The 285,000-nt window shown below is 44.0% G+C and overlaps 10 protein-coding genes across 11 annotated transcripts; 6 read left to right on the forward strand and 4 right to left on the reverse strand.

Annotated features, from left to right (window-relative positions):
• The first annotated feature begins 94,901 nt into the window (after positions 1-94,901).
• Positions 94,902-98,673, forward strand: katnbl1 (katanin p80 subunit B-like 1). Its single transcript, XM_083688282.1, has 10 exons — positions 94,902-95,037; positions 95,951-96,073; positions 96,200-96,237; positions 96,441-96,720; positions 96,904-97,019; positions 97,104-97,154; positions 97,258-97,347; positions 97,450-97,554; positions 97,715-97,808; positions 97,941-98,673. Exons 2-10 carry the CDS (start codon positions 95,960-95,962, stop codon positions 97,971-97,973), a joined length of 921 nt encoding a protein of 306 aa, XP_083544408.1. The 5' UTR covers positions 94,902-95,037; positions 95,951-95,959; the 3' UTR covers positions 97,974-98,673.
• A 470-nt stretch (positions 98,674-99,143) lies between these two features.
• Positions 99,144-101,766, forward strand: emc7b (ER membrane protein complex subunit 7b). The gene is made up of 5 exons (XM_083688283.1): positions 99,144-99,477; positions 99,969-100,088; positions 100,405-100,543; positions 100,844-100,924; positions 101,037-101,766. The coding sequence occupies exons 1-5, from the start codon at positions 99,248-99,250 to the stop codon at positions 101,187-101,189; spliced, it is 723 nt and encodes a 240-aa protein (XP_083544409.1). The 5' UTR covers positions 99,144-99,247; the 3' UTR covers positions 101,190-101,766.
• A 2,038-nt stretch (positions 101,767-103,804) lies between these two features.
• LOC310817750 (muscarinic acetylcholine receptor M5-like) lies at positions 103,805-105,322 on the reverse strand (the record flags this gene model as incomplete). Its single annotated transcript, XM_083688449.1, has 1 exon — positions 103,805-105,322. The coding sequence occupies one exon, from the start codon at positions 105,320-105,322 to the stop codon at positions 103,805-103,807; it is 1,518 nt and encodes a 505-aa protein (XP_083544575.1).
• A 377-nt stretch (positions 105,323-105,699) lies between these two features.
• On the forward strand, positions 105,700-128,212 carry aven (apoptosis, caspase activation inhibitor). Its single transcript, XM_083689092.1, has 6 exons — positions 105,700-105,886; positions 106,605-106,773; positions 124,476-124,546; positions 124,905-125,000; positions 125,284-125,617; positions 125,807-128,212. Exons 1-6 carry the CDS (start codon positions 105,704-105,706, stop codon positions 125,944-125,946), a joined length of 993 nt encoding a protein of 330 aa, XP_083545218.1. The 5' UTR covers positions 105,700-105,703; the 3' UTR covers positions 125,947-128,212.
• Positions 127,516-211,511, reverse strand: ryr3 (ryanodine receptor 3). Its single transcript, XM_083689093.1, has 104 exons — positions 211,452-211,511; positions 201,092-201,211; positions 197,539-197,643; positions 193,077-193,151; positions 192,632-192,710; positions 191,882-191,994; positions 190,005-190,104; positions 189,549-189,642; positions 188,926-189,000; positions 187,950-188,148; positions 186,307-186,471; positions 185,024-185,145; positions 183,627-183,807; positions 183,137-183,272; positions 180,441-180,536; positions 180,095-180,213; positions 179,028-179,161; positions 178,522-178,763; positions 177,991-178,183; positions 177,424-177,640; positions 177,123-177,227; positions 175,820-175,923; positions 175,041-175,124; positions 174,054-174,213; positions 173,650-173,794; positions 173,331-173,536; positions 172,733-172,907; positions 171,658-171,866; positions 171,164-171,341; positions 170,637-170,832; positions 170,218-170,383; positions 169,189-169,275; positions 168,780-169,006; positions 168,238-168,450; positions 167,426-168,032; positions 166,858-167,058; positions 164,877-164,979; positions 164,234-164,368; positions 161,483-161,756; positions 161,277-161,391; positions 160,127-160,256; positions 158,962-159,065; positions 158,507-158,642; positions 158,183-158,360; positions 157,523-157,634; positions 157,111-157,231; positions 156,089-156,258; positions 155,036-155,256; positions 154,723-154,813; positions 154,044-154,184; positions 153,098-153,261; positions 152,937-153,015; positions 152,726-152,815; positions 152,424-152,567; positions 152,191-152,253; positions 152,014-152,089; positions 151,702-151,825; positions 151,261-151,376; positions 151,019-151,086; positions 150,745-150,866; positions 150,444-150,493; positions 150,282-150,342; positions 149,719-149,954; positions 149,442-149,523; positions 148,989-149,119; positions 148,610-148,728; positions 148,230-148,428; positions 147,960-148,054; positions 147,628-147,773; positions 147,254-147,341; positions 147,034-147,126; positions 146,010-146,180; positions 145,802-145,861; positions 145,501-145,635; positions 145,091-145,203; positions 143,825-143,921; positions 142,311-142,423; positions 142,033-142,084; positions 141,866-141,922; positions 141,480-141,579; positions 141,065-141,144; positions 140,816-140,892; positions 140,452-140,552; positions 135,837-135,917; positions 135,566-135,654; positions 135,332-135,460; positions 135,032-135,136; positions 134,695-134,776; positions 133,163-134,463; positions 132,910-132,953; positions 132,548-132,716; positions 132,167-132,253; positions 131,727-131,927; positions 131,455-131,585; positions 131,262-131,304; positions 131,029-131,156; positions 130,782-130,842; positions 130,517-130,663; positions 130,134-130,268; positions 129,354-129,510; positions 128,935-128,999; positions 128,557-128,657; positions 128,041-128,092; positions 127,516-127,842 (listed from the first exon to the last, which is right to left on the reverse strand). The coding sequence occupies exons 1-104, from the start codon at positions 211,497-211,499 to the stop codon at positions 127,747-127,749; spliced, it is 14,613 nt and encodes a 4,870-aa protein (XP_083545219.1). The 5' UTR covers positions 211,500-211,511; the 3' UTR covers positions 127,516-127,746.
• A 2,477-nt stretch (positions 211,512-213,988) lies between these two features.
• Positions 213,989-237,679, forward strand: fmn1 (formin 1; the record flags this gene model as incomplete). The annotated part of the gene is made up of 19 exons (XM_083689355.1): positions 213,989-215,194; positions 215,372-216,095; positions 219,395-219,564; positions 224,548-224,656; positions 225,615-225,676; positions 225,804-226,648; positions 227,345-227,486; positions 228,072-228,159; positions 228,907-228,968; positions 229,207-229,295; positions 229,611-229,740; positions 230,184-230,330; positions 230,958-231,017; positions 231,193-231,313; positions 233,932-234,024; positions 235,345-235,396; positions 235,639-235,788; positions 236,983-237,064; positions 237,231-237,679. 19 exons carry the CDS (start codon positions 213,989-213,991, stop codon positions 237,273-237,275), a joined length of 4,377 nt encoding a protein of 1,458 aa, XP_083545481.1. The 3' UTR covers positions 237,276-237,679.
• A 370-nt stretch (positions 237,680-238,049) lies between these two features.
• grem1a (gremlin 1a, DAN family BMP antagonist) lies at positions 238,050-239,557 on the reverse strand. The gene is made up of 2 exons (XM_083689500.1): positions 239,459-239,557; positions 238,050-239,245 (listed from the first exon to the last, which is right to left on the reverse strand). The coding sequence occupies exons 1-2, from the start codon at positions 239,488-239,490 to the stop codon at positions 238,705-238,707; spliced, it is 573 nt and encodes a 190-aa protein (XP_083545626.1). The 5' UTR covers positions 239,491-239,557; the 3' UTR covers positions 238,050-238,704.
• Positions 239,558-246,906: 7,349 nt separating this feature from the next.
• Positions 246,907-251,885, reverse strand: actc1a (actin alpha cardiac muscle 1a). Its single transcript, XM_083688567.1, has 9 exons — positions 251,852-251,885; positions 250,331-250,484; positions 249,976-250,104; positions 249,549-249,659; positions 249,166-249,250; positions 248,566-248,727; positions 248,014-248,205; positions 247,540-247,721; positions 246,907-247,155 (listed from the first exon to the last, which is right to left on the reverse strand). Exons 2-9 carry the CDS (start codon positions 250,457-250,459, stop codon positions 247,012-247,014), a joined length of 1,134 nt encoding a protein of 377 aa, XP_083544693.1. The 5' UTR covers positions 250,460-250,484; positions 251,852-251,885; the 3' UTR covers positions 246,907-247,011.
• A 7,171-nt stretch (positions 251,886-259,056) lies between these two features.
• On the forward strand, positions 259,057-265,824 carry LOC310818413 (adenylate kinase 7-like; the record flags this gene model as incomplete). Its single annotated transcript, XM_083689357.1, has 18 exons — positions 259,057-259,143; positions 259,222-259,395; positions 259,502-259,616; positions 259,809-259,903; positions 260,006-260,116; positions 260,228-260,311; positions 260,404-260,492; positions 260,593-260,683; positions 260,776-260,853; positions 261,103-261,252; positions 261,416-261,544; positions 261,943-262,045; positions 262,277-262,405; positions 262,491-262,556; positions 262,732-262,929; positions 264,813-265,033; positions 265,438-265,596; positions 265,789-265,824. 18 exons carry the CDS (start codon positions 259,057-259,059, stop codon positions 265,822-265,824), a joined length of 2,115 nt encoding a protein of 704 aa, XP_083545483.1.
• Positions 265,825-266,703: 879 nt separating this feature from the next.
• Positions 266,704-277,713, forward strand: papola (poly(A) polymerase alpha). 2 transcript variants are annotated; one of them, XM_083689063.1, is made up of 22 exons: positions 266,704-266,867; positions 267,636-267,806; positions 268,057-268,123; positions 268,250-268,331; positions 268,574-268,683; positions 268,787-268,840; positions 269,025-269,136; positions 269,388-269,477; positions 270,073-270,211; positions 270,517-270,589; positions 270,842-270,962; positions 271,184-271,268; positions 273,522-273,575; positions 273,808-273,927; positions 274,133-274,242; positions 274,466-274,587; positions 274,710-274,861; positions 275,076-275,301; positions 275,617-275,787; positions 276,022-276,093; positions 276,296-276,352; positions 276,807-277,713. In XM_083689063.1, exons 1-22 carry the CDS (start codon positions 266,860-266,862, stop codon positions 276,900-276,902), a joined length of 2,292 nt encoding a protein of 763 aa, XP_083545189.1. In that variant the 5' UTR covers positions 266,704-266,859; the 3' UTR covers positions 276,903-277,713. The 2 variants fall into 2 exon arrangements, with proteins under 2 accessions (XP_083545189.1, XP_083545190.1); XM_083689064.1 differs by having other exon boundaries at positions 276,810-277,713.
• The last annotated feature ends 7,287 nt before the right edge of the window (positions 277,714-285,000 follow it).

Raw genomic sequence — 285,000 nt, forward strand, 5'->3', positions numbered from 1 at the left:
CGAGTCGAGCGCTGTCTGAGACGCAAGCACAGGAGGGGGAGAGAGAGGGGAAAAAAACACACCACATACGTGGGGCCAAATTCCATTACTGGATCCATCATTTTATGGACAATCGTTTCCGGTTATTGGCACTTTCATCAGTTGAAAATGGGCAGTTTTTACAAAAAATGTTCATTTAATTTAAACAGCTTTTGATTATGTTGGATACAGGTTGGGTTCATTATTCTTATAATTTCCCCTATCAATAACGTTTTTGTTATTCTCATCGGATACTGTGCCTATATTGTTGTATTATGTTCCTTTTTGAAGAGTTTGACTGAACTAGCGAGTATGGATGAATTCCCAGATAAACTGTTATCCTTATTTCCCCGATAACAATTTGGGGACTTTGCATAGGATGCTCAGGCGGTGGCATGAATTCGCTGATGAATTCGCTGCTGCTATTCAAAGCCTGTCCGCTAGGAGCCGTTGTGAGTTCACAAGAGATGTGCCTAGGGGCAGCGCAATGGTATTAATGAGCACACCTGGATTTACCATACAATCCACTCAGAGTGGACTCTTACTTGTTTCTATCCATGAAAGTCTAACATCTATAAGTCTTGTCCTGATTGTGTCACAAAAAGTACATATTTCTTGCATGTTCCAAGTGACTCCCTTACTTTCTACCAGGCCAGTCACTTGTAACTTGCAGATGGTGGCCTTGAATTATTGTTTCTGCATGCACATTTTGCTAGGAGACTGTGTTGCTTTCTACATGGCACATCAGACAATAATTGTTTTATTGCAACAGACAATGTGTTAGTATTGTACTCTATCATCCAACAATTAAGTAGCAGGCATTTCAACTCGGCAACAAATAACATTTTTATCTGTCTGCATATTAGTGCAGTTATTTATTATCCTTGAGAAAATTGAGTCAGATATTGTATGTATTGTAACAAAGCAATGGCAAATCCACTTAGATGAGTTCTGGGATCAACTTTAGGGAGCTGCCATAGATCCCTGGAGGGATTAAATTAACTCAGAGGATGCCACAACTCTTCAATACGCTCTATTCTCATGTCTCATCTGTCCTTCTCCTAATGGCTCTCTAGAGCTAAGCTATCTGGAGTAATGCCATCCTCCATCTCACCTATCAAAAAATACGAGCATGTGGCTTTTCATCAGTTTCTTAATATATCTCAGGGCAAGTATTCCTAGAGTCATCTGGAATCGTGGCGTTGTGCAACGGTGATGACTTTCCCAGAGCTTGTCCTGCTTGTGTCCCTGCTCCGTACCTGCCAAGATCAAATATCCCCCTTGTCTCGATCCAGATAAATTATTAAAAAGAGGGAGAGAGACAGAGCACTAGGCAACAGTCACTCGTCTTACTCAAAACAGAAAATGTTTTGACTACCTGGGGACGAAGGGGAGAGGTGGAACGTCAGCTGCTGCGTGAGATGGTAGATGTATCAGTCTGCTCAAACCATCCCTCATGTCAGTGAAGACAAGATGATGCCGTTCATCTTCCACTTAAAAGAAACGTAGATCGCAACTGATACGATCAAGAAAAACAATAATGTCTCTCGGATTGCTCAGCAATGTTGCTCACTCAGATCCAATGACAACAGAGAGGTAGTGTGAAGTGAAGTGAAGTATCAAGTTATTCTTCTAAATTGAAGTATTTGAGCTGTACATTAGGTATTATGCCGTCAGGGTCATGTAAGGATAATAATCTGACAGTTTAAGTGGGAGTCTGGGTGCCTACACTCTTGTACCCTCAGGGTCCTGGGGTCAGGGGTTAGGTGGCCCTCTTGGTGCCTGTCGGTCTCGTGCGCAGAGTCCAGTTTAATACAGAAGTGTACTGTAAGTCAACGGCTGGTGATCAGTTGCACGCACACACACGCACACACACACACACACACACACACACACACACACACACACACACAGGAAAACGCACACACACGCAGAGACACACACAACCCACATTTTTTCTTCGCACCCACTCCTCCTAAGAGTCCTGACTGTTTGCTCTGACTGATGATTCTGCTGTGCGTCACCAGCCAACCCTATCAATTCTGTGTATGTGTGTGTGTGTGTGTGTGTGTGTGTGTGTGTGTGTATTTGCTTACCTCGCCCTATAGACACACGCTCATCTATTGTACTCAGCACTGGCACTGCCTATTACAGTCTCACTGACAACGTTCTCAGACACAATGCATCTCCCATCTGTTGCTAAGAACTATTCATGGACAGCCATGTATTGGATTGGTGACGCACGTTTTAAAGATTGTTTGGCTAGACACATAAGACACACTCGTGCTTCAGTGTTGACAACTGCATGAAGCAACCAGGCTGGATGAGGACCCCACAGAGAGGAACTGGTGAGCATTCCAACCACTAGCAAAGTAAAGCACACATATACTGTAGGTATCAGGGGAAAGATCCTCTATATACACACACACACACACACACACACACACACACACACACACACACACACACACACACACACACACACACACACACACACACACTCTTCACACATTTTCACGTCTCACTTCTACTCCCCCTGAACATTGATCATCCCTAATAACACCACATCTCTGGGTGGTGTTTGAATGCCCCTGCATGTGAGCTGCAATCACTCATAGGTGCGTGGGGTACTATCCATCGTAACGTATGTTTTACTGAGTAACGTTTTATGACAGTTGACTAACTGCCATGCCCTCTGTCTTCTTGTCTCTCCTCTGATGTGTTGATGCACCATAACAACAGGCCCTGACCCAGCCCAGTGGTTGCTCACTCCACTCTGCCCTACAGTACAACTGATTACGCACACCTCTGCATGGTCACCCTCCTCTCTCCTCCTCTCCTCCTCTCCTCCTCTCCTGCTCCTCCCCTCTCCTGCTCTGACAGGCACACCGGCCCCTGAGGGAAAGGGATTCAAGGACGAGAGGTGTAGACTTTATTCTTGTCCAAACTGACAAGAAGAGGTCCTTGGATCAGTTCAGTCTTTTTTTCCTTGCCCGACAAGTCAAGGCTAAGAAATGGATTTGAACGGTCTGTCAGATTTGACGTTCATTACCAGTGTGTCATGCTTACCCACCGAAAGAGAAGGGTGTGAGTCGTCTGGCTGGCATGGCTAAGTGACTCACTGTTACAATTCAAACAATCAGTCATGAAATTAAGTCATTAATTCATCATTCATTAATTCAATGTCTGTCTGTCTCTGTCCGTCTGTCTCTATCTATCTGTCTCTGTCTGTTTGTTTGTCCGTCCGTCTGTCCGTCTGTCTGTCTGTTTGACACGGAACTGTCACTCTCCTCTGTGGTCTCACCTTAGATGCCTTCTGTTTGGAAAACAAGACTACATTAATGACAAAGGCCAAGTCCTCTGGTCACCTCATCTTCTACAGGTCTGTATGTGTGTGTGTTGCGTGTTTGTATGTCTGTATGTGTGTGTGTTGCGTGTTTGTAAATGTGGAATTCCCCTCAGTGACAATAAATGCATGCCTGTGGTTCGCTGTGAGCAGTGATAAGCTCCTCCATGCTTTTTGGTGATCCCCAGGTGTGGTGCGTTGAAGTAATGGGCTGGAACATCATGCCCTGATTACTCACTGAAGAGAGAACAGAGCTCCCTGCCAGGGCATACCAGGGTAATGTTTTGTATAAGACTCAGTTACGTCTGCACACATCAAAATTTGCATTTCTTTCTGTTTTTTCAAGGGTTCCATAGAAAGGATTTTATGATAGTTTACATTAAAAACATTATAAGCATTATGTAGAAACACTGGAATGGGTGTGTGTTATTCTCCCTGAGTGGCCCAGCTGGGTAAGACTGAGGCCACCGCTCACTCTGAGTGGTCTGGCTGGAGGAGATCATTACCCCCTGCATAGCTCTCATTAACCAGCACAAATCACACAAACAATACCAGCCATAGAGAAGAGGCTGAGAAATAAGCCCCCTGCAGCCAGGCAAGAAGCCCAAGTATGCCCTACTGTATTGTACACTCACTCACACGTCAAGCAACATAAGCTGATGAAGCGTAAAAAAAAATTAAATGCAGCAGGTAACAGCATATCCCAGACACACACACACTTAGACTTCCCAGACACACAGACATCCAAGCTGGTGTTGTTCTGTTTGGGTTAAGGTTAAAGATAAGGACTTGGCAGGAGTTCAACCAAATCATCACTGTAGAAAACCTATAATCCAGATCAGTAATATTGGTAGTGCATGTTTCAAGTGATGGGTTTATTGGACAATCTACATCGATGAACAAACATATACACATCATACAAAGTGCATATTTCTTGACACAAGAAAAAAACAATGTTTTTCCAGATTGCAGGATTATCATATCACAGGTCTGACTCAAATCCAGTCCTGGTATAAGCCTCGATTATTTCTTCAGCATCCCTTTGTGCTATTGACAGTCCATTTGACAGAGGTCCAGAAGCTGCCATTGACCACCTGTGTAGCTCTTTCAGTAAGAAACCCCGCCTCTTCCCTATAATTCTTAATAATAAAAAACAACACCCACTGGAGTGTTAAGGAAGACCTTACTGTGCCACAGCCAGGACCATGGTGGATCGTGCTGCACACAGGAAAAGAGATGTGTTACCACAAGCCCAGCGTTCTATGATTTCTAAATATCTAATAGTGTCTAAGAATGTGTTCTTGATCCCGTTCCATCGTCTGACTATTAGAAGGACACGGTGTGTGTGCCAGCTTCTTTTCACAGGATTCCATGGACAATGTAATTTGCATTCCAGAACCCAGCAAACAAAGATCTTTGGTTGTTCTGAATCATCTGGTAATTGAGTGTGTAACTGCCCGTTCCAACGCACTTGATGGGGTTGGGGATGGGGTTTTACGATGAAATGTTTTCTCCAAATTGGTGAAGTTAATGAAATCGTCTCTTTGATTCAAAGAGGAATTACATAGCTGTATTTAACTAATTGTGGTCTGCCACAAACCATATAATAGATGCTTGCTAACTGCCAGGCTGTAAAATAACCAGAGCGCACCTGAAAAGCTTTTTACATTACAAATACAATATTTTAGATGATATTGCAGACCTACCAAACAAACATCTGGTCTTATTAAGATGTCATATTGAACAGAATACTGTATTCATGTTGAATGGCCGACAAGAATAGGCCAGTTATCTGCACAGTGATAAAGACTATTCTTTTGTATCATAACACTCGTGAGAGATCTATTCAGCACTACAAGGAACGTGCAGTTAAATGAGATGTTAATATTACAGAGGTTATGAAGAAACATTAATGCACTAATCATAGCTCATGAAGTTGGTATTTTCATCATCTGAGAGGGCTACAGTGAAATTTTGTTTGTGCATGCATGCATGCGTGTGTGTGCGTGCGTGCATGCGTGTGGGTGTGTGTGTGTGTGTGTGTGTGTGTGTGTGTGTGTATGGTGCATATGTGATATAGTGAAATGCTGCACTGAGAGAGCATATGCTCTGACGGTGAGATGTGGCTTTGTGCTGAGACATCAACTTCAAAATAGACAGGAATGTACAAAACAGGGTTTTATCACGTAGACCCACAGCAGTGGTGCTGTTTCCTCTATGGCTTAGTACTGATGGACAGATTGTGTTGAGGCTGGTGCTCTCTGCTGGGTTTCCTGCCTCTCTCCATAGATAACCAGCCATCACACACACACACACACACACACACACACACACACACACACACACACATACATTAAGATTCTTTCACATAGATATTATTAGGGGAATTCTAAACAGTGGTATTTCCTTCTGCCACACACACATTCCTCCAGCAAACTCACACAAACTGTGGTGACACAACCAATTGCAGCAATAAACACCCTGAGGATGGCCTTATTTGGAAATATAGAAAGGTCACCTGCCATGCCCACATTCCCAGCATTGCTATGTACCATAGATAAATATCCCAGGAGATGTTTCCATATGCTCCCCCAGCCTAAATGCCATGAGTCTGGACAGAAATCCTGCTGATTCCTCTCTCCTCTAACTCAACACAATAGAAACAACCCAACTCAACACAAGCATTGACAATCCTGACAGACTGCGTAAAAAGACCTGTCAATTTTAATTATAGCATAAATTGTCACCCTTGTTGTTTTAGATTCAGCTATGGGAGAGAGTATGTTTGTTTATAAAAAATAAATAAACCTTGTTCTGTGGTTTCCCTACGCTGGGATAGTCTCAAGGCTTTTCAACCATCTCCTTGGGGAGAAAGAGACAGAGAGAGAGAGAGAGAGAGAGAGAGAGAGAGAGAGAGAGAGAGAGAGAGAGAGAGAGAGAGAGAGAGAGAGAGAGAATGAGAGGAAAGAGAGAGAGAGAGAGAGAGAGAGAGAGAGAGAGAGAGAGAGAGAGAGAGAGAGAGAGAGAGAATGAGAGGAAAAGAGAGATAGATTGAGCCAGACCTGGAGCCAGAGGATTGGCCCAGACCTGCACAGCCATTAACAACCTAGCCATCAGATCAGAAAACACACAATTAGATGAGTATCTCTCACAGAGGCGTTTACTGCACAATGAATGGGCGTGCACCAGGACACTGCAGTCACATGCAAACACACAAATAGCCTCTTCACCCAGGCTTGTTTGTACATCACCTCCAGGTGTGAGAGTTCACACAGCATGCAAACACTTTGGCTCCTCCGACCAACCAACCTAACTTTAGAATTGTTTACATCAGGTGAAATAGTTTTACAACACATTCCATTGGTTGACAGATGGTGGTATCTCAGGTGCCCTCTGTGGTGAACTTGGCTTTGGGGGGTGGTTGTTTTCTGCTTGACTGTCTGAAGCAGTATTCCTGGCCTCAGGCGTATTCCAGATCAGCTCCGCACGCCATGTTACTGAGCTAGACTGGGCCTTTCAGCAGGTATTTAGTGCTTGAGTGAATCTCTAGTGTGCAAGTTTGTCTGCTCTTTTGACCACCTGTTCATTCAGGATTGTCTTATTGTGAGGTGTATATACAGTACATCCTGGCGTTCATGTTATTTCATGTTGTGATAGAGAAATAGCATGCATGTGGACAGATATGCACCACTGTGCCTGTGTTGAAGTACACTGTAGGATCTTATAGAGAGTATGTAGTCTTGACAATAGTTTGATGCTCGATTTGAATGTATTGTTGAGTGCCTTTCAGGGTATTTAACTCGATGAGGGAATTCTTTTGTCTACTTGAATCCTCTGACAAAGATCCATTTCAAATGTATGTCCTAGACATATTAACTCTGGTCTCTAGGTTGAAAGCTTGCATATCTGCGGTTATGTTTCTTTCATGCCCTTTCTTTTAATAAAAAACATATAGGACAGGAGTTCCCAAATGTGACTGCGACCCACCCAAAAGATTTCGTAGTTGTCCCCTGACCTACAAAGTGAACAAAACCAATGTAGCCATGATCCAGTGTTATACCACTGTATCCCACCAAAAAATCTGCCATGGTCCATGACTTACCAATGAGTCCCCCGATTCCTGACCTATGATTTGCAAAACCCTGCTATAGGTTATTGAGTGGTTTGCATGCTTATTAAACTCACAAATCCATTTATGGATGATGGCAGCCGGGCAGCAAGAGTGGTGTATGGAAACAACCTGACGTCACGGGAATGTTCAGCTGCGAGAAAAGAGGAAGTATCCCCATATGTCTGTGAGTCAGTTTTTGGAATCACAACATTCCATGACTTCCAGAACGACTGCAGGGCTCAATAAACTCACATCCTTTGATGGCCAGTGGACTTGGGCACTCACTTTGTTTTTTGTCCCAGAAGTTAGTGGTTCGTTTTAGATTAAAAGTGACATTAAATTCCATTTTTTTTAAGCTGATTTGCTACAATAATCTTTATAAGGGCTCCTTTTGTTACAGGTTTTACAAGACTTTTGGACCGTTCTGTAACTCAGGGGACTATTAGGGTCCAAAACAGCTCTCTGTGCAACTTTGTCACTTCGCTGTATTTCAAGTCCATAAACAATGGTTGATCTGAATTAATTTGTTTTAAATGAAAATCGAACAAACAGTAGGCTGATTAAATCACAAATAACATTTTCACATCATCGATAAGGATAGAGATTAAAATATTGTTTTGTTTTCCATTCAGCTATGTAAGAAGGCTTATAAAACACCAAATGATAACAGTAAATACTTATTTTGCTATTTAGCTCACCAAGCCAATAAATCTCTTTCCAACTGGCAGTAGACTTTTTACAATGTTGCATTTAAACTGTTTAACTGATCCAAAACCGACTGTTTACCGTAAATACTAACAAAGTATCTTGGCATTTGCAGGAATATTACCACAGCAATATTTTGGGAATGAGACTACCATAAGTGTTGATTTGTTAAGTATCCCAGACTTTCATAGACACAATCCACCCTGTTATCAGAGGGGCTGTTGATGTGGTTGCTAGGGGATACAGCCTGAAACATTGGGAGGTGACTGAACTCGGGGTGATACGGAGAGCAGACCAAGGTTACCATGCCCAAGAAGAAGGATACGGACTCGTACCATAGAGATAGGTTGACGCTCTGCCGTGTCTATAGATTCTAGAATCTAACCCCTCTAAGATTGTTGTATTGAAGTTGTATGCTGCCCATGAAGTCAACGACCTGTATGTTTTGGAACAGCAAACCTTAAAAGAGATGGAATAATGTTGTCAGTTGCTGAATGGAAACCAAAACTTATCATGTTATTTGGTTCACTGCTGGAATTATTTGTCATACTTATCTACTTATTGTTGTTTAGAACAGAAATGTGCAATACATCTCACTGAAGTGTTTCCCATGAAGCAAGTCCTTTATTACAGATTGAACAGATCTGGGTGAAGTAGACGTATCTCTCAGTTTAACATCTTGGGCTCGTTGAGAGCAAATGTCAACCATGTCTTCACTTTCATCTGCTCCAGCTCAATGGGGGAATGTTGTGCCTCTCTTGACGGATCTGTCTGTTGGGGCTTTGTTTTTACTAGTACTCATCTGACCGAAACGCACTGATTTGTGACACTGACGCACTGATTTGTTTTTAGAAGAGGCGTATACTTCAAATACGTGTCGGCGTATGTGAGGAATCTTTCAACTGTTTGAAATGACAGAAAATAATTAAAGGGCGAAGTATTTCAGTGTCATGTCTTTTCTATTTGTTCTGGAGGAGGGTTCATTTCTGCAATAAAATATACATTCATTGGTGGCACACATGCCTTTATATACTGTAGGATTGACATAACACGATTTGTCTTACGTATGAGAGTCAATGCCGCATCTCAATGCCTCCTGGTTCACTGCACTCATTTAATTCTTGCACTCGTTTATTTCCCGGAGGACTTGCCGTGTGAACTCCACACTGGCGGTCTCTGCACAGCTGGATCACAGTCATTGTCTCCACGTGGGGTGTCCCTCCACAATCAACCCCAAATCCCATACAATACAATCCAAATACAATAGCACAATGCTCAACGATTACAGCTAGGACATAATGTACTGTACAGGGGTCTCTTTTGTTGGATCCACGAGAGAGAGAGAGAGAGAAGCTATACCTGCTGGGGGAGTTAGGGACATATTGTCTCAAAAACGAGTGTCCCGAAGAAGCTTGGATTCAGCTTGATAAAAGCTGTTCAGCGTGCAAAAACTCTATACAATAACATACTCAGCAGCCTCAACCTTACTCATACTGTAGAGAGATTAATATTACATTGTAATAACATGTTATTACACTGTATACACTGTTATATTATTATTCAGTTGTATTACGTCATCTGTTGTGAGATACTGCTCATGAATTGTACTTGAGCATGATGACCTACTGCTCCACGAATCACATTAATTTGCCGGAAGGCCCTATCGGCACAAAAAAATCCATGTTCATACACCAATCACTCTCCCTCCGTTTAATCAATCCACTGACAAGTTTCTCCACAGCGCCCTGCCCATGACCCCTCATGGGAGACCCAAACACGGCAGCTGCCTCCCACCCCATCATGGTTTAGCTATTGCACACATTTCCCAGAAACTCCTACTCTCCCAGATATAGGTCAGTCCAACAGTGGTCACATCTCTGTGGGGTCACGGGGTCACTGGGCCAGGCCAGACTCTGTGGTCAGAGTCAAGTGAGGTTGTATTGAGGTAAATAAACGTTAACGGTGCGGCCAGGGGCAAGAATGCCTTCATGGGACCAGAAAAGGAACAAGCTTATGTGCCCAGCTGCAGACCCAGCAGCATAAGAGGAGCTGGCCACAAGTGTATGTATCTTGACATCCCTGATTGGCTTCACCTGTTCCTCATCATCCTTCCCTGTGTGTTTAGTCTGTGTGTTCCCCTGTCTCTGTGCCAGTTTGTCGTTGTACCTTCGTGTCATACGTCCCAGCATTTCCTATTCCTGGTTTTTGATCTCCGAGTGTGTTTCTGAATTGTTTTGCCTACCCCCTTCCTGGATTATCTGCCTACCCATTGACTGCCTACCTGTTTACCAAACCTTTTTGAAAGTGAAGACTATTCGATTGGATTTAAGTTTTTGTCCCCGAGTCAGGCATTTGAGTCCTCCACCTAAGTACAACAGTCATTACATGTAGTCCATAAAATGTAAAAGGCAACATTTAAGCCACTATACACATACTGTTTTACTGTTCTCTCTGAAATAGCAAGAACAAATGCTTTCAATCTGGATGGAGACATAACTTCACCATCTCAGTTAAATGATGCCGATGCCCAGTTTGTGTTTCAGTTCAATTAGCCTAAACTCATGTACCATAGAACAATTGGATTCAGTCTAAACATACTATCCATGACATCAGTCATAGCATGCTTGCAGCTCAATTGACTCAGACAGCTTAATGCAATGGATTTATCATACAGCTTTGACTTTGATGTTCCTTCTCTAATTAAAACCTAATTAACTATGCGTTGCATCAACTTATAATTATTATTAATTATTATTACAGTTTGTTCCATAGATCACATTCAGATTAATGTAATTATATAATTATGCACAGAGTACGCCACCTTTGCATTAACCCTAAGTGAAAGTCAAACTTGGTTGTGTGTGATGACAACATTGCCATAAAACAGTTTAGTGTTTACTGGCGAAGTTTTCTCATTGTGAGATTATTGTTGCATTCCCAAGGGAAGTCATTAGCTACAGCATCACTGGGTGGAGTGGCACTAAACTCACTTTGAACATTCACTCATAAAAGAAAGCAAATCCTTTATTTGAATCTGCTGATGAACATTAAACATTGAAACCCTTTGTTGGCATGAGAAAGCTTTGAGTAATAGAATTACTTCCTTGTTATGGGAAAACCAAATCGTTACATTTCCTTGATACCGCTTGACTTTAGGCAAAAAGTCTATTCATACCAGTATTTATCAAGCGGATTAGTTTACTACACAAAGGGCCAGTTTCACAGACAAGGCTTAAGCCTAGTCCTGGACTAATTCACACTTTCAATGGCAAAGTGCCACTGAGGATGCTTTTTAGTCTAGGACTAGGCTTAAGCCTTGTCTGTGAAACCGGCCCAATATCTTCTCCTCGTTCAGGCTATTCTTCCATCAGTGATTTCTGAATTGGGGCCTCTCCCTCTCACCAAGCAGGGCAGATTAGCAGTACCTTCAAAGCTGCAGCAGACCAGTCTGCCTCCTCAAAGACCAACATCACTAACCTTTCTGTTGCCTTCTCTTGGAAACCCATCAATGGAATGTGTCCGACCCCGGAGCAGAGGTCCTAATTAATGAGAGTCAGTTTTATGACTGTAATAATTCCCCACCAAGAACATTACCTACTATATCTGGTGCCTGTAATTTTGACCTTGTCAGGAGGAGCAGCGGAACTTGGCTGTGTTCCATGTGCTAACTGCTCAGACACACAGTAGGCTAGCTACTACAGTTAGACTTGAGGGAAGAACTCATCATGGTATTCAGCACTGAAGATGTTTCTTCACTGCTTCAACTGCTGAGCATGGCTAGCATTATCCAAAACATTAACTTTACCTCAGTGAGACAATCCAAGAGAGAACAGCCCCTGTTTGTTGTGGCTACGTGTGTCAGAGTAGCTCGAGGACCCGGGACTGCCCTATCCTCTGGTATCACCGCTCCTATATGATAGTGCACAATGTCAAAACACATGAACTATCTGTATGTGGCTGTGTGGCCTTTGATGATAGCTTAAAATACCCTGACTCACTTTCCGACTCACTTCCTAGAAAAAACAGAGGTTACAGTAGATAAGAGAGTTTCCCTGTCAATAAGGGAAGCCGAGGGAACACTTCTTGACATGCAGAGAGGATGTGTGGTTACTCTGGTTGGTATTCATCACACCCCCACATAGCACCAGATGTGCTATTACACCACTGGCAGTCCATGTACCCATCATGACCACACCAAAGAGTCCTCTGATATCAAATTATAGTCCTGAATATTCAAGTAGGTGGGATCACCTCTTCATTCTTCAAACCAGATTTAAACAATGCAAATCATCTACTGATAATGATGTGTTGGTGATAGTTGTGTTTGGATGTCTTTATTGTCTCATGGGAATTACTGAAGGGTTTCAACGAAACACTAATGCAAGAACAGCTGACAGGAAACTCTGGCCGAATGTCCAGGTTGCATAACTCTATTGTTTGTTTGGGAACAATTGCAGAGTGACCATTGATGTAACAATGGGACCCTTTCTTCAGAAATGGGACCCTTCCTTGCGTCCAATCATTTTCACCTTCTCTGCGGGCTCCCTGGGCAATGGATGCAAAATAATCAGTCTTTATGAAGGTTTGGCCTTGTCCCAGAGCAGCAGAATCCTGAATGGAAATGTCTCCTGTCTAAGGCGAGGTTTATAGCCCAGCTTCTCCTTAGTGAGAGTCACAGGGGTCATGTTTGTGTGGATATCAACAGGATTTACTGCACAATAGCAGTTAAGTCCTCCCCTTTGATCCAGAACCGTGACACAGGGTACATGTGAATTTGTTTCTGCATGACTCCCCAGTGGTTTTGTCAAAGCTGCTTAGCGAGGAATGAAATTATTACCGCAGTCACACAACTGAAAGTGTATTTTTAGTTTTATTATGGACACTCTGTCAAGGGTATCCCTAAAATAGTGACACAGGAGCACCTATAGGCATCCTACCCACGGAAGATACCTCCCATGGCTGAAAAACTTGCTCTGATTAATACATTAATTAATCAATAATAAATGTAATATGAAATATAATGTTAATCACAGACAGAAAATGCATAAAACAATAACTTTATTACGAACCACAACAAAGGGATATAGGTCATACTGTGGTTATGTTGTTGTTTCACATTGAATGTCCTTGGACCAGTTGAATGAACGGAGGGTCAATTATTTTGTTTTTGGAACAACCAAATATTATTGACTTTATAGAGGGCTAATTTGGGCATACAATGCTAAAGTTAAAATTAAACAAACAAGAAAAGATCACGCTCTCATGGCAACAAGGCTCAGTATTGTTTATTATTTCGATTACCAGAACATAACATTGTTCTTTGGTCATTGGTATGAACCCACTTATTTTTTGTTTTTCATTCCAAAAAATTGTTAGTTGGACAATGGAGTTTAAAAAATGTTTCATCCAATTCATGCTTTCAATTGTACATAAAGTGAGTGTGGAAATTGATAAATACCATTTACTACGAACTTGGACTGAAACCATCGGCGAATGAAGAGTGACCAGTCAAGACCTTGACATATGGTACAATATGACGTACCTGTATTTGAAAACACTGAAGGTTAAAATGTTCCCGAAGTCAAGTACTATTTGAGTTGTTTTAATCTGTGCAATTTCAGTCTCTCCATGGAGATGAACAAATAAATAGACTACAATCTAGCGCACAGAAACAATAGTCGGAATGGCTTAACCTTGTAATGATAACATGTACGGTTAGATAACAGGACCTGCTGGTCTACTGCCCTGAGTCTGACATAACCGTCCTGTAAGTAATAATGATGTTACATTTTGCTGTTATCATGGGAATTATATTGTTAACTGTGGGGGAAAAGGGCTATTTTTGTAGATTTTTCATCCTGCCAATTTTTGACTGGATATCTTGATGCTGAATAGGCAGATTGGTAAAAGGAACCTGCAGTTTGGTCACTGATTTACTGACAGTATTCCATTACATTGAAAGTTACAACAATTCTAGTAAGTAAAAGTAAAAGTTATTGTATATGCATACCTCCAGTACATTGATTATGTGGCAATTTATTTTCATATCTGCAGTTACTGGTGGAGGTTCTGGGGTGAGATCCTTGTTTATAGATTGTCGATAATGGTGTTGTCTCTTTAAAGGAGAGAGTCAACAATAAGCACGATTGTTTGCACATGGTGCATGACCTTCGCTCACACCTCCGGTGAATACCACTTTTTCATACCCCTTTCCCACTCTCATCTCCAGGGTTCTGGAAGAGAGGAGAGAGGAAAAACAACCCCCACGATCTCATCCTCCAGGTGTTTCTATCGTCTCGATACACCCCAGATAGGATCCTTATCAATGGCCTTGTCTGCTATTTGCTCCCCTGCATCTGTTAAAGGACTTTTGTTTTGGTGTTTGGCCTCCGAAGCTCCAATCTTCATTGAAAAAGCATCACAGTCTCTCTGGAGGAATGCATGTTGACACAAAGCAAAGGAAAATCAATCTCTGATGGGACAAGATATGATTATTATCACAGTGAAGGCTATCCGGCTATCCAGGATCTGATGGAAAAGTTTGCTTACACCAATGAATGTAAAAAAAAAAAAAACTCACAAAAAATCATGGTTTCATAAATGCATCTATAGAGATGACTAATCCAGTGGTGATGAAACCAATGCTTACATTCTTAACGTAAATGGTTATCTAACTATAATGCCTCAAATCCAACACCATTCACTCTCACTGTCTCAATTCTTATTTCTTTTGATCCATAGGAATGTACAATCCAGGTGCTGAGACTATGTTTTTAGCCCCTAAGACAATCTGGCCTGGGAGGCAAAACCACAATATGGATCCAATCTTTAGTAGTGTCTAATGTTCTTAGCAATATTATCTGATAGTACTGTTGAGCAACAGCTATCCCTCCATGTGTGCAAACTGCCAATACATTTCTCAAATAAAAATTCCAGAGCCCAAACCCTATTGGCTTAACAGTTTCCTCCATTGAAGTCCAACATCTTGAATTTGTATCCCGATTATTTCCCTTGGCCTGGTCCTATTGTGGTGCGGCCACAGTGCTACCTTCGATGGTTGGAGTTGGGCACCTTATTGAGAAATGTGAAACCCAGGCACATGTGCACCAGCTGTGGAGAGCATTTTTATTGGAGGTTAGCTGTCCTCTTCCTCTGGTATTTCTTGTTTGTGGCCTTTTGATCATTCGATATTGACCTCTCTGAATGGATCATACTGTAGTCTGGCAGTCGGGTCTCTGAGGTCAGGGTAAAATATTCCTGCATGCGTATGTTTTTAATATTAATTCATTTGAGGACAAATTATAGTGCATTTTCGGAGCACAACAACACAATTACATAATCCGCCACCTACTAGACAGTAGACAACACATGTCGTCATGAAACATTAAGACCCATGTAGATACTTCCTTTTCGATTCTGTTTTCTGATAGTGTTTGATCCATCAGTGGTCAATTTTGGTATGTTCCACCCATAAAAATAGATTGATTCTATGGTTCCACCACTGTATCAGATATGACTTTAGTCTTACTAATCAAACTAACTTCCCACAGATGTTCTTTATTCCGTCATTACATGTGTCATTGCATGGCTTAAATTCACAAAAACAAATTGTATATATAATAACTATAATAACAATATATTATAACTTTAATTATGATTAATTTGTCATCTGCTGAGGTCAAAATATAAACTGAACTCTTAATGAGACTGAACATCGTCAAACAGGCATCTTAGCATCAAATATCAAATGAATAGTGAGCAGCCTCAAACGAGGTGTGTTCTCAGATCATGCTGCAGGGTTTTGGTGTCTAGTACATGCCAGGAAGCACAACATGCAGGTTTACTGGTAGCAACTCGTAAAATAATACTTCAGTTTTGAGCAGGCTGCATCGCGCTTAGCTGTAGCACAGACAACAGCAGTCACCAACAGAGACCTTGTAAAAGCACTAAGCGGTGCCGTTGACATGGCAGCCTCAAAACAAATACTCTCAACGCCTACATTAACTCCTCGGTTAATTTTACTCTTTCACAAGTGAAAAACAGTTAGAGATGGAGGGGTGACTGGGGGGTGAGGGAGGGAAAGTATGAGCCTTATTAACTATAAAAGGCAGGAATTCACTCAGCAGCAGCAGGAGGAGCACACTCAAGGGGGGGGGGGGGGGGGTACTTGTATGCCAGTGGGGCTTGTTGAATACAGTAGCAAGAGCTTGTCGTGCTAAGCCATTGAGCCGCGGTGATTTAGCACCCATCGTCTGCCTGTTGGCCATATTGCACACAGCCTATTTCCCAACAACCCCTACCATCAAAACCCTAGGTGGATAAGTCTGCAGGTATGCAGGGTATTTTGTCACACTCAAGGGGCATGTAAATACTCAGTTGATTGAAAAATATACTTTTTTTCTTTCTAAAACTAGAACACACAGATATATGGGTGTATATCGAGCTGTAGGTGTGACAGGCAAGATTCGAACCTGGATCTCCCGCAAGGAAGACCCAAGCATCTACCGTTAAGCCAAGAGGACATCCTCTAGGGGCGACTCTAGTAGGGCTACTTCGTCACGAGAGCGTGATTCCAAATCCCATCCATGACAATGACTCGTCTCTAAGTACCCTCGCTTGAAGGCAGACTATAGCGCAGTGCTTGTTTTTCCTTTTCTCATCCTGCTCTCGTAAAGCAGAGAAACACAGACACACAATGGGAGTCCTCCTACAGACCACAGCTGGTGGGTGAGACCCTGTGTATGGGACACATCACATGCCCAACATGCACAATGTAAAGCAAATATTTGTTTAAAGCTAACGGCCAGATCGTTATTCAAACTCGTTTAGGAAGCGATTAGAGACTGAACAATCATTAAGAAGTGTAGGCTGGAAAACAAGTAACAGGGGAGAGAGAGTGGAAGAGAGGAAGAGAGGAAGAGAGAAAGAGAGAGCATGTGGTCCACATGTGTGCCCTATCCTCCACTCCTTGTTGTGTGTGGATTTGCATACTGAGCGGCACATGAAAGCTGGAGGTACAGACAAACACGAGACAAATGCCTCGCAAGACATCTGAGAGTGTTGTTAAAGAAGCAAGAGGGAAAATCACTGAATGTTTGAAAGCTCTTTACTGGAAGAGGCAGGAATGCAAAGAATGTCTGCTGTCTGAGATTGTCCATAACGAAAGGTGGTAGACTGATTTTGAAAACTGTGTTCTTTCCCCTGTATAGATGCTGGGAAGTCCCCCTCTCTCTATCTCGCCTCTCTCCACAAAGACTGTAATACAATATAGCTATATTCATCCCCTGGGGAGTTATTAATTTCAGGGCAGCAGTAGGTGCAATAGACATCCGTCAACTCACAGACACTTCAGAGTTGACACATAGACAGTATGTAATTCAATACCAAAGCACCTATTATAAACTAAGGTAGACTTAGCTGAACATCATGGAGTATGTGATCAAATAATCATCTCATCAGCCTTTCCACTGAGGAGAAGCAGTTTCAGAGGGGAGGGGGGTCAAAGAAGGGCAAGGTAACAGGGATTCCCCCATTTGGACTTGAACCCCTGTCTGGCCCCATGACATCTGGTTGTATTGAGTGTTGCCATGGCGCTGTGTAGGATGTGAATGCAAGAAACGATGCATGGAGTGTAAACACTGATGATATATCCTTTACTGGAACTGCTTCTCAGTGGAGGGGAAACAATGACAATAAATGACGCGTTTTAAGTGTAAAAGGAACGGTCAGTGATTCTTATTGAAAGGTTCCAGGAAATATCTGTCAATATTGAGTGAAAAACATACAGTAGGATCTCTGCTAAGGCCTCTCAGAGCGTGCTGAAATGTCTCCTCTGCAGGGGGTGAAGGCCTCTCACATCGCCGCGTTGCTCTGCTCCTGTGGAAACTTGAACTTCGTGAACTCAGACTTAGCTCACCCCTCGATCAACTTTCCTTCATTTGTTCAGTCAGCCTCCCTGAAATGCTTTTGCCAGCGGCTAGTTACAACCATTCATCCTTGTCAAGAAAATGTTACACACATGAGCCGCCTTGCCTTTCATAACTTGATGTCCCCACACAACCCCTCGTCTGAGTTGAGCAACAGCCGCAAGGATTATAGGTAGAATTTCCCCCTTACTACTAATACTGGGTCGGTATTACGATATTACTTCATATCCCTAATGGTTCAGGTTAGGATCTGGTGTAGAGTAATCTGATTCCAGATCTGTGGGTTTGGACAGATCGGGGACTTCTACATCTCGTGCCGACTCATCTACACAGGTGCACGGAGGAGCAGATGTTGGGAAAGGTTTAATAACATTGGTTAGTCACTTAACCAGTAAAGACAGGCCCCCTTAATGGACGAAAGGAATGAACTCCAAATGTTGGTATGGTATATTTAAAATGTGTTTTTATTCCCCTAATATGCTCTTCCTGCTTTTCTTTTTAGGTTTGGTCCATGCAAACACATCTGAGGACACTGTCACATGGCAAGGCATTCTGTACTGAAAACAGCATCATACCCTATCATTGATTATTTCACTTGTTTACATGTTGTTCTCAGAGTCTTATTAAAAGAATGAAATGACCCTGGGAACTATATGCCATTTATCTGACACTTTTATCCAAAGCGATAAATGCAGTGAGTGCATACATTTCAGTATATATGGTCCCAGCAGCAATCAAACCCACAACCTAAGCGTTGTTGAGCCAAAGAGGAGTCACAGAAGTTGTGCCAACAGTGGTACAGCACGTTCATGGTAAAACTGATATTTCTGAAGAGTGAGTTGCCTTGGGGGCTTTATTTTTGCTCTGCGTGACTACTGTGAGTTAAGGAGGGCAAAGACAGGATCAAAGATGAAGCTCATTTTAAGACTACTGCTTGAGTCCCTGTATTACCTGCTGAGATGTAGAGAATAGATCTCTTTCATGCATGTTTCATGTGAATTCTGAACATTCCCCAACTAATCAAATATCGTGGGGAGGGAGACTTTGCATGTGGATTCTTCATGGGGCACGCATGCAGTGTAAACAAACTAACAAATGTCTTGCTAGTGACCTCTTAGACGTATATCAACGTTAAGTCATTCAGATAGAATATGACCTTTGAAAAGCCCCCAAAACAGGTGACAATGACTCTATATACACTCACTAACATCTTAGGTATAGGGGAGGAGAAAAAACCCAAAAAACAAACAAATCACCAACCCATCCCAATCTGTCTGGCAGAGGCAGCCATGTGCATGGACATTTTCATTGCCTTAAATGATTTGCCTCAGAGCCTTTAGCGTTACCCCTGAGGTGAGCTTTACTGTAGCCGTAGTCAGCCAGCCCTGATCCCTCTCCCTCTGTACTGTCTCTACCCCGAGGCTCCATCACACAATAACCGTGATGACAGCAGTCCCAGAGGGGGGTGATGATATACTCTACTGTAAGACCCAGGCCTGACAGAACAGATGTTTTGAGGATTTAGGGAGCCCCATTAAAAAAAAAACGTGACATGAGAGATCACGTCTCTCAATTTGTACTGGGTGGAAGAGGGAGAGTGACAGTTCGGGGTGTAATAGGCCATCTCAGGCCTGTTGTACAGTAGGTTATGGTATGTGGAACAAACATGTTTGTCAGAGAGAGTTGTCCATGACCTAGTTGTGAAAAGCAGATTTTTCATCGTTTTCTGTCGGCTGTTATTTCAATAGTTGACATTGAGGATAATACATTCATCTGAAGTGAATAACAGCAGAAGAACCCATTACACTAACTTCTCCCCTTCTGACTTACTGGCAGTAGAAGTGTTCCTGTACTGTTTGCTCTTAATGATGTTCAGGAACTAAGAATCACACATGTTTGATACCATTCCTCATTCCATTCCATACATTACAATGAGCCCGTCTTCCGATTTCGACCTCCACCAGCCTCCACTGATTCTCACATAAGTTCAACTATGGTGATAGCTGCTTATCATGATGTGTATCATACACAAAAAGTTAAAATGTTAATAAACTACTTATACACCCTTTATAAAGGCAAGCTTAAGGTCAGGTGTTTCAAATAGTTTTGCTTATGTCCTCCCCTAGTGAGAATCATTTGGTGCTTAACAGCTCAGTGTAACACCATCCCTGATCCTGAACCGTCACCCGCTGGCTCTGAGGCGCTGGATGATCCTGCTGCCGGAAGCCCTGCCAGAACGTTGCCAGAGCGTGAAAGTGTAAACAGTGTCTGTTATGCCTGGGCGAGCCTCTGCCTCCCACTGCCAGGTGAGCCAAATCAGTGACCGACACACAAGCACAAGTGCAATCGAACATCACTCTTCAAAAATGGTCAGATGACTGAGCCTGAACCGCGACCTGTCCCACCATGTTTTCTTAAACTCGATTTGGCATCGATGCTTTATTTAATTTGGATCCTTTAGATCCCTGTGTTTTCCTTCTTTCCTTTTCTCATTCATTCATTCGTTGACTTTCAGGATGTTGGGAATGATTGCTTTATCGAAACCATAGCAAAAAAAGCATTGAGATTAGTGCCAACTGCTGTACTGAGAATAGAGGCAGTCTCCAAGGCCCCTGAGCGGATGCTAACTACTCTCTATGGAGCAATAGCATGTCTACAGCATACAGGAGCTGCTGCTGCCTTTCAGTCATTCACCACTAATGATAGGGAGGGCTCCCAGTTGTATAATTGTGTTTGCGTTATAGTTAGGGGCTTGCGTGCCTCCAGATTAGTATTGGGTATTGGATCTGCGCTCTTTCTGGCGCTCCAGAGAAAAGAGAGGAACCACAAGCTCTGGGAGAAAGTTATACGCAAACATATTTATACAGATAGACCAAATATAATTATTTAGATTCTGTTTTCATTTTTATTCTCATTTATTTTGGAGTGGGGTTAAAAGCAGCACATTTAAATGTTATCCATAATGATAGATATAAAGCTATACTGTAGCTTCTGGGGTTGGACCACAAAAAGAAAATCTGGATTCTATATTACCATGACGTTTTTCACCATAATCTAATTTCGGTGGCTTTGTTTATGATGATTGTTAAACCAAAAGCGGAGGGCTATACAGTACATCACTATACAGTACAAAGACATGAACATCTATTCCATCTCTCCTCAAAGCCTTGATGCTGGTCCATGTGATTTGTGGGGCGGCGCTGGGGCGCATACGTTTCTCTGATGTACCCTGACAGCCTGTGAAACGCATCGCTAATGGTGTCTCACGCAGGTGAGCACTCGCTGCCTGCCTCCCGCCTCCACGCAGGATGCAGACAGCCACCGGTCTGAGTATTAATCGCAGCTGGAGGAGGAAGTGACACGCTGGGTGCAAAGGAAGTGCCAGCCAGGAATGTGTGTCTGTGTTGTTATTTAACCCCTCTGTGTTGTGGTGTGGAGTAATCTTTCCATCTTTCCATGACTTTTGGCCCTCCGTGATAGCTTAATTAATCCTCCATACCTAAACCATTCTCTCTTAACTCCCTTTCCTCCTCTCTCTCTCTCTCTCTCTCTCTCTCTCTCTTTCTCTCTCTCTCTCTCGCTCTCTCTCTCCCTGCCTCCCTGCATCCTTAACCCTAACATCCCAGAGGCGGTAATGTGTGACTATTACTGTATATATATTTCTGAATGTGGTCGGTTGAGAGATCAAAGGGTCCTGCAATATAGTCAGTGAACATCATTAATATGCCTGATACAGTCTGGGAATATTTACGGAATGTTCCAAATAACAGGAAGCCAGGGGAAATGACTTCTCTGATGATAATTTTCTGTGGATAGTTGGAGTTAAGGGAAGTCTAAACGATCACAGATCAAAGGCTGGAATGCAGAGTCTGATCTGCTATCAGAGGAGGCTTATGTGGAGCAGCAAGATCCCTTCACTGAACTTTCCCTTCAAAGACCCTACTACTACTACTACTACTACTACTACTACTACTACTACTATTACTGCTACTTCCTACACTGAACTATCCCCTCTTTATTTATGTAGACAGAGGGGTCTGCTTATACAGAGAAGGCCTGGCTGGACAAAGATTGATCTGTGAACTCCACGAGGGGGGGCGGGGTGGCAGGGTGGCGGGGTGGCGGGGTGGGGTAAACAAAGCCAGCATTGATGGATGAGATGTGGGATGTGTTGTGACAGAGTTGTGAAAACATTGGCTAAGTGTTGGGGGAAACACACGCACACACCGAATCACACCGACACACACCGACACACACACATACACACACACACCGACACACACACACACACACACACACACACACACACACACACACACACACACACACACACACACACACACACACACACACACACACACCTCTTCAGAACATGTGCTCTAGGCTGCTATAATCCAAGTCATGATGGTGATTCCCCACAGTGTTTCACAATCTCCAGGCCAGTCAATGAGAGAGGAGGAAGAGAGGGGTGGAGGGAGGGAGGGAGGGAGGGAGGGAGGGAGACGCATGTGATGCTCTGGTTAGTTATTACTCTCTCTCCCTCCCCTCTCAGGGTCCAGTCTCTGGTTCTCCTCTCTGCTCTGTGCGAGGAATACGATATAGGGCAAGTGAGGTTGAGTTAGGACCTGTGTCTGCTCTAGAGGAGGATGTAAGTTTTCCTGACAGTCAACTAATGGGAATTGGGAATGATTCTCCAGACATAATAAGGTGATACCTGACCAATGAGAATAACCGATAACCAATAGGAAGCTAAACGTCCTAGAGCAAGTCTTTCTTTCTCAGAACGGAACAAGATTCTGTGGAAAACAAAGATATTAGATATGAGGAACATAGACCACATCTGGGGGACAGATAGATAAGTTAGCACATGCGTTTTTCCATTTATTTTATACTCACACACATGCACACGCACACGCACATGCACACACACACACACATGCACACACACACACACACACACACACACACACACACACACACAGCACCCAACCAGCTACCCACACACACACACACACACACACACACACACACACACACACACACCTAGTTTACAACCTGGACCTGTCTTTCTGAACATTCTTGTTATCACGTTTGAGCAGCAGAGCTTCAGGCACGCCTGTATCAAATAAAACTTGCCGGTGGAATCTTCTGTGATCTTGCTGTTTGTTGTCTTAGCTACGTCAACTTGACGTTATGTGTGTTTGTCTGTCTCTCGCATTCGTGCCTTTGTAGGGAGATTACATAACCCAGGATAAGGCACACACATTAAGAGTCCTCCAGATTGGTGTGGGGATTACTACGCTGACTCCTGAATGAAGGGCCTGTGTGCAGCTGTGCAGCTATGCAGCGCAGGGAAAAGGAATCAAACCAAACAAACCATTAGATGGCAACATGAGCTGACACAGCCTGTGAAGTCCCTGTGTCTCACATGGCTTACAGGTTAACACTTGCTGGGCATGAGAGGGTTGTTTTTTTTCTTTGAGGTGTGTGGATGTGTGTGGATGTTTTAAGTTGATAGGGGGCTGTGTGTTGTGTTGTGTGTGTGTGTGTGTGTGTGTGTGTGTGTGTGTGTGTGTGTGTGTGTGTGCGTGTGTGCGTGTGTGTGTGTGTGTGTGTGTATGTGTGTGTGTTAAGAGGAGAGTTGGGGGGGTTGTTAAGAGTCAAGAGCCCATTAACAAGTGCTGGTGGCATACCACTTGACATTAGAATGTCAGATGAGAGAGATAAGCCACATCCGTCATTGGACGCTTGGAGGTAATGTGTCGAGGATGCACTCGATGCCTGGTCCACAGATAGATGAGGGGAGTTGACAGACTAATCCTTGTCTCTTCACCCTTGACCCTTGACCTGAGGTGAGGTGCAGCTGACAGCACTGTGGCTAGAAGTTGTCCATGGGGACAGTTCTAGGGTCAGCTCACCCACACCTAAACCTAACCTGACCCATTAGGACGAAAAACACAAAACTGACCTTAGATCAGCGTCTGGGGGTAGATGTATTGTACTTCTGCAGACAGGGGCTGTCCTGGCCTTGTTCCCACAAGAGAGTTAGACAAACTGGTGGTACTGTCAGAAACACTGAATGACGATGTGCAGTTCTAACCCCACAAGGAGGTTCGTTATCCATTTAAACAAGGGCGGCAACAGTGCTTCACGGTCCTATCAAGATGACACGACTGTACATTACAGCAGCCATCGACTCAATGGACACTAGCACATAAAACAATTCCAATTCAACTCCAGCTCTTTCTGTTTCCCTGTCAATGCTGTTCATTGTTGTGTTTGTCTGTGGGTGTGATTGATATATATTGTTGTGTTCTGTATGAGTCACTGTATGAGGCTGTGAGCTATTGGAAGAATTTCCTGTCAGAGGTCAGTAGCTGTCATTCATATCTTCATTTATTGTATATTTCCTCATGCTTCTTGACCACCTCTTGTGTTGGACACCCACACAGAGTCTCCTCCTCAACACTAAGCATAGTGAGAACCAAGTTCATGGAGTTTGTATGTCAAGGAAGGCTGAGGACGGGCTCATTGTAATACATAGAATGGAATATGGAATGTTATAATTGTAATGCATGGAATGGAATGAGGAATGTGTGATACACACATGTCAAACACACATGTGTGATACCATTCCTCATTCTATTCCATGCATTATAATGAGCCTGTCATCCCAGTCCTACCACAACCTGCTGGGAAAACATGTCAAACTCTGAAAAAGAATGCTGCTTATTAACAAACCATTGGTTAACAGTAGTACACAGTGTATTACTCTATCTCGAGACACTCTATATTTCTCTCCCTTGTTTTCATTACTTCTTTATCCCCTTGCAGTCAATCTAAACCACCATATTACAATATGTGCCTCTAAGCTATAAACCATCATGGTTCAAATCATCCAATCCTCCGCCATCTTCCATATGGTGACCCCTCACTTATCTCTGAGAGCATCGCTTAATAAAGGCATTTTCATTTCATTCTCTGCCATTGATATATTATATAATATGTTTTTGTAAGAAATGCATTACTCCGTAAGTTAAGTTATACGTAAGTTCTGTGTTTTTATCAGATTGCTTCCCTTTTACGTCTGATTAAAGATCTAACTGCAAAAACAGAAGCCTTGGAGTAGGATTAGAGCTTCAATTATACTTTTATTATTTATTATACAATTACATTTTCCTTCCACAGCGACATGCTTTTGATCTTGTTAAAAATGTGTATGCAGCAATAAATGTTACCTTTGATTCAACTTCCATATTTTGTCATAAAATTATTTTTACGACCTCCAAAAATCTGTCTTTATAATTGTTAAGAACTTTTATTCAAAGGAGTAACTTTCCTTTTCTTTGAAAGTCTTCACGCCTCCATGCGTCGTTAAAACCCTTAATGACCTGCCCAGCCATTTCCAATGCAGAGAGCCAGAGCAGAATGGCCCTGTTGTGTGGCTGACCTGTATAAGACAGAGAGACACAGAGCTCTCTCTCTCTCTCTCTCTCTCAAAAAGAAGAGGATTAAAAGTGAATGACGATTAGGTGAAGTCCTCTGTGTTGACGTGCCAACCGGTGTAACCAAGGCCAGTGTGAGTGATGCCATGATTGGCTGTTAGAACGAGCCAATGACAGTCATGCTTGGGAAAATGTGAGCCACAATGACAGAGAGTGTTGAGAGACGGTGACTCCATCACTGAGAAGACACTACAGGGGAAAGGAGATAGAAGACTTCCTCCTAGATAGAGACGGTTTAATACTTGAAAGCTCCTCTCAACACTTCAACAGCTTGTTTTGACAATGCAGAGGTCATGTGAGTCCTCTCATCCCCCTCATGGTGGGCTAGACAGGCTGGGAGGCACTGGGTCTACTGGCCTGCTAGTCGAGAGAGGGAGGGTGAGACAGAGGATGAGAGACAGAGGGGAGGGAGAGGGTAGGAAAGAGAGAAGGAGAGGCAGAGATAGGAGAGGAGAGGGAGAGAGAGCAGAGGTGAGCCTTTGAAATGTCATTTTGAAAGGGAAATTTTAACTGTTAAACCTGTTGAATATGTTAATCAATTTACCTTTGTTTTGACTGCTCTGAAATCAGAAACCTATTATGGGGCCCTAAGCGAGAAAAATGTCAGGGCCCCCCACCACACCACACATTATAATAATTCAAATGGCAATAATGAAAACAAGACATCATAGAAATAATAGAATTATTATTATTATTATTTATGTTTCTATTTTTTTTTTACTCTGGCCCCCTAGTGGTGTATATATCTGCATATAGAGAGAGACTATAAGTCTGAAGTCAACTGTGCCTGGGTGGGATATGAGCTCAGCAAACCCGCTTCAAAGCAGCTTCACGACCAGGGCTGGGATACTGCATATCCTTGCCTGCTGGGCACCAGACTGTTTCTGCATTCAACCATGGACCAAACAAGGACATGGACCAATTAGCTAAATGTACTTTTGTAGCCCTATGGAAAATTAGGCCTAACTATTAAAAGTTCATTGATTAATAAATAGAAGTATAAATAGAATAAGTTCATTAATAGAATACATAGGACTTAAAAAGGGTAAAACTATTACTATGTTTGATATTGAATAGAGTTTCATGGGTTAAGTTCAGGTATTGAATTATTTACATGATGTAAAATGTATATTGTTTTCTTAAATACTATGTTCACAATGCTGGCAATATTGTAAAGGAATTTACTTTTGATTTCTGTGAGAAAAGATTCAAATGTAAAGTTTGTGCATTTTGTTTATTTTCATGAGCCAATGAAAAAGTGAGTTGAAGGTCAGGTGTCAGGTGGAGGAGAAGGGGACGTTAGATTCGGGATGGCGAAGGAATGTGCTGCTGTGCTGTCGAGTGAAGGTTAATAGTGTGGAAATAGGTAGCCCACTTATTTCTGTGTTTAGAACAAGGTAATAATGCGAGTGCACAACCCGTGAACTCTATAAGTTATTACGTTCGGCGTATGAACTGTTTTGGAACAATTTCTCTGCAGAGGAGTAACCGTTCAGACGGTCAGCCACCTTGCTTAGCCTAGCCTAGCCTAGCTCAACAGTGAGATAGCTAGCTTTTTTCGGAGTGCTTATGGACTGTGATCGACCAACACGGGAGTTCAAGACGTCTATAGCCACCGGGAGAGACGGTAGCACACAAGATTCCTGCCGTTCGAGAAAACTGCACCGGTTGCCGAGAGAGGAGCTTCGCGCGGCTGCCTGATCAAGGAACCGGGAGTTTGGTTTTTGTCTTGTAGCTCGGGAGAGTGAAGGAGCCGCCATTTTAGGTGAGCTACAACGCACGCAGGCTACAAGCGCCAGGCCTGCAACGCACTGGACTTTGGTATAGTTATCATTGTTATCATTGTTATCATTGTTATCATTGTTATCATAGTTATCATTGCCGGCTTTAGAATAGGTTTTATTTCATTTCATTGAGGTTTACAGTGTTTACCATTTGAATTTGGATATTTGAAGGTGCCCTTTAAGTGGTATTGTATTTTCATTTCATGCAAGCTATTTTGGGGATTGAAGATCAGTGAAAATTTGAATACATTTACAAAAGACATGGAATTGGTGGGACTGTGCTTTATAAAAGTATTGCAACATAGTTATTACTGATACCTGTAGTGAACAGACAAATTAAGCATACAATAATAGTTAGAGATAACATTTTGTTTAAAGAATTCAGGTTAGCCACCCCTATTAATTGCCCAGAACAGCAAAGGGGCGCTACACTTTACTGGTACCTTTGCTGTTGGCTTATGATGTCCTTTGAATGCAGAGGATCACATTTTGGGTTATTATGTGTTCAATACATGTATTTGGCATGCATTGTGGTAGTGATTGACAGAGAGAGAGAGAAAGAGTGACGCCTTCCGATTGCAGAAATCTAAATGACAAATCGTTACATAACCCCTATTCAGACCTTAGAACAGCAGACAGGCCTTACATCATGAAACATCAATGGTCTCTGAACATTGTACCAGGCAGCAGAACTGAATTCCTCACAACAATGTGTCTCAATAGGATCAGTCCCAGCATCAGCTAATTCCTTGGGCCACCCGCACGATTAACTAATTACCGCTGTGGCAGTGCCAAGCTAATCAAAGCTTTCCTCCCAAGTTCTTCATTGTCTGTTCAAATAAACTTTACAACAGGGATCCAGCCAGGGCCGCGTTTCATTCCAGAATGTCCCATGGCTGGAGAGGTATACAGTAAGCAACAGGGGAGAGGAACTTTCTGGAATGAATCGCAGCTCAGGGTTCCATGTCCAGGCCAGAGTGATGGGGTTCTGTTGATCATCACTATGGCAACACAGGAACTGTTGCGTAACGCCATGGGAATCAAGTGTCCGTCGTCTACCTAGCCTTGAATCGTGCTGGGGGGTCGAGTTGTCGAGTAACTACCCCCCCCCCCCCCCCCTACCTCTGGCTCTGGGAACAATGGTACCCTATTGGCTCCTCTGCCACTCACAGCCTTTGATGGGGAGATTATGTGCACCAGCTTTTATGTTTCATGTCCACAGCATTTCTGGGCACGGAACACGTTGGTTTATCCCTTTAAATTAGGTGAAAAGACGTGTTTGTTCTCGAGGTAATCTTCCAGTAGAACATTCAAACCAAAAGTACAGTGGTGTGGTTCAATGGAATGATTGCACTTTCAAGATGGATCCTTACACACTGCAATGCAAGGGCTATGATTGTAGCAGGGGAGGCTGGTGGAGGTACAAATCGGACGACAGGCTCATTGTAATGCATGGAATGCCATGAGGAATGGTATCAAACACTTGATTCAATTCCATTCATTACAATGATCCCGTCCTCCAATTTCTACTTCCACCAGCCTCCACTGGATTGTATAGTACTGTACATGTAACATAAGTATTTCAGCTCTCAAACATAAGAGGCAGATACAGATGGTGGGATATTTAAAAATAACCAAAATGTAAATCCCCGTAATTCCTGAGAGGCTGTGGTAGTTTAGCGGTAATCCAATGCAATCTTAAAGGCCTGTGGAGATGGGACATGTCCAATTGTAGAGTCTACTACAGTACTACAAGAAAGAGGCAGCCATTTTCTTCTCAAAACCACTGTTAGGATGACATCAGTTCACCACAGAAACCATAGTTTCTAGAACCCTGCCCTTGGTTTACTGCACAATCCCAGTTTACAGAAGCCATAATCTGGGCGTAAGTGACAATTGTTGTCTAGTGACATCATGTTGTGGTTGTTTGATTCAATTTAGATATACAGTACCCAAGTCTTAAAGGTCCACTCCAGTGAAAATATCAACTTTTCAAGATGAAACAATAAACTTAAATATGAAAATTGACGTCATTATTTTAAGATCTCTCTAGACTGTCCTACAGCAGCTGAGGTCAAAGATAGGCTCGTTCCCTCTCCTTCATCAGCATCCTACTTCACTCTCAAGCACAGGTGAAGTAACCTGCAGTACCTGATCATGAGATGGTGCATAGCTTGCATGCTTGGTGGGTCCCAGGTGCTGGCTTACATAAGGAGGTGCAGGCCCGGCTGGCTGTGGACACCACTCCTTCTCAAACCCAGTTATGTGTGGAATGGCTTTTTTAATTAAGTTTTTTTTCTCTCTCTCTCTCTCTCTCTCTCTCTCTCTCTCTCTTTCTCCCCCTCTCTCTCTCTCTCTCTCTCTCTCTCTCTCTCTGTCTCTCTGTCTTTCTCTGAGCTGTATATTTGCTGCTGCCCTATCCATCTGAAGGATTTGTGGAGAAAAAAAAAGAATGAGAAGTCCCCCTGGGGTTATCAGATTTCCAGTCAGCTACCCCCTTTCTCTAGCTGCTACTGTACGCACACACACACACACACACACACACACACACACACACACACACACACACACACACACACCCTTCCCTGACCAGCTGCTTAGAGTTAGGCCTTCTCATCAAACACACACACACACTACTACTACTGTTAGGGAGGGAGAGCCACACCTCATACTGTTACTGTATACTGCAGCTCTTCATTTTTCTATAAAAGTTCTGTTAATTATCATCAGTAACTTGACCATGACGTTCCTGAGACAGTCAAGCTCTTCTCTCTGAAGGAGAGAACAGCTCATGAAAGGAGCCACACCAAAATGTTAAAAGGCCGCCAGAGAAAATAGCAATATAATTTAATGTAACGACCGCTCGTAGCCAGAGCAGTGCATCTTACACAGGTGGTTAAAGTTTGTAGTTTAAAGCTGTAGTTGAAGTCACTGGAACTGAGAGAAGGTGATTGTGAGCAGCCACCTGGGTGTTTTTAATGCCCCCCCAGCATGTCAGTCTGTGTTTTTGCGAGACAGTTTTATCTGCTTTACTCTCCTCTGGGCGTCCTCACCCCCATCACCCTGGTCCAGCATTTAGAGGGCCTGCCTGCACAACCTCTGCTTTCCAAGTATGTAACATTAACCGATTTCACTGTGGTGGGTCCCCCCTGGCTTGCGTTCTGTTTAAGTGATCTGCACAACTGCCTTTACATTCACACATTAGACTCAATGACAGGGGGGAATATGAGTGAAATCTTTTGTGTCAAACTTAAACACTTGTTTTATTGTGAGGGGTTATATCTGGGATAGGTTTATTTGATTGTTGATGGTATCTAAGAAAACAGTATCAGGGTTATACAGTTGTGCTTGGGTACATAAATCCCTCCCGGCATGCAGTCAATCTTGTTTACCGTGTGTATTTTTGTACTTTCATTGAATGGAATTTTAAACGGTGGGGTTGTACAGTACATCTTGTTTAAACATATGTTACCTCACTTTGATTTGATGTGTTAAGATTTAAGTTTCGGTGCCTTAATCTTTGACTCACTGACAGGCAAAATTACATAATATACAAAAGAGCAGGAGATTCATGAACCGACTTGCAGAGAGAAGAGAACAGAAGAGAGTGCAAGGTTGTTTTACTTCCCCGAATTACACCATTTCCAGGAGAAACATACATCAAAGCTTCCCTCCGCAAATATGTCGATAGACTCTCCCACCAAATTCAATGTGGTTTGGGTGAACAAAGGTAGGGTTTGTGTGGTGAAAATGGTCCATAAAGGCCCATTGAGCAGCAGATGAAGAAAATAAATGTGGGGTGACTGATAAAAGGCATGTTGCAATGGCAGAGAGGATGTACTTGGAACAGGAGCTCTCAGAGAGGGCCATGTGAAAGTGTTTGTGTCGCTCCTTAGGGACCTGCGACTGGGACAGGCAGGAATGCCAAACATGTGAGTGTGTGTGGGTGTGGGTGGGTGGGTGGGTGCGTGCGTGTGTGTGTGTATGTGGGTGGTTGTGGGTGTGAGTGAAATTCATCCTTCTGGCGCTCTGGAACATTTAATATTCAGTGTTTGAGCACCAAAAGCAGACTGAAAAGATTTCAAAACAAGATGAAGCTTCTGGGAACATACACAAATCTGCAAACTTCCTCCACTATAATGTGAAAAAGATCCATTCTGAGGACTTGTCAGGGTCAGTACCTGCAAAGGTGTCACTCACTCCCACACCCACACACACACACACACACACACACACTCCCACCAAGACCTACCCCAACCCCATGTCAAACCAAGCTCTCATGGAGGCTGTTAATTCATGAGAATCAGAAGCAGGAAATGAGGTGCTTACTGTATATCAGCCACATGTACTTATTATAATCGGCATGTGAGAGTATCTGTCATCCGTCTTTTCTTTTCAGGAGGAGAAATAAGAGAAAGCTGGAGAGTGTCTCCACTCCATCATCCTAGGGGGCTCCAGCCAAACTATACACAGGCAGAACGGAAGGCAGATGAAGTCTAAAAAAGTGTGAGGAAATGAATGACATTCCCAAAAGTAAGTGCTGCTTTTATTTTTGCAATATATACGTTTGCCTGTTCCCTCAATCACCCCAGTATTGAGGGGTTTTTCACATATGCAGTGAATTGTGAGTACTGTATGCACTGTACATGCTGTATACCCTGATGAGGTCTGGCATAAATAATTTTGATGTCGTCAATGCAGAAAGTGCTAAACAGGAGGCCTGGCTCCAGTCAGAATATAACATTCATGGGAACTTAATTTACATGAAACACACCATTTTTTAACACACTAGCATGCACACTGCACAGCCATTTGAAAGTGGAATGTCCTGCAGCAACATGTTTGGCCTGAGCAGTATCTCCCTTGGGAGGGAGCAACACAGTCAAGGCCTGGACACCATCATCCTCTAGATTTCATGTTTCCAAGTCTGAAAACAACAACAACAACAACATCATCAACAAAGTGGTGTTGGCAGGCCGTTGTCAGGTGAAGAAAGGAGAAAACCAAGGCCTGCAGCAGACCAGGCCAGACCAGTAGACAGACAGCATGACCTATTTGGCTGGATGGGAAAGGTTTCGACATGCAACGCAACTTGACCTGAAGATGGATTGCACCAAGCATAGTGCAGACATTGTTCCAGAAGACAAAATACATGATCGGTATTCAAAAGGCTATTTGTCTTTATCTGTGAAACAGTTTAGTGTTAGATTTTTTTGCAATTGGATAGTTCACCGCCGCTGTTGACTTAAGCTGTGGGATGCGTGTCTGCCGATCAAGACACACATAAATTTGGGATTCATGTCTGAGACTGCAACCTGAACTGCCTCTGTCTGTTCAGCCGCTTACTGCCGCCCGCAATTCATACGTGCACTGTACTCCACTAAGGATGTGATGAAAGAATGTCCTAATTTGGGAAAGTAAAGAGATGGGACCGACAGTCTTAGCTCATGAAGGTTAGGAGAGCTCATAATATAAACAGAAAGAACACCGTCTTGTCCCTGCAATCTAAAGTCAAGTCACTGCTTCATTTAAAGCCAACTACATGAAACGGTTCAGCAGTAACATACTCCTGCGGCTCCTTATCAGTCGTCTGTAAACTGAGGATAAGTCTTTCCTGCACCACATTAAAATCATTTCTTTCTGTCATACTCTTAATTCCAACAAAATGTCAAACAAAATGTCAAATGTCAAAAATAGATTTCAGCCAATGTGATTCACAGTGGGAAACAAAGAACAAACAAAATAGTACCCTGAGATAAATAAAGTGTTCAAGTTATTGTGCAGATGGGCTTGGTCAGTGGCATTTCTGTTGGTTTCATAAAGTTTAAGTACTCTCGCGGTCTGGTGTCTGTGTGTTTGTGTGTTTGTGTGAATGAACCAAGGCCAGCTTGGAGGAACACGCTCAATGAACTGCCTGTGTACAGTTAGAGGATATTGCACTATTGTATCTATAGTACCTGGTGATAGGCCATCATGATGTAGAAAAAACATTCTACTGTGTAAGCATTAACCAACCTTTAATAAACTTTATAGATGCATACATTAATTCATAAAGCAGTAGACACAGATGACTCATAGAAAGGCTCTCATCCCATCCCATCCCCCAGGTCAGACATTACTTGGACAGTCTATTTAGATGGTCAACAATCTATCAATAGACTACCAATAAAATGTCAACTTCAGTGCACCTGGCCTCAGCCAGCAGACCGTTAGCCCGAGATGCCCTGGCACTATGAGGTTTAAGCTTTAGCTGGGCTGAAACGCAAGGTTAAGCAAGTCCAGATGCTATCTCCAAATGAGGCCTCGGGGGCATTGAGAGGGAGCATATTTCAGTGGCAGCCCCAGCGCAGATAAAGCTAATAACACGAGGCGTAGAACTAATCGCAGCGACCGGCTCGTTAGTCGGCATACGAGGAAATGTGATGGAATGCGTGCTTTTCAACACTCACAGCATGATTCCATCGAAACCAAAATAGCTACCAGTGTAGAGGGCCAGGGACGTGCGCTACCTCTCTCTCTCTTACTCTCTCTTTCTTCTCTGTATCGTATTCACTTCATCATTTGAAAGACCTGATGGTCTGTCTGGATCTGAGTCAAAGTGACAGCTAAAGAGAAGAGGAGGAATGTTTACACAAGTTCTCGAGGCAACTCTCAAGGCCCCCTCAGTCAGAAATTGAGATGGGCACTGGGGCTAAACTGGCAGATGCTGAAAGTCTTTTATCAAATCTACAGGAGAAGAAAAAAAAAAGCTTTTAAAGCCGTCAAAGTGAAAAGATATTTCATAAATAAGTTCTAGAAAAAAAGAATAAAAGACGGCAAAGTCTGCGATATTGCAGCTGGTTCTACTTGTGTGCTTAAGGATTCATATCTTTGCAAGGTCATTTGAATTTATCTCCAATTTGAGGGCACAACATGTTCTTTGATTTGTATTATTATTATGATTATGATTATTATTATTATTACTGTTCCCCCTAATTGACTTATTAGTGATGGACTAATGAGTTTTCCATAGCTATGTACTCCTAAAGGGATCGTTCAGGAGAGTTCACTCACACTCACATACGGATCTACTGTGGCCTCTCCTGTCCTCTGAGTTTGTTAGGTTTGCATGTACCTTCTAAAACCTTGTTACATAAACCCAATGCGAGGCACAGACCACAGTTGAAGGTGGTTCCCCAGGAGACATCCAGGTGGACCCTTAGGAAACCCAACACACAGTGGAGAAGGGGGAGGTGCGATGCAATTGCATGAGACAACAGAATTCATGTTAGTTTACGTGGCAAAAACATACAGTAAATACTTGCAGTTTGGTGATCAAGGAGAGAGGTAACTGCTGTCGTTATGGAAATTGTGTGCAGCTGGTTCTTGTTGAGTGACAGTGCACATGAAGATTAATTGGTAGGGATTGTTATCTTCAGGTATGGAAGGTTTAGGGGGAGTTAACAGTGGAAGGTTATGTTACGTTCAAGTGCGGTCCTTCTTCCTGATTTTCAGTTAATGACTTAACAACATAAGAAAATTCACTTTCTTTAATTCAATTAAATTTTTATATCAGACTTTCCATATTCTGTGCTGCGTTGGCTCAGGTGAGTGGTAGCATAACGCTTTTTATTAATGCACCATCAGGGATCCTAAAATGAGCAGAAAGTCATCGTGGCGTACAGTAACTCCTCTCTCAGACTACACCATCAGCCTTCCTTCGTCTTTAAGTGCTGGCTGCTGCATTTATATACTCAGCTGAGATATATTTCCCTGAGCTTTGCCTGGGAGAATATAACCCTATACACAGTTTATTAATGACTGCACAATATACTGAATTTCAACAGACCCAATCATATAAAAACAGATGAACATTGTGCCATGTTTATATGTCCTCCCCCATTGTCCTAGCCTTCCATATTGCATGACCTTACCCTCACCCATGTAAAAAAATTCTCCAACATCTGCTGACATGGTGGAAGACTCTGCGAAGCTTGGGTGCAAATTACCCCTGAATCCAGGGTATTCATTCATGATACGCACTAAAAGCTAAATCTCTCATGAAAGATCAGTTTGACCTGGGGCTTTGGATACTTCAGTATTTGTCTAAGTTCTGTAAGGATGGGGTAAAGACCAGGTGCAACAAACTAGTCAACTCATCCAGTAAATTGGGATGTATGGTATATTGCACTTAATCCTATTCATTATTCTAAGCGTTAAGGTTTTCTTCTCAATCAGATGATTTAAACAAAGGTATAGTGTATCAGAATGTGATGTATGGATAGATTACTATGATAAACATTCTGCACACAGAATAAAACAAACTGTTCCATAAAAATAACAAAATAAGCAAATTTATCTAAGAGATGAATATTACATAACCTGTACAAACGTGTAAGTATTACACAATGAGAAATGGGTAGCGCTTTGGCGGATGTTGAGATGAACCAGATGTCAGTGCATTTGGTTTGGAAACAGACCGGGTTTATTTTGCGCTGAGCGGGTCCCACCTACCCGGTCTACAGGGGCTGTGTGTGGTTTACCACAGTAAGTGCCAAATCTCACAACCCTCTATAATGTTGTGTGTTTTGTTAAATGTGCCGTTGAACATTATATACTAATTTCCAGAACAATTAAGATATTGGTGGATGGAGTGCGTGGAATGCAGTTCTCTGCCTCTTTATTTCCTCTGTCTCCCCTCCCTGAACTCCCTATGTACAGTATGGATGGCCCATGCTAGTGCTTCATATAAGCAGGTGAGATTCTCATGGTGTGAGAGGTATATATCAGAACTACTTACCTGGTTGACTCTTCATACTTTCACTGCAGGTTGGTGGGAGCAGAGCAGAGCAGAGCAGGCAGGTGAAGGTCGTTAATATTGAGGATAAACAGCAGTCAGATAATAGCTACTGTAACATACGATAGAAGATATGCGTGATGGAGCTCAAGGCAAGTCAAACATTAAGCTGCATTTGTCTTTTTCCCAGGGAGAAACCGTGAGGGTTAGGGTTACTTGTGGCAGACTTCACCAACTCCCACACTCAGCCCAACTTCCACTCAAAGAGCGCTGTTTGATGGACAGAACCAGGAACACAGCTCCAAGAACATCTTTTTCCTCTGGGAAGAATGTCATCTGTTTCAACATCCGAACCACAGGACGGACGGATGGCGGTGGTGACTATAAATCCTCAGACGTTCATTCAGACATTCATTTAGTAGTGTTTTCTCCCCCCTCTGAGCTATATTTCTTCAAAGCTCTTGTTCCCGGGGCAGACCTAGACAACCGCATGTGATATATCTGTGAGAGTGGGTGAGGTTTGCTGGTTGTGTGTATGGTGAGAGCACGTGTCAGAGAGAACATGGAGGTCCTTTACAACCTAAGGGAGAGAGGTGTGTCGCTGTTCTGAGCCTGATTCAAGAGTTCCATAGCCTCTGTGCTTTATTTTTAAGAGCGACGATAGAAAAGGCCTTTCTTTTAGGTTTAAATGTTAACTTTGATGACACGTCTTAAAACACGGTGTTGGGTTTTGCAACAGTGCAAGATGATGTTGTGTTGCATTGTTTTACTGTTGATTAATTAAGCTTAATCTCCTCATTATGAAATGGACTGTAGTTGAGTGTTTAAAATATCACCCATTAAAAGCTGTGCTTAATAACTTAATAATAGGACCTGGAACTGCCATTGTCAAGGTCATTGATCCCTGCCTTCTTTGGTCACAGACAGACCACAGACAGACAATCGCTGAATACGCTCCTCAAGCCCTTGACTCCACTTACCATCCATAACTCCAAATTGCAATTTCACATGGTGATACTGGCAGGCTTGATAGGGCTCCAGCAAGCCACTTCATGTGTTTGTGTTGTACGTTATTGGCATACCTGTCTGTCTCTGACCCCCCCACCCCCACCCCCCCTACCTCCCCCCAGGGATTTTAATAGAGACCTCTTTGTTTCAGGAAGCTTTTAGAGAGCTCCCTGTGAGCTGGTCCATTTTGTCTGGTTTACTAAAGCCCTTGGAGATTCTTGGTGGAAAGCAGCTATGCAAATATTTGTGCATCGATGTTTTCAAAAGGTTTTGATTATATACACTCAGATGTGCTGCTCTCCTCTGCAAAATATTATGTTCTGCCACATATGCCAAGGTGTTATACAACTACATTCCCCTTGAGATCAAGATATATCTTTAAAAAAAGTATTCCTCTTAAAACAATCAAAGGGCTTCTGGCATCCAGGGACATCTAACGCAGCTTGTGGTACCCAGGAATAGGTCCTGTCTTGTGTAATCTTACTTTAGCCCTTGTGAGAACACAGAAAGACCATTCTCTCTGTATCTCCCACAGCTATTAGATAAACCTGTTGCACTCAGTGTAGTTCAATGGGCTTTTGTGTTCCAAGTAGAACCCTTTCCACAGACAGTTCTATATGGAACCCAAAATGGTTCTACATGGAACCCAAAAGGGTTATTCAAAGGGTTCTCCCACAGGGAAGAACTCTTTTGGAACCCTTTTCTTCTCCTTTCTTTCTGCTGTATCTTCTATAGTAGAGACATACTGTAGGTCACTATGGTCTTGCTGGCTATTGGACATAGACAGGTCATTACCAATCAAGTGTTAGAGTCCTCAGAACAGCCAAAGGCCAGCTCATCTACAACCATGTCCAACAACCTTTGGAGCACATCAAAGAACCATGTCCAAAACAGAGATTATGTCAGAATTTACAGGACAATCCGATGCGTCATCTCACTCTTTCCATCTCTGTTATCGGTGCGTTACATAAGATTTGGGGATCATAGCGGAAAGGAGACGTGGAGGGAATCTCACTTTCGCTCACTTTTTCGTTTTCTTTAATTTTGTGATTCAAGTTTTTCCAGATGCCCTCCAATTGATGAGTGTAACTTTGGGACAGTATGACAGTGACTCTACTGCCAGGGTATGGGGATGTTTACGAGTGGCCCGCGCACCACGCTACTCCCAGGAAAGCTCATTAGCAAAGACCTGGAGAACATTTTCCATACACTTTGTCTGGGTTTCTTCCGAAAGACTTGACACTCAAACACTCTTAACTCCACTAGATGTTTAATGAAATGTAGTATACAGCCAGAGAATGAGACCATGCTGGGGACAGCGAGGGTCGTTCTCCTCCGGTGACCGTAAAATAGCTGAAACTGAATGAAAGAAATGTTGCTTTAATTACTTAACCACCTCTCTTTCTCTCTCTCTCTCCCAAGCCCAATTTCCCAAGCCCACTACAGTAAAAAGCAACGGCTTCTGAGAGTGGTATAGGTTTTTCAAAAGTTAATCTTTTACAAGGTTTCCCTCCTGAGGTGTCATATTGTATAAACGTCTTAACCCTGACCTGCTGTTCACATTGGAGTTTTTTCAAAAGTTAATCTTTTACAAGTTTTCCCTCCTGAGGTGTCATATTGTATATAGGTAAATGTCTTAACCCTGACCTGCTATTCACATTGGAGTTTAAAGACTCTGGGTTTATGTGTTTCGCCAACCATGACCTGCCACGACCATGTCTGGCATCTGATTCTCTTTCTCTCTCTCTCTCTTTGTTGGCTATCAGGGGAAGTCATCATTACCACCCCTGAGAAGTGTGTGTGTGTGTGTGTGTGTGCTTGTGTGTGTGTGCATGTGTGTGCGTGTGCGTGTGTGTGTGTGGGGGGGGGGGGGGGGGGGGGGGGGGGCAGCATGGGTGTGGAGAATTAGACAAATAAGTCATCATTACCACCCCTGAGAGTCATCATTACCACCCCTGAGAAGTGTGTGTGTGTGTGTGTGTGTGTGTGCAGGTATATGTGTGTGGGGGCAAATAAGGCATAACACTGGTTAGAGACACACAGAGGAGCGATGAGAGGGGTGGGGGGCGGAAGGGGGCTCCAAATATTGACTGTTACGTCAGAATTCCCAGGGTCAGCCCTCACAAAACCCAGAGGCTGCTGCTGCGCTCCCATAAAGTCCTGAAATAGCACTCTTCTGAATTCCAGGACAGGGTTGTCTGTCCTTTTCAATCCTCCTGAGACCACCACTCCAGACAGCACTGCGATTGTTGTTAGGAAATGGATAAACGCTGTATGTGTGTGTGTGTGGGTGTGTGTGTGTGTGTGCGTGTGTGCGTGCGCGTGCGTGCGTGTGTGTGTATGTGTGTGTGGTCAACCCTGTAGCTTAGCAAGCAGACCTGTTATTTTTATATCTGGATATCAGTGGGATTGCCAAACTGATATTTGTTTTCTTAAACCGGTTTTATGTAAACAGACGGTGTAAACACCTAACTGTTTTTAGACAGATTCATATCATTATTGATATAAAAACAATGAGGCCTGGCCCAATGTTGTGGCATGCAATGGGAAATATGCTTTAAATAATCATTATAGTCATGAAGGAAGGGAAGACATGCCAGGGCTGACGAATGTGGTTTGTTTTTATTCAATTAGAGAATCAAAATGTGGGTTAGGGTCGAGTCTTGTCCATCCACAGCTTTGATTTGAAAGTTTTTGAACGTTTGTTTAACCCATAACATCATACCATTTTATGTTTTCCCAACAGTAATTAGCTGTCCTGTGATTTATACAATGGAGATGAGTTTGGCACGCGCATCAAACAATGATGTTTATTGTGGAATGAAATCGAGATAACTTCTCTCCTCAAGGCTACACATATGTCTGGGTGTAATAGCTCCTATCCTTCATGTCTGATAGATAAAAGGCCCATAATGAGGTGTGAAACAGCAGTGATACCATCTTCTCATCTCTTCTCAAGCTGCGTGTACCACATAAGACAACCTGATAATTTGTCAAAAACCTTTGTGGAGAAAATCATCTCTCTGTTAAGAATATTTCAAATATGATCACAGAATAGTGTTAAAGTTATGCAATTACAGTACACTCTCCTTTCTAGGAGATTTAATTGATAAGTAAAGTGATATATAAAGATAATCGTAAACAAAGGCTCTTGCCAGCCAGTTTTGCTTTCTGGCTTTTCTTGAAAAAAAATACTCAAAGAACAGAAGCCCTGAGTGGTGATGTTAGACTTTTAGACTTTTTTGAGCTATTTAGGAAAGTAACGCCAGATATAGCTTGGAATAATTCTCAATAAAATGTGTCAAAAGATTGTTTGACTCAGTCGCTAAATATCCGGTGAAGGGGGTTTCGGAGGGTTATATTTGACTCTGGGTGCTAACTTTACAAACAGGCAAGCAACTTCACACTTTGGAGCTCTGTAGCTGTCAGAAAAGTCATACGTCACGTGGGAAATCGATTTAGGAGAAGCTAAGAAAATAAAATGTATTGCCCAAAATACACATTCTTTGACCTAAAAGACAAGTTTGGTCAAGTTCGGTCAACACGTCAACATGACTAACGTGGGCCTTTAAATATTTTTTACACATCAAAACGTACACGCAACTCCACAAACACTCATATTGGGCTTTCTTAAAGTAAAAAAACTCTTACCCCTGAGCCAGGTGTAGATTGTCTGATCTCCTGGTTGAGAACATTCTGTGCCTTCACTCCCACCTACGGTAATGGAGAGAGAGAGGGGGAGAGAGAGAGAGAAAGAGAGAGAGAGAGAGGGAGAGAGAGCAAGCGAGAGAGAGAGAGGAGAGACATGAAGATGTTAAACCAGCCGTTTCTCAACCAGTTCATTGACTCCCAGATGCTTTCTGTCTCAGTCAGAGCTACAGTCTACTGCAGTAAACAAACAGATTCAGTTCAGGAGCAGTTGAACGGCACCGCACCAATGCATGTTATCTCTCCTCCACAGAGGCAGAGCAGGACTTTCCTAGTCTTCAGCAGTGATCCAGCCGTAAAAAACAGGTTCCTTTTTTATCACTAGAATGTCCTTGGCACTCCCTGCCCGTTTCCAGCATCTCCGTGTGGAGGCCCACAACTGAGCTTTTAAAATATGTCAATAAAATATGGAAAATACTGTTACCTAATACCCCACTCTTCCCCTTTGAAAAGCATTTAGGAACATGTGATTTTTCATTCTATCTATCTATCTATCTCTTGAAGCAAACACATGGTATACCCAGGGTCATCCTCACCAAGGTTCTGCCTTTTCTCTGATGAAACTACGGACATGCTTTGGCTTGAGAAGGATGGTGTTGTTCATTTTGTGGACAGGAGAACAGCAGCTCAGTGGCTGTGCTCACACCTTGCAGTCTCCTCAGTCTTTCCTCTCCTAGACCTGCAGTTTTTGGCCACACCTGATGCCTTCGTGTGATGTCACCATGTACCTGCCTTTTATGATGTTCAATAAAAAGCAATGGATAAAGGCATCTAACAGCTGGTTGTCTTGGCAGTCCAGTCCACTACCAAATCGACCAAATACCCTGAAGATATCTCACATGTATTGGAGCAGCTGTGTGTCACGAGTTGGTATGTGTGTGTTGGTGTGTGTGTGTGTGTGTGTGTGTGTGAGCGCATGTGCGTTCCTTCTGAGTTTACCTTCCACTTACTTAGCTAACGCAGCTAATTTAGCCTACTCAACAACCTGACTCAAACAGAGAGGAATGCTTTTCCTTTCCACCTTTTCCTATCCAACACTGCAACTCCTCTGAATCAAGCTAAACTTTAGGTTTTATTCAAATATTGCCACCAGGGCCTGCCGGTGTAACTGCTAAACTGCTGGTTGCTTTCCGTGAATGGAAACAAATCGTCCCCAGGTGAAGGGAAAACTTGAGAGGAGGAGAATGTGTGGAGAATGAGAGAATGAGCAAAGTTGTGCTGGAGAGATGGGTCTTCAATTTACAGCGGAAGATAGGTAGTGACTCTGCAAGAAAAAATGTTTTAATGACATCAGCCGCCACAGGTGCTTGCATGCGTGGGTGCATGCGTGTGTGTGTCTATGTTTGTCTGTGTGTGTCTATGTCTGTCTGTGTGCGTGTATGTGTGTAGAGTGCGCGTGCATGTTTGTCTGTCCATTTGTTTTTGTGACTGTGAGTCCGATACTCATGGGAATAATCTAGGGTCCACAGTAGATGAAAGGGTATTGCTCTGTCCTGTCGTTCAGACTGGCTGGCGCTGTTTTTGTCCCAGTGACTCGCTGTCATCGCTGTCATCCTGGCTTACCTACTGTAGTTCTGTGTCTGGGACCCCAGCCAAACTCTACCTGGGAACATTCTGCCTTGGTTATCACATATTAGAAAGGACGGGAGCATTGCACTCTGACCACAAATGTGATTTTACCCACTAATCCTAACCTTACCCCTTACCTAAGCTCACAGCCACTAACCTAAGGAAAACATAGCTTGGACATGGAAAACATAGCTCATATATTTGATCAAAAGTCTGATGACACAGCCAAGTTTGTCCTTTCAAGCATGTCCATGTAGTAATTACCATTCTGTCTTCGCAATGCCCCCTATTACAACCCCTCTGATGTCAAACCCATCTCCCCTCACCAGAGAGGACAACATGGAGACAATGTAACTGTATAATAACCCAGAACATCTTGGATCATGGAAACCTGTGTGAAATCTCAGTGATTCCATAGGAATCATCCCGCTGTGCTGTTTTGAAATGGAATTAAACTCCTGTCCATTGAGCTGCAATGGAAAAGCAAGCAGCCGTGCCATGGAGGCGTCCTTTCTGGTTACAATTAAGTGATTTGTAATTTGGCTGGCCCTCTGCTGCTGGGTCTCTGGGTTTCCTCTCGCCTCCCCTCCTGTTCGTTCATTTCCCCTGGTCAATCCCCCGCTCCCCGGTTCCCCCCTATCAGAGGCCAGGGCGTCTGCAGCATTGCCAGTTGTCACAGCTCCACCTTCCAGCACATGACAGGTATGTTTGTGAGGCGGAACAGGAGTCAACCCAGGTCACTGCTGCTACTCACCACTCTCCTCTCCTCTCCTCTCCTCTCCTCTCCTCTCCTCTCCTCTCCTCTCCTCTCCTCTCCTCTCCTCTCCTTCCTCTTCTCTTCTCTTTGATTCTCTCCTCTCCTCTCCTCTCCTCTCCTCTCCTCTCCTCTCCTCTCCTCTCCTCTCCTCTCCTCTCCTCTCCTTCCTCTTCTCTTCTCTTTGATTCTCTCCTCTCCTCTCCTCTCCTCTCCTCTCCTCTCCTCTCCTCTCCTCTCCTCTCCTCTCCTCTCCTCTCCTCTCCTCTCCTCTCCTTCCTCTTCTCTTCTCTTTGATTCTCTCCTCTCCTCTCCTCTCCTCTCCTCTCCTCTCCTCTCCTCTCCTCTCCACTCATTCCAGCCACAGCAGCACACTGCCTTGATCTTGAACGGGTGGATGCCTGAGGTGGAGATGATGTGGTCCAGGAAGTAGACACGGGACACGTGAAACTCACACTTCTCCAGTTTAATGAATAGTTGATTCAGCAGGAGGGGCCTAAGAACCTGACGGACGTGCAGGATGTGTTCCAGGAGGGTATTGGAGAAGATCAGGATGTCATCGACTTACACAAAGGAGAAGCGATTCATCATGGTTTGTCTGACAGATGATGTATCTATCGTACGTTGCTCTGATAATGCCATAGAGTATGACGCAGTTGCTTAACAGAACAGTGGTTTCACAACCTCATGGCTTGTGTCCGAAAGAAAACACAGAATAAATCAATTTGTAGGAGGCAACTTTGGACCGACATGTTCAAAAACAGCTAAAACAGATAATGAACTAATTCGACATAGGAAACATATTGTGTGTTTGATTTCCCTAAATTTGATTCTAATCTAATTGAAATCAGACTGAAATTAGAGACTAATTGATTTGGGCCTGTATCTGTAGATGCTACAATTATCACACGTATACATCCTCCACCATCTTCTGACATTCTTCATCAAGAATACGGGAAGTCAAGCCTTTTCATCATAGAGGAATCCCCTGGGGGCCACAAACTGTCCTTTCAGATGCTCTCTGTCTGTGTCTTTCTCTCTCTCTCCCTCTCCCTTCTTTCCTCAGTGGCCCGTGAGTCAGTCAGACCCAGCAGAGGTGTGTTTCAGTCGGGGAGAGAGAGGGATACACACAGTATGTCTGCCTGTCATGTTTCTTTAAGAGGTGTGATGCTTAATGATGTGGCACATACAGGATCAAGAAGGAATGTTGGGTTGAAGTAGATAAGCCGTGAGTTGACACGCTTCCTGCTTGTGTCAAACTGACTGCTGCTTTAAAGCCTCACATGCATGGTACTGCACGCACCATACACACGCATGCACGCACACAAACACACACACACCTAAACACATACACACACGCACACACACACACACACCTAAACACATACACGCACACACACACACACACACACTCACATGTCCTGATGTGTCAGTCTCTAAAACCATTAAAGTGGTGGGTCTCAAGTCAGAGTTAAGCTACCTCAACTAAAGCTCTTTCAACTTGAGGAGCAAACAGCAATTAATCCACTTGTTTCTCTTTTTTCTCTGACCAGAGAAATTACTGTAACCACATATTTGTTCCTCGACGGTTGTAAGCAAAGAGACAGAATTCAAAGAAAACCAGTCCTCCTTCTGTAACCTTTGTGATTTAATGTTGTTCGATCCGTTCATAACTCTCATTATTATGGCACCGAGAGATAAACTCTCAGCTACATTTATCCTCTGGGTTTTGAAATATCTTTTTTATACACTGGAAAATCTACTTGGATTTATTACTGTGTGTTGTCGACTATACAAGACATAGAAATAAGTCAAGCTCTTCTCTCCCTTTAATCCTGTTCTATAGCAGAGTACCGTGGGGTCAACAGAGGCAAAAGGCCAGATTCATAAGGAGTCTGCGTCACTTAAGATTTCCACTGAGAATAATTTGTGTTCTGTCCCTGCGGGTCATCAAGATGGAACCACTCTTCCTTCATCATGGTTAAGAGCACAGAGGCTTGGGAGACTGATAAGAAACAGTTGACCTTATCAGATCCAGCCAAATTGCATGGGGGGGTTGGGGGGTTACTGTGTCTGAAGTCTGTACGATAACTGCTGTGTCAGGGGATAGCAGGTCTGATTGACCCAGACTGCTTTGCTCTACGTATGTATTTGGTTGTGTCTTACGTTATTGTACCTGAAACTGTGCTACCACCAGACAGGTGTTAGCTTGGCCTAGATTTGCATTTGCAAGGTGTGTTCTATGGTATGTGAATGCTGTAAAACCATCAAAACCGTGTCAGATGTTGTTTATGGTTCTGTATCCCAGGTTTTTATCCGACAGGATTTTCCCTGAAACTGGAATCCTCCTCTGCCTCTTTATTTGCCATGGGATAAAGACACAGCTAAAGAATTTGAGTTTGAAAGAATTTGGTTTCCTCGGGAGGGAGGCAAAGATTTATAGGCAATCGCAGTTTAGCATAAATGTTGGGCCTCCAGATTGGGTGAAAGACTTAAACGTAGTCTAAACTGTTGTTTGGTAAGTGCTCTCTAATACTTCACAGGAGTGGGAGTAAATCACTGTATTACTGTCCAGATTGGACAAGTATGCCTTTGATCCAGGGCAGCTGCCTCGGAGAGAAATGTAGGCACCAGGCACAGTCAGCACTTTGCCCGATCCTGACATTATAAAACACTTACAGCTTCCTGGAGGGAGATTTCCAATTAACTCCAGACTTTTGAAGTCATTCCTGTGTCTTTTTGTAAGCGTTTTATTCCCAAAATCAATAGAAGTCATTTTGAGGCTTAGTAACAGTTGAATTCATACATGATATGAGATAACACTTAATATGGATGCTTGACTGAGAAACAAAAGGCACATTAGCTCCGATCTCAAAGTAGAATACACTCTTCAGAGGAGTAAAGCACCATGTGATGTAGCTATGAAACCCTTGATCTTACCCCTCTCATCTTAGGGCCCACTCTGGAAATACCATACAGCTTAGGGAAATTATATTAGGCATAAAATGCAGTCTGGGTTGACTTATTATGTTGAATATTAGAAAGACATGTCAACAGAATCTTATCAACTATCTCATTTGTCCATATCCACTACTGTACAGTAGGCTCTAGGCCTGGGCTGTGTGGATCACATACGTAAGAATAATAATAATCATATATGCCATTTAGCTGATGCTTTTATCCAAAGCGACTTACATTGCAGTGAGTGCATACATTTTTCAGTATATACGGTCCCATATATACTGTAATCCTTTCCATCCTCTCCATATGCCACATGTGGCTCTAGAAATTCCGGATCCAAATGTCAGGGTCACCGTGGTGGAGCTCTTTACTGTCATCTCCCGTTTGGGGCTGCAGCCGCTCAGTGTCCATCTTTCTGTCATGACCTGGACGTACTGTAGCTGACAGGCCAGAAGGGGCGGGGCCCATTGCTTTATGACAGGTGGATGAGGGCCATATTGGGGCCATACCATCTGAAGCATTAGAGCAATTCATATTGATTGCAGCATCTCTCAGATTTGTTTTGCAGTATCTTTGTACTGGTTTGTGTCCATATTGAGCCCTCTGATTGGCTGTAATATTGAGCCCTCTGATTGAATGTAATATCCAGCCTTCTGATTGGCTGTATTAAAAAAAAGGACTGTTCTGATGTGATTTTCCCTTTTTCAGTTTGCGAGCCTTGAAGCCATGAAGCCTTGAAGGCCATTTGCTTGTAATTTTATGGTTTTGTAACACCTCCTGTTCCCACTGAACTCTGCAGTGTTAAAGCTGTTTATGAATTATGTTTATTAAGTCACTCTTATTGGCACTCTGCATAACAACAGCACCTTTGGCAAACACTGTTTTGAACAACACTGATGGCATGACTAACACTAGCCTACAATGCAGTTTTGTAAAACTGTTTTTGGTTTGGTTTTATTTACATTTTTTTCATTACCAAAAGGCAGCTTTCATCCACAAGTGCTCTTTCAAGGATGTCAAAAACATTCCTGGGACGGGGACTGGAACAGGAATCTTTTTCACATTTTAAATAGAGTCAAATACCGTACATTATTCTGCCTTTGTTTTCCAAAAGCCTTTTTGTTTGTTGTTTGGGCCTATCCCACGCTATGAGCCTGCACATGTGCCCGGGGTGAATGACCCACCGTAGCGTAGCTGTCTTCTGACTCTCCTCCTCTCAGACGCTGTGGCTTCCCTCTACCGGCAGGTATGACCCAACAACACCAGCTCGCAGCAACAACGGGACTATGCCTTTAGCCTTAACCTTTTGATCATGTATTTTTCTTTGAACCTTTATATTACCAGGAAGTCCCATTGAGGTCCGAGGACAATAGTAGTGTGTTGTCATGCTGACAATGTCAGTCAATGTCATATATGTAGATAGATGTCCCTTGCATTTTCTTATTCATGTCATTGACAGTATTTACATTTCCATAAGCTTCAGCTGTCAGCCCATGAATGTGCATTGAAGATAATCCTGCATGTGGACATCCTGCTTGCTGACACAACCTGTTGTCTTTACTTAGTCAGACTCCTTTTTTCTCTTTGTCATCTTCCCTTTGGCTGCTTCCTAAGGAAAACAGCTTCAGGTAACGTGCCTACCAGCACGTGCCAGACCAGGATCTGTTAAATTACTGACAGCTGCTCAATGACTGGGTCTGCTGCTGCTGTGGCCTGAGCACAGGCAGAGAGGAGGGGAACAACAGTGAAGGGAATATCATATGAAGTGCCCTTTTGCAATAGACGATCATGGCTCTAGATCAAATGTGGATAAAGTGTGTTAATCATTTTATACCTGTTTTGTCATGTCAATATACAACTTGGATAGTGAAGCCGCTTTAAACTCAATAAAGTAACAACAACAAAAACAAAGTAATGTCATTGACATTAAATATGGATGACGTTTTGTTGACCTTGATCTTATATTCATTGCAAGGACTGAAAAAGTGTTTCAAAAGACAACCATTAAAGAGGTAATTTGATGATCACTACTATTCCATGTAAAAAAAATCAATCATTATCACGAACACTGCCCTCAGGAGTTTAATAACTTGGCTAATGGGCACCTTCCCAGACCGTAGACACAGTACAGTATTTGCTCAACATGACTTACTGCACTACATTTCATGTCCTTGGTATTTGGTTAGGACAGTACACACCTTTCATGTACAGGTACTGTAAACCACACAAATAGAAGTTTTCCTCATGCTAAGGTATTTTGGCACTAGATCCACAGGCCCTAGTGTATAGCTACTGCTACCTACGTCTGACAGACTGGGTTTTGTTCTGCTGTTGAGCTACAGTGCTGTGGGTGGCCTGGGCAGATCAGGTCAGTGCCGAGGCACAGTGGTTTGAGTTGAGCTCTTGGAGTCGGTGCAAGGAGCTGGTCAGTGCCAAACCAAGCAGGGTAGAAGATAAGGAAGTGTGCCTGAGGAGGTGGCACTGATCCACCTGCTCAGCATGTGTGGGTCCAGAGACCTCCAGAACTCAAAACCCTCCTCTGTACGACACTGCCAAACATCAGGACTTGGGCCTAGTATTCAGGCCTCCTGTGTCAGAAATATGGAAGCTGAATAAAAATCACCGCTGACTGTGAGAGAGAGAGTGTGTGTGTTTGTGTGTGTGTGTGTGTGTGTGTGTGTGTGTGTGTATGTGTGTATGCATGCATCTGTGAATGTCCGTGTGTGCTTAAATTAACCATGTGAATGTTATGACCTCCCTCTGTATGACCGTTGTGGGGGTGTTCACCTCACTACGACGCTCCGCCCCCACCTCCACCAACCCCATCCTCTCCACGTGTGCTCCCGGCACCTGCGCATAGACTTACTGAGCTTCTCTCAGCTGCGTGAGAACGTTGAAGAGGCTGTTTACCTTTTCGTGAGAACTCTGCGGGGCCACGGAGGAGTTGGCAAGGGCCCTCGCATCTCTCCGTCGGCTCCTTCCTTCATGCTCATCGTGCTTGGCTGCCCTGCACCGACAACCCACTGGAAAGGTCTGGGCAGATGGAGTAGACAGACACTTGATAATGTCAGCGACTTTAGAGAGAAGAAGGAAACAAACCGTGCTCCCCGTGTCTCGAGCCCAAACGTGGCTCCACTTACTGTCAGGCAAATCTCCCCACGGTGCGTGATGAATACAAGCGGGACTGTCTTCCGCTGGCAGGGGCTGAAGCAGAGGCCCTCTGGCTGCTGCTGCTGCAGAACAGAGGACAGGCAGATCAAAGAGAGGAGCGAGAGAGAGAGAAAGAGAAAGAGAGAGAGAGAGTCTGCCCTCCTGCTTATTGAGTAAATAGATGGAGCTCTATCTCTGAAGAGACGATTAGATTGTGCACCCCTCCGTCATCAGAATAAACTCCTGTTGCTATGGTGACCTTTGTGGAATCTTCGCCACAGGCCCTGTGTTTTGGTGGTGCATGCTGCTGGGATTGAGGGGGTGTTTTTGGACAATATAAGGAGGGCATATATTTCATAGGATGGTTTTAGGATTTCATTAACCTTGTTAAGACCAGGCGTTGCTAGTTCAGAGAGCCCGGAGAAATCCTTTGCAGAAAATAGCTACAAAGGGGTGGAAACCCGTTTGAAATCAGTGACACCTCATGACACATTAAACCAATCAAATACCTTGCTAGGGCATAGTTAAAAAAAAACTGAATTTAGTTTTTCCTTCAGGTTTCCGTCAATGTTTCAACCTAGCATAGGCAACAACTTCAAAATAGTCCTACCCGGTCGGAAAAGACGATGCACATAGCAACAAGCAACCATACTACAGGCATGTGGGGAGAGGGTTCTTGGAATGTAACATCCAATGAAATTGTGAGCTCATTCTCCCATCACTCTGTCCAGTTCAGTCCAAGCCAGAACAGGTAATCTAAAATTCTCCAGACCTCCAAAAGAGGTGTGAGAACAACGTGATTTGGAGGTATGGCTACGCGAGACTAGGATTTCATTAACTCTTCAGGAAAGGGCAACATACACTGTCTGAAAACATCTTCTGAAGAGAACTGACCAGAATATAGAAGCATATAAAACCAATCCAGTCCACTATGTGCTGATAACAGTAGAGAACCCTTCATACAACTCCAGTTCATCTCACTCCATGTTCCTGTCAATTTGCCATGACAGTGGAGATTATTTGAACAGTTGAAGGCCAAAATGCATCTGCCTTGAGTTATTGACTAGAAACGTTTTCAGTCTATGAGGATGGTATCTATCAGGAGAATGATCCACTTTGCTGCCTTTCCACTGGTAAAACAGATTATAATATGGATCTGATGACTTGAGATGTATAGGCCTACAGCAAGTAACAGTTTTTAGACAACCCATAACCTACAGTAGCAGACAGTTGTGTTCCTCATCAGGAGACATAGGAGTTTTAGGTCTGTGTTTTTGTTGGTGTGAATGAATGAAAACATCTTTCATCAATGTAGAACACTTGTTATTTTCCCCTTTGAAACACTCAAACATGATTCAAACAACCAGTTACGAAGTTATCCTATTAGGTGGAGGAACTTATTAGTCAGATGGAATTTACCATTTTTGGCAATCAAATTGTTTTTTTTCCTAGCGTTTTTGTTACTGGAATCATTTTCACAGCTGCCAGAAATGTAATTAACATAAAACATGTTATCACCTGGAATAGTAAATAGGACCTAGTCTGACGAAACTGCCCTCAGGGAGTGAACAAAAACAATGCCAACTCTTGCTGTGAAGATATCTGTGTTCTGGAAATCATAATCTTGTCACCACAAGAATATAATTTGACATGCACTTGACACGCAGTTTTCAATGTAAAACAGCATCAACATGAATCCTTGGCTTGCCACCAACTGCACCAAGATCATTGTCCAGGAAAGCAATTTGTCATGAACTGACAGGAACTCTCTCAAACGATTATCAGCGATTTTGTCATCAAATACTGATGGTTCCCTTTCTACATTCACTGAAATGTACTGTGTATACCATAGAATATACAGTACTGTGTCATGTGCTGTGGTATGCTATATGCTATGCTAACTATACTATACTAAACTATGATATCCTTTATGATATCCTATGTGATACAATACTAGTATAGTGATATTCTGTGTGGCCCTCCACTCTCAAACACAGTCTTTCTCATTTCCCCCAACAGTCCCATAAATGACATTCATGCATCATGATTTTCCCATCTCAATCCAACCTCCAAATACCTGTCTGCTTCACTGCGTAACGCAGTCGTCTTGGTGTAGTTTTAGTAGCCTGGCAGTAGTCATCTAGCTTTTATGTCATCACGGATGTCCTCAGAGTACCTCAGGGACTCAACTAGACTATTTTCACTGATTCCTCTTGTAAATATTACAGCCTCTTTGGCCTGAGTCTTCTAGCCTCCACTGCTTGGGGGTAACCATCCGCGCTAACAAAAAAAACAACAAAAACCATTCAAATGCAAAGTCAAACATCATTGTAATAAAATGCAAACTGTCGATGGGTTTTGTAGGATTGGAAGACAGCCTTGCTCATGCCCTGACGTCAGTTGAGTTAATAAAATGTAAATTAGTGTTAGCTGCTGAAGCACTTATTGGCATCCCCCAGCTTCCTCTTGCTATCATAAATGACTCTGGAATGTCATAACTGACTTTGGAAGTCAGTGTTATTACCATTAGGTCTGGGCCCAATCATATCATGGTCTAGCAATGACAAATACTTGCTCAGCAAGTATTAAAAATTAGATTGATTGACAAAAATGGACATTTGAATGTATAAATCTCTGGCTGTGTTCAAGACTATTCCTCTTTTGGGTAATGCAATCACATAGTGGATGACAGTTGTTGTAGAAGTTAGAGTATATTTACTCCAATTGTAAAGTTAGGGTTAGTGTGAGATTCTATTATATTTCCAACAGACAGACTGTAATGACTGGAGTACTTAGGCAGAGGACTCAAATGCACAACTCGGAGACAAAAACTTAAATCCAATAGAATAGTCTTTACTAAGGTAGGCAGTCAGTGGGTAGGCAGATAATCCAGGAATGGGGTAGACAAAGCAGGGCTTGGTACACAGGTGTGCAGTTCAAAATGTCAGGCAGATAATCCGAAAAGACGTAGGCAAAAAGCAAAGTCATGGGACAGGGTATCACACAGACTAAATACACAGGGAAGGATAATGAGGAACAGGTGAAGCCAATCAGGGTGGGGTAGACAATCACACGGAAACACACAAGGGCAGGAGGTGAAGTGTCTTAAACGAGAGACAAGGTGAGGAACACAAAAATAAACAGGAAACAATAAATGAAACAACATGAAACAAAACAAACATAAACTAAGGAACAGGGCAGGACGTTACACAGACATACGCAGTTACCCTGGGGAAGCTGCAATGTTGCCAACACTCACCACCAAATGCACTTCCCTGGGTTTAAGCTTGTGACAATTTCCTTTTAAGGGCTTCTTTGTCAGGTATTACGCTCAAGATAGATGAGTCATGGATCCTTTTATACACTTCAAACTTTGTTGAAAGAATGTATTCTCTATTTCCTTTCGTAGTATGTCCAGTATTGATAAGCACATCTAAAGGAAGAGCTACTGTAGATAATATTTGATGGATTACACTATACAAATAATATACTGTAACTCTGCATGTATTTTCCATGCATCATTTTCCCTTGTACTTACGTCTGCATTAGCATCAGACTGATAAGTCAACAGATTTTACTCACTGCAGGCCAATGGTATTTTATTTGGGAACACCAGAGTATGAATCATTCTGTGCCAGAATTCTGGGAATAATTTCCTTTTCATTGTTTTGTTTTTTTCCTTTAATTCTCAAACAGATGGACAGTGGGATGCCAGACCTGCAGTGTGGTGCCATGACAGAGAGTTGCTTTCATAAAATTGAGTGAGAAATATTTGCACCACAACTTTATAGATGGCATGGTTTTACACAACACAATGGGGATACGCAGGAGACATTCCTGCCCGTGATCGTAATCACAATTCAGTTTTGCAACTATTTTCATTCCTCGTAAAAAAAACACCTAATAAATTGGATGTATGATGTTTGCCTTCCCGGTATTGATGAGTCAGCAAGGTACACAGAACCACAGTTCTGATGATTGACCCAATAGGCGGAATAATGGTTAACCATTCAGAGAAGGGGTAGTGGGACACAATACTCTATGAAGACCAGTATTATGCATGTTATCATGTCACCACTAGGGACCTTTGTAATTGTGAATGCCTTTTGGAGAAAAATCTGTCTTTCTCCTGTTGGCCTTGTTGCTATAGTGTGTACTGTACATTGCTAGCAAATGGTCTTTAGCTCTTTATTTTTCAGCAAAGAGAGAGAGAGTGAGGGAGAGAGAGAGACCCTATGTGAGGCTGTCTCCAGGTCCACTCCCTTATGGAACCACATGTTCCTTTTGATGCTCCGCTATCAACCAGAGTTTCAAACAGAAGTAGGGAGAATGTTGTTTCACCAAACACTGACAGGCCAGGCCACACACACACACACACACACAGACATAAACGTACGCACGCACGCACACACACACACACACACGCGCACACGCACACACACACACACACACACACACACACACACACACACACACACCACTCTGATACTGATACAAATCTTGACATGAATTACTCCAGCCACTCACTGATGTCATGAGTATGGACCGCTGAATCAGACCCGGAAGGCTATCCATAGTAGCAGGTCCCTCATGGACCCTCTGGAAAGTACAGCCTCCTTGGAGATTGGCGAAGTCCCCTGGACAGAATGATGTCACTGATTGCTGTTAATCAGTGAGCCAATAGTTTGTCTGCTCTCCCTGGTCTCCCTGTGTGTGTGTGTGTGTGTGTGTGTGTGTGTGTGTGTGTGTGTGTGTGTGTGTGTGTGTGTGTGTGTGTGTGTGTGTGTGTGTGTGTGTGTGTGTGTGTGTGTGTGTGTGTGTGTAGCTGGAAGTTTTCCAACGTCTGTATCATCTACAGGTCTAGCTACTAGAACAAGGTCCAATCAACTCAAACCCAAACATGATGTCATAGATAGACTTCACCTTGTTTGACAAACGGTCAAAACACACAAATCATGAACTGTAAAGGCTAGGATAGAAAGGCATTTGTTTGCATGAAACTCTTAGTCAACTGGAAATACTAGTTCAGATCAGATTTATATCTTAGAATATACATCACCCTGCGTGTGAATATACAATAAATGGAACCACAAACAGATCAAATTCAATTTTCAATAACAGATCAAATGTATTTTTGATACATGTCTGTTATCACAGGTCTGTCTGAATTCAATATCCAACATCTGCCACGTTGATAACCAGTGACAACCGCTAGAAATTATTTTTACGAGGAAAAAACACAACAACAAATGATTCACAATGTGCTGATTCGTCCACAGTGGAGTGAGGAGGTGAGGACACATCGGGGACGGTGGGGCATGTGTAGAAGAGATTAGCAGAAGGCATTTAAAGGATGACGGGACTATTACGCCACGCGAACCACAGTGCTGAGCGAACAGGGACTTTATGGACTGGCCTGTTAAATGTGTCTCCTGGGTCAAACGCATGACTGCAGCCAGACAGTAAACCTCATGAATGAATGTTCACTCCCAGAGTCAGCATATCAGACTGGCTTGATTGGATATGACCAGCTGATAAAGATATACTGTATGTTCCCTGTATATAATATGACATTCAATATGTGGTCATTCATTGGGTTTTAACATGAACATTATAGCGTGCCGTGACGTTTGCAGCAAAATTGTGTAATTGTTGTACAAGAGTTATCAGACTGCCTTTATTGGATTTGACCAGCTGATCTAGATAGGGTGTACAATTGCATTTCTCATATGAATGAATGAATGAATGAATGAATGACATCTTTATGCCCCAAGGGGAATTTGTCTTGCACACAAGAGCACAACGTTAAACAAACATGTATCAATACTAAAATAGACATCATCATCATCAACACCTCATTGACTTATTGTGGACTACATAAAGTGCATGGTGCTACTGTTTATGAGGTGTGATGTTCAAAATGTAGTCATTCATCGGGTTTTCACATTATCATTATGGTTTGACAGAAATGTGATGTCTTCAGTCAAATTATGCCATTTTACTGTAGCCCCATGTGACCGCAAACACATATGCCTAGTAGATCTTCAATGATTAAATGATTTATGTCAGGAAATTATTTACGTGCATGAAGTGGCTAATGTACTGTACATGCATCAACAAATTTAACAAAATGGCCCAAAATGATTTACCATATTTGTTCACTTGGTTCAGCATCACTTCTAATATAGTCTTTCAGAGAACAAACTCAGCGCCAGTGTGTGGGTCAGATCACCCACTATAGTGACTGTGGCACACTGCTGTGGGTTTCTAGGCCCACTGACCTGAGAGGACTGTGTACCAGAAGCCAGCCAGCCTTAGCCAACACACCAGCATCAGCAGGAATGCTTGGTTTCCACCACACACACTCTACACAACTACACACTGTACACAACAACACACTCTCTAACTACTTTCAGATGAGAGGGTTTGTGACGTGGGCAATTTAGACAAGATGCCAGATACGTCGCACGGATAGCAAGCGTTTTCCATGTGATAAACTATTCTGATTACAGCACAATAATTGAATTCTCTTTTTAGGTTTTCTTAGAAACAAATGGCCACCCATGCCCATCTTTCCGGGGTTAGGTTGCACTGTGCCAAATAACTATTGTCAGTTGTCTGTACCGATTGTACAGTCATGATGCTGTTTGAAAATGTTTGGTTATTCTAATGGCAATCACATAAAGCTAGAGTTGGTATTAATTGTAAGTTATTGCTCTATGTATGACTATTTTGAGAAAGGACATCTTGTTTCTCAGTCTCTGCGCTGAGGAGGCTGAACGATCATAAATCATAGAGGACTGCCATATTTACGGCAGTCCATCAATATTAATCCCAATTTTGACAGATTACATGGGAGAGTGTGGGAAAAAGATGAAGACAGCTTGAAGCAATTAGTCATGTTTTTTCTGCATGATTTTTCATACCCTAATGCCTTATACAGATCCTCCATTTTCAAAGTCATGCAAGGAAACCTGTGTTTTTCTGATGTTATTGATTAGGACTAATATGATATCATTAGTGGCTATCATTCCGGCTAGCCCAAAGGGAAGCTCTGCTGGCACAAGCCTGTGCCTCCCCAAAACAAAAACATTTTGTTCCAAAAACAACTATGTGTGTGTGTGTGTTTGGAATGAGGAGAGCTTTAAGGATCACTGGCAGGGGAACAATAGTCACTTTGTCAGCTCTGGAACCAGACAAATCCCAGTGCGTTCCTATGGGGACCCCCCGGAGCTCCCTCTCAAGGTATTCCGGGCTTTCTCTTGGTTTTCTGTTGACACACATATGCATATATGCATACATGCATGCACACACACATGCACACACACACACACACACACACACACACACACACGTACACGTACACACATGCACACACACACACACGTACACGTACACACACACACACACACACAGCTTCTCTGCACAGCTCTCTTTGCCAAGTTCTGTTATGTAATTGGTGTCTTCCTCCCTGCCCCGCCTTGCCCGCTCGTGTGATTCATCCGACACTCCTTAAGCTAACTGGACACCAGGAGAGATCCTGTCCATATAAGGGCATGGCCATTCATCCAGCTAAAAAGAGCTGTCTGTTTCCCACGGAGGTCGCCAATGCGGAGATGGTGTGTACACAGAGGACCTTGAAACGAGCCCGGCTGTCTGTCTGCCTGCCTACGTCTCATTGAGCAGGAACAGGGTTTCGAGGCTCATCTATCAGTCTGACGGGGTTACTGGTACTCTGCAGTGGTTTGTCAAGGAGCCCAGCCAGGGGAGAGAAGACTTTCCCAGCTCTCTGCCATCACTCCACTCACCAGTGGCCGAATCCCATTCTTTCTTTCTCCCTCCCTCCCCCCCTCCCATAGGGATATACAGCTATATTCTATTCTTCTAGGACAAGTGGAAACAGAGCATCAGGAACACATTTTTGATAAAGGTCATGAGAACAATCCATTCATGAGATTGTCTTCTTCATTGTAAGCAATCCAATGCTGCCCTCAGTGCCTACCTCTCTCTCTCCCTTAATATTAAAGAGGGACTCCACTGGCTGAAAACGGAGGTGAGGTTTGGAGGTGAGGTTTGGTACCATCCAAAGGCCAAACTTCAAATTTGTCAGGGAAAGGAGTGGCGTCATAACTCTCCACTAATTATCTGTTCTCGGACTGACTCGAACGATTAGGTCTGAACATGAAAATACTGGGTTTATGTCCAAAGCTATAGTTTTTACACTTTTAGATGTACAGTGTTTGACTACTGCTGATGTACATACAGCGGCCTCAACAGGAAAAGTCTTTTTTTACCCTATAGTTTCTCTTTACACTGCCTGAAATGGCGTAAGAGCCATGTGGCGCTGGCATGTGCACCTCATTCAGTCACGCTGTCTCAGCCTAGCTTTCCATTTCCTTTACTGCTATACTGTACTTCCAGTAACCCCTCTCTACCCTATCACCATCTCACCTCATCCCCCTCTCCCCTCTCTCCATCTCCCCTCTCCCCTCTCTCCATCTCCCCTCATCCCCCTCTCCCCTCTCTCTATCTCCCCTCATCCCCCTCTCACCATCACCCCTCATCCTCCTCTCCCTACTCCCTCCGTACCTCTCCCCTCTCCTTTTCCCCTCTTCCATCTTCCCCTCTCCTCCTTCTCTTTTCCCATACTACCTCCTCCTCCTCCCTCCTTCTCCCCCTCTCTCAGTCATTATAACTCAGGGGCCTGCCTCTCTCTCTTTTCAGTGAACTGAAACCCCACAGTCGGTTGCTGGCAGACTAAGGTTTTCCCTTTTTTATTTGTATGTGTACCTTACCCTAAAGCCAGATACACATGTTCAGACAGACCAAGGCATCATGGGTCCAAGCTATAGAAATAGCTGCTATTATTATCAATTAAATCCACGATTTCACTGTTTTATAGCAGTATTGTGCTGGTTAACACTCTGTAACTGCATATCACCTTATTATATTAAATTAGTATATTATATTGCCTTAGTGTCAAATAAATACTACTCAACTTTTCTGTACAGTCTTTTAAGTAAGAACCAGACTCTTCTGGGATGCAATAGTTTTACTACCATTTAGGGAATGATGAATGTACAGGTCAAAGGGTTTAACATTGTGTGCCAAGGCTTTAGATAATGTTTAATAGAAATGGGAAAGTGCGTCGCCCATGTGGAACTGGAATGTCCACAAACACTATATTTAGCTGTTGTGTTACTGTTTCCGTTTCATGGGGGTATCACATTCCTGGTGGGTGACACATAGTGATTACATGTCGGCATGTCGGAAAGGCCAGTGAAAAAGCTCCCAGACATTTATCATTACTAATCAAGTAAATACAACTATTCATACACAGGTCAGGACCCAAAAGAAATCAGCCACAACCCAATAGTTCATTTTGACCCACCTTTTGGCAAACACTGGTCTAGGCTGATCTGTATTCTGTTTGCACAAGAGTTTCACTCAGCATATTTATGTGGGAGTTAAACCGACTGAGTCACTCACAGGGCAGGGTCCATCTCCCACAATTCCACTGGGCAGCTCCTCATTCCACTCACAGCTTGGATATCAAGGTCAGCAACCAATCCGGACTCCCTAGTGTTAGCAAATTCTCTACGGAGTTTGGGTTGTCAGTAAACCTTGTCATGACAGAATCCACCTCTCCCTTCGTTATGATGGATGTCCTCTGAACTTAGACCGACCCCCTCCTTGTCTGGAGCTGAAGTGTACAAATGATTCACAACACATGTATCATTTATTAAGGACAATAGGTGATCCGTTGCATATGTAACGGTAGTCGCTGCTTGATCCCTCATCGCTTGGGGCGGACACGTGACACTGTGTTCTTCTCACAGGGGCTTGACTGTTACTTACTGTGGGTGTATCTTTAGGCCTATCTACGCCACAGCTGCCCAGAGGTCCATCTACTGTAGGTAAATTCCAGTCTATATGAGCTCCATACTGGTTTTTATTAGCAGTAAAGCCTTCAAAAGTCTTCCCAGAGAGACTTCTGCTTTGGCAGAGCTTACTGTCTACTTTAATCAGGAAATAAAATGGTTGACAGTGGGGAGATGCTGTACTGTGTGAGGGTCCTTGTGCAGTTTTGGACATTGTTGGGCAGTGTAGGACTCACACAGTATGTGTCAGACTCCTGTCTGCCAGACAAACATATGACACATGCTTTAAATATGAAAATTATACTCATGACAAACTATAAATCCTCCGTCTGGGACCTCATTTTAAATGTTGCATTTGAAAGGATGTCGCACACAGCCAGAACATTTTTACAAGTATGGTAAAGCCATGATTGAATATTATTATATGGTATTTAATAAGCGATCAGGTTTTAAGGTGACATGGAGAGACCAATGGGCATTGATTCTGCCATGTCTGTGAAAAAGTCCCAATTATTTGTATTTGCCACCAGCACCACTGAGAATGCATGCAGCCACATACAGTATTAGGCTTGGGACCCTTAAAGGCCCAGTATGTAACATTCAAGCTGTCTAAACCCTTCCTAATGGTTGTAATGAATATGTTTAAATGGTAGTGATGGTAGTGTCCTACCCGACACTTGGTTTGCATAAAGACATGTTGTTACTGTCAGGGGTGTCTAATTGAGTGGACCAATTTTCACCTTTCTGTCTTTGGTGGCTCCCTCTTCGATTCGTGTGCACATTCAGAAACACATCAGATAATGTCCAACACTGCAAAATTCCATCGGGGGGTTATATTATTAAATTATATTATTATAAACTGAATTTTGCCATGATGGCAAGAGGTGGCAGATTTTGGACATACTTACGCCCTTTAATGACATGTTATAAAACATTTACATTTTATTTCGCCCAATGTGTGTAGTAGACCTGATTGCCTGATCTGGCTCTATGTGAATAGTTTTCGGTTATGATTGTTGGTCTCTGAAGAACTCACATCAGTAGTTTCAGCCTGGCATTGAGGACCCCATAGAGAACAGTGCCTCACCTCCTCTATGTAAGTCCTCAGCTCATTTATAAATCAAAGCCTGTAGTCTTTCGGCCATAAAGAGACACATTATACCGCCCCTTAGTATGCCTTGTTTGGCTCTCTCTCCCTCCGTTCCGACACTCTTTTTCCTCCCTCGGAGGGAGAGGTCACCTACAGTGCTGCTCGTGTTCCCCGCTCTGAAGAGCTGCGTAGTTGATGGGGAGGCTTCAGAGGCGCTGGGTGTTTTCCGTGCGTTAAACATCTGAAGGTGAAGGCGAGGGCCGATAAAAAGCAGAACCGCCTCAGCCTCATAAACCCGAGTGGAGGATGTTTGGTAGGATGTTGTTTTGGTGGGATGACCCCCTCCCTCCTCTCTATTTTTGGATGCCTTGATGCGGGTTAATGGGAGTGAGTTATAATCACACCTGCTCACCCTCTCTTCTCTCCTCTCCTCTCTCATAAAGTCCTGGCTTTCTTTCGGGAATCCAATCCGGCTGGCCCTCCAGCCCAGGCTTTGAACAAAACAGCAGGTTCCCATTACGATGACTGGGAGATGATGACTGGGGATCAGCCTATACGTTATGAAGTCCTCTCCTCCTTCTATTGTCTTAGGATGAAGGCATATAATTTAGGAGACACAGAGAAAAGAGCAGATGCATGGAAATCCTCAAGACTAAAGATGTTTGAAGTCTTACACGTGAGAAAGGATGAGAATAATTGATCTTTTGAAGAAGGGGGAGGATGATGGAGTGACGATGATGGCTGTGTGGTATAAGAACAATTTCATGAATGTACTCGGTATTCTCCGTGGAGACATTTATCATTAGTCATCAAAATTCTCACACCCACTTAATCATATCCTCATTTATCTCCATCTTCATCTTTAAAGGTGTAGCATGCAGTTTTGCACGTTGCTGCCCTCTTTGGCGAAAATCTGAAAAAGCATATTTGACCCTTTTATTACCTGGACATAATCAATAAAATCGCTGCTAATACACCATGCTCACAGTAATTCACAAACTCCTCAAAATTACACACAAACACGGCCTCAAAGATCATTTGACTACCCACCCACAACCCTGCACACCTCACAGAGAACCTAAGCTTCCTAATTGTGGAGACAATAAAGTATCCATCTATCTACCTCCCCTATACATTGTCATTGTACTCTTACCATAATGATACAACCATATGTTTTTTTTCCCTTGGATTTTCACCTTCCAGTGTGGTTAATTATCCATGGTGACATGTCTGTGCTAACATAAAGTATCCCCCATAAACAAACTCACAGATCCCCTCAGCCTGTCCCCTTAGCATGTCTCCTGAGCCTGTCCCCTGAGCCTGTCCCCTGAGCCTTGTCACCTCTGGTCTGCCATGGAAGATAAAGAGAGAGGTCTGTGCTGTGTCCCTGTGGGGCAATGTACTTAGCAGCTTTTTTTCACCAGCAAAATGCACCCAGGGAGGCTCAATTCAAGAATGTCCTTGAGAAAATGCTCATTGCTTATATGACAACCAAAATCCCCAGACAAAGACACTTTTGATTATAGTGAAAAAGAACTGGCCGAGGTTTGGTTTTTCAGGCTGAAACTGCATATGATAGAGGTTATCCATTGTTCTTCCCCTCACAATAATTACCATCAATGAGAAATTGATGAATAGATTCCACATGGCGAATTAAACGCTCCCATCCCTCTCCCTGCATTTGAATCGTGTGCTGGATTTGCCATTTTGCAACCTCCTGTTGTCATCCCTCCCCACAGAGACTTCTGTGGTGTTCTTGTGCTTTGTCATAACAGGCCAGACGATAATACATGCATTCAACTGATAACAAATCCAGATGGGGCTGAAAGAATGAGGCCTCTCAATTAGAAGCTTGGATCAACACTTTACACATTACCTCTCCTGCCGAAGAAAAAATGTGCCGTTGTTCAAGCTGGAGTTCACCACTCAAGACATTGCGTAATATGATGCATTCTCATATGTCTCCTTTTATGTGGCGTCCTCTCGGTATGTGATTGTCTTCTTGGTATTGGAGCGACACTGAACATTTGGCATCACAGACTGTTCCTATAAAACACCAGTGTTGCTGTTAGTGGTTATACAGTATCTGTAGTTATGAACGTAGCACATTCATACCTCCCAATGGCTGCAAGCTACGCTGCTATACGCGGCCTTCATGCTGTTTTGGCGGTGGGGCGCAAACTGACGGTTTAGTGTGATTTCACAGCTGGATCCCATGAAATCTAAATCACTTAAGTCCACATCCTCCACTCATACCTACTCCATTGACAGTAGGCATACGAGGTGGTTTTGCTGAAGACTTACTGTATCCACTTTGCTTACATATTCTCATTCAGCTGTGCACTCCAGACTGTGAGTATATACTTTAATTGCTCCAAACCACCTGAGTGAAATCTACTAAGTCTGAAATTTTGGTTGTTTTATTTAGTGTCCCATTGATAAGGACAGAGCGGTCTTTGTGGGAGTGAAAAACGTGCTTTGCAATATGGCTGGACAGAAATGTTTACTTAAAACAGTTGCAGAAGGTTAGCAAAATACCTTCCAGAAACGGCAAAGAGAGGGCCTGTGCGTCTGCATGAAATAGCCGCTGAGTCCGTGAGAGTGAATTCAACCACGTAGCATTAAGTCAGATTTAATACAGAGCTGATTGTGTATAAAGACACAATTTAGACAGCCGTGAAAGAATGTAAGCACGTTGGTTGTTTGTTCCAGAGAAGCTCTCGTCTCCAGTTCCTTTGTTTAATGTTTGTTGGGATGCTGCGGAATGAGTAACACGCTTCTGAGTTTGAGAATAATTGGTTCTTCTACCCCGCCAATACACACATACGCTCTTTCTCTCTCTCTCTCTCTCGCACACATGCACGCACGCATGCACACACGCACACACACGCACACTTTCTTCTTGTGAAATATCTTTATTCAGTTCCCCACACACTCCCAGAGTGTGTCCATTTCCACTGGTGTGGAGGTCAAGCTAAGATGCCTGGTCTCTGAAGATCTCACTGAGCTCATCCAGTATTGTATATCCCGTGGTAGCTTCACATCTGTTAGGCATAATGCTTGAGGTGTCACATTCGACTATAATAGCCTCTATGTAGTCTATGTAGCCCAAAGCTCTTGTCTGTCTTTAAAGGTCTCTCCAGCGTCCTGGGAGCCTTGGGAGAGACGGTGGGGGTGGAGGATAGAGGGGGAGGGTGAGGGGGAGGGGGAGTGTAGATGGAGACTCCTGGCTAACTCCTTCTGTGTTTACTGCAGTGCTGGGTTCTCCTCTCACGTGAGAACAGTCCCTCTCTACACGTGGGTCAAGGGAGTTTTCCCTTCTGTGTAGGCTCCCATTAGAGAGTCATTATACTCTCCTCTACGCTTGAGCAGGAAAGGGGAAAAGAGAGGGAGAGAGAAAGAGAGAGAGAGGGGGAGAGAAAGACAGACGGGGAAAGAGAGAGCGTGGGGAAACCACTTCTCACTTCATGAGGAAGCTGTCCAAATCCAACCTCCCATCACATCCAGTCACATACATCAGCGGGTTTCTATAGGTGATTCTTAGCCTCAGGTCTGTTGAGTTTACATAGGCCATGTTCCAGATCAATATAAGATAAGATTATTGACAGAGATGCAATGCTATGAAAGTTATTCTTAGTGCCTGGGGCTTGAACATTCCCTCCTTTCTCCATATGGAATTAGACATATGTGACATTAAAGCAAGTCTAGCTAAATGCAATTATTGTATCTCTTCATTAGTTGAGAACAGGGGAGGCTGGTGGAGGTAGAAATCAGAGGACGGGCTCATTGTAATGCACGGAATGGAATGAGGAATGGTATCAAGCACACGTGTTTGATCCCATTCCTCATGTCATTCCATGCATTACAATGATCCCTGTCCACCAATTTCTGCCTCCACCAGCCTTCACTGGTTGAGAATCTTGGTGCTGAGTCTCTATCAATCTCCAGACTGTACTGTAAGTATCCATGCAGGATAGTGCTGTTCCAGATACCTGACTCAACACAACCTCTCCTGTTCAGGCCCACAGCATTGACCCAGTGCCCGTGCTCAGAGGCAGAACCTGTCTGCAGTCAGAACCCCCATCAGTATGCAGGTCCGGATCTCCGGTTCCTACCTCAAATTCCCTCCCTGCCAGGTGTACCCTGCCAGGTCCATCCACGTCAAACAGGGATGGTCTCTCACAGAACCATCTGTACTGCCAGTCTCCATCCCAGAGGAACCCTGCTGTACAAGGAAAGCAGTTACCTGTGGGAGGTCTAGTGGATTTGGACCGCTACTGTGTTAGCTAGGGGAAGTGAATTTTAATTGATTTTTCATATGGATATGTTTTTATGTATGTTTTTTTATTTTTTACCAGTTTCTTATGTGCACTACCGTGCTGAGACTGGGGTAAAGAAAGTTTCTCTGGAACAAACAGAATCATTATGGCCCGCGCTGTCCTCCTGCTATTATGGTCCTGACAGGAAAACTAATGAGCGGCCTACGATTAAAAGTATTTCATTAGTGGTTTTATTGGTTGAGAAGCTTTCACTGTCTGTTACCTTTAGGACTCTGCCAGTTCTTATATCGTGCCAAGTCGTATTTTCTCTCTCTTTCTCTCTTTCTCCCTCCTTCCCTCCCTCCCTCCCTCCCTCCCTTTGCTCTTTGTTTTTTCAGGCATGGTGTTCATTGGCTAAGAATTGTATTTATTTCTCGCACAGTCTCTGAACCTACGGTCAGATTCACAGATAGGTGATATTGTGTTGTGTTCACAGCTGCTTGCATGCTGAAGCTATTGACTTAAGTGCTTCTCCCCAGACTGTCAGGAAAAAAATCGATAAAAGACGATAATGGACTTGCTCTGAATGATGGTGAAATCATTGAGTGTAATTCTGTGGATGGTAGCAGGCCAAGTTGAGAAAATCACATGGTTCAACACTTTGATTTAAATGTGTGCGGCTCTAGGCACATCATGTGATTAACATTTTAGGAGGGAAATTGTTTATTACAGTGACACAACCAGAAAATACTCTGTGATTACAGAGTAACATTATGAATATAAATCTTACTGAATATAAGTCTCTTAATAGTACGTGCTGATTAGGTGCTGTTACATGTTACTGAGAGCATATGCAGCTATTAGACAAAGTTGAGAAATTATATTGTTAATAGAGTATAGCTACAAATGTAGTAGTAACTGCATGGTACCCTTTAACCTTTAAGCTTAGAGCTGTCTTTATGTGTTGTGAAAGACTTGTCATTTTTACCTTTTTCTTTGATACCTAAAACCCTCTGAGTCTGCACCACAGAAAATATATGTCGGAGAAAGAATGAGAAGACAAATGAAAACTATTTCACATGAATGGGTGAATCAATCATGTTGATGGTGTATTTGGTTATTAATGCTCCTCAGATGAAGACACATTGATCTTTGGAAGCTCTGTGAGTCTGGGAGAGGATTCAGATCTGTCTCTGCACTGATAAATGAGTCCCTGGCACTCAGGGAGAGTCTTCTATTGGCCAACCGACTACAAGCCCTCTTTCAGGCCGAAACCCTGCTGAAAGACACAGCGCGGAGATTCCCCTGCGATTAATTCAGAGAAAAGAAACCACCGTAGAGAATCAATTTATGCATACAAGATACAGTAAATAAGCATTTGGACGTATTTTCTAAGCGATAGAGGAACCCTGTTAAAAATCAACAGAAGTGTTTACGTCATATTTACTCCAATAACATTTTGGCTTGATATTCCATGGGAAACATATGCTGTTATTTAGGCCTAGTTGTTTGCCTGATTCGCCCTATGAACTGCCCGTGTGTTCTCTAACCCTGAGAAGCAACTGGCCCCATAGAGAGCTGCCTATGGGCCTGTAGTGTGTGGAGTGTAGGGAATACAGCTCTACTGTAGGGGGCTGTTGATCCCCCTGGCCACCCCACCCCCCCTCCACTGATGGATAGTGTGGGTCCCCTGCAGGTGTGCATCAGCCTCATAAAGAGGTGTCTGTGAGCGTCTGTTTGCCCTCCTCCCCGTTTCATCATTAAGCCCAGAATGAAAAAATAAGCGCTGCGGGAAAGCTGGTGGGCTTCTAGGTTTACAAACTTATGAAGCACCTTTCATGAGCATGAGGTCCGGCTGCTCCGCTCCCCCCCCCCCCATGCCTCTCCTTCCTGTGGAACACACGGCTGTCTGTTCAGACGGAGCGCTCGCGGTTTCTTCTCCGCCCTGGCCCGCTGCCCTGTGTCCATGCACTCCTCCCCTGTACCCCCTCATATCTTAGTCCACTCACTCCTCTCTCTCTCTCTCTCTCTCTCTCTCTGATCCCAGGGGCTACTACATCCCCTTACCCCACTCTGCTCTCCTGTCTCTCGCTTGCTTTCCCCCCGTTCCCCTTCGCCCTTCCCTGGAATGTTTATCCACAGGGCTCGGTGCAGAGAAGAAAATAAACGGCCATCTACCAGTCCTCGGCACCCATTTCCCCTCACATCTCCTTGGTTTTAGTGTAGGTGTGTTTGTGTTTGCGTGTGTGTGTGTGTGTGTGTGTGTGTGTGTGTGTGTGTGTGGATTTTACTGAAGTGCCATGGAACATGTTTACTTTCATGTCCAGTGTCTCATACTTTTCTTGGGTGTTGCTGTTCCTCTTTCTACACCAATATAATGGCGCCTTTGTTGGGGAGGGCTCAGTGCACACCTCCATGGCCCTAAGCTACTATTTCAGCTACATATTTTACCCTGGCACAGGCCTAACTTAACTGGCCCCCCCACTTCACATGATGATGATTACCCCCGGCCCAGCCAAACCCCGGCTTGGTCTGAATCCTTTTGGAATATGTTTTTAAGTCATGTAAATGACCTCTAGCTTGATGTGTTTTCATGTATTTAAGGAGGGGAAAGTGTAGATCCCATGCCTCTACCTGCTCAGTCAACCCTTATGGGTTTGCTTTGGCACTCCCAAGTAAGGGACACGCCTCTTTCACAATGGCCAGCCCTTATGTCTTACATAATGAAACAACAGATGAGAAAGCGAAATCGTCTCCAAGAATGGAAAAGGTATTCGTCATTGCCAAGACGATTTCAGTGCTAGATCCATTGACTCGAAGTCCCATTTGGTTCTTTGGCACTCACTGTTTGTTGCGGTTTGCTTTGGATATATGCTCACCCTTCTGTTCTTGTTCCAGTACCTGGAACAGCTTCACTTACAGTATGTGAAAAACGTAAAAGTAGTTTACAATGTTCCTATTTTCCCTCCATCTTCTTTCCCTGTCTTCCAAATTGTAAAGGAAACTATTTATTTCTGCATCTTTGGTTCAGGCAGAGTTCATTAACTATCTATAGAGATGCCATTCTGGGGGGTTTACTTCGAAAGCAGTTTTGGTGGCGTACCTTTCCACCGGCATGGAGAACATGTTGGTGCTTGTAACAGCTGGAGGTTTTTCTACCTTCAAAATAAAGTAATAAAAACGATTTTCAGCCACCAAACTTGAAAGCCACCATGGTTTCTGTACACAAGCTGAATGGTTGCTCAACTCTGTCCATAAAAGGCTTTCGCTGAGCATCTTGGGCTAACACTGTCCCATTGAGGAAATAGCGTTCATTTTTTAAAAGGTTATTTAGGTCCATGATTCATGAAGCCCAATTAAGAATCACAGTTATTTCCTGCTGTGGTAATAGTGATTCACCTCTGAGTGAAAATAAATAGAAAAATAAACAACAGTATAAGAAATATACTGGGCTGATGGTTGCCTTGATATGGCCATGGAGGACAGAGCCAAAGTCATACCAGTGAAAATGAGCTCTTGTGGGAGACATTCTAAAACTTCGCTTTATGTTCCTGATTTGTAGCGGCTATCCATCGAGAACATATTTCTCACCACGTAACAGTGACATCAACAATAACTCACTGGACAGCTTTACCTATCGTCAGGTATTGATTTCCACAGAGACAGGCTTTAAAGCTAACACTGGCCTCCACTCTGTACATGGGTTTCAAAGCCCCCTGGGCTACAGGTGGGTTCCATAACATTCTCTCTGTAACAGACAGGGGCCACCTTGGCAGGTGGGAATGTCTGTGTTCCGTGTGAATCGTTAAAGTTCTAAAATCCCCAGATAGCCATCACACTGAGGCAGGGGCCTGGGGGGGGGGGGGGCACAGGAGGGACCTCTGTGTCCCTCAGGCCTGGGCCAGCCAGGGTCAGTTTACCAGCCGTTATACAGACCCAGCCAGGGCCCATCAGATAAGGTGTCCCAGCTCCTTGCCCCGCGAGGACATTCCTGAGAAGCTGATGCCACTCTCCAGGGCTTGCACAGGGATTCATCCGGAACGCCGGGGGAAATGGGCCTTCGGAATGCCGGGATTTGAGTGGGATAGACTGGGAGATCAGGATTAAGCTCCGGAGGAAGATCAGGCCCGGGTCTGGTCAGTCTCATACTCACAGGCTGGCAGACGTTGAGAGTTAAAGTGTCAACATTATCAGACGTTATAATGCACAAGGACATCTTTCCTGGAATGGAAATTGCTTTAATTCCTGGATGAGTTCTGCTTTATTTGAACTTTTATGTATACAGTTGGATGCTAGCACTCTGGACTGAGGTTTTTTCCACTAGTCTTATGAATCCGCTGTCAGTTTGTTTCCCTGCGGATGATGTCACACAGAAACCTGATGAACTGATTTTTTGGGGATAGGGGAAGAACTATTTTGTGGGTCTTTAGATCATCAACTATTTCTGACTCTCAGCTTCTGACTCTGACTGAAGTCTTAGCCAATTCATTCGATACATCCTCCATAAAATAATCTGACCATCTAACCGTCTTCTTGTCTGATATTTCTGTTACACACTTGGATGGCTGTTCTGCAGTAGCAAGAGTCTTCCTCACAGACTAGAGCACTGGGTTCATGGTATGTCTACTGTCTGGCCTCTCCCTCTCCCCTGAGCCCCGCGGCTTCTGTCTGCATAAAGGTATCTTTGTGATAGCAGCAGCCCACTGAATGCATGGAACGAACTGGCTGATACTGATGCTCAACCTCTATAGCTTGCTCTCACACAGCTCTATAGCTTGCTCTCACACAGTCTTTCTCTCAATATCTTTTAGTTCAAGCAATCTCTCTGTCTCTCTCTCTCTCTCTCTCTCCTTCCCTCTCTCTCTCTCTTCTCCTCTGGCCTGTTTTTGTCCTCTGGAGAGAGAGGAGTTGAGCAGTGCTCCCTGTGTTAACTCTCAGACGGACCAGTTGTGCAAACATGCCTATCAAAGCCTCCAGCCGCAGAGAGTTTAAGGAGAAAAAAGCAAAGGTCTTTGAAAAGGCGCTTTATCTCTGTGCTAATGGATAGAGGATCGTGTCTGTACACAAACGCGTGCCAAGTGCCAAGTCAGGGGCCCTTCAGAGGCCATTCTCTCAAACAAAATAGTAGCAACTCCATAATGGCTACTACATGCACGGGTGAAAACACAAGGGCTACACGTGTAGATGGATTTTGATCGTACTGTGTACTGTCGAGTGAGTTCTGCGGTTCGACCCCAGACAAAGGTATTGGGTTTCAGACGCCAGGGCTGCGGGCGAGGCTTGTTCCTGTTCAGCATCGTTGGAAATTAGCTAAAGTTATTTGTTTTGAGAGCCGTATCCTGCTTCTCTCTCTCAGCTAGCCATTTAGGAACAGCCGCTCCTTCTTGAGTGACAGCGGCAATGTAGTTTGAGCTGCTGTGATACGCTCTCTGGCAGCAGCGAAGGGTAGGGAGAGAGAGAGAGAGAGAGAGAGGACCTGACTGCTTGCCTACTGCTCTGTCTGCTTCCCCTCTGCGTGCAGGGGACTAATAGGCAAAGCGAAGTCATTTTCATCAGTCGGCGGTCCGCAGGGTGTGGAATGTGACTCCCATTTGAAGCAGTGCTGAAAAGGCTGATAGGATTTAGATGGGATGAGGCATGGACGAGGGTGAGGGATGGGGGGTAGTGGGAGAGTGGGCACAGAAAACAAAACAGCACTATAGCAGTAGCTGGAGCTCCTAGCTGGTGCAATTTCTCTCTCTCTCTCTCTCTCTCTCTGTCAGTCTCTCTCTCTGTCTGTCTCTGAGTTGGTATCTCCTCCCAAGAGCTCAAACACGCCAGGAATGTCCCCCTCATGATAATGGAGCCTCATGATAATGGAGCCTCCTTCACAAGACTAAAGGAGGCTTTCGACTGGTGGGGTGGGGGTGGCTTTGGACGCACGGCAACTCCATTGTTCCTTTGGACCCCTGCCTGAATGGACCAGATGCTATCCCCACATGGGACATCCCAACAGATACAGGCCCTGTGATACAAGCTCTCAGTGGGTCGATATGATGATGCACGATGTGTAACATTCGCGTTGATCTTGACACTGGGAATCTAAAATATGGCCATGCAGTGAATCTGCCTGGGGAGGGAGAGATTTCCATGCTTCTGAAACAGAACCCTGGTGTAACTCAGTGCATAAACTTCCCAGAAATGTAAGACCTTGTATTTTGCAGCTCCGGACCCCACATGTCAGAAGTCTCTTAATGCCGCATGTAAGTCTTTCTACAAACCTGTCCTCCGTGATTTATTTTCCTGCCCTTCTACATGCCGAAAAAGGGCTGTTGAAATATCATTCATTCTTGGGGTGGAAAAGATCAACATACTTTCAGCTGCATGGGGGTTTGGTTTGAGTTTTAGTTGCGGGTGAGTTTTAAGACAGGCATGATTGTTTCTTATTCAAACAGAAGGATTACAGATGTTTGTAATATTTCTATCAAAGAACACAAACTAAGCCGGAACAGCCGTTCGCTAAATCATTTTGTCCTGAGATTTGAAGCTGTGATCAGCAAAAATGCCTCACCACACATGAACTTAACATAGGAATTTCTGCTCTAGCTGCAGGTGATTTGTCTACTGGCCAATGTTTATTTTCTCTGTCACAACCATCCATATACTGTACATATATACTCCATCGGTCTCCTGTATTTGAATAGTAACTTTAATGTGTTATTGTGTAGAAATGTTTTGCATAACATTTCCATGCATACTAAAAAGTACTTCAATCATACACTGAATAAAAATGACTCCCTCATCTGAGTCATGTAAAGCTGCCTTTCCATTGGCAACCATTCTTGCCCTTTCCATGGCTTTCTCCTGCATTCCTCCATCTCTCCTCCTCTGTTCTCTTCTCCTCTCGTCCACTATCCTTAGGCACTCACGCGAGGAGGTGTCTACTTGAGAGTGTCAGAGTGAGTGTTCATCAGAAGCTCCTGGAGCTGGGCAGGCAGATCCATGTTGACACGTGTGGTAGTCAGTGGATGTGAAATGACAGTCTAATGTTGTGGATTAGACCGCTGAGGTGAGACAGGCTGATGGCTGAAGGGCTGACTCTGTGGTATTCACTCCCTCCAGCACAGGACCAGGAGAACCGTGCCTTGGACCGTGATGGAGAGGGAGGTCAACTGTAGTGCAGAGGATAGACAGAAGGGCAGGGTAAGAGCAATTAGAATTACTGGTCGAATTTGGCTGCACCAAACAGTGTAATCAACTGATCAGATATTTAACTCAGGTTGGCGACTGGTTGCCCATTGACCTGAGTCCTCAGGTCTCAGCCATGGTTACTCATCATCCAGACATGGTTTGGTGAACCACCTTCGACTGCTACACATGCTTTAGTCAACAGTAGTGGAAGGTCAGCTGCTGTGGAGGAGATAGAGCCAGGACTGGCAGAGCAGTATGGAAACACTCAATGTGGAGACAGCACTGTAGGATCTGGGCTGGAAGAGGCAGGTTAGGCTACAGGTTAATATGACCTGGAACTCAGAGTTAAATGATCCCATATTTACCTCACACATCAGACATCATCAGATGGACTTATTCAGGAGAGGGCTGCATGTTAAAGTGATCTGGAGCTCAATGAAGGCTACAGGTTAATATGACCAATATGATATCAAGCTAAATGATTGTGCATTTTCCTGACACATCAGAAGAGCCTGGGGAGGCAAGGAGCGTGATCTAGTCGAAGTGATGGGATGAAAACGTGCCAAAGAATTCAACCTCTGCCAAGAGACCTCATTCTTCATCATCATCTCATGTAGTTTATCTTATTAAACATTTCAGTTGGCCTTTTTTTACATGTCTTGATTTTATATGAGGATGGGATGTTTTCCAGCAATATTCTGGGGGGGAAATAGCTAGTCACATTAAGTGCGTAGAGAAGTTGATTTTCCGTATGAACTCCAATGATACAGTGAGTAATGTCATCTGAGTACAGAGACCCTTCACTCACAGCGTTAAGACTACGGGCGCCTCTCTGGATGGCTTTTGAAAGGATAACACATTTATGTGCCATAGCAGGCACCTGGAAACCCTGCCATTTACAGCAGGAATCTGGGAGTCAAAACGTGTATTGGTGGAAAGAAACACAGCGCAGCACTTTTCTCCGGCCAAATGCATCGTTTGCCAAAATGTCTGACCCCAACACATCAACGGCTGCTTTGTAGGGGAGAATCACCTCTTTGATTTGGTCCAAGGCCTATATATATTGCTGTATGTGGTCCAGGGCATATCAGCGCCCAGTAGTACAGTCCAGTGCGTAGACAGAGGACCTCAGCCTCACTAGCTGTCCATGAGGTCAAAGTGCCTGTGAACATGTCAGGCCGTTGTCCACAGCAGCAGCTTCTTAGAGTCTGACAAGCCAGGCTGTGTTGAAGACGGCCAGACCTTGTGAGGGGGCCAGATATTCTCGGGGTTACTGTCGGAGGAGATGGGGTGGGGAAAGGGAGGGTTAAGGGGTGTGAGAGCCAAGTAGGCCTTCCAAACATTTTCATTCATATTGAATGAAAAGGTCAACCCTGACATGCTATGTGGACTTGGAAAGTTCCAAGTTAATAAGGTTTTTAGGCTTTTATACAATCGCCCATGAAATAACTTAGATTTCATAATTTGATAAGTGGTAACAGATTGCGAATGCATACTTGATAATATCTATTAGAAAAGACAGAGGATAGATGTCTACAGTACATGTAATTACCCCTAATTAACCAGCACTTAACGAAAAAGCCCATTACAAGATATCCCTGAGGCATGAATGAGAGACTAAACACAAACCCACAGTAGAACATTTGGTCACAAATGTCATCATTGACATCATTAGCAAATAGCATAATCGTGCATGTTATACATGGTTTCTCCTTGCCAAACATTTGAGATCATTCCAGATCTTTTTAAGGTTGTCGTTCCTATGTGCCCTATGGGTCCTTTTACATTTCACTGTAATACAGCATGTTGTTTAACCTCTTTTAGCACACCCAGGTGAGAGTTAGGTCACGAACGAAATTAAGAGTGTGTGTGGTCATAATGTGTCAGGGCTGTGTCACTGGTTGTGGGTTGAGAGCGGCTCCTGTTTGGCCGATGACACATCCCTCTTCCCCAGGTCAGTACAGTGATGTGTTTATGACCTGATGAACTGAACATGGGAGCACTGGGTTCCCTCCATCACACTCCTGCACCGTGTGTCTGGTGTTGACTTTTTTACATTGTGAAGAGAGTTGTGCGAAAGTGATCCTGTAACATCATTTTTATGGGACTAGTCATTACTTCTTCTGTGAATAGCCAGTGTAAGGTTTCCTTCTTTTGAAAGCATTCTTAACCACTAGTCATTACTTCTTCTGTGAATAGCCAGTGTAAGGTTTCCTACTTTTGAAAGCATTCTTAACCATGAGCTACTGACTATATTGCAACTGAAATTGAATAATAATACAATAGCTTGTTGCTTTATCACTGTTGTTAAAATCTCTTTTTTCTATCTTCTGTAAAACTTAAAAAGGCCTATTTCGTTTATACCAGAATATCAGAGCTTGTTCTAGTGAAATGGCACAGCCCAAGACCTTCACTTCCTCTCTTCCTCCTCCTGTGGTGTGAACAGCATATGAATTAGACATTTCAGTGGTACCAGTACGTATGTGAGACATTCAGTCTTCAGATCTAGGTCAGTGGTGTCTCCGGGGCTCATATCTATAACTCTCTCTTATTTACCAACTGGTATGATGCCAGGGCAGACACACACACACACAAACACACACACACACACACACACACACACACACACACACACACACACACACACACACACATGTCTGCTCTCCATAGGCCTCTATGATGTCTGGACAGGCCATAGAGAGGAAATGGTTCCTTACTGGCTGTCCAACCCTGAGCCTTCGTCGGCTCTGCCTGCCAAAAATCATCTGGATCTGTTTGCACCCACTGTTATCAGAGTCGGGAGGAGGTACAGAGTGGCCTCCTAGCCTCCTGAACGTACCACAGAATAAACAGGGCCTGATTTCGACCTAGACAAACACACACACACACACACACACACACACACACACACACACACACACACACACACACACACACACACACACACACACACACATACACAAACACACACCCTCAGCTCCCATGCTGCCTGCTGACAACCTCAGGTCTGTCTCAGCCACCCCCACCTCCCTCCAACACACTCCATCAACCCTCCCCGACCATGTTTATTCTACCCACTGCAGCTGGAGGGAAGGAGAGCAGCAGACCAGGGCCGGTGCATCCAAAGAGCACGAGGCCCAGCCAGGGGCTTGACTATTAGGGTTACAGTGAGGGTGAGGGTTGAGGTTAAAATAACTAGAGTGCCTTGCTCAGGCTCATTTGAACTGCATGACTTCATTGTCCATTGTCCGATCTTCATGATATCCAGAACAGTGTTGCCCCCCCCCTAGTTTGTTTTTACCTTCCCTCTGACACCCTCCCCTGTTTTCTGAGCTGCAGGAGTGACATGCACACACTAACACACACGAGAGGGGTCTGTCTTCATAGGGATGTTAATTGAAGAAGGAGAGAGTTGAGTGAGTGAGTGAGTGAGTGAGTGAGTGAATTAATGAATGTTCTTTGTTGCGTGCGTGCGTGCGTGCGTGCGTCTGTCTGTCTGTCTGTCTGTCTGTCTGTCTGTCTGTCTGTCTGTCTCTGAGCAGCTGGCAGTGTTTTTTCAGTGTGAAACAGTATGCAGTGACATACTGCACCCCAGTGTGAGCTCTGAGGAGGGGATGTCCCCTGGATCTGAACACACACACATACAGCCCAGTGAGACATGATACCACCCAAACCTCTGCTGTTTACAGCAACACTGGGCTCTAATGTGTCAGGCATCACTCAGTGATGAGACCTCCAAGCACACTATGAACTGCACCATAATCCCAGATGATTGGCATGCGGTTTAAGACAGCACAGTCACTGAGACATTCATCAAAATACAGCAGTGCTCAGTCAGAGCTGAGGCGGTGAGTCAAACTGCAGCCCAAGTGTTATATAACAGGTCAACAGATACAGCCTGTGACAGTCCCAGTCCCAGTCCCAGCACTGGACTCACCTCCAAAATCCACTGATGGACACAGAAGGAATGGCTGGAGCCTGTGACACAGGCCCTCTCTCAGCCAAACACATGTTCTTCTGCAGCCCAGTATCGTTGATCCTCTCCCTGGAAGCCAAGCCTGCCTCGCTGCTGCACGTTTTTACACACACATGCACATGCAAATGCACACGCACATGCAGACACACGCAGGCACACACACACACACACCTTTGGACGGGGGTGTATACGCCCATGTTATTCCCAGAAGGTTCCCTGAGAGCCAGGCAGATATCAGAGGAGGATTGGAGGGGGTTTGCTGGTGTCAGGTTTGCCCTCCAGCCCTTGTGGTTGGTCGCACATGAGATGCAAAGATATAGTGTGTGTGTGTGTGTGTGTGTGTGTGTGTGTGTGTGTGTGTGTGTGTGTGTGTGTGTGTGTGTGTGTGTGTGTGTGTGTGTGGTGGGAGAAGGGAGGTGGGTATTAGATGTGTTTGTCTGAGCAGGAAAAGTACATTCTGCCACGAGGTCACAGGAGTATTTCTCTACAGCTCTGAAGACAGTCCAGTGTGAAAGAAAAATATACAGCAGCCTGGGCCCAGGCCCACAACCGCCAGCCCTCCAGCCCTCCAACCCTCCAGCCCTCCAGCCCTCCAGCCCTCCAGCCCTGGAACATACCTAGTGGGAAGGGGAGGTATGTGCGTGTGGGGGTATCGGGTCGTAGCTGGCTGAGAGGTAGACAGAGAGGACCATTGTGTGAGGCTCTCGTGGTGGACTCACACAGACACACACCACCCAACACCCGATGCCCAGCTCACCTCCACGTCTGGTCCCCAGTCATTACACAAGATAACATTAATTAGATATAAAACAAACTGCAAAGGGGGCCCTCTTTTGAAAATGATATTTTCTTTCTCTTCCTTCCTCTTTGATGTCTCTCTTCTCTATTACCCCTGTATGTCTCTTGCTTTCCATTTCACTTTCCCTCTCTCCTTCTGCCACCACCTAATGAACTGTATGTCTGTTTAATTTAAATCACCTTTCTCCCCCAGTCTGGAAATTAAATAAACAGCGACTGTCCTGAGACCGAAATGACTTAATTAGTGTCTACCATTTCAAACACAGTTTAGTCAGATTCACATGTATTCAGAATTCCGCACAGAAATCTCAGCTTTTACCTGTTATATCAAATCAATTTTGCCCCAGAGAATTCCTAGTTGAATTCTGAGAACATATCTTCTGAGAATGTATCTCTGAGTATTCTAATGACACTCTATGAAACCTTTTCCTGGACTGAGAAGATGAGGCAGCCTGCTGTTTGTATGCACATCCAGAAGCTTCTCTGCCAGATGATGCAATATTGAAATGACCACGACACGAGTGAATGACCAATCCGCTGGCAGAACCCTCTATCATGACATCACTCTACATGGCCTTGTCTGACCCAGCTCACTCTGTCCTTGTCCGGGATCTCCAAGATCAACTATTTACAACCTGATGGCAAAGCAAGTGAAGCTCCAGTTTGGTGGGCTCTGGAAAATCTGTAGCGTAATTCAACCAATATCACAATTACGATCCGGGCTTGGCCTGTACTTTCTGTTTTCCTCTGAACAGCTGTTGCTGAGACCATACAATCACTCCATCTGCACGACATATCAACCCCTATAATGGTTCTTTCCAATGCAAATAATGTATTCCTACTGCACCTGCCAATTGTACTGAGCTTCTGGCTTGCATGATTGGCCGTCTCGATGAAATCACCTACAGTATCAAAGTGCATTAGTGGAGATAAGCCTGATGAATGAAATAGTCTGGCCTGGTTTTAAATGCCATTGAAAACTATGGATGACCTCCAGTCTTCCAGCCCACCTCTCTGTGTTTGTCTGTCTGTCTGTCTATCTCTCTTTCTCTCTCTCTCTCTCTCTCTCTCTCTCTCTCTCTCTCTCTCTCTCTCTCTTTCGTCCGTACCCCTCCTCTCATCGCCCCCTCTCCCCTTGCTGCAGTGTATCTGCTATCTTGCAGTGTATCTTGCATCTGCCAGTGACCAGTCAGGAAGAGAAGGTCCTCAAGGGCGGAGGCTATAAGAAACAGATCCACTGGGAGCTCTGCAGATCGTCTCAGAACGGGTCAGAAGGTGATTGCTGCTGTTGCCTTTGGGTGACATATCTTCATGAATAATGGACCTGAACAGCTCTCCGATTCCATATGATGAGGTACAAATGACAGCTTTCAACAGAATCTGACAGTCCTATGAGATCAATGTGTTGCCCATTCTCACTGTCTAACAGTATCTGCACACTGCACTTTGACAGACATAAGTCACTGCAACCAGTATTTTGAAGAAACAAAACAGATATACAGAGATCATATAAGCGTATATTTTGGTGTCCTTATATTTCTGTGGGCAAACACACCTCTATGTTAGTGTTAGATTTACAATAGTGATTTACAATTCAGAGTACATATGCCGTGACCATGGTCCTTTTGTTGATGCCACATTCCTCTCTCTTCAAACCCATTGGGGTTATTTGTTTGTTGTTACATAAAAACATGAAGACCCACAGAGGTAGTCAGTGGGGAGCTCAGTGGACACAACAACCAGTGAAGAGTTTCAGCATTGGAATGAGGAATACGTCAGCCAATCTCACCATAACAGCACATCGATTTGCATGCAAGATACAAGATCCTTTTATTGCCACACAGCTGAGGTTGCTGAGGTTGGTCTTTTCAGTACAGCATAGTGGAGAGCTCTACTTTATGGTGGGCATGAGTGACATTGTTGAAAGACATTCTTTCATCTTTCATAAACTGTATAATCCCCCCAGGAGATGCATTCATTTCTCAAAGTCTGTTTGCTTTTAGGTGAACTGTTCTTTTTGTCCCAAAAAGAAGCAGCACATGCTGGCTACTCCTAGTCTTGGTTTTGGTGAGACATTCTCGTGGCTCTCTGGCTGAGAGTAAACCTCAGCCTAACCATCAAATGGCTCAGAATGGGAAGGCAGTGGTTACACATTTGTCTCGTAAAAGCTTTGAATATCTGTTGTGATGCTTTGAAATGGTTTCTGTTTTGGAGCATGTTTTAGATTGACATATTTACCATTTTCCATAATATTTCCCATCCTAGTCTGGTCTGCTGTCTGCTACTTGTCTCTTTTAGACACAACCTTTGACATCTCTCTGGGTGGGGACCTGTTGGATGACATTTTGTTTTAACATTCCATTGAATCAGATTGTTTCGGTTTAAAAAGGCAGTGGAAATATGGCCTTCTCATCAAATTCATTGATGCAATGTCAAGTGTTCTGTCAACAGAATGTTATGGGTAATTCATAGGAATTCATACCAGTTGGTTCTGAAGTATACAGAAGTCTGTTTGTGTGTGTGTGTGTGTGTGCGTGTGCGTGTGCGTGTGCGTGTGCATGCATGCATGCATGCATGCGTGTGTAATAATAAGCAAGTTAATGTACTATATGCTCTCTCTCTCACAAAGATCACACTTCAATGACTTTTCACAAACAGCATCTCTGACTAAAAAGTCAAGTTCCAGAGAGGACCTCCTGCCACTAAATCATCCTTCCAGAGACCAGGAGTGGCCCTCACCTTTTCCATGTGTTTATCTAGTTCAGAGACATTAAAACGCAATGATGCTTACACTCAATGCCATCATAGTCAGAGCCAAAACACACAGGGGAGGTGTCTGCTTTTCTCCTCAGGTGTAGAGTACGAAGGAGGATAGACACCTTTCAGTCTCCATGCTGTTCTTTCAGAAATCCCTAAGCGGCAACCAGGGTTGGGCTTACATAATGTCGCCATCCATCTATTTGGAGCCGGGAGTGTCTTGTGAGTAAAATTGGCTCTTTGATGAGCTGGTCTTTAGCTAGGCCTATCCCTGGTCCTAGCCATTTTCAGTGACCTGAGGGGCCCGAGAAGGCTCAACAAACAGAGCCAAATAAACAGGGGCTTTGAGTTGAGTAAGTCACAGACAGGAGAGATTAGGGCTGTAGACGTTAAAAGTGGGCTGAGGGGAGTCCTCTCAAAAGCCGTCTTTAGTGGCTCTGGGGCCTAGAGCTTTCTTAATGTAAACTAGAGTCAGTCAGCCTTTGCTGGGATGAGGACTGAGAGGGGTAGTTTGCTACTATTAACCAGGGCCCAAACACAGTGTCCCATACAGATATCTGACTGAGAAATGTCCTGCAAGAAGACAGCGAAGGAACCTCAGGTAAATGTCCAGATGTTTGGTCAGGTAAAAAAAGAAGAGATAATGTATTTATTGTAATAGTATTCCCTGCTGCTGACCCTTAACTATGCCAGATTATTTGTTTTCAATCCACTTAATGTAAATTAATGCAAATATTTTGCCATGATTGCTGTTATCGTGGGACTGTGTTTTTATACTGTTAAATACAGCTATTTGGATGTAAGATTACAGGAAAGCACCTGTGCAGCTGAGCTTCTGGACCTAACGTTTCCCTGGAACACTGGTGAAAACCGCAAAAGTCATATTGAAAAGACTTGGCATGTGGTCTAAAGCTGAACTCTATTTTCTCTCCATTCTCTTTTCCTGGATTGTGGAGAGTAATTAGGACCAACTCTACTCACATGAACAGAGCAACGCAAAAACATGATTGCATAAAAACACTTTTCAATAATGTTCTTAGGAGGAGTTTTTGAGGAGGTGATTGGCCAAACTGGTGCACGTTTTCTGGATATGTGTTTGGTAGAGTACTTTTGCACAAAAGTTCACAAAAAGTATGATATATGGTTACGCAGTTTCTATATTCAACCTCTATAGGGCCTTTTTTGGAGGGAATTTTCAATCAATTTTCAGTCAATCTTAATCAATTTGCAGGTTTCGTCAGCCTCCAAAACTATCATTTTCAGTTACATAATTTTTAATCATCAAAAAGGTCGACCTTTCATCAGCTCCTGGTCCCAAGATGATAATATGTATGAAGTGCATTCCTCTAGGTAGGCCTCACCTGGGTAACCCAATCCCTGACTCCAAAGGTGCTCGCTTTATGAATGTCACAGATTATATCATGTGTGTGTTTTCACGTTCAGACCTATGCAAGGGTAACATGATACCAGCCATGCTGATCACTGCAGTGATAATTCACAGCCAGTCCATTTATTCTCCTATTTAAAAAGTCGTTATCAGTCTAAATCCTTGGTACACTCCATGACCAGTCAGGTAATCCTTGTGTAGTTGTGGTGCTATTATGCACTTAGTTTGGCAGGTTGAGTATGTTTGAGCAGGTTTGAGTGATGGTTGCATGTGTGTGTGTGTGTGTGTGTGTGTGTGTGTGTGTATGTTTGTGTGTGTGTGTGTGTGTGTGTGTGTGTGTGTGTGTGTGTGTGTGTGTGTGTGTGTGTGTGTGTGTGTGAGTATTCTGGGAGGAATGTGGAGCCTGACCTTGAGAGAGGTGTGTTCTGCATTCCAGTGCATCTCTAAGACCTGCTCTGGTCTGACCTCCACCTCTATACTGTATCTCACCGCAGCTTTGAATGCAGATGTCCATTTGTCTTAGTGTGTCACTCAATAACGTTCAATTCAATTCAATAAAACTGTATTCGTCCCACAGGCAGCAAGAGACAGTCATTTGGCCCAGCAGGGGAAGGGATCTCAAGAAGACGGGCAGAATTGATGTCTCCCCCTTCACAAAGACATTGCTTGTATTTCCATATCAATATGCATTGAAATGTATTTTTCCTCCATTGTACATGAATTATCGCAAAGATTGAATACTGCTTTTTATTTACATTGCACATTCAGTTATATTTTCATGAAAGAAAATGGGACGCACTGTAAAATGGGTTTCGATTATATTTCTTTTGATTTAATCATAACATAACAAAAACAGAAAGCAAGCCAATGACTACATTCAGTAATATTGCCAACAATGATTAGAGGCACAGACTTCCAGCTAATATAACTGTGGTGTAAACGTCTCCAATCTGTCAACCAGGACAGAATAACTGAATCTCTCCCCGAAGGTGCAACTACAATAATTGCCCGATTGTTTGAACAGACCACAGAGCATTTCACCAGACTTGTGAAAGTGGTTGCCAATCATATCTAACAAATCCGATGTTTTATGCTAACTAATAAATTAGCCCAAGCGGGACCCCTTGTATTTCCACAGTGTGCAGCTCTCTGGATGTCCATTCATTCCCCTCATGTCTGGGATGTCTCCGTAATTTACACCGTTAATGGACACAACCAGAGTTAGGGGTCCAGAGGGCAGGTATTTGCTGGTGTTTAAGTCTTATGACCTGAGATAGTCTTTCAATAATAACAGGCTAGGGCTTACTAGCCTAATCAGAGACATGAGGTATGTGGGGCAGCTGATGTTCAGCGGGAGAGAGGACAGCACATCTCAACCAATATCTCAATATCTCAATATCTCAACCAATATCTCAGCATATCCCAACTCTGATTGGTTGAGAGATTGTTCCAACCTGTTATTGCGATTGGCTCACTTGGATGAGGAGCTGTCCCTCATGAAACATCTGGATTCTCAGTTTACCTGATTGAGACAAAAATACATCTAGGTATGATTTGTGTGATTAGCTGATTGCAGTGGCCGTGGAATGCTGGTTTTTTGGTCAGCAGAGGAAGAGAGGGCCATGTTTTGGTAATCTGGAGCTCTCTGTGTGCAAGCTAGCTGGCTACCTCTCACAGGTGGTCTTCTCTCACCTCCTCAGGTTTCTGGTGTTGAGCGCTGAACTGCTCCCACAATTCACCAAGTCAGATGTTTGCCACTCTATACGGGGTTAGCGACTGGCTGAACAACATGTTCCAGGAACAAAGAGATGACTGAGTCTGAAGCCATTAGGAGTATGCATGTAGATGGTTCCCACCATAAGTTCAGTGACGGAGTGTTTGTTCTCAATGGTGTTTGTTTTGAAGTACGCTTGGCGGATGTTCTACACCATTTAGGGCCCTCACTTTGATGCAGAGACATAAACCATTGAGTTCAAATTATTTCGACATGCCATACAGACTGAAATAATATCCAAACCATAAATATGAAAAACAATAAACTAAGCACACACATATTGATCAAAGTCATTTATCTATTCTGACCAATATCCAAAGCACAAATACAAAGAGATAAACAGCACACAAACAACTCATTCACTGTTGAAATTACTGTTGAAAGCTAATGGTTTCAACCCTTAGGGTAGGAGAGATATAGGGTTGGATAGATATTAAATGTGTACACATTTGTCAGGAAAACAGGGTGCTTTTCATCACTCTGGTCTATCTCTCCAGATCTCGTTCAGGCATGTCCAGTCTGCTTCTGCAGAGGTTTGGATGGAACCCTGGCATGCTGCACAGAACGTGAGCATTCTCTCTCTTTCCCAGTGCTTTGACTCAGCCCTAGTGTGTGTGTGTGTGTGTGTGTGTGTGTGTGTGTGTGTGTGTGTGTGTGTGTGTGTGTGTGTGTGTGTGTGTGCGTGTGCGTGTGCGTGTGCGTGTGCATGCTGCGTCCTCCCCTATTGGCATTCCCTATTGACCAGGCCCCAGGCACATTGAACTGCACACGGCAGACAGAAGACCACGCACCTTCACCGTCCGCCTCTGGTCACTGGGAGCTGACAGTCTAGCCTCTCAACATCAGGGAACCAACCAGTCAAGCGTGACAGAGTGTTTGTGTATGTGTGTGTGTGTATGTGCGTGTGTGTGTGAAGGGGCACTTAATCGCTATGTTTACATTGCTGCTGCTGTGATATCCGTCTTCCCTCCTTTGGGTGTTTTGTTTTCCTTTGTGCATGTTTGGTCTACAGCCATTTCTTTGCCTCGCCTTGTAAACACAGAGAAGTTGTTTTTCATTGGGTTTTACAGTCCTACTGTTGCTTCCACAGAAAAAAGGGCTTTGACGTGGTCGGAGGGAAGCTGTAACAGTATTTACATGGAAGGAAAGGGAAGGAGTCCAACAGAGGACAGATTACATATTTCAGAAGGCATTTGTTTGGATAGGAAACGGAGATTCCGAGGAACTGTAATCAAAATATGTGTAGGTGTTGACACTGCAGACAGTTTTTCCCTTTTGGGGTCTTCTATTCTTTCAGCTCACACCTTTGCCATCTTTTACCCCTGTTCCCCCTGTACCTCTACTTCTACCAAGTGTCTAACTCTAGATTCACGTAGACATAGTAATACAAGGACAGTGTGTGTGTGTGTGTGTGTGTGTGTGTTTTGTTCAGCTCTAAAATAATGCAGTGAGATTGAGTGATCATGTTGTTGTCCCAGCAGGTCGAGGATTAGGAGTTTCCCTCCTCGTTGCTTAGACACCTTCAGAAGCACAATGATTTAATTAGAGGAGAATCTTGTTCTGGACGAAGTCATGTTGGGGTGAATGTTCTCGGCCTTCACTGAACCCCAACAAGGACAGGATGTGTGAGAGGGGGTGAAGACTAAGACAGCCTGAGAGAGAATCACACACATCTGTGTGTGCTGATAGAGCTCTGATGTGTGCCCTGCTGTGTGGGGATAGCTTTGTCACACTCACACACACACACACACACACGCACACACACACACACACACACACACACGCACACACACACGCACACCGTTCCACAGGGGCCACAAATCACTCCTCACCCAGTGATGACACAGCTATACTGTATCTCATAACACACAGGGTTGATATGTTTCTCTCCACAGAAAAACTACAATCTGCTCTTAATATTTTTGTGCCTAACTGAAGGAACTGTTTGGTTTTCCGATGGGAAGTCGTAGCGTGCGCACATTGTTTGCAAACAAATGTGTTCACTGACTGTGTCCCCAAAAACAGATTTTTCCCAGCTCTGCCTTTGGCTGCATCAGGGTCGATATGTTGGTTCATTCTAATGCCAGGTGTGTCCAATTATATCCTATTGAGGAGTGACGGGTGAGTGAGAGAGCAGTAGAAATGTAGTTATGGACCTGCCTGGGCTGGGCTTGGTAGGGTGTTGAGCAGAACACACCAACGCACGCACGTACACACACACACATGCACACACACACGCACAGCAGAACAGGCAACACAGAGGCCAAGACAGACCGTGGAATGCATGAGGAATATTATTCCTTGGTTGTGCCCTAAATGGAGAACTGAATTAGAGGTTTTATGACACTGACAATAACCACGAGCTTGATGTTATCTTAAAGTGGTGACAAACTCTTGTCAAAAACTGTTCTTGCTGGGATTGAAATCATTATTTGTATATAATTGTTTAAAAAGCTCAGCAGTGAGAGAGGTGACTGAAACTTTTAGTTCCACTGTAAAATTGCATTTTTCCTGGATTTTTTGACTGGCCATAATCTGTTACTGTCTAGTCACAGGCGTTATTCAACTGTTTATGAAGAGAAAGAAGATTTCCCCATCACAAAAACACAGTGATTACTGATATGGAACATTTATATTTCGCTGATTGAGGTGGTCAGACCAAAGGACAGAACCTCTATCAATCCCATCTATCAAGGCTCCTTTCACTGTCACTTTGCCACTGCGTCTGAATATGAAAGTGATGTCACTCCATTCTTCCATCAGTCTCCTGCAGCGGGCCAAGCTGTGAGTCAATCCCTGGACTACTCCAGGCAAGAGCAGATGATCTGGAGGGGAAGAGCAGACCAGAGTAGACGATTTGGAAAGGATCCTTGTTCTCAGGGCCAAGCAGCTGTGGCTTTTACTGCTGGTGAGGGACGTTTACTCTCAACGGCCTGGTCCCAATTGAAACCCTGGGCTCTACTCCTAGATGGATGGATGGATGGATGGATGGATGGATGGATGGATGGATGGGTGGATGGATGGATGGATGGATGGATGGATGGATGGATGGATGGATGGAAGCAAAATGATGAAAACTTTGGCGGAGTGATTACTGTACTTTTTTAAGTTACTAATCAATTCCTCCATCAGTGAAAGAAGCAGTCCTGTCGGGGGCATTACCCTTCTCTGACACAGCTTTCAACTGGAACTCATTCACTTTGGGTTTCCGCAGACACTGTGGTGGTGGCTGATTTGGGGCCATGATAGCATCTCCAAGAGCAGTCTTTGAAAACAGGAGATGACTGAAGCCTATGACGTCAGGGGTGCAAGCCAAAACGTTCTTGTTGTCCATCATTTGTGGCCCTCAGAACGTTTGGCATGTTTGCTTGCCAAAACAGTCAAAGACAAGAGAGGGAAAATATCCCTGAGGTTTTCCAAGTGGTATACAGTACGCTCAGAGGTTATTTATGGCTTGTTTTGAATGTATGATGACGATGAGCAGAAAACAAAGCAGAATCTAAAGCCAAGCTCTGAAGATGGCCAGTTAGACAGACTTTAATGAGCAGCGGATGTGTTGTGGGCTGTGAGAGACCACCACTGCCTGGGACGGGAGAGACTGCAGCTCTGTTGTGACGAGGGGCCGTAGGACATGCGGGTTTATATGGCTCTCATTGACAGACTAATGATATAGTATATGGGGACTGTTGGGTTATTCAGCCTTTTTGTTATAAAACCTAGAAAAGGACACAAAGACACCCAAAAAGCCTCTTGTTCCTCAGTAGTCACTGTAAAGAGAACATTTGGAGAATACTGTACGTTCATGTGCTTTGTCTGTGTAGGGAATGAATGGATTCTCCACCAGGTACTTATTGAATATTGGTGACCATGAATGTAGTTTATGAATGTCATATATCATTTGTTCCAGGTGACCATGCTGACCATGCTGACCATGAAGGTACAGTAGTACATATACTGTATCAACTTTTCCAACCTCTTGTTAGGACGATTGGTGTTGCTGCACCCCAGAGGGATTCGGTGTAAGGCTAAATGCACACAGCGTGATTCGCATCCCTAAACACCATCTGGTATCACCCTCCTCAGGCCCAGAGGAGATGTCAGACCAGGAATGTACCACAGGGATGAGGGGGGGTCTTGAAAACTATTTGCCTCAAAATTAGTTGGGAAAGAAATCACACTTCAGACCATATGGGGAAGGCGAGCTGGCACTGTCTTTCAAGAGGCAGAGACCTCCTAGAAGTGTTGGCTATGCTCGACAAAACGTCTAAATTCATAAAAAGTAAATCTTCTTTATTGCTTCGACATGCCACACTGTTCTGCCTGCAGGACAAGACAGAGAGCGAAAAATAAATCCACACTGGTGGGGGGTGGGGTGGTGGGGGTTCAAACACACACACACACACACACACACACACACACACACAAAATCCAATCCAATCCAATGCCACAATCCAAGAATATGGAAAAAGAGCTTTTACAAAAAGGTTGAGGTTTAATCACAGATCAGCAGAAGTGCCGTGGGGTTCAGAGGGAAAGAGAGAGAGAGAGAGAGAGAGAGAGAGAGAGACAAAGAGAGAGAGACAAAGAGAGAGAGAGAGAGACAAAGAGAGAGAAAGAGAGAAAAACGTGAGAGAGAAAGGAAATAGATACACACACACACACACATACTATTGCATGCATCCACTTCTGGGCACAGTAATGATTTGATCATCCCCACTCCTCTGTGCTGGCAGAAATGGTGGGACTGTGGTCTATGCTGTGTCCCTTCCCCTACCATATCACCTTACCACCCAGTAACCCTCCTGCCAGGCCTGCCAGGCCCTGGGTCTGGACCTACTGTCACTCACTTCTCTCAACCACACTCTGTGGGCAAGACCCAGTTGGCAGAGAAACAACAACCAACTGTTTCCACCAGACCAACGCTTTTTCAGAACTCTTCAACTCATTTCAAGTCAAAGGACTGTTTTGTATGGCAGTAGCATATCTTTCGGTCAGGAAATGCTTGTAATGTTTATTCATCCATACAGTAGGTTATGGAATATTGACCTCATCCGTTGGGAGTTGCAGGACAACCCCGTCCTGTATGGGGCTCATTCTTGCATTCTCCTGGCATTAGGGGGAATGGGGGGGGGGGCTGCCAAATACCCCCCAGGACAGGCCATAGCAGAGTGGATGGAAGGGGGGGACGGGGGGACGACGACTCTAGAACTCAGTCACTAAAGTCCTTAAGGTTTCTCAGGGAACAAAAAGTGCCTCTCTGAATGCACTGTAAATGACCTTTGTACATAACCACCTACTCACCCTAACTGAGTAGATTCCCTCCAGAGACCAACCGCATTCACAAGTGAAAGATTACTAGTTAATAAGTGTTTTATCCCAGAGCTTAAGACCCCCTCTGTTGTTGTGTCTCCGTTCGGGAAACTCAGAGGCTGTAGCTCTACCGAAGCATGTGTTAGGCAGGTCACTCTAATAGGGTCAAGGTTGTACTGTATGTGTGGTTTCTACCCAAAGTCATGCGTCCTTACTGAACTCAATGGCATGTTAGAATCCAGATGATTGGTCTGATGGTTTTAAGGTGAATTCACAAATTGTATGTGTTATATGTATTGCTATAACATAAGGTATAGACTGAAGCTGGATTGTCTTAAGAGGTTCCTCACGGATGCGCACCCATACCACATATCAATCCCAGTGATAAAGGCAGTGGTCCACTATCACGTTTCTCTCCATGCATACTGTGGGCACCTCTGATCCTAGTCTCTCAGCACAGCAGTCTGTGGGAGGTACAGTAGCGACACACACACTGCACATTATGGAAACTCCAACTGGGCCTTGAGGTGAGTCCCAGTTCTTTCAGCACGGAGGTTCTGCACGTGTTGGACCCATATGGACCAGGCCCTGGGGACTGACTTACCATAGCACACAGGGGCTCCTCATAAGAGCTTGCTGATCCGACCATGGTGCTGTCCAAAGAAAACCTCCCGACCATGGATGCTATACCTGAAGTCTAAACATGGCCGGTCCTCCAGACAGGACACGAGGTGAGGCAAACCCAGCGGCTATTTCCTGCCAATTACATGCCCTGATTTATGAACACCAAAGTGCATTTGCAAAGACTCCCATGCCAAGAAATACAGAATGGGGTATTTGAATGAATGAAAAAAAGACAGGCTCAACCCGATGTTCCGTTCTCGACGCTGAGCAGTGTGGTTTTTGGTGAGAGGCGTTTTTCATCATCTGGCCATGCACGTGCCGAGAACGTGCATTACTGTTTTCATTGGCTGAACATGCGTTTGAATCCCAGTTTTAAAAGGTAATTGTGACCAGCATTAATGGATCTTCTCAATGACTTACAATAATGTTATTTTCCGTAACAGGGCATGTGTTTTGCAAGGAGGAGGATGATGGAGGTAGACATCGGAGGGTCATTGTAATGCATGGAATGGAATGAGGAATGGTATAGAGGAATGAGGAATGGTATCAAACACGTGTGTTTGATACCATTCCTTATTCCATTCCATGCATTACTACGAGCCCGTCCTCTAATTCTGTAACAGCCTCCCCTGGTCTGGTAAGCAGTTCAAATGAGATTACTATAGATTAGTGTATGGCTGCAGAAATCCTTGGTCATGGCTTCATGATATGGAATTTATTTTAACTAGAGGAGGCTTAGGGCTAGTAAAGGTTAAAGGTCAAGGGTTATAGGTACAGCTAGGGGTCAGGGTTCTCATGTCAGGTCAGTGTGTTTGTGATAGTGAGACTGAGGTCAGATTTTAAGTTGTCACTTAGAGAGAGCGGCATGTGTTATGTTTTCATGTTATGGCCACAATAATTGAATTAATGGCAATTCCTTGCCCTTTGCCATGATTGTGAAGGGTAATGACAAACATTTGCATTCCAGACAGCATATCAGATGCTTGGCTGGGGCATGACTCAGATCTGAGTCTGTGTTTCATCTGAATCTATCTGAATATAAGAATGAAGCCTGTTGAGCATGAGAATATCTTCAGGGCCAGGATGTCCCTACAGCTGTGTGTCCGGTGAGCTGATGTGTGCCCTGGCAGTCCTATGTAAAACCTCTGTAAAAACCTCTAAGCCACTGAACCCCACAGCCACAGTGCAGCAGACGAGTAGACCCCGAAACACAGGAGCCAAAGATATATACCGCCATCTAGTGGTTGAAGGAGTAGTTGTCATTCAGATGGAGGTAGGAGAGGACACAGTGTCTGTTTGCTGTAAAGGGCCACCTACATTGAGAACAACAAAAGGATCTGCCGACCTGTTCATACAAATACAAATACACTCCCCGGCACACTCTAGGCTCACATAAATCAGGACCCCATCCAGCAGTTGGAAACAATGTTTGTTGTGGGATAATGCACCCCAAGCAGACTCAGCTCTTTCTATCGAACATGCAACAGTATACAACTACAAACAAACATCCTGTGCTTGGTTGCTCGCAGATGTTTTGAAGCTGGTGCATGCTTGGTTTATAGACTACTATGATTGCATAATGCTCCAGCTCTGTCCTGCATTAATGAAAAGGTTCTAGAATGAATCTGACATTCAAAACAGTATTTGTTTGTACAGGCTAATCCATGTCTTATTCACAAGACAAATTTCGCTAACAAATGAAATGCCGTCAGTAATTGCAGACAGACTTTAGGACATAATGCCAACTTTTCTCTTTTTCCCAAGCAACTGCGACATCTAGAAACAAATGTGTTCAACAGGAGATGGAGTGATACAACCATTTGGTACGATATTATCTGTATGGGGTCTAATCTAAACAGCTTTAACAGCACAGCCATCAAAGCTGCCGATCACTTGATGCAGATTCGAAACATTCCCACAGTCAAGCAGCTGATGTGTTTCTGACAGTCAGAAATCATTACTATGACTAAAAACCCTCTCCATTCCAGTCATCTGGGGATATGTCACCAGTTCTATAACGGTTCCATTTCAGTTCTAAGGGAATTAAATGGAAAGGACTCATTGAGAATAGCAGGCATGCAAATGAGAGTAAAACAATAAATCATTCATGTTTTGATTGTTTTGAAGTGGCAGTCGACCTTTTCCCCCATAGCCTCAAGGCACGATTAGAGCACTGTTCAGGGCATCAGTGGAGATGGGGTGACTCCCTTGTGAGTATCTGTTGGTGTGTGCATCATGTGACGGGAATGCAGAAGTCAGTCTCCCGTGGCCCATTCCTTTAATTCCGTTGGTTTTGTGGTTAGGACATGCTGTTTGTTCCCGAATCCACCAGCATGGCAGTGCACTGCTCTCTCCGAACACAGAGATGCTGTGTGAGAGAGGAACCTCTCAAAACATGGTTGCGTAATATAAACACAATTACCGATATTAAGCGCTGATGGCTGAAAGCACCGCCAAGAGCAACAGGCTACTGCTTCTTCGCTCCAGTCTTGATCTTAGACTTGCAAAGGGCCGCTGTAATTGCGAAAAGGAGGGAAAGGGGGGAGGCAGGAAAATAAAGATTAAGGGGCAATGATGATTACCCTCAGCGTGTCCAATGGCCTCCCTGGTTAAATGAAGGCATTCAAATTAGTTAGCAGCTTGTCCCCGGGACATATGAGTTCTCTGCCTGAATGCTGTATGTTAAAGGCTTTGACTCTTTCACACTTGTAGATTATTGCTTCCTTAACTGACTTTATATCTTCATAGTCCAGATATGCCTCTATTTAAAAATATATATATATTTAATTTTCAGGACAACAATTATATACACACAATGTCACAGAAGTGAAGGAGGATGTCCACAAAATTGCCATGTATGGACATCTCCAGCCCTCTGCAAAGAGCAGCAATATATATACATATATATATATATATAATATATATATATATATGATTATTTATTTTTTTAAACAAATAAAGAGCTAAATAGAATGCTGGTGCCCCCTCCACCTCCACCTCCACATTTTTAATGCACAAGCTTGGAGTCAACAATAAAAACCCCTCATTTTCAGTTTAGAATTCTGTAAAAAAAACACCTCAGCATTGACAGTGTGGTGTTGGCCTATTTTCAATTCATGACCTGTACTGTAGTTCAGCTTCTTTCCTGAACAAACTGAACTGCATCAACCTCAATAGTGTCAGATACAGTAGATTTTGTTTGGTAATTTCCTTTGCAGAGAATCAGTAATGTTGTTGAACGACCTGGCTCCATTGATGCCTACTTCTCACAGCCAAAATGTTTGTTTTGAAACTGCTACTCAAAGGTCCTGTGCTGCTTAGCTTAACCATAAGCACATCCTGCTTAAACAGACTTAGTCTTGAATAACCTTGTTTCCCTCGGTGTGCCTATGTGAAATTCAACTGATTTCCAACATGGAATTAGAATAATTCTGTTTTATCTTGAAATCTTGTCATAGAAATCCATTTGTGTCGATGTAAATCTCTTAATGCTCTTACTGACTCTGTGGGTGGCAGTCTTTGTCTGAGAAAATCTAATTTCACAAGCTACATGTATTTTAAAACATTGTTTCCTGTAAAAGATGTTTATGAAGAGAGAGAGGCCAAGTTGTTTGAGGAAACATTGTGTTGGGTTCCTTCCTTGAACTGTTGTATGATTGGCATGACTTCATAGCGTGCTTTTAAGACATTCATCTTGTAATGTTTCAGAGATGTCAGCAGCAGAGTCAGGATATGTCCAGCGTATCTACTGTATGACCAACATCTTTTGGCCATATATTACTCTATAAATTATGCTGTTTTGGCATTTCTGTGACCAACATTTGTTTATAGGATCACCTCTACTATTTCAATATGCATATTCATATTACAAGCAAAGCATGAAGCATTATATATAACAAATCATTGCGGTTTGGACTGCAAACAAATTGCATTATGCAGTTATAATTTAATCTAATCTGTCCTCAATTTAAACTATAAACATATGTATATTAATTGATATCATTGTCAAAAGGGGCTTTGTAATGGCTAGCATATGCACAAAACAGACCTCCCTGTGCTCTGCTATACATTACATATCAACCTTAGTTAACAGAGATCTGTCTGTATTCCTGTTTACAGCCACATAAACTGTATTACGGTGCATGTGCATACATCCAGTCTCTTATTTAGTCACAGATGCTTGACACTGAATGACTGATTGACATGTTTGTGAAAGCAGTCATTTGAGCTGTGGAACAGTGGGCCAAGGGGAAAGGAGCAGTGCAGTGCAGTCCAGACCATGGGCATTGTGTTGGTGATGAACAGAGAAGAAACCATTGGGTATTGTTCTTTCAAACATTATTGGAATTAAATGATGTCCAAGGTTTAATATAAGTGTGAATAAGGAGGTCAATATATAGGTAGTTTATGATACGAAATAAAACAGAAAGTGATAGCTTATTAATAACACATATGACTCAAGCAATATCACCAGTGCACACTCCCTTAAAAGTGTGTTACCTCAAACCTTCTGTTTGGAAGTAGACAAGTAAGTAAGTGTTTATTGATGTTATTTTTGAATGGCCCTCATTTGTTCCACTTGCGTGTAAAGAACAACATGAACAGCCAAACCCACGATTTGTTCTCTTGGATAAAAAGGGCAAGATCACCCGGAGACTTCCATTACATTAGAGTGGCAAGGTAAACAAGGTACTCATAGCATCTCAGGCCCAACTGATGCCAGTGCCCATGTACTGTATGGGGTTTGGAACTGCGAGGGGAAACGTCTAGTGGGCCTTCCACTGCTGTTAAGGTGGTTGACATTGACTTCCTTGAAATGCAATTTCATTTTGGCCCTCCTCACAGGTTACAATGCCATGCCAACTCAGCTCTTAAGGACCTGTGCTTGTGTTTCCTAGACCAACCTGCGATGGGTTATAGCAATATTACAAGAAGTGTCAATATTACAAGGAATTTCATGTTTTCTCAATAATTTTGTCTGTACTCTCTCCTCACTGTGTGCAGGTCAATGACCAATGATAGGTGACCATGTGTTTTTCACTAAAGTTATAGTGGTAGGAAGTTTGGAGGTACAGTATGCATTGTCCTGTTCAGTGTGAGACCAACTAAAAACAATCAAAAACATGTATGAACGTACCAAAGAAATGGAATCTGTTTATTCAGAGGGTAAATTAGACTGATTAGCATCAATTTCCCGGCATTGGGTTTGGGTTTCCCAAAAAGAGTCTGTGTTTCTATTTATGATATCCAGGAAAGATCAGGGTAGGCCTCCAGCAACACACCAACCCACTCAACTGGTTAAACTAGCATATTCATTTCTGTGGCTGTCTGAGACGCAAGACCAACATTTGTTATTTTCATGTCAAATTGGATGAAAGTATTTTTAGTTCACCACACACTGTCTGAAATATGACAAATTCCTCAAAATACAATAACATGCGATTTTAAAAATATTTGATTCATGGCTCTCTATTTTCAAGCAGCAGACCAAATATTATTGTGGTGGTATTTCCTAAATGGATGGTTTATTCAGTAAATACTGCCCCAGCATGGCAGCTGTCTTAGAATAATAGAGACATAATGACATTAATTTGGCTGGTCTGGCACTCAAAATGAATAAAGGAAGAAATATAATATTTCATAATAAAACTTTTCTGCATTTGCCAGGTGGTAGGAAGAGGCCACCTCTGAATCTGAGTATTTGGATCAATCATACTAGTTGAGAAATGTGTTTTAACAAATATTACAATGAGTGTGAGATAAAGCCTACTGAGGAGTACACCTTGATTGTAATCCATTTACTTCAAAACTTCAGCCATTCAGGGTTAATGTTGTGATCTATGTTGAAATGTGGACAATTCTTTCCTTATTAAAAAAAGGGTTAGGTTAGGTACTGCAAAAGCCTGAAGTTGACTAATTATGTTAATCATTATGTTGCTCACAATAGGCTACTTTGTGCAATGCATTATTGTCTCCTTGGTCTGCTGCTCTGTTGAGCTCTTGAAGTGGGGCATCCACTTTCACTTATCTGCTGTAACACTGTGCCCTCATGGGAGCCTGCAATGAGGCCTCCCTTTTATCACGTTTCACATCACTATCACAACTGTCTGTCACCATCTGTGGTCCTAACACAAGTGTACTGAAGATATCACATTTGTGTAGACAATAAATTGCACTATTCACTGAGCTGCTGAATGGATGATCAGGAATTGTACACGGTGAGGACATGTCATCACCACTGTTACAGAAAGAGACTTTGACTAGAATCAGAATACTGTAGTGATATATTAGTGAAAACGGGTGTCTTGCGGGCGGCTGTATGAATCTGGCCTGAACATGTAATGTGCCTGATGTAGCCCAGTGCATGACTATTGCGCCTTGCTCATGACGTGTAATGCCTCACACTCAACACTCGATGGCGCGCTAGGACCAGTCAAAATGAAAAAATATATAGGTTTTACTTTTCGCCTCTAGGTGTCGTCAAAACCGTGCCCTTTTCTTCCTTCCCATTGCCAATATCAATCCCAGAATCCTTGTACGCTGTGTTCATTTGAATGGCACAAGCGCTAGCGTGATAAACTTGAAAGCCAGAACAAAGATATTTGTTGCAAGTTTACAGCTCGGTTCGTCATCACCTTATTTACACGTGGATATTTCTGAGGAGTCAACGAAACTTCGCAAAATGTGACGGTTGGTAAACAAATGTCTGAGAAAGCTAAATTTGGAAAGCAATATTGCTGAGGCCATATGTTTCCTGAAAATTAACCTAGCTATTTAGCTAGTAACGTTAGCTAGCTAGCTAGCACAGTTCATTAACCAGGCAGCTCTGTCTTCTTACTTTGCTGCTGTAATCTGTCAAACGTCAGTTTCGACAACGATGCATATGTAACTGTAGCTACTAAGATAGCTAGTTGGTTAGCTGGCCATGCCATGTCAACTACTAGCTTTGCAGTTGTAGACTAGGCCCATGTCATAGCCAACATTACTAGTTTGAAGCTGTCACGGGTCTCTCCCTAGGAAGCTCAATAGGTTAGCTTGCTAGCTAAGTCGCTGTTTGCGCTGGGTAGCAAATACAATGTAAGTCTCTTAGGGCGGCTGGTTCAGTGTTTCAACTCAACAAAACAATACGAGACACGTAAGACACAATATAATGAACAGTAGACAGCCACATCAGTAGCTGGTTAGAATGATATCTATGCAGTTTTTTTTTTCTCTTTCATAGCCAACGCCTTTTTATTGTTGTCGTACTTTCTTGAGCTGTCCCAACTTGTAACAGGAGGCAGGCAGTCGAAGCAAGCACTATACATCACACAAGGCCATAAACACGTTTAATTGAAGAAACAATAGTAGCAGCACACGTAGACTGCACTCAAACTGCACACTAGCGCATGCTAAGTGGTGGTAGGAGAGATAAACTTTATCAGTTCATACAGCATGAAGGAAAGTCAATATATGCTGCAAATGGAATGATCATTCAGGTTTGATGCAAGGTACACAGTCTTGCACGTAACATAATGCAGTCTGAGCAGATAACATTTTACAACTCGCATGCATGCAATGTACACTATTGTCTGATGTTCATATGTCTGTTTATGTCCTCTAGTGTTTTACTATGGCCACTGGAAGTCGTGATGGGCAAGAGAGGGAATTCTACAGGCTCAACCAGGCCCAGCCCCATGCCATCCAACACAGTGTGGATTCTGCTGCTCAGAAGAACATGAAGGAGGTGAGTGGATCCAAGGGGGGAGCATTATGTTTGGAATACTAATAACTGTTTTGGTTAACCTTGGTCACAAGTGTGTGTAGGAGTATAACTGTAGGAGTGCTTTTATCGCCTATCCTTTTGTTTTAGGTGGATTTTTTAAATAAGGAAGAAATAGATAAAGACCGGTGAGTTTTTGATCCTCTGTTTATGTGGATCTAAGGCATCATCTTCATTCTCAGCTAGCTAAGACACTGGTGACAAATTGGAGCACCGAAGCTTCTTTCCATCCATATCCCATAACACCACCCCTGTGTCTGTCTGTTAGCCTACCGCATGTGTCTCAGGCCTCGTTATCTCATCTCTCCTCATTTGGTTCTCACCACGGCAGATTTCCAGTGGGTTGTGCTGCACACAACTCTGGCAAAGCGAAACAACGAGTGCTGGTGTGCAAGAGAAAGGCGCGTTACGCGGCGGTGAGCTCCGGGCAGCGCCGCAGGGCGCCTCCTGCAGGCAGGGCCTGTGACATGGCGAACAAAGAGAATGAGCTGACGTGTGCTGAGGACGTGCAGGCTATACACTACAATGACAACTGCGGGTTCCCTGTGAGCTCTGCAGAGGCCTCCAAGATGGCGGGGGCTGGCTCCAAGTACAGTGATTACTTCGCTGAGGTAAGGGGGCACTTGGACCGACCTTGAACCTCTCACTCACCCCTTCACTCACACACGCAGTTGGAGGGGGAAGTTTCAATCATTGTGTTTCTGCCCTGGGACAATCGGTGTGTTCTTTTTATCTGTACTTGACGTTTTAAAATGCAATCTGTTTCTGTGTCTATCTTTCTGTTCTCTACACAGCTATCAAAGGACCATGAAGCTATGACTCACGTGCTTTTCGGAAGGAACCTCCGGCTAAATGTAGCTCTGACGCTTTGGCGACGAAATGCTAGTGAATTAGTGGCATACCTGATCAGGTAATTATAACACTTACTGCTGATCAATGGCCATGTTTAAGGGACTTCCTCATCAATTTCAATTAATCTGTTTTTGTTTTACAGAATTCAAGACACAGGCGTGCTTCTGGACTGCCTACCTATCATAACAAAAAAGTAAGTGTTACAGTTGATGTGAACATATGATAAATAGTCTGCTGAGTTACTTTTTGACATGTTTATTTATGTTATTATCTTTTTTTTCTCTCCTCCTCCCTAGCCTTCAAGAAGAGGCGCCGTGCATATCACTCGGCTGCTGTGTAGACCTTCTACCACAAGTGAAAACAATTCTTGCCAGTACATATGAAGAGTAAGTTTGCCTCTGGAACTGATGAACGTGGTGCAATAGTCATCCTGGTGTCCACCTGTTTAAACCGTGGATTCTGATTTAGTTTTGTTTTTTCTTCCTCAGACACTTGATTGTTGGTTTACACTGGGTTCAATCTGTCATCAAGATGTGGTGGCCAGAACTTTCCACAAATGGCAAAAACCTGCGGGACAGCAGCTCAGAAGACAAGTATGTACTAACAGCTTTTCATATTTCTTGTTGTCATGCTTATTGTACAGTATATTGCATCAGCAGCTGTAGTGTAAGATATTTGGACTTCATGTGATATATGATATGGTTCAAGTCCATGCTTGGGCTAAACTGGACATACTTTTATATCCGTTTGTAGGAACCTCCAAGTCATGAAGCAGCAACTGAAAGAATTGTGGAAAGATGGAAGCCGGTTAAGTTTAGTTCCAGGAACTACAGGAGAGATGGCAAAGGTAAGCTATAATTTCACTCCGTTTCATGTTTTTGATTCTAATGCCTCCAGGGATTTTGTTGAATCCCCTGTGGCTAGATTGATATCTAACGTATAAAGTCAACTTCTCTGACCCTTTATCTTTTCATTTCAGGCTGTCGAGTCCTACCTATCACAACTGCGCTGACGTATCAATGTAGCACTGAGGAAGCGACCACTACTACCGGACAGAACTGTGTTTGAACTGTACCTGGAGACATTGAAAAAGACTGTCCTATGCTCCACAGGAACCTCTTTCTAATGGGATTGATGAACTGAGCAATTCAGACACTCCCTCAATCACAACTGGAGACACTTATGGAAGGGGAGAGGGAGCTTTTCTGCGAACCAGGATTGACTGCTTCACATTGAAGTGGATCATCTTGCAATGAGGCACACAATCAACCTTCTGAGACTGGTTCCAGGCTGCTCTACGAAGTGCCACGCTCTTTCTCTCTCTCACCCACAGCACTCTATTGTTGCGTCCCAAAAGTCTTTTCTGTAATACTTGCATCCTCTCTCTTCGCTTCCTTCTTTAAAACGCATTTGAGGAGAGTAGTTAAGTCAATGTTCTCCACCAATGGGTTTTGAGAAGGAAGCAAGGAGAGAGGAAGCGAGGAGTAGAGGAGACGATTGGGACGCACTCCATGCCATGGTGTGCCACCGCATGCCGATGGATGCCCGTTGTTTAGTTGTTCCACTTGTGTCCTGAATCAAGAACTTGAAACAGCTGCAGTCTTAAGTTATTAGAGCTCTTCTTGTTTTGCCTGTTCATGAATGATGTTTGACTGTAATGTGTACATACAGTGATTCTTTTAATCATCTTTAAAATAAATTTTCAAAAATCAGTCTTGACTGTATGGGGATTGACTTGTCAAGTGTGTGCAGTTACACAGCACATTCTAGAGTCTAGTGCTCATGATCACATGAGGATATATAATATATAATAGGAAATATTTAGCTGTGATGGCATAATGGAAAAAGCACGATGTTCGAAAAAATGTTCAGGTTGTCAAATTATTTAATGGGTAGAGATGGCCATGTGACTAGCCGTAAAGCTTGAACAAAGCCTGCTATGTTATAGATCAACTCTGATACAAGAGAGTTTATTGTCAGAGTTAGGCAGTAACGTTAGCCATCAGATAATGGATTATTTTGTGTTCTTCATCATAAACAAAATAACCAGTATATTTCCATGCCAAAAACAAATCAGCTTGTTTACTATGTCCTGCGTGCGTCAAATTTACGCAGGTGCAGTGTTTTTCCGGGTTTTGCAATAAAGTTTTTTTCAAAATCTACGTCACTATTTCTCGAGAGGAGACAGCTGATGCAAATACTCAGCTGGTCGTCAGAGGACTAACGTCTGAATTAAAGATATTTAAAAACATAAATCGTAATTTCATCAAAGGACTACCAGCAAGTATGTTGCTGCGGGGGAGTGTGTCAGAATTGTGGCTTTTTCTGCAAGCTACGTTTGTTTTAGCGTACTGTTTCACTGATATGGAAACGGGGCCTAGTACAGGTGCATTAGCTCAAAACGGGGATCGCTTCAAAATCGAGGGACGTGCAATCGTTTCTGGAGTGAAAACGCAAGACTGGATTTCGTCCGCCCGAGTTCTAGTGGAGGGAGAGGAGTATGTAGGATTTTTGAGGTAACACAACACTTCGCTAGGTAGCTAAACTGGTGGTTGGTTTTGTTAAGCTAGGCTAGCGGCCCAGCACGTCTCACACGCTAGCCTCGCTTGCCAGGCTATGACTAGCCAGCCAGGCTACAACTGCTCTAGTGACAGTCGATTTGTCTGGCCTGGCAACACTCGCCAGAGTCGCCGCTAGAGCATTAGGATATGTTGATGTTGCTATTATAACACTGTAGAAGAGACTACTTTGTCTAGCTCACTAGCCGTTCTCACAGCTCCATTAGGTTTGTTTGGCCTTGATCAGAGTGGTACTGTACCACTCTGATCAGGGCTAGGGTTGTTTTACATACTCTGTCGTTGACATTGGAGTTGTGAGAACAGCTAGCCCAACACCTGCTGTGAATCGATACTGATTGATGCTAAATGCCATTTGATGAGTGAAGTTATCATGTATACTATTGTGCCTTGAATCCTCCTCAGCTGCATGTCACATTATGTTTCCACAGGACGGATGGAAGCTTTGCTGTGAACGATGTCCCTTCAGGATCCTACGTCTTGGAAATAATCTCACCTGGATACAGATTTGATCCAGTCCGTGTGGACATAACATCAAAAGGGAAAATGAGGTATACAGCAGTTGTGGGATATGGTTGCTGAGGAAGACCATTGTTTTACCTGGCAGTTGTCATTCTTCTCTATTAAAAATAGCAACATTTTGTCACTTTCGCCACATTGTCTGAGGTGTGCACTCATTTACTCCCCCCACATGGATTGAAGAGCATAGGATGGATGTAAGCATGGGATGGAAGGAGTTTCCACCACCTCTCTTTCACCAGTCCATTTCTTTTTAATTCCATGTGAGGAAGTGCACAAGTACACACCTCAGGGGAAAGGTGTTGATTGGGAAGGTAAAGGATATCTAAACTCTGTTTCACATTTTAGGGCACGCCTCGTGAACTTGATTAAGACCTCCGAGGTTATCCGCCAACCTTACCCTCTTCAGATGAGGTCCTCTGGCCCACACACCTACTTCATGAAGAGGGAGACCTGGGGCTGGACTGACTTCCTTATGAATCCCATGGTAAGATACAAATGATGACTAGATATGCATACAAATGTTCACATCAGCATCTAGTTTGCTGTCTCTCAGAACGCAATTGGGGATGATAAAGTTGCAGATTTGTGTTTTTTAGGGGGCGTGGAAGTATACTAGTAGTGTAGTAGGCCTACTGCTTTGCTTGACAAGGGATATGGGCATCCTGGCGCAGCATATTATGTGAAAGCAACTAAATAGAGCTCCATGGGAGCTACTGTGTTGCAAAGATCAGAGGTAAAGAATTGTTAGTGCTGTTTTTGATGTATTCATTACTTCCTTCCATAGGTTATGATGATGGTCCTTCCCCTGCTGGTCATTGTCCTGCTGCCTAAGGTTGTCAACACAAACGATCCTGAGATGAGAAAGGTAAACAACGACCTAAATAACAATGTTTCATTCAGTGTGTCTTCCATGTAACTGTATTTCCTATGCTGTGCCTGCATTATGCTCATGTGTGTTCATTGATCTCCCTCCATAGGAAATGGAACAGTCCATGAACATGCTGAACCCCAACCCTGAGCTGCCAGATGTTTCTGAGTTCATGACCAAGCTCTTCTCCGGTTCCAAGGGCTCCAGCAAGCCTAGCGGAAGCAGCAAAGGCGGCAGTCGTCCTGCCGTGAAGAGGAGGTAGTACCGTACATTGACCCTGGCCTGAGGTGCCTGAAGAAGCACAGGTCACATGCCATGGAGACAAGATTTTTAAAGGAATTTTCATCTGTTGTACAGTTTTTTTTTTTTTTTTCGAGAGAGAGTCTTTCCTTCTTTTTTCCTGAAGTCTGTCTGAAATGAGATTGGAATGACTGAGGAAAGGCTTGAGTTTTTTTCCACTGCACTGTTAAAACCCTGAAACTCGATGCGAAAGATTTTACTCTTCCTCTGATGTTTGCATTGTACCTGTGACTCTGTTATGCCTGCCTAGTACTTCATATGCCTCTGATTAATTAGCATTCATTTTCTTGAATGGTTGTAACTTAACTGTCTCTAACCCTCTGGTGTGTACTCTTACTGCTGCTGCATCTCAGAATCATATGTCAATTCTAATTCCACTACTTGAATGAGAGCTTATATCAATATTCAGAGATTCTTTTCTTTTTGCTTTGGTAATACGACTGTGAATGAAAATAAAATGGATTGAATTTTAATTATAATAAAAAAATAAACAGACTTATTTAAATAACAAGGTAAATAAATTGTGATGAAAAACCTGAGTTATGTTTCTTTTGTGTTCTTAGGTTGTGATTTTATCAATGCTGTGCTCATACTCAATACATCATACATGTTATGTCTGGAGGGAGGGATATAGAAGGTCACTGATTAATTGTCATTTGTGAAAAATGTGTTGAGTGTTACGTTTACGTGTACAACTTGATCTAAGAGAATACTAGTTTCAAACACATACTGTACAGTATATATCAATTCTATTATGTATAATTCTCTCGAAATGTTTCAAGGTCACCTTTTGAATTCTATCTTAAAATTCTGAATTATTTACTACATTTCTTAGAGAAGTAGGAGTATCACATCTTTCACTTATGTATCAATATGTTTCAACAGCTCTGGGGTATTGGTTTCTCTCAAAGACCAGTGACTTGAATTGCACTGTTCACATACTGTATATACAGTTCATATGCTATGAATGGACTGAGATGACATTCCCTTGATCTCAAGAGTGCTTTGCCTGATGTTTTTTAATAAGAAGCAGAGTCCATATCAATATTAAAATGTTTCTATGATAAATGGCCTCGATGAAAGCTGAGTTGATGATGAATCGCTCTCTCAGAGATGCTGTAAGGCCAGCTTGGATGATAAATGACCCTATTAGTAGAGCAATCTTACACTGAAGAACTCATGTTGATGTAATGCAGAGTGGTTGTCTTAGCATTGGGGACAAGTGAGTATGAACTTCCAGAGGAGTTACCTTGAGCAGCCTGATGTCCCTAGAGATAATTATTGGTCTCTATTTGTCCTTGGGAATGCTCATGGACAGGGTTTGAACCACATTATATTTTGGGGGCAGCAAGCTGGACTGACATACACGTGTTCAACTCTTATGGGGGTGCCTTGATTTGGGAGTACACAGCACTGTTGGCTACAACTTCACCTATAATTGTATTTGTTACCGACCCCTAAGCGGTTGTGAACAAAAACATTAACAAAGGAGCATTCAGAGGATCTTTTGAGGATATTTTTATAGGTTATTTTTTCCATTTGTATTTCACTGAGCAAATTAAACATACACAAATGCACTACCACACAATACAGAGAAAGAGCAAGGTCAACACTACTTCATTCACAATACAATTCATATAACCTGCCCTCTAAACAAAACAAAGGCACCGAGCAACATTATGAGGGACATAAGACAAGTGCAATATTTAACAGCTTCTCTTGTTCTCAGAGACTTCAGTGGCCACTGGCTAGAGTAAGTAAGTCACAATTTTGTAATGCTGATTGTATAATGCAACTGATGAAAATGTTCATGGCTATGAACATACTGTACCAAATTTGTTATATGGTGAAACATTTGTCCTCTCTGCCCTATACAGAGATGAGGAGTGATGGCATACTTACAGTATGATAGTGGTAAAGTGTACTGTATACTTGCTATGAGAGTGGGTGGAATCTGGCATGTACAGTCGGATCTCCAAAAGGCTTCTAAGATACTGAAACTGAAACTTCAACTGAAACTTCAAACCATCTTCAGAATCTGTAAACATTGTAGTACAGTATAATGTAACCCTTGAATACAAAATCAAATCTCTTGAAATGAAAAGATGCGTTTAAAATGGCATCCTCAACATGGAAATATAGATAGAACATTCACAAAACAACTAGAAATACACATGGCAATAGGCCTATACATACAACTGTATCGTCTTTAAAAATCTGAGAAATCAGGAAAATGCTGTCCTTCATACAACAAACATCACATTTTCTGTGATATGTACAACCTATGTTCATTATATACTGTACAGTACATGAAACAGAGAGTAGATGAGGTTCCTGTGGGGTTCCTAAGCCATCACTATACAGTGTATGCAACTTTTAATAATTTAATAAAAGCACAAATGCATTCACCAGACACCAGACCAGTCTTTATGTCCACAACTTTATGTCAGGCTCATTTGGTTGGAGCATGGTTGATAGCAGCACTAGAATTGTGGATTTAATTCCATAACTGCAAGTTGCTTTGGATATCAGTGTGTGCTAAATGATCATATACTATTTTCATGATATATATTTCTATCACGTAATTTTGCTGTTGATGGTTGGGTTTTGTCCACACCAGTACAGCTTGTCCTCGCCTCTCTTCCTCCTCCACTGGCAGAGCAGAAGCATTTTGAAGGTCTTCTGGAAGGTCTTGTTACAGAGGGCGTAGCACATGGGGTTGATGGTGCTGTTGACGTAGCACAGCCAGTAGCCTAGGTGCCAGAGGGATAAGGGGATGCAGTCAGAGCAGAAGGTGGAGATGAGCACCATGATGTTATAGGGCGTCCATGTTAGGATGAAGGCCAGGAGGATGGCACTGAGGGTCTGGGCGGCTTTCTTCTCTTTGATCAAGACCATCCTCTTCCTCTTGGTGATCTGGCTCTTCAGGACTGGGTCTATGTTGGGTTTAGAGGTGGTAGAGGAGGAAGGGGAGGACTTCTGGCCTGTCGGATCTGATTGAGGGGCCGTTTTGGGGTCGTTGTTTTTGTCTTTCGGAGGGCTTCCATCCTTTGCCTTTGAGACTGGTTTGAACTTATAGGATATACATTTCTTGCTGTTTTTCTTTGGAGGGGTAGTGAAAAACTCACCTTCCTCATAACTGGTCATTTGGCCATTCTCGCCCTGGGATGTTGCTGTGGAAACGGGATGTTCCTCCTCCTCTGATGAGGTGTAGCTGTTGAAGGAAGTCACCTGGTCCACCTTGGCCCAGGCCTCGTCTGACCTAGTAGTCATCTTAGTGGCGTTACTCTGATTAGAAGAAGACCATGAGGCTTGGCTCCTGTCCCTCCTGTCATTGCTGAAGCCAAAACAGGATCGTATGATGGTCTTCTGGGGTCTGACACTTTCGGGGTGATCAGAGGATGTGAGCCCCTGCAGCTCAGCCAGGTCCTTGGTGCGTTTTTCCGTCTCCTTGTAAATTCTACAGTACAGAATGGTCATGACGGAGACAGGGATATAGAAAGCAGCGATGGCTGTCCCGAACGTGATCACTGGCTCTGAAAAGAACTGTATCTGGCACTGGTCCGGTGGAACTGTCCTCTCACCCACAATGTACTGCCAGCACAGAATGGGTGGTGCCCACAGGACGAATGACACAAGCCATGCCATTCCAATCATGATGGCGGCACGCTTTGGCGTCCTCTTGGCCCTGTAGGTCAGAGGCCTTGTGATGGAGAAATACCTGTCAAAGCTGATGACCAGCAAGTTCATAACGGATGCGTTGCTGGCTACGTAATCCAGTGCTAACCAGAGGTCACATGCTAGGTTCCCAAGGGACCAGTAGCCCATTAGGATATAGGATGTGTATAAGTTCATGGACAACACTCCGATTATGAGGTCAGCGAAGGCCAAACTCAGCAGATAGTAGTTGTTCACTGTTTTCAGTTGGCTGTTCACTTTGAAGGAAAGCAACACAAGCACATTACCCACTACAGTTATGAGGCTTACGACTGCTGATACAGTTGCTATGGTGATTACCTCCCAGAGGTTGTGTGATGCAGGCTGGGCATTCGATGAGTTGCCATCAAATGTGGAGTTGAGGTCCTCGACATCCATGTTGTTAGTGTCTTTGTCTGTGTGTTACAGTAAGCAGATGAGTAGTGACCAGTCTCTTTGTGACTCCATCATGAATTATAGGCTGTCCTAATAAAATAAAAGGAAAAACAAGGTTGAGACACAGTAGAAAGGGGCAATGAGAACACCTGTATGAATAAAGGAATAATTGAAAAATGTATTGGAATAAACATACTATACAAACAAATACACAATATTGATTGCTTTTATTCTCTTTTCTTTTTCATCAATAACCATTCAGTCATGTCATGATGACTTCCTTCAAGGGACACTGTCGCGGAACCAAGGAGGAGTGAACGTCGGATTTATTTTCTGGAGAGCAATATTAAGTGTAACACCCTTTGCGTTGGACTGGTGGTAGTCATGGAGGGAAGACCGAATAGGGTCCGTGGTGGGAGTTGGAAAAGAGGTGGAGGTAGCAATGACAGGCTGAGCTCGGGTGAGAACAGGGGTCGTGGAAGAGGCCACCATCGTGGAAGAGGCAAAAGGGACCATTATCGTGGGCGTGGGCGCGGCGGGGGTGCACCAGACTCGGGCTTCCATAGGGTGAGGAGCTGTCAAAACTTTCTACCCATGCTAGCCGGCTACTTTGTTACACAGCAGCTACAGTCTCAGCCTTTTAACGATGCTACATTAGACTAGCTAATGTGTCCGTCTTTCTAAATGTTTCAAATAATACAATGTTTTGAACTCAAATTGGCGTATTTGCAATAATGGTGTCATCTGTCTTCATAGGAGGTCGCACATATGTGGTGTTGTTGAAGTAGAGCGCCTGCGCATGGCTAGCTGTTTCATGATGTGGTCCATTTAGTGTCTGCTTCTGTTGGCTAACTAATTATGCCCCCTGAGAAGTTGCTATGAGACCGTTCGATAATTGGAGAGGGGCGGGTGTCGTAACTTTTTTGTCGTTTTACGGGAGGATTGTGACAGTTTTTTTTTAATTGGGCACAGGGGAGGGTAGTGCGTTTTTGTCCGTTTTGCATGTTTTTCTCTATGACTCCATCCTAGCCAAGTTTCCCATACTTCTTGCATACGCCTCGCCTCTCCTATTAAGGGCTGTTTGTTCCGCGGCGGTGGGCCTATAGGCAAGTGGAACTTGTAGGGGGGGGAAGGGATGCAGGTGCACAACTGCAATGAGGAACAACTTTTTACGTACAATATTTTTCTTTCCGTTGAGTGTTCCTGGTTTGCAAAATAGTTGCTATTGATCGAGAAATAAATGTTCAGTTTTATCCTGACAACATTTTCTCTCATATCACTCCAGGATCAGGATGAAGGGAATGTCGTGGAGGATGAGGGGATGGAGGAGATATTCACCAGGAGGAAGCTCGAGTCCAACTGGGAACGCTACAAGGAGTCAGAGAAAGCAGAGATAAACGATGACACACCCGCACAGAGAGGCACAGACTTCCAAGTCCTCCTCGAATCAGCAGGTAAGATCAGTTTGCCTTTAACTACAGATCTAGGATCAGATTACTCAATCATCTTTTCTAACCATTACCTCGAGGAGGATAACACATCAGACCTAATATCAGTGGTAGGGCAACATCTACTTACTCCAATGGACACATCCCACCATCTGGGCCATAATGGCACAGTTAGGTAGTGCCCTTGCCCGGTCCTGTATCTGAACCTTATACTTGGATGGTTCAAGGCCTCCAGGTGTTCCCTGTCCCTCAGCTGCTGTACTAGTGCTGTTATATCTCCCTCAGAGGGACACGACTTAGAGTGATTGCCACCTTCTAATTAGAGTGGCTGTCAAAGTATGATTCAGAGATGAACTGTCCTGTTAATAGTTGGCCCCTAAACACATTTAGCCACATCCTGAAGTGTTTCTGATTAAGAGAGAAGGTCATTGAGAGTGAGAGTGTCTCAGTTGTGCTACAGGCGTTTTAGATGTGTTATTTGATGGACAGCACTTCACTCTGTCAGATCAGGTCTTATAACTTATAACAGATCCTGAGGTCACCCTACTTGGACGGAGATCCAAAAAACTGAATTCAGTTTTTCCTTCAAGTTTTTTTCCCCCCCATTTTCTTCAATGTTACAAGCTAGCGTGAGCAGCAACTCTACAAAATAGCCCTACCTGGTCAGAAAATATGACACACATAACAATAAACAACCATTCTACAGGCATTGTTCAATTTTCCTAGAAAGATAGATGAAGGTTGCTATTGCTTAGGTTGCTGCTCTCCAATTCACAATGCAGTGACTTAAAATACAGTTACCAAAAGCCTTTTCTAGCCTAAATCCCTAAGATGACAAGAAGCTCAAAGCATAATATGAAACATTTGCATTCCTTATTTGGGTGAAAGAGTAGCGTATAATCTGCAGACAGATGAAAAGAGTGCCTTCTCTCTTCTACACACTCCACAAAATAAAAACCCTAATTAGTAGGCTAGACTCTTTCGAGGAATTCTCTAATCTAATATCTTCTTGGTTGGTAAATGAGTTTTCATCCCACCATTTTGGCCCTGCTCTCACAGGAGCTGGTTTAGCCGGATTTGCCTCTCATTTTCATAACCTTCTTCCTTTGCGGCATTATTGATATTCATGAGCTTATTTGTGTCATCTATTTCTGAGTAAATGCTTGCCTCTGGTACACCCCAGTGGTTTACCAGTGAGGAATTGCAGTCTATTTTATGCACACACACACACACACACACACACGCACATTGTGGCATTACTGCTGTTTCTGGTTAAAGGTAGCGGACCATAGCATAGGCCACTGAGACTGAACCAGAGCAGGCAGTGTCACTTTTCTGTTTTCCTGTTTAGCAACAATTCTAGAATCCCTGATAAATTCTCACTTGCGGTCCTTATTGCATTGAATCCACACTAGTCAGGCTTCAGAACTCGGCATAGTACCATTACTGCAACGTTCCTAGTGATAAATTATATTGTAAACACTCAGAAACGGCGTTGTGCAGCCCTCTTCATTGACCTATCAAAGGGATTTGATACCGTTGGCCATGCCCTGCTACTGTAGAGTCTATCTGACATTGGATTAGACCAGTCAGCCTGCAACTGGTTTCAGGTGTCCTGCAGGGATTGATTCTAGGTCCACTGCTATTAACATTAAATAAGACCAATAAATAATATTGGCCTGTTATTAAGAAATTGTAGGTCTCATTTTTATGCTGATGATACTATTTTGTATACTGCTGTCTCCTCTGTGACACAGGCTATAGCTAACCAGCTAGCCTTTGATGAAATACAGAAGACCTTACTCTCTCTCATGAAATTAAGAAGTACAAATTATCGTTATACCACTCGCTTTCAAGAATGGATAACTCTAGATGTCCCCTTTGTAGAATCTTAGTTAGGAAAGACTGCTTTTAGTTTTTATGCACCACAATATTGGAACAAAATCCAAGATTCTCCCTAGTGAAGAGTCCCTAGTGCCTCGGAAGCAATTTAAGATGCTGGAAATGGACTATGTCAAAGAGGACTCCATATGTTTCTCTTAACTCATTGTATGGCTTGAATTGTATACTTTTTATTTCTTTAGTAATTTAGTTTGAAATCTTTTTCTTGTTTTGTTTCTCTTGTGCCTTTGTAAACGGGGCTCTGAAAAAGAGATAAATAAAGGTTACATTTAAAAAATAAAAATAAATCAGGATGGATTGCATAACCTTGATACTTTGATGTGTAACCTACTGCAAGTGCCATATCGTGTATTATATTACCTATTACCATGATACATGTGTAACAAGTGTACTGTATGATTCTCATGATTATTGTACTGTATTCTTAGTATAGTATATCAAATGGCATTTGTAGTGTAGTGGCCTATTACAAATGTATTAGGCTACATAATGTGTATTAAAAAGTAAAGTAAATTGAGATAGGTGAGATGACATTATTGATCACTCGATTTCCATTGAAGCAAACCTAAAAGGTTGACAGACATATGAGGATATTGTAGGCCTGAAAGTGTATTGTGAAAAGTTGCCTGCCTTGAGGTTGAAGCTCTACCTCCTAGAACATTAAACCCTATATATCTACACAAGACTTTCTCTCTCTCTCTCTCACTCCATCCATTAGAATTGTTGAAGCTAGCTACCTCTCTCTCTGAGCGAGTGTCAAAGGCCTCTGTTGTGATTTGTTTGACTCCAGTCTCTCTCTCTCTCTCTCTCTCTCTCTCTCTCTCTCTCTCTCTCTCTCTCTCTCTCTCTGTTTTGCCCACATTGTCAGATTAGTCATGCTCGGAAGCGTGAGTCTGCAGCTCTCTAGAGTGCACTTAATTGAACGTGGGCGGAAATGTGTTCAGGAGGAGTTTTTCTGGGCAATTAGGGTATCCATGAAATCAGGAATTGTCCACAAATTCTCCCTCCCTCCCTACCACCCTCCCCTCCCTCCCTCCCTCCCTCCCTCCCCTCCTCAAACCTCCTTCAGACAGGTGCCTGCACCAGCCCTCTGGTAGTTCTCCTGTATCCGAGGCGTTGAAGTGTTCAAGTGGCTCTTGTGTTTGTTTTGTCGGAAAGGCAGGACAGATCGCGTTGGTGCAGACCAGAGGGTCAGACCTAAGCTCTCACGAACACTGCTGCCTTTTCCTCTAACTTTGAATATGCTTATTCATTTCAGGGCAGACCAAGAACAGTACATAACAAGACTGCGTGTTTGGCAACATCTCTGCATGTCTGACTGTTTTAGATGTGTAGTTAAAGGAGTGGCTGCCTGTCACATTATTATTCGACAGGACTGACATGTATTGTCAGTATGTCAAGTGGCGACTTAAAAGTATTTTGAGGTGTACTTAATTAAGCTCAGAGTTTCCACTTTTGGGACTATTCAGTTTGTTCCATTCAATGGGGTCCGGCAAATAAATTAAAGTAGGTGTTTGAAAGAAGCGTATTTGACATGTATTTGCCCCAGGTCTGGTATTGATTAGCATGGTCGGTGCCAGCGTGAGGCTTCAGTGAGAGGTACGGTGTGGCTGTAGCTGTGGGCTGTGGGTGGCCTCCTCTTCTCTGCCTGTGGGCTGTAGCCTAGGGGTGGAATATAGTATAGAGGGAAGCCACTATTCTCTGCTCTTGACAGTATGACTGTGACTTTCCTTAGTCCTTCTCTAATCACAATCAAAGGGCTAGCAAGAGAACATGAAGCTGTACTTTTTATAGGACACTCTACCATGTCACTACTACGCTGTAATCACCACTTCTCAACTCTGTTAATCAAGTTTTTCTGGGAAAAAGAGAACATGCTTTAGGGTGAAATTGTGGATATATAGAATATTGTGTTTCTCAAATGGCAAGCTTGTTCCCCGTGCATTGTTCCCCATGCATTGTTGTTTCCCACCTCCACTCAAAGCACTGCCCCTTCTTATACTCTCACACAGTATATGTGTGTCTTGGTGTGTGCGTTTGTGTGTATGAATACATTTGGTTCACCGACCTCCAGGTTAACATACTCATTTCTGACCTACTCAAGTACACACACACACACACACACACACACACACACACACACACACACACAGTCAGTACAATGTTCTGTATCTGATCAATGCAATACCCCTCAATTCAATAATGGTGATAATTGTACTCAGAACAATAATGCTTCAGTAGCACTGGCCAGTTAACTAGCATTATCCTTTGAGATGTACCAGTGTGTGAAGACCTTCCAGAGGACAGTAGTCAGTAGACACACTTACGCACACACACCCACAAACCTGCACCAACTACACTGATGTGATTTTACTGATGATGTTTCCACCTCTGACATGCCAGCTAGTTTGCCAGTACAACACTTGCATACAAATCTGCTGTAACCAGGAGGCCAGTACTCTCCCCCCCTCTCTCTCTCTCTCTCTCTCTCTTGCTTGCTCTCTCTCTCTTTTTCTCCCACTCTCTCTCTCTCTGTCCATCTCTCTCTCTCTCTCTTTCTCTCTCTCTCTTTTTCTCTCTCTCTGTCTCTCTCTCTCTCTGCTTTTATCGGCAGGACCTTCATTCAAACATTAGCCCCATCTCCACCTCTCTTGTCATTTGCATTGTTCAAAGCACTTCTGCAATTCCGTTGTTACCTAAAGTGGAAATATTCCATGGAGACACTATTTGAGTAGCCTTGATTTGAGTAGGCTAGTATTTCTTGTTGTATTCTAATGAATACCCTGATAAAAAAACCTTGAGTAGCATAATACATAAAGCATTCTATGATTTGGCTTTTCATATTGAACGCAAAAAAAGAGAAAGAAAAAAAAAAGTAATCTTCTCTTGGTAGTGGCCACTCATTTCTCAAGGTTCACGCCTGGCACTCTTTATGTGTGAATAGAATTACACCACTGTGACTGAGGCCTATTTATCTGAGATGACGAATGTACTGTGTACATTGGATGTATATTGACTGCATTGTAAACATGCTCAATGTTCATGGACCTGAAGCGAACAACTGCTGCTGACCATTATGTGATGTACGCTAAACTGTCTTATTGTTTCCTGCCTTGCCTCGTTTAGTTTTTGATTGTCTTGTTGCTAGGGGCAATGAACACACACACCACAATCCTCTTGTTCCGGGGCTGTTTAACGCCTCATCTATCTGTATACATTAACACACACCGAATCAATTCACCCTCCCCCGCAGACATAGTTTAGCAGCTCTACTAATGGGCATCTATCAGTGCTTTATCATAATGAGTCAAAGGGAAATTACATTAAGGGGTTAGAGGATTCAGGACATTTTTGCTAACCAAGATGAACGGCAGTTTCTATCGCACTTGACGTTGATATGTGATGCACATCCTTTTTACAGTACGTATGCATGGTTGGACATCAGTAATGGAGACGCTCAGTGCGGAGGCAGAAGTGTTACCTGGATCATTGGTTCACTAAAGCAATGGGTAAAAAAGAGCTAGGTTATAGTAGCCTAATTACAATCAAGGCGTTAGAGACTCAAGACACTTGGACACCAGGCTTGTTCCAGCAGCCCACCCACACTCCCTTGACCATTCTCTAACCTTCATTAGGAACAGCCAGTTCTTGGGTAGAGTCAAGGCTCGCGTGTTAACAACTTGAGATGACAGCTCTCTGTGTGGTCAGAGTGTACAGCTTTTGGTCTCCATGCTCAAGGGAACACAATGAAGCCAGGGTTGGAGCTGCGAGTCTGGAACTGTGTGTGCATGCGTAGGACTGTCCCCATGGTTTTAATGACGGGGTTTCCGCTTTATCAATTCACCCCTCCACGCTTTTAGGTTTAGTCACGATTTATTGGCTTGAGGTGGGTCAATATTTGACGTGAACATATAGAAGTGTAAACAAAGCACACACTGTAATTAGAGGCACACTAATCACACCTGAAACATTTATCATCAATAGAATTTTTTTGTACTAATTAATACTAATAAGATTACTAATGTAGAATAAGCTCATCTGACACTAATTGGTCAGACTTTGGTCCTTTTTCATAGCTGTGAGATCTCTAAGTAATTTCTTCGAGCACATCAAACAGAAAGCATACAATTTGCACAGAATTTAATTTCCTGGTTTGTTAATCTCAAATAAAAGGTATACTTACAGTTGATCTCCCAGACCGCATCAAAAGAACATACCTCACTTCACTACTACAGAGGTAATCTGGTACACTCCTCCAGTCCAGGTGAGCGGTCTGTCTTTCACTCTCTCTCTCTCTCTCTCTACCCCACCACGACCTCAAACACCACAGGTATTCAGTGCCTTTGTGAACCCTCACAGTAGCTTGAACTCCTTTGATGTAGCCCAAAGTGTGTACCCGGAGTGGCAGATTCTCTCTAAATGTTTGAAACAAGGCTGAACAGAGAGGTTGTCACAAGTGTTGCCACTGTTGCCACAAGTGGCCAGAAGAAGAAGTTCCCCAGTCACTCAGTCACTCAGTCACTCACTCACTCAGAGATCTGACCTCCTTTAGAGTAGAGAGAAGGAGAGCTAGTAGTCTTCTCTCTATCCCTTTACAGTTCAAACAAGTGAACGAGCGCAAAATGAGATGTCCTTGGGATCTTTCCTCAGAAAGTAGAGAAGCTGACTTTGACTAGACGTCCTCTAGATTTCCCTCAACAGCGGAGAGAGCTTGAAGGAGAGCTACAGTAGAATAGATGTCATCTCACTTGGTGTCTTTTTACAGGTGGTTAGAAGGAGCCAGATCCACTGTACTGTAGATGAGATTCCTCCCTCTGCGCTGCGCTGTGGATTCCTCCCTCTGCGCTGCGCTGCGCTGCGCTGCGCTGTGGAAGGGGCAGGGCTGAGGTTCCCCAGGCTGTGGTGGCTAGCTGCTGTGGATCACTGCTGTGGTTGCTGTGACAGCTGCCTCACTCTGTGCTCTGCTCTGCTGCTGACACTGACACAGATGGAGCGGTGGCTGGCTGGGAGGAGAGATTCCCACAGGACCCGACGGCTCGTCATGTTTCGGGACACTGAGCATGCAGCAGGAGGAGTGGGTGGAGGAGAGGAGGAGGAGGGGGTGGCAACCTGTTGGGGTGGGTGTGTGTGTGTGTGCGTGAGTGTGTGCGTGAGTGTGTGCGTGAGTGTGTGCGTGAGTGTGTGCGTGAGTGTGTGCGTGAGTGTGTGCGTGTGTGTGTACGCGTGTGTGTGTTTTCTTCCATTGCTGCAGATGGGTACTAGAAGGTCTTTAGACAGCCTGACGCTTCCTAATACATAACGAGTTCATTAATCCCCTCTGCGTCTGACACCCAGCACAGACTGCACTCTTAAAATGCAGGGGGAGTGGCAGCGGGGGTTATCATTTGTGATTGGTGCTGGAGTGTTTGAACAGCTTTGGGTGAGCTCAGCCATTCCTATCAGGCTCCTAACAGACTGAGGCGCTCTCACCATTTACCTTCTTTCAGTGGTCAAACCTGACCAGCTCAGATAAGGTTTTGGCTAGCTGTGGCTCTATAGGTGGTGTGTAATGTGTTATAGTTATATGTGTGTTATGGCGGTTAGAGTTGAGTCTCAGGTTGGGGCTGTATTAGACCGTGCCTGTCCATGTTTAATCCAGCCCAGTAATAGGAATTTGTGTAATGTGGAGAATGGAGCAATTTTTTCCCTGTCATCACTGGGTGCTTCACTCCAGTGGTTTACCTTTGATTTGAGATTTTCTCCCACTATATGAATATGAACATTCTTCCACTTGTCAACTTTTTTGGTCTGTATTTTTTATTTATTTAAGTCACTTCGTTATGGTGTAATACACTTTTGCATTTTGTTGTCATGGTTAAAAAAAAAAAAAAAATGCTTAAGTGGATTACAGTGTAGTAAAGTGACTTCTCAGAAAAAAATAATGCAAAGTGTTTAGAGAGGGATTCTGTCATAATGTGAGTTGGATTAGAGTGTCTGCAAGGTGTTATGGAAATATTTCCAGAATGAATGGGGCCATATTAAGCCTAAAATATGACTACTCAGTATCGTAGGAAGCCGCATACATAACTAAAATCTGTCTGGGCTAATCAACGACAACCAAGGTCAGTAAAAAATAGTTTTGGGATGGAACATCCCTATAACATACCCTCTGGTAGTGATGACTTTGGCTCTCTGATCAAGACAGGGACAGAGACCGATGATGCTCATGTATGGTAAATAACAATTCATTTGTGGTTTTCTTTATTCTCAAATCAATATGGCATCAGGGGAGGAGAAAAAATAGATCAATAACATCAGACACAACAAAAAGACTGACTGAGACAGATTTTTGTTCTACAATCAATGCTTTCGCCATCAGGAGTAACTGTCATTGTCATGTGTTGACGCTTGTCATCTTATCTTTATCATGAAGTCCAGCAACTTCCTTGTCCATTGTTATCATCTCTCTTGGTTTGCTCTGGGCGAGTCTGTGGTCTAGTGTCTAGTGTGTGTGTGTGTGTGTGTGTGTGTGTGTGTGTGTGTGTGTGTGTGTGTGTGTGTGTGTGTGTGTGTGTGTGTGTGTGTGTGTGTGTGTGTGTGTGAGTGTGAGTGTGAGTGAGCAGCCTTGTGACCCTCTTGTGGAATGGAAGCACTTGGTGCAGGGCATACTGACGTTTCATCAGACTATGCCTATTGTAGCTATGTCCTCTCGTGACGTGGGCTGCTCTGTGAGGGCTGTTGATGCAACAGGACGATTACAGTATAACCAGAGCCTTGTATACGGCTCTGAGAGTGAGGTAACATTGTCATAATGATCATAATGATTGGCCATACCAGCTGATGCCAGCTTGTAGCAACTGATATAACGCCGTCATGAGACAAACTGTTAATCAGGTTAGCTTGTTGGCTAGCGGTATGTCAAGCCAATTAGCTGACCTGAACAACTGTTTGTGTGGTGACAGTATTGCTGTGTTTCAGATGTTCTAAGCCCTCATCAGCTGTTATGTAAGCCTTATGACAGAGGATTTAAATAAAAACAGTTAACTAGTTTTGCTCTGCTGCTACTTTCCTCAAACCCTTGAATCACTACCATCTGTCTGGCTCTGTCAGATGCTAGTCTACCAGTTGCTGCTATGCCGTAGAGGGGGAACCAGAGGCTCTTGTCATGTTCACGTAGTGAGATTTAATGAATTGATTGATTGAACGACTGTTCGCTGAATGACTCTTCCTGTGTCTGATGATGAAGAGCCATGATGATGGCGAGACACGGACATGGAGACAGACAGACATGTTAATCTCATGGATGTCCAGGCCTCCTCGTGGGTATTGATTATCATGAGAAAGTAATAGAGGATATGAGGGACATAATGTAGTCCCTACTGGAGGTTATATAGAACGGGGAATGGAGTTAAAGGGTGAGTGATGACTGCTGGTTTGCAACAGGGTACATCGCAGCCCTCCTCCCACACACATGCTTTGGCCCCACTGACACCAGAGTGACTGCTAGGCTAGCCTACATGACAGGATGACGCTCCCGTTATACAACACGGGATTGAGTGGAGATGGCAGAGAGCATAGAGATTCACAGACTGGCTGATGGCATGTGGACTGTCAGACTATCATGGCCCTGTATACAACACAGTTCTATGGTAGAACGGGAGAGAGCGGGACAGAAAGAGGGCGTAGGGATGATAGATATTCAGACGGCACAGGAATATGAGTTTCATTTGTTCTGGGCTCTGACAACAACACCAGATATGATCACTTCCTTAGCATCTCACGTCTTTAGCATCTAATTTCAGTCTCCAGGCTAGTGCCATTGACTAAGCTCAGTTCACCCTTGACCTCAGGGAGGAGGAGACTCCTGTTGTGTTAGATTCTTATTGTGGCAAGATGGCTGCCAGGGGAAAACTGCTCCTCTACGGGTGTTGGTGTCTTCATGTCCCGAAGTGAGGATAGTCTTTCTGCTGGTGATGAATCGTCAGTAACAAGGCACCTGGAAAAGAGAATGGTTCTCCGTGTTCTAAGTGGCTCGTCTGGGCCTGAGGTGTTCTGGCCTGGGTTCTGTCACCATATGCAGCTGTGTCTCTCTTCACACCTCACATCCACCCCCTTAGTCAGGCCTTGGTTAGCCAACACTTTTTCTTGGGATAGCCTAGTCCCCTGCAGAAGTGGTTCCCAAAATGTGTTTGTGCCTTGACCCACATGAAGATGTTAACATTTTCTTACAGTGTTCCATAAAATCAAACTGTTTTCAGTAAGGTTAGTTTACATAGGAAATCCACCTATTTATATTACCTGTAGGACTTCATGGTCTTTGAAAGCTTTAAAGGTTGTGGTGTGGACATTTTGTTTTTTTATATGCTTCTGTTTGTTTCTATTGATTTTACCAAGCAGAAATGCATAATCAGTGACAGCAAAACATTTGAGTAGCCCCAGGGTGTGAAATGAGGCTCTATAACAGCTGTACCATCTCCACTATTGAAGAAGTCCACAAGTTGGAAATTATATATTCCAAAATTAGACCTTTTGTAGCATGGTTCTGTGCTTCAATTAAAGCTAATTGGGATGCAGGCAACCATCCACCCACACTGCATCTCTCTCTCCCTTAGTTGTTAATAACAATAGTGTGTTGATAATGATGGCCCATTAAGCTCTCCTCTTCAGTCCAGATGCATGTGTCTTCTAACAGCCCGTGGAGACTGTCACAATAGCGTCCTCCTCCAGTCAGAGCACTTTACAGATGCCCCAACACGGCGTTGCTCATTAGCTGTGGCTACCCACATGTAACGTTTTCCGAGTCAAATTGGCAATTTAAGCAAACATGGAGACTCTAAGTCAGACGATACGCTTAAGACAACTTCTCAAAAAGCTCCACTCTGTAAACAACCCCACGCTCACGTTAATGACCAGCCAGGAAAGACCCTTTGGCAGTTTTTGGAGTCATAATTAAAATCTCCCCCCAGTTTGTCTCAGCTTTTTCAGTTGATACTTGTAACTCTCTTGTTTTTCTGTTCCCAATTAATGATAGAGGATCAATAGCTGCCATTTGATCCAAACTGTGATTCTGCTTTGATCTCACCGAATCATCTAGTTTTGGGTATTGGGTATCTCTCACCTCACGGTGCTCCAGAGAGAGCCTTGTATGGAAATGGAACTTAAGCCTAGTGAAACTGCAGATGGATGATCCAAGATGGATGGACGTGATTAGAAGCCAAGAGTGAAGCGAGAGCGGTGACTGCAGGGGGTAGGAGTCTGACAGCTGCTCAAGACAAGACGGACAGCTACCTCCAAAGAACCTCTCCTTAATGGAAAACAACAGAGACTTTAATGTGTTTATCTGCTGCTACTGTTGCTCTCTTGATTGCATTTTGGTTGCCATTCACTTTACAAATAGGCCTACAGCTAGCCTAGCTGGCACCTCACAAATAAGAGAAATTAAGTAGCCCATGTGGAAAATAAGGCCACATCTGGTGAGAAGTATTCAGTTAGACATGTTAGGCCTGTATTCTGTGGCCGAGATGATTTGTGACCCTTTCCCTCTCTCTCTAAGCAAACACATTTATCACCCTCTCCTCTGTGTCTCTGAGCTGTTGCCTTGACCCACATTACCACATGAGGCCACATGAGACCAGGGCAGGCAACACCAGGGGCCACTCAAATGGAGCTGCCAAAAGATAGCCTATGCCAAGCGGCAAGGAATGGTCTTACCATCAGCTTATGTTTTATATCTCGACCATGTCTCTCCAAGGGGGGGGGGGGTCTGTCTTCTGTAAATCGAGTCTATGGCTCAACAAACTTTCATTAAGGAGTAGTGCACTGTTACCTATTGTGTGGTGGAGCAGTGCTTGGACTGTAGCCCTCAGTGTGTTGGTGTGTGTGAGAGACTCTGGGTCTGTTCCTTAATGCCTTGGCCTCATCGGTCAACCATGTCTCCGCCCTTGAGAGATCGGTGGGTTACTGCCTCAAAGGATCAGAAAGTGTCAATTGAAAGGGATTTAACAAGACTTTAGAAGAAGGAGACAGAGAGATCTTGTCAAGCTCTTGAGGGTAGACTCACTGTGCTATAGGCTTTGTAGTGTTGACACTGTCACTACAAAAACATGTGTATACCTCCAGAGAAGAAGTTATTGCTGCACATTAAATGTGAAAGTGTCTTCATTTACACTTACTTTCATTTTGTTGTACTGTAACCTTAGTTTTTGTTAGGGTTAGTTGTACTTATTTTTTACTCTGTGGAAATAGATTCAAACTTGGTAAGCTTGGCTTGATGGTGGTAGTGTGTTCTCTAATGCTGTGTAATGTAATGTCTGCACCATTTACTCCACAACCGACTCTTGACAGTATACGAATGTATCTTCATATGAATTAATCATCCATAAAGACAAACTTGGGAGCTTTGCTTGAATGATTAACTGCTGTAGCAGCAGCTACTGGCTAGCTGTACTATATGCCTGTCGTTAGGGCCTGTGATGACTGTCTGGCTTCAATCAAAGATGTCTTCACTGGATTGATGGATGATTAACTACCCGCTGGCAGTCTATGACTCTGTTGAAGTGAGATTGCCAATGGACTCATAGTACTGTAGTTGTCATGGCTTTCTGGACTTGATATGAATTTATGCTCTTTACAAGACAGATTTATGTTATTTTGAGTGCCAGAGAAGATGAAGAGAAGCTGATGATATCTAGATACATTGATTGGAAGCTATAACCGATTCATCTAGTGCTTTCAGTTCTCTTTTTTGGAGCATTATTTAGTAATATTTCAGGAAGAGGGAAATGGGAACTGACTGATTTGTTTTACTATTCATGATATTTCTGAAGAACTTTATGGTGTGTGTGTGTGTGTGTGTGTGTGTGTGTATGTGTGTATGTGTGTATGTGTGTGTGTGTGTGTGTGTGGGGCGGCTTAGCTTCACAAGATGACACCTGAAGTGTGTACGTCACTTGAACTGCTTAAAACTTTGAGGGAAAGCTTTTTTTTTTTATTTCTTTTTTTAAATACATATTCTACCACTGTAGCCTGCATTCAATCACCACATATGAACCCATATGGTCTATTTCAATGCTGTTGGTTTTTTTACCTATATTTAGTAAAATCTGGTCAAATCTGGTCAAAACACTTGAATATTAACCCCCTCATATTGGGTTGGCACATTGCCTTCTCCCATCATCCATTGATCTGTTTGCAGCGTCTTAGCAATCAGTGCATCAATGCTCCCCAGGGGTTGGCCATTCCACCCACACACACACTCACACCCACCCACACCCACCCACCCACCCACCCACCCACACACACACCCACACACACACTCACACACACACACACACACACACACACTCACACACACCCACACCCACACCCACACACCCACACCCACACACACCCACACCCACCCACACACCCACCCACACACCCACCCACACACCCACCCACACCCCCACCCACACACCCACCCACACACACCCACACATACCCACCCCCACCCCCACCCACACACCCACACTCACACCCACACCCACACCCACACCCACACCCACACTCACACTCACACACACACACACACACTCACACACACACATGTGCGCATGTGTGTAGGGCCACAGCTGAGGCAAGCAGCACGCTCATTCTCACTTGATTAGCCTCTTAGCCATTCTCCCCACAGGATGTGGGTTAGCGCAGACTAACACGGCTTAGCGAGGGAGCTGGGAATGAGGCTAATGTGTCTGCAAGAGAAGGACCACCAGTCCTCAATACCACCTTCACATACGTAACCGCTATCTGTGTGATAGAGCAGTGTGATAGTCTACCGCCCTCCAGATATTTTTCTCATTTGTCTTATCTCTGAAGCGGTCAGGAACGTTTCCACACCACTGCCACAATGCCACACAAACATCCAGTACAGCAACCACTGTTGATACAACACTGTGATGTCTGTACGCTACCCCTCAATGGGTTTCTAGGGGAACCATTCTTATCTCTGACGGGCTGCTTTTGGATTACCTTCCTACGGCACTGTCTAGCGGTTTATGACTCTGATGTCCGCCCCAGTGTGAGGTGAGGACACAGTGATTTAATTTGAGATGATTTAGTGTTGTTGAACCTATGGGAAAATAGATTACGGCGCAGCCATTGAACACTCCACTGTACTGTTCACATAGAGAGTTCATTTAGGAAAGCACACAGTAGGGTTTCCTCCCACCGATAGCGGCTCTCCGTTGATGACGGCCAGCTCACATAAATGTGCGTTTGTCTCTTGTCTAACAAGATAGGCCTAGGTTTCACTGGTCGTCGGTAGCGAACATCGAGGGCTCGGAACGTCTCCATAAACCTTTTTGATTACGAATAATTCGGCCTAACAGTTCTGTGCTTCATCCGTACCATTTTCATATTAGACACGTTTTTTTTTTTTTTTAACAATGTTAACTTCTGATCTCTGGCTGTGAGCTCTCCACCCTGCTGGCAATAAAATGGCAGCTGCCTCGGTCGTGTGTCTAATAAAGGAAAGGCTTTTGTATCTTGTCGAGGCGTATTCTCACTCAGTCCTCCAAGGGTGGAATAAATAGCTGCTCTTTATTGCCTTGCCTCGTTGACTCCAGATTTTAATTGCAATCAGCACAACGGGATTTATTGACAGCCAAGTCCGGAGTTGTTGTGTGTTAATTGGTTTGGTTAAAAGGCGTGACTGAAAGCGTGTTAGCTGTCGCCTTCAAAAGGTTGCTTCCTGGAATAGAACTGGCTTTGGTCGTCTCGAGTGTTGCACAAAAAAAAACTAGAGACCTTAACGAATATTCCTTCTTTTTTGACTTTCTTCCTTCCTCCCTCTATCTCTCCCTCCCATCCTCGCTATCTCTCTCTCTACCTCCCCCCATTCCATCCTTCCCTCATTCCCTTATTTTTTCCTCCTCCTTCCCTCTCCTTCAATCTGAAATGATAGGAGTGGAATAGGTTAATGCAACTGAACCTATGCTTTTACCTACAGTACCTGCTTTTGTTGAGTCAGTGATTGCTCCAATGAAACAAGGGCAGAAGGATCCAATAGTGTAGGATTAGAACAGGTTCTCTGCGGCTCAGACAGCTGGCTGTTTTCCAGGGAAGCTTCCTACAGGCAGTAGTCAGTGTGTCAACTTTACACAGAGGGTGGGGACCTGTCAACACGGATGTGTGTGTGGTGTGTGTGGTGTGTGGTGTGTGGTGTGTGGTGTGTGTGTGTGTGTGTGTGTGTGTGTGTGTGTGTGTGTGTGTGTGTGTGTGTGTGTGTGTGTGTGTGTGTGTCTCTCTGTCTGTGTCTGTCTGTGTGTCTCTCTCTCTCTATGGTAGAGAAGCGGTAGGGTGACAGTGACAGCCTCACAGCAACAGGAGGTGACAGGCTCTGCTGGCCATGCGGAGGGCCTGGGGATGATCAAGTCTGACACAGGACAGCAGTCCTTCAGCCCAGCTCAGGCCTCACACAGTGCTCTCGTTCCCAGGGAAACAGCACCTTACCAACCGGAGTGGGGATATTTGAGTGTCTCTACTGGTACTATACTATACGATTCCTGCTGGGACCATATATACTGGGAAATGTATGCACTCACTGCAATGTAAGTCGCTTTGGATAAAAGCGTCAGCTAAATGGCATATATACTATACCCTCAATGCCCATGGCTGTGTACAATAACAGGGTACTTTCACTGTCTGTATACAGTGCAGACCTAGGTTATGCCAACATGAAGTACAGTACTTCACTTGAGTAGTTCAGACCTGACAACTCCCCCAATGTAGTTTGCTGAGACCCAGCTCAGCTCTTTCAGTATCAGCTGGGTTTAACGTGCTGATTCTCACTGTGGAGAAATCACCCAGAGATGGAGCCTCCGTGCCTGGCAGGCAGTCAGGCGGGCCTGAGAGAATCAGACTCTCACAGTGGTATCGCCTCTGCCACTGTTCCATGAAGGGTAATCATAATCCTTGGTGTGCCGGTGCAAGGCTCATTCCTGTGGAGTCGAACCGAGCCAAGCTCACCAGAGGAGAAGAGAGCAGACGAGGAGAGGAGAGGAGAGGAGAGGAGAGGAGAGGAGAGGAGAGGAGAGGAGAGGAGAGGAGAGGAGAGGAGGGGAGGGGAGGGGAGGGGAGACAGAGCAGTGGAGCCCGTAGAGCTGCCAGGCTTCAGACAGAGACACTGAGACATCTCCTATAGAGACTGTCAACCAGCACCACAGTGAGATAAGACACGCCATACTAGTTTCATGACGCTAAATGCTACTCTAACTGTCCTTATAGTTCGACATGTTACTTTGGACTGTGCTCTTGAAACTATCTGAAACACATTTACTACATGACAGCGTATTGATGTTCTACACTTCAATTAAGGACATTTACCATGTAAAGTCTGTAGACAATGCTAATGCTTCACTTCTGAGCCACATGTCCGGGACATGAGAGTGACAGAGCTTTGTGTGTGTGTATACTGCGCATCGGACACACACACAGAGCCCGTCTTAGCCAAGATGAGACAGGGGGATTAAAAGCATTTGAAGTCAGTATGGATCAAGCGACATGAAGGACTCATCTGAGCCTCCTGTCTTCCTGGAAACCTGACAGGGCCTTCTCTCATCGCTGTGGCAGCTGTTGCCATGGTTCTGTCGGTGCCCGTGAAGGCAGCAAGCAGCACCTCAGAGCTACCTGGATGGCATCTCCGCTCACACAGATTAGCTTGACACCGCTCTCTGTGGAGATGGCGTCAGCAGTTCCTCAGCTGAGCTGTCCTGTGTAGTTGAGAGAGAGAGAAACAGACAGACAGACATACATACAGACGTACAGAAAGAAAAAAAAGAGACAGACAGACAGAGAGAGAGAGATTTGTCCGTGTCTGCGTCATTATTACCTACACATTATTATGAATAAATCCTCTGCGCGTCTTGTTGACAAAAGCCTTCCTGTTCGCTCTCCTCTTGACCCCATGTTCCTGTGGTGCAGAGCAATAAGCAGCTTCACCAACTGCAGTTGGCAGGGGCACACAGAGAGCCGTCTGAAAGGCTGTGTGTCTGTATGGAGGGGAGAGCAGAGAGAGAAGCTGGGACTGACTGACTATCTGACTGCTGTCTCTCTATCCCCCCCCTCCCTCAGACAGGGACAGCTGCCTTTGACAGACATGCTGGGCCTTTCTGTCTTTCTTCTCCTCTCCTATGTTTTTCTTCACCTGTTTTCCTGTCTTCTTTCCCTATGTGGAAACAAGAACTCTAAACGCATCCTAAAAGTGCAAATAATTACAACACCTGACTATCTCTCTATACCCACTGACCATATCTGAAGCACCTATAGTACTTACTCAACACGAACATACAGCATTGTTGAGTGTAGAGTGGTGTGTGTATTCTGTTAGGTTAACTTGACTGTAGAAGCAGAATCCATGTCATTTTGTGGAGTCAGCCCTTAGTTATATAAATGTCACCCTCCCTGTGTTATTTTAAGGAGGTTTGAGTGCTGGTGATGTAACATGGGGCTTTTGTTTGCCTTAATTGGTGTTTTAATGGAAGGATGACAGAGGTTTGCAGAAGCTCCCATATTGATCATCAATTCATATTGTGCCCATTGACTATTTTCAAGGTGTTACCATAGCAACAGGTTTGGCCACTAATATTTGTTTGTGATTTACAGAAGGGACATTTTAATTTTGGGGGAATCTTTAAAAAATGATCCACCTTACCTTGCAACAAATAAACCTATTTGAATATCTGAAATAATTTATCAAACAGTGATATGTGTCAAACCTTTCATTTGCAATTGGAGCATTAAATAGTGGTTTTTGACACTGCCTGTTCTAACTCTCTCTCTCTCTCTCTCAGGGGACTCCTTCACTCAATTCCGCTTTTCTGAGGAGAAGGAGTGGGAGATGGACTCATTGGCTGCCAACCTGGTAAATATGTATTGTATTTCCCAGATCACCTCTCCTCTGGATATTGATTGTGTCTACAGTATAGGTCTCACCCTTTTTCAGTGAAAGGTTGATTCTCCAAGCAGTGGTCAGATCCCAGTGTCCAATAATCTTACCTAACAGTGACTAAGGGTTTATCTGTGCTCTGAAGTGTGCAGTTTACCTCTTCCCGGACTGAACCATATCATACTCCCTATTCCCAACCCCTTCTGTATTTCTGACTAGTGATAGTGGTTAGTGTTTTTTTTTGGGGGGGGGGGGTGAGGGGTTTCAGATTTTTTTCATCAGGTTATCCTATCACACACGTGTGCACCCTGTATCTCTCTGTCTCTGTCTGCAGATCTCTGCTGTGTTTGTGGACCTCCCAGCGCTGGCAGAGCGTCTCCAGGAGCTCCCTCTGTACCAGAGACTCAACCTGGAGGCTAAGATAGTGCAGGTAACCATGCTGTGTCCTCCCCCATGTCTCCATTACAGTGACCATGACGCCTGGGGTTCCTAGGAGCTGCCATGTGCTGTAGCTTCAGGGGCACAAGTGGCCATAGAGTAGATTGATATCGCAATACCTTTTGATAATTAATTTAATATTTCAACCAAGCATAGAAAAGCAGTTTGATAAACAAAAGAAACGTCAACCTTTTTATCTTGTAAGTGCTCATATCTTTTGAGTTGATACTTCAAACTTCTGCATTTAAAGCTGTTGTTGTCTGTTGTGATCTTAGGAGAGCACACCAGTAGATCTGCCCACTATGACCATGGTACCCAAACAAGACGTCAAGAGTTGGTTTAAGCCTACTGTCCCAGCCCAGCAAGGCCCCATCTCAAGCCTGGGAGTTTCCTGTGCTGCTAGCCCAGTCTCAGACACTGCTCCTCTGGGCTCCTCTAGTGCAGCCAAGCCCCTGATGGATGACATGGAAAATGAGTTGAACCAGCTTCTCAGTCTGCAGAGCCCAGTCTCCGAACCCTCAGGGTCCAAACCCATTGGTGTTATGGAGGAGGAGGAGGAGGTGGAGATGGAGATGGAGGAGGAGGAGGAGGTTTGCGTCCCAGATAAACGTGAGTATTCAGTTTGGTAAAATACTTAACATTGATCAATAATGGTTGTATAATCATTTGCTAACAATATATGTAGAATCAAGATCCACTGACTGGGGATAAGCAAAGCAGAAGGCATTTGTGAGAGCAGACTTTATAGTTTGTAATTATGCACTGAGAGTGTCTGTGGTTTGTCTGTGGTTTATGCAGCATCAGCAGAGGAGAGGGACGAACAGGTTTCAGAAAAGCAGGAGGAGGTACAAAAGGAGGCGCCTCCCAAGGCTGAAGCAGCAAAGCAGCAAATGACGGAGGATGATCTGGAGGACTGGCTGGACAGCATGATTTCATGACCCCTAACCTCTGATGCTGGAGTCACAGCGCGACCTGGGAAGAAAACAACTTGCTCACATGATGAACACAATACATCATCACCTGCACCCCTCTCAAAGGATTGCACTGCTTATATGACAGCCATCCAGACTGACAGCCAATTATAAACCTGACTTGTATGATGGACTATTGTAATTTACTTTGGATTGATTGAGGCATTGATAGGCCTACCCCCTTTCTCACTGATTGACATGAAATTCCAGTATTCCCTCCAGCCTTGCATCGCTTGATGGGAGTGGTGGCTGATTGGGACTACAGAGAGGTCAGTTGGGGTCAGTTGCCCGAAAGCGTCGTAGCGTAAGTAGTACTTTATTTATTTTGATGATCCAGGCCCATGTCTCTCCGAGACCAGCAAAGTTCTTCATTTAATGAATTTCGTTTCTTCACGAATCAGCATTGACCTGCTGATTTTTACAATAGTTACTCTCTGGCGGCTTTGCGGCTGGGTTGTGGGGAGAAATGAAGTACTACTTAAGCTACAAAGCTTTCGGGAAACTGACCCCTGTACATTATGTCTTGCACCAGAACTCTGTGACCAGGTGCTTTAAATGTGCTTTGTACATTTCAAAGAGGCAGGACATTCTGTTCCATTCTCTTCCTTCAATGTTCTGTTCCTTTTGCCCTGTCTGAGAGAAACACACCACTCTGAAAGGAACGCACCATGTGATTTGACCTACTAAAGGATTCTGGGTCTATTGGATCTTATGCTGTAATGGGCCAATGGACAAGAGATGTGGTTTATTGCATTGGTTACTTTATTCATTTCCTCCCTCTCTTTCAAAAAAGAAACACAGTTTACCAAAGCTACTACATACATACAAATGGCCATACAATAGCGGTTTACTGTTCTTTGTCTTTAAATGTTCAATAAAGCCTGAACTGTGTTTTTTTCTTCTTCTCAGCTTGTGGACTCTACTGTGGAAGATGTGCAGGCAGGCAGGACACTGCAGCTTGGGACCAAAACCAAACTGAGCAACATTTACACAATGGTAATCTAGATTTTATACAACAAATGTTTTCTTAACATAAAAGCCACAAAACTAACCCCTAGGTAATTCTGCTTAACTAACTAATCCAGAACTAGAGCACTATCAGTTAAGGTGTGTCAGGAGGGACAAAAATGGTTTGCATAGTTTCTCATAAGGCACATCGGCACTTGATAAACACCAAATGGGCTCAGCTCAGATCTGTCCTTGTAGGGGACCCTCTTGTGTAATCCTCACCAAGCAGATTCAGAGCAACTTTAAAAGGTAGAACAGGTCTCATTCAATTCAGCTCTAATTTGAGCATCATCACACGATCACCATGGATATCGGTTTGATACTCAGTTACAGTAATGTCATAGCATTAATCTTTGTGCATATTCAAGACATTCACTCATCATGCTGTAACCTTACACATATCGAATGTCTCCACTCGACAAATTTGTGCAACAGTTTGGGGTTAAGCAAGTGAAAAGGCAATGTGTAGTAATAATTGAAAGAACCATTTGCGTCAATGGGCAAACAAGGTTTCATGACAGGTAGCTATTTTGTTTTTTTCTGTAACAGAAAATTACTTCTCTTTTTCTTGTCAGTCCATACACAATCCATCCAGTCATCGTCAGTGTTCAGTGTCCTCTCAGTAGTCGCTGACCATGTGAAAGATGTTATGGTCAGTAGCTACAATGGCAACAGCAGCTCAAAGTCCAGCTCGTATTCAGGTTCCATTCCAGGTTGTGAGTCTCTCTCAGGTACAGGTAGCAGATAAGGGTGTCCTCTCTACCCAAGCTGGTCCTCATATTGCTTACGGAAACAGTCTCCGGCAGGGAAGAAGTCCCAGCATCTCTCTTGGTACATCTTCCACACATAGGACTCCTGTAGGGGGAGGGTGTGTACACACTCTTATAATAATGTTGTAATCATGTTATAAACAGTCATATCATATTCTAGCTTGTGGCAACCTTCTTTCCATAATCGCCATAAACAAAAACAACAATGTTCAGGTCAGCTAATTAAAATCTATTTAAGGAACTGTTGAATGTGTGTTCAAGGATAAAGACAAGTGACACATACCTGACCCGTGTGTTCAGTCTCATCCTTATTGATGAGGTACATCAGGAAGAACCTGGACGAAGCGCAGGGGAAGAAACAGTTTATTTGATGATAACATTGTTAGTCTTAAAGGTGAAATCTGTAATTCAAACAACAACAAAGCGGGCACCCAGCCATTTCTTTTTGGTAAACAGCTGAGGGATGGGCTGGAGAAATGTAACCACTCTCAATTTCATAGACAGAGCTATGGATGCAAGGACTGACCATCAATGAGATCAAAATGATAGTTTTAACCATTGTTTACAAACCATGGAGTAAAAGCTTTCAAAAAAAATAAAAGCTTCACAAGAATTATTATTCAAGAATCAATTGCTATACATCATCAATTTAAGTCACTAAATTGATCTACAAATTAAAGATTGCCCCTTTAATTCAGAATGTCCTAATCCATTAAAACATTTAATTGAATTTAAATGAACATTTCTATGATGGATATGAATGCGTCATATCCAGGGTGTTCTGTTGGCCAGTACTCACAGATAGTTAGCCAGGTTGTGCTCTTGTAAGGTGTGGGTCTCAAAGCCATGGGGTATTCTGTCAAAGTAGTCATTCCCAATGCCACAGATGAAGCATTTCGTCTAGAGAGGAACAAAAGTGTTCAAAGTCCAATCTGGTTCACTTTCTGATTCAGAAAACATAATCCAAACATAATCCTTTTACCTTTATTTTACCAGGTTATTTCCATTGAAGAGATATAAAATCTCTTGCATTTATTGTTCTGTTATGAGGAAATTCATGTTCACATATTGACCACAATACAGCGTACTATACAGAAAATTCAATCAAACGTGCTGAATGTTCCTCTTCCCAGACAGTTCCCAGTTCAGTGGAATGTGTAGTTGAGTTAAGTCTTACCTCCATGTCCTCCTTCACCTGCTCCTGCTGGTCTCTCAGCTCCCCAAACGCATCAATGATCAAACCTGTAGGGGGGGTGAATTCATCAGGCCATATGAGCAGGAATGAACAAGACACAGCCTTTACATAACACAGCCTCGTAACTGTTTAGAACTGGTTTGGTGAATAAACCATGCATTATAAAAGTATGTGATTCCTATGCGCAGATGGAAACTGCAAGTATAGAATCCTCTCAAGCCTGCAAAGCTTTGGAATCAATTCCAATCAAAGTGAATACTGCAACTAAACATACTTGTTTAGTGTAAAGATTGCATATGCAGACAATGCTGGTAAGAGTAATCCATGTGATTTCCACTCTGCCAATCCTGACTGTACAGTATCAATGCATCTGCATGGTTCTGTCTGACAGAAGCACGTACCCTGAATGATGGCCAGGAGGATGACGATGACGAAGAAGAAGAAGGTGATGTCGAAGAGGATGCGCGACAGCTCATAGGGGTCTCCTGCTGGGTCCTCAATCTCATCACCAATACCACCGCCGGCTCTCACCCCCACGTACATGTGAAACAGAAAGCACTGGGGGAGAGAGGGAGGGGGTTTTAAAAACTCATCCTGAGACAACTGTCTGACTCATACAATCTGACTAGTGTAATAATATAGAATCTCATGAGATCTACACTACTCCTTTCAAAGGAGTGAAAAGCTTGAATTTGGCAGTGAACATATGGTGTTCACAATATGGTGGTCTCCACCCGTTTCCTGGAGAGCTATAGTGTGCAAGATTTTGCTCTTGTCCAGCACTTACACACCTGATTCCACTTTCACTCCGCTCACGAAGCTTGATGAGTGGAATCAGGTGTCTCAGCCTTCTGCACCCCCTAAGACCCTACATTACCAGAAATTTGAATATAAAATAAAATAAAACAATCTTCAACTTCCTTTCACTAGCACTGTGACCGCCGATGGCACTTGTTCTTATCATAGACTTTACTTACGATGACTGTTGATTTGTCACTTACTTAGACAAATGTACTTATTGTACGTCGCTTTGGATAAAAGAGTCTGCTAAATGACTTCAATGTAAACGTATATGTGTTTGAATGCAGGGCAGAAACAAAAGCCTGCACATCCAGTCGGACCAGAGAGGGAGAATCATCTAGATTCTATTGTTTAGAAAAGGAGGGTATGGTATGACATACTGTCATCATGTCGTCACACTTCATGTCAGGCTCGTCCTCGTCTTCACTCTTGTTGTAGAACTTGCGGAAGAAATTGAAGGCCACCACAGTGTAGAGATACACCACCACAGCCAGCAGGCCAACTGTCAACACCAGCTGTAGAGACAGGACATAGTCATCAGTCACAATGGGATGCACCGTCCCAATACTCTGAAGTTGCTTCATCTTCGAGTCTAATTTCCTTTCACTATATAGCTTTCCTCATTTCTCCTATATTTTCAATGCAAATGATTCAAAAGTACACAGGGAGCCAGACAGCAAGACTGTAAAGAGACAGTTTATTATATTGTCTAAAACGTTTATTGATAGTAATGGCTCTGTCGCCCTCTGGTGGTGATACTTGCCTGTTTGCCGTTGTGAGTGACAGAGGATATGATGGTCGTCAGGGTCTTGAAGCTCATGGCGATGTCCAGCAAGTGAGCAGCGAAGAAGAAGTTATTGTAGTGTCCCAGGATGGACATGGTGACATACCAGATCAGGTAGAGGAAAGACTGAAGCAAGAAGAACAACATAAGATCTGTCCATCACCCAACACTTAACCAGTTACAGATAAATGCATGTTCAGGAGTGAGATTGCATGCATCCACACAGTTAAGTTGACACACTTACGTTGTCAGTCATCACCGTGCCCATTTTCCAGCAGTGGTACTTGGTATCAATGGAGCTCAACCTGACATTGAAAGAACAGCAGTTTATTCGTTTTGAACTAAATTGACGTAAACATAAACAATCATTGACATTGTCGTGATTGTATTTGTAGAGATGAGTTGAGGTACTCAAGGATTCCCATAACAGTACTGTAGCTATATTGTTAAGTGTTGTGTATGAGAGATGTTTTTTGGGGCTGACTTCTCACCAGGACATGAGAGAAGCCTCCTTCACTACAGCCTCCTGAGTCGGGTCGAAGTCCAGAGCACTCTTGTCCAGGCCCAGCAGCTCAGCGATGCGCTCGGCCCCATACAGATCCCCATACTTATTGATCACCTACACACAGAGGAGACATACTGTCAGTTACATCTGTGGATTACCATTCAAAGAGCTCAGGCGGACGTTTGTCATGGTTTAGTTTTGCTCTGAAATCTCACTTACCTTACGTTTGACAAACTTGTCCCAGTAGTTATTAGGGAAGGACCTATACAGAAAAATGGTTCAAAAAGCATATGAGACCTATGCGATTGTTCAATTAAGTGAGGCTATAGTCAATTGCTTTATTTGAAAAGATATGAGAATTAATTTCTAACGATGTAAATGTTAAAAGCTCTTCCTCTGTGCTGGGACTCACGGAGTGTTGATGACCATGCGGTCCCATTGGCCTTTGATGTCATCGTCAGATGGCTGCTCTGTGATATAGAGGCCGTCAAACTCCAGCTTCCTGGCAATCTCCTTCTCTCTCTTAAACACCACCAGAGGCACCTGGGAATGACAGAGTTTGGACAGACGTGTGAGAGGGAGCAGAAACTTGGATAGGACAAACACTGTTTTATGAATGAATTAATGTGTGTGTGTGTGGTGGCTTTGTTTGTGAAAGAAAAAGACATTAGAATAATCCATCACCTTCAGATAGTAGTATCCCACCACACTGAGAGCAGAGATGACTGTGTGGAATACAGCCAGGAAACAGAGAGTGGGAGCCATGTAGCCAGTACTCTCTTGGAGGACAAAGTCGTCCATTCCAGCAAATTCAAATTCATCATCTTCGTCTTCATCAAAGATAGTCCAGGCGTCACCTTCGTTGTCTGGTGCGACAAGATCAACCTAAGGCCGGACACATTCATTGAGAATATTCAATATACACAAATATACATTAAATATCTACATCTATATCTGGATCTATTCTGTATTTCTACACCCATCTGTAGAGTGGATGTGAATAAGATACAGTGTGAGTGTACTAGTTATTGACAAATAGCTTGCGCTATTCTTCCTCCCCGCATTTAGTCAAGAATAACTTTCCCTGTGAGCTGGTTGATTTCTGATATCCATGTGTTTATTACCTTGTAGAATAGAAGGATGAAGTTGATGGCGAACGCCACAAACAGAGCCAGGAAACGGAGGTTGTAGAAGTTGCGAGCCAAGTAGTTCTGCAGACACAAGGAACATTTGGTCAGACATTTACCTGATCTTACATAACGATTCATTTAAGTTAGAGCATTCATTTAAGCACACATCAGAAATGATTCATTACAAATATATTTAGTTTTCACATATTAATAGTCTGGTTAGCAAGCCCTAAGTGTAGGACTGTAAGTGTAAGCATTGGCTCTATTGTACTGTAAAAGGACAAAAAACTCAATTTTTGAGAGCAGCAAGACTGTTTTGGCCCACATCATTGCTATAATGCATCTTGTCATGTCCTTTCCTAAGTCCTGGCTCACCAGCATCTTGGTCTGGTAGACATCCAGACCAGAGAAGAAGCTGGCCATGAAGGCAACTGGGGCCTGCTTTGATTGGCCAGTTTTGGGTTTGGTGGCGGGCTTCTCTTCAACCACAGGCTCTTTAGGTTCCTCCTCCTTTGGTTTGTCCTCTTTTTCCTTCTTCTCTGTGCTGTAACAACAAAGCAATGTTGGAGTTAATTTCCTTTGACTGTTTCTTTTTTTTATTGTAAAGTGTAAAATGTACGAGATATTTTAAGTGCACTTCATTAAATTTGGTTTGATTATGAGTTAAATCCAGCACATACAGAATATACTGCATATTTAGACTTCACACTCAGAATATACTCAATATGACAACTTACTCTGCTTTCTCTGGTTCAGACTCTGGTGGCTCAGCAGCTGGCTTCTGCATTAAACACAGAAGACCGAGGGTTATGGAGGAAGATATCTTCTAGTAACTTAAACAATGGATTAGTGACTTACAATTCTGCACAAATGATCACTGCTCCCATACCACAACAAACATTTTTTACTTACATCTTTTCTTAATTGTCAATTTACATTGCTACATTTTCCCTGCTCTATCTATTGTTTTTAGAGGAAGACAGTGCTGACCTTCTTTTTCTCCACAGTGGTAGTCTCTGGGGCCTTGATCTCAGAGATGTCTCCAAGTCCAACCTCCGGCAAGTGTTTTCCCCCCTCTCCCCTCTTGGGCTGTGGATTAATCATCTCCATCATCATGTCCACTTCAGCTTTATCTGTTGGTGCTGCCAGGCCTAGGTCCGTGCCCCCCGCTGACTCACCCGCCTCTGCCCTTTCCCCCTCCAACACATCACCATGGATACCAAACTGGGTGGGGTCGGGCATGTTGCCCAAGATGTCTGTCACTTTTATGTTCTTGGCCCCTTCGACGAGACCCCCACCAAACATGGAGGACCAGATGAGGTGGAAAAAGCCGAAGATGACGCTGTAGATGCCCTTGAAGAAGCCAGTGAAGATCATCCAGAAGAAGGAGAAGAAGCCCATGATCATCTCCTTGATTGTCAGCTTTTTCAACTTCTTATACTGCTTATGGAGGCTCTTTAAGGTCAGCATCTTGCGGAAGTTGGAGATCGTCTTCTTGGCAGAGACACAGGCAATGGTGAAGGCTGAGGAAGACTCCAGCATGCTCTCCTCCTCCTCCTCCTCAGCCAGCTCCTCCAGGATGCTGTGTGTCTCCTCCTCTTCCTCCTCCGGCCGCCCCACAGCTTCAAGCTGGGAGATCTGAGAGGCTAGCTGCATCTCAAAGATGGTGTCCTCGCAGAAGTTGACAAACATCTCCATCTTTTCGCTCTCCCCGCCCTCGTTGACCACGTCGAAGATGAACTGCCGCTTGGACTCCTTGACCTGGGGCTTCTCCCACTGCATGCGGCTGGACTCGCTGATCTCAAAGTAGATCCTCTCGATGCGCTTTCCCCCGCCCATGATCTCGATGCGGCCCAGGTAGGGCTCAAAATAGTTCAACACGCTCTCCGCCAGATCCATGAAGGTGCCCAGACGTGAGTCGTGAGGCATGTGCTCAGAGAGGTTAGTCAGCAGTACCGCTACGTTAAAGCCGATGTCTTTGGCTGGCTCATGGAACCTCTCCACAAACTCCTCATAGTTGAACATGTCGTTTTCGTCCGCATCGGGGCAGGAGAGCAGGTAGTCAATCTCTGATTGGGTGTACTGCTTCTGGTTCTCCATGGACTTCTGGAAGTCCTTCTTGGAGATGACCCCCTTGCCCTCTGGGTCGTACACCTTGAAGTTGTCGGAGGTGGTCAGGTCCTTCAGCTTGAGGAACATGTCAAAGAACTTGAGGATCATCTCCACATTGCTGGAGGACTCCATCAGGGTGTCCACCATTTGCTTTCCTATAGTCCCGTTCACCACGTTACCTATAAGTGGGAACAGAGTACATGGAGTAATCCATGTTGATTGTACTTTTATTCAAATTCTTTACATTCATGCATTACTCATCAATCTAGATGTATAATTTATGCAGTACTTTAGCATACTAATCCTACTTTATATCATCACTGGTATAAACTATAAACTTTTCAAAGGAAATGTCTCCATTCTCTCCATTGTCATGTCACTGAGTCTGAGTGAAGCTGTAAGGCTCTTACCCTCTAGCAGAGACAGCATCATGACCACCATGTCCTTCTGCAGATCCATCAGCTCCTTCAACAGCTCAATCTGACTGGAGTCCTGCAGGGGCATTAACAGTTACATCTACAACCTCACCTCAGAGAGAGCTGTCTACATTGTATTTAATCAACTTTATTAGCATTAATTTCCTCATTTGTGAACACTCTTATTGTTCTTGATCTCATTTATTTGCTTTATTGTTTTTATTTCAATTGTGAAGTGTATTGAGATGTTAAATGTTGAATAAAGTTTGATCCGATTGTCTGTGTAAGAGGTGTGTGACACAGATATTTTAGAGGCTGCAGTAGTTAGTACCTGAGACAACTTCATCTGCATGTTGGCAAACACATGCAGGAATCCCACCACTGCATCCCACAGTCTGCTGTGGGCCAGACTCTGCTGGTTCCCAATACATGGGCCCTAGGAGATCGAGGGAGAGAGGGGTGGAGGGAGTGAGGGAAGGGAATGATAGGGAGAAGGGAAGAGAGGAGGGGTGAGAAGATGGTGAATGTCCATAACTGGTTTTGGAGGTTTGTAATTCTTGTCTTTTTATGGATGGTGAGTACGGTCTATTTGGCCATACCGCAAAGTCTCATCAGGGAGCTCAGATCTTACTTGGATGTACTCAGTGAGGGAGTTGAAGATCTGCTTGGCCACAGATAAGGCTTTGGAGAAGTTGATTTGTCCAGGCTCATCCATGATATCTTTCCCAGAGTAATACCAGTAGAAATCACTGATAGATTCCTAAAAAGCAGATTCACATCATTATGAGGGTGGAATCTTATTATAGTTCTAGATTAACCAGTATATGTGTGTATGTGTGTATGTGTGTGTGTGTGTGTGTGTCACCTGAAGGCGGAGCAGGTAGTCCACTGTGCTGATAATGATGTTGACTGTGGTTGTATTTCCTGTCTGAGTTCGTAGGAAGTTCTGGAAATCTGGTGAGAAGATTCAACACAAATATAGACAAACAAATTCTAACAAGATACTGTGTTATTGACAGCTATGAAGCAAAAATGAAGTCTGAACTTTATTACAATACAGGATGAATTATTCAGAGCTACAACCTGCATAATAAGACTACTGCTAAAAGTAAACAACAATCTATCAATGTTCTTACCGCCGTTGTGTCCCTCACAGAGAAGTTGCAAAAACCTGAAGAGATCCTTAGTGAAGTCATCATTCTGTAGTACTTTGGAACCTTGGGAGACAGAGGACGTATATGAAGACTGCTCTTGGGCAGGACAATAACATACAGGGTCATTTGATATGACATTATTGAACATGTCATAAAGTCCCCTCAGCATCCCTCACTCTGAAACAGGCAGGTGGCTAGCAGAGATACTGATATGGGGTTTGGTGCTCACAACACTTTGGGAAGTCCAGGGACTTTAGGTTGCAGGCTAATGACTGAAAAATGCTCCGAAATCAATGCTTGTGATTGTGAAACACCAGTTAATTTCAGTAAGCTGGGCCCTGTAACTTTCACATGTACCATATAGGCTATAAACCTTAGACAAGAAGTAAGGAGAACAAAGCTAGAACATCATTGTTTGGGAACCTAACAGAACACAGAGATGCTTTTGATGTTCTCCGCTTGTGTACATTTGAAATCAGACAGTGATTTCACTATATCACCCATGTGAAAGTTATTTCTATCATTTGTATGAAACCAGCTGTACGAAATAGGCCCCAAGTCCAAAGCCAATCAAAGCTTTGCCATAGCTGTGGACAAATTCACAAATCTTAGTTTAAATCTGAGATGTTCTTGATAGCCATATAAGAATATCAGTATTAGGATTTGTGATCAGTAATGCTAAATTAACCTAAAAGAAAATGGTCACAACTACCAGACAAATAACATGCTTGAATAATGGAAAGCTACTGTACTACGTACGTCTACGTTCTACATTAGCATGCATATCATTTCCCCCTGCAGACCATGTGCCATGGGTTAATGCATCTGGGTCATGGAGGAGTCCAATGAGGCAGGGAGGCATATGGCGGAGACATTCAGGATGATAGCATGGCGGTATGAGGACGATCTTAATATGCTATTTACCCCGCTCGTTGACTGCCATCGATGAGTTTTAAAATGACGGAGGAGACAAACAAACATAAAAAGCAGACATAAGCAAAAGAGAAGACATTGAATTTCAATAACAAGGAGGAGGAGAAGGAGAAGACAGAATAAAAAGGAGAAGAAGAATAAACAGAAGTAGTAGAGGTAGAAGAAGAAAAAGAAGAAGACAGAATAAAAAGGAGAAGAAGAATAAACAGAAGTAGTAGAGGTAGAAGAAGAAGACAGAATAATAAGAATAAGACAGAATAAACAGAAGTAGTAGAGGTAGAAGAAGAAGACAGAATAATAAGAATAAGACAGAATAAACAGAAGTAGTAGAGGTAGAAGAAGAAGACAGAATAATAATAAGAAGAATAAGACAGAATAAACAGTATTAGTAGAAGAAGAAGAAGAAGTAGTAGTAGTAGTAGAGGTAGTAGAAGAAGAGAGAGAAATGAAGTCAACTATGAGTGAAAGGACACGGGCATGCTGTTAAAAATAAGTGTTTTAGAAGGGGAGAGTTTTGAAGAGTTTTAGGAACGTTTGAGTGCATCCTTGGTGTGGGACCCTGGACACTAAGGTTCTGTAGCTACCATTGTTTGAGTCTATAAGATTAGGGGATTCAGGGGAAACAGCACTCATTGAAAATATACAGCAGGGGATTGAAAAATGAGGGTGAAGTGTGTCATGTGAGTGAGTGTGTGTGTGTGTGTGTGTGTGTGTGTGTGAAAAAGAGGCTTGTGTTCAGCTGCATGTCTTTGGTGCACCGCCCCACTTCAAGATTGATGTTTATAGGACAGGCCAATATGCTATGAAAGTGGCTACTTCACAAACTGTATCAATGTAAATAGAATTGGAGACAGTCGTACTTTTTGGAGACACATCACCAACGTCACGCCACGTTATGATTGCAATCTGGTATCTAACAAATGGTAAATAAGTTCTGATTTGGCCCAAGGTTTACTAAGCCTGTAAATTAAGTAGTTTGTTGGAATTGACCGTTTCTTTTGCTTGCAATCATAACGCTGACACCTGGTCTCCAAAAGTGTCTCCAGTTTTATTCACATTCTGCAGTTTGTGACATATTGAATTTAATAGCGTATTGCTGGCTCCTGCGTTTGAATAGAGAGCCAAAACAGCTCTTGGAAAGATATTATTATACTATTATTGCTGCGCTACAGTGCATCATATCACTGACCACATAGACCAGATGAGGAGTGTGATCTTTTAATGGATCTCAAGTCCATGTTTTGCTGATTGAGGGAGCTACACCCAGCCTACAGAGCCATAGCCTACAGAGCCAAACCGAGCTGAGCTGTACTGGGCTGTCCTGGTTACTTAACCACCATAGTTGCAGAGGGTGCTGGAAAGGATAATGTGAAAGGAAAACATCTGAGAGCACAGTATGGTTCGGATTGGTCCTGTAGTGTGTAAAGCCCCATAAGATTCCACATCCGATGCCTAAACTCTTAGAAAAAAGGGTTATTTTAGAGTACTTTGTCATGGGTGACGATTCTGTGTCAAATCATTTCCACACAAATAAGTATTGCTGGTTGTTGGTACATCAGAGATGGTTCTTTACTACTATATGCTGAAGAACCATCCTTGCTGGGAGATGGTCCTTCTGTTGAACAGGCATTCGCTACACACCTAGAAAAAGATTGTCCATCTGTTGAACAGGCATTGGCTACACTCATAGAAAAAAATTGTCCTTCTGTTGAACAGGCATTGGCTACACTCTTAATGGTTCTTTATGACACCTTTGAGGTTCAACACAGTAATTTATGGAAGCCTTTCATAAAAGAGGTGCTGTTTGGAACCCATTATTCCATGCAAGGCACCTGTTTGAAGTTGGGATGTTACATGAACGTTACGTGAGCACAGATGTAATCAGTTCGAATCAAACAAGAACCAACATCACAGGTAAATTGGTTAATGAGATATTACAACATGAAAGAACAGAAAGATGAAAGAATGGAAAATCACCATTGCCCACAATTCCCGAGCAAATTTGCTACATTGCTCCCTCCTGTTGCTAGGGAATTGTGGGTAATTGCATATGTTGTTCTTTGTGTTACATTGTTCTATGTGTTACATAGACCTTAGTTATTGTTTGATTCTAACTACATCTGTGCTCATGTTCATGCATGTGTTTTGTTAGGGTGGTTGGTCCGGCACCCATTGGTGTGAAGTGGGAGCAAGTCTATTGTTGCAGCCCTCCACTTCTTATAATTAAAATGATTGCACAAGGTCCTTCATCTTTGAAGTATCTTTTAGTTTTTAGAAAGCTATGTTATGATCTGCCAGTGTGAGTGAGTGCATGCACTCCTCCTGAAGTTAGGCTACTAATACTCGTTAAAAATAAAATATATATTTATATCATAGAACAATTAAAGGTTCCTTAAATTATAAATTATTCTCCAATGGCATCACAAATTGCTGTTGTTCAATATTGCTGTTGTGTTGCTATACACTTTGCCACCTTATGTTATTGTTTATTATTATTATTATTATTATAATAATATTGTATTGCACTGTTGATTGTTGTTTGTTGAGGAGCTAGCTTGCCATAAGCATTTCATTGCATCATCTACGGCTGTATTCTATGATACATAAACTTTGATTTGATTTACAGTGGTTCTATATAGAATCTATTTTTCTCTTTTTCCTTATATGTATGACAGTATAGAACCCTTTTTGGTGCTAAACAGAACCCTCTCATGAAGAACTCTCGACAAGGGGTTTTAGGTAGAAATGCTTGGAGAGGGTTCTACATAGAACCATTATAAAGGGGTTCAACAAAGCACCAAAAAGGGTTCCCCTACAGGGACAAATAGGTACTAACTAGCACCTTTTTTTCTACGAGTGATGTGCAACTGCTTGATCTGAAATAACACTCCCCATGTACAGTGAAAAGAGAACACTTAGCATTTATCAGTGGGAAGATGCAGCGTCTACTAGGCTGACCAGATTTACACTATACTGTATCTAACCCATCTAATGTACCCCAGATCAAATATGAATCTTACTATGGCTGTATTCCGATTCTCTATCCTTCTCCTGAAGTGTGCACACGTATACTCTCCCTCATAGATTTACAAGGAATGGAGTGGTGTAAGGAAGAGTTTTGCCATGCTTGCACCAATCCAATGCTAACAAATGTGTGATGGTAAGTGAATGAGTGCACACTTCTGGGTGAAGGGTACACATGTAGAGAATTGGAACGCAACCAGTATGTTGCATACCTCGGATCACACACACCACCTAGCGGCCATGATGATTGACAGCAAGGTGTTAATGAGACCACATTGAAGAGCGTGCATCGTCAAAAATTGCATTACGGGGAGAATGCAATTTTATGTCCGTTTTCGTATTAGGGCCATTCAGAGGAGAGGTTTGACAATGCAGAGAGACATGTGGTCATGAGTCCACCATTAGCCGCTGTAGGTTGCAGTACCGGCGTAGACTGAATGGTGTGTGTGTGTGTGTGTGTGTGTGTGTGTGTGTGTTGGTCTCTGTAAGTTTCTCAAGAGTATAGATAACGCTGCCAGAGACAGCAACTTCAACAGCTAGAGAGGTCTAGAACTACTGCTGTGTGGGAGCAAAGGAAGCATACACATTCTTATGTCGGAGCTACAGCATACAGCTGTGTGTACAGCTACCGTAGATACACCGCGTCTGCAAGTTTCACTCCACTTACTCGATCCTTCCTCTGACACCATCCCAAGACCTTCTGCTTTGTTCTGTCTCTCAAAGGCATTCAAGTCCAGGACACTGGTCGTGGTATGAGCAGACATGAGTCAAGGGACAAACACACTACAGTACAAGAGGAACCCATTCAACAGAATCCACTAAGCATCATTGAGTGGACAATAACGGACATGCTAATAAGAATGTTGTTACGTGAATTTGCAATATCATAAGAGACAAATAATTACATGTAAAAATGTTGCTCTAATTCTATGATAAGAGACCTACTGTGACAGATCTGGCAACTCAGAGTGGGCTGTCAGAGTGGCCTACAGTAGTCACGGTACCTGCATGACATCATGAGTCCTGATAAACTCTTGAAAAATCCTGCATCCCTTTTGTCTTTCAGGTAATCCAGCATTTTCTGTCAAAATACAGAAAGCATTGAAAACTGTTCCCTGGGAACACAAACACTCATGTCTTTTTTTAATTGTAAGGTGCATTGTATTGCAATCTATCTTCTGAAATGTGCTACATAAATAAAGTGGGAATAATCGATTGATTGATTGATTGAAGTCATGAGTGATGTGTCTCACCTGCTGGACCCGCATGTTGCCACCGTTCAGGATGGAGATGCCCAGTTTGAGGGTGCAGGTCACCATAGGGCCCAGTCGCCCTGGGGACAGAGAGGGCCGCTGTTAGATCACAGTAGGTAACAGTTGAAGAGAGATCGGAAGTGTTAGTACACTGCATGTGAGGGCATCAGAGTGTAGGACAATGTTTCTGCAAGGGTACAAATGCTACATTGTCAGTACACAAGTGACTAGTCTAGCCCGCAGTTTTATTTGCACGGGGCAGGTGTGGGTCCAAAAATAGCTGACTAGGGCATCGCCATTATTTATTTGGAGAATGTGTGAATGTTCCTGTACTGTTCGATATGGCTCTATATCTCTATGGCTGTACAAGACAGATAAGATGTATATGTTAGATAAGAATAATAATCATCATCACCTTTACTGGCACTAATCATCTGCAGCACCATCTCTGCAGCCCCGCGGGCGTGCAGTCTGGCCTGTTGGTACAAGATCTTCTGTTTCTCCATTTCCTTTTCCTGTGGGACAAACCACACATACATGAACACACACACACACGTGCACACACACACACGTGCACACACACACACACACACACACACACACACAGCTCTGTTAACAAAATGAACAAAACTCTCTCTATCTGCAGCTCTGGGACAGACATGCTATCAATCATAGACAGTGTACAGTCGATTAGAATCCCATCTCATCATTCATGACTCAGATATTCATCAGGGCTATTAGAAATGGAGTTCAGACAGGTTATTTCAGAAAAAGAGAGGTGAGACAAGGACAGACTCATGCCTCAAATGTTTTCTCTTTCCCTTCTTCTTCCTCTTCTTCTTCATCCTCTGCACAACTCTGAAGAGACAGAGAGAGAGTGATCGTTTAGACTGAAGTGCAAAACTGTGTATAACTGATTTGTTCATATTCAGACGGTGCCCTCCACAGTATAAATATAAGTTATTTACCTTTGCCATCATGTCTGCATATGCAATATATAGTGGATCTTCTTCCAAGAAACTGGAGAAAAGAAAAACATTTTCAATAATTAAACTGTGACTGACCAAGAGATTCATCAAGAGTCATCCGTGTAGTAACTCACATGGGAACTACTGTATATTGGCCTAAAGCTTTGATTGAGTGTTGTGAAGCAGTGAATTGACAGGTATCTCTTATAAAATAGATGTTTACCTCAATAACGATAAAAAAAAAAAAGGTTGGATAAATCAATCCCTTGTTTCCTGACCTTCTTTCTGTGAGGGCGTTATGGCTGAAGTGAAGGATGAGCTGATGAAGAGGGTCTGGCTGAACCTCAGCCTCCTCCTCTTCCTCCTCCTCCAGGATCTGCATCGGGGTTTTCTACGTAGGGCCACAGGGGTCGGCAGTTAGCTCTGCTATTTAACTAGCCACTCCAGCACATACACGACTAGCTAGGCCATGTCTTTTACTCACCTCTTAACCCTTAACTCCCATACAGTAACTTCAAGCCATTACCTTATGTCAGTAGTCCATCAGACAGACAGGTTCACCAAGGGTTGTTCAACATGACATGCATGCCCATCGTATTCACAGTTTGACAACCACACTGAAATGTCCTACTAACATTTCACTAACACTAGCATGCTGTGATGAGCTGTCATGATCTGATGGAGGTGTGTCAGGGGTGTGTCCATGAGCAAGGGCGGTACCAGGGCTGTGTCCCAATAGTCTTAACAAGCCTCCTCACTTTCCTCACTGATCTGACAAGGACATCACGTCAAAGCCATATGGTTGAAACCCATCCAGCCCTTTGACTAATCAAGGAGGAGATCATGGGAACGCGGGCGAGGAAAGGGAAGCATTTGAGTATTGAGACACAGTAGATATGAGGGGACTTAATAGACCAGTGCTTGGATACTATACATGCATTACTATGGTCAAACTGATGCAGCAGAGCGAATGCAGTGTGTGGAGAGAGAATGGAACGAATGGTTCCTGATTATAGAAACACCATGGCTCCAGAAAGACTATCATAATCAGACTGCAAACACCAACCTTTAAAACCTCACACTACCACACATATACAGTATCATGCAGTTAGATATAGATGAACGCCCTGTCACTTCTTCATGCTGCTACTCTGAGGACCACAGTACACACACATTTTTTTTTATAAAAAAAAAATATATATATATATCATCTTACTCACTGTACTAATGTCAATGAACTATAGAATTGTGTATATTCAAATATACTATTTTGTCTCAGTATGAGGTCCAACAGCTGTTTATAAAGTATGAATCCATGTTGAACTATGATCTCCACACGACGCGAGCATGCCACCGACGTCACGTTTCACGCCACGTTTCACACAACAGACTTACAGCACAGCAGTGACGATAGAGATACGACACCCAATGGGCTCGTCCACATCTGACATCAAAACAGCGAGTAACTGAGTCTTAGGACTCCCCTTACCCTAGTGGTGAGATAGCCATAGCCTGTTTTTCTAGAGACGTGCGCGGCGGAGCTGAAACTGAGTCTCCTGTGACTGTGTCTGTCATGCTGGCCACGGCCCCTGGCGGGCCTCTGTCTGTAGGGAGCCACACAGTTAAAGCGGGAGCCTAGGGGAGGCCAAGGCGCGGTCCCCACACGGGTGCGTTCCGGCATCGTGCTCAAGAAGCATTCGGAGGAGAGGACCGTCAGTGCAGTGCCAACACAGGGCACAGGGGGCAGTGTGGAGGCAGAGGTGGCCGCCACCACCGAGAGCACAGTACTTACTGCCAGGTCCTGAACTAGCTTCTCCTCAAAGAAGTACTCCTCTGTCTCTATCCATAGTCTCTGATAGCCCAGCATGAAGAGGTTAATAGAACGATGCCTGGGGAGGGAGGGAGGGAGTGGAGGAGGGGAAGGAGTGGAGGGGGGGAGAGTTGGATTAAGGTGGGTCTTCATGGGTTTAGGAGGGGAAGGAGAAATGTAAGGGGGGGAGTGCAACAGGAAGTGCATTCCAGGGTGGTGATTGGTCGATGTGGGAGCCACTGGCTCTTCTGACTGGTCACCTTTGATAATATACATACAATACAGTGTCTCCCTGACTTTTGACTTGGCTGGTTAAGATATCTAAAGACACAGTGTTCACATCATCATGGCAACAGTTAAAGAACCAAAAGGTTAATTAACAATAAGTCAATCAATTAAATACGTAAGTTCATGAGGAAATACATGACATGTACATACAACAAATGCTACATCATGAAAATGATCTTTACTAACAAGCTCATATTTCCTCGATTGCTCATTGACCATTAGCCGTTTTCTCAGGCTGACCAATCAGAATCAACAGTGCAAAACAGGAGGTTGATAGGTAGGTGGTGTTCAGTCCATAGCCTGGAGAATGAAGGGGAGATGTGAAGCATTCGCCCTGGAGTCTCACATTACCGTTAGCATGGAGAACAGATGGTCAAAGTTAGAGGCTTGGTACGCCTTTTCCAGCCAAACGTACCGATAGCCGTTCAGGAAGTAATTATTATTTTTGTATCTGAGGGTTTTTTTTATGTAAGAAACAACAGACAGGAGAATGTGGTTAGGGAGGTGAAGAGAGGTGTGTGTGTTGACACATTAGCAAAACATGCCACCAACTCACTGACAGATACAGTACATGTGGGTTATGGTTGGTTTGATGGTGACAGAACAAACACAATCCAGTGTTATATTTATATTTTGTAAATTATAGTTTTTCAGCTACAGTATAGTTGTTTCACATGTGATTTTGGCCAACATGTGAATGCTCTTTACATCAAGGTATCTGATCATATTATATATTCCAATATTCACAATGTTATACAGTATATCTATCTCAGGGGAGGCTGGTGGAGGTAGAAATCAGAGGACGGGCTCATTGTAATTTCTACCTCCACCAGCCTCCACTGATCTCTCTCTTATTTATGTACATTAATCATCATAGCAGTTTACACATCAGTGACAAGGTAACAGAGTTAGCTACAGTACGCTAACTGTCATCTGTAGTAGAGTCTGTGACAGCCTCACCTGGGCAGGTTGTAGAGAGGAGCCATGCGGAAGCAGGCCACCACAGCACGCTTACGCTGTTTAGACAGCAGCTTCTGCCACACACACTTCTTGTCTCTTAACGGCAGCTCCACCTTGTTGAGAGGGTGAGAAAAACACAATAGTACCATTTTATGAAATAAATATATATACACGTACATGCAAATTCAGCTTCCAAGTGGTTATGGAGAAGGACAGGCCTGCTAATTGACATTTCTGGCGACAGTACCCAAGTAAACAAAAGCATCTTTCTACCCAGAACAAACTGTAGTTTTACAGTTATCTATGACTCAAAACCAATCAGCTGCTGTACTAGGCTTGGATTGGTCCTGCCCCATCATTTGGGGAAACAATGTTGCTGTGTGGTCAGGGTAAGGGAGGTGTGCTGTTACCTGTTCTAGGTAGAAGACAGCAGCAGAGAGGCTCTGGACTCTGTTCACTGTGTGTTCCGGGTCAGCAGACTCCTCACTCTTCACTACCACGTCCTTGTACAGATTCATCTGCCACTGCACCGCCGGGTCCTCCGACTACACACACAGACACACGCACGCACACACACACACACACACACACACACACACACACACAGTCAGACATAAAGCACTCACCATGTTACTACTATGTAACTACCAGGTTAAAAGCAGACGGTAACATTAAGTGTAATTCACAAAGTTGCTTCAACAACCAGCCTACCATGTCCTGAAGATGGAGGTTCTGACGAACATGATCCTTCACCTCATCGTCAGTGTCTTTCTGTTGGAGGGAAACAAGTGGAATAACATGTTTTTGTGTGATTACTACTGTATGAGGTAAACGGTGAATACTTCTGAGACTCCAAATACAAACTAAACATGGGATGAAGAGATGCCGGGTGCAGCAGGCTAACATTAGCTTAGCTCACCAGGCTGTAGCGTATCTTAGCCAGGGAGATGAGCTGCTGGTCCCCAGGGGAGCACATGTTGAGGCCGATGGGCAGCATCTTCTTCAGGGCGGCCACGATCAGGGAGGTCTGGACGGAGTATAACTCCCCACGCCGCTTCTTGTTTTTCCTCTCCTGGTCCTGTCCTCCTGACTGGAGAGCAGAGAGATTACTGTTAGGTCGCTAACCTTGTTGTTCAAACAGGGGACATGATACAAACACAAACAGGATCTACGTAAGATGTTCAGACACTCTTAGAGGACAAGGGGAATTAAATAAAAGGTTGTGTCCCAGCCCAGTGCATACACACCTGATTGAGCTTATAATCAAGATGTGATCAGGTTTTCTACTACAGTATCAGAAGTAATAAACACTATTGCCAATCAATCGTGTCAAAACACCCTGCCTGGAAAAAGAAATATATTTTGTGGCTCTGCCAGAATACATTACAAGGACCTTTACTGTGACAAGAGTAGTGGCTGTTGGGCCAAACTGTGAAAGCATATGATGAATGAATAACAAACTCACATTTACAACTGAACACTGTCAAGATGAAAAACTGTAAACTACAATAGGAGAAAGATCTACGTGTCCACATCTAAATTAAAGGGGTGTGGACTAATAACATTGATGTGCATCTGATACACGCCAAGCTTGTTAATCACATTGAAAAAAAAGCAACCAATCCCACAGCATAGGAAATGTACTGCTAAAGTATTTTTCTTTCATTTGCAAAGTCTAGGAAATGGCAACCCTGTACTGCTTGGGGATTCCATGTGAGGAAGTGAAGACTTAATGTTGATCCTTTCCAAAGTGCTGACAGAGTGAGGACAGAGGAGAGAGATAACTCCAGGATTAGCCTAGAGATATACCCAGAGGAGAAGGCTGCCATGGTTCATTACTGCAGGCCAGACTAGACAGAATGACAGGGAGCCATTTCCAGAGGGAGAGAGCTTCCCGGCATGCCATAGGAATAAATACTGGGGCTAACTTTCTAATGCCTTACCTTCGACATCTTGGTCTTGCTGGCTCCAGTCAAGAAGGACAGGTTGTTGATTTCATTCTGAACCACAAAGTTTTGCTCTTCTCTTTTGAAGTTCTGTGGGAGAGGGACAGGGAGCAGGGAGACAAGAGACAGCAAACTTGAAATTGTCCAAAAATAATAGTTTTTCTTTTTTGGACTGAAAAGTCACGAATGTGATTTGTATTTGAGAGTAGAGTCTTACATGTGACTTGCACCAGAGGATGAAGATCTCAGCCACCATCTTGAAGAGCTCGTTGGAGTATGCATCAGGCTCCTTCAGCCACCTGGACCTGGAGGGGAACAAAACAGGCAGAAATTACATGAATAACTACTACAGTACACATTGTCTTTTACCTATAATCATATACAGAGAGACAACTGCATGCTGCAGAGCAGTGGATGGAGAGTTCGGAGGAGGGCTCATTGTAATGCATTGAATGGAATGAGGAATGTGATGTTTAAACCCTTGCTCATTCCAATTCCATGCATTACAATGAGGCCATACTCCTACTGCAGAGATACACCAGATGTTCCAAGACAATCATGGTTGGTTGGCATACTGGTTGGTTGGTTTACCTGTTGGTGTCTACATAGGTGATGAGCATGGGGTAGAAGGCGTAGAGGTCTCTGCAGAGAACAGCAAACTCATCCAGGATGAGCAGCTCGGCCTCCTGGGTGTCTCCCTTGCTGTCAGCCTTCAACAGCTCCTCCTCAGCCACCACCTGGGTTTGGGGCATCAAAAAGGTCAATCATACAGTATTTGCAGTCCATTTTTAGGTGTTGCTAAATGGTATTGTACACATACTGTCCTGTTGTTTTGTCTATTGTTGTAACGTGTCATAATTTGAATATAATGAGTAATGAGTTCTGAGTAATGCTCTTATCTGTCATATCTGATCCTCTCTCACCTTTACTGTCTTCTTCTTTAGTTTCTCCAGAGTAGGCAGGAAGTGACTCCTCAGCAGGTCAGCACCAGCCATGCAGATGATTGGCTGGCAGTAGACTGTACGGACACAGGAGGAACAAGGGTAAAAACAGGCCAATCTAATGCAGCTCACTGATGAACTGCATGTTCCACAAATGTTGAGTTCTACTTAAATTAAGTGAGAATGGATGACAACATTTCCGTTCGTTGGTGTACTTTGTATTGCCCGCCAAGCCCCGAGTGACAGACCCACCTGCGATCCTCTTCATCCAGGGGGCGTCATCGATACCCAGGTTGTTGTTGAGGATCTTGAGGATGTTTCCCAGGATGATGCTGAGGTGGTCTGAGGTGACCATGGTGCAGCAGGGGCTGTCTGGCTCAGAGTTCTCTGGTCCCTTCTCCCACCAGTAGGACAGGTAGTTACACAGCATGGGCAGGATCACCTCAATCACCTGTACAGGGTAGGGTTAACATGATATTAACCACCCATATGATTGAATTATCGCCACGATGAAAGAGAAGGGAATCCAATGGGGATCCAGCTCAACTGGTCTAGCCTAATGATTTCCTGTGTGTTCTCCACAGTTCTGTATGTTCTCCCTCCCCACTCTGAGATGTCTTACTGTAACCTACCTGGGGCATCTCTGTGTAGCGCGCCCCTGACTCTGAGATGTCGTGGATGTCCTTCAGCAGGCCGTCCAGACGAGGCATCTCTGGACACATCTCCTCCACCGTGTCTGGCATGCTTAGGACTAGACAGACACAAACACACACAGACAGAGAATCATGTATAAAACAGTAATACAACTGTACAAATACAATATCTGGTAATATTATACTCAACAGTAATACCACAGTGATGGTGATGATGACAGTACATGCTACTGTAGTTTTGGTGCTGTAGACGCAAGCTTGTGATTATACATTTGTATTTTCAAAACAGTAATGTGACTGTATGTGAAGTGGTGATGAAAGATGATGTATTGTGTGTCGTGGTACAGTGTAGACTCACTGGCTCTTTCGCGGGGGGTCTTGGTGTTGAAGACAGAGCGGGGGTTGTGAGCGTTGAGCTGGATTTCCAGGAAGGCCACAGGCATGGCTCCTACCAGGGTGGCCAAACACTCCCCAAGAGCAGGCAGATGCCTGGGGGGCACGCACACACGCGCACACACACACACACACACACACACACACACACACACACACACACACACTAATCAATGCACATAAACACAAGAAGGAAGATTGTAACAGAATACTGGTTGATGTTGTTTTTATGTGATTTGTTGTGTCGTAATGTCTTGGTGCAATCAAAAGTCATCTTTGGGAAACAACATATATATTACGTAGGTCTTATCTATCAATCTTGTGTGTACATTGCTATGTCACCCACAATATTGTAAACAACACCCATTTAAAATGAATGAGTGGACATAGCCCACATTACTACAGTGTGGCCTCGCACCTCTCCAAGTAGATGTTTTTGCCTATTCCCAGTGAGTAGAGACAAGTCAGGATACGATAGCAGGACAGCTGGACATCATCCACTGAAACACAAACAACAACCTGTCAGTCACCCAACACATCTGTGTGAGCATTGTGTGACAACATCTCTAAGTAACAACCTCAGTGCTAGAATCAAAGATTAAAAGTTAAGATCAAAAAATATTACATATGTATATATTACATTTTGATTTGAATAAAACGTAAACTGAAACAGTTGAGAGCAGCGTCCGACTCACTCAGCAGGTCCACTCCAAAGTGGTGCTGGGTGATGTGTTCAAACAGGGCAGTGAGGATGGGCAGCAAGGCCGTCGTGGCGTAGTTGATGTACTGGGACACGCCCTTCATCTGGGAGCGCTGGGAGAACTTCCCCAGCTTCAGCATCTCCACCGTCTTCTCCAGGTCCTCAGCTGCGTTCTCAAAGAACGCCCGCACCCCCGCCTTCACCAGTTCCCCGCCAGACTTCATCACTGTCCTATGAGGAAGATGAGAGGACAACGGGGTGGTGGTGGGGCGAGGGGGAGGGGAGTCAAGTTAACAATTGACATACAACAACAATTGACAACAATTTCCTCATTGCGTGGGCAATAACATATTTCTATTCTATTCCATCAATAAAGACCACACTTCTATAGACTGTGGCCAGAAACTTTAATTTATTGGGTGGATGAAAAGAAAAATGTGACAGCTTTTGATAGGTTACTTCTCAAAGACTTTTGTGAACTGTTATGCTAGTACTGTGTGTAGTCACCTGTGGCTGCTTGGGGTTAGACAATATTTCCTATCTAATACAAGTGTTTACCTTGTGTCGAGCGAGTGAGCGAGGATGTGTAGACAGCTCACCATCATAGCAGAATCACTTCCTGTGAGCGGAACACAAAGATATGGAAACCACTGAGCACAGACAAGAGTCAACACAAGGAGCACTTTAGCACACAGCAGGTAAAGGCAATGGTGTCCTTACCAAAGAGGGAAATCCTGTGTCTGACAAGAGCTGCCAGCTTATAGAACAGGCTGGAAAATAAAGGAGAGGGCAGGGAGTGAAATAAACAGAGAAAAGAGTGAGAGAGGGAAGCATGAGGAGGAGAGGAGGGGAGGAAGAGAAGAAAGCAACCGAGGATAACAGTAAGAAGAAAGTTCATTTGAACGTTGTCCAGTCCACAATTGACCACTAGAGGTTGGTAGAGGTTGATTTAGGAATGGGCATGTACAGTAATTGTTATGTATTATATGTACAGTAATTGTCTCTGCATTATGTGGGGTACCTGGTGATCATCTCCTTCTCCTTGTTGGAGGCGTAGCCGCTGCTGCTCAGGTTCTTACTGGGCGTAGACAGGAAGTACAAACAGTGGTTCTTGAAGTACTGGTCGATCACAGGGAGGAGGATCTGAGACAGGGGACAGGAAGGGTGAGGATCAGAGAGACATGCATACAACTAGAAGGAACTTACTGTAGACATATCAACAAAGATGCTAATTGGAAATAATAGTGTTGTTATAACATTTGAGTTGGGGCAGTTTACAGACTTCATATCCATACCTTGGCGAAGAACTTGATCTCTTGATCGTGAGGTGATTTGTCAGTCTTCCCACTGGTGGCCATAGCCTCTGGGATGGCCATGTGCAAAGGTGAATAACAGATATGTTTAACTCTTCACACATTTTTGAAAATTAATTATCATTCATTATCAATCTCAAAATTAGAAACACTTAGGTTTAACCTCTGAATGGAGACTCTTGTGTGTTTGATGTCACTAAATGTGACATGCCACAAGTACTCACCCAAGTGGGCGATGAACTCCTGGGCTGAGTCTAGGTACTTCAACAACCTCTTCAGGAACTTGTAGGCAAACCTCTTCTCCATAGAGGACTCGTCCTGCTCCATGTCCTTCAGGCCTCTACAGCACAGGAGGTTACAAATTGATTCTGTTCATTATTTTTCGGGTCGAAATCAAAATGTATGTTGCCTTTTATGGGTAATGAGAAAGAATGGTTATGGTGTGTAACTTGAATTGTATTTGTATTTGTTTATTTCCATACAAATAGACAGAAAAGTGATATGGTATCAATAGTAAGTGTAGATATTTTACAGGGGCGATCAGGGGAAACCCTGAGGGGTATGTGAAAGAATCTCCCCTTAACATACACAAAAGACAATTTAAAGGTATAAAACATCAGCCCATAAGCCCAAAGAGTAGGGAGAGATGAGGGGAGGTGGCTGACCTGCTGATGGCATAGCCATTAATCTGCAGGAATTTGAACAGCTCCTGGGCCTTCTCCCTGTCTCTGTACTTCTCCTTTGCTGTCAGGGTGTCATAGGGAACTAGCAACGGGTGGGTGCCTCCTCCTGAGAGAGCAAACACACACAGGGATGTAGATGGAGCACTAACAAGCTCCAAATATGGTGAAAGTAACGTAAAAAATGTAGCTCTTTGGAAGCCAGAGTTCAATAACACTGAAGACATCTGAGTGTCAGGGTTGGAGCACAAGTCCAGCAGGGGGCTCAAAATACTCTAAATGTCTCAAAACTCACACCTTTACTATTCAGCTCAGTTTTCTTCTTCTTGGACCAAATGTTGTGGTAGTTTTCTGCCACCACCTCCACCATCCCCTATATCAACATCAGAAATGGACGGATTAGTGCTGTTTCTGGTTGATAATGTAGAAGGCTACAGTACAACAGCCCATCCTCTGTTCTATAGTAACACCAACCTGTAACTCTCTGGACAGAGTCACGTTGTTCAGATCCAGTGGGGCCGGGCTGAATGCATTAGCCTACAGAGACACACAGAATATAATAGAACAGAATAGAACAGAGCAACATAGAACAGAAAACAAAACAAATACACACAGGTACAGTTACAGGCATACAGTGTTCTCTGGTAGCTTATCCAACACAGAGACGAACAGTATCATACAGCAGAAATACTGTAAACACGTGTTACCTGACTGGACTCTGAGGCCTTGCGCTTTTCACTCTCTCGTTGCTGCAACATGGCCTCTCCCTCTTTGGTACTCTCGATGTTCCAGCCCATGGATAGCATGCTCTTAAGAGACTCCTTTACTGGCCAGCGGTATGTCTCCCTCTCCTAGACACACACACACACACACACACACAAAAAGTTAATGACCCTTTCAATCATATTTGTCATTTCTAATGAGCCATCTTAATGTACGCTCAAACTCAATCATCACAGCATGCATTTCCTTGTGTTTGACTTTGAAACTGTACATCTCATCAATGTACCTTCTCACTCAATGCTTTGTAAGGCTTCAGCAGAGGGTGAGATTTGGCCTGGTCATCCACACTCTCTCCGAGTTTCCAACCCGCCGTCAGCTGCAACAGTCACACAGTAACAAACACATTGCTCCCATTTAAACTGTTGCACATCAAAGCCATTTTTTGAAGAAACACAAAGTGGAAGTTGAGCTAGTAAACAATGATAGCATTGACCCACCTTCTCTGAGGACCACCTGTCGTGGGAATGCTCGGCAAACTTATTGGCGATGTACTCCAGTTTCTCTGGGATAGAGATACTAGAAACAGGGAGGAGACACACCTTCTGTTAGATCACCATTTTAAAAACACCACTTGGACACAAACTCGCTGGCTACTCACTTAGCAGTGTTGACAGGTTTGGGGTCGAAGTTGCCCTGGGCGTCCACCGACGCCTGCTTCTCCAGTGTGGTACTGAGGCTGGTGTCCACATAGTCAGGTGGCAGAGCCCCTGAGATGGCGTTCAGACAGGGCATGGCCATTTTGAAAAGGTCAGCGTCGTACTTCTACAGGGGAGAGACAGACGGACGGACACATGAGGGAGCCAAAGAGGTGAGATAACACACAGCAGGTCAACTATCTCCCCTTCCCCATCTCTCTCTCCCTCCATTCCTCTCTCTCTCTCTATGTTAGGCAGAGGCTGGGTCAAACGAGGACACATCTACAGTCGACAGCGAGAGAGAGAGAGAGAGAGAGAGAGAGAGAGAAAGAGAGAAGAAACACTGCAGAGAGGGAACGGTGTTCTGTGTCAGACTGATTAATGATTAATCTTTCAGATGTGCTTCAGCAGACCCTTCACTGCGCTCTCACATCTCATGCTCCGACTACCAAGAATCGGCTCCCCTGAGGAATATACTCTGATGATGGAACCCACACTCTGTCAAAATACTCTGTCAGCACTGAACCTAGAAAAGCCCTCTGAAACTGAAACCAGGGGCCTGAAGAAATATACTGTTGAAGAAGTAGAGTTTGACTCTTGATACTTTACAGGCTTCAACCTCAACCATTAACAGGGAACAAACCAGTGGAGGCTGGTAAGGATAGAAATTGGAGGACGGCCTCATTGTAATGCATGGAATGGAATGAGGAATGGTATCAAACACGTGTCCGTCCTCCGATTTCTACCTCCACCAGCCTCCACTGGAACAAATCTATGTTGTGCATGATTACTTTAACATCAGAGCCTGACACATCTTTTTCAACATTCAACACCATTTCTTTACTTGACAACAGCTTGACTTAGGCAGAAAGAGACTGGCGCCCAGTCTACCAGAGAGTGCATCCTCACCTTGGTTGAGAGGGAGTCGAAGATCCCCCAGAAGAGTTTTTTGGTGAGCAGCAGCTCTTCCTCCGAGGCCATGCCGAAGGCTCCCATACCGGAGGGAAGGCAGTAGTACTTCCAGTTCTGCTCATAGTGGTTAGTCAGGAGCTGCAATGACACAAGGGTCAAGGGTCATACATCTTGATTGGTTTGAATTCAAAATTTGAACGTTAAAACAAATTTCAGCACTCCTCCTCTGTCGTATTTGTACGTGCCGTGTCAAAGGCCTGTAAGTGAGACGGATGTTATAGTTACCAGTTGGCATAAGCATCTCAGACTCTGATGAGCAATGCATAGTCAGGGGAGGGGTGTACTCACAGGGGAGGGGAGCGGTGTACTAGTACTAGGTGACATACTGTACCGGAACGTGAGATGATGACAAAGATGAGAGTGAGGGATGGAGGGGAATGGTATGTCAGCATTTCAGAGGTGTCACAAACACTTATCCTTTTAGAGAGGATAATGGATGCAGTGGGAACGAGAAATCTAATTTTAGTCAAAAGGTGTGAAACTGCTTTGATTATTCCTTGTATGTCTCTTTGACATTGTCCTTAGTACCACCAGACACACAAACACAACTTCTTTAACAGTATGGTCATCAACACATAAACCGTGGGAGAGTGACAATGCGTTCTTGGTATCTCACCCTGAGGGGCATCTTGCAGTACTCCGTGAGCATGGGCACGTCAAACACCAGGCGTCTCAACAGCTGTTGCATCATGGAGGGACGAAGGTGCCTGTGGAGCGTTGGGAGAGTTAATACTGTCATCATAAAGATAGAGAGGGAACACATAACTACTGTATACATCACCCTGTGAAGTGCAACTACAGTATACCATTCAAAACCTCAAGCTAAAACTCTGGGAAATGTCCTTCTCATGCTGCAAGGGCATCCACTTGTCCCACTTTGGGAGGGCTGCCTGCAACATGAACAATCATGAAGATCTGACAGCTCGTACGTGCAGATGGCGAGCAGACACTCCTCGATGGAGTCCCTCTGGGCCTTGGTGAGCGAGCGGCCCTTGGACAGGCGGTAGATGGTGTGCAGCGTGGAGTCGATCAACGCGGCGTAGTGCTCCGTCCCGGCGAACTGGGACGCACACCTGGTCAGCAGGGGAAGCACCGCCGAGCCAATGTACCTGTTCATGGCCAGGGCTGTCTCTGTGGTGCTCAGCACCTCCTAGAGGACGGAGGACCAAATAGCAGCTTATGAATCAGTGACAAAGCATTTAAAATGGTAAATGCTAATCAACCCCTACAGTTCTTTGGCCATAAATTCTCCTTCCAGGTGTTGAGCTCCCCTGTGTCTGATGATATCGTTGGGTCTGCTCCGACTCTGACCCCGGGACAATTTCATCAGGGACTGAGATAAATATGGAATTTTTCATCACTTTCTCTCAGGGGATTATGGTAAAGCAATTACTGACGTCCCATGGTGATAATCTTTCTGTCTCCTTGAGGGAATACAGTACTACACTCCCACAGGACTAGACAGGACTAGGATGAAAGGTCTGTTATCTTCTTTTTAGCAGATGAGGACTAAAAAAAAAGACTTAAAGGGAGGGTTGATCAAAGAGAATTTTGGATTAAATTCTCTGAATTGGTGGATGGTTGTTCGACAGCAAACACTCCTTCTCGAAAACTTTCACCAACTGTAATATGTTGTCACATATACAATAACTATATTATACTAGAAGCTGAGGGGAAGAGTATGTCTCATAGAGATAGATACATTTCTATTCTATTCTGTTCTGTGTTCTCTCTCGTTCACCTAGTAAGCATGTTACGTATACTAGTCTAGAACTATACCATACTAGAAACTGAGGGGAGAGTCACTCTCATAGAGATAGATCTAGTTCTAGTATATTCTGTTCTATCTCTGTGGTATCTCTCACTCACCGTGTCCAGATATATATACAATATACTAGAAGCTGAGGGGAGAGTCGCTCTCTTAGACATAGATACATATATATTCTATTGTATTCTATCCCGGTGGTGTCTCTCTCACTCACCGTGTCCAGGGACGCTGAGGCACGGAGGTCGGGCAGGAAGCCGACCTCCAGTAGGTGAAGCAGGAAGCTCTGGTCCTCGATGCCGTACACACGTTCCAGGAACAGCACCATGGGGGCCTTGTGGTCTGGACAGAAACTGGCTGACATGTCAGGCTCCGTCACTGTACCATCTGAGAAGAGGAGGAGGAAGAGGACGAGGAGGTGGAGGAGGAAGAGGGAGGAAGAGGTTGAACAGGGGTCAGAATACATCAACCTAGGTGTAATACAGGTAGTAAGAACTAAGCAAGTTATTTGCTAATGTGGGGGAAAGAAGAGCATACAAGGACAAGCAGGGAACCATTATTCACAGTGTGATTCAAGTGTGATTTTCTAGGAGAAGACTAGAAACATATTGCAGAGAGAGGGAAGTGGTGCTTTCCCATTAGAAGATGTCAAGAGGAAAATTGAATCTGGACGGCTTGATTGGATTTTTGGCAAAGAAAAAAAGTTGGTGGTTCAAAGGCTAGTTGGGTTTAGATCTAAACATGACAATTCTGAGATAAAGTACAAATTGAAAAAGCGAAGACCTTGTCGGCTCCAGTATTTTCCTCCGCAGTGGAAACCTGGACTGAGTAATGAACAGAAATCATCTCCTCAAGGCCAACAGGGCAGACAGTTGAATCAGGATGATCTAGCTTCCCTAGCCTAATACGCCTGAGGTATCTTAGATTCAGTCACATACTTTACACTACAGCAGGATAGATGGTATAGTATGAAAGTAAGTATGGAGGATATGAAATCTCAGATACAACAAGCTGACGAAGAGCGCCTGCCTTCTGTAATTCAATATTTATTCATTTCAGGGTGGGGGTATTTCATCATAGATATAGATGCGACCTACAGTAGTCATATGCTTGTCTTCAGTGTTTTGTGTGTTCACTTATGTTGCCTGTCTAACACACACACACACACACACACACGTATGTTCTTCTCAAACAAAACAACAAAAATAGAAATCAACTCAAATGAGAGCTGAGTGGTACCTTTATTGACCACGGGCATTTTGAGGGGTATACTGATGATGCCCACTAGGTCTGTAGTGGGCACCAGGGAGCGCAGGATGGCACGGATACGCAGAGCCTCCCCTTTACCCTTGTTGATGAGCTGAGAGAGAGAGACACAGAGAGAGAGAGAGAGAGAGATAGAGAGAGAGATACAGAGAGAGAGAGAGAGAGAGAGAGAGACAAGGGTGGGAGATGTTATGGATTGCAGGCACCCTGCCTACTAAACAAGAGTGACAGAGAGAAACACAGTACAAATGAGCTGCTTCTCCAACTATGGCACTTTTCTCCTGAATCTTATGCAGCTTCTGTCAGCAAAGAGTTGTTGTTCTGGATGTTTGTAGGTCCAGTCCACTCATGTCGCCTGAGTGTAGGAGTGTGCTGTGTGACTCACATGCTGCTCTGGGGCACAGCGTCCCAGCAGATCAATGAGGGCCGAGTAGAAGGACATGATGGCATTGCCCGTGTGGGCCACCTCTTCCTCCTCCTCCTCCTCCTCACCCGACCTGAGAAGAAGAGACAGATATAGACTGGGATATTTTCAGACCCTATTTGAAGACTTTTAATTGCATCTGCCACTCTGCCCTTCCTTGATGTGATCACTTATCTAGCACCTTTGGATAGGTGGTAGCTTTCTTCCACATGTTTTTTTCCCAGTAATTTAGAAAAGTGAATATTCTAAGAACGGTATAAAGGAGAATGCTTTAGAAAAAATATTTAAACAGCCTCCAACAAATTCTGACCAAGTGCTGTGGCTGTGGGCCTCATCTGTCCTACAGAACCCAGTCAGCAGACAATTGTGGGCCACATCTGGTCTTGTGGTGGCACATATGGCTGAGCCAGAAATAGCAAGTATTAAAGTACATGGGCCAGACCGTGGCAATTTGCTGTGGGCCAACTCTGGTATGAGGAATGTGGCCCTGATACGTTCCTGTAGCTACTGAGCAATCTTTGGTCTGTTGGAGTGTGGTTGGGACCTGGGTCGCATCCACGTGCTGAGCCAAGGCCTGCCCCTTTCATGGCAAGTAAGTGAGTAAGTGATGGGAAGAGTTACCCAGTTGTGAGTGCTTGAGGGGGCATGTCCAGGGCGGGGTCTTCAGAGATCTTAATGGCCTCCTGCATGGCAACCAGCAGACCGCTCCCTCCCTCTCCTCTGAGGGCGGGGCCGAAACACTCTGGACGCCTGATCAGCAGTTTCACCACCACATTGGAGTTCTCCTCCACACTCTCACCTGGAGAGGACACACACACACACACACAGGAGATGAGCACACACACACACACACACACACACACACACACACGAGATGAGCACACACACACATAGCCTTTCCACCATATTCACTTTCTTGTAAATGGTTCCATCTCTGTAACATACCGTTGCTGAAGACTGCGAATCGTAGGAAGGATAGGTAGCGCTCTCCTTCAATGGGGTTCCAGCCGATGTCAGGGTAGCCTTTGGCCAAGAGCATGGCACAGCTCTGCAGACCACAGCAAGCTAGGTACGTCACCACCTGAAAACACACACACACACACACACACACACACACACACACACACACACACACACACACACACACACACACACACACACACACACACACACACACACACACACACACACACACACACACACACACACACACACACACACACACACACACACACACACACACACCAGTCAGTCAGTCCACAGCTCAATCTTGCTTTAGTTTTAGTGCCTCACTCAGTCATGTCACAAACGGTGACATCCTGAGAGCTTCTCTAGCTTGCTCATTCAACTTGAACAAATGTATTCCATTTTTCATTGAAGCTGTTGGTACTGTGGCTCACCTTCTCAAGGTCAGGCTCCTCCAGGGCGAGGGCTAACCCGTTGTTGTCCATCACCGAAGAGGCCGCCACATCCAGAGGTGTGGATCCCCTCATGGCTGGGGAGGCTGTACAGACACAGACACAGACACAGACACACACACAGACACAGACACACACAATATGAGCCACAACACATTACGTGCCAAATATTGTAGTACGGTCACATTCCTCTCTGTCATTCATCGATGCTAACAGCAGGGGGCACTGTCTCTATCTAAAACAAAGCTCTGAAGAAAGACTCCATAAATACTGGAAGATCAATCCTGATGCACTTCCACCTTCTCTGCCATTGATTTAGTCATCCCAGTGCATGCAGAGTGGATACGCATTTACTTAATGAAAATGGCAAGACACATCTCTGCACCATAATCAGCATCTCAGATATGCAGCATGATGTCCCTACAAGTATATGATTTGGAATCGATGTGGAACTTTAATCATGACTTTTAAAGGGCAGTAGCTTCAAGCCATTTGGATTATATGGGAAATCAAACACCCCTAGAAGATAATGAGGTGACGAGGCTATGCCCATTAAGTGCTGTGATCTTGAGAATGTGAAGACCTGTCACCTCTCCCACAGTCAGATGATCACACCAAAAGAAGCACACGATATTCCTCACAATCCGAACCCAGTGAGTCATCACTCCCTGCTCTGCATTCCTAAATATCACCACCCCTCTTTTATCCCCCCCCCCACCTCTCTCTCTCTCTCTGTGCCACCTCTTCCACGTGTCCCTCTCTCCAATATACCTGCTCTTTGTTTGTCAGTCTCCCACCCAACTCTCCTCTCCTCTATGTCTGCCACCTCTCCCCCCACCCCTTTCTCTCTACTTTTCCCCCACTGTCGATCAATCTCTTACCCAACTCTCCTCTTCCCCTTTTCTCTCTCTCTCTTTCTCTCTTTCTCTCTCTCTGTTACCTTTTCCTCTTTCCAATCCCCTCAGGATTTGTCCTCCTCATCTCTCCTCTCCCTTCCCTCTGTTAGCCAGTCTCTTAGCCAACTCTCCTCTCCCCTTCCTGTGACCTCTGACCTCCCTTCCCTCTTGCCCTTCTCCCTCTCCTTGTTACCGTCAGACAGAACAGGGCCCAGCAGTGTGTTGTTTCTATAATTGTCACTGTGACCCACCCAGTCCGACACTGCTGTTCTCCAGGAGGTAACTGAGATGGTCAAACATGGCCTTCTGATTCTGACGGCTGATACGACAGAAGTAACACAGGAAACGACAGCAGCTGGCCACCATCTTGGGGAACGTTATCTCCTGCAGAGGGAGGCAAAATCTCATGTTACCCTTAAATTCGACCTTGAATTGTGAACTTTATCCTGTAGCATTCAGTGTATGTTTACTACAGGTTGAATTCTAACTTGAAGTACAGACACAGAAGTCTGACATTTGTGTAAATGAAGCATTGATGTCAATTGGAGAACTCAAGTTCGGAGTATAATGCCAGTATCTCCAGCAATGTTATGTTACCAAAATAACTCTGATGAAGGAACTAAGAAAATATTACAACATAGTTAGTCAGCAAGAACTATAAAGTAGACACATACGAGCACTGCTGTTGGTACTTCATATGGGCACTGTAAGTGAACCGAACAGATCGAGTGACAGCCGACAGAGCTGGAATTTGTGTAACTGACTAGGGGTCACAGTAATGAGACTGGCAGGCAGATATGAAGGCCTGTGGTCTGTCTTTCCGTCTGTCCGTCTGTCAGTCTGTCTGTCTGGGGTTCCCTCCCCATGGTCCGGTTCATGCTTGGCACAGAGAGTGGCATTAAATCACGACCCACTCTTTCAGCACACCCCAAAATGGACTGGCATGAGGAGCCCTGACACAACCACTCTCCTGCCCTTCCTTACCCCTCTCTCTCCCCCACTCCACCCCCATCTCCACCACCCACCCTCCGGCCCTTGGTATTGAGTGGTGGGTCTTGCGTAGGCCACAGCCTAAGACACACACGCAAACACACTTTCCTGGGATCTGCTTTACATTAGAGATGCCGACATGGCTGTCTACCAGCAAACCCCTTGAACCCAACCCAAGACATTACAACGATACATTACAGTAATCTTGTCCCATGCTTGTTTACTACAGCTCCAATACCAAGCAAGGGGAGGGGACAAGCTAAAAGCAGGGTGATTCAAAACTACAAAGATATTCATACCGTAGGGAAAGTACAGGATTTTTTTATTATTGAGATAATCACCCCATAAGCACCCCATGTCTGTGACATGAAAATGAGGTGAAAGGAGACTGTTGAGATGCCTGAGACTTACCTGGGACTTATCTCCTCCTAGCACGTTGACCATGACCTCCATGACGGTCTCGTGCATCCCCAGAACCCTCATCAGGTTGGGGTGCTGGTAGAACACCTTGTTGTTCATGATGTCACTGCAGACAGACAACATATGGGGTTAGGGTTAGTCACTGTCAACCCTGTGCTTTCACACTGTTAGTAGATTAGACTAGAGCAGTCTCTAACCCCAGGCCGTCGATCATGAGTTTCTCCTCTTCGTTCCCCATACGAACACTGAGCAGAGATCTGATCTGGCCCAGGGAGGCCAGCAGGTTGATGGCGTCCTGTACAGAGGCAGCGCTGATGGTGTAGCTCTTCCTCATGGCCCGGAGCAGCTCCCCGATACCATCGTACTGTCTCCTCAGCAGGCTGAACATCACCCTCACCAGCTCTGGGTCCTGAATGCTGCACTCCTGGGCCCAGCTGGCCATGGTCTGGGAGATCAGCTCCTTCAGGTTGGCTGGAGACAGAGGGGGAAAGGATGTTGACCATGTAACACTAAATATGACCTGAAACCACTGAGCATGACACATAATGAGCACATGAAGACCTAGACACAACCCAAACATTTATGAAGCATTGTTGCTGACGTTTTTTCACTTTCAGTTGGACCACTGGAGGGGTTAGGGTTAGGGTTATTATTTAGATATGTAAAGAAAAGAACAACTTCATACCTTCCTTAGGATTGAGGGGGTCATAAGGGCTGAAAAGGGCAATTTGAATATGTCAGTGGTAACTAGGACACCTCATAAAGAACTCCCTGGTTGGAACACTGATAGTATCTCTATAGTGTGCACTTAAGGTAATAGATTCACTTTTTGGGAGCAGCAAAATATTGATTGTTTTTCCCAGAACCAGCATACAGCAATATTTTCACATTGCTTGTTGTTCCCCACAAACAAAATGCAGCTCACTAGAATGCACACCAGAAATATGTTTAGGCAATGGGGTTGGCAAGGTGAGAGATGAGGTGCCATGGTCAATATTTGTACACATTGTTTTCAAAAGGTCATTTTATGTATCAACACAACCAAATGTACACTGTGAGTGCAGGACATAAAAACCTATCATCCCCAGACGTAGCAAACTGATTGTTGTGTTTGTGGTTAGCTGAGTCAGGGGTTTGTCTCTGGGTAATGTTATTATATCCTCAGGACAAATCAATACACACAAACACACTGACGGACACACGTTTCAGCGCTCATTGACATATAAGCAATGACACACGCACGCACGCACGCACGCACGCACAGAGAGAGCATTTCATTTCGTGAGACAAACACAGAGCAGAGCCTTGCGGTTGAGGGCGGTATAACTGCTGTATCAGGCGGTGATGCAGCCAGACAGGATGCTCGCTCGCTTAGGTGTGTGCGTGCATGCGCGCGTGTCTGTGTGTGTGTGTGTGTGTGTCTGTGTGATGTCCAAGAGACATTCTCCATTATGACCATATCCCCTTGTTCCTCCCTCCTCCTCTATCTCACTTCAGCAGTAAATCATTTTTGTGGGTTGTTCCCCCTGCGCCAGCCTCTACCTAATAAAGACACACTCCCCAACACCTCCAAGCCTCCTTCACTCTCATCTGAAACTTTCCCTTTTAGAATTCTCATTAACTCTGAGAGAGAACTGGATTAGAATGTTAAGTGTTTCTCATGTGTGCTCTTTCCGTGTGTGCTATTTCCGTGAACAGATATTGAACTTTTTTTTGGAATTTAACTTTCGGGTTGTCCTTCAAACTCCCAGGCTCAAGAAGGGGATCCTCAGGGAGAAGTGTACAATCTGTTCCTAATACAACAACAGCTGCAGGTACATTACTTAACTCCCTTGTGGCTCACAGTAAACTTTGTCTTTGGGTTTGGGTTACAAAACGAATAAAAGCATACAACATCAGAAAAGCACCACTTGAACTTACAGTAAAGCCTGTTGTCTGAAAGCTATGGAATAGTGTTCCAACACACAGTATCAACTGTATTTTACATAAATACCACATATCCAGAACTGTACACATTTCAAGTACCCGACATCTGCAGCAGTGTCATAGTTAGAATCCACCAAGCATCCTAATTGGTCCTGGGCAGAGCAGAGAGAGAGGGAGAGCGGGCAGGGCTGGCCCGAGTCACAGAGGCAGCAGTACATCTGCTCCACCTCTCCTAAAGCCCTCATGCTTCACATGCTCCCCAGTCCTCTGCTTGCCAACTAATGAGCATATGTCCACAGATAAATATGTGGGTGGACGTTTCCTAAATTGAGTGTCTCTCAAGTGAAGCACTATATACAGACTGGGGAGAATGTGTTAGTGGACTTCTAACACTTCTAAACAGTCCGCTCTTATAGCTGAGTGGTGTTACAGAATGGTCTATGACTGTGTTTTGTGAGCCTCTGAAGACAAGAGTTGCGAAGAGTTTTATGTGTTGAGAGGGATAATACATTGGACTGAACATCTGCTTTCATCAGAGAGGTTGAGTATGAGGTTAAGATTTTGTCTACAACCCCCCGGTTGGGAATCTTATTATGTTATCTTATCAACTGTTAAAGGTTGCAGTGAAGCGGGAGTCCACCTCCGAGCATTAACATTCATTACAGTCGCCCATAATATCGGTCTAAAAGATCAGAGAAGTCTGTTCTAATATATGAATCATAAATCCCACTGGAAGTGTACTGCAAGGGGGGTCAAAGTCAGGCACGGAGAGGAGGCCACTTTAGACTGCTGAGATATAGCCATAGTCTGTTGCTGTGTTCAGAATCAGGTAATACCCACTGAACACTTGCATACTTCACATTTTATGTCCCTGATTGCATTTTTCAGTGAATGCAGTGGGACATCCTGGTCCTTCCAGTGTACTAGGTGGCCATTTACACTTGCGGCTTACTATATAGTATGGAAGTATGCCATTTTCAAACACAGCCTATACAGTATGTTTGTGGAGTGTGTCATCTTACTGGGAGCAGCCTGTTCCTCCTCTGTGGGCTCCTCCTCAGTCTTCTGGGGCGGACCCTTGATCTTGTACAGCAGAGCCAGCAGACGCCCTTTTATGGACGTATCCTGGTCCTCCTCTTCCTCCTCGCTTTGGATCCCTGCAGGGACAAGCACATCTCGGTCAGGGAGGACTCGGAGAAATCGGAGGACAGGCTCATTGTGATGCATAGGACAGAATGAGGAATGGTATCAAACATTCCGTCCCATGCATTACAATGAACCCGTCTATCTGATTTCGATCTCCACCAGCCTCTGATTTCAACGTGTCACCCCACATTACATTGAGTCACAAAGGGTTGCCCTTCACATTGAGATTAACTAATGAGTTAAATAGTGCATGTGAAAAAATATCCACTAATGTATATGTCACTGGAATTGACAACCTACTGTATACAGAATACAGTGAACACGCACGCACGCACGCACGCACGCACGCACGCACGCACGCACGCACTTCATGTACAGTTGGAGCTATTGCGGCTGTGGGCCAAATCCTGACTTCACTTTTACATCCCTTTACTCCACTGGTTGGGGGGGGGGGGCACTGACCTTAGCCTAAGTAAAGCTAGGGGGAAACATTGAGACAGGGTGTGGTAGACTTCGTACCGCAGTGCAGACGCAGCTCGCCATGGAAGATGTTCAACTCCTCCTGAATCTCCTCTGGGCAGGGACAGTCCTCCCCAGCAGCAAAGTTCAGCAGTATGTTGATCTATGGGAGAAGAGGAGGGTGTGTTTATAGTAGAGGGAGAAAGAGAGGGGGGAGGAGAGGAGAGCGAGAGACTCACAGAGAGACAGAGACACAGAGGGGGAGAGAGAGAGAGAGAGGGAGGGGGGAGAGAGAGAAAGAAAGAGAGAGAAAGAAAGAAAGAGAGAGAGAAAACTAAGAACTACAGTAGGAGAACTGAGAGAAAAATTTAAAAAACAATTGCAAAACATCATTAATGTGAACCATTCCCGCGGGTAGACCTATTTTAGATGTCTATTGCTGTAGATGGAAACCTATACAGGCTCCTCAGATAATAATCTCTTTGATCAACGCAGGGGGGATTGGTTTGGATAGTTTGATTTCCAGCTCAGGGACAGATATTAAGGAGAGACGATGAAGGGATTTCTCATCACACGCTGTGGAGAGCTTTTACTTTCATGCACTGCGGAAAGTTTCTAACCAGGAGGCATCTCATATAGCCAAAACACCTGCTGTAGCTGGGTCTGTATGGAAGACAAAACTATAAAACCCACTAGCTATCAATCAGATTGAGACATGTCTTTAGGCTAGGTGGATACTGTACAAGTCCAATGCAGCCAACTTGGATTCGATTTCGATTTCTGGCAGTGCTCCTTAATAAAAACCTAGAGAAATAAATAAAGATCTTTGAGAACGGCGAGGTGGTGAGTAACTGCGTACGCAGTGCCAACGACGCCAACCATTAAATCCTTTCTCAGCGAGAGATCTGTGAGAACACCCTAGCAGGAGAGCAATTGATCTGCATAGCTTTAGAGAGCTCAGGGGCGGGTGCAATTAAACGTGTGAACATGAAAGCGTATTCTGAGGGCAGCCCTGGTCTGTGAGTCACAGTCCTGTCCTGTTCTGTCTGCAGCAGGAGTGCTGTGCCCAGCGCGGCCTGGGGCAGAGAGGACAGGAAATGACTGGGCCAGGATGTTAGGGGAGAAGAGTGATGTTCTCTCTCTCTCTCTCTCTCTCTTTCTCTCTCTGTACACCCTAACGCTCTGGCTATTAGGCAGGGAGGGAGGGAGGGATGGAACGGAGAGGGGGGCAGAGAGAGAGCGAGTGAGAGAGTGTGTGAGAGAGAAAGAGAGCGAGAGAAAGAGAGCGAGAGAAAGAGAGCGAGATAGAGAGAGAATGAAAGAGAGAAAACTCACTGCCCCCCTCTCCCCTCCCTCCTCCCTCCCTCCCTGCCTACAGTAGGAGCCAGGACATAGGGTGTACAGAGAGAGAGAGAGAGAGAGAACAAGATGATAGAGATTTAATGAAGCCTAGTCATGGGTTATGATGAGGAGACAAATCTCTGGCTCTCTGTGGCGTGTGGCACAGCACTTAAATTAGCTTCCTCCACCTCCAACTGCTGAGCTGTACTCAGACTCACTGGCTGCAGCGTGAGGGGACCAAACCTCACTATGGTAATATATGGCAGTGACTGTGAGGGTAGCAGGGACAACTGTGAGGGGGGCTGTGAGATTGGTCCGTGAGATTGGTCCAGCATCTGCTGTGAGAATGAGAAAACCCTGGCAGGGGTATTTCGGTCAGGAGGACTCAGCAACCACAGGCATATGTCTAGCTGGAGGATTTAAAGACCTCATCAAGGGCCGTACTCCGGTCAAACGGGGCCATGATATTTGTGGAGGTCTCGCCAGGGTGGAATCTTAATATTTTATTTCCGAAATGTTCAACACTTATATTTAATGGTTTTTACTTGGAAGGATCACATTTGTGGCTGTGAAATGACTTGCTGTGTTTGTTTCTTGCCTCGTGTCTTGGCTGAATGTCATTTTTTATTTATTTTATTGATTCTAATGTTTTTGAATAAAAGTTTCAGGTTAGAATGTAAAGAGTAAATGAACACTGTACCTGCTCCTGTGGAGGTGAGCGGAACTCCTTGGTCTTCTTGGCGGTGACGGCGGCGGACATGTTGAGGGCCAGCATCAGCTCGTTGTACCTGAACTTCTGGTTGAACTGCAGCTTGGAGACGAAGTTGTCCGAGAAAGACACGATGGACTCGATGCGCTGCTTCAGCTCACAGTCACAGAAGTAGTGGAGCAGCTCACACATCTAATAGGAGAAAAGAGATGGCTCTGAGTTGATCACTCTGAAGTCACACACACACACACACACACCTGGTTTAGATAGAGTACAGGACATATCTCCAATACAGAAAAGAGAGAGTTGGTCTTTCAAATGCAGTACACATATGCCTTTGTGTGTGTGTGTGTGTGTACAGTACCAGTCAAAAGTTTGGACACAAATTTGCCAAGAGTGTGCAAAGCTGTCATCAAAGCAAAAGGTGGCTACTTTAAAGAATTTAAAATATAAAACATATTCTGGTTTGTTTAACACTTTTTTGTTTACTACATAATTCCATATATGTTCCTTCATGTATGTGTGTATGTGTGTGTGTGTATGTGTGTCTCTCTCTCACCTGGCGTTTGACCGACTCGGGCAGCGTCTTCTCTAGCAGGCCCTTCACAGTCGGCTTGCCGTCCTTGGTCTCCTCCTCCCCAGCCTCCACGGCCTTCTCCTCGTTGCTGCTCACCTCCTCCTTCTCCCCGCCTGCTGCCTCCTCCTCCACCTTGGCCTCCTCCTCCTCTGGATCCCCGAACACATTGGGATCAATCAGCAGCAGGATCAGTCTCACCTCCTCGCTGTTCAGCACGCCCATGATCAACAAGGTCCCGATCAGCTTGAGGATGGGCACAAACTGGTACTCCACGCTGCCCCCTACTGGGTCTCTGATGTGGGAGCCACCTCCCTGCACGGCCTCGGTCAGCATGCTGATGGCCTTCTCCTTGAGGACGGCCAGGGGTATCTGGGGGCTGTAGAGGTGCTGCTGGCGCTTGGTGCTGATGAGGCAGGGAGGGGAGAAGTTGAGGCGGGGCTTCAGGGACGTGCTGAGGCCCACACCCGGGAGGGAGTGTCTCTTGGACTCGTCGGGGAAGAGCTTGATGGAGCGCGTCTCGTCCGTCACGGGGATAATGAACTCGTTGTTCATCATGAGGCGGGCCTCTTTGGCCGTCTCCAAGTGGATGCTGATGGTAATGTGATATTCGTCACCATCACCATCATAATCACCATAATCACCATAATCATCATCACCATCATTAACCTCATCATTATTATCCTATTCATCATCATCAAATCATGATGGATTCCATTTTGTGCTCAATACACTTGAGTGCTTACACTGTAAGCTTCACACCATATTATCTCCATATCTCTAGCCATATTACCGACCTGATGAGGACGTTATAGAATCCTTCTCTGAGCATGCCGGACAGGTATTGGTTGTCGATGGTGTAGAGGAGCTGTGATTGGTCCAGGTGGCTGCAGAGGGCGTGTGCCACACGGGTGTTGCCCAGGGCACAGAGGGAACCGTAGAGCTTCAGGGTGTGGTAGTGGAACTTCCTCAGGTCCTCTATTTCAGACAGCTCCAGGATGTCCAGACACCTGAGAGAAAGAGAAAGAGAGCGAGAGACAGAGACACAGAGAGAGAGAGAGAGAGAGAGAGAGAGAGAGAGTAGGAGAGAGAGAGAGTAGGAGAGAGAGAGGATAAGTCGGAGAAGATTGCCCACCCCTGATCTAACCAGTGTGCAGAGGTGTTCTTCATTTTAGAATGACTCTTTTAAAGCATACCTGTTTAGCATTCATGTGTGTGCCTGTGTGTGTCATTGACTGTACAGTATGTGTGTGTGTGTGTGTGTGTGTGTGTGTTAGGACTCCTGTATGCTGTACGGTGTCTTCTGGTGAGAGATATTTTTTTTGTGTCCCTCCCAGACCTGTTCTCTTCAGGGATGTGGACGGCCATCATCTGGAGGGGCTCCAGACACTGGACCACCCAGCCGTGCCTCTCGCTGACGCGGGCCGTCTCCACTGTGAGGAAGGTGTTGGGCATGCGGCTCCACAGCACCGCCACGATGGTCTGCACGTCCAGCCGAGGCGGGCACTGCGGCACCGGGTTCCTCTGCTCGCTCTTGAAGATGGCCGACGACAGGGGCATGGTGTCCTGGGTTGAATGACAGCAGCGTTGGGATGATTTGCATACGTTAACGATTGCAACGATCATATTTAGGATGAGTTAATTACCGTGAGACTAGCGGTTTGTATGAGTTAATTGTTTCATAATCCTTACATTGTTTTAACACCCTGTATGATCGTTTAAGAGACGCTAGAGTGGGGGAAACAGACCTTGATCTTGACAAACTCAAACTGGAAGAGGTTGGGGCTGGTGGGACGCACAAACACAGCGGGGAAGAGTTTGGTGTTGGCCTCCACCTAGACACACAACAACAATAACAACAACAACAAAAACAACCTGCTTACAGCCTGCAACGCATCACAACACCAAAGGGAAGGCTGCCAAAGGAAGTTAGCTACAGCTCTGACTTAATGTAGCAACGCTACATTAAACACCTGAGGTGATTCAATTTCTGATGATAATCATGTGTACGTCTCTCTCTCTCTCTCTCTCTCTCTCTCTCTCTCTCCTCAGGTACTCAAGACTGGTGCTTGTCTGAGATGATGTATTTCTGCGGCAATTACCCAACCGTCAGAGGGATGCATCAGTCTGCATCGAGACAGCCCATGGATTAGCAGGTGTTTTAAATGCCACTCGGCTGCCCATCAGACAGGGTATCAATGCCAGCCATCAGGGAGACAGAGACAGGGAGACAGGGGCCAAGGCTAGCTACCTCTGATGCAGTAAGAGGGAAAAAAGCTTTTCATCAGGGTAATAGCCCATTTATTTCTTGGGAGGGATCACCCGTTATGATGGCAATTCAATTCAGAGGCAGAGAGAGAGAGAGAGAGAGAGAGAGAGAGACTCATCCCTCTGGGCCCTGGACATCAGCTCTATATCCAGTCGTGACGGATATTTGAATGTGTTGAATAAAGTGAAACTCGTCTGAGGTTTGAACTATGTGGCTTGAATTTTTATGAGCAGAACATTTTGTACGTTGAACTGATAACAATTCCTTTCGGAAGTCCATACGATGCCATCTGTGGCCATTAAGCGGGCATTTGGGGGCATCGCATTGCATGTATGTCAGTTAGCTATTGTAGGAATCCTGCCCCTTGTGTTGAGGTGGTCATACTGCATGTGTGTCAGTGCTAGCTAGATGATGAATGCTATACCTGGTAGCTGGTGATTATACTATAGGACATTGTGATGGTAGTGTATGTGTCTCATGGAGGTCTGTGTTATGGTGAATGTTGTACCTGGTAGGTGGTGGGCAGCTCCTTGCCGTTGGCGGTGAAGGAGACGAAGCCGGTGGCCAGGTCAATGTGACAGCCAATCTCCAGGTCCGCGTTGGGGCGGGTGGAGGAGTTGGCGGAGCTGATGATGTCTCCACCACTCACCATGTAGCAGTTACTCCTCCTCACACTGTAATGGAACAGACAAGGGGAAGGAAGAGGGTTGGATGAGGTAATGAGGGACTGGCAGGGTCATTCAGAGGTGGCATTCAGATGAAAACATTTCGGTATACTGTACTTTATTACATTAAAATTGTCTACAGACGTGTTGCGTTTGTTTTGTTGTTGCATATAAAAAAAACAACAAAAGGCTATTTGAGTGAATTAAAAAAAAAAATCCAACCATACACAGACTATAAAAATGTTTAAGGGAGGGCTCTTGCCTTTCGTGGACACGGCCCCTCTCGTCTCCCAGGGTAACAGTGACGGTGCGGGTCTTGTTGAGGCTGAAGTGTTTGCTATGGTAATGGTAGTCAGGGGTTACCCAGCCAACCCACACGGAGGCAGGGTCTTGGCCAGCAAACACTCTCACAGAGTGGTAGTACTGCAATAAAAAACATGCATAAACTGAAACACACTCTAACAGACACATTAACAGACACGCTAACAGACACACACACACACACACACACACACTCACAAAAGTGTGTTCTAGTATTGCAATAAACAACAGACATAATCCCAGGGACCATAATACTGGTACTGTACTGTGTAGTAGTAGGGGTTATAGTAATATTTACTGTACCGATGTGATGCTGCCATAATCAACTGTTCCCTCTTCTTTTAGAGGTTGACTGCAAGGGAAAATCATCAGGCAAGTTCAGGGGCTAACCATAGGCAATTCTCCTCAATCATTCCTTTAACAACCACTGAGCTGTATGTTGGAGGATGGTATGGTAAACTACACTACCCAGCCTCTCTGACCTGAGTTTCGGGGACTCATCAAGTGCCGTAACGGTGTTGAGGAACTCCACGGGCATGCTCAGTCTGCAGAACAACATGTCGTTGTTGCTGGTCTGGGTCCCAAACGTCTTGTGGGTGACCTTGAGACACGGGGGGCTGTCCACCGTCCCGTCAATCCTCGTCACCTAGGGGATTAGATTGACGAGAGCAGAGAACGGGACTGTATGTCGCTCACTACCACAATATACAGTATCTAGTGATGCTGAAACCTGATATTCACCTGCTAGTTACTGTACATACAGTAAGCAGCTACTGGGTATGCAATATTCAGGTGTGTTTGTAAGCAAGTACTATGTAACAATGTGTTATTACATTGTTGTTACAATTACCTGCTTCTAACATTCAACACATTGTATAGAACATGTCCCTTTGGAGCAGATTTTTTGCATTACAATGAACATGTTGACAATGTTTGCCCCTCATTGCTGACCGTGCCTTTACCTTGATGTGGTTGTGGTTTTTGGGTATGTTGACGAAGGTGGGTAGGCGTTTGCTGAACCACATGGTGACCTCGCGGTTCATGTTGACAGCGAAGGGTTCGAAGCCCTCCTGCAGGCCAAACATGGTGTAGTACTTAAAGGTGCTGGCGTCCTTCCCAAGGTTCATACGACCGATCTCCGACTGACCCAGACAGCACACAGGGACGAACCCTACAGGGGGGAGAGGTTAGAGGTTAGAGGCCGTCTCACCACTAACAGGTATGTATCATTGTACAGCATACTCTGCTGTAAAGCATCTAGGGCATTGAGAAATATGCTTTTTTGGAACGATGTACAGTAATCAATATGAATTGCTACAGTACGTTTCTGTGCTTTTCTCCAAAGTAAACTCCTTTCCCCATGAAATATGAGTTCATGTATTGAGTCTGAATTGATGTTTTGTTTTGCTTACACTTTACGTTGCATATTCCTGCATACCCACTGTCTCAGAAAACAACATGCATTCAAACCATAAACACCCACACCAGCCAGTTTTGCTTCCTGACTTTTCTTGAAATAAAATAGAACGGAATCACTGAGAGAAGGGATGCACCGAGGGGTATCTTAGTCATTCACAGAGTTATTTGGGAAAGTAACATCTGATATAGCTAGGAGCAATTCTCAATTAAATGTGTCAAAAGGTTGTTTGACTCACTTGCGAAAAACCAGATGACGGTGGTTCGGATGGTTATTTTTGGCTCGCTAACTTTACAGACTAGCCACGTCACACTTTGGTGCTCTATGCTGAATGAAATGTCATACGTCACGGCACGTGGGAAATCGTTTTAGGAGGAGCTAAGAAAATAGAATGTATTGCCCAAAATATATATAAATGTTAATTTTCAGATTTGAATCATTGTGCAATAACAGTGTGCAGCACCAGGATCACCTACAAAAATGTCAAAATGACTAATGTGGGCCTTTAAGAGACTTCCTGTGGAAATGGTTTTGAATGAATGAATAAGTTAGCCTAAGTTAGATGGAGGGATGACTTCAACATCAGAAAAAAAAAACAGTATCTCTACAGAGGAACTCACCGTCCTCTGTCTCAAAGTCAACGAAGCAGAGCTCTGAGCCCTTGTTAGTGATGAGGATCTCCCCGTTGAGGGTGAAGAGCATAGACTTGTCATCCATGTTGATCATGCAGCCCACCACATCGCCCTTGACCCACGACCTGCCGAAGAAACGACTCCCCTTGTGCATACGACGACCCTGGTGGAATAATCACCAGTTGTCATGGCTACTGTACAATGTCAGATGATGTAAACACTTTGGAGCATAACTCAACACAGTAGAGTGGTTGAAAATAGTGGGCCAGACACAATACTATTCTTCTAGTTGGATATACAATAGCTGTCCAGAAATGATAGGGTCCTTAATGTAGCTGTCCTTAGCTGTCCTTAATGTATCATGATACTGATTATTACTGTAAGAAAATGCGAACAAGAAGGTAGTTTACCCTGTATCAATCAAATGATAATCTCTTACAGTATTACAATACTATACTCAGTGTATTTTGCTTGAATATGTTGGTTATTATAATGAACAGTCCAGGAGGAACGTGACTCTTACCACAGAGGTACACTGTATTAAACCATGGTACTGTAAGAGCAAGTGTGAGAGGAGGCAGTTTACCTTGAAGCCATCGAAGACGTAGGCCTGGTCGTCCATCCCCAGCTCAAAGTCAGGTCTGCAGCCAGGTCTGGCCCAGCCCACCCTCATGTCCCCTCCAGTCAGGGCCTCAAACTCAAAGTACCACTTCCCTGTCGTCAGAGCGTATGTCTGCTCCACACGGAAGAACCGGATGGTCTCAATGCTCTGCTTCTCCAACACGTGGCAGGCTGGGAAGGACGTTACAGCACATCAACAAACTGTGTGCGTGTGTGTATGTATGTGCGTTTGTGTGTGTGTGTGTGTGTGTGTGTGTGTGTGTGTGTGCGCGCGCCCTGCTCACCCTCCTGGTCTGGGGGGTCAATGTCATATCCATACCCCACCATTGTCCTGATGGCTTCTCTGAGGCTGTCTCTGTTGGACTTCTTGGTACGCTCATCCAGTAAAGCATATGGCACCAGGCGAGGATTACGCCTGCTCTTCAAATCCTACAGACACACACACACACACACACACACACACACACACACACACACACACACAAACACTTCACATTAGTCATCTTGTTTACCACTCTTGTTTACTCATGTTTAATAATAAGTTATGAGATTTGAATATGAAGCATTTCAAGCTCATCCATGAATGTTATGCCTGCAATACATCCATTCACTATTAGATCAAGGAAGTGGGCATAAAACATACAATGGAGGTGCAGAGTACTTGTATTTAGTTGAATCATAAAGTTACCTGCTGGATGCCATAGGTCCATCCTTGTTTGATCCTGTCCTTGGCCCACACATTGTGGGCGTTCTCGGCAAGTTTATCTACCAGAACCTCCTGACCAGGGTTCAGTTTCACGTCAGAAAGTTCCAGTGGCGTTGGCTTATAACCGTTAGACATCACATAGCTACACATAACACAAGAGAAGAATAGCTTAACACAGTGGGAAGAAGCTTTTAAAGTCTTCTTTGCCAAGTATCCTTTGGGATTGATAGTGTTTACCTCAATGGGACTTCCTGGTTTCAATGATAGTTGCACAAAAGAAATAACTGAGCACAGCTCTCCAACCCACAAAAGAAAAACAATTCCCTCTCTGACAGACTCAATTACACTCACCGAACACTTTATTAGGAACACTATACTAATACTGGGTAGGGCCTCCCTTCCCTCTCAAAACAGCCTCAATTCTTCGTGGCATTGATTCCACAAGATAGAAACATTCCTTTGAGATTCTGGTCCATGATGACATGATTGCATCACACAATTCCTGCAGATTTTTTAGGTGCACTTTCAAACTGTGAATCTCCCGTTCTACCACATCCCAAATGTGTTCTATTGGATTCAGATCCGGCTACTGGGAAGGCCAATGAAGAACACTGAACTCATTGTCATGTTCATGAAACCAGTGTGAGACGACTTTTGCTTTGTGACATGGTGCATTATCATGCTGGAAGTAGCCATTAGAAGAGGGGTAAATTGTGGCCATGAAGGGATGCACATGGTCAGCAACAAATAGGCTGTGGCATTCAAGCGATGATTGATTGGTATTAACGGGCCCAAAGTGTGCCAAGAAACTGTTCCCCACATCAACACCACCTCCACCATGAGAAGGTGTACAGGTGTTTGTAATAAAGTGCTTGGTGAGTGTAGTTCCCCATCAGTATTACTCCTCCTTGTATTCCTTTAATAGGTGCTCAGCTCAACGCGTTGGCGTGCAGAAACAGAATGACTCACTCTTTGGGTAATTTCACTTTCTTCAGATCCTCCTCTGCGTTTACGTTCACCTGTGACACATGGCATCCTAGTGCCAACAGTGTCCTAAGAGAGAGAGACAGACAGAGAGAGAGAGAGAGAGAGACAGAGAGAGAGAGAGAGAGAGAGAGAGAGAGAGAGAGAGAGAGAGAGGGGGGGGGGGGGGGGTCAACCTCATGAAACCTGATCACATGACTAAGTCACAACAGAACACCACCTTCCACTGTCCTACTGTCATAATCATTGGGTCTAAGTGTAAACGGGAGATCTGCCTTTGAGATAAAGACATGTATTCTGATGAGCCCACTTCAGAGGTGTATTCTCCTAGCTACAGTAGGCCGACAAGCTGCTTCTTGAACTGACTTAATCAAACTCATACGGTATGGATACAGTATGACAATCAATCAATAATATTGCAATTAAAACCGTAACATGCGTCAACGTGTGATCTATTACAGTGCAGTCTGTCCACGGTGCAGTCTGTCATTAACACCTTGCATATTCAATTGAACATCACCACAGGAAGTCGAGTTTTAAATGGCAAGTGTGCTCCTGGCAGAGAGAGATGACTCAGTGTTTAGGGCTGGAATGGGCTCTCTCTTCCTAAATCAATATTCCCTGGATTCACTCAGGAGATTGAACTCATTAGAAATACTGCTTTAATCTTGGCCTAATCTGCACTTCTGTCACAGTCAGTAGCACTTGTGTGCCTCATATGAATGAGTAATTGGGATATTTAGCAAAACCCACAAGCAGCTTACTTCAGGGTTTCGCTAGACATCTGCAGGTTATAATTCTTTTCAGTTTCCGGCAGCTTGGTGAAATCCACAAGACAAGGATGCTGCCTCTTGTTGTCGTCCCGAACCTACGAAAGAGGCAATTTAGCAGCATTACGATTGCACGCACATACAGATCTCACTCTGCTTTAGCTAAACAGAGAATCCTCCACAAAACACATCCACCACGAATACATTACTGAAGATTAAGTGGTTCAGTGAAGAATAAGACAGCTTAAAAAAAACAACAACTCCGTACCTAGGTACATTTAACAAATGGAGGTTATTTAAGGCAAAGTTACAGAGCAGTCTTGCATGAATAAATCTGTTGTTATTCCCCCAGAATAATATCTAGCCTCAGCTGTTGGTTATTGAACAAGAGAATAAGGTTAATGGAATGGGGGCACTGTGGCGCAGAGCAACATTCCCTGTATGAATGTGTAAACCAAGGTAAATATGCCCAGAATCTAAATAACACCGTTCTTGTGGACTATGTTTTTTTATAATATATGCCTTTTAGCTGACATTTGTATCCAAAGCGACTTACATTGCAGTGAGTGCATACATTTTTCAGTATACGTGGTCCCAGCGGGAAACAAAACCACAACCTAAGCATTGTTAGCGCCAACAGCAACACGCTGTTGATAGATGCAACCAAATCCAAGTGTATCAACCCTTATCCTCCATGCCAACTATGTGCCAATTGTCCCAACAATGTCACTTTGAGCTAATGAGGTCTCGTTAAAACAAAATTAAATGCTGAACAGCTGTGGTTCCTAAATATTGTCCTTAATAAATGATAAGGTCTGGGTAATGGTGCCTCTAACCCATAATTAGTTTTGCCTGTCATGCTTCTGGAAGGCGAGATGCTCATTAGGTTTGTCAAACGGCCATGGTATTGCCCGGCCTCCCAGGAAATGATTCTGTGATAACCACTACAGTACAAAGAGCTACGCTGTGTGTGCTCAGCATGCTAACAGCTCTGCTCTATGCTGCAGTGAACAGTGAGTGGAGAGAGAGAGAGAGAGAGAAAGAGAGAGGGGGCGAGAAAATCCAATCACATTTCCTTACGTAACTGTCTTTAAGTTTATCAGACTACACAATCAGCGAGTTCATCTTTTGACAATCAGACTAATATTACATAATTGTCCATTTTCCTGACATTTTCAGATGATTAAGACATTAATGAGATATACAAACACATATTATAACAAAGGACGAGTTGATCAGTGTGAAACCATCCCTGGAGAAAGTATTGTGTGAAATCACACAGAGGTATTGCGCCTACCTTGCCAAATGACCAACCCAGTTCGATCTTGTTCATCCCCCAGAGTTCATGGATGTTCTCTGCCAGCTTGTTTCGGACATGGTCCAGGTGAGGGGGGAGAACAATCTGGAGAGAAAAAAATGGAAGAGGATATTTAGTGTGCATTAAGCATATTCCAGACATAGTCCAGCTATCTGTAATTACATACTGTACATTGAACATCTACCAATATGGGTATGATATGACGTTTATACTGAAGCATTATTGTGGGGCTATTGACTATGCCTCAGGATGTAAGACTTCTGTATGCCTGAGTACGTACAGCACTGGTGTCCACGGGCGTGGGGATGAAAGAGGCCTGAGAGAGGAACTGGGTGGTCCCCAGCAGGTCTCGGACCCCTTCCAGGTCCCTCTTGTACTCTTTCACAGGCTCCACCCGCATCTTTTCCTTGGGCAGCAGCGCCTCGTAGCACGGGGAATAACCCGCCGGCGGCAGGAACTTAAAATCTCCATGACGCCCGCCCAACAGGAAACGGACCCTGAGAGGAACCAAGAAGTCAGAAGTTTGAGCGTTAAAATAATCGACCAAGTATGGTAAAAAAAAAAATCCGCTTCACTTCACTCCACATTCTCCACAACTTTATCAAATTAATTAGGAATATGCAGATTCTACAATAGCTTTGATCCCCCTCTTTTGATCCACGGGAAAGTAAATCAGTGCATGTAAATCAGTGCAAAGCGAATCCATAAAAGCCTCTGTGGTATTGTGCTATTGCTATCTTATGCCTATGGCCTCACTAACAGCTGAGTCCACTGCACAGTCACAATCCCCACTCTGACAGTTCCTCATTACAGCTCCTAATTGTCTGGCTTCACCCTTGACCCTTACTTGACCCCGGCGGAGAAGCTGACGACAGGGAAGAAGAAACCATCGATGTTGAAGTCCTCGAACATGCCCTGCACCGGCTGGCCGTTGATGCGGAAGGACATGCTAGGGGCGCCCAGGTCCAGACAGCAGCTCACCACGTCGTCAGAGTTCAGCAGGTGCTGGTTAATGGAGGCCACCGCTCGAGGGATTCGGCCTGGACAGGAGAGGAGGGGAGAGGAGAGAGGAGAGGACAGAGTGGATGGATAGATTGAGTGGTGGGAAAATGAATTTCAAAGTCATGGAAAATCTAGGTCCTTGTAGTGTAGTGTCCTTGTAGTGTCCTTGACTACAACATCAAGACAATGACCCAAGAATGTCAGACCTCCACTCCCAAAATAACAGTACCATTTAACATGCCATTTAGGTGCAAAGACCTTCAAAGTTTTCCATACTTTTCCTATGCAGCCCTGCATGTTCGAAACTGATTCTCCATACTAGTCTGTATCATGCTAAAACATTCAACAGGTGTTTTGAAACAGAACCTCTGCTTACCTGACCACAGGTGTAGGCCATCAAAGCTGTAGGAGTAGAGGTCATCTCCCACCCCGTTGCCCCCCCAGCCCTCTCCACCCCCGGGATAGGGGGCGTAGCCCTTGGTGGTGGCCCAGCCCACGCGCAGGTGGGAGGGCTCGCTGGTCACGTAGTGGTCCACCTGGTCAATCATCAGCTCAAAGTACCACTTCTTATACTGGGCCGAACCCTCAGTCATCCCCAGGAAGATGTTGGGCCTCATACTGGACGGATGGACACACACACACACACACACACACACACACACACACACACACACACACACACACACACACACACACACACACACACACACACACACACACACATCTATATTCTAGTTATGAAAGGCTTGGCTCTGTTGTAATAATTCACTCTCACCTATTTTCATACAGGCCAGACAAGTAAATACCTGCAATTATGTATTAAAAATGATGTCATTAGGGAGGAAATGCTGTAGTACATTGAAAGAATGGTGGTCCTGTTACCTTTGAACATCATTGACCAAACGTGTCTGAAGGAGCAGGTCCCTCTTGGGGAGCAGGTGGTCACAGATGAGGTTCTGATTGGCTCTTACTGCCACCCCGTTGCAGACACAGAGAGAACACAGAACGTCCAGAATCTGCAATGGAGTCACGGAGAGAGAGAGAGGGGGGGGGGGGGGTTAGGGAAGAAAGAAAGAAAGAAAGAAAGGATCATCTCATGATAATTTGATCCCCATTCCCACTTCATATTCCTCCCCATCTGCTTACATCAGCTCTCTCTCTCTCTCTCTCTCTCTCTCTCTCTACATGCCGAGAGAAATAATCCTCCCATTTATCTCCTGTGTAACAACCAAGTGCTTCATGATTACCGCCTGGGTAAGCAATGCCAGTTATAAATGGAGTAGCATACGTGTACCCTATCTTTACAAGGCCATAGGATTCCTCAGCCGTGCATGGGTGCAACACCTGCTGTTTACAAGGGTGACCTTACATGCCCAATACGCCCCCAAGAGCAAGTATTGGACAGACAGACATGCTAACACTGCATATAAAACATACAAGGAATGTCAAAACAATGTAATTTGATTTGCAGCGCAATAGCCAGGCTACTGTTAATGCAATGTTGTTGTGTTGACAGCTAGGAAAGCGACATACTGTATCTACATGAATTGTTTGATGTTGAATTGTTTTTAAAAAGGGAATCATTGCTAGTCTGACCTTGACATGACATAGTTTGAGGATTTATGGATTGGCAGCATTTAAACAAAGCAAATCCTGGTGTTTCTATGACAGTATATGCCCAGTGGAAAGATGCTTGGCCTCAGGTTAAGATGAATGGACAACAGTGTCTCTGTGCACCATGTACATGTCTATTTGCTTGGTTTACACAAGCTTGGAGGGCTTAGAACAACAACAATGGGATAACAATGGGTTTAGCATGTTTGAAATTGGTTTAGAATGTTCTCAGAATGTGTTAAGAATGGGTTTATAACATGAAGAGAATGTTTAGAACATTAAGAGAATGTTTCGAAAAATGGGTGTGAGCGTGTTCAGATAGGGCTGTTGCTCACCTTGTGGTTGCGTCCATGTTTGTAGAGCAAAGAGATGATGGACTTGATGTGTGCTTTCTGGATGATGTTTAGAGCCTCTGGACTCTCTATCAGGATGCAGTGGAGAACCTCCAGGATTCCTGAGGAAAAACCATTACGTGTGTACCTCAGGCTAAAACTATTTAGACAATATCGGCTCCAGATTCAACAGCTTCTGACTAGTTCACTGGGACACATTAGCACTACATGATCCATGAATAGGTAGCTACATCTAGTATGTAGGTAATCAAAGATTTAGACCACATAAGCCAATAACTCTCCTTCCATCATATTCATATTTGAAGCCTGTATTCACAGCAGTGCTTACCTGATGAGGACTCCAGTCTCTCCAGCTTGCTGACCAGCCAGTCCAGGTTGCGGGAGAACTGGGTGCAGTTGTTCCTGTTTCCACGGATCAGAGAAGCTGGAAAAGAAGGAGAAGCAGGGTGAGAGGGCGAGACACAAGGGTGAGAGGTGTGAGAATGAGAGAGTGGGGGTGAGGTAGAGGGGTGGGAAAGAGGGTTGAGACAGACAGTAAGTGGGCTGTCTGAGGCCTTGTCTGTCCCTGCCGGTGACATTAAGCTGTCTCCGCATTCTTCACCATTAGGGTCCAAGACACCAGACAGATAATGCCTCTGAAGCAATTTAACACCGCTTGGTGCCAAAAGAATACTGATGGGGGTCTAATCTCTCTGCTAATTCACTTCTCTCCTGAGAGCCATCCGTCAATACAAACAGATAGAGAGGCAACACTCTGAAGGCAAGGGCAAGGGTGCTCATTGATGTGAATATGAAACACGACCGGAGAGGAGGAGGAGAGAGACCTGAAGCTAGACTAGGCTAGGCTGGGCAGCCCTCAGAAGACATTAAATAGGCCGGTCTGTCTGGTTGTGAGGTGATGGAGAGAAGACCTGCAGCTAGGCTAGGCTAGGCTAGACTAAGCAGCCTTCAGAGGACAGTAAACAGGTCTAGATGACCTGAGGCTAATTCAGTAGAATGTGTATGATTTGAAACTTAACGTTCTTAATTCCTCCAAAATGAAATACTGTACATGGTATTCTCTCATTCTAAAGATCGTGAAAACCCTGTCATAACAACACTAGTGGCCTCCCAATAGAACATGTTCAATCACACAAAGATCTTGGAATCTTTATAGACAAGAAGCAGAGCTTCATTAACCATGTCAAGAATCTGATTAAAAAAAAGCTAGAGTTGAGAATAGTTTTCTTATTACTGGCTTGCTTTTCTTATGCGGCCAGGAAAGAGCTTGTACAGTGTACATTCTTGTCTGTCTTGGACTATGGTGATGTTATTTACACGCAGACCTCAAGCACTACCCTGAAGGCACTTGATTCTGTGTATCATGTGACCCGAAGGCTTATCACTATACAGTGCTGCTAGCTGGTCTTTACATAGGCTTATTGGCTTTACGTAGGCTTACATATTGGTATACTCTGACTCTGACTCTACAAGGCCATTCTGAGAAAATTGCTACTTAATCTATGTTCTTCTTTGATACAATCAGCAGATAAATAAACCAGCTTTGCTCTCTTACTCTTCACTCTTAACAGTTTGACACATCTGAACGGATCATGGCATCAAGTGTTTCAATTACTCTGCTCTACGGTCTTGGAATTCATTCCAGACTACTAGGAAACCCCAGTAGCTTGTTTCCTTGGAGAAGTTGAAACGGTTGGTTGGTGTACATGTAACTGAGGAAGGTAAGTTTCAATAGGCTCTCGGGGTGGTACATATGATTGATTTTATTTATGATTGTATTGTATATTTGTGTGTGTAATTGCATTGTACGTGTGTCTATGTCTGTAATTTCTTTATGGTGTGTGTCTAATTTGTGTGTTGTAACTTGTTCATAATGTAAGTGTGTTTTATGTCATTTGTTTTATGATGTCTTGTGTGTCTACATTTGTGATTTGTCTAAAATACTGTACTTTCTGGTCTTGGACAAGGTTTCTGTAGAAAAATAGATATTATCTCAATAAAACTAACATGGATAAATAAAGGTTAAATAAATCAATATAAAATAGGCTAGCCAACCGTCAGAGGACAGTCAATAGGCTGGTCCATGTGGTGATAGGAGGGAGGTCTGAACAAATAGAGCTGCCTAATTCATCACACCCTCTCTCTCACCAGACTGGCATCCTTGAGAGTGACCCCTGTGTTGGGTTAGCGGGCAGGAGTCTGGGTTTGGACTCAGTGGGTTGTGTGTGTGTGTGTGTGTGTGTGTGTGTGTGTATGTGTATGTATAGGGGTGTGTGTGTGTGTGTGTGGGTGTGTGTGTGCATACGCAAGGGGGGGGGGGATGATGAATATCAGGGCAGTCAAGGTGAACTGAGGGGAAGCTGTTAAAAAGATGGGCCTGCTACAATGACAACAAAACAAAACTATCAAAGAAACTGCGAGTGAAAAAGCTAAAACTTTTTGAGGTCATGCTCCTCTTCACGGTTGAGCATTTGCAACGACCATGAGAGGACACACTAATGCCAGACAGTGATGAAGCATCTGGAGCCGAACATTTGTTAGTCAAATTATTCTGTTTGAGCATCAATCTGACTGGTGTGAACACCCCCCTGCCCAGGAGACAGAGGAGCAGATAGACATAGGATGGAGATCAGGTCACTTTTGTATTAGTGTAGTGAAGTCTCTCTCTCTCTCTCTCTCTCTCTCTCTCGCCCTCTCTCTCCCTCTCTCGCCCTCTCTCTTGTGACTGATGACCACCAAAAACTGCCATGTCACTCCTGTCAGCAGCTCTGGTCTCCAGATGGGGTGATGGTGACATTGTGTGTGTGTGTGTGTGTGTGTGTGTGGGGGGGGGGGGGGGGGGGGGGGGGGCGGGTCGGTGGGGAGACGGGTCGGTGAGGGAGGGCGGGGGGATGATACAGCTACTAGGGACAATCAGAGCACTGTGTATTAGAGCTGGGCTTGCACACCTCTGCATCTCCCGAGGACCGGAGTTGGAGACCAGTGAAATAGATCACCACATCTTGGTGACTCCCTCTCTCTTACCCAGTAGTTTGTAGAGGAGGTTGAGGATGTCTTTCCAGGCCGCCTCGGCCTCCTCCCCAGCCAGCTCTCCGAAGCTCGCAGCACTGTCGTACACGTTCAGATGGTCGATACACTTGGACAGGAGGGCCAGCATGCCCTGTGACACACACGCGCACATGCACACACACACACACACACACACACACACACACACACACACAACCAACGTGTTCATACTAGTGCCAAAGTGGGTCTGGTTTGTCCAACAGTTCATCCTATAGAGTGTATAATGTATTAGGAAATAATCTAAGTGGTTTACAAATTGATTCAAGAGTGCCTCGGTGTGCTCAATGGTGACAGCACACGGGTCCATATAATAGCCTACTGCATATCCTGTATCCTGCACAGTAAATACTTCAATGTCTGTATGAATGCAGTTATAATGCTTTGGGGAGCATCCCTTGTGTCCTCCTGTTAAACCTCTACATCTCTACGTCTCCTCAGCCCCCACCTCCTCTTTGAAGAGGTCCTGTCGTTTGATGAGTGAACGGAGCAGGTTCTGCTTCTTCTCGTGCTCCAGCTCTGAGTCCGGCTGCTGGAAGTACTCGATCAGGTCGTCCAGAGTCTGCAGGATCTCCTCAATCGGCAGGGCCACCACAGTGTTCTTATCCTTACCCAGACTTTCCAACCCCCTGAGAGAGTGAGAGAGATAGAGGGGTTAGGGAGGGGGAGGGGAGAGAGATATTGTAGCTTTTTTTGTGTGTCTGTGTGTGTGTGTGTGTGTGTGTGTGTGTGTGTGTGTGTGTGTGTCAATAATGAAACTGTTTCTAGGCCAATGGAAGGATTCGGACAATAATGGATCATGCGTGGTTGTTTTTGTCATCCTTATGCATCCTTATGCTATGCTTTTATAAGCCAGCAACGTCGAGATTTGTTTACTGGGTTGCCATGTTTACTGGGTTGCCATGCCAATCATATTAGACCACGCATTCCAAGTATCAACCCACTTGCGTCTCCAACTACAATGATATTTAATGTGTTCCAGAACTATCAACGAACCTTCGGTAATAGTTTTATGAACTGCTTTTCTAGGTGGAGGGTATAAACCAATACAATATATCATGGAAAAACAGAATTGTTACTTGCATTCCGATATCCATGACATAGCACACCCTCTCGTGTGCTGTTGCTTAATTAGAACCTCTGTACAGAGGGTAACTAGAGAGTAGATGACACAGTTTTCACCATCTAATCAATGGCTATGTGATCAATACATGACCCAGAGGACAACCTCTGCCATGTGACTGAATGAACAAACGTGAACTTGAATTTGAGCCAGGTTCCATATGAAACAGTATATATACACTGTAGCTGCACTACTGTTCCTATCATTTATATCTCTGTGTTATTGAATTTAAGATGATTAAAGTATTGGAAGGTTATTTGTTTGTTTATCAGGATGAACTGCTGCACATGCAGCCACTACTCTTCCTGGGGTCCACATAGAACATAAAACATGTGACAGAGAACAGAACAGCAATATACCGAACAGTTCTATACAAGAACGACAGAGTACCAGTCAAAAGTTTGGACACAAACTTGCCAAGAGTGTGCAAAGCTGTCATCAAAGCAAAAGGTTGGCTACTTTGAAGAATCTAAAATATAAAACATATTCTGGTTTGTTTAACACTTTTTTGTTTACTACATAATTCCATATGTGTTCCTTCATAGTTTTGATGTCTTCAATATTAATCTACAGTGTAGAATATAATAAAAATAAAGAAAAACCATTGAATGAGAAGGTGTGTCCAAACTTTTGACTGGTACTGTAAATATACCAGAACTAGACAAATACACAAGAACTACATAAATACACAAGAACTACATAAATACACAAGAACAAGGCACCTGATGAAGTGGCTGAAGAGGCGGTAGGTGTTGCGGATGATGCGTGCGGCCCGTGACTCCTCGTGCTGACAGCGCTGCAGGGTCAGCCCATCGTCCATGTGGCCCTCAGAGTGCAGGCAGGCCTGCCACCAACAACACACAACAACGTTGTATTGCTCTCAGACCGTAGACTCTCTATAATCACACCATACCACAAACCAGAGTTGTACGAAGTACAATTCACACGTACAGTACATGGAAAGAATGAACCTGCTGTGGCAGAATTTCCAAAAGCACTCCAGATAATAAAATATGTCGACATTTTAGTGGTGTGACATATGGTAGTGCTAAGAAAATAACTTTTCTCGCAGATTCTGTCTTATCCACATCATATAATGTACAGTGTATGATATCACGATTATGATGGCTCAGCCACTAATCAATACTCCAAGGCATCAATATTCACACTACCGTATTACTTAGTGTATATGGCCCTTTACTGTTTATCACTGTATTTGAGAGCTACTGTATGTTTTAGGCTAGTGTTGATATTCACAGCACAGAGGAAGACCCCGGGTCACTAAAACATGAGTCATCATAATAAGATGGTTTAATCAGAGCTGGGGGGATTAAAGCGTAGTTTCCCGGTGTGAGTCACATTGGCATGTTGTCAAGACGATGGTGCCCGTCTGGCGGGTGTGCAGAGGTGGCGTTTGTTGTCTCTGGACGGCGTCCCGGGGATGAGCAGCGCATTCCACACTCCCGGAGAGAGAGAGAGAGGGAGGGTGGGGGAGAGAGAGAGAGAGGCCAGCTAGAGCCTAATCCCTCCTCTCTCAGAAAAACGAACTGTCACCATCCCGCTCTCCTTATCACCTCGTGTGTCTGGGATGGGAGGTGGCTTTGGGAAGGTGGTAGAAGGGGGCAGAGGGGGATTGAGGGAGAGGAGGGGGATGGAGGTTGGAGCCAACTCTCTCAGGCCACAAAGCTACGCTAACACCCTGCTGGATTGGGTGTGACCAGTGATGTCATGCTTTGCCTGGAGGTGATACCAGAGACTTTGATGGCTGACAAGAGACACATTTTACATTGAGTTGCACAGATATACATTTTAGGATACTGTTATTGCATGTAACTACATGGTAACTACACAGGTTAATTAGTAATGTAAGTACAGAGTAAATGCATTTAGTGCTTCTTATTGTAAAATATTACCAGAACAAGTTCACAATCATGTGATATATCCTCAAATGACAGCTGAAATCCAATTGATTGACTATTAATTTGACAGTTTTAAAATGTCTCACCCTTCTTTTTTGAGATCCGAGGCGGGCGGATTTTGCGTCGGGCGCCTGGTAGGACAGCCACAGCCCCGTGGCCACGTGCATGACGAAGCAGACCGTGTCACCGTACTTTATCTCTGCTACGCCCATGCCTTCAATATCGCGCTTCGGGCCCGAATCCAGTTTTTCCTGTGATACACACACACACACACACACACAAACACGACAAATTAAGATTCAACCATAATCAGAGAGGCAGGTTGTAGAGAGCCCATTCATTACTCTACAGGGAGAGTGTCCCCGGGGCTGGTTGGCCACAATAACATTTACGGCCCAGTAGAGAAGCAATAGAGGCGTTAATTACAGGAGACAGCAGATAGGGAGGAACATGGTGCAGCAGTGACCTTCCTGGATATCAGCACATTATCACTAAATGGCTGGACAGATAGAAGAGAGAGAGAGAGAGAGAGAGAGAGAGAGAGAGAGAGAGAGAGTGAGAGAGAGAGAGAGAGAGAGAGAGAGCAGGTGAGAGAGAGAGGGGGGGTAATACAGGAGAGAGAGTGAGAGAGAGAGAGAGAGAGAGAGAGAGAGGGGGGTAATACAGGAGAGAGAGTGAGAGAGTGAGAGAGAGAGAGAGAGAGAGAGAGAGCAGGTGAGAGAGAGAGGGGGGGTAATACAGGAGAGAGAGTGAGAGAGAGAGAGCAGGTGAGAAAGAGAGGGGGGTAATACAGGAGAGAGAGTGAGAGAGAGAGAGCAGGTGAGAAAGAGAGGGGGGTAATACAGGAGAGAGAGTGAGAGAGAGAGAGAGAGAGAGAGAGAGAGAGCAGGTGAGAAAGAGAGGGGGGTAATACAGGAGAGAGAGTGAGAGAGAGAGAGAGAGAGGGCAGGTGAGAGAGAGAGAGGGGGGTAATACAGGAGAGAGAGTGAGCGAGGTCAAAGTGAGGAGTGAATGAGTAAGAAGTGAAGAAGGACCTCTTCGGAAGGAGCATCATCCATCACGACATCTTGCTAAATCGATTCAATGGTTAAGATAAATGCTCCTTCATTCTAATTAAAACCAACAATAACCCAGTTGAAATTACAACGAGGGAAACATGAACAGTCAAACAGTGACACATCACAAGCTTATCTGCCGCAGTAAAAAGGTCAATATATTATAGTCAGCATTGAGCTCATTAATTATAGATATACTGTATGTCTCAGGGGAAAGTATTTCAGTTATAACTACTGCAGACCAGGGGAGACTGCCATTAGAAGTTCACATCTCTATTATGGGACAGTACATCATGAGCAGCACAGACCAGAATAGCAACAGTACCCTGTCTGGTCCACTCAGAGTGTGACAGTAGTGGACGTTTGTATGGCCGGCGGTGTAGGCGTAATTGTCAATTAATATTCTATTGGATATTATGCACACTGGTGATGCTTCATTGGGCTGTTAATTGGCTGAGTGACCTAAGAACAACCGTCCTTGGCATTTTAGAATGCCAGACGAGGTCTGGAACTATTGGTTCAAAGTCATTATGAAAATTTTAAAAAATGACTTAGGCCTACAGTATTCATCACAAATGGGGAACAGGTAGTTAAGGAAAATATGATGGAACAACCACATTAAACAAACACTATATGTCAAATCTTCCTCTGAAATAAGAGTTAATGGCAGTTACACTTAAGTGTCGGCGACAATTGCTGTTTCTATCAGAACAAACCTTGGTAGCTCTGAAGCAGAAGGCGGTGGACTTGGTGTCACACTTCTCTCTGTCCTGTAGAACCAGGCCGTGGTCCTCAGTCAACGCCAGGTAGTGGCCCGTGGAGAGGTGGCGAAGACGGAAGGACTGCCCCCAGCGGATGTGGCTCCCGCTCCAGCTGACCAATGACAAGAGCAGGATACAACCACGTTGACATCATTGAAAAGAACATAAAATTACAGTATTCACTTTGTTAGTCTAAATCTTACTGCAATGCCATGTCAAGAGAGGCATAATCTCAAACAAACTCGAAGCAGAAAGGTATGGACTTGAGAAAATGTCAGTTGTTGGTGCATAGAAATGTTACTCTACAGACACATTGAGTACTGTTTGTCTTATTCCAGAGGGATAAGGGTTGTTGAAAAAAAAATCACTGAATAAAAAAATCGAAATAAAGGCTAAATAAAAAAATCTTAACATTTCTTAATAGATAATTTAACATTTTAGCCAAGAAAAGGGGTAACAAAGACAGAGACTTAAAGTAAGTGCGACTGTGTGGGCAGGAGAACAAACTTCCAGGGACCATGTTAATAGAAGCTAACCCCCTCACTAGGAGACCCATGCACCTAATTGGTTGTGACAGCTCCCTGCTGGAGAAGGGAAGTTTATATATATACCGCACTGTGACGTGTGTCCAATCATACAAAATTCACTACTATCTCCGTTCCCAGAGAGAGAAACCTATCTTTCTGTCATTTCAGCATTAAAAATAAATACGTTATTAATACATTCTTATGAATTTCTGCATCAATATAGGTTGTTATAGGAGTCATATGAGCTGTTCATAGCATGTCTTACGATGCACTATGGGATGATAGAGGACACTGTAAATACACTGTACTAGTGTGTGTGTGTGGGTGTGGGTGTGTGTGTGCGTGCACAGGGGAGGTCTCACCTAATCCTGAGGGGCTCCAGTCGCCACAGGGAGCGGGCTCTAGAAGCTCCTTTACCGGCCTCATAGTTCACTATCCTGGGGACAGAGAGAGGAGAGAGGGGCTCTTTCAGGCCTGGGTCTTTTAGGGACAGATTAGCTCTACTGCCGGTGCAGAAGAGAAAATGAGAGAGATAAAATCTCCCTGGACATTTGGAAAGGAAATATTCCATGCAACACTGAGTCTTCCAAAACCATGGCTTTTAAAAGCTATGAGCGTTTTTGACCTTCAGCGCTCCGTACCGCACTCGAACGGTGGTCCCAGACCAAACATTCATCTCGATTAGACACAGTGATTTGGTTAGACGCAGCGTTGCACTGACAGAGCACATTCGTTTTTCTTAAGTTTTGTGACTACTGAATGTCAAACTTGGAATGATATCACATCATCCCTTCAGTGATAAAAGACAGTGGATATATACTGTATATATCATCGAGACATAGGAGGCCGGAGGATTCAATCCCGTTTCACTCGTAATGGTAATGGAATGACATGATATCAATTCCTTCTTACGAGTGATTAATAAAGTGAGTTCGAGTGAGTGAAACATTGTTGTAATGGTGCCAGAACAGCACACCAAGCCCACCTTTGCTCCATCTCATTCTTATCCGATCCGGGGATGGACAGGCTCTCGTCGTGCCCGTGGCACAGACGCATCACATGACCACCAATCAGGTATCCTATTGGACAAACACAAGATTCTAACATCAGGTGGAGTGTCGTGCTTGTAGCTAGGGTAGCTGGCTGTTGCTCCATTCAACAACATTACTGTACATCGTTGCCATGGTGAGTCAACGTCAACAGAGAGAGAAACAGAAATGTATGGAGAAATTCACACACTATATATATATATATGTGACAGGCAGGGTTTGATCTCCAGTCTCCCACAAGAAAGACCCAAGCATCCACCATTAGGCCAAGAGGGCTTCCTCAAGATCCGAGGGCGAGTTTTCAGGTCTCAGGCAGCTACATATACAATACCACAACCACTGTGACTAGAGGTCCATGTTGTCATTATGGGTCCATGTTGTTGTCAACTTGCCTACTTCCACGTTGCTGCCGGAGCAGGTGGGCTGGACATTCCACAGGGTCTGCATGAAGGACGCGTCCACCTGGATACTGCCATTGGAGATGGACAGGTGCTGCAGAGGAAGAAATACAGTATGGGGTTCATACAGAGGGTGTGTGTGTGTGTGTGTGTGTGTGTGTGTGTGAGTGAGTGAGTGAGTGAGTGAGTGAGTGAGTGAGTGAGTGAGTGAGTGAGAGAGATTTTAGTATAGTTGAGTTGGCATTTAACAACTCTGTCCTGACAGCCTTTTTCACCAATGTCTGCAGGGCCCGGTATTTCAAAACTTTTAATCTGGATCAGAATGATCCGGATTCTTTTTTTGCTAACCAGTATCTATACAGCATCTCTGAATTGTAGTGCATTGTCTCTAATACTATCAATTCTCCCGAAAGAAAGACTTGATGTTCCAGTATAGGCTGCTTTCTGCTGGGGAGATGAGATAGTGGAGCTCAGAGCATCCCAGGGCCTGTACCAATGAGCCCAGTGAGACTGCAAATACGAGTTGAATCCATCCAGAGGAAACACAACACAACAACCTTAAACCTCAGAAGACAGGGGCTGCTGCCCCCTCATAGAGATAAGAAACACAACTGACAGCATCGGTCAGGGATACATAATCAGCACAATATTGTGGTGTTGATTTTGGGGGCTAGGCTTGTCAGTTCCAATGATATAAAGACAAAGATGTCATCGGATTAACATTTACATCTGTCTGCTACTCTAATTCCATTGTTGAGGCACTGGGTTTCCAGCGGAGCCGACTCAGGCGATCATTTCCCTTTAGAGCGGTTGGACTCAGCCAGCACTGGGCTGCAAGCTTTGCTTTAATTGCATATTTCCCTCCCTAAAGACCGGAGCAGACTCCAAAACCCACTGCTCTCTCTGTTACATGCTCAGCACGTCGTGAAAAAATATGTTAATTAAGTCTGGCAGCATCTCTCTGCACAGGAGTGAGCACATTAAGTGTCAGCTTCAGCATCAGCCAGATAAATGCCATCCATAAAAACGAAAAGAAAAATAGGGGGCTTCGCCAGTAATCAGATTTTCATTACGGATAGACGTTTCAAGTACTTCCCCGGATTGCCTCGTCACCCCGAGCCGGCCGGGAGAGAGAGCCTGTGAGCAGAGGCTATAAAAGTTTTAAAAGGACTATTTGAAGGCGGAGAGTGAACCGACGACTATGGTCTCCTATGCTCAGTGCGCTGTGATCAGTGAAGCGGATAATCTCCTCAAACCCCCCCCGCGCGCCCCAACCCCACACACACATACACGTGCTTGGCCTTTCCACCATTCCCCTGAGGTGGCACTGCTGTTCAGACATAAAAACGCTTGGGCATGGACATAAATAAGCCCAATAAAAAACAAACCGGGTAAACAAACAAAAAGGGGAAACTGACAAGCGAACGAGCGAGACGGAGAAATTATCCCGAATAGCGAGGAGAGGCTACAGCACGTTGCACGAGGTCCTCCATCTGACTCAGAACAACGTGTCCAAAGTGCGAGAAGCAGAAAGAACAATATTCGTAACACCGACACTTTCAAGAAGATGTGAGTAAATGGACCGGGTGCCAGACTGCCAGTCTAATTCTGTTGCAGCCAACTTTATTATGTTGTAAGGCGTGAAAGTAACGATGGAGAAAGCGGCACCCTCTATCGCTCACAACCATTCATTTGCAATGAGCCACTGTTTTATCTGATATGGCTCTGCATGGCCAGGTGTATTTTATGCCATAGCACTAACACCTATCGAGTCCTTTCACATCCGTAATACGTGCTTAGGTGTCGCGAGCAGTGACTAGGGTTTGATTTGGAATCGGGCCAGTAGAGGTCTCCCCCTGGACGATGCTTACCAGGTATCTCTCGGTGGACACGCTGACCAAGATGAGGTCGTCTCCGATACGTACTTTCTCTCCCTCTGACCTCTGCTTGGAGGCAGGGTGGATGGTCCACCAGCAGGCCTCTCCTGCAGGGAGGGACACGGTTGGGATCATGGTTATTGTGGGCTGTATGGGGACCAGGTCCTACTTTAACTTCAGCCAACGACATACCGTATGCTTACCATATGTATACATTTGATTATGAGCTCATTTATTCTATACACAGGCAACCACGAACACACACCAAGGAACATTCTTTGATATCACTTGAAACTCTGCAGACCAATTATTCTTTAGTAGCATAAAATAGTTCAAATGATCAATATCAGACGAATCATTTGACAAGAGAGACTCAAGGGTGCAGCTTCAAATGGTCTTCGAATGTCTTTAGGTTGATTAAGTGCCTCTATTCTGGGTGGCACAAAGCATAAAAATAGCAAAGTCAGTTGAAGCCAGTCTGGATGTCTTGTAGAGTCACTGGAAGTATCACATCCGTTTGATAAATGGCTCTGTTTCTTTTTGTACAGTAGTTCAAATGTCACCCACCACTGCTGGCTCTACAGCGCCCAAACAGTTGTTTCTCCTTGGGATCATGATTTCATCTCAGAAGAGGCCACCCTGCAACCACCCTTCAGCCGGATCCGATACCATTCAATGAAGCCAAATGTAGTAAGGTAGTGCTCTAGAAGCCTATACCCACCAAAAAAAAAGAAAAAGGTTTACCTATTGAATCCTCCTGTAGTCCTACGTCAAAAGAGAGTTTGTCGGTCTGAGACCTTGATGTCTTCAAACAGGTCAAGTACTGTTGAGAAGACACATGATGAAACAGAATTACGTGAAAAGATAAAGGTACAGGGTTGATAAGACACTATTTCTATATGGTTCATTGTTCTATTATCACATGGGCACTTACCTATTTGTACAACAACTATTATAGTGTATTATTTTTATTAAAAAAAAACTTTAAAACAATTCTGTTAATACTACGTGTTATTCTGTTTGATGATGGGATGCCATATTCCTCTAATGAGTGAGTTCTATGATTTGAGTGGCATTCCAGTCTTCTCCGTTTTCAAAACACATATTGTAGGAACAGGTCAAACTGGTCAATGATATCCAAGGCGACACCTCTGCTTTGAAGGCCTCAACAGATGCTGGACATTCTCACCATTCCACTGAAGGAGTGGCGCAGGAGGATGGCGTGACCATAGAGCAGGGTCCGGTGTCCACCCCCCTGAGCTGCCTGTAGAGGAGGAAACACACAGAGGTCAGCCTCTACGGGTGCATCTCAATAGTCTAAACCAGCCTCCATCTCTCTCTCCTCGTCCTCTTCTGCATCTGCACTGATCTGATCTGATAAGACAGGACAGGTGAGAGCATAATGGTAGGGTCCTATCATAGAGAAGAGAGGCGTCTTGCTCACACCTGTGCTGTTATTTTACATTAGTGCAGATGGAGGAAATGAGGAAGGAAGGAAAGGAAAGGACGCTACTTTAGAGTTTTGAGATACACCCTGGTGAAGGAAAGGGGATTCTACATATCTAAGGCCAGATGCTTTTAGTGACCAGAAAGTAGTGGTCAGAGAAAACTCCTGGCCCTTCCCACAAACAACAAGACAACAGGCAGACAGACAAACAAACAAACAAACACACAAACAAACAAACTGAAAACTGTCCCAAAGGGTCACATGGTCAACCCACCAAGCTCATGCTGTGTCGCTCGGATACGTGTGTTAGAGACTTCCCGTTCTGATGATGAACGAGAACAATTTCGTTGTAGTACCATGGGTGAGGAAATGTAAGGAAGACAGTGTGAGAAGGAGAAAGCTCAAAAGGAGTCAAGATTCTCAGAGATTGAAAAAATATGCGAGAACTAAGTTCACATCAACATCATCTCCACCCAAATGCCTTCTCCCAAGAGAGAAAGATTTAAAACACAAAAAACATACTCACCCTCCTTAACAACCTCTAGAGGCATTAAGAAAAGAGACAGCAAAGATTATCAGCAAAATGTGAACTTAATAACACACAATCCTCGATGGGAATTTCCACTGGTTGATTGTTGTCATTGTTATCATTACTAGTTTGAATACAAGTAAATTAGAAAATACATATGAGTTTAAGTGTTGAGAGATAAACTGCACAAGAACAGTACAAGCTCTCAGGGTCATTTTGTGTTAATTTGGGATCATCATACTTCCATTGGAGACTCCCTATGTCCTCGTAAACATGACTCCCCAGCCCCTCCACCTCGACCCCTCTACCCCCCAAAGCCTCCCAGCTGATTAACTAGATCCCACAACTGAGTTGTATAATGACTGGACGAAAAAAAAAGGAGAGGGAGGTTTGATCAAAAGAAAAAAAGGGAAGAGTATCCTGAGGCCCAGCTGTTGCTGAGAGGAGAGGGCGCAGCTGGCTGCCCGTATTTCAGGCCCACTGTCGTGCTGACACATCAGCGCCAAGAACTGTGACCTTTGGTTGAGCGGCTGGCAACGCCCCTCCCACTCTGATATCACTGTATCCCAGAGAGCACAGCATGCTGGGAGAAGAGCTTCTGCAAGAAGTGTGTGTGTGTGTGTGTGTGTGTGTGTGTGTGTGTGTGTGTGCGTATGCGCGCGAGAGGGAGAGGGACAGTGTGTTTGTGAGAGAGAGTGAGAAAGTGGGAGAGTGAGGGAGGGAGAGCGTGTGTGTGGTGACTCTCTGAGCTGTCCTGCCAGCTTGGCTTTAAATGAAACCAATTGCTACCTATTTTCTCTGCCACAGCAGCATGGCTGCTGTGACTAAGTAATTTACTTCTGATGTTCACTTCATATCTGGATATAATCTCATAAAGAATGGCCCGAGCATGAGAAAATTGTTACATAATCATTTTTTTTCGAGGCCATAGAAAAGAGAGAGAAGTTCATGCCAGATTAATTTGCTAAGTACTGGCAGGAATATGCTGCCTATGTCCATATTGCCCATGTCTTGTTCCAAATCATCTGGGAAATGGGGGTGAGATTGCATCCATTACACCAATTTAGTCAATAACAGTTTCTCAATGTGACTTGTAATGAGGGAGAAAAAACTATTGGATGTAATGTCGCCTCAGATGGGAGCAGGATAAAAGATGGATGGATAGATGGATCCCAGTGTTGAATCCGCCAGTTATTCCACCTCCATTCAACAGAATGGTGAGAACATTCTGGAATCAAGGCCAGTTCAAAAACATGTCCTCTGGTACCCTTGAAATTCAACTTTGTTAGAAATCAGAGGGGAAAAACACCACAAACCCAACAAAATAAGAAAGCTTTTTCACACTAGGTTTTCCAAGTAATTTCTTCAGGCTGGTGAAATTATATGAAATAGTATGTTACTTTCTGAAAGTAAAAGTTTAGCACAAAACATGTATTTTACACACCCTGTCTCTAATTAGTCTTTACAGTTACCTTTAAGCTAAGGGACTTAACTTTATCTTGAGTAAATGGGTTAGCTGGACAGATAATAGTGGAAGCAGAAGGGAAAAGCTAGCACTTTCACTTGAAAATGTTTGCACACAGTGTAGTCTTGGGAGAAGCCAAACAAATGCATTTCAATCATGTGTACTGGGTCATAGAACCAGTGGATGTCTATTTCAAGATTGTCATAAATCAGTTCAGAAGTATAGTTCAATGTCTCTGTCTCTGTCTGTGACAAGTCATTTCATCTTCCCTCAGGTTTGCTGAGATGGAAAAAAAAGTGTTAGGTTAGGTGAATGTTTAATTTGCACTTCAAAAGCTGTGCGACAAAAATGTCACCATCAAAACCTTATTTTTTTCTCCTAAATGTCAGACTGTGATGTTTTGGGATGCCAAATGCATATTCCTCTACACTCATATCAAACAAAACACAATATTTGTTAATGCTATTTCACAGTTTGTACTAATAGGATTCTCAATGTGTCGATCGTAATAAATATATTTATCTAATAATACTATATTATTAGTTAAAATAGTAAATTAGATAATACTATTCATATACTCGCTGCTGAACTGTGGAAGAAAATCTGTTCAACAATATATTCACAGCTATAATAAATCAATGAAACTGATGACAATCCCAAAATAGGCAACAGTTTGAAGTGAAAGTGGGCGAAAGCTAGATCTTTCAGTCAGTGTCAAGCAAGGCCTTCATGCAGACTAAGAGAATGTGATTGAACCATTAACCTACCCACTGCTCATGGTCAGGACTCTAGCAGCATTAAACAGAGATACAGATGAAAACAGCATTATTTGGATGTACATGTATGTTAATCAATCGAAAGGAAAAATAGAAATAAATATCAAATTGTTTTGCATTCAATTCACTAGCCTGGGTGCAAGAGTTTTCTGCAATAGCCAACTTGTTGTCTAGCCAAACAAATAAGGTAATAATGTACTGCAGCGTTGTTCATTACAGATATAGTCTGGCACCAAGGCGAGCAATGTATGCTTGAATTTCAAAGTCAAAATTCAAATGACTACAGGGAGTCTGAGTTTCCAATTTCTAACCAAATGGAGAGAATATAAAAAAAATCATCTGTGTATGAACTATAAACTGTCCACAATTGTAGTGAGCAAGTAGTGCCAGCCTGACGTGCTGATCTCTGATCCGGGATACAAAACAGTCTGCTTGTTATCCCCATCACCCAAACTGAACAAATTGAAAACTTCAAAGACATGAATAATCAATCACAGACTGTATGTAGAACCAGAGCTCCAGAGATAAGTACATCATTTACTACAAGCCATTCAATTGTGCTCAGCTTTCTGAGAATGAGAGTCAGTGCCATACAATAAAAGTGAGGGACTGTGTCTGTTCTATTCATTATAGTTCTATGGACAGTGCACTAATGGCTAGAACGAAATGACACATAAAGCCAGTTCCATCTGAGAGCATGAGGAGTACGAACATTCTGGAATCGACAGTACCCACGGACACACAGCTCGAGAACTTGTTCCATTGCTGTCTGTGACACACTCTGGTACTCTGTATTTGCCTAATCATGATAACTCACCTACGAAACAAGCCAGCAGCACTATACGATATGAGGAGGGGAGGGAGGGGGAGGGGGGGGGGGGAATACTGTACCAGTCTCTCTCTCTCTCCTCCTCCTCCTCCTCAGCCCAGCCAAATCAAGTGGGCAGATAAGAGGATGCACTTAGAGCTAAAGCAATCACATTTAACTGTTTCTGTCTGTCTCTGTCAGATTGTGACACAGAGTAGGCTTTCAGGAGCGCAGATCTAACGATTATTATTTCATTGTTTTGGGGCTGTTTTGTTTTTTAGAGTCGGTGGGTGGGGGGGGGGGGGGGGGCTGTTGCATTATATTGCATAAGATAACAAGACTTTGTAATCCCAGCTAGCATACTGAAACTGAAGGACTGTTAGGTTGATTCTCCTCCCATTGTGACAGATCAAGCTTATTTACTGCAAGTGAAAACACATTACTGCTCACAGTGCATTGACGACTCACGACTCTATCCCCTATCAGTTACAGTCACAGACCCTCGACAAACTGTCTTCCACATGGACGGCCAGGGCAGTTAGCTACAGTATCAGTGTCCTGTAGTACAGTAACACTGCAGTACAGTGTGTGATGAATGGGGATGGATAGGGGAAGATACTACTCACCCCCTCAGTGTTGGGCCCAGTGTTAGCCAACATCTCCTGCAGGGCCCGAACAGACAGGGACTGCTCCAGCACAAAGTTACAGATGCACAGGTCTGGAGGAACATACTGCAGGAGGGAGGGAGGGACGGAGAGAGAGAGAGAGAGAGAGAGAGAGAGAGAGAGAGAGAGAGAGAGAGAGAGAGGAGGGAGAGAGAGAGACAGAGATTAAACACTGACATATTACTCATCAAGCCGACTAGCCTGGGTGCCTTGTGCTTCTGCATTCAACAGCGCTACACTTCTAAAGCTGGAACAGACTGGTACCCAGGCTACAAGCCAGCAAAATACAAATATCACACACACACGCACGCACACGCGCACGCACACACACACACTATTACACTGAACAAAACAAGCCAAAACAAGCCAAACTCAAACAAAACAAACTCAAAACAAGCCACTGTGAATAAATTAACAGAATAAAAGCTCCGACTTCTGCAACAACACGTCCTTTGCGGAGGAAAACTCATTCATTGAAATTCAGAACATTGACGTCAGTTGAAAAGAACAGTGGTTAGGCCTGTAAATAATTACTTTTTGTGTCTCTCCCGAATGTTTGGCCTGAGAGGAGAATTTGGAGCATCTGTCAAAAGGTAAGAGGCCTGAGAGTGGCTTGGCTGGGTACTAATTAGGTTTGTTTAATCCCCCTCCCTCGCCCTCCTCCTTGTGCCCTCCTCTTCTCTCCCTCTCTCCTCAGATCCCTCTAGGAAGACAACAACCTCCATTGTTCACTTTCTCTTCCCTATTCATCACATCCAACATGTATCTTACCAGGTTAGTCACGAGGGACACATTCTCAAAACAATTGAATCATTTTAATAATAAGGCCAGAGAGGTCAGTGTTGTGCGTCTTGTCTTGTCCCCCATGACCCCCCCACTCTGATGTCAGCCCCCGGGTGTCATGTACTGTGCTGTATGTGAACTGGAATGTGGCGGTACACAACAAGAGGGCCCACTTGAACATTTTAAGGAATTGTGCTAACTTAAGTATGGAATGGGACAGGAATGACACCCCCTGACCCCTCCAGCGACCCTTGACCCCTCGAGTGAGGTGTGAAATATGAGCAAGTTGAGGGGTGCAGGGGGTGATAATGAGGATGACTCTGTCACTCAGTGTGTGTGTGTGTTGTGTGTGTGTGTTGTGTGTGCGCGTGCGCGGTCGGAGGCTTAGAGTAATGTGGGGACAGTTTTATGTCAGCCTGTCTGCACACTCTCTCTATTTTATTACCAGAGAAGGGTGGAAAAAAAAAACACATTTAAAAAAAAAGGAGAGTAGAGAATGACAGGGGAGAGGAGGACAGAGAGTGAAAGACCGCTGTGAGGTAAAGTGCAACTCCCAAGACTCGTTCACTGCTTAATGAGGTGATCTCGCAGCCCATGTGACAAAACCTGAGCTGGGGTCGACGGGGTCGGTGGGATATTTCAGTTTGATTGCAGAAGAACTACACCGCGATCCAGAACATGACACAAATATGCCAGAAGTGCCATATGACCTTATGCAATGATACCTGGAACACATTTTTTAAATTTCCTAATTCTTATGAATAATTCAATTGAAAGGACCAATTATCATACTTCCCAGAGGGGGTGACTGAATATACTTCCTCTGCCTGAGCATCTGAGTTTTGAGTCACCTTGTCCTTTAAAGGTGCATTCCTTAATTTTAAGACCAGCAGCAGAGTGAACCCATCGTCATACTTGTGAGAACTGGGGTGTGCTTAGAAGTTAGACATGGCAGAGGGTAACATTGCCCAACATTACAGATAATATTCAATGTATACAAATGATAAATTAATCTCGTTACAGTATGTTGTGCTGCTTGAGCCGGGTCCCAGACCTACTACAGTATACAGCATAAGCTTCATCCAACTCCTCTGTCATTGTCATACCACATGTCCTCCGATTTCTACCTCCACCAGCCTCCCCTGTGCCCTACATGTTGTTTGTTGGTTAAAGAGCATACATATTTGGAACCAGGCTAGTGCAGCATTGCTTCCGATTGCAAAACCAAATATGAATGTCCCCCTGTCCTTCCTTTGGGCTAGTGGGGCTCACTATGACAGGTCGAGAGCCAGGTCTATCCAGAAGTTTGGTGTCAATGAGGTGTCAACACCTGAGATCTGCAGATGACAAACCTCCTGCCTGTGCCAGATCACAGTCCTCCTTCACAGCTCAGCCTGCTGATGCTCCTGAGGAGTGTGATTGACTGTGAGTTCACCTTCGTCATAATGCCCAAGGTGAGAGAGAGAGAGAGAGAGAGAGAGAGAGAGATTGTTGTGCCGTAGGCTACTTTGAGCATCACGGTTGCTTTTTTCATCCAGGTGAGATAAGGATTTTGGTGGGGTAAGCAAAACTAAGGGCCTCAAAGTCAAGATAGGTGCTATCCTTAGAGCCACAGTGAGATTTGTATATCACTCTATTATTTGTGACAGTTTCCTGACCCAGGGGAAGGACATTATTTCTTAGACTGGCAAACCTGTCTGGTTGTGGCGCAGGTGTGTGAAGCCCAGCATAATAAGGAGCAAACAACAATCTCTATCCCTAGCTGCACTGTTGGCCTACTTTCTCTAACTGAACTCATCAACAGGGAGGCTGGTGGAGGTAGAAATGGGAGGACGGGCTCATTGTAATGCATGGAATGGAACGAGGAACGGTCCAGAATCACGTGTTCGATGTCATTCCTCATTCCCTGCATTACAATGAGCCCGTCCATTCGATTTCTTCCTCCACCAGCCTCCGCTGACGGAGAAGTGTAATACATGTTGGCAGAGTGCAGACACACTCTGAACTTCGTGGCAGGGCATAGACACACAGTAGGAAGGTGAGGACAAACAGATGGCCTACACCACGACACCTCTCAACTGTCACTTTCGTTCTATCTCTTTAATGAGACTCACAGGCGAACCATCGGTGAGCAGGCTACTGAATGCTGCCTTTGGAAAACGTTGTTGGTTTGTGACTTCACAATTAATTGGATGACAGAATGGATGATGGTTAGGATTTAAACGATGAGGAACATCGAATTACAGTGTAGCAACGGTAGAGAATTCCGAGAGATGAGAACAACAACACAGAGGAACACAGATGACAATGCGTGGAAGCTAGCCGTGTGCTCCGACTGCACAACTTGTTTGTATTATCATACATTTCTATGCCATAACCGTATGCCTTTCAAGTGGCCTATTTGTGACTCAGATAGAGATAGCTGAATCATACACAATTTCAAATTCGGGCATTGAATTTAGAAATTCCTATTTCAGTGAAACTGAGAGCACCAGTTATTTGCAAACTGGGAGGGTCTATTAAGTCAGAGACTTGTATCACTTTGTATTATGCCAAATGCTACATAACATTCTAGAGAAGTGTGCGCATCTGAAAACAGTTATCAAAGCCAAATTAATTTAAAAAAAGACGGACTCAAATAGTGTTTTTTTTATCATGCTATAGGGTAGCGCTAAAAGTATCATAAATAAAACATTCACTCCTGCCAAGCACTCAGAGCCAACCCACTCACCTTAGCCTCAGATGTGGGTTCCAGGTAGCATAGCCGATTTCCCAATCCCTCTGCAGACAGGCAGAACTTCCGATTTTCTTTCTGGATGGTGGCGACGCTCTGAAGCACCACCTCATCATCCTGCCAGCAGAGAAGAGAGAGTTAGAGAGAGGCTATGAACAACACTGTCACCTCCACGCAATCAAACAAGCGATGTCTCGCCTTCCATTTCTCTGTACTGATATGAAAACATTGGTCTTCAAAGGCACTGGGCTCAATGCTAACCAGCTATTTACATTTGAGTGCAGAATATAGGCTATGAAGGAGATGAGAAAAAAGGCTAGACACTTGCATTGAGATGCACCCTGGAAACATGTCATAAACTAGGTCAACTGTCAGAAATGATAATGGATAAATGGATGGATGGATTACTTGTGTTTGCGGTTGCTCTGCCTGTACAAACACACTACTGTGTCAGGTTTTTGGTCCTCTGAGCGGAGCAAACACGTGTTATTTATGCAATCACAGGATAGTAAGAACCAGCATCGAATCAGCATAATACAAGCTATTGCAGCATTGAGCTATTAAGCATTGAAAAGTCAAGAAGAAAACATTTAAAGTTACAACCAATTATTGCCAGAATCAATATCACATAAACATGACAAGATTTCCAAACCTAGTTTTCAGCCTAGTTACATTAAGGGAATGGATTTAGCCACGAGTCCTTATTTGTTTATTGCACAGCGTAGATCAGGAAGCCATAATTGGACTGGGGTCAAACCTAAGCATGCAACAACGGCTGCTGCATCTCTGTGTGGATTCCCTGGCACTTACACAAAAGGGAGAGTTATTGATTTATGTGTCGGAAGCTTTCCCTAACTGGACCCTCTCTCTCCTACCAACACACGTCCCACGTTAATCTGATCTGGTGGTTGCCATGGTTCTGGCTCTCACCATCAGACCAGGATTAATTCATTAGATAGGCCCTACAGCCCACCACTGGAGGAGTCAAACTTCTATACATACCATAGACATGCGTGATTCTGGTTCGAATATATATACAAATATTGAGATCCCTCTTTCTTTATGTAATTCCTACGCGTCTGACTTGTTCTTGATGGTAACTTTTAGTAACTTTTCCAACCATGCGGAAGACACACTGTAGGCCTATGTGAAGTGAAACGTGTGCAAGCCCAAACATGTTTGCATGTTGCTTTCACCTACTCTGTGTTTTCAGAACGGTGAAGATGAAGGAGACTATTTAGATACACCCTAGGTATCACTTACCATCTGAACCCAGCCTGAACCTCTCAGCTCACCACCACCACCTATAAGATCTACTGTAGGTTTGTGCTCTGAGAGAGGGTGCCACCCTTAAAGCATCATCCTCATACCAGTTCTACTGTACAACATCACTATAACAGTCCAGTGCTGCTAAACCTAGCCTAAACAATGCCATTATGAACATAAAAATGGTCACAACTGTTGGAGAGAAAGCAATGTAATGGAACCTTCATGTACTGTAGGAAACTTCATAACAGAAGTTGACGGTCTGTGTTATTAATTTAAGAGAAAAGGCAAGCAGCGCTGACTGAGAGCCCCAGGCTCAGTCTGAGACCCAGACCCAGGCCCAGGCCCAGATGGGAGAACAGTCAGGAAAATATGATGTCTTAATTAACCTCCACTGCAGTGTTTCCCTCCAGTGGATTACAGATACATTAGAAAAACACGAGTCACAGCCTTGGCGTTCCTGGCAGCTCCCACTGAAGACTGGGGGCTGAGAGAGCTTGTTGTTCAAGTCTGAGAGATGGAAATCGAATATGGCAGTGGAACTGCTGAGGTTTGTCACCTCTTTATAATTAAGTAAATACGGCTTTCTTTTCGTACACCAGCTGTCTTGTACGCTACTGTAGCTCCAAACACCGACTGGCAGGCACAACTGGAATGTCGCGGTTGGAGGGTGTGTGCGTGTGTGCGTGCGTGTGTGTGTGTATACAGTATGTGTGGGTGTACGGCAGGAAAGGCTGGACTTGACCCCAAGCGAGACCTCTGTCTGTCTGTCTGTCTGTCCACCTGTCTTCGCGTCCGTCACAAAATCAATCAAGCGAAAATATCAATTCCACTGGACCAAATCTGAGTACACCACAGAGTGCCTGTCTTAATAGGGGGATTTTTTTTTTCCTCTCTCCTCCCCTAACTTGAGACTGAGCCAGAGAATCCGGTGATCCTGGGGACAGCAGCGCAGCCATCTGCTAGACAGCTAAAGAACCGCATCACAGTCTATCTATAGGGCTCTGGGGTGGTGCTGCATGTGTAAGGAGGGAGGGGGGGTCTAACCAAGTACCGAGAGCTGAGGAGCAACTTGACCCAGGCCCTACCCACCCCCACCGCCACCCTCAATAACACGCTGCCCCTGTCCTTCTACAGTAGCTCTCCAACCAGGCCTTATGCCTCAGACCACCATGGCATTACTGGCAACAAAGACTCAGTCACACTGGGCCTGTCCCAGGGGACGATTCCCTGAGATGCAGATGTGCTGCTGTCCCTTTGGCTTCATCATTCCTTCTCTCTCTCTCTCTCTCTCTCTCTCTCTCTCTCTCTCTCTCTCTCTCTCTCTCTCTCTCTCTCTCTCTCTCTCTCTCTCTCTCTCTCTCTCTCTCTCTCTCTCTCTCTCTCTCTCTCTCTCTCTCTCTCTCTCTCTCTCTCTCTCTCTCTCTCTCTCTCTCTCTCTCTCTCTCTCTCTCTCTCTCTCTCTCTCTCTCTCTCTCTCTCTCTCTCTCTCTCTCTCTCTCTCTCTCTCTCTCTCTCTCTATGAGCAGCAGGCCTGTGTGTCTTAATGGACAGGAGCAGGTGTGTGCGTGTGGCTTGATGCATCCACTGGCCGTAACCCGAGACCTCCTTAGGCTCTGCAGTGCCAAATGAATGCTCACAACTCACTACTGCCTCCCATGTGAACTTGAGAAAAGGTGAATATACTGAATCCTTCTGCACTGCTATTTTGAAACGCATGCCGTGCACATGCTCAGTGGGGACGGCAGGTTTTGACGAAAAAGCAGGCAGACGTTAAATGGAAGGAATCCCGCAAATACTGACAAGCTTGACTCCTTGTTTCACACCGTCTGACCGAGCGTAGTCCTCCTCTGAATAGCTGATCGCTTTGGGGTCGTATTTCTTGTAAATGTCAGACAAGGTGATTAGTGCTGATGGAGTTAGATGTTTTTAGCTAAGCTAAGGATCAAGGATCAAAATAAACATATAGTTGGGCAACTAGCACATAATCATAATCAGACGCGTTCTGTGGCCTTGTGTTATACCAATTTAAGGATCTAAAAGAACTCCCACAGCTGAATAGTAGGTGGTCCAAGTCTAGGCTAAACTCTTTGGTTCATGTGCTGACTGCTAATGTTTGAGGTGTGAAAAATGTGATTTTAGAGAAAGAGAGAGAGAAAGGGGGGGGGGAGAGAGAGGGGGGAGGGGGGTACTTGTGTGTCTGAAAGAGAGAGAAAACGCTAGCATGTTAGAGCCTTGAGAAAGTGAACAGGACCCTCTACAGAACCTCCTCAGTAGCCTAAAATAACACAGATTCATCAGCATGTATTCAGTAGTGAGCCTTGCTGTAAGCAGGTTGCCTACAGAGCACTACTGCCTGCCTGCCTGCCACTGACAGTTTAATGAGACGCTTGACTACATGAGGTGCATCCACCTCTCACCACCGTCAAGCCCCCCAGCACAAACTAATGGTCTTCATGGAATAATGATAGCAGGGCTTTGAGTGGGCTGGACTGGGCTAGGGCAGTCTCTGTGGGAGTAAAGCCAGAGTCTGGAAACTAGTGGAGTCGCTAAAGAGAATCCCTGGGTTTGACAGCATGTAGAGTCGGAACACTTTGTCACAGTTCGCGTTCAGTGGGCATCCAATGGAAGGAGACATTTTGGAACAAAGGAGGTAGCCTATTTGCTCACCTTGAACCAATAGGAATGCTCATTTTGATCGACAAAAATAGTCATTATTAATTGACATAAAGCACCACCAAAGCATCCTGAACACTATAGGTTGTTTTCCCTGCCAACTGGTTCTATTACAAATGACACTTGTCTTGAAATCTACACCACCACAGCCTGTTCCTCTTTTGAAGGCTACAAAGTGTAGCCTGAAGTCCAGGAGTTCTACACAGAACACAGTACAGTACCTACCTCTCCTACGGGACACAGTGGTGTAAAAATAGGCCTAGCCTCCAGGAATAGCACAGACACTCGCTATCAAACATGTATTTGACATTATGCTATTACTGTCACTCAGAGTGAAGCTGTGCGGTACAGAACTCTTCTTCTTCTTCGCCGTGTTGTCTGACACTCTGTGGCACCCAGGGCAGAAGGGAATAGGCACCATGCAGTACAGTACCCTTAGGAAAGAAGCATCGCAAAAAAAAGAGAAAGTAACTGAAAAAAAGAATCCAATGACTGGTGATTTTTTTCCCTCAATGTTGCTGCGGTTCACGGCATCCGAGAGTTATACAGTGTCAGTATTACAAATTGGATTTCTCTGGCTTAGTTTGCATGCATATTGCTTTAAAGCAGCTCTAAATAACAGGAGCCACCAACCATGCATCCGAGTGGGAGCTGGTCTGCATCAGCATTAGGGGAGGCAGGTAGCAATTGGTAAGTTGCTGGTTCGTTCCCCACCCCAGGAGGTAACTGAAGGGTTTCTGGCATCATATCTAAGGTGCCTAAGGTGCAGAAAATACCACATTCCAAACAGTTGATTGACGATTGATTGGCAAATAAAACATTGTTTGTTTGTTTATTGGGGAATGGTAGGCTTGGACAGGGGGCTCAGCTGGAGGAGGCCTGGGCGAATCTGTATGTCATCTAGAATCAACAGAAAGAGGGAGAGGTGGGGGGGGGGGGAATCAGGTAAGTGAAAGTCAGTCATCTCTGACCATCTTACTCTAAGCTCTCAGCTCCTGAGATAGTGCAATCAGTTTTAGTTTGCGAAGGTAAATGTCTGTGTAATTCTGTGCTAAGGAATAAGTACAAAGTTGCATGTAAAATTAAGGTTACAATCTGAATATTACTAATCTTTGTCAGTGTTTTTACAGAGAGACGTTTGACTCAATTACATTTCTGCTCTGGTAGAATACAGTAGTTTGAATTGGACTGGATAAGAGAGAAAATAAATGTTGTTTACAGTGTCTGACATTGGATCAATATCATTCTGGGACAAATGAAACCTGTTAAGAGAGGGATGAAAATTGTTTCCAAATCCATCATCTTAAAATGTCATCTCGGAGTCTGCCAGTGAGACAGGAAATCACTGTCATGGCTGGATGCACATCACAAATGGAGAATGCTGTTTCAGAGCTGAGAGAGACAGAAACAAAATCCAACATGACTTGTCTGCCTAAATTACAGATGTTCTCCATAATGGCAACAGACAAACATAAGATCTATTTGATTAGTCACTTAGAAAACATTCCCCTCAAAATTATTACTTTCAGATGGTCAACATAACTGCTTATCCTACAAAATGTCTTCCAAACAATGCTTATTCACCTCATGTTGATGTCAAGTGCAATGAAAACAAAGAACACCTATGATAAACCAAATGAACAATATTCATAATCTGTATCAAATTATTAGAATGACAACATACTGTATGCACATACTATTGCTGTAGAGTGCCATAGCACAGTGCCACTATTGATGTACTGTAGTAGCAGTTATATAAATAGAACCTAATAAACCTAATATCCTTAAGCACAAACAAACCTGATTCTCAGCAGCTCCACACCTATTCCAGGCCGCTATTGATTGATGAAGGTAATTATTTTGGTTGAGAGTCCCCTCACGCTGGTGTACAAAGTGTGATTATGTTGCTAATTCAGTCAGGACCTCCCTTAGCCAACAACTCAGTCTTTCCCTCCTTTGGTTCACAATACAAACCAACCCAACACCCGTGTCGACTTTCATTCTAAATGATTGTTGTTGTGGATAATATGTACAGTAATTATTGTTTGTACGTTGATTTTGTGCATTTATATGTGTTTTGAATTATCTAATAAATTAAATCAACCAATTAGTCAGTCAACCTTTTCAGGATCAATAGGAAATAAAAACAAGAAGACTGGGCCAGTGTTCAGGACTCCTAATATAAAACACAACAACAGAGACCTCTCGCCTTGCTGTGCTGCCTTTACAATGAGAGGAGAGATGACAAATAGCCTTGTCGTACCACTTCCATAATTCATAGCATTTCATGAGCTTGTCAACATTGGTTCAAGGCTCTGGACATAATGCAAAAACACGACAGATTTGGAAAACAAACTGCCATCCGGTCCTTGAGTGACAGACCTTTTCCATCTCCTGTCGCCTGGCGAGTATAGCTCAATGACAACTTCACCCATGGCCTTTTTAATGCAGTGATCATATGCATTACGCTGAGCTTTGCAAAGTCTAAACAACTTTCAACTTTCCCAAGAGTAAACCTAGCCAGTGAGGTGCAAAGGCTGTAAAGCAACATTCAGAGCTACATTTAGTTTAATGATGCAAAAGGGCAACAACAACAAAATGGGCAATGTTGTTTAGTCATGGGGCATGGGGCACCGAGGTAAAGGTAAGGCAAATACTTGAAGCCCTAACATCAAAGTACTGTCAGTGTTGAGGAAGCTATGAAAGTTTGTGTCTCTGAATCTTTGTTAGTTTGTCAAACTAACATTACATCAAAACTACTTCGTCCAACACCCAACAGTCAGTTACTGAACGATGACTAGTGTATGACAGAAATTGAAATGACTAAAATGGTTTGAAATCACTGAGACATTTGAAGTTCAAGGGCTGGAATAATAATTAAATTCCTATTTCTTTTTTTTGTTTTGGGGGGGAAAATGTAGTGAGTAATGACAGTAGCTCACTACACTGCTACAAGGCAAAAACGTAACAACTGAAAACACTACTAAGATTTGAATTTAGTATAACTACCACCAAGCTACATCAAAATGTAGTTAAACTAACAGTTGAGCTACATGGAGTGAAACTACTCCCCAAACACTGAGCACTGCAAATGTAAGAAATGAGAGCTGACATCCTGTCCTTCAGTGCTGATGACTAAGCCCACAGGAAGAGTGTTCGATGCCAGGGAACACATCGTAGCTAGGCCAACAGACCCTGATCAATCAATACAAAGGAAGTCCTTCTCATCCAATTAGGATCAAGTTAGGGAGTTCTCCTGAGGCTGCAGAACAAGAGCAATACAATCAGATGCATGTGAAAGGGGTAGTCTGATGTATCAAAGTTGCAGACCCATAAACTATTCAACTTTGAAAACTATTTGTCATTTAACTTATGTCTTGGAGCCCATTGGGCAACATTATAGTGTATCGTTTAATGCCAGACCTAAGCCACGATGACTAATCTCACAATACCTAGAAATTGAATAGCGTAATGAAACAATAAAACTTCTGTTTCGACTGATTTGAAATTTTGCGGTAGCAAGCTGTTGATTTCTAAATACTGTTTCAACCCACTAAAAATGGTGTTAAAGTGCTACTGGTGTTGTGATTATGCCCCAGCTGATGCAATGGCCCTGGCGTGGCGTGGTGTGGTGCCAGGGGGACTGTGTGTATGCACGGTGGAAGCATCAGCTTTTAAGAAGCTAAATTTAAACCCTCAGAGTCCTCTTCTGGAATGCAGAAGGCTTCCAGAACAACATAAACTCCAAATAAGCCCTGTGCTGCTACTGGAGAAGTGGAACCCTGGGCTGGCTGGGGCACCTGGGCTTAAAGCTGCAGCTACCTTTCGTCCTTCAGACTCACCTGCACAACATCCAGTCTATTAGACCTATGAAGTTAGGTGACTACGTAACTTTGGTAAGATGACATTAATCCATGCTGCTGGCTGCATGAAATGAAACAACAATGATTCAATCAACTGAAAACATACTGACTAAGTCTGTTGTAAATTAGTAGTTTAGTTACAATGTAATTACACAAAATAATACAAGTTCCATGTACAGTAAAAACACTGCAACACTTGCTGAGGAGTGACAATGTGTGAAAAATGCCTTAGCATCTCAATAATACTAGAATAAGACAAGGTGATGCAACACAAAACACAAACACCTTTTTTGTTTTTCGATTTGCCAGGACCAGAGTCCTACTACCAGCACTGGCCTCTTGAGAATACTGATCAGATATATCAGATATAAGAGATGTCTCCAATTTCAGAAAATGCAATTATAATTTGCAGTAGTGACACGACAATGGTACCATTAAGACATCTGAAACACACAAATGCACGTAAGAGTTTTTAAGAGTTTAACTAAACTGCCAATAGGTTTATCCTTAATCCGTGGTTTAACATTCACCTCCACTCAAATCCTTTTCCTGGTTTCCATTGACGGGGGGGCTCTGATCAATGGGAGCTTTCCCACGTTTACACTTCAACAGCAAGGTGAGATTTCACACACTCACACAATATTTTAATCATAATCTCTTTAAGCCTGTATCTCTGATGTTCAGTCAGTTCATCAATCTGTAATCTCTACTATGTATATTGGAAGCATTGTAGATACATTGCAGGTTTTTGGAACCTAATCCTAAAACAATCAACAAACAAAAAAAATTATATGACATTATAACAATGTACAATATCCAATTCAAGACATGATTGGACTGACCTTGTCTTTTCTAAGAGCACAAACACTACACTCCAACTTCAAGTTCACATTGGGCATCCAAGTGTCTTCATGTTCCAAGTGAAACTAGATTTGCTAGTTCTAACAGTGATGGGAACACATTACATAATCTATACACATCACATCTGACAGACCAAAAAGTGGTCGATTATGTCAATAAATGTAAATTAGATCCTAAAATCCATATTAATTTCCTCCCATAATTCATGCTATGGGCTTGTTTTTTCTCTATTAAACTTTAATAACATGTTTATGTGGTCTTGGGGGAAGCCCCCTCACAAATCGCTGTTGTCATCAGATATTCAGGATGCCTTTGTGACAGGGGAATCTAACAGGCATGGGTCAGCATATCACAGGCATGCAGAATACTAGGGGCTGTTAAATACAGGGACCTGTCACTGCCAACCTGCCAAATCTATATTCCCTATGTGTTAGGCTACATATGGATCAACAACTAGTATGCTCTTCACACAGAATACACTTGCAGAAGAGACCTTTGCTCAATGACCTTAAATAGCAATTATTTTCGCACACCATATAAAACCATAGCCCTGACCCAAGAGGGAATAGCCGCAGCCCACCAATGGATACCAACCGGGTACAGACCCACCATTTGAAAACTAATTGAATTTCTATTCATAATAGACCAAGAGAGAGAGGAGGGGAGGGAGGGTGTCATTATTTTGGACAGACTGTGCAAGAAGGTGTTAAGCTGCAGCAGTAGGTGTTATCATTGGTGCAGCAAGGAGCCTGCTGAATTACTTTTGCTTGGATTATCATGGGACCCTTGTCTCCAGTGTCAAAATAAAGTGATTAGGCCTGGTCAATATGTGCATGGTCAACCTACCGTGATGTCTACGCATACCTGCCAACATAGGTTACAACCCCTCATATCGCTTTCACAGATAACTGCTGTGCACACAACCACACTCTAGTTTAGCTACTGTAAATAATATCCGCCAAACCACTAAAATAGCAAAGCCTAGCAAAGGGTAATATGTGGTGTGAACAGAACTTATTAAAACGCCTCTCACTACGGAGAAAGCTGAGCACAAAAGTATAAATAGCCTTCATTGATGATAGAATGGCATAGATTCCGAAGTAAATGCAACAGCATGTAGTCAGAATAACAGAACAATCCATGTTCTTTGAATTTAAACGGGTTATTCTCATTTTAAAAATAGGCACAGACTGGTGCAATTCATTTCACATTGGGCAATCCTATCCCCAATCATAAACACATTAAACCAAATCACAACTTTTTACCCTGCATTTTTTCACTAATGGCTACGTTATTTGTCCTTGCACTTGCAGATGAGACTTTCATTTAAATTCCATAGCTCGAGCCCTGTTGACAGGTGCGCCGAGAACGAATATGCCGCTCGCCCAATGCGCATAGGGTGTGCGGTGCACCTGCGACAAGTTCGCGACGAGGGTAGAATTTCATGAATTATATTAACCCCCCAAAATAAATCTGTAAAAAAGCGCAGCATTAATAAGAAACCCAAAGTTGTAATATCCAACTGAAAAAGCTGCGCATAAAGTCCGCTTGCTCCTGCATTGACATTAGTTGTAGCTTACTGTAGGCAAAGCCTTATCAATACAAGAAACCAAGACAACCGCTCCATAGAAATGAAACAGCACTAAAAACAGCTTCCGTCAGGGAAAATAATAATACAAATCACTACTTACAGTTCTTAAGAACTGAATCTCATCTTCTCCTTCTCCACCCTCAGCCATGGCTGTGAAGGAGCCTGCTTAGACTCTGAAAGCCACCACTGACTGTGGGCAGAAACGCGATGCTGTGCCTCTCCTGCTGATATTAGCATAGAGCTCATCCACAGCCATATAGGGAAGGCCAGGGCAAGCCCACCACCGCACCGCTGATTGTCACTCAAGCTCCCTGCCCGCCAGCAGTGCGGTCCTGAACGGGAGCGGAGTGGAGTGCGCGCGCGGCGCATCAGGGCACGCAGACGAGCGAGCCGGATGATGCGGTTGTGTATGTGTTGATAATAAGAATGGGTCAACGGGGAGAATTAAATAACAATACTTGAGTAGAATACGAAGTTCGGGACTTTCGTCTCTCTCTCTCGCGCTCTCTCTCTAAACGAGGGATAAACGAGATTAAACTGTGTTTAACATTTTGCCTGATTGATTTCGTGAAGGCAATCAAATCTTACAAATTACCTTGCCCTGGATTAGACACGGCGACTTCTTACCTGCCAAGGTGGCCCAAACTCCCAATTAACTAGCTGATGGCCGGAATGTAGGTCACGAGACCTTTACCTGTTTAACACGTGAAGCAATTTTCCCCAGTTGAATTGTATGCTTTTTACCCATAACAACTCTAAATTTTACAACTGCTGCTTGTTGCTTGCAAACGTAGAAGAAAATAATACGAGCAATCTTATCGGCCTATTAATAACAAGCTTTTGATATGCTACACAATCCGAAATGGGGTTGTCCTACTTGATAAATCATATGTAGGCTAGACCTATATCCTACAAGGTAGACACCGTAAGACTAATGGGCAACTTTAGTCCCGTTTTCTTCTTCCCAATTATTTAACATGAAACATTTTGCTGTTGAGCATCAAGCTTGTTTTGCTTGCTGGAGACAATGCTGCCATCAGGTGGACAATCTTGTAATTTTCACATTACAGGTAATTAAGAGACGGGCCAAACAGCCCACACCATGCCAGCCCAGGCTATCGGGCTGCAGCAAATGAGCACCCACGTAATGCAACCGCTACACCGTTAACACCAGAGACCAGACCATCCATCCTATGTGAAGCACAACACCCCTCTCTCTGGCTTCATCAACCACATGACAGCTGGCTAGGTTGCCAGATTAGCCCATTCCTTATGCAGCAGCACTCTGCTCAATTCAGAATATTTTTGATGTTAAAATGCATGTGGGTGCTCAGATCAGCTGATCTGTAAGCGCCATCCATTGATGATCAAGGCCAACCGGCCCCTCACTTGCAGATAATGTTGGGATAATAATGTGCACTAAACTTTGAGTGTCCATATAACTAGACCTACTCTAGCGTAACATGTCAAATTGAGCATTGGTGAATTTTCGAACACATTTGGTTCAAACGAATCAGCACAAACAACAAGGAGATAGAAAACACAACAAAATTAATAATGTGTAGAATTGGGTCTATCTAACTCCATGCATCTTGTTCATCTGACCATCACACCTCAATTCCATTAGCACATCACCCCAGAGATTAAGGTTGATTATTAGACTACGTTCCCTTAAATCCCCTACTACCGTCCGTCTGCCTGTTTAGCCTAGGCCTACTCTCCTCCTCGCCTAGTTGCCTATCTGTCACACGGATCACTGTCACTGGATTTATCCGGTGCGCCAATTGGAGCCATCCAAAGAGCCGACGGTAGTGACGATTGGTTTGAGTTTTGTCTGCCACAGTGAGGGCGGGTTGTCGCTGGTCACCTGAAGTCAGTGTTCATGTTGTTGTCGCACTTGCACTTGGAATGTGGGAGTTATCCTTTGAGATTGTAAATACCGAGGATGCTTAAAAAATATGTAAGTATTTATTAAGACCCTATTGCTTGCACAAACTTAAAGTCCGGTTTTGTTTTTTAATTAAATATTTGTTTGTGCCGCATGATTGTGTTTTTAAAAAAAGTAAGTAAAAAGTAAGTGTTAAGCATGTGTCTTGACACTTCTTGTAACCAGCTAAGAAATCTAGCCAATGTAATAACTACTTGATACAGTACATCCCTTTAACTTCCACATAGTTTATTTCACATCTCTCTCTCTCTCTCTCTCTCTCTCTCTCTCTTAGATAAGTGCAGTAGGCATATCATCTAATTCTGCATGGGGTCTATTTCAGTGGCTAAGAAAACTTGTTTGTGGAGAACCATGTCCATGTTATGATTTGATTACAGTAATATTGACTTTCATAGATATCCATACACAGCCTTTTCATGTTAGATCTATTCTAATATATCTATCTTGCAAAGCTAAAACAATCCAGAATGGCAGTAATAAACAAACATATGTTTGCTTGAACAGTAGTCTGTGTTTCAGATGTACAGTGTATCCTTACAACCATTTCTGTTATATTTAGGAGATAACTGCCTGGAGATTCAGAAGACATCCACTGGTGATCTAAAGACTTCATTGGTCTCTCACTCTTAGACACTTTCCAGCTCACCGACCTACCAGTCTGCACAGGGTTAATCACCACCCTGGCTGTCATGGAGGGGACTCACACCTCCCTGTGTCTGTACAAGCCCATCAGAGAGAAGAGTTCTATGAGTACATTCCTGCCCATCCACAGGGGTCCAGCTTCCACCCTTCCACCCAGGCCCCCTGCCCAAAGATCATATATAGCCCCTGCCTCTCTCAAACACCAACCAATAAAACCCCAAGACCCAATGGAGGAGGAGCTAGCTGAGACAGTGCAGGGGGTTCAGGCAGACAAATATGAGTTCAAGAAACATTGTTTTAACAAGGTCTCTGAGGCGGACGGTTCATCTGAGCTCCACTGGCTGCTGGCTAACCTGTTACCTCTCTGCTTGGAGTGCAAGGCTCAGGTGGGAATGGGGAACCGTGGAGCGAAGCTGAGGCCCCTCGGCTCTGCTGTGAACCAGGGCGGTTCACCACCAGATCATCAAACCCCCAGGAGGAGGAGTATGGAGGGGCTGAGCTGCACCAGCAGTCTCCAGCACACCCTCACCCTGCCCCCAGGGACCCCGCGTACACTCCCCAGGGGACATCGGTTGAAGAGGCTGTGGATAATGAGCACACCCACAGTGGAGGAGACCCTGCAGTGGGGAGCAGTGGAGCCGAGACCAGCCTCTGCTGCTGAGAGCATCTCAATCTCCACCACCATGAGGGCCACAGTCGTGGGAGGAGAGAGGGAGAAGAGCCCCAGGATTTTAACCACGACTTGGGCTGCCAAGAGGCCATGCACTGTGACTGGACCCTCCAACACTACTGCAGGATCACATAGTAGGGTTCCTCACCCAGGGGAGCGCTCTCGTTCTCCAAGGGAGGTTCTGGCTATGAAAGAGGAGTCTAGTCTTCACTTTGACTCAGACACAGAGCTCTCAGAGTATGATAACGAGCTGTGTCTGACACACACATCCACCTCTAGCCCACAAGTAGAAGAAGGGGTGCCCCGGGACAGCACCAGACAGTCCCCAGAGGGGAAGAGATCTCACAGCCTTAGCCCAAGCCGGGAGGGAGGCAGAGCGGGTGAAGAGTGGAGGGTGGAGAGGCTGGAGGAGAGGTCGGCTCAGAGGCTGTGTGAGGAGATAGAGAGGATGGATGCAGCCTGGAGAGTGATGGGGAAGATCCAGGAGGTGGAGGGGATCATACGGAGGGTCAGTCTGACCAGTGCAGATTGGATCCGAGAGGGGAGAGGAGACCACCTGTTTACCTCCACACCGGATGGATGTGTGTGTGAAGAGTTGATTTCCGAGACTCCTGAGGCCTATCCCCAGCCTTCTCCCCAGTCTTCTCTCCAGATCCAGATCCAGCCCCAGCCCCAAACCTCTTTCGAGCTCCAGCCTCAACCCCAACCTCAATTCTCTTCCCAGCCTCAACTCCAGCCCCAGTCCTCTATACAACCCCAGCCCCAGCCTCAGCCTCAGCTTCAACTCCAGCCCCTGTCCTCTACACAGCCACAGCCTCAGTCCGAGCCTCAACCCCAACTCCAGCCCCAGCCCCAGCTCCACGGTTGGGATCCCAGTCAGGAGGATCCTCTCCCAATGGAGGAGCTCTGTGCCCTGGGTGAAGCGCTGAGCCAGAGCCTGCGCAGAGCCCTGAGGATGGAAGACCTGGGAGAGGACGAGGACTGGGAGGCTGTGAGGAGTGGGGGAGAGATTAGGGAGAGCACAGAAACATCCTGGGAGTTCAACTTAGAGGAGAGCACCTCTGAATCACCATGGGAGCCCCTCAATCACCCTGCTGACCCCTCTCTCTCTACCATCCTGGACACCTCACTGAGGACCTCCAACAGCTTTGACAGCATGTCTCCTATCCTCTCCCCCCTGTCCTCCCAGCTCTCCAGCCCTCAGCCCAGTCGCTCTGCCCTGCCTCGCTCCCGGTCTGTGCAGCCTGAGGAAGTGGGGAAGGAGGGTCAGAGAGGGAGGAAGAACTCAGCACCAGGTTGTCTATCTATGCAGAGTGAAGGTGGGGGTGGAGGTGAAACCTCGGTCACTAGTGAAGTGTCTGAAAAGAAGGGAACCAGGAAGAGGGTGGCATGGCTGGACCTAAAATTGAATGAACAGAACCCGTCCTGGACCCACACTAGTTCCAGCTGGACTGGGTCAAGTCTGTCCTCCATGCTCTCTACAGGTAGGTTCATTTGTTATTTTCTTATATTTAATGTACCATTATAACTATTTCTTTTCAAGAGAGACCTGACCAACTCGAGGAGGCGCGAGATCACAGTCACAGTAGGATTATTGCTGAGCATTTTCTTAGGGTTGTGAGTTTTGCAGATATGTTCTATCAATATCCATACGATAAGAGCAAGATATGAGCTGACCAGGCTGAGAAAAAGCATGCTCTGTTGAATGGATTAAGCAAGATGCAAATCAATGCCTTACATAACACATTCTATGTCGTCATGGTTGAGGATGTTAGCTGCAGAGGTAGGACTAATCCTTGGACATACCATTAGTAGATTGTGGACATTTCCCTGTTGTTCAGTGGGGTGAACAGGAGTGGAAAAGCAGAATCCTGTGATAGTTGTTGTGATGTACTAGGCTAGTCTAGCTGAACTCTGACAGTCAGTTGTAGTCATTGATTATAGGTCTGTCTCTTAGATCCTAGCCTGCTGTGTCTGCCTCATACACTCCTACATTCTCCATTGAGTCAAGTGACTCCTGGGGTCAAAACCCCTCAACATGACCCTGAGACACACACACACACACACACACACACACACACACACACACACACACACACACACACACACACACACACACACACACACACACACACACACACACACACACACACAGGCCTCTGACCATGCCATTACATTTTCTTTGAGATAGTTAACCGTGGTCAGCCAGCATGGGGCCATCATTCCCAGACAATCGCACATCCTCTCTCCCAGGTTCCAGGCTGTGTGTGTGTGTGTGTGTGTACGTGTGTGTGTGTGTGTGTGTGTGCTCAGGCGAGGGGGATTATGTGGGCACCTGACACAGCTCCTTGGGAAGCAGGAGGTGGGATGTGCATTGACCTGGCAAAGGCCAGAGTTGATGACCAGAGAACAGGATTAAAACGTATGTGTGTGTGTGTGAAAGAAACGCACAGAGTGTATCAATGGGAAGAGCGTAGCGTAATCTTTACTTAATCTGCGGGGTTCTAAATGGGTGAGGTGGTGCTTGACATCGTTATCAAATAAGGACAGGTGTTATGTATTAGCAACCACCCATATAACAATGCATTTCTAACTAGGGGGTTTCTCAATTGCACAACATACTCTATATCTACATACTCTATATCTACATACTCTATATCTACATACTCTATATCTACATACTCTATATCTACATACTCTATATCTACATACTCTGTATCTACATACTCTATATCTACATACTCTATATCTACATACTCTATATCTACATACTCTATATCTACATACTCTATATCTACATACTCTGTATCTACATACTCTGTATCCTTCATTCAGTTGCTGCAGAGGACCACATCTATTTGCTGTGTCTAGTGAGAGAACTGACTCTTGTTGAAGTAGCAAGCAGGCATCACGATTGTTGGTCAATGCGACTTCTGCTCTCGTGTGTAAGGACTAAAGTTTCACAGATTCTTAGCAGCAACCGCTGTTAGGGCCATACAGTCAGTAGCATCTCTCTCTTTCTCTCTCTCTCTCACTCTCTCTCTCTCTCTCTCTCTCTCTCACTCGCTCTCTCTCTCTCTCACTCTCTCTCTCTCTCTCTCTCTCTCTCTCACTCGCTCTCTCTCTCTCTCTCTCTCTATCTCTCTCTGTTTCTCTCACTCTCTCTCTCTCTCTCTCTCTCTCCAAATGGGATTAACGCTCCAGAGCTTCACAATAAACCTCTATGGAGGTGATTAGAATATGTGTGTGTGTTTGTGTGTATATGTGTGTTATTTTAATCCAATACCCTGTCCTGTTGAATGTGGTTGGATTGAGGACAGTGTCGGTCAATTTTTCTAATTTCCATAAGCTGGAACACTGTCATGTCATCTGCTGATGTAACAGCCTGATCTCTGTTCCATTACATTCACATTGGTGAAGGACATACCAATACATCAGAACAGCAAGGTAGCGTTGTGTAAATTTGGTACACCCATAGCACACAAATCACTTGAAATCAAACATACCTGTGGAATCAAATCAAACCATAAGATGCTACTAAAGATGAATACATACAGTACAGGTACTGAATCACTGAATACTTTCCATCAGATTCTGTCTGGCCCTAAGGCATCACTCTCCAGCCTGGAAGGTGTCTGTTGCCTGTTTTGATTTAGCACAAGCGACCAAATGAATTTCCCCATGTGGGATAATGACGATTTTCTAATCTGATCTGTAAGGTGATCAATGATGACAGCTGGCTGTGAATCATCAGCTGTCACCCGAGGTCCATCTCTGGCTCTGCCAGCCAGCAATCCATCACCTGACCCAACCAGACAGACACACTAATCAACTGAGCCCTCATCAGTTGAGCCCTGGCACACGCACGCACGCACGCAGGCATGCACGCACGCAGGCACGCATGCACGCAGGCACACACACTCACACTAATCCCATCACACTTCAGTTTGACAAACTCTGGGTCAATTAACTCAGGGTTATTTACTGTATCAATTCGTATAGCCAATGTTTGTACTGGAGTTGAAGTTAACACCATTGCAGTTTATTGATCTGGTGTACTTGATAACATAATGAAATCAGTCTTTAAAAAAAGTAAAGTATTTCAGCGTTGTCCTTTGTGGAAAGGGCGTCCTTTCACTTGCACATGCCTTCGCGGCTGAAGTTCCTCTTCATATCCTGAAGGTGGCACTATAGCATAACCTAACTCTTTAGCCACTGTGCTGTTGTCATAGGAGGCAATGAGTTACTTCTTTTTTTTTGGTCATTGTTCATTCTATATGTACAACACATACTGCTTTTCATAAAGAAGCTTTGGTAAAGCAACTAAAATAGTATGTTAAAGGTCTAGTGAATTCACTTTATCCTTGGCAACACGGTCATTTCTTACACAGATTTCGTACATACAGGCTGGAGCTGGAGTTGCTAAGTATAGACCTACTACATAAACACCTATTTATACAGCTCATGATTTAGCAGTCGTGTTACTGTCTTTCCTAAGCCTGTATTTATGATGCAACCAAATAGCTAAGCAAATGGTCCATAAAGTAGGTTGGTTTCTAAGCCATACTATTTAGCCATGGCTAAAGTACCAAATGATCTGACATGCCAGGTAAACAATAAAATATGTAGGGTTGTAACCACTAAAATAGTCACTACATTCTCCACAGGTGCTAAAGGTGTTATGTCCTTGTGTGTGTGTGTGTGTGTGTGTGTGTGTGTGTGTGTGTGTGTGTGTGTGTGTGTGTGTGTGTGTGTGTGTGTGTATGTGTGTGTGTGTGTGCAGATGAGGATATCCTGAGGCAGGAGAAGATCTGGCAGAGAGAGGTGGAGGAGTCCCTGTCCCTCTGCAGGTCTCTGTCTCGCCCCTCTCGCCCCAAACATGTTGACTTCCTCCGCATCACCCCCCTGGAGGATGACATCACCAGTGACACGCCCTTCTCCCCTGTGCTGGCTGTGAGTAAATGCATTTTTATGGGGGGTGATTTTCAACAACAAGAAAAACAGTAGAGCACAGATGGACGTACATTTATGTTACGTGTGTGTGTGTGTGTGTGTGTGTGTGTGTGTGTGTGTGTGTGTGTGTGTGTGTGTGTGTGTGTGCAGTGAGTGGATGTGCACAGTTTGCCGGCTGTCTGCCTTCTCCCTGTTGACTAGCACCTGGCCTTCCAACTGAGAGTCTGTGTTGTTGCTGTGCAGCGTCATTCATACATACATACTCTTACCTCTCCCCCTTCTGTGTCTAGTAACAGTTAAAGAACTATAGCTAGACGATAGCACATTGATCTTGCACTGTTTGTGAGGCACAGTGTACAGTTTGACTAGTGTTATGAATGAAAAATATTAGATTATTTGATTGATAACACTATAGCTGATAGTTATACATGGTGTTACAGTGGCTTGTTTTTGGTGTGGTCTGAATTGATTCAATTGACTGTTGATATGTTCTGGATATTGGAGGTTATACTACCCAAGCATATTTGTTTTGCCTTACCGCTAATGATACTGGTCAACCCATGATGATAAAGAGGGGAATCACCTGCACCCCTGATTTAGAAATGCTTGCATTGCTGCTCCACAGAGACATGCCATGACATTTCTCATAGACCCGTGACATACTTGTGGGAACCGCGACACACACTTTGACACACTGACATACTTTCTTGAAACCTAAACCTCTTCCTCCCACTTAACCCTTTAATGGTTTTAAGAGCCTTTTAATCCTCACCAAGACATGTCCACTGAAGTCTCACTTCCAGCTATCAGGGTTGGGCTTGAGTTTGAGAGTCTTAGAGACAGGAGGCCTTCATTGAAATGACTGTGGTTAACATTTAGCATTGTAAGTCGTGCATAGAAAACAACACTAAGCTTTGACGTTTTTCCAAATTATGACATTTCGTCATTTGTATAAGGTTTACCTTACCTAGATAAGAAATTAAAACTGTTTGCAATTATGCAATAGTTCCCTTTATGCATATCTACTAGTGTCAGATTTGAATCAGTGATCTTAATATCAAATTAGTGTTTTTGGTTCTCTAATTCTATCCTAATGCTATTTCATAGGATTATCTGGTTTCCCTTCTCTTACATAAATAGAGCTTTGTGTGAAAGCTGCAATAGCCAACCCTTGTAACCATTACATGGCAAGGAAACAGGAAAGTGCACTAAGCCTCATATAGATTAGGCTGTGTCACCCAATCCCTCACGTACCGTGTGGCCTAAGCTTCAATGTTATCTAAATGTTGTAAATGGTTTTACATTCAATGGTACTGTATGAATTTTGCCTTCACTCTTCTGCAAATACACTTTGTGAAATGTACACAAGGGTGTGTGAACTGTTCTGATGATAATCATGCAGATTAAAAGTAACTAGAAAATACGATTGGGCTTTTGTTATATCTACCTTTTAATTGATTGGCTATAAATATTTGTAGCAATGTTGAACTCTCCCAGTTTACAACTCCTATTAACTGTACCCGTATACTGTATATTCTGAGTACTGTAGGGACCCAACTTTCCATTGATTTGTCACCGTGAGTAAATAAGATTTAGGGAGTAAGTAAGTATAGGTGGGGGTAGACTTGCTAAGCAGAGCAGATTAGTGTCGAGTTGTTGCCCCGTGCACAAGGTAGGGTACAGACTGCTACAGTAGGTCCAGTTTAATATATTCAAACACTAAAGTACTTTGACAGTTTCAGGTGACAGTACTAGTCCAGTACTCCTAGTCTACTTCCTACTGTACTGTAGTGTGCTGTGGTAGTCTTGTGGTCTGGCTGGCTACCGTATCATCTGCTGCTCGAGGAACTCCTAGGGCGTTGTCTGATACGGTGGCTGACACGCCAGAGGAAGATTGGCTTCAGAGAAGGAAGAGAGAGAAGGGAAAAGCTGGAGAGGTGGAGACAGAGGAACAGAGGAGACCAGCTGCAGTGGAATTGTATGAATACCCTGGCGTGTATAACGAGAAGAGACTGAGAATGGGAGAAAGGAGATGAAACCGCAGTTTCTCTTCTATGACTCACACCCACAGTGAAGGAATGGGAAGCATTCACTTTTTTCCATTACTCTTTGGATTCCATGCTTTTACTGGTCACTGAATGACTAAGCATGGCTGCTCTTTGAGGATTTTTCCATACTCATTTTTCCCCCCCCAAGGCATTTTGGTGCTCCTCTTGGAAACTTTGGAAGGACAACAGAAAGAATCTAACTGTTTTTTTTCTAATCTGTTTTGATTGAATTTTTGTTGAATATGGTCCCTTTTGATTGTTATTGAAATTGTACCGCAACAGCACATCCAAGGACGTATGTTATAATTGTTTAAATTTTAGCTAGATATATAGGAGATATGGGCCTATTGTTTGAGGTTCTGAATGCACACATTGAGTTAACATATTAACACGGTATTGCTTGGATTCAGATTTTTGGCTACACTTTCAATTGACTGTAACTACTGTAACAAAGCCAATGTATAGCACTCACACAGGATGATGTAAAAGTGCATTAAAACATCTTTAAACATGAACAGTAACTCCAACACAGATGCCCAGGGGAAGTTTCCCTCCAACTCATTCCTGGACAACTTCAGCACCAACTTCACTCGCCCTGACAGGTCCGACTCAGAGCCATTAGAGGAGACAGCTATCCTGACATTCTTCCGGACCCTCTCAGGGGAAGAGGGGGATGACCCATCTGGGTATCTTGGCAATAGTCATGGAGAAACTGAAGTTAATGGAAATCTGAGGATACAAGGGGATTTAAGCGCAGTTGGTGTGCTGCCACAAAACAGAGAAGCCACTACTGTAATTACAGAGCCAAACGAGAGAGAGGAGATATGCGAGCCAGAGGGCTATAGAGAGGTGGCGTCTGAAGATGTGATGTCACCACTGACATGTGGTCATCAGGAACATGAAAGCGTGAATGGAGATCTGGCCCATGGGACACTAAGGGAACGAGGAAGTCACGCTGACTTAGAGGAGAAGGAGGAGGATGGGAACTGCAACTGTCTGGACCAATCGGAGGACAGCGTTGCAGAGAGAATGTCTCACTCACATTGTTGTGATGAGTCGGCAGACACTCGTGAACAAAATGTGTTGGTGTCCTTAGACAAGCACAGCCAGAGGGGGTCATCAGAGGACTGCAGTATGGTGGTGGAGGAACGAATTGATACACAGGATGCTACAGACAGCTACAATCTGGATATGTCCACTGACTGTCGCAGTACAGATGAGTCAGAGACAACAGACATGCATAGTGGACAAGGGTCCACAGACATCCCCCACAATGAGCTCACAGACCCCGGTGGTGACAACAACACAGACACTCCGTGTGGTGCTTCTAGCCAGGACACACCACCATCATCAGATATTCATTTTGAAGATGAGGTCACAGACCCTGCCCACTATTCAACAGTAAAAGCTAGGAAATCTTTCAGTAGTGGACCTTCCAACACCAGAACACTGGTCATAACCCTAACCGGGATCAAGCCTGCCTTTGAGGAGCATACATCAGCTGATACTCTCTCTCCAGTCTCTGAGATTACAGGACTGAGTGAGTCTGGGTCTAGTAGTGTCAACGAGGTGGAGAGGACATATCCGCACCCAGACTCAGACAGCCCCACTGGTGTGGTGGAAGCTGGAGAAACCACCACTGGGCTGGGCATGATGCGGTCTCGTTCCTCTTCTGCTGCATCATTGTTCAATGAGGTTGGCTGCTCAGACCCACACGCTGTGGAAACACTGAGCTACCCTGTTCTAGAGGAGCTGCCAACAGTCGTAGACTCAAACCAAGCTTTTCCAGGGACAGCCTCAGTTAGCCATGTAGCCTCTCCCACTGAGGCAGAGCCTACTGCCCAGCACTCACAGCCCTGCAGCCCCCAGGACAAGGCACCATCCTCAGGCCCAACCCCAGCCAGCAGCCCTCCACCTGGGTCCACCTCCACCAGAGCCACCTTCTCCCCAGGCTCCCCACAGGACAAACCCGTCCAGCTGCCGGCCCTCTTTAGTGGCCTGAGGGTGCTGAAGAAGGGGGCAACGGGGGTAGAAGAAGACACAGTGGCCCAAATCAAACCCACGTCCCTGGGTATAGGAAAGCCAGTGAGGAAGAGACTTTTCCATGAGCACATGCCACTGAAAAGGCAGAGCAGCTTCCTGGACCAGCTATCCCAGTTTCTGAAAATGAATGTTAAAGCAGAGGAAAAGAGTGAGTCAGAGCCTATGGGGGAGTCAGAGCCTACGGGGGAGTCAGAGCCTACGGGGGAGTCAGAGCCTACAAGGGAGCTTGAAGGAGTCTGCAAGGAGTCTGAGGAAGGAAAGGACAGAGAGGAAAAGAAAGAAGAGGAGGAGGAGGGAGGAGACGAAATGGAAGAAAAGGAGGAGAAGACAGAGCAGGAAATAGAGGAGCCCACAGTTCCCTCTGTGATAGACTCTCCAGGAACATCAGAGCCTCCCAAATCTCCTGCCTCCAGCGCAGAGTTGGCTTTCGATGCCTTCAAGGCTTTCTTCACCCCCAAGCCCCTGAGGAGGGAGACTGCAGACCTGGACGTGGTGAAGAGGAAGTTTAGGAGGGACAAAGAGGGGCTCCGGGCCATCTTTGAGAGGACGTCCTCCAAAAGCCATGAGATGAAAAGCATCACTGACTCAAAAGTATGCATTGTTGGGTTTATACAGTGGATTTGTGTATTCTTTGTTTTTATTAGTGTACAAAAAAAATGAAAGCAATGTTAATCGGGAAAAGAAATGCATTGTATGCTCCAGCTCTGTATAGCTCTGTCTATGGTTACATTACACTGTACTGGAGAAATCCATGTATACCCTCCTATGGTTGAACATGGATTCCCACCCTCCTTCTTATATGTTACAGTGGTGTATCTCTCTGTGCAGGATTCAAAAGCTGATCATGTTGTGTCTCTTAGGACTAATGTGTCTCTGCCTCTCTTCTCCCCAGTCAGAGGCCTCTACCCCAGGGGAGGGTGAGGACCGGACGCCTGGACGTCTTCAGGCCATCTGGCCCCCAACCAAAGAGGAGAAGGTGGGACTGAAGTACACAGAGGCAGGTAAGAGAGTTCGCAAGAAAAACAAATATCCTGTATTGCCATTTAACAGACAAAAAGAATACAATGATATGGTCATTTAGGAGACAGTTTCAAGCAAAGCAACTTACAGTGAATACATACTGTATTTAGTACAGTATACATGTAGGCCTACAGTATGTGATTCATGTGGGAGTAAAAACCCATATTATTGATATTGGCAACAGTGTTCAGCTGTCTGACACAGAATACTAGAAGAGAGAGTCAATGTTTGCTCTGTGGTAAACACTCCACCCTGTGTGTGCCCACAGCAGCAGTCTGGCTGTCCATCCTCTGGTTTGGATGACTGATGTCACATGGGGGGTGTGTTCAGGGACAGGGTTGTGTGTGGTGTGGCACAGTAGTTGCAAAAACAGGTCTATTCAACTCTATTCTGAACAGGATTTTCTTAGTTATTGACACATATTGACACCAATGTCATTTCATCCCAGTGAAATGACATTGGTGTTAAACAGCAGGCCAGAGGAGTTAGTGTGTGTGTGTGTGTGTGTGTGTGTGTGTGTGTGTGTGTGTGTGTGTGTGTGTGTGTGTGTGTGTGTGTGTGTGTGTGTGTTTGTGTTTGTGTTCCTGTGTCTGTGTTTGTGAATGTGTACACTCCCTGAGCACACACCTAAACACCAGCTGCCTCTCCTACCTGATAAACACCCATGCTAGATTAAATCTATAAATGTTTTATTTATGGGTATTGATAAGAAATGTGACTGATAATATGCACATATACAGAACCATGCCATCGGCTAAAGAGAATTATATAGGAACCTACTGCCACCCTCTGGTACAGCTGTGTATAGCACTTGGTTTGCATCATCAGTACTCAGTACTGTACATACTGTACGTGGCAGTAAAGACCCTTTCATGTTGGCTTTTCCTATAACAAGCCATTGAAAGAAATGTCCCTGTCCCCCTGTCCCCCTCTCCCCAGAACACCAGGCCGCCCTCCTGCAGCTGAAAAGAGAATGCAAAGAGGAAGTGGAAATGTTAGAGGTGTGTGAAGTACATTCATGTTCATAATATAAAAACATATGACAGTCACACAACTCTTCCGTAGTAGACAAACATGATGACACAGAAACATTTCAAATGCAGATTAGATTCAGTTTAATGTTTACAGGAGGACTTTGGGCGGCAGCTCTCCAGACTGAGAGAGGAGAATGAGGAGTCTCTATCCCACCTGGAGGGCACCCTCGCCCAGCTACAGGCAGAGCTGTCCCTGGGTGGGACCCACCGACGCGGGGAACTCCGAGACGTGGCCGTATCCACGGAAGACGACCTCTTACCCCGAGTCTTCCGCACTGTCTGCGTCCAGACGGACCGTGAGACCTTCCTCAAAGCCCCTGAGGATGAGGAGGGGGCAGGGAGACCCTGTTTAAGCCCCCAACCCCCACACAACGTGCCTAAGAGGCTGGACCTGGCCTCCATCAGCCTTAACCTGGCAGGACTGAGAGAGGACGCCATGGGGAAAGCTACCTCTCCTTCCTCTTCCTCCCTGCCTCTCTCTCCACCTCTTCCGCCTCTTCCTGCTCCACCATTGCCACTATCAGAATCACCTCCACCTCCCCAAGCCCTATTGTCACAACATACAGCCCCTCCTTCTCCTCTTCCTCCTCTCTCCTTTCCTCCCACCCCAAACCTGACACAGGTATTAGATGTACCCATGCCAGGCTGCGGACATCCACCCCCACCCCCTCCACCCATGCCAGGCTGCAACCCTCCACCCCCAGCCCCTCCACCTATGCCAGGCTATGGCCCTCCACCCCCAGCCCCTCCACCCATGCCAGGCTGCGGCCCCCCACCCCCTCCTCCTCCACCAGGCTGCGGCCCCCCACCCCCTCCACCTCCAGTAGGGGGTCTTACCTTCAGTACTCTGGTGGATAAGGCCCCCAGGAAGCCAGCAGTGAAGCCAGCCTGTCCCATGAAACCACTCTATTGGACCAGAATTCAAATCCAGGACAACAAGTAGGTTCTCAACTTAGAGACAACATCCTAACCAAAGTAGCTTGAGTCTGTAGTGTGGGCCTACATCTAAAACCCAGAGAGGGCCGTCTCTTACTCTCTATGTTTTTTTTAAATATTCTTTACACGAGTCTAAGAGCCTTGTATGTAATAAGAGCCTTGTATCTCAGTCCATCACTTATTAAACGTCTTGGGTGGTTCTAGTCGGTAGTGTAGTCTGTGTGACAGATGCCAGTTACACACCAGTAACAGAGTCCAGGCCCACCCTACTGGAGACAGACAGATTTCTGCGGTGTTCAGTCCCATTGCCTCCCCTACTGTCAGACTGTAAACGGATACCTTGTGAAAAGCAATGTTCTTCCACTCAGATCTCAACCCAGCCAAAGTGAACTTAAACAACCACTTTCTCATATGTGTGTGGCTCTCTTTCTTGCTGTTGCTCAATAAGAACAACATTATCTGGAGTGTTTCTTTATCCTTGAGGTCGTCTGCTAGAGAAATAGAGGTAGGCTAAGAATCTGACTAGATTCCAGCATGCCCCTTTTTACACAAACTCTGGTGTAATCAGAGACGAATCTCAAACCCTGTCATGCATTGCATCTCTCTCTCTCTCTCTCTCTCTCTCTCTCTCTCTCTCTCTCTCTCTCTCTCTCTCTCTCTCTCTCTCTCTCTCTCTCTCTCTCTCTCTCTCTCTCTCAGTAATGACACAGTGTGGAACTCTCTTGAGGAGCCAGACATCATCAACACCAGCGAGTTTGAAGACCTGTTCTGCAAGACCACTCTGCAGACCAAGAGAAAGCCACTTTCAGAGGCCTATGAGAAAAAGTCCAAAGCCAAGAAGGTAATATACCAGATGAACAGTATAGGGTAGCAATGTGTATTTTGTCCTCTAGAGGGAGCTAGTCAACTAGAGGGATGTCTTTGGCTGTATAGAGGCTGAAGACATGGGGTCCAAAGTGTAAATGAATAAGACTGTATTTATTCTTGATGTCTCAAATGTTTCTGCATGTCGTCTTGAAATGGACCAAATCCCTCAGATGCAAAAACAGATCTGCTGGACAACAATTCAAACGTTTGCTCCGGAGTCGGTCTGAAACATAATACAAAAAAAGATATATGTTTTTAGGACTCTGAGTTGATGAAGTTAGCCAGGCACTCATTTTCAAAATACCCAGGGTCATCAAGCAGCCAAGATCCACAGAATTCTGGCATTCTTACTGCTCTGACAACACATATGCAAGTAATACACTGAAACACATCACAGGCTACAATATTGTGACCTTCACTGCCCTGCACCCTCTTTAGACTACTATAGATCCTCCACTAATGGACATATATGATTCCTGGCTAATGGTCAACCACCCCTTTAAGTGGTCAGCAGCAGACAGTGTCACCATGGTGACTGTGTTTTCCTCTGTGCCGTCAGATCATTAAGCTGCTGGATGGGAAGCGCTCCCAGGCCGTGGGCATCCTCATATCAAGCCTCCATCTGGAGATGAAGGACATACAGCAGGGTAGGTGGAACAACATATAACCTTAAGTATAAGTGTAAGAGCCCATCTATTCTTCAGTGGCTTCCACACAGGGTCTCACGCCACCAAACCTATCTCCACAATAGTATTTCAGTATTCTGGTGTATTTGACAAATTTAATATCAGGATTTTATGAGTGAACATGAGATATGAAGACTATGACAGCAAAAAAGCATACCACAATGATAACCCGACAGCTACCATCTGAGCTGGGATGTAGTCTACAGAGAAGGAATCAGCATTGCAAATCCCTCTGGTCTCAGTGATGATATACGCCAGTTCCCCATCAGTGTTGGCTGTGTGTATGTGAACAAATTTAAGTCAGGCCCCCACACAGTTATTACCAGCCAAACACTGATTGTCCTAAGATGTAGGCGTTGTCCCCTTTGATCCCTCCTTAGATGAATCAGTCATGAGAATGGAAAACCTTCAATTGGGGTTTAAATGTATCATTTGATCCAGTTCTGTTATATTTCAACTTGTTGGGACATGAGACACTTGTGAGTCCTGTTGAGACTTATTTCCAGTTGGCCAAGCTTGATTTGAGTGATTATATGCAAATGAGTGTTCCAAAACTGAACTCCACTCAACCAGTTTAAAGGAATGTCCTTACATGACCTTAGGACAAAGTAAAGTACGACACTATCTTATACTGGATACTTGTAATGTGTTTTATAGTTTATAAATTAAACATACATGTTATGATGATCTAAACTTTTACTCCCTTAGCTGTGCTGACTGTGGACAACTCTGTGGTGGACTTGGAGACAATAGAAGCATTATATGAGAATGTAAGTGTGCTGGGCCCAGGGTATACATTTGTGTTACTCCTTTTATTGTCAGGCAGCATTTAAAATGTCCTCTGTATGTCCTATGTCCTAAGTCACCTCAACAATTTCCAAACTTAGTGGTGTTGATGTGTGTGGTTTGTGTGTGTGTGTGTGTGTGTGTGTGTGTGTGTGTGTGTGTGTGTGTGTGTGTGTGTGTATTTTCATCATGGAGGTCTATAACCTTTGTGTTCCTCTTCAGAGAGCCCAGCCAGATGAGTTGGAGAAGATAAAGAAACAGTACGAGACATCAGATGAAGACCAGGTCAAACTTCTGGACAAACCTGAACAGTGAGAATTCTCCTCCTCACCTAAAAAAGCAATGTTTAAAGTCTTAAAAGAGTCGTTTTTACACATTTGTGAGTGACCCCCTAGCAAAGCATACTGCATGGAGTTTTGTTGTTATGGAGGTGATATTGATGATGATGATGATGATGGTGATGATGATGATGATGATAATAATAACAATAACAACAATAATAATAATAATAATAATAATAATGGATTCAATTTAAAAGCGCCTTTCTCAGACTCAAGGACACTGTACAAAAATAAATAAATATTGATGATGATGATGATGATGATGTGTAACTGTGTGTGTGCCAGGTTCCTGTACGAGCTGTCTCAGGTCCCAGACTTCCCGGGCAGAGCTCACTGCATCATCTTCCAGTCTGTCTTCATCGACGCCATCACCTCCATCCAGCGCAAGGTGGACATCATCTCCTGTGTCTGCAAGGTAGGAGGCAACCTTCTATTGTATTAGGGTACACTAGGTACACATCATTTACCCCAAAAGAGGCTACTTGCTGGACAAAGCAGTGTGAATTCAAATACATCAATACATGCTAACATATCGTACTGTGCATGAACCCCTGATGGATGAAGGACAGGTGTACAGTTACATCACCACTGTAAGCTATACATGGCATATAAATCTACTGTAGTTGTGATACACTAGGATGTGTGTGTTTTTTGAAAGAGCCTACATTATACTCAACACACATGTTTGATACCATTCCTCATTATGTTCCATGCATTACAATTCTCCGATTTCTACCTCCACCAGCCTCCCCTGGTAGAGACTGTACAGTACAGTACAGTACTGAAGCTCTAAATGAACGTCATGAAACATTCAAATACTCAATGATAACACGCCAGTTTTGATTGTCATGTCCCCAGGACCTGCTGGAGGGGTCCAGTGTGAGGGAGGTGATGGGGCTGGTCCTGGCCCTGGGGAACCACATGAACGGAGGCAACAGGACCAGAGGACAGGCTGACGGCTTTGGACTTGAGATCCTGCCCAAGCTGAAGGACGTCAAGAGCAGGGTAAGGGCCTCTTGACCCAAAACAGTGTGATACATTTATCTAGAATACAGGGGAGGTTGGTGGAAGTAGACATTTGAGGACGGGCTCATTGTAATGCATGGAACGGAATGAGGAATGGTATCAAGCACAAGTGTTTGATACCATTCTTCATTCCATTCATTCCATTGCATGCATTACAATGAGCCAGTCCTCCGATTTCTACCTCCACCGACCTCCCCTGACAGAATAGCATGAGGGTTTGATAGGCTGATATTGTTACTATAAAGCCACTATTGTCAAAGTGGGGTACGCGTACCCCCGGGGGTACGTGGATCGGTCTAGGGGGTACGCGAAATAAATCTGTGATTTACCTTCCCAAACAGTCCTGTTGAATAGCCGACTGCAGTCTCAGTACCAAAAATAAATGCATGCACCCTATCCAACAGAATAATATTATCACAATGTCTAATATGTAAGGGATAATGTTCATAGAATATCAATTAGGCTACAAAATAACCGACAGGGGGTACATGACTGTTAAAAGTTTGGGGGGCCACTGCTATAGGAATGTAGTAGAATGTGTTGCAGTGTGTTTGTTTTGGTGTGTTTGTTTCAGTGTTTTTTTTATGTCTTTTCTTTTCATTCAAGGACAATCGTATCAGTCTTGTGGACTACGTGGTATCATACTATCTGCGCAACCTGGATGAGGTAATGTCAGTCTGTGGTTATTGTTTTATTTGTTGTCTCTGGTGTTTTGGATGTTTTTGTATTTGTCATGCCTCCCTGCAGAATACTGGAATACATGTCTGAGATTGGTCTCAGGCTGTTGTTTAGTGTTTCTCTCTAAACATGTTGTTGATGATTTGTCATTGGTTCCCATCAGAACGCCGGCACAGACAGAAGTGTCTTCCCTCTTCCTGAACCCCAGGACCTCTTCCTGGCTGCTCAGGTCAAGTTTGATGACCTCGCCAAGGACCTGAGGCAACACAGACGAGATCTAACAGGCAAGGGGGGGGGGTCTTTCATTTTTGGGTTTAAAGAATTGTACAGTTAAAAAGTGCATAGTCAATAACATTATCATATATCATAACACAATGTATTTATTTCCAATGTCATATGGTGCTGTATGATGTCTATGGTCACGAGAACTCTCAACTATTCACAGCACTTCTCATGTACATGAGGTATTGTGCAGAGCCATAGCTTCCTAGAAAGCCAACTGTTGCCCCCAGAATAGAGGCTAACCTTTCAGTCTAGCATGACATAAGGTTGACATAAGGTTGAGTATGTTGCAGAGTTCTGACAACCTGAGGTCGATACACCAGTCCCTTCCACATAAACCATGGACGTCCCACAAACACAACACAAATCCCACTTGTAACATGTTTTAGTATGCATGTGACTGAGTGACCGGAATTGGGTTACTCTGAGGTTGTTTTGTTGTGTGTTTTGATATGGAAAACCTCTGGCAGCCTGTGTAACTCTATCACTGTATTTAGTGCAGCTCTTCAGATTCCCCACAGCTGAAACCTCAGCATAGTCTGGCATCGTTTTTCTCAGCTCCATTCACAAAGCAGCAACTTTTAGTTTCCTGTCATTGGCCACAGCCCTGTTTATACTTAACGTTAAGGACCAGCTTTGACCGACCCCAAGTCCACTGAGCCTTAGAACAAAAGCTTTCCTCTCCTCCTTTTCCTCTCCTCTCCCCCTCAGTCATTCTCTACTGTCTTTAAGTGTGCCCATATGACGCTATATACAGTATGCCAGCCAACCCAGTCTGTGGTCCCACTACGGACAATGACTGTCTCGCTGCGTGCGTGTGTGTGTGTGTGTGTGTGTGTGTGTATGTGTGTGTGTGTGTGTGTTTTTGTGTGTGTGTGTGTGTGTGTGTTTGTGTGTGCGGTAGTATGTAAGTATGTGTCTTTGTATCTTTCATATATGTGCCTGTGCTCTTATGCGTTTGAGTGTGTGTATGCATGCTTGCACGTGTGTGTGTGTGTGTGTGTGTGTGTGTGTGTGTGTGTGTGTGTGTGTGTGTGTGTGTGTGTGTGTGTGTGTGTGTGTATGGAGACTTCAGGGAATCTCTCTGATACTGCCCTGGCGCCTTTCAACTACAACTAATCCTGCCCATCAGATCTGTCTGCAGTGTCTTTGTGCCCCTGTCGCCAGCGGGGGGCGACGATCACATCCCAGCCCTGTTCTTATGTAATCTGAGGGAGGGATATCTTATCGCTCCTTATCTCTGTTTGAGGCCTCTGCGGAGATGGATGATTCTGGCCCTGCTTGGCTGTGTCACCTGGGCTTCAGTGTGGCCCTCAGATGTGTGTTAGAGATGCCTTTCTCTAGCTCTCAACACAGACGTGTCTTATCACAGTGTTTCCCAACCACCGTGACATCTTGCCCATCCATCGCTGGCATCCCTTTGTCTCGCCAGTTTGAATCTCCTGTATGCTTGGCTTGAACCGGGCCTTTGTTTTGATCTCGTCATCATCTCTGCGTTTGGTTAGTTTTGTATGCTCAAAGCACTCACGCCGCTCTTGTGATATTGTTGGCCACAATCCAACTGGCTTCTTGTTGGGTTCTGCCTTCATAGTGTACCAAAACGGTTATGCAGTGAAATTGATAATTGAGTGAAATATGAACTGCGGTAGAAACGGTGAGTCACGCTGTGTGGGTTGCAAAAATAGATGTCGCTTAGCTGTCATTCATTCCTGAATGAGTTTCCATTGGCTGTGGATGCATGTAATCCCTGGGCTCTAGAACGAAAGCAGTTTCTTTGTGAGGAGGTAAATCATGTCCCTCTGTGACAGTACTGTGACTGCACTGATTGGTCACACAGGTGAAGAGCTGTCCAATCATGGTTGAGATCTGCTAACATAAACCTCCAGAGCACACATCAGAAAGTGTGTTTGTACAGTGACTTTGTACAGTGCAGTACAGTAATGTAGCTTCGGTTGCTGCACTGCAGTAGGTAGGCACTTTATTTTCAGCTGTGTACAACGGTAAGGCCCGTGCCTCCCTTTACGTGGGACTGAATGATCCTCTTCAGTCTGAAAGGAGCAAACTTTCCCAGGACCAAAGCAAAAAGGGAAAAAAGACTTGCCACACAATACAGATACCCGCCTCCACAGTTTACACAAATCCTGAATGAAAACAGTATTCTTTGTAATCTTATCTAGGAGATGTTGATGGAGCATGGTGGTGGGGGCCGGGGGGCCGCGGCTCCCAGCACAGGCTGTATTATGACTGGCTTATAGCAGACTGGCTCCTGTGATCCGCTGATTGGACGGTGAGCCAGAGGGAACAGTGCAGCGCCACGGTACCACGGGCAGAAAGTGAAGGATGAAGGATGGAGGGAGAGAGATGGAGAGAGAAAGAGAGCGAGTGAGAGAGAGAGAGAGAGAGAGAGAGAGAGAGAGAGAGAGAGACACACACCTCTGCTGCCACCCTCTTAAGTGAATCTAAACAGAAGTTATCAAGGGAAAACCACAGAGATAACCTTTGACTCTGGCACAGGTGGAGAGTGAGTGTTGCTGTCAATATTGATGATGCTGGCCAACTTCCCCTTAACATATTTGGAGAAAAAACGGTTTTCACCTGTGTGTTTTTTCCTCTCTCCTAGTCTGTGAAAAAGGAGTGAAAAATGTGTGCTCCAACTCTCCAGAGGAGCACCTCCAGCCTTTTAAGGACAAGATGGAGGCCTTCATCTTAGTTGGTGAGTACAGAAGTGTGCAGTAGTGTACAGTAGTAGTATGCAGTAGCTAAGAAGAAACGTCAAGAGCTTACCTGAGCTCTGGCAGTGAATCAATGAACATCTCTATAGATGTAGGCCTTTAACTTAACAACAAACTCCCAAAAATGTCTCACAGGGGTTGTTCATTCAAGCTCCTATAACACCTTCCATTGAGTTGCTCTTAAATGTATGTAACTAAATAGTAATAACTTTGGTATCAACATTGTCCTTGCATAGTAACTACTATGTAACTGCGATGTAATTACAGTATAGCAGTATCGGTTATTACACAAGGGATATTTGGCATCACCTTTGACCATTTTTAACATGTGGAATGGAGTCATACTGCAAGGGAGAGATTATTTTTACATGGATCGAGCAGACTCTGGCCAATCGTATAACCACTTGTATGATACCGCTACACCGTAATTACATAGTAGTTACTATGTAAGTACAATGTTGATACCACAGTTATTACTATGTAGTTACATACATTTAAGGGCAAATTAAGTGTTACCATAACTTCTTATCTATTTACATGTCCATGTACAAGGAGGTGCTAATCAAAGTTAGCATGTCCACTTGATTGATGCGCTTGTTTTCCATACCTATTCATTCCCTCTCCCTCTCCCTCTCCCTCTGCCTCTCCCTCTGCCTCTCTCTCCCTCTCCCTCCTGGCATTGCTCCCGCCATAATTATTCCATTGTCTCTAGCGCTCAGATAAGAACGGGTACATCCTGTTACCATGGAGAATATCTGTGACTGTCCCTTTTTGGGGGATTTGATTTGGATATCTGTCTGTGGGGGAGATAGAGTTAGATTCAGAGGCTAGACACAAAGATAGGGATCAGGCAGATTTGGCATTGACTGGGACTCCTGACTCCTGACTGAGACTCAGTGTCTCAGTGCTGCTCTTAGAAGTCCTGGCTGGGACTGAAATAGAATCATACGCCATTATAGACTCCCAAAAGAAACAGGTAATGTTCCTGTTATTTTATGATAAAGACAAACCAATTTGAAAGTGGCAACAAGAATGCCCCCTTTGTTTCATAATTGTGTATGAAATTGCTGTTTTTAACAAGGCAAATGGTAGTCTGGCTCCATTTGACATGGTCATCGTCATACAAGAGGTTCTTCGTTTTTCTCTTTGAACACTCATCACTATACAGAGTACACTTAGGAAAGAGGATTCATTTCATTAAAATGAAAATATAGTCAAGGTGACTACTATTGACTTACACTGTTTCAACAATACATACACATACACTAGTTGGAACCAATTTGTATGTATTTCTTTTGTAGCACGAAAGGAACATGATGAAACAGATGCACAATTGATGTCTGCACAAAAAAGGTTCAGTAGCACAATTATTTTCCTTTTAATCCAGTGTGCTTTCCTTTCATAGTGTATTTAATGTTCTGTTTAATATAATTGTGTTTAGACATAAAGCAACCAGATACCACTAAGCTACAGTACAGTCTAACGCTGTAGCGGTCTCCTCTACTTTCATAAGAGAGACACTCTGGCTTATGACATTATTCCGCCAACATATGTTCACCTCATCCTCTCTGTAACTGTCCCTGCATGTTCCTCAGCTTCCATGACCTGGTTCTGTACTTTGGGCTGAAGCCCAAGACTGGAGAGAAGGAGGTCGCCACTGGTCACCTCTTCATGCTGTGGTTTGAATTCTGCGCTGACTTCAAGACCAGATGGAAGAGAGAAAATAAGAGCATATCCAAGGAGAGGTACAGTACATTCGGAAAGTATTCAGACCCCTCAACTTTTTCCACATGTTGTTATGTTACAGCCTTATTCTAAAATGGATTAAATTCATTTTTTTCCTCATCAATCTACACACAGTAATGTGTGAATGACAAAGCGAAAACAGGTTTTTAGAAATGTTTGCTAATTTATTAAAAATAAAAACTGAAATATCACATTTACATAAGTATTCAGACCCTTTGCTATGACACTCGAAATTGAGCTCAGGTGCATCCTGTTTCTACCACTTGATTGGAGTCCACCTGTGGTAAATTAAATTGATTGGACATGATTTGGAACGGCACACACCTGTCTATATAAGGTCCAGTTGACAATGCATGTCAGTACAAAAAAAATAAAAAATAAAAAAACAGGCCATGAGGTCGAAGGAATTGTCCGTAGACCTCCAAGACAGGATTGTGTCGAGGCACAGATCTGGGGAAGGGTACAAAAAATGTTTTTTAGTGGCAGGGACTGGGAGACTAGTCAGGATCAAGGGAAAGATAAACAGAGCAAAGTACAGAGAGATCCTTGATGAAAACCTGCTCCAGAGCGCTCAAGACCTCAGACTGGGGCGAAGGTTCACCTTCCAACAGGACAACAACCCTAAGCACACAGCCAAGACAACGCAGGAGTGGTTTTAGCACAAGTCTCTGAATGTCCTTGAGTGGCCAGCCAAAGTCTGGACTTGAACACAATCGAAAATTTCTGGAGAGACCTGAAAACAAAGTACTGAGTAAAGCGTCTATACTTATGTAAATGTGATATTTCCATTTTTTATTTTGAATAAATTTGCAAAATTTCTAAAAACCTGTTTTGGCTTTGTCATTATGGGGTATTGTGTGTAGATTGATGAGGGGAAAAAAAAGAATTTAATCCATTTTAGAATAAGGCTGTAACATAACAAAATGTGGAAAAAGTGAAGGGGTCTGAATACTTTCCGAATACACTGTATGTTGACAGAGTGTGTCATGGGTTGGAAAAGTGACAGTTCACAGATCTGTGTTGAGCAGGCAGTATGAAGTGGAGGCAATACATAATTAGATTAAGCTCTGAAAAAGAAGCGCTATGTGAGCAAAATTTGCATCTACTGTACAACCTCATGTAAGTCTATACAGTAAGTAGTGTAAGCCTGAGACCGGTGTGAACCTGTCCTCTGGCCCTCTCCCATCCTCTAGGCTAAAAGAGGCCCAGCTGTCTGTGAAGAAGATCACAGCAGACAAGAAGGTGGAGACGAGGAAGATCAATCCTAACAGCCTGGTGAGATTCAATCAAAGAGAATATCTCGGATTATATACCAACATCTCTAATTCTGTGGCTAAAATGGGTGTTTGGATTCATACTGAACAAAACATTGTTTACAGTGTGAGACTGAATGCCATGGTTTCTTGCTTCGTAACTTTTTTTTTTCTTCTGCCCTTTACAGAAGGAGAGATTGCGCCAGAAGGAGGCAAGCATGTCTGCTAGCTGAGAGACAGGATGTAGAAAGAAGACATTGCGGAGCAGACTGATCTTAGAAGACGGGTCTGGAATGGGTCTTTTCCCCAGCCAGGCACCCTCACTGTGGGAACATTCCAGCTCAACCTGCAAACATATATATTAGCACTTGAACACAGTCCTACATAACCTTTGAACTTGCCCCTGAAGGACACAAGGGGAAGCACCTCATGTACATGATCCCTGGGCTGGGACATGGCTCTGAGGCACAGGGGCCAATGTGGCCAAGTTGCAGTTGCAGATGTGGTCACTGACCACTAGGGCACTGTCTAGACTTGAGAGGATGATTCTTAATATCGGAATAATATACAGACTTTTCCTCTGGAGTGATTTCTGTATTTGATAGGTGGTGATGTCACCATCTCTCGGTTTAGCACTTTCTTGACACTTAGTTGCTTTTTCAGTCCCTTCTCAGTCCAATTGGCATTACATTGAAGAAAAAAAATATTATGATTTCATGGTTAACTATTTTTATGAAAGATATTACAATATCAGTTAATTCTAGCTGTGCTCGCTTCTGATATTACAGAGATTTTCACTTTACTGTAATATTATTATGTAATACTTTACTTTGATTTTAATACTTTGATAATTTGTCTTCAATTCATATTTTTTATCTTACATAAAAAAGCTGTTACCCAGTAATTAGCCTAATATTATTTTATGACTCACTTGACTAACGTAATTACACGAGTTTGAAATAAAATAAAATAAAAAAACTAGCAAAAACAGACGTTTAATAACAAGGTGTAGAAATAGGAGTTTATTCACCAACCATTTTACAGTATATACATTAATAATGCAATGTCATGATAATGAAGTGACAGTGCAGATTGTATAAGAGGCAACATTACTGACATTACATTCCACTCTTCAATGGCTTCTGTAGTTAGAGCAACGACCAACACGTTCCACACAGTGGAAACAATTCAGGATATCCTCTTCACTTTGACAGCTCTATGAGAACTGTCCATCTCAACACATTATATACCTTGACTAGAAAATGTTGTTTTCGCTATAATACCCAAACACATAACCCAGACTTTACAGAACAAATGTCTTGCCATAAACATTTTGGTCTCCACATGTATGCGTGAGCCAAAAATATTTTACTTGCAATTATGCACGAAGCTGCTGACCATTTACAAGCTTGCGGTAATGCCAAACCAGTCCCATGTATTTGACCGGTGGGTTGACATAGCTGCCAGTTTATGAGTTGGCATTATTTTAACTCTTCCATCCTTCATCCATCTTTGTCTTTAGATGTCTCCTTTCAAATTTGTCTTCCACACTTGGATTTTCCTTGGACGCACGTTTAGATATATCTGTAGACATATCTACTGTATGTTCCCTTATATTCTTCCCATAAAAAGACGTAAATACGAGTTTTTAGTCCCATGGCTCTAATCCAAGTCTATGGATGTGCAGCGGCACTGTTTAACGCGCTGGACCCGTTTCTTCCTGGTGCTCGGCGTCTGTCCCGGGCAGATCAGAGTGTACGTAACGGTGGTGAAGGTTTTTGGCTTACAGGTGGAACACGACTGAAAGGCACCGTCCTCCTGATACATGTGTCGCGGGATGTAAAAGGAGTTGCACTGTCCGTAGCAGAAGCGGTTGATGATGGTGCGACTGAGGCACCCTTCCTCATGGATCGTCTGCTTCAGCGGCTGCGTCTTGCACCAGTCGAGCTTCAGGTAACGGCGCTCTGTGACATGTAAGGCTTCTTGACTGGACTCAAGCACCTCATCAGCAGTCGTTACCGGGCCCATTCCGCGGGACATAAACCCGGTTTGTGGGGCTTGCGGTGACCGCTCCGATTCGTTGGGGTTGTATTTGTAGGGGTGAGGAAAGGCGCCCTGGAATCCACGGACTGCTTCGCTTTTCAGTGGACAGGTCAGAAGCCCCAAAATCACAGCGGAGGTCATCACCATAGATTTCCTCATCCTTGGGTAGGGGGGATAAAATGTAGAATGATTAAATTCAAGAATCTTATGAAGTTCAATGTAAAGCGCATTTTACGCATTACATTTACGCGCGTTTTACGCATCATCCACCAAACAAATTGTGAGCTATAGGCTACAGAAATAGAACTTAATTCAAAATCTGCAGAAACGTTTAATTGACAAATTGGTAATATTAAAAGCTTTATGGACTCACCTGTTACCGGTCTGATCTCGACACAACTTCATAAGTCTCTAAGGGAGTAGAGTTGCCAGCTTATTCCCGTTTGCTGCTTTCGTCATGAATGAAACCAAACGTATAGTCATCATGTCGCGCTACCCAGCGGTTAAATGAACATCTAGAAGAGGGACACGCCTCCTAAAATCGTCTCACTCGAGTGATTGATAGATAAATGATACTCACAACTGGAAAAATTGCAGGGTAATTCATTTTTTATTTAAATGTTTGTACACAACATAAAATAAGCAGCAAAGAACTTGGCTGTTAGAGAGTTAATCACTGGCTTGAGAAAATCTAAATGACAGCAAACTGGTTAGATACTGTGCAAATTCGCTAAATAATCATAGATAAATAAACATAATTCGATCAGCTGATGAAAGCATAGTTGAGAACATTCAGATCGCCTCTTCTGAGCAATACGTTGAAAGCAATAATATCTTTGAAAGTTTACACAGATCAATGATTCACTGTAAACCGCATATACTTGTTAACAATTGTACAACATATTGAACATATCGATATACTTGTTTATTGTATTGACCCTGGTCAGTCATAGGATATTTGTGCCAAGATGAAAAAATAACATGTTTAGATAATTATCTCAAGACATACAATTTATTGTGATACAGTAGTTTGTCTTCTTCAATATACTTCAGTTTGAAATGTGATGTGAACACTGTGGGCAGGGCAGCAGTTCTGTTCAGGCTGTGGTTTTGCTGCTGGTGGTAGTAGTGGGTTCCTCTTCCTCCTCTGGGTAATGGGGGACTGACTTCTTAGCGACCACATTGTCCAGCCTCTGGCCCATCAGGTAGGGGTTGACACTCTGGAGACACAGAGAGAGGGGTGTTTAGGGCAAGCACAGTACACACACACATACAATCATCCCTACTGGTGCTGTGAATATTAATAACAAATTACTAAGGGAACATTAAAGGGAAACCTTTTTTCATTGAAGCATAGAGAAGAGGGATAATGTAAGGAACTCAGAAGGTCATTGGTCAACACATGACTTCATCCAGAGAAGTGCATTTAAAAGTGCAATGGATCCTTCATGGGGAAATCCCATGGTGGTGCTGTGGTTTCAAAGAGACAATCCTACCAAAGAAAAAACATTTTTGTCTCTGAAGAAAAAAAGACAACAAAGAAACCTACCCTTTTTCTTCTTTTCGGTCCCCCCTTCAGTTTCTGGTACAACAGCTCCTTGTTCTGAGAAAGAATCATAATAATTACATTGGGACAAAGAATGCCATTTCTATGGTTTTAAAAGCCATGGCAATTTTTGTCAACAAATTGCTTGAATGCCTTTTTTTTGTGGAAATAAAGACACCCTGTCAGAGTTGATTTGTCTGTCCTGAGACCTACCAAGTGGCTTGGTTAAGAAGAAGGGAAAACAAAGACAATCCTAGATTTGTGTAAAAGTTAAAGTAGTTGAACAAGTCTTGTTACCAGCACCATCACTGCTGCTGTTGGGCTCCTGCCTTGAGCAAGCTTGGACTGTGAGCTAGTAGCGGTAGCCTAGCCTGTACTTTCTCCATTTGCACTCACCCACTTAGCCAGCGCAGGGTAATCATGCTCTGGGTCAAATAGGTGCTGATGCTTTTGGAACTCTCTGCTGAACTCTGCTGTGTCTGGGGCATTCTCCAAACAACCATCAGCAACTGCAACACAACACACAGGGAGGGGACAAGAGAATTAGCCACACAACTAAATCAAGACCACAATACCAGGATCGGTCTAGCGAGCTTACTGTACACACTAAGGTAGAAAAACTAAAATGTTATTTTCCCTTGAACAAAATGAATCCTTATCATATATTTGTAACATGTAGGTTTGTACCCGTCTTTCCTACTGGACATGGATTGGGTGGGTCAGGGTAGCCATGGTCCTCACTGAAGTCTTTAGGGATGTTGTCTCCTGTCAGCTCAGCCAGGATGTTGGGAATGTTACCATAGGGACCAAGGTGCTGCAGCCCCTCATGAGCTCCACCTAGTGGACAATTATGTGAGTCAGTGCCAAGGGGAGGGACACAGACAGCCTAATCACACTATAGAGTCCAGCTTGGCTGAACCAAGATGAGCTGTGCTTTACTGGCCTGGTTATGCATCCACCATCGTTGCTGACACCGTGCTGGAAACAATATGAAATATATCAAAAAATTGGAGCCAGCAGAGTATTGTTTGAGTCAGCTCCTATTGTGTGTATATTACCCAGTGTTCCCAAAATATGAAAATACTATATTGGTAAGGGAGGGAGTGATCAATATCTCAAACATATTTAGACTTAAATCATATTGGTGTCATTCCAGAACATTTCCAAAGCAGAATATAAAATAGGGTCCAAATGTATTTAATCACCAGTGGTGCTGAAAAATAAAACTGCTGGCTTGGTAAAAATATTTCCTCTCTTTTTAAGATTTGTGTTATCCCAAAGAAAATACTTTTTGGCAAACGTTGAGATATAAAATTGCATGTTGAGCTGTCCATCTAATCAAACCACTGGTGTAGCCTGTTATTGGAGTCCATTATATTAACCAATTTCTGAGGCAGTGAAAGGGTAAGCTGAGAGATCTGTGGTGTAATTATCAGGGTGAAACATTTCATAACAGATTTCATTTCAGAAACTAAAATTGCAGGCATTATAGAGAGAAATACTTTTTCCTAGATAGCTGCCTGGGCCAAAGAATGACATCTCCCAGATATTATTCAGACAATGCTGGTGGTCCAAGATAATTTCATACAGGCCTGTCATTTGTTGTTTCTTTTGTGGCCAGTTTGATACAATCCAGCTGTAACCTTTATGTTTGCTTGAGAGAAACAGCACAAACCATCTTGTACGTTTTCCATATGCACAGAACAAGCTTCAAATAATGTCAAGCCAGCTACAGTAATACATACAGAGACAACTCTGACCAATATCCTACCCTGGATGCTCTGAGGACCGACTATGTTGGTGGCTTGATGTGCGGGGTACTCGACCCTGGGCCGAGCGATGCCAAGCTGCTCCATGACGCCGTGAAGCAGTCGCTGGATGTCGGCCTCGGACACCTGGTCTGCCGTGCGCGGGCTGCGGCCCCATGCCAAGCTCATCATACACACCAGAACGCTCAGCAGGGCTGTCCGCGTCAACCTTGCCGCCGAACCCATCAGTCAAGTCTGCCTCTATAAACCAATAGTAGCAGTGTAAATAAAGGCCATATTGGCTTCTATCCGCAAAGCAGCCTATGGAAGAAGATGAATTTAATGGAAAGATCCGAGGACATCAATAGCTTTCACATGTAATGGGCCAATAATTAACATTACGTCCTAATAGGCCTATAGCGTAGCGGTAGGCTAGCCTACACATTAAATGCGATCCAAGACATTCACATCGCATCATTGATGCCAGAATCAAAATAAATAGGTAGATTATAGGCTACAATGTCGTCAAAAATATATAAAACATATGCCAGAATGAGTCGCGTGAGTCATATGAAGATGCCTACATGCATTACAAAATGTGTAGACGTTGGCGTAGGCTCGGGAATTAAGCGTCTTTGCTGTGTCAAAACAAAAATATGTAGGTGCGCCATTCATTTACGTCAAAGAAAAAAAATACTGAGGCCACTGTCATCATCCATGAAAGATCCAGATCAATCAATATGAAACGACTCATTCTAAAATCACATTAAATATCAACGACTGATGCACGTTCCCAATCAAATACAAATAATAATGTTTAGCCCGACAAGGACATAAGAACGGATATTTTTCCTTACCAAGTCACCTGGATGCGGGGAGGAAGAGCTCGGGATGTGAGGATGCTGCTGATCCTTGTTCCACAGTTCATTAACGCTGTTGCCAGGACACCGAAAATCACTCGCATCTCCCATTTTCTTATTGGTCGTTGGACAAAGCCGTTAATCGAGCGTCTCAGGTTGACACGCTTACGTTCGTTGTCAGGTTACAATGCAATGTTCTACAAATTGGGCAGGCTACAATGTGTGTACACTTGTTTTGTACATCTGCAAAGATTGTCTTAAAATATTTATTCACATATTTTGTAAAATTACATTCGTCAGACAATACGCAATGTATGGAAATGTCATTATGCACAGGGATTTAAAATGTATAGGACAATAAATTAAATATAATTGTTGTAAAATCACATGAATAAAAATGTCTTTACAGTAGCATGTTACATATGCCCATTTGTTATCTTCAATGCAAAAACATGTTAAGTTGATACAATATTGGTCTGTGCATCTGAAGAATGGATAAGAGACTATAAAATACTGCGTCTTCTCCATGGACTGAAGCTCAGCTTTCCCAGACCAGTAAGCACAGGTGACCTGTGAACGCTCCTTCCTGGGGTGAATTTTGATGAGAAACAACCAACACTCCCTGATTCTGTTCTGAGGGTACAGAAAAGGAACACAAGCTGTTAACATGGCATGAATGACTGACATCACCTTTTAACTTAGTCAGGCTTTAACTCCGCAGAGAATCACAGTTACACTCAGCACTACTTGGTAATGTAGCCCTAGTCTATCGTTTTAACTCTCACAAAGGCATCAGTGAATTTTGTCTGTTCTTCTCGGTGGGAATAGGCCCTAATACTGCAAATAGTAAAGGGGATGTTAGGGCTAACAATTGTTACCTTTGTATTCTCCTGCTCTGTTTTATGTTGCTCTCTCTCCTCACAGGGCTGTCCAAGAGGGTTGAGGGACTCGAGTCTGGTTGATCGACTGGTAGAGAGTAGTTTCATAAAAGGTAGTATGTTTAGTAGCCTACAGGACATCATACATTTTAAACAAAAGGCCACTGGAGCATCCTCATTTTCATTATACACAATCTGACATCAGCTCAAATGCAAATTAATGACTCCAATGTCTAATCATGCATAGGCTACCGTTGTGTCCGAGAGCCTACCTGTGTAAGAGGTTTCACTTCTGAAAAGCAGAATGTCTGGGAAGGCCTCCATACCAAGGCTCTTTCGGAGAGAAGGTAGCATCTTGGGGGTGTACCTCTCACCCAGGCCAGAGGGATACCTCCCCCTGGACATCACTGGAGTCAAAGGTACAGGTGGGGCTGATGACAGCCCTGCATTTATGAATCAGGAAAACAACATTTTAAATTTGAGCATTGAGTGTTGTGGTTTTTTTATTAAATATGAAGCTGAAAGAATTGCAAAAAAGCTAATGATTCATCATTCAAATGTGGTAAATACAAGTAGTGCAACAAGTTAGTGCAAAACGGGTAATCTTGCCATTATCATGCAATAAAACCTAAACCTACCTCTTCGACTGCGCCTCCCTATTCTCCTCTTGCCATGCATCTCCTCTTCCAACAGACAGGAGTCCAGCAAGACTGGGACGCTCTCCAGTATGACCTCCGGAACCACACCTACAGAGGGGCATCCTGTCATCATCATTCTACTACTATGACTAAAATCATGCCCCAGCCTGATACAATCAGAGAGAAGCTGCTACACTTAATCACTGATCTTTCTGTGCGATCACTATGTTCATCTAATCATGTGTTTGTAAAGACACCCCCTCTTTAGAGCAAACTGATACGGGAGACAAGGCGCAGAAGAAAGCCTGGGGGGGACATACATACCAAATAAATGGCCGTTCTCTATGAAGGTGTGCACCACATCTGCCTTCAATTTCAGACATCCATCCACCCCCTCTGCACTGGTAGAAGGGCGGAGTAGGCTTGGGGCAAACATCACAGCCAGGTTACTACTGCTCATCTGATTCTCAGCACACCTAGGAAGAGTGAAGACAAGAGGAGATGACAATTAGATGGCATCATCTGATATAAAAATAAGGAAAATACGTGCTTGCCTCTAAATAAAGTTCAGTTTTGATAAGTGTCTTTGGCTGCTGTATAGCCCCGGGTTGACCCAATAAATACATTATACAGCCAGCACTCTCAAATAGAAAGATTTATGCTGGTTTAATGCATAATCAGCATCATCTGACAACATTCAACACAAATTCACAGCACAAATCATGTCAGAGAAGCTCTATCTATATAGACACATACCTCTGGGAAACCTTAGTCAGGAAGTTGAAGAAGTAGCGCAGGAAGGACAAGTTTCTGTCAGGCAGAAGGCAGGACAGCAGCTGGGAGGCTGAGGTCCTCTCCTGCTGGGTGGGCTTCAGCTGGGCCTTTATCAAGGCTATGTGGAAGTCAGAGGGGAAGAGGGGCTCTGGAAGCTCCCGGCAGAACTGCTTCAGGAGGCTGGCGACGTCACAGGGGAGGCCTGTGGGCAAACAGGCTTCCCCATGATCCAGCTTGACCTTCCACATGAATCCAGGAGAACATATTATCAATGCGACATAACACAGGCTTGAGGTTGACTTGAAATCCTTGCAACAATAAAACGTGCGTAGTCAAGACTGAAAACACTTACCCTGAGGGTCCTCAGACGAACAAGTGAGCCAGATTTCCTGAACAGGCCAACGGTGTCAACATGTTCCAATAGGTTTGAACAAGCATCCACCAAAAAGCTACATTAAAACATGAATTTACATTGTAATTGACATTTGAGTCATATAGGTTTGTGGTTGTTGATAGGTTTTATAGCCTGAATTTCATGAATCTTGTTCACATTTAAAGGTAATGTTCTTACCAGGGTACCAGCCCATACTCTTCTATGTAGCACTGCTGCAGACTCTTCAACGGCACACCAAACACCTTTGTGCCACCTTTTACGCTTCCCTCTTTTTCCCTCCAACAGTTTTTCTGATTTATCCCATGAACGGTACGAAGGTGTTGTGATACAGCAAGAATCACTTGACGGTCTGAAATCTTCATATTGCTGTGCTACTGTGGTCGGGATCGAGTGAAAGGTTGAAATTCTAATTTAAGCGACTTCTGTTATTTAACGCTCCCGTTCTCGTTGAGCGCTTAGTGTGAAAGAGCCGAGCCAGTGTTCTTGATTTGACATTGCTGTCAGCTGCGGCACTTTTACGACATTCCCACACAACTTAAATTAATCGCTATCGCGCAATGCAAACAATAATATCCTTGTACTGTCAAAGTTGTTTATAACCATAGTGCATTTCCTCAAAAAAGATGTCGCCGACTGTATTAGACTTTCATGATATCTATCTAGCCAACTATGTGATAAATCAAATTGTAATACTTTTTTAATGCTGAGGATGTCGCTACAGTATAACTTTGGTAAAATGTTCATGCAACAGAATCTGCACTAATTTTAGGACTATTATACATTGCGAAATATAAATGAATCTGTTGTTAATTTCAATGTGTCAGTGTTATTGCATCTGCACGTCATCCTACTCAAATAAACAATAAGTAATAGTGATATCTGTGGAAGTGGAACACATAGGCCTACACTCTCATACGATGCTGTAGATATCCTGCAACAAAACTAAACCAAACCACATACACCAAAAACGCATGGCTTACTGTTACAGGCAACTAGTTTTATTACAACAGTACATGTATATACAGTAAACGGAACAGTACAAATGGAGACAGAAGAGTTGTGGATGTAGGTGGAGTGGGGTGGTCGGTTTAGAAGCACTTCCTGTGGACGATGGAGGGGCCTGCCTCGTCGTACTCCTGCTTGGAGATCCACATCTGCTGGAAGGTGGACAGAGAGGCCAGGATGGAGCCACCGATCCAGACGGAGTACTTACGCTCGGGGGGAGCGATGATCTAGAGAGCGAGGAGAGGAGAGGAGGATGTTGGTTAGAGAACTGTCAGGCTGAGTCTCTGGTGCAAGAGCTTAGTAGAATGAACAAGAGGATTGCAATAATGGAGCGCGCTCTCTGAGGCTACAAAATTCGCAAACGCAACTGGCGCGCTCTCTGGTACAGTAAGTGAGGCAACCGGAGAACAGCATTCAAAACCGGAGGATGAATAGCTACACAGAGCAAGGAAATCTCCATTTGAGAGATATAATTGACGCGGAGACAATGACATGGCCAATACTTTGCCAACGGTTTGAGAATAGTTTGCCAACTGTAGGCCTAATCAGTAGGCTACTCTATCCACATCCCTGACGTGAATGTTGCTGGGTTACAACGTTATATCACTCACCTTGATCTTCATGGTGCTGGGGGCCAGAGCGGTGATTTCCTTCTGCATACGGTCAGCAATACCAGGGTACATGGTGGTACCACCGGACAGGACATTGTTGGCGTACAGGTCCTTACGAATATCAATGTCGCACTTCATGATGCTGTTGTAGGCGGTCTCATGGATACCGGCAGACTCCATACCTGTGTAGGTGAGATGAGGAAAGTCACTTGAGTGAGCAACGACAGGCTAAGTGCGCTTACGCTACCAACAGTAATTGGGAAGAAATGGGATGCTCTGATTACAGATAGATAGATGCATTTACAGACTGCGAGTGTAAATGGGCACTAGAGGGCAGCATGGGAAAATGTATGGGATATTCTATATGGAGTAATGAATGTACGTTTTAAATGCCTCGGAGTATGTGTAAGTAAATATGTGTGCGTAAAGCTATGTCAGGGGTATGCCTAGAGGTGAACAAGAGATGATACGCACCAATGAAGGAAGGCTGGAACAGGGTCTCGGGGCAACGGAAACGCTCATTACCAATGGTAATGACCTGACCGTCGGGAAGCTCGTAGCTCTTCTCCAGGGAGGAGGAGGAGGCAGCGGTGGCCATCTCATTCTCGAAGTCCAGAGCCACGTAGCACAGCTTCTCCTTGATGTCACGCACGATCTCACGCTCGGCTGAGGGGGGACAGATTCAGAGAGTCGGTGAACAAGTCCAACATGCAGGACACACGCCACACATCCTAACACAGGCTACACAACACCTGTAACACAGGTGAACACTGAACATATTGGGGTTTCCTCTCCAAATACACAACAAGAGTACATTTCCCTATTTCAACATATAATACACAAACTGCCAACACACTAGCAACTGTTTATGAGGAGAAATTACCTAATCATATAGACTATAAAATCGTGGGCTGTCCCTGACAGTGGGCTGTCCTTTATCCTCTCTCCTCTCTCCTCATCTCTCTGTTTCACACAATGGGCCCAGTTAAAGTGCCTAAAAGTCCTGGTTCTTGTTGGACCCCTTACCGGTGGTCACGAAAGAGTAGCCACGCTCTGTCAGGATCTTCATCAGGTAGTCAGTCAGGTCGCGACCGGCCAGATCCAGACGCATGATGGCGTGGGGAAGAGCATAACCCTCATAGATGGGGACGTTGTGGGTCACACCATCACCAGAGTCCAGCACAATACCTAGGAGGGGGTAAATGGTGCATCAGTGGATGCACGCAGCTAGGCACAGACCAACGCAGCATCTTTTAAAGCACAACTTTAAGCGGACACATTTGGCCAATCACCTATTGAGTAGTGTCTCTAGGTAATAGGTAATATAATGTGTGTGAAATTACAATACTTTTCTTATTGTGTGTAGCAAAGCATGGATTGGATGTAGTACATTTAGGGTGGGTTTCACAGACAAGGCTTAAGCCTAGTCCTAGACTAAAAAGCATCCTCAGTGGCAATTTGCCATTGAAAGTATGAATTAGTCCAGGACTAGGCTTAAGCCTTGCCTCTGTGAAACCAGCCCTTAGTATCATATAATCCTAAGGTTTGTAAAATAGTGTTTTTATACACTCTATGTTGTATTGTTTATGCCTATATCCATGGAGCATAAGTCCTGTGGAGACTCACCGGTGGTACGACCGGACGCATACAGGGACAGTACAGCCTGGATGGCAACATACATGGCGGGGACGTTGAAGGTCTCAAACATGATCTGGAGAGGAAGAGAACGACAGCCATTTAGACATCAACATCAATGAAACAGTCTATGGGTCAACATACCGGTGACAGTATACTCAATATACAATAGAAGATACATCAATACTCAGTCTACCAATAGGCCTACACAATCACAACATATCTACTACATATCCTGATGTTTACTTGGGACACGTTCCAGGCCTACATGTCTATATCAATAGGCCTACTCAGTATGCTATATAGGACTAAACCTCAGTATTGATAGTCTACACATAACTGCAACTTAAGGGGTTCAGGGGCGGCAGACTCACCTGGGTCATCTTCTCCCTGTTGGCCTTGGGGTTCAGGGGAGCCTCTGTGAGGAGGGTGGGGTGCTCCTCAGGTGCCACACGCAGCTCATTGTAGAAGGTGTGGTGCCAGATCTGAGAGGAAGGAGAGACAGAGTCAGAGTACTGGACATACGTATGCTCACAATACCTATTGTTTTGCTTATTTACTATTATAGTATACATAGTCTTCTGTATATTATGTGATTTAGCTGCCTTTCTGAGGATATGAATATCTGATATCTGTTTGTTATGTGTCCTCTTTCATTAAATATGTAATTTTAGTATCAATTAATATCACTTGAAATAGTAGCCTATAGTTTTCTTTTTTTTTTTTTTTTATCTCAAGATAAATCTTTAACTGTCTATAATCATTAGTCCGTTACAATGCTGGTTCTGATGGTCTACCCACCTTCTCCATATCGTCCCAGTTGGTGATGATGCCGTGCTCGATGGGGTACTTCAGAGTCAGGATACCTCTCTTGCTCTGAGCCTCGTCTCCTACGTAGGAGTCCTTCTGACCCATACCCACCATCACACCCTGCACAGAGAGGAAACATCGTTCATGATCTGCAATACGCACCAACAAAGTTTGATTTTACGCCAACTTTACGCATGGGTTGCGTTGCCAAACTACCCATATCATATTCCGAATCATGACATTACTTCAAGGCACTTTGTTATCATAACTTTTGCTTTATTCTATATGTAAACAAACACAGCCGTTCATATTTATCGGTGTCCATATTTGTTTCCAAGTTGCGCACCTGGTGACGGGGGCGTCCAACGATGGATGGGAACACAGCACGGGGAGCGTCATCACCGGCGAATCCAGCCTTGACAAGGCCAGAGCCATTGTCGCACACGAGTGCGGTAGTCTCCTCGTCGTCACACATGATTGGTCTTCTTTAGGATGGCCGTCTGTAGGGAGACGGTAACAGCGGTAAGATGTCAGTACAGAAATGAACTGAAATTCATTGAAATGCCAGGCTACAAAACACCACTAACCCGATCTAACTAACACTGTAGGCCTACTGTTGTATCATTTGGACGCGCTTTTATTGGTGCGTAAACTTTGCCACACTTCTAAGCATCTTTCTCATAAAGCATCTTCTATGGTGGCTAGTGAGCAGATTATCCAATAGGATTTTCAGAATTATTTTGGCATTTCTAAATGCAAGTATTTCACTTTCTCACAGTGAGAAAAAAATAGAAAGGAGTTTTTCTAACAACCTTGTTCTCTACCCAGCTGAAGATAACACCACTGCTACCCTATCTTCTCTCTCCTCTCTCTCAGCGCTCCCTTGTCAAGCCAAAAAGGGGCATACAGTACTAGACCCCCCCACACCACAGCTCTATTTTTGGCTCTGGCCCTTGTCATTCCAAACGGCAGCCACATGGAACCATACCCCTCACTGCCCCCCCCCCCTTCTTCCCCCCACATCCCCTCTCCTCCCCCATCCCCCTATCTGAACCAGAGCTATTTCACAGCTGAAGGAGCATGTCTGTTGACAAGTGACAGTGGGACTGTCCCTCCTCAGCTGTCGCTACATAGTAACTCCTGTGTGTGGGGCTGAAGCATGTGCTGCCATCCCTCCAGCCTCTCCTACAGCCTCCTCCAGACCCCCCCACCCACCCACTCCCCCAGCCTCCCCAGTCCCTCCAGCCTCTCTCCATCCCCCTGACAGGTCCATTCATTAGGGGCCTGCATGTCTGACTGACGCTCCAAAACGGGCCCTCTGCCCCTTTCTCTAATCCCTGAGGTGTTTACACATGTGGCATCAGGATGAGCTGTCATTCAATCACAACAAGGCCACCATGTCCTACAACTGTAACTATACTCTCTCTCTCTCTCTCTCTCTCTCTCTCTCTCTACACTGCTCTTCCCACCTCTCCCCCCTCTTCCCAAGAGTTCCCTCATGTCTCCTCTAATCCAACACTCTCTACAGTCTATTTCTCTACAGTCAATTGAAGGGATAAAACATCCATCGCAGGTTTTACCCCTACTTCTGCTATCCAATGGTGCCATCTATTCTAATCACAACAGTATCCTAGTTCCAGTCTATGAAGCAGAGACCCCCACTGGCCCCCTCTCTTCCTTCCTTTGTAAAATGACAGCAACGCAGTGGCAATGATGCTTCGCCGCGAGTTGCTGACAAAGTTTGGATCCTAGCACAGAGTCTAGCCATCCTCTCAGTCCCCCTCTCTTGTCTGTCTGAAGTAGTCCAAAGAGAAACGGCTGTCACAGGCAGTACTGTAGCTGCTGTAACACTATCAGAGACACTCACCAAGTCGAACCGCAAGACTGGAGTTTCCACTGGGACAAAGGGCGAGGATGAGAGGTGCTCCTTAAATATGCCCCTCCGTTCTGGGGCTGGGGGCTGGGGGCGGGCTCAGGAGTTCACACAAGCCCAAATAAGAGCTGCTAAAAAATGGTTCACAAGTAAATGTATCCTGTGTCAGGTCCTCTGTGACGGGACGCCACTAAAATGGAGTGATGTTTCCTAGGAGACGGCAGGGCAGACAGTCCCGCCCTATGACAGAAATAAGGATTGGCAGGAAAGTGAAAAGGATTATTTCAAGATATTTTCCATAATGGTGTTATGTTTGATTATTGGGGTGGGAGATGTGATAATGTGTATGTCCTATGAACAGGTCTTCTCTCAGATGTTGGCTAACATCAGTAAGGAGGTTTTTTATTACATGAGGGGGTGGGGACTCTTTGAAGTGTAAAACGTTCAGATTCAAATCTATACTATTGAGGAAATGTAGTGGGAGTAAAAGTAAATGTACTTGTGGGGGCAAAAGTAGTTTACTGTCATATCAGATATTGACTTGATTTACTGTATTGTGGATGTACTTGAAAGGAAGAAGTATGAGATGCCACAATTCTCAATTCGATGCAGGGCTTGAATCAATTACTTATTGAATTACTGTAAATAATACACTTATTATGACTAATTGGTTGAAAATGTTGATGTGTTTTTCTTTTGCACTTTTTGCACAAATACTGTACGTGTTTTGACTGACTGTAAGAGAATGACTGACAGAGATGATACTTGCTTATCTGTCAGATTGTTTACATGTTGATGAATGCATAATCTGTTGACTCTTCTCAGAACTCCCTATTAGTATCAGACTGTAGAACCAGCAGGGACTTCATGCATAAAGAATCAACTCTTCTGCCAGTCCTCTCGTCACCAAACAATATGACATATTGTGAGGCCGATAAAAAACATCTTTCCTCCACTCACTCAGACTCTCCTCAATGCCCCAGAAAGTCGCACTAATATGACTAAGCTCAGAGAGGGGGATTGGGAAGGGGAAGAGGGGGTGTTAGGGGGTGTGTGTGGGGGGGGGGGGTTAACTGTAACTCTAAACCAAGGGTGTGTGGGGGGACGGGGGACGGGGGGGGCTGGTTAAGAAGTCGTTTGAGGGGCACTCTGCCTGTGGAATAGTGCCTACAGTATGTCAGTTTGCCCTAACCCTGTGGCATGTGAGAGGGGGCCAGAAACATCCTAGACAGCTGAGAGTCTAGGGGGGGGGTTTGAGGATGGGAGGGAGGTTGGAAGGAAGGGGGGAGGGAGGAGAGATATGAGAGCGTCCAGACTCCGGACCCTCCTCCACCAACTTAACGAGTCTTGGGATCAGCCTGTGGCAGCCTCAACTGTAGCTCTGCGCTTTGATTGGCTCCGCTCTCTCCTTTTAGGGTCATGGTGGGCAACAGGTGTCATTGGCTGCACTTCGCTGCAGCTCCCCTGGTAGAGAGTCCACTGCCCCAGCTCCTTATTCGTCACCTCATGTCCGAACCCCCCCATATGCTCTTGTATTGTACCCTATCAGGAAACAGGGCATTTTTTTCTATATAGAGTCGTAGTCGGCGAGGCCCAATTTGAATACGAAGACCCCCCCCCCACCAATAACATTTTTTTGCTGTGAAATAGTTCTGCCTCAAAGGGAGTAGCTAACCTACTTTTCTATTTATATTCTCAGCATTTACTTAAGAAGGGAACTGATGGATTCAGACAAAGGTTTCTTAGAGGTCTTCAGGGGGAATAAATACTGTCTTACAGTGAATACATTTTGGGTGAATTTCCTGGTGAATCACTTCACACAATGTAGCTACAGTACCATTGATGGATTATTCTCTGGGAAAATGAGTTGATGTTGCGTTAGAGACATGAGTGCAGTGGTTGATTAATAAAATCCATCAGGAGTATGTTGGAGTATCAAACTACTTGGCAATGAGATAGATGATGAATGATGATGCTGTGTGCTCCCATTTCAGAGCTTGACCCTCAGCAAAAAGGTATTGGAGGCATCCTATGAACCTGTGTTCCATCAGGATGTGCCACTCTTGGATTATGTGTGAGCATTTCTGACCCCAGTGTAGTCCCACTGGCTGCTGTGAAGAGCCTATATTTAGACATTTTTCTAACAGCAGCAGAGATAGTCGGTGGACGCAATCCTTCAGGATTCTCTTGTACTGTAATGTTCTCCACCAACAGTCAATGGGAGCCCAGAATAGTCGACTGGAGATAACAGGATGATTCAGTGTTCAGTGTTCACAGGGTCAACAGTTTTGTTGAAGGAATAATCATTTACTTTTGTAGAATGAAAACCTTATGAAATAAGATCACACAAAATAATATATATATATATATATAAAATTGACAATAAGGTTGGAACACAACAACAACAACAATTCACTTTCAGTTCCTGATTTCATGGTCATTCAAAACTAAGTTTGTATACCTTTTGCAAAATGCATTGATAAACAAAGAGGACATACAAATATTTAAACATAATGCATTATGGAGTTACTGTAAAAACAGTGGGCCTATGTAGATGATAATCAGCAAAAAATATCATTATAATCCTGTATCAAGAAAAGGTATTATAGACACCATATCTATTCATGACCATGGAGTAGGCTACTTTTGGCAACATTAAGTTTATCAAAATCAAGATAAGGTGAATTGGTCTCAAATGGGTCATGCTTTTAAGGACTATTCGTCCTTATAAGGAGATGTGGGACGCGGGGTTTGTCTGTGTCTCTGACAGCTGCCTGCTCCTGCTGGTCAACCCCCCAGCAGTGATGGTCATCACCGCAGCTGTTGGCCACAAATGTCTCTTAACATTCAGTGCTCTTTTGACAATATGGTTTGTTTACCATCTCAAATTTGACTCCATTGCAGACTGTGAGCCTTGCAAAAATGATAGTTAATTTATGAGCAGATACGAGAAACAATCTTAACTTGTAGTGTGCCATAGGTATTTTAGAATGGCTTTTCTGTTACTAAAATAATACTTATTACATTTGAGGGCAAGGGACACATGTTCACTGCGAAATATTGACTCCCCACACCTGCTGTTGAGAGACTCCTGTGAGTGTCTGTCTGTGTGAAAATAGAAGGTTTCATATACTGAAAGGCTATTTACATTTTAATTAACTGCAAACAAATGATAATAAAGTGCCCATAGCTGCTAGATAATACTTAATTAACACTAAGTAGGAACAAAGAGGACATCAACACTTGACAGTAGGTAATTGTATTCTCAGCTCTGTTCTTCTCCTAGCGCTATGTGGCGTGTGTGCTGTGCCACATGCCAGTCCTAAACAGCTGTTGGCATAGTAAACAGACGGCACGTTGATAGGCATGTTAATCAAGCAAATAGCAATATAAATATTTTTCATATCAATGTGCATTTCTCACTGTAAGTCATGACAGGAATAAAAGCTGTCAGGCGAGCGGCCATATTTTCCCTGTTGCTGAGCAGCCCCCGACAGGCTCGGTAGTGGTTATGTCATGCATAAAAGTGTATAAGGCCTACTACACACCACATATAGATGTATGAATCAGTTTACAGTTGGGGTGTGAGTTAGTATTGGCGTTTTGCGAAAATAGTATAGGCAATGCTTCTGCAGTGTTGCACTGCCATACCATTGTGTGAGTGTGTTTTACAGTGTGATGAGAGACCTATGTACAGACAGGGCAATAGGCCGTGCCAGCAGTTTCTCAGATAGTGTCAGCTCTATAAATATGTGGAGTGCTTTGGAAGTTTCCATGTCAGCGCTCCATTGTCCTGTGAGCTACAGGTGTGTGCGTGTATGCACAAGTGTGTGTGTGTGTGTGTGTGTGTGTGTGTGTGTGTGTGTCAGTGTCTCTCTCTCTCACTACCTCTCTCTCTCTCTCTCTCTCTCACTACCTCTCTCTCTCTCTCTCTCTCTCTCTCTCTCTCTCTCTCTCTCATTCTCTCTCTCTTTCAAATCAAACCAAATGAATACAATACGTTGACAGAAAAGATACATAAAAACAGACAGAGAAAATAAAGACAACCAGACAAAACGTAAAAGGATAAAAAAAGTATAACAGCCATGAGTTCAAACTGTAAAAGCAAAAAAAAAAGTGAGGACTGTAGAGACTAATGCAGGGTACTGTAGATAATAAAAGCTCAAATGTAATAACATGACGAAAAGACTAAAAGCATATAGTATATACGTACTGTATAGTACAAGCAAGGCTAAAAGGTATGTTTAAGATGTCTTTTAAAAAAGATGTCTTTCCTCTCTCTCTCTCTCTCTCTCTCTCACTCTCTGTGTTTCTTTCAGTTTTTTTTATTATATGTCTGTATGTTTGCACTACAGCCTGAACACTTACATGGAAATACAACAGAATAGTTTCCAAGACTAGTATCTGCTGTAAATTTTACAAGCTGACAGAACCCTCGATAGACAGATTTACGACCACACACAGCTGAGGTAGACACAAATCATGAAATAGTCACCCCTGAAGAGGCTAGTTTGGAATGACCTGATGAAGACATATTTATCATCCTAATGACGAGTTATGAAGACAACAAAGAGTTGGAGGGAGAGTTTGTGCATGCATAGCTGGCAAATATGTCATTTTTAAATTAGTCATGAAACATAAGATTTTTTATTGGTACATTATCTAACTAAGCAAATCCAATTCATCATCCATCAGTTACATCCATTTGGGGAATAAATTAGCTTGTCATTATTCATAGGACTGAAATTAACTGTCGGCCAGTGGTTCACTGCACCTGGTATTCCTTATACAAACTGGAGACGAGAGAACACTGCCATCTCGTGGCCAATCCGAGACCACTAAAAAACTCGAAAAATCTGAAAGCTTTTATCAGGATTGTTGAACATTTTCTGGGTAGTTGAGAAAGAAAGTGAGAGTCTTATTATGGTATCGGATACAGTTAAAGATGGTTTGGTTGGTTAGATGGATGGTTGGTTAGGTTGATTGGATGGATGGATGGATGGATCATACTGATTAATCTCTTAATTGTTTTACTGGTTATACTCAGTGAAGCAGTAGTGACTGGTGAAAGGAGGAAAGGTTGATGTGAGGTTGCTGAAGCAAGCCCACCTAATAATAGGGCGGTGAAAGCCGCCAAGAGGAGATACGCAGACAGAATGCAGGCGCAGATGGAGAGCAACGACACCAGGGGACTATGGCGAGGACTACGATCTATTACGGATTACCGGCACACACCCTCCTCAACCGGAAGTGCAGATGCCTCCCTAGCTGAAGACCTGAACTCTTTTTATGCACGGTTTGAGGCTGGCAACACCACCGCTAGCGCGCCGGCTAACAACAACAACGTCAGAGTGCTGGCTAGCGCGGCTGACGGGAGTTCACACGCTGGGGCAGAGCAAGCACTCTCCGTGACGGAACACGACGTGAGGAGGGCTCTGCTGAAGGTGAACACTAGGAAGGCTGCTGGCCCGGATGGCATACCTGGGAGAGTACTCAAGACCTGTGCTAACCAGCTAGCTCCTGTGTTCACCACTATATTCAACCTTTCACTAGCTAATTCAGTAGTTCCCACCTGTTTTAAAAGATCATCTATCGTCCCTGTGCCCAAGATCACCTCCCCAGCCTGCTTGAATGACTACAGACCCGTGGCTCTAACCTCAGTGGTCATGAAGTGCTTCGAGAGGCTGATTAAGGATTACATCTGCTCCTCCCTCCCTCCGACCCTGGACCCACTGCAGTTCGCATATAGACCAAACAGATCTACAGACGATGCAGTTTCCCAGGTCCTCCACACCACTCTCTCCCACCTGGACAGGCAGAAGGGGGGCTATGTGAGAATGCTGTTTATAGACTATAGCTCAGCGTTCAACACCATAGTCCCCACCAGACTGGCTGATAAGATGATTGGTCTAGGACTGAACATTCCCCTGTGTGCCTGGATCCTGGACTTTCTGACGGCCAGGCCACAGGTGGTCAGGGTGGGTAGACACACCTCCAGCTCACTCACACTGAGCACAGGGTCCCCCCAGGGCTGTGTCCTTAGTCCCCTCCTCTACTCCCTGTACACCCACGACTGTGTGGCTAAGTCCAGCGAAAACTCCATCATCAAGTTTGCGGACGACACGGTCGTGGTGGGGCTGATCTCAGATAACAATGAGAAAGGCTACCTGGACGAGGTGGCGGACCTGTCACTCTGGTGTCAGGAGAACAGTCTCATCCTGAATGTCTCCAAGACAAAAGAGCTGATTGTGGACTTCAGGAGAGCACAACAACTAAGGGCCTACACACCGCTGGACATCGGAGGGACTGCTGTGGACAGGGTGAGCAGTTTTAAATACCTGGGAGTCCACATCTCAGAAGACCTGACCTGGACTACCCACATCAGTTCTCTGGTGGGAAAGGCAAGGCAGCGCCTGTTCCATCTCAGGCAACTGAGGAAATTCAGAGTCTCCCGGAGGATCCTTCAGTCCTTCTACTCTGGAGCTGTGGAGAGCATCCTGGCTGGCAACATCACCGTCTGGTACGGTAACAGCACGGCCCAGGACAGGCGAACTCTGCAAAGGGTGGTACGCCTGGCAGAAAAGACCATGGGAGCTCCAACCCCCCCTCTCCATGTCCTGTACACCAGGAGGTGTAGGACCAGAGCATACAGGATTATGAAGGACCCTCACCACCCGAAACATGGACTGTTCCAGCCGCTGCCGTCAGGAAAACGCCTCCGCTGTCATGCAGCAAAAACAGAGAGGCTAAGACTGAGTTTCTTCCCCCATGCCATCAGAATTGTCAACGATGACCCCACCAGTGCCCCCCTCAAGTCACTCACACATGCACTGTCATTCTAACACATATGCACACACATAATCATCCATCTGCTATTTATATTGCTTACTGGCTATACTGTTCATATTGTTTATACTGTTTATACTGTCCATACTGTATATTTTTTAGTACTTCTATTTTTATTTTATTGTATTTTAAAACTTATTGTGTTGTTGCACTACTCTGTGGCACTGTCACTTTTGCATTTCACTGTATACTTGTATGCACGTGACAAATAAAGAAATCTTGAATCTTAATAAGTACGTCAAAGAACAATAGTTGGACTTGCTGAATTATCCAAGTGGTGCAAGGTGTAGCATTTCATTGGCTGAGGGGCTGAGAAGAGACCGTAGCAACCACAAGCGTCTAGCAACGGGAACATGGCCGAAGAAAAGAAAGAAGTTAAAAGAACTAAGCGTGTTTTTATCAACAATATTGATACGTATTCGTCCAAAAATATCGCCAAGGTAAACTAGTTAATGATTTCACCTCTATTAGACTTAGTGTCGCTACGATGTGTTTTATTCACACTGTTCCCCATACAGTTTCTGTCAACCTGCATAGTTGGAGCTTCCTTGGAGGAGGCTGATGGCGCCGAGGATGAAGACGAGGACAAACTCTCTCGGGATAACTCCGCACTTCAAGTTGGGACTTTTCAAATTGTTGGAACCGTTGCCAACGAGGGAAGAAAAGCAAGTTTTGCACTGGAACAGTATTCAGTGAGTATGCACTTCTTCAGCTCTTCATAATATAATTTGGTGGGTTTAGAAAATCAAGTTTCCTTAGACCCACTTGCTCACTCACTTTGACTTTTGTCATTTGCAGTCATCAAATCGAGACCTGCTGTTCAAACGCCTATTGGAATGTGATGTAGTGGTGTATAATTTATCAGAAAAGGCAACACCAGAGCAGATTGAGGAGGCAACTTGGGCAATGTCAGGTATGGACCAGATTGTTTGAAATCCCCATGCACTTTTGGGACAGTTACTCCTCTAAATGCATTATTTTACAGTGCACTGACTGAAATGTTACACAACTTTGCATAATGGTTCTGCACCTACAACTGTCGGGTAATACATACATGTGCAAATAATGAAAGGTGTTTATTTCTTTATGAAACCAAATACTGTAGCACTTCACTCTGAGATTGAGAGCTTTGTGTCTCCGAAGATGTTCATCTTGTTATCATCGGTGATGACCTGGGCATTGACCAAGCCAGTTGATCCCGTAAGTCTCTCCTGAAGTTAACACTGCAATTTCTTTGTCCATTAACTTGTTAATTTCTGTACATTGATGAATTACCTGACACCGTCTTTTTTCTGTCGTCAGGAGGACATTGAGATTCCTCTGACAGAGGATGACTACAGAAGGAAAAGACCACATCAGAACTTCAAGGAACACACCAATGCAGAGAAACTGGTGCTTAAACTGGGTAAAACTGTAAGTATGGACTGGGGCTGGGAAAATGACAACAACAACAACAACAATATGTATATATTTTTTAAATGAATAGATGTGGAAATAATGTTAATCACTGTTTTCAACTTTCAGAAAAAGTCCAAGCTATCCAGTTATGTTGTGGCCGCAGGTCTTCAGTACGGAATGGGAGAAAATCTCTTCCACTACTTTTTCAAAGTAATTCTGAACTAACAACTGTTCTATAATCATTGAATCAAGGCATCTATATGATCGTTTGTTCACAGCCCTTATCTTGTTTTTTCCTCAAGGCATCTTGGCTGGGAGAGCTCCCTAAGGTTCCTGTTTACGGGCCAGGCACAAACATTATTCCTACCATTCATGTCAGCGACCTTTCAGGGTTTGTAGTGTCCATTATCCATGATTTTGATATTTGTTTACTGATTATTGAATGGTATTTGGTGAAAAATGCTTAGGCTACACTATATCTACCTCTCAAGGGTGGTCCAGAATGTCATTGACCACAAGCCCAAGACACATTATTTCATTGCTGTGGATGATTCCAAGAACACCTTTGGAGATATGGTCAAGGTAATAGGCCAGCCATCTTTAAATGTGGTAATTATTGGATTGTTCTTTCAACATACAGATTTGTTTGTTCTCTGACTCTCCTCTTTCCCTAGGTAATAAGTTTTGTGCTTGGTCCAGGCAAAATTATGAAAGTCCCTAAAGAGGAGGGGTACCTCACGAGGGCATTGCCAGTATGTATTCCCAGACACTCTCCTCCTTCAAATCAGGCCTAAAAACTCTTTAGACAGGCCTTCCTGTAGTCTTCTTTGCTGTTGTTAGTGTCTTGTTTGTGTTTGTGTTTTTAGTGCACTCAAATGTACTGTGAACCTGTGGAAGCATTTGGTTGGCAATGCCGTTCCACTTACTGTACAGTAAATCCTGACAAACTTGAGGTCAGGATCAAACGTGGGAGAATATAGAATTCTTCTCATACTTTCCAGCAGGCGGATCTGGAATACCTCAGCGTCAACCTACGGATAGAGCCTGTCTATCTCAAGGAGACCTTCAACCTAACCTGGGTGTCTGAGTCTGGGATGGTGGATAACATCAACCGTGTGGTAGAAGAATACAAACTCATTAGACGGTTACTTGTGAGTGTCCAGCTGTAGCTGTAACCAAGAGAAGCTATGCACAGAATAGTACTGCAAATAAAACAAAGTGTGTCACACTTATTGAAAATATAGTGTCGTTATGTTATGTCATGTCTCCATATACAAATCTGATATCTTTGATGTTCTCTTTTGCTTTCCCTAGCCAATAAGAATCTGCCTGATGGGTCCTCCAGCTGTGGGGAAAAGCACAGTGGCAGCGAAACTCTGTAAACATTACAAGCTGCACCACATCAAGCTCAAAGACTCCATTGATGAGAAAATAGCACAGCTGGTCAGTGGAAGCTAATAAAAAGCATGGGCCCTTTCTCAATTGTTAGAAACTTGATTCTTTGTGTCCTCTCCTCCGTCCTCCACTAGCTTCCTACTAAAAACGCATTGGAAAAGAAGATCTAGGTTACTCCCCTTAGATATTCTCCTCCAATGCTTTTTGAGAAGGACACAAGGAATTGAGTTCCTAACAATTGAGAAAGGACCATTGCCTTCTCCCTTCACTTACTCAGTTGTAAATGGAAATCACCCCCTCTTGTGGTAGTTGAAAATAAATTACCCATTCATATTTTATTTTCTGGTATTACTATAAATTTGCAGTTGTAATTATTGTTTCAAACAAGCAAATTGCTGGAAATTATTGAATTATTTTTGGAGGGCACTGATTTCAGTCAATTCCAGGAAGAGGCCATTAATGGGGACCAGGGGAATGACAGTGAAGACTCAGCGGTCAATACTCAGGACCAACTTGAAGCTTTCAAGGACAGCATGGATCAAAATGAAGGTACTTACTTTTTGTATAGGAAAACTGCTGCGCAAATGTTCCTATCAAGATGTTGTAATATTTAGGGGAAACATGGACACTTATGCAATAGGATGTTCCAAAGGTATTTAGATAAAACACTATAATTTGTTTGATCACACACTATTTAGAGGGTATAGTTTTGTATTTTCACACATGAATGAAGTAGTCACAAGAGTCAGTGGTTCATCATCATCATCGTCATTCCTATAGGTCGACTGGAGGACAAGTATGTTTATCGCATCATGCGGGAGAGGCTGAATTCAAAACCGTGCAGGAACCAGGGCTTTGTTTTAGATGGCTACCCTAAGTCCTACGACCAAGCCAAGGAGCTCTTCTATGGTAAACATTGCTTTGAAATGTGAGTCATTTCCAACCTCATACTGTTGCCATCCTGCTTTGCCTATTAAATATGGATGTTTTCCAGATGAAGACATGGAGTTGGATAATCCCAGGTCCAAAATGCCGATGTACAACAAGAAGATCGTTCCAGGTCAATAAATATTATGTTTATCCTTTTTTTTTTGTTTACTAACTCTCTTGAACATCATTTGATAAGTGCAGAAACAGGTCATTGCAACTTTAATGCACAAAATTGCGTAGTATGATGTAACTACATATATATTCTATATATATATATATCATTGTTATTCGTACATGTTTTGCAGAGTTCATTTTCTCCCTCGAGGCATCAGATGCATTTCTGAAGGAGCGAGTGCAGAACTTGCCAGAGAGTGTGGCGGAGAAAATGCGCTACACTCAAGATGAATTCCTTCCTCGCCTGGTGAAATATAGACAGGCCAACGCAGAGGACGAAACAGTACTGGACTATTTTGATGAGCTCGAGATTCACCCAGAGTACATTGGTAATGTTAGAATAGATGTTATTCTCTTCCAATAAGGGTGAATTATGCTATAGATGAGCAATTCAAACTTAACAACAACCTTGATTTATTGAAATAGTAGATTATATATACTATATTGTGTGTGTGTGTGTGTGTGTGTGTGTGTGTGTGTGTGTGTAATATACATACAGTCATGAGAAAAAGTTAGGACACCCCCCAAAATATTAAGTTATTCTCTTAAAAATATGGACATATCAATATGTTATCTTCTTTCTAACAATGTCTATAGATAAAGGGGATGTAATTGAACAAAAAACTATGAAAATGTAACTTTGTAATCATTTATTTAACGAAAAATTAACAATAATGCCAATTCCTACTGAGGAAAAAGTTAGGACACCCTATGCCCTAATAGCTAGTATTGCCCCCCTTGGCTGAAATAACCTCAATTAGACGTTTCTTATAACTGTCTACAGGTCTCTGACATCAATTGGGAGAAAGTTTTTCCCACTCCTCCTTGCAGAATTCTTTCAGCTGTGTGATGTTCGAGGGGTGTCTTGCATGCACAGCCAGTTTCAAATCAATCCACAGCATCTCAATAAGATTAAGATCCGGGCTTTGACTTGACCATTCCAGAACTCTCAATTTATTTTTCTTGAGCCATTCCTTGGTAGATTTACTGGAATGTTTTGGGTCATTGTCATGTTGCATGGTCCACATCTGCTTCAGCTTCAACTGTCGAACAGATGGTCTCACATTTTCCTCAAGCACCCTCTGATACAATACAAAATTCATAGTGGATTCTATGATGGTGAGCTGACCAGGCCCTGCTGCAGAAAAGCAGCTCCAAACCATGACATCTCCACCCCCATGCTTCACAGTTGGTATGAGGTTCTTGTTCTCAAATGCTGTCTTGGTTTTGCGCCAAACATGTTTACTCTTACTGTGCCCAAATAGTTCAACTTTGGATTCATCTGTCCAAAGCACATTGTTCCAGAAGTTCTGGTCTTTCTCTAGGTGTTCTCTGGCAAACTTTAGTCTTGCCCTGATGTTTTTTTTTGACAGCAGGGGTTTCCTCCTTGCACACCTCCCATGTAATGCAAACTTGTTCAGTCTCTTTCTTATGGTGGATGCATGTACTTTGACATCAATTGTGGCAAGAGATACCTGTAGGTCTCGTCATGACATTCTGGGATTGTTGGAGACTTCTTTAAGCATCTTTTGGTCAGCTCTTATGCTGAACTTGCTTGGGCGGCCTGACCTGGCCATGTTGGTGGTGGTTTTAAATGTTCTCCACTTGTAAATTATTTTCCGGACAGTGGAATGGCCAATTTCGAATAGTTTGGAGATCTTTTTATATCCCTTCCCAGACTCATATGCATCTACAATTTTTCTTCTGAAGGCCTCAGAGAGCTCTTTTGATCTCGCCATGGTGATGCAACTCACTTCAACAATCAAGAGCAAACCAAACTAAATATCTGAGGCTTAAATAGGACAGGCTCCTCCAAAATCCTCTGTAACGATGTTCTAATCATTTGCACCTGATGTGGTGCTCTTTATTATAATTTTAGGCATTTTAAGTGGAACTAAATGTGGGGGTGTCCTAACTTTTTCCTCACAAGAAGATTGCATTTCTATTAATTACATTTTACCAATAATTTTTTAAATAATTTGTTTCAGTTGTATTTGTTTAGTTATATTACCTCAATTTTTCAATATTGTTCAAATGAATATCAAATGTCCATATGTTTGAATATGTTGAAGAAGACAAAGGTTTTCATAGGGTGTCCTAATTTTTTCTCATGACTGTATATTGATTGTAGTAAATAGTAACTGAGATTGAGAACAAGTCTCCGGCCATCATTGCATCATGATTTCAGTTTTTTCTGATCTATGTCATCTAGAAGTCAACTGTGCAGACGACCCTGAATACACCACTGTGATTGAGAAAATCGTGCAGGTGGTAGGGCCGCCCAGGAACTACGGTCCCACACCAGAAGAGAGGGTGGAGCAGGAGAGAAGGGCAGCGGAAGAGAGACAGCAGAGGCTGGTGCTGGAAAAGGCTGAGAGGAAGTGCAGGGAGGCAGCAATGGCTGCTAAAATGGCTGCTCAGCTTGAGGAGTGGGTAAGATGGGAGAAGTTCACTCATGCAGCTCACTAGGGCCAAGTTCCATAGTTCCAGATCCTTCCCCTAGATTCTACCCAGTTTGTGTTCCCAAATCTTAAAAGGAATATGTGGGAGTTGGTTTATCTGTGAGCCCTGAGCACTTAAGGGTAGAGGCTAGAAGAAGGGGCTAGAAATTGATCCATTTCAGAAAAGAAGCACTTGTGATGAAAAAAACTGCTGTATTTTTTGTATTTTATTTTTTTACTTGATCAAACCGTTTCTCATTCCATCCCAATCATTGCAATGATTTACCTCTCCATCACCCTCCCCTAGTGTGCGTGTGTGTGTGTGTGTGTGTGTGTGTGTGTGTGTGTGTGTGTTTAGAACAAGCCATGTGTTTTATTTTGTGTGTATGTCTACAGAATAGGCAGGTGACAGAGGTGAAAAGGCAGGAACATGAGCTGCTGGAGGCGCGCTCCTTCCCCCTGCGGAACTACCTGATGAAGTTTGTCATGCCCACTCTCGCTGAGGGCATGAGTGAATGCAACAAAGCCAAACCAGAGGACCCAGTTGACTTTCTGGTAATGTTTACTTTTATGTAGTAATGTTCATTTTAGTTGTTGGTTTTCAAGATCAAATGAAAAGGAATTGTGGTTGGATAAACAGATAAAGTGCAGTATTATATTTGCATGTTTTAATCAATAACAACCAAACAAGTTTTGAGTCCTACATATTCCTACATATTTCTGAATACTACTGTTTGTTTTTTTCAGGCTGAATATCTCCTCCGGAACAATTCACACGATTAGAGATATGGCACCTAAACATCTGCATCTGACAGACATGATCTTGAATGTGCACGAGTATTGTATTTTTTGTCGTGACAGTATTGAGATGAGATGATCAAGCTTTTACAATACTCCTAATAAACAGTATTTATATTTTCTCAATTATTCATACCAAATGTATGTAATCAATTTGCACTCTTGGGTAACTTGCAATAAAGAAAGTAATTGAAGAGATTACATCAAAGAGGATGGACTGCATTCATGGTTCATCTCCTGCACACATTGGCAAAGTACACACATGCTGGCACACACACACATCATAAATGGGATTCAAATCCTGGTCTCCAGTGTGGGAATCTAAATGTCTTCCAGTACCATAGAAGATTAAACCTATGAGGTATGAGGGTGACATTTAGACTTTAGTCTCAGGCAGGGCTCTAACTCATCACAGATGTTCATTCAACATCACATCTGCAACAAACACACACACTAATGTAATGTACTCGACTGTCCTGTAATGTATTTGACTGTCCCTCCTAAACACCCCTTCACCCCCCACTACCCCCCCCCCCCTACGGTTCCTCTACTGTAAATAATAAAATAAAATAAAAAAGTAATCCTTCCTTCTTCTAGCAATGTGACTGCCAATGGCCCCTGGACCTAACATAGATTTTCTTATGATGACTGATGTATAAATTATTCACTTACTTTAGACAAATGTACTTTAGACAAAGTCGCTTTGGATAAAGGCGTCTGCTAAATGTAAAAAATGTCAAAATATAAATGTAACACACACTTTCACTCTCACTTACACACACTCACACACTGTACACTACGTCATGACGTATACGCCAGCGTCAACTGTTTTTTTTTTTTTTTTTTTTGCGGTGACAGCTCAGCTGCACGCGCGCCATGTTTAGTGCTGGAAACAAAAGGTGCAAATTCCCTTGCTGAATGTTCAATATAAGGAATTGCATACGCTTGATGAGAAACAAAAAAACGAGTATGAGAAGGGACATTCGGGGGGGCTGATTGTATTATCTGGAGGTTGCTACAATGCCCTTGTAAGTATAATGCTTCTTAGTTTGAACAGATTGTGTTGGTATGGGTGACGACGGGGGATCGGGCCTAGCTGGCTAGCTTGTCGCATTGGTCAATTAAATAGCTAACGTTTTGTTGTTGGAATTTGCATAGAGAAACAATATGGAGAACTAACCGTGTGTTTTGCGCAATTCCCACGAGTGTTATGCAGAATGCTAACTAGCGTGTTTTGACATTCAAGTGGTCTTGATTAAGTGAACAACAACCGAGTAATTATTAGCTTATGAGTTGTTAGCTAGCTAGCACAACACAGACGGCACATGATATCTTCTCTACACGAACTGCGAAGAAGCGTAGCCAGGCAGGTCTCTAGCTACTACTCAAGTTGTTGTGGTTTGTGTTGTGTTGCTGACATGCTACAATGACTAACCAGCAGAGGATCAAACATAATGCGAAAGGAGGAGTCCGTGCATGCCAGTGATCTAACTTAACCCTTCTTCCAACCAGCCACTCAGTTGAATTGTATATTCGAGACTTGGCTAGGTATATGACTAAAATGACCACAGCAATTAGCTAATGACCGCATGACTTCTGTATTGAATGAAGTACATCCTAAACGATGTGTAGTTGTAGGAATGTATTCCAATTTGGGACAAGCAGTGAAAAAAAAGCAGTTTGAAAGCAATGATCAGAATCACAAATTGATCACATAATCACAGGCATCACCACATCTGTACTGTATGAATGAAGTTTAACTGATTGATTGATTGATTGATTTTGTCCTGTTTCAGTCCAACTGCCAACCAGTTGCCAGCAGCCCAGCAGACCCCCAAGCACTATGGGATCACCTCTCCCATCAGCTTGGCCCTGCCCAAGGAGGCAGACCTGGTCCTGACACACAAATTGACTGAGACCCTGAACCCCTACGGTGTGTTTGAGGAGGAGCTGGAGCTGCAGCGCCGGTAAGATGATTGAACTCTTGTTTCTATAGTCAAAAGAATGACCTTGTCAGGAGAAGATTGTCTGAAGTGCTGTTGACAATGGTCATGAGTCAGTTAGGCTGAGGGTTAATAATCTCATTAGTGGATAAAGTTGGCACTTGTTGTGTGAAAGTGTCACCTGTGGCTGTTGATTTCCATTTCGATGTGCCACTGCATATGGCACATTTCTTAATTCTGACATGCCTGTTTTATGTGTGCCTTTTCTCCACAGAATACTGGTGTTGGGTAAATTGAATACACTGGTGAAAGAGTGGATCCAAAACATCAGTGAAGTGAAGGTAGGATTTAATTTCATCCTTCTGTGACTTAGTTGTCTCTGCACGATAGAACGATATTGCAACCGCAATGTCCATTTATCTTCACTGCCACAGAGTGTAAGTTGCTGATATGTGTTTTTCTCGCAGAATCTACCTGCTTCATTGATTGAAACTGTTGGAGGAAAGATCTTCACTTTTGGCTCCTACAGGCTAGGAGTTCATACAAAAGGTACATTTAGGTTCCATCAGCATTTTACCTCAGTCGTATGAGGGGTGGGACTTGTTTGCTACAGTATGTGAGTTAGGATCAAATCCCAGCCCAACAGACACATGATCACACATGCTGTCAGACAACATTTCATGTCAACTGCGACACTTCTGTTTACCTGTGATAATGGACAATGAAGTAATCTCATCTTAAAAAGTCTTGACTGCAGACATGATGTTTAAGTTGTTCCACTCCTCTTCTAGGTGCTGATATTGATGCTCTCTGCGTTGCGCCTCGCCATGTGGAGAGAACAGATTTCTTCTCCTCGTTCTACGAGAAGCTGAAAGAGCAAGAAGAGGTCAAAGACTTGAGGGTGGGTAACTATACCTTGAGCTACAGTGTACCATACACATGTCACAGCATGAGGAATACCATGTTGTTATTGAAAATGCTTCTCCTCTCCCTCTCTTCCCAAGGCTGTGGAGGAAGCATTTGTTCCTGTCATCAAACTATCCTTTGATAGCATTGAGGTATCACATTTTAGATTCTTTCTGTAGAATTTCTAGCAATGAACGTTAGGAGAAAATGTTTTTTTTTGCACAAAACTGCTATTTTGTTACACCTAAGGAAACAAACATTTGGTTTTTAGTCATGTTAATTTATGCTGTCCTCTAAAATTGCGTGGATGTTATTGATTTTTCTCTGTGTATCTAGATTGACATACTGTTTGCCCGGCTAGCGTTGCAAACTATCCCAGAGAATCTGGACCTTCGAGATGATGGGCTCCTGAAGAATCTGGACATCCGTTGTATAAGGAGTCTCAATGGTAAGCAGTGCTATCTGATCAATGTTAAAAACCACTGCTGCTTGCTTGTATGGCTAAAGGACTATACAGCCCAAAGTTACGGCCTGATAGTTCATTGTTTTCTCATAAAGGGCTGATTTTTTTTTTTTTTTTTTTTACTTCACACCTTGTTGAAAGCAACTGCTGTGTTGTAGGTTTGGAGTGAGCTCTTTGCTTTGTGTTGTGTTGTGTTGTAGCCATCTCTATTATAGACTGAGTTGTGTTCTTTTTAGGTTGCAGAGTCACAGATGAGATCCTCCACCTTGTGCCCAATATCCAGAACTTCAGACTCACCCTGAGAACCATCAAGCTATGGGCTAAACGTGAGTTTGATCTGAGTTTAATCACACTTTTTGTACTTTTACCAGGTAAGTTTACTAGGAAGATATTCTCATTTAAGAAGATGTTGTCGGAGGCGTGCAGGTGTGAATTAATATTCATGCTAGTATGTTTATTCTGAAGACTGTATTGGGTAGGGGGGGATTATCTCAGCTTGTCCTTTCACACAATCAACTTAATGGCATGTAAACAAGGTCCAGACTGACCTGTGATGGCCTTCAGTGCCTAAACAGGATTAGTGGGGGTAAAAGAAACCGTGTGTCGTTGCATTTTTACCAGGACACAACAGCGCCCCATGTTGCCATGGTGAATTTGTTTGGCTTGAGTTCGCTGCCTGGCAACCACTACCCAATCAGTTTTGTCTCAGGGGAAACAAAAGCTGTGGAGTCAGAGGCTTGTAGTTGGATGTGGATGTTCGTCTTGCGTAAGCCCAGTCTGGAAAGAACCCCCCCCCCCCCCACACACTTTGTACTCAGCCAGTCCAAATAGCGACCAATCTGACATGAGTTGAATCTGCTTGTACATCATACATCGGTCAAGATAAAATAAGTCTAATATTGTTGTTATCATCCCTCTCAGGTCACAACATCTACTCTAACATCCTGGGCTTCCTCGGGGGCGTGTCCTGGGCCATGCTGGTGGCCAGGACCTGCCAGCTCTACCCCAACGCTGTGGCATCCACTCTAGTGCACAAGTTCTTCCTGGTCTTCTCCAAGTGGTCAGTGTTTTCAGCTGTACTGTGTGACCCCCCCCCCCCCCCCCCCCCCCCCCCCCCGACCGACCTGTTTAACTCAATCAGTCCTTATCAGTGCTCGTCTTGATTAGGTTTTGAACAACATGGAATGGTAGTATTGAAGTTGCAAAGATCCTAACAAAACACAAAGAAATGAGACAGTTCAGCTCTTTGCTTTTCACATAGCTATGTAATGTGACAATCATATTATTTACAACCTGAACGTTTGTGGTATGACTGACTGATGTTATATTGGGTCAAGTCTAAAATTGAGATGTGTTGTGTTACAGGGAATGGCCCAACCCAGTTCTGCTGAAGCAGCCAGAGGACTGCAACCTGAACCTTCCTGTGTGGGACCCCAGGGTAATGTTGATCACACAACCTCTCTCACTTAATGCAATGAATCTATGACAACATTAAAACAACAATCCAAAATGTGACTGTCCAGCTTCAGCCATAACATTTTTTTTTTTAAAAAGTTATTTGCTGTGTCGTGAAGATTAGGAATCATATTTCCTACATAAGCATTTTGCTTTCAGAACTGACCTTTAGGTCTTGTTATTATCAGTGGAATGCTCAGCAAGGCACTGAGAATGTTTATCCCTGTCATTCCAGGTGACCCCGAGTGACCGGTACCACCTGATGCCCATCATCACGCCAGCATACCCCCAGCAGAACTCCACCTACAACGTGTCTGCCTCCACACGAGCTGTAATGGTGGACGAGTTCAAACAGGGTCTGTTTACGTTTCCTTTACATTAAAGGGACGGTTTGCTATTGTGACACTTGCATTTGTTTTTGGATCTATCTGTGCTGACAACAAAAAAAGTGTCAAAATAGTGAACAATCCCTTTAAGACTAGAGACTATGTCTCTCTATTAACTTCATATGTGAACAAGAATATGTCTTTGTTGGTTCTCCTTATAGTTAAACATGTTTTCCCTCACCCCCCGACAGGTCTTGCCATCACAGACGAAATTTTGCAGAATAAAGCAGAGTGGTCCAAACTATTTGAAGCACCAAACTTCTTTCAGAAATACAAGTATGTATTAAGCTGCTTATCCTGTTGGACACCACATGGTGAGACACTTTCACTATTTCAATAAAGATTTCTATTTCCAAAACACACATTCATCACACACACTCCTTTTCAGTCCATGTGAAGTTCTCTTCCACGTTATATTATGTGAACCACTTATTCACTTTGAATTTTTAAATAAACTCCTATTAAGTCTTCCTGATAAGACTCAACAGCTTTATTCTTGCTTAAGCATCCCTTTGATTCTCAAAGAAATCACTTTATTATCACAGCTAAGTATAGACTATGACAGTATGTAAGCACAACTCATTTTGATGTTTGTATTTGTCTTACTAAAGGTAGGTACTCCAGTTGTAAGGATTCTTATTAAAAGTTAAATTCTCCTGGTTTTCCCTGTGCCTTATTATATTGTATTCCAATACCAAATAAAATGCTTTAGTTCACAATTTGCACTATGTATTTCTTGTTAGTCTGATTTTGTAGACTGGTTCATTTTTCTATTTAGCAATTTTTGATCATAGCTCATAAATATATATTTTTCCCTCTGACTTGAAAATTGGTACATTGTAGCATATCGTAAACTGATAAGCATTTCAATTACAGGAATGCATGTTACCAAATAGTTATTTAACTCAATTCATGTCAGTTATTGGTATAGAAAAGTAATTGTATGTACTCCCTAATTTTCCCCTCATTCTGAGAGTATATTCCCTTTTCACCTACCAGTTTGGCCCAACCTAGTGAAAGCTACTGGTACTTCTACCTTGAGTGAGATGGGCTGGAAGAGTAGATTTTTCTTCCCTCTTTTTTTAAATCAGCTGGGCTTTGTAATAGCATGATGCAATGAATGGCCCCTTTCCCAATTCCTGATTGACATCAGTCAGTTGGTTAAATCTCCCCTGGAACATCAGTCTGACCCACCTTCTAAGGTGTCTCTGGAGGAAGTTTGAGAAGACGTGACATGTTGCCTTGCTGCCTTAAGCAAACCCTGGCTGAACCTTCCCAAACACTGCAGTCAAGCAGCCTCCTCCTTCCTCTTCTCCTTCCTTCCTCTCTGGATTGCTGGCAGAGGAAGAGACACTGCACCAGCCCTGGATAGTCACTTCCAGCACAAGCCTGGAATCTGGATAAATGAAATGGTTCACATTCAGTCAACTAGCCCATGGATTTGAGCATTACATTTTTCGCCTCTCTATCCAGCAGTCATTATGCAGCATTGAATTTTGTTATTTAGATCAGGCCTCAGGAAATATCTGGCTTGATTTAACTTATCTTGAGAGCGTCCTGGTACGCTACAGACTTTTTGCATTGGTTTTCTGTAATGTGTTGTTTGAATAAATCAATCATGTGTTCTGGGCTCAGACCTTTTATTTTCAATGTGGCCTGAAAATCAAAATCTTATCTATTTAGCTTACATATACCTGTCATAATCCCTTATTAACCCAAGGAATGAATCAGAACTAGAACTAGCCAGCTACTATGATTTGACTAACAATTTGATGATCTTGAACTAATGATTGACAGTTATCCCAGATGATGTATATACACACATTTAATGATTAATCGTTACTAATCTAGTTGCTGCATTTATAGATGGTTATTTTAAGTATATGATTTGAGATGTATTGTCATTGTAGAAAATGCATCTAACAAGCTAACATTGATTTCCGTAAAGTTAACGTTAAAGGGTGTTTATCAACAAGTTAGCCTAAGAAATGTCTTAGTCTTTCTGATTTGTTAAAATCGTCCCTGATCTTGTCCTTGGTTTGCTATGCTTTGTATCAGCAATATTGACTTAAAATGAGGCGTTGTCACTGACAGACTTACATTTTAATTTGTAGTTGTCGAACTTCAGTGTCAATTTGTATTTCGTTTGTGTATGGTTGTACCAGATTTCAGTGTCTCCATATACGTTGGCTTGGTAGTTTAATTGACATGGACATAGATCATTATTTGTCTGACCGTGTAGCATGTGTAGGCGATAGCTGTTAGCAAGGTAACTGCATATGTCACTTATGTTAAGGACTAGGGTTTACTCCACCCCTGTGTGTGTGTGTATGTATGTGTGTGTCTGTCTGTGTGTGTGTGTGTTTGACATCTAACCTGTTGCAGACTGAGGGTGGTCAGGCCTCAGGTGTAGTAGCAGGTCGGCCCTGGCCCTGGCCCTTCTTTGGGGTACACCTCTTTGGGGGTGTTGGTTGTCTGCCCTCTTGTTTTTAGGGTGTAATGGCATTGTTCTGTCTCTTATGTTCCAAGGCATTATATTGTGTTGCTAGCAAGCGCGCCAACAGAGAAGCAGCATCTTGAGTGGTGAGTACTGAGGGTGTCAACTACAACAACAACAACAACAACAACACAAAAAAAAAAGACATTGAATGAATGAGGATGTTTTTGTTTTGAACTTGAATACATTTTATGCGTTTCTGTAGTTGACGGCGTAGTGACGGTGCTCCTAAAGCAAGAAGATGGTCTTTTTGACTTGTCAGCTGGTAGACAGTGCATTCCTCTTTTGTAAGGGTGGTGTTTTTGTTTGTCCTGGCAGGGTCGGCCTGGTGGAGTCAAAAATCAGGATCCTGGTGGGAAACCTGGAGAAGAATGAGTTCATCACCCTGGCTCATGTAAACCCACAGTCGTTCCCTGGGCCCAAGGAAGGCAGCGAGAAGTGAGTAGATTATGTTTACCTCAACATTGTGCAAGATGCTAGTACCAACAACCTCTCACTTCACTACAAGTGAGTTAAACAAATGTTTGACAAGGTGGCTTACGTTATTGCAATGTTATGGAAAATGCATCTGTTAGGAGAGTGAAAACTAGGAAAGATGTGTGGGTCGTTTTGAAGATTAACGTTGTGGCCATACCTGTTACAGAGAGGAGTACAGCACAATGTGGGTGATCGGGATTGTCTTCAAGAAAATGGAGGGATCTGACAACCTCAATGTGGATCTAACGTTCGATATCCAGTCCTTCACAGACACAGGTAAGCATACTGGCTTACTTTAAGCATCGCCTGTATGACAGAATCACACAGTAGGGTGATGTTGCAGAATATGAAATGTTTCCCATTGTACGTTGTGCAGATTATGTATTTTGGTTTTAATTGTGTATTGTTATAAGTGGTAAGCTTGTTTTAACGTGAAACATAGCTTCCCTTTTTTAAGGTGAATACAACTCTTATCTGTCTATGATGTGAATGGGTCCAGTGTATAGGCAGGCGATCAGCAGCAAGATGTTTGAGCAGGACATGAAGATCTCGGCCATGCACGTGAAGAGGAGACAGCTCCACCAGCTGCTGCCTAACCTGGCCATCGTGAAACGCAGGAAGGTCTGTTCACTTTCTGCACATCAGTTGCTTTACCTTTGTGGAGACTGAACTCCTTAGCAGTGTGTCCTCTGCTCTGGCATATGTGCTTTGTTATAACCACCCCCCCCCCTTGTGTCCTGTAGCACTCAACAGAGGGACTGCGTCAGATGAATGACAGCAGTCTGGACCTGTCCATAGACAGTGACAACAGCATGAATGTGCCCTCCCCCACGGCCTTACCCATGGGTGTCCATGCCAAGAGTGGCCCGCTGGGCCCCCCTCCCAGCCCCATAGGGTAAGTACCAGTCCCATGCTGGTCTTGTCACTACAGGGGAGAGCCTAGAAGGCTGACAGGAGAGGTTAGTCCATTGAACATTTATTGACAAGGAACTGAAGATTGTTTCTATGGAAAAGGAGACATTTTTTAGGTCAGTCAGTTAATACAATTCTGTCCATTGTCTAAAGATTTGTTTTTTAACAGTCTTTTAATTATTATTTACTTGACACAGGACTGGACCTGCTGCAGCCAACCACCCAGAGGCCCAGGTCAAGGCAGAGTCTACTGGAGAAGCAACAGAGGGAACCAAGCCCACCCTGACCCGCCAGGGCTCTTCTACTGCCCTTCCCCCACCATCCAGCCAGACCCCTCCTCCTACCATGGGCCCCCCAGCAGCCAAGAGACCAGGCTCCCCACAGCTGGAAGACGCAACCATCAAGAAGCTCAAAGTAGAGCAGGTAAGTTGGACTTGAAGTCTTTCCCATCACACTTCAGTCTTCATACAGTGCAATACAGCACCACATTATTTCTCTCCTTAGGGGCAATTTTGAAGGCGTCATTGATTGCACAAGAGCACTAGATGTCTAGGTCCTAGATTACATTTGGAGTACTGTCCTTTGCCACAGATCTTTCATTCATGTCCTGAGTTGACTTTTTGACCACATAACTCTCATAAGTCATGGCTACCTGCCAATGGTATTCAGTACTGTTGATCCAGTTGGAGCTTGTCTGATAAGGCTCTCCGTGTTTGTCCTCTCCCCCGTCCCCTGCAGGAGCCAGCTACTGAGACAAAGACAGCAGAAGACAATATGGAGTGTACTACCACCAACACACACCCATCCAGCCAGACCCCCCCTCCTACCCTCATGGGCCCTCCGGCAGCGATGAGAGCAGGCTCCCCGCAGCTGGAGGAGATCACAGCCAAGAAGCTCAGCAACGAGGAGGTAGGCTGCACTCAAAGTTCACGTCAGTCTCCATACAACGCAACACAATTCAAATGTATTAAGTCACCCGTGGGGCTATATGGAAGTCATCATCTGTGTGTGTAATTTGAACCGTCAACGTTAACCCCTTGCTTCCCCTTGATCCTTTAGCCATGGCTGGTGGTATTGAGGGTTGAATTTGACACCATTGGAGCCCATTGACTGATGTTCTCTGTTTGTTTTCTGGTCTCTCAGGACCCAGCCATTGAGACTGAGACTGCAGGGGACGGTGCAGCTGGAGAGGGGGATGAGAGCTCTGCTGTGGAGGTAAACCACCAGCTCTACTCCCTTGCACCACATTTCATATTGACATCATTCAATCCCAATCTCTCTACTGTTTTTTTTGTTTGAGTAAGGACTTATATGTTGTTGCAGTTTACATCATTTTGAGGATATTAGTTGGAATCATCGCTCTTTTGATTATTTATTCCTGATTATTGTAAACTCATATGGGTCCTTGATTTCACAGGTCAATGAGGAAATGCCTTCTTCTCAAGATGAAGTGAAAATGGAGGCAGAAATTAAGGTATGAGCCATAGACATTGAAACATGCCTTGAAGTTGTATGGTAACACAGATGTCCTGTACAAGAGGGGCCAGAGTCAGCCTGGCTCGATCGGGGTGATCAGAGTCAGGCTGGGGGATGTTAAATCATACTGGAGTGTTCCTACTGTATATAATGTTTCAGATGTCTATTTTATTTTTTTATTCTATTATTCTATTGTCACTTTATTTTGTTGTTGCTGTTTGTGATGTGAGCTGCTGTAACGCCTTAATTTCCCTTCGGGGATCAATAAAGTACCTATCTATCTATCGAACTATTACACTGTAAACTCCTGTTGGTTCATGATAGTACCAGGACACAGCAAACCTGGGTCAAAATAGTATTTGAACATGTGGATGAAGTGCATGTCCATGTAACTGAATTACCTCTCTCTCATCATTTGTATCTTCCTGCCCCCCCCCCCCACCCCCCCCCAGAAGATGGCGACTGCTGACCTCTCTGACGTGCCCCTGCTCCCTGCCAACCCCATTCCAGTGGTGAAGAACTCCATCAAGCTTCGCCTCAGCAGGTAAAAGAAGGAGAAAAACAACACCCCCCTCACCCCCCCTTTTCACCCAGCTCCCACCTCTACAAACGGCCAAGGAATGCCCAAGGTGCTGCAGACAGACAGACAGACAGACGACAGATGACAGATAGAGAGAGACAGACAGACAGACAGACGGATAGACGGACAGACGGACGGACAGACGGCTCACTCTCTCCCAGGGACATTCAGTTGACATGCAGGACGCCTCTGTCTCCACTAGAGGGCGATGATGCTCTTCTGCTGGAATTCTACCAGGCGCCCACCTCTACAGGATCCCCCCAATGGAGTTGCGGGTGGAAGTTGCCCAATAGGCACAGATCTAGGATCAGTATACCCTCCTTCTATCCTTATCGTAACTATTATGTGGGGGAGAACCTAAAACTGACATCAGTTCAGCTTTTAGGGGCATCTTCATTCTACCCCCTTCCAGGACTGCTGGTTACGAAGGAAAATGATGATGCATAAATATGATGTCACTCTGTAAAGACCCTGGCTCTCGTCCCATGTGTGTTCGTGTGTATGTACATACATATGGGTGCTCATTCATTTTCCTCCCTCTCGCAATTGTTTGTTTGTTTGTTTGTATGTCCAGAGAAGAAGAGACAACGATGACAGTTCTGTTAGATAATGTCCTGCTTTATTTGTCATGAGTGATTTCTAGTGTTGCAAAATTGTTACAATGTAAAAAAAAAAAAAAAAAAAAAAAAAGGACAAGAAGTTATTAAGTGGTATCCGATGTGCATTACAGTTGAGATTTCTAATCGACCATTAACAGGGAGACGCTAGATTCATCACCAGATACTACTACTTACTGTTCTGTGGCCTTTTGTATGTACAGTTTGAGGGATGGGTGAGGAGTAAGTTCAGGCTTAGGTATCACCACCAAAAAGACACAGACACAGTTAATGCTAATGCTTCTGGAACTAGAGCTCAGGTTTGACTCCATAACTGACCAAAAACTCTCCACAATCCGTGGGAACAAAATAGCGCTAGTCTTTAGTCTAGTCCGTAGACGATGTACAGATCTCCATATCAGTGGTGATCAGGGAGTTTGTTAGTTCACCATGTTCACACTTATGCTCAGGGGTGGGGTTTCCTGACAGACTTGTGACACTGTGATCATCTGAAGTCCATTGTTATGGACAAAAGTTGATCTTTCTGGAAACCCACCTCTGATTGTGGCTACCTAGAGCTGGCAGAAGAATGCTATGGGAATAGGGAGTAGAGTTGATTGGTTCCTGACCATTCAAATACTTATACATGCATTTTACAGTATCTGTCAGTATCTGTCTTGTACAATAACATAGAAATCAAAATAATACTTTTTCTTTCTGTGTGGAATATAAGAGTTGAGCTTTAGCCTTGATGGATTTTTGAATGTGGCATAAATAATTCGATTGGAAATAATAATAAAAAAGAGATATCTAACATCACATAGGATTAGAGCACAAGACCAATTCTCCTTATTGGCTGTTTATTTTTTGATTGCTTGGTCACATAACCGAATTGGAATTGAAAGTGTAGTAAACGGGATTGGAAAACTTGGTAGGTTTAGCAAACGCAAGGTTATTTTCGTTCACCGTTTTGAAAGTTTAAATGTGTACTGAATTTTCACTTCCAATATTTTGTTGATGTATTAACAAAATTTAGCTTTGTCTCTCTTCGTTTGTGCTAATCGTGTGGAATATGTTAACGATGAAGCTGAAATAAGACCACTGTCATCCTATGGTGCGTTAATCTACATGTATAGATAAATCACTTCTTCTTCTTCAATGATGATGAAACCATTGTTTCCTTGTTCTTACAGTGCTCTCTTTCAGTTCAAGTTTTTCTTAGGCATATTTGTAAGGACGAGGTATTGTACTTTTTCACAAATAAAGGTCTATGTTGTTGCAAAACTGTTCTGTGTCTTTATTTGGTCCATTGTGTTGTCATTTCACAAGTTTAGACATCTCACCACATTAAGAAACTTGGTTACGGTTCACACATTTCAAAAGAGAATAGTCTCATTGTTCAGACTTGCTCACTGAGAAAAAGTGAATATAGTTTCTGAAATATGCAGTCTCTGCTCTCCCGCGGCTCAGAGGATTTCAGTCAGTCGAGACACCCAGTGAGCAAGCCTATAATATGGCCTAGTTAAAGGTTTTTGTTGTTTCCTATCTGCATCCCAATCCGGACAAAATTTCCCAAGACGTAGCTTGTAAGAGTGTGTATGTTGTTGCTAAGGAACAAGTCCTCCTCGTGGCCCAGTAGGTGGTCTTCTTATGAATATCATTACTGATCCTCACTCATGGAAGACAGGACACCTTTTCCCTTCCCAGACCATATTTATCACTGTTTTGCTTCTTGAATATGGTAAACAGATGTTTTCATATCTGTGCTAACTCTGACGAGCCCTATATTTTTACATATTTACCGCCATAAGTAGCTGTGGCACAGAGCTCTCACTCCGTAATCCTCTTGATAGAGGGAAAGCTATACAGGGACAAGCAATCCTGAAGTATTGCAGTTGCTCATTGAAATCCTATGCTATCTTTAGCACAGTCAGTATGTATTCCAACTAATTCATATTCAGGATTCCCATCATTAACGATCATGGCCTTTCCAGTTGCACCAGTGATAATAACACCACCATACCTCCTCATTAATCATACTCTACATTAGGCTCTCATCCAGAGGTGTATCTGTGGGGGACCCAGGCTGGGGTTATGGGGCTCTCCCAGCAGTGTGGCCCCTATTACCCCAGCAGAGTGCTCTCTGTGTGGGGTATGGGCCCAGGGCATGGCCCCCTGTCCTCCTGCTGGGCATCCATCTGCTACAGAGCAGTTGGATCCCAGATTGATGTTGAGACAGTGATTCTGTGACACGTCCCTCCCTATGAGTGACAGAGGGTCCCAGACCACCCGGACCTCTCCACTGGCACTACCATGACCCATACGGTTGCCATGGGCAGCATGCCAAGACTGATGGGTGGAATTGTCTCCCACTGCATGCTGGGACATGTAGTTGAGGGTGGTCTTACAGTAGATTGCAGCCAGGCAGTGCATTGGCACTACAGTGGCGCCATACACCTAGCCACAACATTGTAGATTTGGTTCATACATCCAAGCAAGTCCTATGTGTTTTCAGGACACTGAAAGGAATGGCCTTTGTTTCCTTCTCAGAGTTGGTATGAAGGGCTTCTAAACTGTCTGGTCTCTCTACTGAATCTTCCCAGTTACCCCCAGTGTTATATCCTTTAGTGCGCCTGTCAACATCCTTACCTCGTCTGTGGGTCCAAGTTAAAAAGAAACGTCTCCCCGTTTCACAGAACTCGGCTCCGAAGCAGGTGATAAAAGCGGAACGTTCACATCTGAGAGCTGAAACAATGCTGCTGCACCTTCAAAGAGGAGACGCCATCATGTGAGAGAGTGGGGCAGGATATGAAAGTGTTGTCTCCTTGCTCAGTGAGATCAGAGGAGGCTAAGACAGAGGATTTACTGAGATCTGTGTTGTGTAGCACCGAGTGATCTGACCATTACTGCCAGGGAAGTGTCATGGCGGACAGGTTTGGTTGGATATTGCAGAGGATGCGGATGCTTTGTTACAGAGAGTGAGGATGATAGGATACAGCACAGCGAAGGTTGTCTTATTTCTCTGTGCTTCCAATGTTTTAGTGTCAGTTGAAGATGGCTAAATGTTCTCTGTAAAGACCGTCTGCTTTTTTCATACTTCTGATAAGGGTTTGATATCCCAGAATAATGAAGTGGACAACCTATGGACATTAAGGGTTTACTCTAAGGCCGTATCTCCATAATCTACAGTGGCTTCCTCTCCTCATCTTCTGCCCTTGATCCGCACCGACACGAAAGAACCGGAGATGTGTAAGCATATTCTAGTAAGGATTTCTTCACATCACATTCACCCATCCTTCTTTTATGATCAGTGTAGATGAAGGATAAGTGACAAAGAGAAGGCACCGCTTTATAGACTATTGAGATGTGCCCCAGATAAAAGAGGCACATAAAGGGCTTAATTGAGACAGGCTTAGAGGCTGGAGTACAGACACCATGCACATGGCATGGATGAGCACCTGTGCCAGGAGCGGCTGCCCAGGGTGGCACCCTGCCAGGCCACAACCTCTCTCGGTCTGGCTGGCGGAGAGGCCAGACACTCGCTGATGAGGAATTAGAAACCCATTAAGGAACACACACAGCAGGAGAGGAAAGGGGATGCTGAACCAAGCTCCGACCTCATATAAATTGCTCTGGATGGATTTGAGAACGTTATGTTGTAAATTATGACATTTTTGCTTTATGTGCGTCTTGTGAGTTGTAGGTGAATGTTCATAGTCAAGTCGAAATAGAAATGGAAAGATGTGTTTGATTCAACTCTGGAGCTGGCTGTAGCACATCATCACACAGATGTGTGGCCACTGTGTCGGCCTGTGGCTGTTGTAGGTCTGACTCCATATTTGTTCTCTCTGAAGTAGGGAATGGTCTCTCCGGGACAAACTCACCACAACCCCTGCCCTCGGATAGCTTGCTTCCTGGTCCCATGCCCACCTGTCAGGCAAACACCAACAACTGCCCTGTCCCCAGGCAAACACCATCTTCTCACCCCCCATAGTCTTTTGCCACCTCTCCTTCCTTATCTTACTCAACCCCCCCCCCCAACCGCCCCCCCAACCCCCACCCCTCTCCAGGCTTGTGCCACCTCTCGCCCGCTGGTCACAATCCCTGCACGAGCGCTCGTGGTGCCTAATTAAGGCCTTCATATGCAAATGAGCATGCCAGTCGTCTCCACAGCTGGCAGGCTGGCAGCTCCTCCTCTAGAGGTTCGTCAGGAGGGCTATGAGGCGGAGGTGGCGAGGCGAGGAAGACGAGGAAGACGAGGAGGCTGAGGCTGAGCACCCACTCTGGAGCTATCAGGGGACGTCACATGATCAACCCGGGCTACTCACCGTATAACCCAGCGTCTCGCAAGGATACGTCTCGCAAGGACACGCCTCGCGAGACGACTCATTGTATTCGGTGTCATCACCATCTGAGGAGCTCTCTGCCCCGGTCTCGGATGATAGAAATATATTAAGTGCTTAGTGCTACACAGGCCTCGCGGCTCCAGCGGTCAAGGCCTATATGGACCCAGTATATGACACAGTTGAGTAGCCGTATGTAGCTCATTGTCTCTCATACCTTAAGTTTTTCGACGCTATTGTGTTTGAGAGTTACCCGAAGACTAGCTGTGAGTCGTTGACACATCAGTGGCTCTGATTGCACAGTCAATTACCCAGCGAGCTAGCTCTCTGTGGTCCAGGAGGAGAACACAGGGAACAGGTTCATCCAAGCGTTCAGCCACAGCCACCGTGCCACAGCAGAGGTGAAACACACTGACGACAGAGACAAGAGGATATTGGGTTTGATGATTTCTCTATGTGGATAATAAAGGTTAATAACAGTCCTTTCCCGTGTCATATTTGACATGACCAGTCATCGCAGTAATTACAGTCATTACACTCCAAAGGATGTCTGGTTATCCCTCTTAAACACAGGCCGCACAAAGAAAATCAATTATTCAATCAGAGCTCACCCATTCAGCCCTTGCCTGAGTTCACTTAATTTTGGGCCTGGGTGAATCTGCCGCAAATAAGCCCCGGAGCCCCGAACCCAGGAGAAGAAAAGACGAACAGGCCCCTAATTTGTCCCCTTTCAGACGGTCAATCACTTTTCAAAGGAATGCAAGCTTTATTCTGACAATCAGACGACGTGAATGGGAGTGGATTTCATCGGCTGCTTTACATAAGTTATCTGCTGGCGATAGCGACAGGGGAAGTCAGCTATGCAACGAACGAAAGACACACACACACATACACACACACACACACACACACACACACACACACACCCACACACACGCACACGCACACACATAGTTATCTCTCTCTCTTTCTCTCTTCACTCTCTCTCTCTTTCTCACTTATCTCTCCCCCCCCCCTCCCCCCCCCCCCCTCACACTCCCCTCTCACCTCATCGCTCACACTGCGTCTCGCCCGTGCCCACTGGGATTGGCAGCATGTAATTTAAGAGCATGGGCACAAAGACCAAATGCCAAGGCCCATAATGGAGGCTGGATGTGTTCTGATGTAAATGGGCCGCTCGGCTCAGGGCCCAGGGCCTGTAATTAAGATCAGAGGGACAAAGAAGAGGAGACAGTCTGACAATGGGCATGGGGGACCTGGGATTGTGGGGGAGCAACCATCAGACCTCCATTAGGAACCCAAAATGGAAAAAGAGACTTTATACATGGACACTTAAGTGGTTGAATAGAGGAAAGTTCAGAGGGGAGGTCTTGAGACTATCAAAGGTAGTTTTATTATTCATTGTTACTCCCAAAGTTACTCCATTGTTATTTTCTCAGTTGTCCAGATCTGTTTAACAATCCGATGCTGATCTGATGGATTTCTACATATGGTGGTAATGAAGATGATGGATTTCTGGTTGTAATTACACAGTTAGCCTACTCATAAACAACTTTCAAAGATCTACCACAGAATAATTATCTTTGATGTTTTTGGGGTGTGTGATCAGTCTGAATGATGAAAAGACTGAGACAGAGGCCATCATATCCGGAAGGAAGGCTGAGAGTCTCGTCTTCCACTTCCACTTTCTCCCTCTCTCTCTCTCTCTCTCTCTCTCTCCCTCTCCCTTTCTCCACCCCTCCCTCTCTCTCTCTCTCTCTCTCTCTCTCCCTCTCCCTTTCTCCACCCCTCCCTCTCTCTCTCTCTCTCTCTCTCTCTCTCTCTCTCTCTCTCTATACTCGCCCCTTCTCTCTCTCTCTATACTCGCCCCTTCTCTCTCTCTCTTTACCCCCCTCTTTCTCTCTCTCCCTCTCTTTCTCTCTCTCTCTCCCTTTCTCTACCCCCCCTCTTTCTCTCTCTCTCTTTACCCCCCCCCCCCCCGTTCTCTCTCTCTCTCTCCCTCTCTCTCTCCCTCTCTCTCTCTATATGGTGCGTTTGTGTTCCTAAGGACACTCTCTAGCTCCTACTGCTCTGGGTGGCTGTGTGTTCAGACCTTTTCCCGTTTAATTAGATTTGTTAAAACAATTTTTGGAGTGCTTTATTCGGTAAAAGCTCTCAGGGGTTAACATCCGCAGAACACTTCTGTTCGGCTTCTTTTCACCAATGGAGCATAAATTATTTAAATTATTCAGAATTGTGCGACCTTTTATCTCACCCCCTTTGAAGACAGCAAATTAAAAATGCAAATGGGCTAACTAATTAATATGCAAATGTATTCATTCCCAGTTAACAATTAGCAATTAAACCTGCAGTGTCTAGAAAGAGCACTGACAAAATTAGAAACTTATTTTTCGTTTGAAAAAATACAGGCAGTCCGAATAATTGATTGACGGAATGACTTTTACCGACAAGCACCTGTCCACAAGTAAACAGAATTAATGGGTTGTCATGTAGAATATACCGGAATCTAAGGAGACTGATGTCACAAAAAAAGAACATGCATGTCATCTTGTCATGGTTTGGTTTGAGACTTGTAAATTCCATAACTCAATCAAACGATAATTGAAATATTCAAGCATCTGGTATAGGGATTGTCTTGCATATGTGTGTGGTGAATGGGTTGAATCATCCATTTCTTTCCCTGTAGACATCAAGGATTATGTGAGAGAGAAGTTACATAATATACAAGAGTGGCACATTGACAGCAAAGCTCCTGAGATGATGGCCATATGTGCTGCAAAAGAAGCATCTAGACCACTACTAAAACCCAAGAAGTGTACAACCCCAGAAATACCCTGTGCATAAGAACAGCTTCTTTTCAATCGCCAGTAGCTTTACAGGAGGCACACAGACACATTCCACTCACTCATACTACGCCTTATGAGGCTTAATACAAACCCCTGACATCCATCATCTATGCCAGCCTGCCTGCCTGCCTTGTCTCGCTTTCTTTTTCCCTGCATGTGAATTTACCCACCTTCAGATTCTTCGATCAGATAGGAGGAGAGAGCAGGGGGGGCTCGGAGGCGTGAACTACACCCCCTGTTCTAAAGGTTATCAGTAATGCACAGACCTGGGGGCCATGGCT

This window comes from Argentina silus (genome assembly GCF_951799395.1).
Source record: "Argentina silus genome assembly, chromosome: 17".
Classification (NCBI taxonomy): domain Eukaryota; kingdom Metazoa; phylum Chordata; class Actinopteri; order Argentiniformes; family Argentinidae; genus Argentina; species Argentina silus.

What these genes read in the sequence shown, in the direction of transcription:
- katnbl1 (XM_083688282.1), top strand. Translation starts at nt 95,960, where the DNA reads ATGGCCACTGGAAGTCGTGATGGGCAAGAGAGGGAATTCTACAGGCTC. An exon ending in ACAGTGATTACTTCGCTGAG is followed by an intron (nt 96,721 to 96,903) that starts GTAAGGGGGCAC and finishes TTCTCTACACAG; the next exon opens with CTATCAAAGGACCATGAAGC. An exon ending in CTACAGGAGAGATGGCAAAG is followed by an intron (nt 97,809 to 97,940) that starts GTAAGCTATAAT and finishes TTTTCATTTCAG; the next exon opens with GCTGTCGAGTCCTACCTATC.
- emc7b (XM_083688283.1), top strand. Translation starts at nt 99,248, where the DNA reads ATGTTGCTGCGGGGGAGTGTGTCAGAATTGTGGCTTTTTCTGCAAGCT. An exon ending in ACATCAAAAGGGAAAATGAG is followed by an intron (nt 100,089 to 100,404) that starts GTATACAGCAGT and finishes TTCACATTTTAG; the next exon opens with GGCACGCCTCGTGAACTTGA. An exon ending in ACTTCCTTATGAATCCCATG is followed by an intron (nt 100,544 to 100,843) that starts GTAAGATACAAA and finishes TTCCTTCCATAG; the next exon opens with GTTATGATGATGGTCCTTCC.
- aven (XM_083689092.1), top strand. Translation starts at nt 105,704, where the DNA reads ATGGAGGGAAGACCGAATAGGGTCCGTGGTGGGAGTTGGAAAAGAGGT. An exon ending in CAGACTCGGGCTTCCATAGG is followed by an intron (nt 105,887 to 106,604) that starts GTGAGGAGCTGT and finishes ATATCACTCCAG; the next exon opens with GATCAGGATGAAGGGAATGT. An exon ending in TGGAGGCTAAGATAGTGCAG is followed by an intron (nt 125,001 to 125,283) that starts GTAACCATGCTG and finishes TTGTGATCTTAG; the next exon opens with GAGAGCACACCAGTAGATCT.
- ryr3 (XM_083689093.1), bottom strand. Translation starts at nt 211,499, where the DNA reads ATGGCTGAGGGTGGAGAAGGAGAAGATGAGATTCAGTTCTTAAGAACT. An exon ending in CACATCCCTGAAGAGAACAG is followed by an intron (nt 168,451 to 168,779) that starts GTCTGGGAGGGA and finishes TCTTTCTCTCAG; the next exon opens with GTGTCTGGACATCCTGGAGC. An exon ending in AGTGTGACGACATGATGACA is followed by an intron (nt 129,511 to 130,133) that starts GTATGTCATACC and finishes TCTCTCCCCCAG; the next exon opens with TGCTTTCTGTTTCACATGTA.
- grem1a (XM_083689500.1), bottom strand. Translation starts at nt 239,490, where the DNA reads ATGAAGTTGTGTCGAGATCAGACCGGTAACAG. An exon ending in CGAGATCAGACCGGTAACAG is followed by an intron (nt 239,246 to 239,458) that starts GTGAGTCCATAA and finishes CCCCTACCCAAG; the next exon opens with GATGAGGAAATCTATGGTGA.
- actc1a (XM_083688567.1), bottom strand. Translation starts at nt 250,459, where the DNA reads ATGTGTGACGACGAGGAGACTACCGCACTCGTGTGCGACAATGGCTCT. An exon ending in TTGGACGCCCCCGTCACCAG is followed by an intron (nt 250,105 to 250,330) that starts GTGCGCAACTTG and finishes CTCTCTGTGCAG; the next exon opens with GGTGTGATGGTGGGTATGGG. An exon ending in ACAGGGAGAAGATGACCCAG is followed by an intron (nt 249,251 to 249,548) that starts GTGAGTCTGCCG and finishes CTTCCTCTCCAG; the next exon opens with ATCATGTTTGAGACCTTCAA.
- papola (XM_083689063.1), top strand. An exon ending in GAGCTGGAGCTGCAGCGCCG is followed by an intron (nt 267,807 to 268,056) that starts GTAAGATGATTG and finishes TTTTCTCCACAG; the next exon opens with AATACTGGTGTTGGGTAAAT. An exon ending in ATGAGAGCTCTGCTGTGGAG is followed by an intron (nt 276,094 to 276,295) that starts GTAAACCACCAG and finishes TTGATTTCACAG; the next exon opens with GTCAATGAGGAAATGCCTTC.